At 44.7% G+C, this 270900-nt stretch overlaps 3 protein-coding genes, 1 long non-coding RNA gene and 2 pseudogenes across 11 annotated transcripts; 5 read left to right on the top strand and 1 right to left on the bottom strand.

The window, feature by feature from the left end:
- Positions 1 to 4252: 4252 nt before the first annotated feature.
- Positions 4253 to 117648, top strand: NMNAT3 (nicotinamide nucleotide adenylyltransferase 3). Of its 7 annotated transcripts, XM_078071207.1 has the most exons (7): positions 4256 to 4464; positions 38810 to 38983; positions 39431 to 39560; positions 55145 to 55294; positions 105549 to 105732; positions 110554 to 110636; positions 116500 to 117648. In XM_078071207.1, the coding sequence occupies exons 4-7, from the start codon at positions 55186 to 55188 to the stop codon at positions 116880 to 116882; spliced, it is 759 nt and encodes a 252-aa protein (XP_077927333.1). In that variant the 5' UTR covers positions 4256 to 4464; positions 38810 to 38983; positions 39431 to 39560; positions 55145 to 55185; the 3' UTR covers positions 116883 to 117648. The 7 variants fall into 7 exon arrangements, with proteins under 7 accessions (XP_077927348.1, XP_077927338.1, XP_077927333.1 ...); XM_036092290.2 differs by lacking the exon at positions 39431 to 39560 and having other exon boundaries at positions 38810 to 38972; XM_078071222.1 differs by lacking the exons at positions 38810 to 38983; positions 39431 to 39560; positions 116500 to 117648 and adding an exon at positions 116364 to 116493 and having other exon boundaries at positions 4253 to 4464.
- LOC118535742 (uncharacterized) lies at positions 39849 to 116418 on the bottom strand. The gene is made up of 3 exons (XR_013447330.1): positions 116309 to 116418; positions 116128 to 116212; positions 39849 to 41168 (listed from the first exon to the last, which is right to left on the bottom strand). It is a non-coding gene; the product is annotated as an uncharacterized LOC118535742 (long non-coding RNA).
- Positions 61942 to 63851, top strand: LOC144381649 (isopentenyl-diphosphate Delta-isomerase 1 pseudogene; annotated as a pseudogene).
- Positions 117649 to 133532: 15884 nt separating the features above from the next.
- Positions 133533 to 157824, top strand: RBP1 (retinol binding protein 1). Its single transcript, XM_036092282.2, has 4 exons — positions 133533 to 133817; positions 134459 to 134637; positions 155634 to 155735; positions 157582 to 157824. Exons 1-4 carry the CDS (start codon positions 133745 to 133747, stop codon positions 157633 to 157635), a joined length of 408 nt encoding a protein of 135 aa, XP_035948175.1. The 5' UTR covers positions 133533 to 133744; the 3' UTR covers positions 157636 to 157824.
- A 5005-nt stretch (positions 157825 to 162829) lies between these two features.
- On the top strand, positions 162830 to 219917 carry RBP2 (retinol binding protein 2). Of its 2 annotated transcripts, XM_036092284.2 has the most exons (5): positions 162830 to 162903; positions 197338 to 197458; positions 210051 to 210229; positions 218014 to 218115; positions 219654 to 219917. In XM_036092284.2, the coding sequence occupies exons 2-5, from the start codon at positions 197386 to 197388 to the stop codon at positions 219702 to 219704; spliced, it is 405 nt and encodes a 134-aa protein (XP_035948177.1). In that variant the 5' UTR covers positions 162830 to 162903; positions 197338 to 197385; the 3' UTR covers positions 219705 to 219917. The 2 variants fall into 2 exon arrangements, with proteins under 2 accessions (XP_035948177.1, XP_035948178.1); XM_036092285.2 differs by lacking the exon at positions 162830 to 162903 and having other exon boundaries at positions 197286 to 197458.
- On the top strand, positions 189016 to 190008 carry LOC144379509 (protein farnesyltransferase/geranylgeranyltransferase type-1 subunit alpha pseudogene; annotated as a pseudogene).
- Positions 219918 to 270900: the final 50983 nt, after the last annotated feature.

Below are 270900 nucleotides of genomic sequence, written 5' to 3' on the forward strand. Positions count from 1 at the left end.
AAATATTTATTAAGTACCTACTGGGCATCAGGCACTGTTTGTTCTAAGTGTGGGGATATGTCAGGGAAAAAAATACATAGAGAGTCAGCCCTTTTTGGACCTTATACTTATTTATTACACAAATAATAATTAAAAATCTATCCCAATGACAGATAATAAGTGCTATGAATGGGATAGTATGAGAGTGTGTGTTTGTCAGTTAGTGGTCTATTAGAAAGTTGGTGAATTGAGCAAGTTCCCTTATGAGTCGGGGGAGTGTAGCATTTTAATCAGCGAGAATAAACGTGCAGTAACTCTGGGGTGCAAACAGACCCAGTGTGTTCCAGGGACAACAGGGACACAGCAAAGCCAAGGAGACTGGAGGCAAGGAATGCCCAGGGGTCATTGTCAGAAGACAATGTCAGGAAGAGCTTGTCGGGGAAGATCTCATGAGGGCCTTGGAGGCAATTGAGAAGGACCTGGGATTTGACCCTAATTGTGGTAGAAGCCACGGGGGGGCTTATAATCAGGGGCATATTGGGAACGGTCTCAGGTTTTAAAAGGATCACTTTAGTTCAATAGCGAGTATGGCTGATGAAGCCAGGTTGACAAAATGACAACTTTCTCATGGAAGCCTGCTTGAGAGGCCATATAAGAAAAACTTGGCATTGGCATTATCTGTTCACTGCTTGTGAGAAAACACCCATCTTCTGAAGTACTTACAGTGATTGAAAAGTTTGCCCTCGTTGGTCATCTTAAAAGTCCACCAGTCACATTTTTTTATGTATTACTTTTACTCAGCCAAAGCATGCCCTTTCTTGTGAGAGCTCAGAAGTCAAGATTATGCGCTCATCCAAATGCAGACTGATCCAGCTGAAGTCCCATCACAATCTGTCTGAGAGCGGGTTTTCCAGAATGTCCTCAGGACACACTTCTAGGCCTGAGACACTGACTCTCAGCTATCTGCACATTGGTTACTGCCCCAAATGCTCCTACTGAAACTTTGTCATAACACCGTTGTTAGGTGATAGGAGGAAAGTAAACACAGTGTTACAGCTTGATCTCACTGGGTGACCACATTTTTATACCTAGAAATAATTTGAAAAATGTTCAAAAATGAGCTAATCTGTCCGTTCCAGTTTTTTCTCTTTAGAGACCTCCCACCTACAGCCTTTTCTTGGGTAGAATAATTCTGAGGCATGTGCTTTACAACTTTTAGAGTTTTCTCACAGGAGTAAGCTCCAATCTAGTAGCTGGCTTAACAATTCATCCTTTACTGGACTGCCTTTTCTTCCCTCCATTCTTCATCCTTCTCCATTCTTCTGCTGGTGTTCCCTGTATCTCCCAAATAAACCAATCGTACTTGAATCCTTGTTTCAGGATCTGCTTCCAAGGCACCCAAACTGAGACACCCTCTATGCGAAATTCTCCTCCTTCCTGAGCCATCATGATGATAGGATTCAGGAGAAATGAAAGTTACCAAAAGTTTTATCCCCATTAAATCCAAAATCCAGTAGCTGCCCTTCCTGCCCTCAAGCAAAGGACATGACTCTGATCTAGATATGTATTCCCCTTCTAAAATATTAGGAGCTGTCTCTCCAGTCTCTCTGAAGAGTTCAGCTCCTCCCCCACTTAGGTTAGAGTAAGCATGGCTATTGTGTGAGGGTCTTACCTCCTACCACTAGGAGACACTATTTCGTGCCCAGAAGACAGGCATCCTTCTAGAGGAGCCTTAGTCTTCTCTACCCCGGGAAAAGAAGAGTCCCTTGCGTGGGGAAGTCACTGCCCAGTATCCCTCTTGTTCTTTGTGTCCAGGGTCAAGACTCTGACTCAGCATGACTTAGCCTTTGATTTTTTTTTTTTTTAAGTAATCTCTACACCCAAAGTAGAGCTCAAACTCAAGACCCCAAGATCAAGAGTCACACACTCCACTGACTGAGCCAGCCAAGCACCCCGATTTAGCCCTTCATTTTAATCCAACCTATGGTACAAACATGCTACACAGATTCTTAGAAGTCCCTAACCTTTCTCATGTGCCTCCCTCTACTCTGCTAGGAGACAAACTGAGTTATGAATAAAAGAACATCCAAAGGTAATTATACTTGAATTAAAAAAAAAAAAATCTTAGAGTGGGAATGAATGGCCTTTCTAAGTATGACACAAAATCCAGGGGCAATAAAAAAGAGAAGCGCAATTAATTTTCATATTCAATAAGTTTAATTTTAATATTTAAAATTTGTGAGTTAGAGAAACAAAATTTTTAAAAATGAAAAAATCCTTGTATACATGGCTGTTAAGCCACTTAATCCTCCCCTAAACTGAATGTGGTAGAGATTGTTATCTCCAATTTCAGAGAAGGAAACAGGCTTGGATTGGAAAAGTAACTTTGCCCAAAATCACCTTGTAGAGCCACATTTCACATCCTCAGTTGGAGTTACTCCCAAGTCCTCTACCCTCAGGAGCTGGGCAAGGGAAAGAGAGTGAGCAGAAGAGAAGACAGAGCAGAGGAAGGGGAAACGGCTGAACCCTGAAGAGAGAAGGGGTGTCAGGGAGGGTGGGGACACTGTTTCTTCCATCTGAGTGAGGAGGGGGGACCAAGCCCTTTCACCTGGGCACTTACTGGGGACTAGCTGTGTGCACTGATACAAGAGGGATAAGTACGAGCCCTCCTAAAGTGGGGACAGTGAGCAGGTCCAGCCAACCTCATTGGAGCACTGTGACCAGGCAGGGGCCCAGAGCCAGCTTTATAAACCTCTCTTCCTACTAGAGTTAAGTAAGAACTTGTCACTGATGCTAGGAAAAGCTGTGCAGCAATCACAAAACCTTGACATCATTCTTGACTCCTCTCTTTCTTGCACACTCTAGTTCACTTCATTAAGGAATCCTATTGGCAGAAACAGATGAATCTTGACCTTCACCCCATGACCCCTGAGAGGGTTGGGAGTTGTGGAGGATTCTGCATGGGCAGAGGAAGACTGCCCACACTGGAGAAGCAAATTCAGGAAGTAAATTATCTAAGAAGGTCCCAGTGATGGGGTTTTGGAATATAGGTGAGGTTTGGTGGGTTGAGGTCTGGAGCCGAGGACCAATGTCTTTGGTGCAAAAAGGTGGTTTTATTAAAGCACAGGGACAACACCCATGGGCAGAAACAGTTGCTGCACCGGGGTCTTGAGGAGTGGCTGATTATATACTCGGGAGTTGGGGGAAGTAAGGAAAAGGGAGGTTTCAAAAGGATTTTCATATGTTAAAGAAGACCCTCAGGATACTGGAGGCCTGGCTATTATCAAGATAAGGTTGTTTTTCCCTTTGGCAAGGCATTAACATTAAGATAATTGGGAGATTCCTGGAAGAATGTCACACATGTCCCACCCAGGAATGGGGGGTGGGGGGGGAGGTTGCAGGGTGTCAGCTTGTGCTTTGTCTTCAGTTAGCCTTCTGTTCCCTCATCATCAGGGGACAGAGACCTGAATTTCCTAGGTCTCAGGATTTTGCTCATTACAAATAAATGTTCATTTGCAAGCCTTAATTCCGTAGGCCTTTCTAAAATAACCTTCCTTTCTCCCTGCAGCCACAATTGTATTAGCTGCAGGTCCCAGAAAACCTTCCTCTACTCCTGCCTTGAGGTCTCAGAGCTCACCAGGGCAGGACTTAAGAACAGAGGTGTAAATTTGTCAGGAGAAGGGAAGCAGGGGCACAGAAAGAGAGTAAATCCTCATCTAACATGGCAGAAAGTCAATAGATAAATCAAGAAATCGCTATGTAAGCTTATTTTTTTAGCGATAAGGGGGTGACCACCAGAAGAACTAAATGGAGGAACTGATATAAAAGGCTGTGTGTAGGAAGCAAGGGAGAAGGGCCTGTTGCTTTCATTATAAGAACATTTAGATAACTTTATTTTGTAAAGAGTGTTCATGCATTACTTTGCTATATCTTTTAATTCAATCTTATAAAAATAAATAATTATAAGAAATAAAATAAGATTAAATAATTATAAGAAAATAATTATAAGAAATAAAAATAAGAAATAAAACGGGAATACAAAACAGGAAAATTAAAAGCAGAGAGGCACACAACACAGTAAGACCACTGGGGGAGAGCAGAGGTGGGGGTGGGGGTGGGGCGGGCGGGCGGGGCTTCGAAGAGGCGGGGCGCAGGGCCCCGCCCCCTTAGGGACAGCCCCTACCGAAGGGGCGGGGCGCAGAGCTGAGTTTTCCTCTGGCTCCGCCCACGGCGGGGCGCCCGGGGAGCGTGGGGTCAAGTTCACCTTAGGCCCGCCCCCCTCGGCGCTCGGGGGCGGGGCGGGCTCCTCCCAGGGCAGCAGGGCGGAGAGGGCCTTGCGTCGCGAGAGCAGGCGCTGTCCCGCGCGGTCCTCCCGTGCGGGGCCGAGTGCTGGCCAGGATCCCGGGTTCGGTGTGGCGGATACCCCAGTCCCTGGCAGTCCCCCGAGGCTCACAGAGAGCCTCTGCGGAGCCCCGCCACGCGCAGGTAAGTGCCGCCAGCCCGCCTTAGCCCTCGCGGGCCCACACCTGGGCGCGGAGGGGCGACAGGTGGCGGTGGGGTGCGGAGCCCGGCAGCAGTCCAGGGTAGGATGGACGCCAGAACGCCTCCTCTGTACCCCCTCGCGCCGCCCATTCTCGCCGCAGCGTGGTCAGCCTAAGTCCCAGTACCCCTATCGCTCCGACCCGAGGCCGGCAGACAAGAGTTCGGATCCCACCTTCCCCTACTCCGGCAGCCTGCAGATACAAAGACGTATCCAGCAGATACTTACCGTGTGCCACCGAGTGCCTGCCACTGGGCCAAGTGCTGGGCATATAGAGGTGGGCGAGCGAACATGGTGCCCGCCGCGCTGGAGCTCACAGTCTGGTGGGAAAGACCCCCACAGCCAGTAGATAATCTACACACATAGTGTAAACGGTAGAACTGGTAAGAGCCGTGTAGATACAAAGTGCAGGGTGTCGGGCGAGCATTTAACCGGCGGTCCCCATCTGTGAAGGATGCTGGAGCGCAAACTTCAACATGAGTCCAACAGTTCCAGGGTGGAGAACAACAGAGTAAACACATTTTGTTAGAGAATGTGGCTTGTTTGAGGAAAGAAGGTATGCGGGGCCTGCCTGCAGGGACTGGTGGGGAAACCAGTTGCTGAACTTCCTGCTCTGTAAAATAGGACCGTGCCTACTGAAGATTGAGCTGTTGAATTTACATGACTTAGCGGTGTTCCAGGGGTCAGTAAATGAAGTACAGGTGAAAACGTTTCTGGATGGATTAGTTGATCTGGACTCTAAAGTGTGTGCCTGCCTCTGAGCAAACTCACTTCCCCTCTCCTGGAGTCCTCTTCCCTTGTCTGAGTAGGATCTCTCAAACAGTCTGGTCTCTAAAATGATGCCTGGTTTGATCATTTATTCCGGAAACATTTAACTAGAACTCACTTTTGACTGGCCCTGAGGGTTCAGAGAGAAATCTGACGCAGGCCTGCCCTCCTGGAGCTTGTGTAGGGTGGGCCAGGTGAAGTAAACGGAGTTTCAGCTTGTGGGCTCAGTGCTCTGGCTCAGTGGAGGGCTTCTGACCCTCTGGCCTTGCTGGAAGTGCCCCTCTGCTTCCCCGGCCACGTACCCATTTCCCAGGAAGGCCTCATCTGTTATTGCCTGTTCCATGAGCCCCCAGAACATAGGGCTCACATTCTGACCTTCAGTTACTTGCTCACTTTCATTGGTGGCGTCACCCCCTACAGCTGGCCAAAAAACCTCCCCAGAGGCAGTAACCCTCTGGTCCCTAGCTGAGGACCCCTCAGATCTTGAAACCCCAGGGATTTAGAAGGGGGTTGGGCACTTCAGGTAACACCTGTCAGCCTCTTCGTGTATTTTATTGGCTTGAAGGGTCCCAATTTCTTCTTTGGCTTTGTTTACACTCTTGCTGTAGGCTTTAGGATTTCCTCCATGAAAACTGGCTGGGAGGCCCAGAGAGTGAGGGAGCACAGTTGAGAGAGGAATCTGGCACCGTTTGTGGATAGTGGTAATAAAAACAGAGGACAGACGTTAACAGAAGGATGCTGGAGGAAGAGGGAGAGAGGGCTGTCTTTGTGCAGCCACTCTGTTCCCCCTTGCAGACCGTGGGGAAGGGGAACCATAGGCCAGGCCATTGCAGACCTGGATCCAGATTCTTTTTTTTTTTTTTTTTTTAAGATTTTATTTATCTGTTTGACAGCACAAGCAGGGGGAGCGGGAGAGGGAGAAGTAGGCTCCCCGCTGAGCAGGGAGCCCGATGTGGGACTCGATCCTAGGACCCTGGTATCGTGACCCAAGCCGAAGGCAGACGCTTAACCGACTGAGCCACCCAGGCGCCCCCGGGGCCAGATTCTTATTCCTTACTTCCCAGCTCTGTGATGGACCCTAGCAGATCACTTATTCTCTGATTGTGCAAGCTTAACAATGCTTGGCATATAGTTGGCCCTAAAGAAATATTAACCCCCCCTTCCCCTAAATGAACTAAAATAGGAATAATAATAATGCCTAGGTCAGAGGATTATTACGGGATTTAATGAGTTAGTGTACCTAAAATATATCGAGCGGTGCCTAACATGTAGGAAGTTGCTACTGCTGATGTTATTGTTCTTATTCCTTACTTTGGGCAAAAATTTGTGAAACCAGGCAGGGGGAGGGTGGGAGGTGGGGGTGAGGGGGTGGCTCTGAGGGTCTGTGCAGGGCGATTAGCTGAGGAGCTGGGTTATCTGTGGCACTGGTTTTACCGGAAAGCTTCAGCCCAGACCAGACGAGAGAAAGGACTGTTCTGCTGATAAAAGGCCTCCTGGGGAGCCACATGTCAGAAGGCCTGGACTTTGAGGTCTTGGAAGACTCTAGCCAGAGAAACAGAGCAAATGCTAAGGGGTAAGGGAGGGGGTGGGGACCAGGGTGAAAAAGATCTAAAATTGTCTTGTTTGGTTTGTATCTCTAACCCACAGCTCGGTGTGGGTCCCCTGTGAGGGGCTGCCCCTGCCCCATGCTGATCTTCATAGGGATTTGGTAATTGCCTAAGACTGGTCAGGGAGCTGGGGAATGCAGTCCTGTAAATCCTGCATCCAGCAGAGTACTGGGCCCAGAATGAATGGTGAATGGATGAATGAATGAATATAAACCTGAGAGGCAGACTTCTCTGTGTTAAAGTGTGCTGATTAAAAGAAAGGAGTATGGGGCACCTGGGTGGCTCAGTTCGTTGAGCACCCGACTGCGGCTCAGGTCATGATCTCAGGGTCCTGGGATGGAGTCCCATGTCTGACTCTACGTGCAGCAGGGAGCCTGCTGGTCCCTCTCTCTCTTCCTCTACTCCCCGCAGGCCCTCCGCCCCGCCCCCCCCCCCCCCCGCCGCCCCGCTCATGTACACTCTCTCTCAAATAAATAAAATCTAAAAAAAAAATAAAATAAAATAAAGGAGTATGAAGATAGGAAATAGCTAGTGTTTTCAAGTACTTGCTCATGGCCAGGTATTTTCATGTGTGTTGCAGCGTTGTGGTGAACACTGCAGCTTTGGAGTCCGATAAAATTGCTTTATGTGACCTCACATGCATCGTAGGAACTCTCAAAAGGTCAGTTTTTGCATCTGGAAAATGGGAATCATTGTGTAGCTGGGGTGCAGGGATGCAAGACTACCTGGCTCTGGAGGGTTTCTAATAGACCAGGTTCGGCCACTCACCGCTGACAAAATGCAAAGGCAGAGGGACCAGTGGTGGTGAAACAAGAAAGGAATTTATTTCAGTGAGGCCAACACCAGCAGACTAACATCTTAAAGATTGTTGCCAAAGTGCCAAAAATACTTCCTTTATATAAGGAAACGGTGGGACAAAGGTCAGTGGGTACAGGCAGGTGGGCAGTGAAGGTCAGGTCGATCGGTGTGTTGGGGTCAGTCCTGGGGGCCTTGCTGGCTCAGGGCAGTCCTATGGCTTGACGGGGTAGTTTCGGTTCCCATCGGGGATGCTTTCCTGTAGGGTCTGTTGCCTAGTTAAGAGATGAGCTGGGAAGAACTTAATTAGGAAGCTTGAGGTGGAAGGGGAAGTAGATGAAGTCCTCTTTCAATAGTATGAACTCCCAGGGCTGTTAGGAGGATTACATAATGCACCTATCCTGGGTGCACAGACTGTGGTATGGTGAGTGCTCAGGCAGTAATAGTTGCTGTTATTATCATCATATTTATCAGTCCTCCGAATGATCTCCACTGTGATGTGGAAACAGAAGGCAGCAGACACAAATGAGTGGCGTTGATTCTGAACTCAGCCCCATGGAGAAGCAAAGACTCTCCGCAGTCACTAACCAGACAACTCTTGTGAAAATTAAGTCAACTTTATGTGCATTTCATTCATTACTTAAAACACTTGACTATGTGAAATCTTAAAAGGAAAAAACCCTGCAAAATGATAATTTATGTGCCTTTCAAGTTCAGGTATTTTATCATCTAGATAAATCTTCCGTGCCTCTATGTAAAACCACTTTGGGCTGTCGAAGCTCTTAAATAAAGTGGCTTGTCCTGACCAGTGTCTGTCTTTGCTCGTTTATCATGGTTCTCTGGTGAAGACAGACGGATCCCATTTTGCAGGGCAGGCCTCGGGGTGGCAGCTTCTACCCCACTGTTTTAGCCACGCGCTTCTGCGTGGTGGTGTTTAGCCAACCACGGTGGACTGACGGCCCCCTCATCATTGTCTCTCTCATGTGCACACAGACCCACAGCCCCAGCCGGGAAATAGGAATAGAAAGGCATTTGTTCTGTTGCTAGTATGAATCTGGGGAAATCTAAGGTACACAGTGATGGTTTTTTGGGTGAAAGTGCCTTGGATGAGGGTAGCGGAGTCTTCTGGAAGTGAGAGCTGTCTCTTCTTTCTCCCTAGGAGTGCCACCTCCGGGCCTGGCCTCCTGTCCAGTGTAGGTCTGGTCTGTATCTCCGTGCGTCCCTGCTGTCCCTGCCCTTGACCAGAACTGCCCCTAAAGCCAGAGTCCCTGGAGCAGCTATAGAGACCCAGTCTGTTGCAGGGAAGCTTTTCTGAATTGTCCCTGCCTTCCCACAGTCGCAGTGGGCACCTCTGCCGGGCTCGCCCTTCTCCAGCGGAGCCGGGCTTGCCCCTTGCTAGGCTGTGAGCACTTGCACAGCTGTTGGACTAAGCGTTCCTGGTCCCCAGCACCGTGCCTGGCTCCTTGTCCTCCCTCCCTCCCTCCCTGCCTCCCTTTCCTTTCTTTTCCAACTTCTTCAGGCAGGGTCATGGGGATTAGAATGCTGAGTCAAAGTGACAGTCTCAACCCTCCTGGGGCCCATAGACATCATGAGACAGGTTATTACGAAAGGCAGAATTAAGCACATCAACACACAAAATGTCATGTTATAAACTGGGTTAACTGTAGGAAGGAGAGGCCTGGCATGCCATGAGGATGTGAAAAGGTGGGACAGTTACAGAAATCTAGTCAGTATCGGTATAAAGTATGTCCATAAATGTTGGTTGGAGGCTTATACTCATTTATTTATATACCTTGAAGACCGGTGGATGGCATTTTTCTATAAATTCTGGTAGACTGTGGTTTATGCTGCCAAGGTAATCTTGTAAGAAGGGTATTTTAAAAAGTAGTTGTGCTTTAGCTTCGAAATGGGAGAAGAATGCTAATGGTCAATTTACTAACCCTTTGAAGATTGCAGAGCCCCTCTTTGGATTGTCTCGTTGGGTGCTCCCTTCCTCAGCCTCACATGCGTGCCGGGTAGCGGCAGCAAACAGTTGCCTGGCTCACTGAGGGTAAATCTGGGGGGTGGGCCCTGGAGCTCTCTCCCTTCTGAGTGACAGGCTCTGTCTGAAAGCCTGTTTTCTCTTTCTTTGATAGCCCTGCGCACATAGGCCAAGTGAGGTTCCAGCATAGATTTTCTGACGTTGGGGCTAGTGACCTGCCATCCGGGAGGAAAGAAGTGTCAAGCTGACTGCTCTTGTCCAGGAGGGCGGGGCTACCTGGCTGCACGCACCTGCAGCAGGGCCCGACCCCTGCAGAGCCTGCTGTCCCTCCTCCAGAGGGACGCCATGCCTGCCTTCAGGCCCCTGCAGTTCCAATGAGAGCAAGGAGAAAATAACGCAAAAAGGCAGGTTTTAAATAAGACATGATCCCAACAGCCCCAGGAACCATTCTGTCTTCAGGACTGAGTATTTATTAGAGAGTTATTTTATTTGGCCTGAGCGGATGACAAAATACGTCTTCGATTGCCCCCCAGTCTCAGCCGTGGACCCTATTACAAGAAATGAGCTACCACCTTCCCCGAAGCAAAGGAAGGCAAGTAACATTGCAGGGCAGAGATTGAGAAGGCCAGTCTCGGTGGGGTGGGTGTGACTGCCGTGTTCTCAGGGCACAGCTTTCACAGGACTGTCATCGTGGGGCCCTGAGCCATGGAGGAAAGAAGGGGCTCTGGAAATCTCCCTCCCATAAGGCTGACACACAGGGACGGTATTTATTCCCCTTGGGAATAAGTTCAGTGGTAGGTACTTATGAAAAAAGGTCTGGGGAGTAAATGTGTCCATCAGTCAACCTGGAACTTTTCAGAGCTCCTAAGACAGTTTTAAATTAGAGCCAGTCTTCCTGCCTTCCCCCCCGCCCATCTGTCCCCCTCCCTGTCTTCCTCCTCTACAAGGGAACTGTCAGGGCAGGACTCAGCCAGGGACGAGTGTTGGAACTGACTTGCAGCGGCAGAGTGAACATGGTTGAAGGCAGACGCGAAGGCTTTAGTGCCTTGATTGTGGTCCTTCCCACCTGGTCAGTGTTTGACAGAGGAGGGAGCGTGGAGCAAGGCTGACCCACACAGTTCAGCCTAATTCCATTTTAGCCCCAGCCACCAGCAGCCCTGCTCTCAGTCTGCCCGCTGAAAAGCCTTTGCAATTGAGGAGGGAAAAGAATGATGGAAACAAGTGATGGAACTAACCTGGATTTGGGCCCAGTAAGTGGCCTGTGGGAGCGCGTGAATGGCAGCGTCAGCAAGGGGGTCACACCAGTCCAGATAAAGAGCAGTCTTTCAAAGGCTAGAAGTCTCTCTCTGAGCAGGTGATCATTAGGGCAGGATGCCTGTTATGTGAATTAGTGTGGAGGAGTCTAACTTGAAATTATTATCCACTTTCAGATGTTCATTTGAGGGATCAGAAATGGGTGTTTATTGCACAGACCCTATGGTTAGTATCAAAGACTGCTTTGCTTTTTATTTCTCCCATCTGTTCTTCTTCTATGTAATTTTTATAATGCCATTGATCAGTGTTGTCTTTGTGTGTGTGTGTGTGTGTGTGTGAGAGAGAGAGAGAGAGAGAGAGAGGAGGCCAGTGTTGTACCCACTTTATATTTTGTGAGTAATCAGAGGCCTGCAGATGATACAAGTTAGGAAGGCTGCCTGTTTCAGGGGTCCCTGGAATGCTACCAAGCCTTTGGCTTCTGGGATTCTGTCTTAAGAAAATAATTTGAAAAGTGAAAAAAGCCACTGTATAAAGATGCATCATTATTTATAATGGTGAAAACTTACAGGTGACCTGACTATATAGCATAGGAGAGTATAGTCAAGCTACAGAAAATTAGGTTGATGGAATATTATGCAGTACTTAAAACTATGGAGATTAGTAACTTGGGAACTCATTACATGCTCAGTGAACAGAATGCGATTACATTAAGTACATATTCAGGAAAACAGTCTGCAAGGAATGCCTCCAAGGGAACAAGAATTGCTCTAGAACAGAGGAACTAGGGATAACTTTTTTTCACATTTCCAACTTTATTGTATTTCGACTCTCCTTTTAAAAAAAAAAAAAATCCTAAAACAAGCTAAGTTAAATAATGACCTTTATGTTGTTTGCAGTTTTAAGGGCACTACATTTATGGCCTTCTCCTGATTAAATCTTTCAATCAGTAATTTCTAACGCCAGGGTTGGCCTCTGCCTCCATGTCTCTGGGCAAAGGACATTCTCTGGGTCCATGAGCTAAGTGCCCAGCAGATGTGCTCACTCTGGCTCGTAGGTTCAGATGCTCAGATGCTATAGCTCCTCCCTGCCTTGCAGCTTCATATCCTCCTGCTAGCCTTCCTCATCCTTGTTCCTCACTGGTGGGATGGGGACAGGGGATTTGGGTTTACAATCTTTGAGGGCCTTGTTGGTCAAGTTTTAGCAACCTCTGCCCTCAGCACACACACACACACACACACACACACACACACACACACACACACACTCTCTCTCTCTCTCTCTCTCTCTCTCTCTCTCTCTCTCTCTCTCTCTCTCTTCCTAGGTCAGCAATTGTCTCGGCAGCCCTGCCTTGCTCTGGCGTCTTGTCCTGCTCAGGCCTTGGTACTCCAGTACTTCTGGTACTGGGTTTTGTATTCTTAATACCAGCTGTCCCTGAGTTGGCCCTAAACCCATGCATCCTCTCTGCCTGGCACTGGCAAGGGCCTAGTGCGTGGCCAGTGTATATCCTAAAGCAGCAGGTCTCGAGCTCACTCAGTTGGCCACACATTGGGACATCATAACACGCATCTTTATTTGAGACAAGAATTGAGTCTGGTGATTTGTTTGGGAGGAGATCCCGTGAAGCACTAGCAGAAAATAGGGAAACGAGCCAGACAAGCACATCATTGAGCAGGTCACCAGTGTGGACCCCTGGAGTTTAAATCTGTTGGGAATCTCTGGCAGCCAGTGTAGAACACCCATCCCAGAGTTAGCCTCTCATGGGGGAGTGGGAGCTGAATATATAACCACCATTGCTGTCCGTCATTGGTTGAGCATTGCTCCTTATGTGGAGTTAATTCTCTGGGACTTCTGGCAGCTTCCATTTCCCAGGTGAAGCATCAGGGCAAAGGGATGCAGATGCTAGCACGTGGAAGTCAAGCTGGCTTTCCTTGAAACTGAGGCCTGAGGGGCGCCTGGGTGGCTCAGTCGGTTAAACATCTGCCTTCAGCTCAGGTCATGATCCCAGGGTCCTGGGGTCAGGCTCCCCACTCAGCGGGGAGTCTGCTTGTCCCTCTGCCCCTCCCCGCTGCTCATGCTCGCTCACTCTCTCGCAAATAAATAAGTAAAATCTTAGAACAACAACAAAACAGAAAACATGGAGGCCCAACTGCTCGGGGCACAGCACTAACAGCATCTGCTGTGACATTCTTCCCTAAGCACCACGAACATGATCAATGTACTAAACTGAAAATAACCAAATCCGCAATTCTGTGCTGAATCAGAGACCCTTTTGTACTAAATTGAAGACTGCGTTAAGTAGTAACCAACCCCAGGGGCGCCTGGGTGGCTCAGTTGGTTAAGCAACTGCCTTCGGCTCAGGTCATGATCCTGGAGTCCCGGGATCGAGTCCCGCATCGGGCTTCCTGCTCAGCAGGGAGTCTGCTTCTCCCTCTGACCCTCCTCCCTCTCATATGCTCTCTCTCTCTCTCATTCTCGCTCTCTCAAATAAAGAAATAAAATCTTTAAAAAAAAAAAAAAAGTAGTAACCAACCCTAGAAGTTTATGAAAAAATTGTGGGAAGAAATCTTTAAGAAAAATATTACCATATTTTCCCCTGTGAACTGGGATGGGGTATTAATATTTGACTTAAGTGGCAGAACACTGGTGTTCGCAGCTGTACGGTTTGAGACCCACCACTTCAGAAGAGGGCCTGAGTGTGTAATAAGATTGATCTTTATCGTGGCAGTGTTTCTTCCTCTGTTGTACATTGACTTTTTTCTGTTATTTCTCAAGTACATTAAGATGATCTTAAAAGAAAAATTCATTGGGAGACAACATTTAAACTCATTTGTCAACCCATGATTATATCCCCAGTGCCATGTTTTAATGTTAATACTGGATTCACCATACTGACACTAATACCAAAAGATGCGAGAGAATTTCTGTAGTTATGGCTTTAGGCACTATGATAAATGTTTTTATAGTCATTGCCTTTATGTAGAAACACTCCATCTCCAATTAAAGATTTACTAAGCTCTTCATCAAAATATCTGTTCACAGTTGAGACATACAAAATGGTTGTGTTGACATTTCAACTTAATTCACGCTATAGTTTTGTGGGTCTCAATCCATTTTATATGCTTGGTTTTTGTTGGTTTGTTTTTTCTATGCATGGGGGAGGAATAGTGGCAGAAATGGGGGGGGTAATGCAGATTCTAGAAACATTTTCCATGTACTTATTATTACTAACTCTATTGGCATATTTGTCACCACAAATGAAGGCCTTACTCTAAGAGATGATTTAAAATTGCTCATGTAGCGAGCTCAGTAGAGTTGAATGGCTAAACTCTTTGGCTGTGAGTTAGGGGCTTTTTAGAATTTGTATAGAAAAGATTCAAGATCCCAGTGTTTAGAGAAATGTGGCCATTTTCCTTCAAGCCACGGTTCAATATGCAGTTCTGCAAAGAATGAGACAGTGAGTAGCTGGTGTTAATGCCCTGTCCCCGTGTCCTGTGTGCATGGCAGGCATTGCTCGGTGTGTCCTCCTGCGCCCCCCGCTGCGAAGTGCCCCTGCGGCCACTGCCCTTCATCAGTACTGGCTCACTGCGCGAGGCCTGTGCACTCGCCACGCTCTTGCACACCTTTTTACTCATCCCTGCCGTTGCCGTGAACCATCAGCAAAGGAATCTTTCCTAGTCTCTCTACCAAAAAAAAAAAAAAAATGAATGCAAGAGGAGGTAGTTGGTTTGATCACCTTGTGCCTTTTCATTCCTGTCTCTGCCATGCAGATGGTGGTTATTCCCTTTGTCAATGTTTGTCTCCCTTCCTGTTTTCCTTCTACCACGCATTTGATGTTTTTCCTTTCTTCCCTTTTCCCTTTAGTGTTTCTCAGAAGATAAAGCAAGGGGCCGCCTGGGTGGCTCAGTTGGTTAAGTGTCTGCCTTCGGCTCAGGTCATGATCCCAGGGTCCTGGGATTGAGCCCCGCATTGGGCTCCCTGCTCAGCGGGAAGCCTGCTTCTCCCTCTCCCACTCCCCCTGCTTGTATTCCCTCTCTTGCTGTGTCTCTCTCTGTCAAATAAATGAATAAAATCTTAAAAAAAAAAAAGAAAAGATAAAGCAGGGAGCCCCAGTCTCATAGGCATTGAAATGTTAATTTTTTCCCCTCCCGCCTCAGGAAGGCTGCTCTGCTGTAGGTTACCAGTGACCTCCACATTGCCAGGTCTTCTGGGCCTTCCTTGGACATACCTTCTGTACAACATGGGATGACTCTGACCGTGCTCTGCTCTTGAACCCTTCTTTCTTGGATTTTCCTCCTTGATTTGATATCTCTCCCTGCTGCCTTTCCTCTGCTGGCATTTTCAGGGGCGGGCAGCCCCAGAGTTCTTCCCTTGGCCTCCTCTCGCCCATACACCCCTCCTGGATGATTTCATCCATGCCCCTGGTTTTTAACTATCGCCTTTACATAGATGCCTCCTGCATCCCCATCTCCATACACCCCCTCTCGCCCGAACTTTGTATCTGGTAGCCTGCTAAATGGTGCCTCTTGTGGTTCCCATAGGCACCCAGAGTCAGCATCTTTCACTTGTTCTAGATGATTCATTTTCACAGGGCCAACCAAATACTTGCCCCTCTCACCTTGTTTCTGCTACCTCCTTGGGGTCATAGGTAAACTGTTGTAAGTTTGTCAGAAAACTTCCATCTTGGAAAATGAAGTGTAGGACAAGGGCACAAACCAGGAGCTACTCCTCAGAACTTAGGGGCTTAAAAGCAAACAGTCATTTAATAAGCATCTCTCACAGTTCCAGGGGTTGACTGGACTCAGCTGGGCAGGTCTTGCTCTGGGTCTCTCATTTAGTGGCAGTTAGATGGCTGGGGCCATCTCAAGGCCTGGTGGCCGGGACCTGGGCCAGGAATGCATTGTCACGTAGCCTGGGTTCCCCACAGCATGGCAGCTGGATTCTCAGAATGGGTGTCCTCAGGGGCCAACCTCAGAAGTCTCATAGTGTCAGTTTTGCCCCATTTACCATCCTGCCCAGCTTCAAGGGGATGAGACGTAGACACACCTCTGGATAGAAGGCCTGTCACATTGTGGTTATGCTGGAAAACACATCCAGTCATAGTCCGCACATAATGTCTAACTATTCCTTTGAGAACACCTGGAAAGTCACAGCTTTCTGTTTTGTTTTAAATTTTTGTTTTTTTGTTTTTTGAGTAGGTGACATATTTACATGATTGGAAAGTTAAGAAAAAAATAAGTATAAATGTATACTGTGAAAATGTTCTTTCTCATCCTTACACGTGCCTCCTCATAGACAATCACTGTTTTGTTTCTTTATATCCTTCCAGAGTTTATAGGTATTTTTATATTCGGTTCTGTGCCTTGCTTTTTTTGTTTGTTTGTTTTTGTTTTCTGGGTGCCCTGGGTTCCCCTTCCTCTGATTTTATTTGTGGCCACATCTCCTAATTCAAGTTACCACTTTAGCCTGTCACCGAAACTGGAATTGGGTCCCACCCTGTTCTGCCTGGTCTTGTGGGTTCGGGCTCAAGCCCAGTTTTTTTGTAGTTCCCCTGGTCTGCCAGGAACCACTCTCTGACAACTTGTCTTATCCAAAAGTAGCACCATCAGGGGTCATTGGGGGTGGTAGTCCTCATAGAGTACTAAGATATCGATGAGTTGCTATTCCTAAAAAATCGAGCAAAATAGAATTCTTCTCTTATTGAGGAAATATTCTTAAATCACGTACTTTTTCTGTATTCCTTGAGGAATACACATTGTTTTGTTAAATTAAGAAGGCCAGACTCGACCCTCCACAAAAAAGATGGACAGTTGTGCTTGTTGTTTTAAAGAAAGCTCTCTGTGATGGTGTATGCTCAGGATTTTTTCTGTTGTAAGGAATAGAGACTTCATTCTAACTAGGTTGAGCAAAACTAGGAATATGACGATAATAGAAAAGTTTCAGGGTATCAAGCACAGCTGGATCTGGGTGCTCAGATAATGGCACTAGGACTCTCACCCACACTCTCTTTTTTAAAGATAGATTTATTTATTTATTTATTTATTTATTTATTTGAGAGAGAGAGAGAGAGCGCATACCCACAAACGGGGTGGGAGGGGCAGAGGGAGAGGGAGAGAAATTCTTAAGCAGACTCCTCACTGAGTGCAGAGCCTGACTCAGGGCTCGATCCCACGACTCTGAGATCATGACCTGAGCTGAAACCAAGAGTCGGATGCTTAACTGATTGAGCCACCCCCTCAACTTCTCTCTCTTTGAACTCTTCCTATTACTGTGTTGGTTTCACTCTCTAAATTAGGGATGATGGCAACTCCAGGTTTATATGAAGTTTATAGCTCCAGATTTCTGAAGAAGTCACTCTTTTCTCTGATGTCTGTATTGCAAATGAGCTCTGATTTGTCCATTTGTCTCCTGTACTGTCACTTTGCCAGGAAGTTAGTTTTCTGAACATCCTGATAGATCTTCCAGAATCATAAGGAGGAGTGGTAGAGCAGCTTTCAAAACAAAGGGATGCAGGACCAACACGTGGAGCTGCCCACTGTAGATGATGACTCAAAATTTGAATTTCAGCTTATAAAGAATACCTGAATTGGAGGTGATGTCTAGGAGTCAAGAACCTTCAAGAAAAGGTTTATTGTGCCAATCTCTCTACTTTTGTGTATGTTTGAAAATTTCTGTAATAAAAACTGAGTGGCTCAGTAGGTTGAATGTCCGACTCTTGATTTTGGCTCAGGTCATGATCTCAGGGTCCTGGGATCGAGCCCCGAATTGGGCTCTGAGCTCATCAGGGAGTCTGCTTGAGATTCTCCCTTTCCCTCTGCCCCTTCCCCCACTCTCGCATGCGCGCGCACACACACTCTCTCTCTCACTTTCTCTAAAATAAATAAATAAATCTTTAAAACCAAACCAAAAAAAAAAAGAACTTTTTTTTCTGCCTTGGTTTGGGAACCTTCAACAATCTTCTATATCCCTGTATGTTTGCTATTTGATTTCCTGGCTGTTTTTCTTTTCATTGTACAAAGAAACCTTAATCTTTATTCCCCTCCGAGCTGGGAATTGGGAGGAAAACACAATAGTTCACTGAAGGTTTGTGTGGTATGCTAGGAGGGGGGGTTTGGTGTTAGTCAGTAGGTGCCCTTAAGTCCATGTCTCCATGGTTCCCGGGATAAAAGCCTTAGAAAATTCCAGTCGGGAGAGAAGGATGTACATGCCATGACCAAGTCAGCATCTCTTCCTCTCATGGTCAGTACTTGGGTCTTGGTCATTGTGGACAGACCAGGTGAGGGTTTCATGGGGTCCTTAACTTTATGATACATGTACATTGTCAGGGGAAGGCCCAGATCCTCAGGTGGTCATAGACTGGCTGCTAGAAGAAATCTTAGCATTTAGATAGACTTTTCAGTTTATAGGTAAGGAAACAGGCCAGAGGGGTTAAGTGACTTGCCCAAGGTCACACAGCAAAGTAGAAAGAGCAGAGCTAGACTGGAGTCCCCATAATCTGACTCCTGAGTCTGGTATCCCTTACTAGCTGTGTGACCTTAAGTAAGCCCCATTACCTCTCTGAGCTTCAGTCTCCTCACCTGTGATGATGGACAGAATAATGGCCTTCCAGAAATCTCTGGAACCTGTGAATATGTTAGGTTACATGGCATGGGGAAATTGGGTTGCAGATGAAATTAAGGTTGCTAATCAGCTGACCTTACAATTATCTTGGATTATCCAGATGGGGTCGATGTAGTCACAAACATTTTTATAAGTGAAAGCAGAAGGCAGGGCCACCTGGGTGGCTCATTCAGTTAAGCGTCTGCCTTCGGCTCAGGTCATGATTCCAGGGTCTTGGGATCAAGTCCCGCATCAGGCTCCCTGCTTAGCTGGGAGTCTGCTTCTCCCTCTACCCTCCCCCACACCTTGCTCGTGCTCTCTCTCTCTCTCAAATAAATAAATAAAATCTTTCAAAAAAAAAAAAGTGGAAGGCAGGAGAGTGTGTTAGACTGATGCAGTGTGAGGACTGGGCCAGCCATGCCTGGCTTGGAAGAGGGAAGGGGGCATGAGCTGAGGAATGTGACAGCCTATGACAGCTGGAAAAGTCAAGAAGCAAATTTTCCTCCGGAGCTCCAGAAAGGAGTGTGGCCCTTCTGACACCTGGATTTTAATTAGTGAGACCCCTTTTTTACTTTTGACCTCCGGAACTGTAAAATAATACAATGTGTGTTGCTTTAAGCCACTAAGTTTGGGGTAATTTGTTACAGCAGCAACAGAGAACTGCGTCAATAAAGGCATGCCCGCCTCAAAAAAATTGCAGCATGGGGTCAGGAAGATAATGTTAGAAAATTACCCAGCAAAGCTCCCGGAACATAGCAGATGCTTGATAAACAGTCATGTTGGTGGTGGTGGTGGGGCTGGGCAGTGGTGGTCATTAATACAGAGAGAAAAGGGGGAGTAGCTGACGGCAGGCGTCTTGAGGAGCCAAGGTTGCTGCCTCCGAGGTGAGGTCAGTAGGAGACACCAGATGACCCAGGTAGGTGACCAAAGGCCCTCTGACAGAGCCCTTCTACTCTGAGAGTCCACAGGCCTTCCTCCTCCAGTTCTCCAGCACGTCGTCCGGCAGCACCATCCTACATTGAGGGAGCGGGAGCTAGGAAAGGCCTGACTCTACGGCCTCTTCCGTTAGGTGGAGCCCTGCCTCAGAGAACTGCTAGGATGTGGGCCTCTCTCGGCGTGACACTCACTCGCTCACCCTAATGCCTTTGGCTGCCCTGTGGCCTTAAAGATAATTACTGCCAAGTGTCAGCAGCTGAACTGGGGTGAGCTTGTTACGGCCCAGGCAGTATGCTAGGCGCTCCCTGACAGAGCCTGGGCTACGGTCTCATCCAGTCTTCATGGCAGCCCCCTGAGGCAGGCCTTATTTCCCATAGTACCGAGGGGCAAACAGAGGCTCCGGGAGCTTAGGCCACTTGCTCAAGGTCAAAGAGCTTGTCAGGGACAGAGCTGGGACTACAAACAAGGTTCAGTTGACTCCAGATCCAGCCTCCTGGGCAAAACTGGTCACTGAGTGGGAGAAGAGAGATGGCCCACCCACGGGCTGACTGGACGGAGCGTGGGGAGTGCTGTGTTTGGATGCAGTGGCCTGTGGGAGCAAGGTCCCCAGGGTCTCCGGAAGGAGGCCCCACTCAAGGGAATGCCCTCCATGCCGTCCTGCACCTCTGGGAATGGTGGAGCCCCCCGGGTGGGACAGGGGTGGCGCACGTGGGCTTCCTGGGCCCTGTGGGGGCCTTGGCATCTGCTCTGTCCCTCAGGATCGCTGCAACTGCATCCATCTTTTCTTTCCTCAGAAGGCATACACCAACACCTGGACTGGTGTTAGAGGATATTGAGCAATTTTTTGTTAATTATTGTTAATTTTGTCAGGAGTGATCATGATATTATGGATAAAAGAGAAACTCTCCTATTTTTAGAAAGTGTCCTTTATTTTTGAAGTATTCAGAGATGAAATGTCATGGTTTTTATAATGTACTTTAATATGCTTCCTGGGAAAAAAGACGAAGTAAACCTGGAAATGTGTTAATGACCATTTGGAGACCTCTGTGTGGCAGTTCATTATGCTGTTTCCTCTGCTTCTCTGTATGTGGTAATTTTGTATAAAAAGTTGGGCTTTTTCATACTCATTCACAGAGCCCTTAGGACGTACTCCATCTTAAGCTAAATGAGACACAGTTGTACACTCTGGAGACCCACCCACGAGTGGCCACCATGGTAGGGACAAGCCTGGCGGCAGAGGCGGAGGGGTGTGACAGGGCCTGCTGGGGACAGTCCTCGGGGGAGGAGCCGGCTTGGAGAGGAGGTCCTGTGGGGGACCTGATTCTGGCCTCCCAGCTGTGCAGTTGCTTTTGTCGAGCTGTTGATAGTCAGTCCCGAGGCAAGGAACTAAGAGACAGCTGGCCGAGTCTTCTTTAATGCACGATCACTGAAGGACTCCCCACCGTGTGCGACTGTCCTTCCACAGGCAGGATGATTTTTCCTTCATAGTGGCATTATTCCTTCGCCGTGTTATCATACAGAAAGGCACTGTGGTGTTTCGTCAAATATCTCCTGGCACATACTGCTTAATAGGAATTCCATTGTTGCTGCGGATTCCCTACACATTTTCTTTGGCAAATTCTGTAATCTTTTGAATCTTTTGGGTTTTACATGAAAGTTCATTTTTCAAACTTAGCGTTGGAAGAGATAATCAGGTTCCCTGATCTCCTGTTAGCCTCCTCTCTTTATTTTTGTCCTTATCAAAATAGCCAGCTGGTGAAGAGGAGCAGCCCCCAGAAGGTCTGTTCTCACCTTATCTTCTCTGTATTTCCAGTGACTTTGCCAAATCTGTGGAACTGTGTTGGGCATCTTTTAATACAGACCTCACGGCTAACCCCTAGGCCAGCCTTGGCCAAGTTCTGGTTTGGCTCTCTAACTACAGTGTTATTCTTCAACAAAAACTTGATTTCTTTCCTGTAAGCCCTTGGACATGTGAATGCATAATAGGTGACCTCTGAGTGGTAATTTCATAAATTCTTGGTGAAATGAATTGTATCAGATCAATATATCCGTGGACTCATCACACTTTTTGAGCTGCGAGGGACTTTAAGATGAATCCGGTACAGCTCTGTTAGTGGAGGAAACATTCATTTTAACTGCATAGTCAATTCTCAATTAACAAGGGTAATGGAGTGGAGGAGGTCAGTGATAATCAAAAATCATGGTGAAAATAAAATTATAGTCAACATTGGATTTTCTGGGGGCTGAGTAACTGGCTTGTGGATTAATTGAGGTTAAGACACAGTGGACCCTAGGATGTCATCACCTTGGTAGTCGGTCAACACGTGCTCACCACCTGGCCTCCACCCACCCCACCCCGTCTGTCCCAGGGAGGAGAAGGGCTTCCTGGGGGCTAGATCAGGCAGAGCTGGCTAACCTTGGCTGGATTGGTACCGTGACAGCACAGAGATCGGTCTCAGGACCTAAGTGAGGGCTGCTTTGGGGGCTTGTCCCACCTTCCTGCTGAGCTGTGGTTCTCAAACTTGAGCGGTATCATCACACCTACCAAGACCCAGACTGCTGGGCCCCAGCCCCAGTTTCTGAATCAGTAGGTCTGGAGTGGGGCCTAAGAATTTGAATGTCTAATAGGTGCCTGGGTGATGTTGATACTGCCAGCCCAGGGACCGCACTTGGAGACCTGCGGCTTTCCAAACCATTCTTCATCCCAGCTGCGCGTGCGCATTGTCCGCGGATCTTTTTAAACCTACCGATGCCTGGATACGCTTTGGCTCTGGAGGTGGGACCCAGGTTTGGGTGTTTTTTAAAACTCTAAAACTCCCAGGTGATTTTAATGTGCATCCAGGATTGACTACACTGCCTCCCGGGACTGTTCCCCTACCTCAGTCATCTGCATACAAGGGCCATGATTTTTTCCATATCTTAACTCCTTGTATATGTAATACTGCTTTAAATGAAGTTTTGTCATGTAAATACATTCATTTAAAAAGCAAACTATAGGGTCGCCTGGGTGGCTCAGTCAGTTGAGCAGCCAGCTCTTGGTTTGGCTCAGGTCATGATCTGAGGGTCCTGGGATCAGGCTCCACTGATCAGCAGGGAGTCTGCTTGAGGATTCTCTCTCTCCCTCTGCCCTTCCCTCTGCTTGCATGCTCTCTGAAATAAATAAATCTGATCCTCTGGCCACGAGAGAAAAAGATCAGAATACAAGTGTGAGTGACTTCACAACAGAATAACCTCAATTAGGTGATCACTTTCCCTTTAAGAAAAGAATCAGTCAATAGGAGAATACATAAATGCTGGTATAGCCCAGGAATGGAATACTGCTCAGCAAGGAGAAGGAACGAATTGCTATTGGACACAGCGACCTGGGTGAATCTCAGACATTACACTGAGCCAAAGCCAGACGGGACTAGACACGGGATGATTCCATTTATATTTAGAGTTCTAAAACAAGCAAAACTAATCTGTGGTGGAAAAAATTCAGAATTGGGGTTGTTTGGGGGACAGGGAGATTGGGAAGGGACAGGAGAGGAGGGCTTTCTAGGGTGATAGGATGTTCTGTATCTTCATAAGGCTTGAAGTTATGTGGGTGCGTGCATTTGTCAAAACGTGTTGAATGGTTACTCTCAGGATGTGTGCGTTTGATTATATGTTCAAAAAGAAAAAAACACTGAGCAAGTAACGAACTCCAGCTCATTATATGCATGCCAGAGTGTTTAGGGAGAAGTGCGCTGCTATCTGCATCTTTGAAAGGCATCAAAAAAAAAAAAAATAAGGTGGATTGAGGAATGGATAGAGGGGTAGGTATGTGACCGAGCAAGCATAATAAAACATTCGTGGTGGAATCTAGGTGGGGGGTTATCCAGGTGTTCATTTAAAATTCTCTCGACTTTGCAGTATGTTTGAAAATCTTTCGCATTAAAGATTGGGGGGAAATGGACATAGACCTTCAGAAGAACAAACAAGCGTTCCACCCGCATGCCTGAGCTCTCCAGCCGTTGCCACTCTGGTGGGTCTTGCCAAGGAGGCTCCTGCAGAAGACAGATAGGCTGGAGGATCAGAGGGGTGAGCCAGGAGGGAAGGACGGGGTCCTTAAGAGAGGCCGCTATGCTGGGCCCGCTGCAAGAGGAGAAAGCAGAGGGCTCTTCCTTCACCTGTGCCGTGGCCTGGAGAGTCCCTAGGGCATTGCCTTAGCAGGGAGCCCTGGGAGGGGCCGGGCAGCGGCTGTGTTACACGTGATCCGCAACCACCACCTGGGCTGGACCCTACCACAGAAAGGTTGGTACGAATGAGGAAGAGAGGGGCCTTCCCCAGCTCCCCCAACCAGCAGCACTCCCGAACATGTTGCCCCAGTGTCTCACTGGATATCCTGAGCCCAGATGTGGCTGGGGGGAAAGTGGGGTGCTGGGGCATGAGCTTGCTTACCATCATGGGGCTCAGGCAGGTGCAGTGGCAAGGGCAGCCTTCTCAGGCCTGGGACTGGGCTCTCCAGAGGTCCCCACTGACCAGGGAGCTGCTGGGTCCTCCCCACCCTCAGCAAACCCCCATGATACACCACAGCACACCCACAACACAGCTCCACAACACCCCCCGCCCCCACTGTAATCCCCAACACCACCCTCAGGTCCCACCCTCACAGTAGACCCTCACAGCCCATCCCACGATATACCCCCACAGCATAACCCCCCTGAAGCATCCCCCCCACAACATGATTTCCACCGCCCACCGTGCAGTACAGCCCCTCTATCACCTACACTTGACCCTCCCCCCACAGCCCACCTCCCCAAGACACACTGTAGACCCATCCCCGGGGCAGACTCCCCCCACAGAAGCCCCCATAGCATCCTCTATAGCACAGGCTCCTGTATGGCACCCCTGCAACACCCCCCCAACAGCCACAGCAGACTCCCCACTGCGCACACACCCCTGTGATGGGCCCCTGCTCAGCTTCGAGTGGAGGCCCCCTTGCCTTTGCTGTGGAGGGAAGAGCACCTGCACGTTAATCTGCTCTTACCTCTCCTCACTCAAGCAAGGATTTTGAGAGACGCAGAAAGGAGAGCAATTTACTCTTGAGGGAAGAATTTATGATTGATGTCTAAAGGATGGTTAATACGCTGATTACATCTGTTGTTTCCTGCAAAAGTGAATGAGCCCTTCTAGGTTTCTGCTACTTCAAAGGCAGTAGGGAGTGAAGTGCCCTGGCCTTTGTGATCAGACAGGAGCTGGTCCTTGCTCTATTTGTCCCAGTGCCGCATCTCAAGCCAAGCCCTGAGCTTCAGAGCCCCAAGCTTCAGTGTCCCCGTCAGAAACAAAATAATACTGCTCCCCACAGTGTTTGCAAAGATGAAAGATAACGCAAAAGACAGTATAGGAACAGGCACAGTAGATGTGCTGCCAAAATAGGACTTAGTAGACCTAAAAAGTGCCTAGTGCATAGAAAGTGCCTGGTATGGTAACTGTTAGCTCTTTTCACTGTTAACTATTATTATTGATTTACTGTGATAGTGATTTATTATTGTCATCCACGAGGGTTTAAAATGTGAACAGAGAGCAATATTTGGAACTTCCACAGCTAAATGCTAAGAGTTTTTGCTTTGACCACAAATGTCATTCTGAACATTTAAGTAGCTGCTTGGGGTTTTTTTTTCCCTCATGCCTGACCCCCCACTAGAGTGAGTGCCTTGAAAGCAGGCACTGTCCATACCTTTGTCCCCAGGACTGAGCACAGTTGCTCATGGAAGATGTTAGGAATTTGGATGATTGGCACGGTTTCTTGATGAGCAAGTCATCCCAATATTAAAACTGTTTGGCTAGTCCGAGCTGTGCTTTTAAAACAAAGTCACCAGCAGCACCTTCAAAGCTACAAAGCCACGGTCGTGTTCTCATTTACATGCTGCTCTGTCAATTAATGTTACATGCCAATTAAATGGGACATTAAGCTGCTAGTAGGCATGCAACTCTGCGTGCTAGCATCCTCCTCACTTCAGTTAGTGACCTGAATTCATTGCCTCCCATCCCTTGCCAAGGCTCTTCCTCACACCCACCCCAGCCAGCCCCAGCCAGCCCCAGCCAGGACAGACAGACAGACAGCCAGACATGGCTCTGCGCTGTGTCTGGTTTAGGAGCGGGGTCAGTGATGACAGTGAGTGTGGTTGCATCCTGGTGAATCCCAACCATAGTATGACCATAGTTACTGGAATGCATCCGACTAGTGACAACCCCATCTTTAATAAATTCCTCCTGGAAGCAGGAAAAGCAAGTGTTAGTGCCCAGGAGTGCAGGGGACGTGTCTGTCCCTAAAGCATCCCGTCTTCAGGAAGTCATTGCCGAGAGCCCTTGCGGCAGTGGTTTGGCCCCAGAGGGGCTCTCCCCTGGTTTGCTGCAGGCTGGGCCCTGTTTTAGGTAAACCGTTCATGGCAAGCAAATGTACCTCTCCAGAAGGCCTGGTCTGACAGCCCACAAGCTTGCATTTCATTTTTCAAACTCTTGCTATTATATTGCTGTTGGCAAAAGCTGCAGTGCTTAATTCTTCCCTCCCTCTGTGGCTCAGGCACTTCAGTCATTTAAAAGTGCTTCTTTTCCTTCATCTAGAGAAGTAAAAATAATTATAATAGAAAATGGGTAATTTGCAGCTACAATGCCAGGCTGATAATCAAAAACTTGTAGATGGAAACATGAGCATATGTTTATCACTTCTTGAAATTAGAATGCAGTTGAAAGTAGCTGTGGCCTCGAAGAGGGCCTTGTGGAAGGGAAAGAGACTCCATTGTTTGTTAGAGACCTGCCTGCTAATGAGGCTTTTAAGTTCTTTTGTCTCAAGAGCAGCGAATAAAGGAAGACGTCCCTGGGCCCTGGGCGCTGCTCAGCTGTTGGGGGGACCCTCAGGTGATCGCTTGTGGATTGATCACTCCCCTGTGTGAAATCTTGTAGGGGCTCCCCAGCCACCACCATCAGGATCAAGTTTGATCTTGTCAATGGAGAATACAAGGCCTTTGGCAACCTGGCGGTGAAGAACCTTGTCATACCCACCCCCCGCCCCCCACCCACCTTGGCTACTCTGTTGACCCTCTTGCAGCCCACACACGCCCCGTGGCCTTCCACAGGCTCAGGCTTTGCAGATGCTGGTACCTCCTCCCAACTCATTTACCTGCCTAACTCCTGTTCATCCTTCAAAATCCAAAACACCTGTTGCTTCCCCCGGCAGCCTTTCATGCTCCTTTTGTGTCCTTCCCTCATCCTGGCTGGGCTGGAGGTACTCCTCTGTGCACACAGCCTCCCTGTGTGTTTGTTTATGCCAGTTCTTACCACACAGGGTTGTGAACATTGGTCAGCCCATCTGCGCCCTTACCGGAGACAGCTGAACCGGCTAGGCAGAGGGCAGCTTCTCTGGCTGTCTCCGCGGTCCCTGGCATACTGTCTGACACATAGTAGGTACGGACTGATGTTTACGGAATGAAGGAATTATTAATGGCAGTGGAGTTTGGAACAATTTTCAAGTTTGTCTTTAAAAAGCACAGTTATCACATAGTCATGGATAAAATAAATCCCATAATGCATTCCACAGCCAGCTGGAATGTTTGGATCCTCTCTGTCCGTGTTTCTTTTGGTGATGAGCTAAGGGGTGGATCATGAGGTCAGCCTGCCCAGGTTTCAAGTCAGAAGTAAAACTGGCCTGAGAGACCTCATGGTTTCACTTCTGTCTTACATTCTGCGTGCCTCTGTATCACAATCAGGACAGCAGAGTGTTCACTGCTTTGCATCTTATTTCTGTGATGAAATTGGAAGGATTGGAGGCCACATTTCAAATGCTTTCAGCATGAAAAGGAGGTCAGTCTCTAATGAAATGTCTGTGAGCCCAGGGAGCAAGATTTTGTCCATTTATGCCCTCGCTCTGTAAGCCGGAGTCCAGCTCTCTGCCCAGTGAGTGGGCACGTCTGCCAGCTGCTGGGTTTCTCATCACCGCACTTATTCTGAGTCAGCTCCAGACTCACGGGTCAGTAGGAGTGCAAGTTTACATTTAAATTAGGCCCCTGGTTTCCAGTTGACTTAATTTTTATCTGCAGGTTAACTTGCTGGAGGCTTGCTTTTAAGGTAATCAGGTACCTCTCATGCCCCAAGCCCTGGGGAAGGAGGGGGTAGGTGTGGTTCCTGCCCAAGGGCCTCACCTGTAAGCCACTCAGGCAGAGTGGGGATGTTCCAGAGCCATCCCTGGCCTCAGGCTATGCCATCATGGGACTCTGTGGTGTGCCGCATGTTCTGCCAGCTGCAGGGACCCAGGGAAAAGAGAGGAGAGGAACCCGAGCTGGGAGGTGCGGGGGAGAGGTGCCGGTCACACTTGCCACTGACCAGATCTCTTCGTGTGTCTCCATCTCCCTGACCTGAGAACCGTGCGGCTGGACTGGGTGGATAATGAGGTCAGCCTGCCCAGGTTTCAAGTCAAAAGTAAAACTGGCCTGAGAGACATCATGGTTTCACTTCTGTCACTTTGTCTGGGTCCCCTGCGTCTGGGTCTGAGTTAGGACACATTGCTTGACTGTGTGATGGGCGGTGAGTGAGTCCAAGTAGGGAGGGGAGGTATCTGGCAGCCTGGATTTGCCAGAGTCGTCTCTGGAGCTGAGGAAGGGCTGCTCTGTGAGTAGGCTCATTTCTCCATTCCGCCAGTGTTTCCCAAGGCCAGATTATGCTCTGGTCCTGTGCTAGACAGAGGTTATAAAAGCAGTGAGCCGAGCTGGGCTCTTGGGGCCTGGAGTTGGTAATCCAGTGGGGGTGGTGCGCAGGTGCGGTCCCTTGCTCACCTGCACACGAGCCCTAGCACTGCAGGCCCCAGGCGGGTGGGCTCCATGGACCAGGCAGTGTTTCTTCCCAAATGTGTCCGCGCCCGGTGTGCTTCGTAAGTACACATAACTTTATTAAACATTAAGTATTATATAACCTGATGGATTGTGAGTATAAAAGGAAAGAGTAGGGTTTTTTGAGTAATGAATGCTTTGAAGAGACTTGAAAAGGTGAGAGTGGCTTCCCCCCCCACCCCCCCAATCCCCCGTCCTCGTTCCGTGGGGTGTTGTGGAAAGAACTGGACTGTCAGATTGGTGGTGGCAGAGGCAGGGGAATCCGAAAGTCAAGCCTGATTCCATCCTCGTGTTCTTCCTGTGCATCTTCAGCTGCCCTCTCCACCTTAAAGAACCTGGAATGGGGAATTGTCACTGCCCGATGGGGTTTGTGAAAGCTCAGTCCCTGCTCCAAAAACAAAGCCTAGGCCCTGCATCAAATCACTTACTTGTATAGGTTTACTTTCAAGCAAAACTCGCTTAGACAGTTTTTGCTTGACTCCCTGCTTTGACATCGGTTTCCGCTCTACCAGCCAGCCGGCGTTGGGCAGGAGGACTTCTGTGGCACCTGGGTGCCAGCTTCCTGCTGGGCTGGGGCCTGCCTGCTAGGAGCTGAGGTTTATGGGGCTACCTCTCTGCCTTGTCAACAGCTTGGTGTCCAGCCAAGGACAGAGGGGAGCCGGGGAGGGACGAGTTCCGGCGTGCATTTGGGACAGGCTGGACAAGGGAGTGAGGAGCGGGACATCTCTGTGAGGAGGTAGCCCCATGGATGGGAGGAAGGCCAGGGTCCTGCATTAACAGAGGGATGGAGAAGGGAGGTCAGAGAAAGAGTGAGGAAGCAGAGTGTATAGGATTCAATGATGCATGAATTGTAGGGCTCCCTTTCCTTCTTTCTCTTTTTTTTTTTAAAGATTTTATTTATTAGAGAGAGAGAGCGTACGGGTGGTGGGGAGGGGCGGGGAGGGGCAGGGAGAGGGAGAAGCAGGCTTCCCACTGAGCAAGGAGCCTGATGCGGGGCTCGATCCCAGGACCCTGGGATCATGACCTGAGCCGAAGGCAGACGCTTAACCAACTGAGCCACCCAGGCGCCCCACGGCTCCCTTTCTTTCAAGGGGGCCAGAATCACTACCACACAACTTACTGGATGATGGTGCTGTTTGTTTATGGAAAATTGGCGAAGGGGATATGGATAAACTGAGGGGATGGGAGCATTCCAGGTGGAGAGAAGAGCTCCAAGGGAAGGAAGGAAGCAAGTGGCTCCCGACCAGGTGCCTATATCATATATTCGGCAAACACTTATTAAGCACCTTCTGTGTACTGGGTTGAAGGCCAGGAATGCGAAGAACAAGCATGTTGGTCTCAGGCATAGAGGAGGAAGAGCCTATCCAGGAGGCTCTTCCACCTGACGCCGCCGTAGACAGGGCTGATGATATGGGGTGAGGAGGCACACTTGTGCAGAAACAGGGCATCATGGCAGGCCGAGTTTCAGGAGATGGTACATGGGGCTCCTAGGGTGCCAGGCCCCAGACAGAGGCCAGAAATTCACCTTAGGAAGTGGAGGCAAGGTAGGGAGTGGAGGGAGAGGTCAGGCTGAAAAGAGGACTCTCTCAGGGGTGCGGACGCAGAAGGAGAAAGTTTTGGGGTCTCAAATGCAGCCTTTATTGCACACAGGATTCTGAGGAAAACGGGAACCAGAGAGCCGCTGATAAACGATCTGTTTGATTGCTCAGAAAATAATGGCTTTGACTCCAATGAGCATTTTATAGTTTCTGAGCATTTTATGGTTTTCTATTATTTTTGAATTAAGTTTTTTTTTTTATTATGAGGCTTTTAACAATATCACTTTTGTCCCTTTTGCATTATTCCATGACTCATTGGAAGGTGTGAGGTTTTTTGCAATGATATTTTTTTAAACCATCCTAAGTCTCATTTTATTTACAGGATCACCTCTTAGCCTCTTAATCCATGCCTAAGTATTTTTATGAAGTGGAATAGACATGGGAAATGATAGGAAAACACTAGTAAGGTGACATTTCTGAAGCGGTGATTCCTTACATTGGCATGTGTGGCATGTCTCCCCCCCTCCCCAGACATGCGATCTCCATTGTTTCCATAAAATAGGGGGAAACAGCTTATCACGAAACTCATTTTGCACTTTGAATTCTTTTTAATCGTCTCTTGAGTGAATGTGCATCTCACTGGTTAAGCACATCGAGCTCCGGTTTTTCATTGCATTTGCTTGCGGACTTCTCAAGCTGCCACCAACGCTGTGTGTTTGCTCTTGGAGAGGCACAGCTGCATTTGCGTCCGCAGTGATGGCCAGCCTCTCTCCAGGGTGGGGAGGGTTGGCGATTTATTGGATCTCCATCCCCTCTCCTAGGAAAAGAGGCTGCTGGGCATCTGTTTGCTTTTGCTTTCAAAATTAAAGTGAATTTAATTTGGTTTTGAGAATTTTGCAGTCCCACTTAAACACCGTGCTGTTGGGGACCTGGGAATCGGAGCTGTCCCGTCCCCCGTCCCCCCAAGCACGTGCTCCCAGCCCCTTGCAGAAATGAGAAGTGCTGTTGTCACCTTGTGCACACCCAAGACAGACAGCTTAAGAGCCTGTGGTGTGAGGGCAGATTCCTGCTCTCTCCTCCTTGGTAGGTAACCTTGAATGAATTAGGTCACTTTTCCAGCCCCCGTCTCCTCCTCATCTGCAAAGGGGGAATAACAGCATCGAATTGAAATAATATGTGTAAAGCTACTAGCAGCCATGCCCCCATAAATGGTTAGTAATGATATCGTCCTGCTTAAGTGCTTCCTTGGTTCCTGCACTTGGAGCCGTTTAGCCTCCCTTCTGGGTCCCCCTGCATCCTGTGGGTACTCATACTGCACTGGGTTACGGCTGCTGGCTCATGTGGCTCTTCCAGCAGCCGTGGGCCACCTCTGGGCTGAGATGCTGCTGAATCTCCCGGGGCCCCACATCTGGGCTAGGCACTGGCTGGCTGGGGTAGAGCCCATGGTGCCCTTCTTTCCCAGGCACGGTTCCTCCCAGTATTGCCTCCAGCCTGGGGTTTCGAGGCCCTAGCTGAGGACCTCGACCTTTCTCCCTCTGACCTGGAGCTGGGTGGAAGGTGAGGGCTGGACACAGATCCAGGATTGGGCTCCAGATACAGTGTTCTGTGAGGAGCAGAGAATGTGGGCCCCCAGACCATCAGTCAGTGGACGGGTGATTCCTGAACACCAGGGGAGGAGGGGGGTTGCTGGGGGCATTCAGAGAAACACTTGCTTTGGAACAGCAGAGGAGAAATGCCTGGAACAGGAGCACTGAGGCGTGGCTGTGAGAAACTTTAACAGACCATTAGGGGGAGGGGTTGGCAGGGCTGGGGGAGGGGTGAAATTAAGGAAGGCCATTTTGCACCCTTGCCCAGAGCCTGAGACCCTGAGGCCAGGACTGTGGTGTTCACTGTCCCCAGACCTGCCAGCTCCGGACACAGCCAGCCTCTTCGGGCCACAGACGTGGGCCACCTTACTTCCAGCAGCTGCCTCGGAGGTACACCCCATGATTCTCAGGAGCCCCGAATCCCATCATCAGCCATCCAAAAGCAGTCCAAAGCCATTGGCAGTGGGTCAGCAGCTTCGTCTTCAGATGAACTGCCACACGTGACTAGCTTTCCCTCTCTTAATATCACGGATGGTAGGCAGGCTTCCTCCTCTCTGAATAACCTCTGGCTTCTGGATCATTTGGCAGGAATGTATGTGGAATCATTGGTGGAGTTTTTAATCTATTTTGTTTTTATTTTTTTTTCCCCTTCACATTACTCAAAAATGTACTTTCTTGATCTAAGGCTTGCTGTAAAAACTGCTTTGCCAAAAAAAAAAAAAAAAAAATGGGACTTTTTACAAAACTTAGAGGTGCCAGTCATACAGTAAGATCCGTTACATGGTTTCTCCCTCAGTCGCTCCCGTGTCACAAATGTTTTGTGCTCTACAGGCCTCTCTCTATTATCATTTCTGTCAAAGTTAAACACACAACCAGGCCCGACTGAGTCTCTGACGTTCTTACGAATTTTTACAAAGATCGTAGGGAGGGTTTCATGACATCTCCAAGCTCTTCTTATTTTCCAAAATGTTTTCCTTTCGCAGTAAAAATGTTCAAGTAGGACTAAATTGGAAGGTGATTTTATTTATCTTTATTATTTATTTTTTAGAAGATTTTATTTATTTATTTTAGAAAGAGAGAGCAGGGAGGAGGAGCAGAGGGAGAGGGAGAGAGTCTTAAGCCCCGATGCGGGGCTCGATCGCACGACCCTGAGATCCTGCCCTGAGTCGAAACCAAGAGTTAGACGCTTAACCGACTGAGCCACCCAGGCAGCCCTGGAAGGTGATTTTAAATAATCACTTCTGAGGTATCGGGGTGAGGAGCGTTTTATGTTTTTTTATGCAACAAACTGTGCAGTGGTTTTTTATGGTTACTTCTTGGATCCTGCTATTGAGAGGAAATCAGATAACTCCTTTTTGTAAGTTGAAGTTATGAAATCTTCCCTGAAGGCTTTTAGAAATAAGGTACTTCTCCCCTGGAATGATGTCAGTGACTTCGGCCTCAAGGTAGGGAAATGGGAGTAAGAGAATCGCTCCAGGTCCTTTCCAGCTTTATTTCTCTGAATTTATTATCTTCTGCATCCCCTGCATTTGTCCCACAGTGCCAGTCTCATGAGGCCTAGGGATGCGGCTTATGTGTCATGAGGCATTCCTTGGGTAAAACTTAAAAATCTCCATAACCAAAGAGCTTGGTTTAGAAGGCAGCGTCACAGTGTGATAGAAGTCTCAGCCCAAGCTCCAATTCTAGCTCTGTTACCTTCATGTGTGACCTTGAATAAGCAACTTCACCTCTCTGGTCCTCTGTTTCCTCAATTATAAAAGGGGGGTTTGACCAGGTGTTAACATTCTGCAAATGGAAGCACAAAACCAGCAGCGTTCAATATTTTGATGAAGCATTGGTCGTCAGATATAGCATTCCCTCTGCTTAGGGAAAAATCCGGCTTCCAATCTTTGTTTTTGTGACAATTTCTTTAAAATGCAGGAGATGAAAGTCTTTCTTGAAATTTGTAATAAGGAATCATAAAATGTCATGACTTTTAAAGATTTGCAGCAGATCTTGGAGAGACATACCTTGAAAAATAAACACTTCATGTTATATGGGGGAGAAAGAGGATTGGTTCCTTTCATTCCAGCAAAAGCAGTAATTTCACTAAGAGCCGTCACTTAGCAAGTGTTTGTAGAGACCTGTCACTTTCAAGGCCCTGTGCTCCCCATAGCATGTGTTTGAGAGAGAAGTCACCCATACCCCTGCTTTTATCCAAAAGAGAATAGTGCTTGTCATTTCTTGTCAGGAAACTTCATCTTTGCTTTGGGGTTCAGAGACACACTCCCATTCATCTCTTCAGTACCCTTGATTTGAACAGTGTGAGATCAGTGCATACTTCCCTCAGCTGTATTAATGCCTTTTTGGTGCAAATTGATCAACCTGATTGTATATTAATCCAAAACCACATTTCCAGGACACAGGTAACTGGGAGATCCAAGAGCTCTGCCTTCATATGTGCTGGAACATGGCTGGGGTGTACTTTGGGGGGCTAAGAGGGCCCTTTCTCACGGCATAGGGCCTCCCGTCTTGCTCGGTGGCTCACCCACACAAAGAGAGCTGTGCTCAATAACAAGCAGAGGGACTGTGTGCTCATCTGGTGAGAAAACCACCCTTCCAGGAGGCAGGAAAAGCTTTAGAAACATCATGCAGAATTTCTCAGAGAAAGTGTTCAAAAGACAGATTTCCCTTGGCTTTGGTGTAGACCACTGAGTTGGTGAACAGTGGCTTGGCCCCACTCCTGTGGAAAAGACAGAAGACACACTTGCCTGGGACTTTGGTCTACTTACTGTGCCTTTCTTTCTTTCCATAACAACATGGCAGCCCCACTGGGGAGCCTGGTATAAAAACTAAGGTTCTTGCCTCCAGCCCTGCACTATTAGCTGGCTTCCAGGCAGCCTCCAGAAGCCCCAGCCCGATCTCTGAAGACCACCTGCAGCACAGTGCTTCTTGGGCACACAGTTCCCAAGGGCCTCCACTGTTTACCTGACACAGGCTCAACAAGGTTCTCAGGGCGCCTCTTTACTTCGCGTCTGTTTTTGCTTTCTTAAAAATACAAAGGGAGTACACGCTTAGGGAAAAAGCTCACTCGCATAAAGGAGTCCAAGTCTGGCCATTCCTCTCGCTGTCCCTGCAGCAAGCCTCCCCTTTCTCAGAGGTAATAACTTGCTGTCTGCAGTGCACCCATCCAGTGATGTATACACATACAGAGGCGTTCTTATTCTATAGTATTTCTGTATCCTACGGCCACAGAGATCGCTTTGTGTAACCAAAATGAGAACACTATCATCCCATCTGCAACTTGCCCTTTTTTCTCATGCAACGTTTACTCATTCATAACCTCTAATGTCAGCATGTGTAGAATTATGTGACTCTTTAATAGCTGCATAGCATCATCGGAGACTTAACCATTCCCCTGTTCATAGACATTTGGGTCTCTAATTTTTCACGATTACAGATAAACCCTCAGAGAACAGCCGTGTAACATATGCTTGCAGGCATCTGGCCATGTTTATTAATAATTCCACTGCATTTATTTAAAGATGTGCCCCCCTGGTACATACAGATACCAACGCAGCCCCGTCTGAGCTGTGAGGGTAATTTATTGGAAGTCTCTTAAATCCTCGGTACCCCCTTCACACTCACCTAGTCACAGTTTTGCTTTAAGAACGAGACATGTTTTCGTCATGGACTTAGCACCCTGTGCAGGAAGGGACGTTGCCTAGAGCTGCCCCCAGGGGCCCAGGCGCAAGGCTACCGCTTCTCTTTGCCCGTGCTCCGGGGACCTGACTGGCCCACATGCTGGAGGCAGGAAGTGGAATTCTGCTCGATACCATTAAAAGAAGCACAGAGTGTTTGGGATGGTTTTTGTCAAAACTGAAACTCTCCCCTCTGGCCCCTCTATGGGTGCGTTAATTTTCCAGGGCTGCTATCACAAATTACCACCAACTTGGTGCTTTAAAATGGCAGAAACGTATTCTCTCACCGTTCTGGAGGCCGAAATCAGAAATCCGTTTCAAGGCTCAAATCAAGCATTCCCTTCAGAGGGGATCCATTCAGGGGCGAGCTGGTCCTTGCCTCTTCCAGCTTCTGGTGGTTGCTGGCACTCTGTGGCCTGGGCCTGCATCACTCCAGTCTTCAGGGCCGGCATCTCCAGATTCCTCTCTGCCCCGTCTTCACATGGCCTTCTCTTGTGTGTGTTCAGACCTCCCTTTCCCTCCCTGAGAAGGATCCAGGTGATTGCATCCAGGGCCCTCTAGATGATCCAGGATAATCTCCCCATCTCAGGGTCCTTAACTTAATCACATCTGCAAAGACCCTTTCCCAAATAAGGTAACATCTGCAGGAACCAGGGATGAGGAGGTGGTATCTTTGGGGGACATTATTCAGTCTATTGCAGTGGGATTTCCAACCTGTTTTCCAACATATTTTAACTGCTGGAGCATGCTTGGTGTTTCCTCTGGACTCTTTAGAAGGGTGTATTTTCATGTATAAGGAAGGCGGAAATAGATGTTCTTTTATTCTGTGCATTGAAAAATGGGCTACAAGGTCAAGGTCAGACGAAATCTCTGACGAGCTCCTTTAACTGGAGAATACATAGCATGAACCGCATGTACAACTGCTATGAATTAAATTACAAATGTGCCTGTCTTCCAGTTTTAATTTGGAAATATTTCACTGCGTAATAGTTTGTATGCCCTAGCTAGAAGGAAGTTGAGAAGCCGTCTGTCCTCCCTCCCCCCCTGCAGATCAAACCATATCCAGACCATGAAATTCATCTTTTAAATCTGCCCAGAAGAGGTGCATGTGAATGTTCGACTGTTGTTAAAGGCAGTGGAGGGTGTTGGGCAAAATTAAAGGCATAGGGTCTGGAGAAGCACATTCCTCTCAGGTGGTTGGTGGCATTAAAATACACAGATGAGGTTCGTGAGCACACATTTAACTGACCGTGTGGCTGCTCTTTCAAACTCTCCAGTCCGCCCTGGGAAAGGCGTATTACAGTTTTGGACTTGGCCCTGCCCTTGCCATGTGAATGCTAATGCCTCATGCTTCCATTTCCCAATTTCACAGCAGACCTGCATGCTCATAAATTAAACTGCATCGCTCAGCATTATCGTGTGCATTCCAGGATTTTGTCCAAAATGGCCCGAACTACTGCCTATTTCAGCAGAACTCCCTTTGGCCACCACCTGTTAATATATTATAGAGACATTAGGACAGCGATTTGAGTGCAGACCAGGCAGGTAGAGCACACACGGCCCTGCACAGAGGTCCCGGGGCAGACGGGAGTGGCCCGGGGCAATGAGCATGGGGAGTCGTCGCTGCCTCCGTTCAGACAAAAAGTGGGGCATAGGTGGACCTTCCCCACCAGAAACAGAAGAGGTGATGTGGCTGCCAGTCCAGTCCAGCTTCTCATAAAGAACCTTGAGGGGCGCCTGGGTGGCTCAGTCGGTGAAGCGTCTGCCTTCTGCTCAAGTCATGATCCCAGGGTCCTGGGATGGAGCCCGGGCTCCTGGCTCAGCAGGGAGTCTGCTTCCCCTCTCCCTCTGCCCTTCCCCCCTGCTCATTTTCTCTCCCTTTCTCAAATAAATAAATAAAATCTTAAAAAAAATCTTGAATGTGAATGACTAGAGTTTAAAAAATAACAAATCAATTGAAAGAAGTGAAATAAAGAGAGCCCTGAATATGGCTGATTTTTGTCGCTTTCTAAGTCAGTGAGGGGAGTTTAAAAACGTACCAAAATGCCCACCACCGACCCAGGTTGCCAAACGTAAAGGAAATACAGTGATGCTCAGCTTCCCAAAAGAATAGACTAAACGCTGTTAACTTTTGTAATCAAATAATAAGTGCACATGGCTTTTTAAAAAATTCAACTAATTCAGAAGGACTTTTAATAAAAAGTTACAGCTCCACCCCTGCCTCCTTGCTTACCTCCCAAAGGTAGCCTCTTTGGTTTTTTAAAATTATTTTGGAGATTACATGCACAACTCTAAATTGTATCCAGGAAAGATGGCCATTGAGTCCCCTTACAAAAGATTGACTTAACTCATTTATACTCTGCACCCTTCCTCCTTCCTCTCATTTTTGATGGTTCTGTTACTTTTTTACTCTTTTGTTGGTTACCTTTTTACTTTTACTTTAAAAAATATACTTTCAGGGTGCCTGAGTGGCTCAGTCCGTTAAGCATCCCACTCTTGGTTTTGGCTCAGGTCATGGTCTCAGGGTCCTGAGATCCAGCCCAAGTGGGCTCTGCACTCAGCAGGGAGTCTGCTTGAGATTCTCTCCCTCCCCCCTGCCCTTCCCCCTTTTTGCACGTGCGCTCACTCTCTCAAGTAAATAAAATCTTTGAAAAATATGTATATATATACTTTCTATCTCTTGAGTCACAGATGGTAAATTGCTTACCCAATATCCATTCCTCCCTTCTTTACAAACAAACCCAGTTTTGTTGAGAGCATCAGTGTGCCATCTAAAAAACTATACTTTTCAGTTTAGGATTTAGTCAGTTTTATCCTTTGGATAGAGGTGGTCATGTCCCTGGTTTCTGGCCAGTAAGATATAAGCAGAAGTTGTTGGGTGGTGCTTTAGGAAAGTTCTTTATGAGGGCACTGACTCAGCAGGTAGGCCTCTTTTGCCCTTCTCTCTTCTTTCTTGGACACAGATATGATGGCTGGAGCTGCAGCAGCCATTCGGTGATCATGAGACAATCTTGAGGGTAGATGGAAGGCATGTTCTAAGAATGACAGAGAAATCTAAAAGGATTCTGGGATGTTGATGACATCAGAGCTACTGCACTATTCCCTGACCTGCCTACCTTCCCAGCTTTTCTAGGAGAGAAGTTTATGCCCTGGCTTGTTTAAAGTCCCCTTATCTGATGCTCAGAACCAAATCTCTGTTTCTTCTTGGTAAAGTAATCAGTGCCTAGACTCTCCGTGTGGTAAGAGGAAAACATTGGTAGCTTCTCCCTCTTCCCCTCTTTCTTTCCCCAGCTGCTTCCCGTTGGTAGCTGTATTCTTACATTGCCAAAGGTTTGACATTATCTTTCTATTCTGTAGTCACAGTTAAGCTTTCTATGCCTTTTCACTAGATTGACTCTAAAAGTTGAACACCATGAAATAGGATTTAAATCATTATGACCCCATAAATGCTCACTCCAGGGTCAAGTAGCCCTGGACCACTCACAGGGCTCCTAATACGAGGGTCAAATGTATTTTCTCATATTCCATAAAGAGCTTAAAATTATGTCACATTTTAATTCACATTATTTTTGGACCATGTTATGTCGCTTTTTGTTTTACATGGATTCTTCTTTTTTTTTTTTTACTGGTTGAGAGAAATGCTTTCACCATAACCCCATCTGACGCAGCCTCTCCGGCCTCTCCTCTCTTTCTTTTTTCTTAGAGCCCCACGCTTTGCTGTCCTGCCCAGTGTTCTCCGGCCTGTACAGCTCTCATCCTAGCTTCACCATCCTCCTAGGTTGGATCCCTGTCTTCTACTTTGTTGGGTTTCCTTCCTTGTTTTGCTGGAACACACCCTCAAGGAACTACTTAAGAGTACCTGAGAGGTAAACTTTGAGTCTATTCATATATAAAAATGTATTTCTTCTATCCCCATACTTAATTATCTAGCCAAATAGAGAATTCCAGATTCAAAGTCCTCTTTTCTTAGAAGGATGCAGGCATCACTAGTTGTCTGTTGCATCTACTGTTGCAGATGAGGGGTTAGATGCCAGTCATATCTTCAGCTTTTTGTCTATGAACTTTCTTTTGGTTATTCCCTAGAAATCTTTAATGTCTTTTTTAAAAATTCTTAGCATTCTGATATCTCATATCAGGTGTAGTCTCAATTCAGTTGATTTTGGTTGCAAGTCACAGGACACCAACTCAAACTAGCTTAATGTCAAAAGGGGGATTTATTGGTTCATACAATTGAAATGCTCTGGGAAGTATAGACTTCAGGAGCAGTTCAGTCAAGGCTCTGGCTCTTTACTCTGTGATTCTTTTGGTTTAGGCAACTGGGTAGGTCTCAAAACAATCCTGAAAGAACAGAAAACAAGAAGTCAAGGCAGATTGATGAACAATGCAGTACAATCAGAGCCTGGAGAAGGCTTCACAAAGGAGACCTTTTATTTTAAACTTGTAGCTGTGGTAAAGTACGTATAACAAAGAATTTATCATCTTAACAACTTTTAAGTATATAGTTCAGTAATGTTAAGTATATTCACACTGTTGTGCAACCATCTCCAAAACTCTTCGATGATGGCGAAACTAAAACTATACCCACTACACAACTCCCCATTCCCTCTTCCCTCCAGCCTCTGGTATCCACCATTATACTGTCTCTATGAATTTGATTACTCTAGATGGTAGTGAAATATATATGGGATCATACAGTAGTTATCTTTTTGTGACTGACTTATTTCATGGAACATAATGTCCTCATGTTGTAACATATATCAGATTTTTTCCTTTTGAAGACTGTATTATATCCCATTGTATGTGTATTATATATATATCAAAAATATATATAATATAATATATACCAAAAATAGATAATATATATATTATATATATAAACATTTTGGTCATCTGTGGACACTTGGGTTGCTTACACCTTTTGGCTACTGTGAATAATGCTGCTATGAACATGGATGTACAAGTATCTGTTCATGTGGCTGCTTTCAGTTCTTTTGGGTGTATACTCAGAAGTGGGATTGCTGGATCATAGGGTAGCTCTATTTGTAATCTTTGGAGGAACCTCCATACTGTTATCCACAGTGGCTGTACCAGTTTGCATTCCCACCAGCAGTGCACCAAAGTTCCAGTTTCTCCACATCCTCACCAACACTTCTTTTCTTTTCTTTCTTTCTTTTTTTTTGATAATAGTCATCATAATGTATCTAAGGTGGTATCTCATGGTAGTTTTGATTCGCATTTCCATAGTGATTAGTGATGTTGCGCGTCTTTTCATGTGTATATTGGTCATTTGTGTATCTTCTTTGGAGAAATGTCTATTCAAGTCCTTTGCCTGTTTTTTAATTGGGTTGTTTTTTGTCATTATCACGATAAGGAGACCTTCCGTGGTTGGCCTAATGTGTGCTGAGTGCTGGGGAAACAAAGTTTAATAGGTAGAAATGGGTAGAGAGGGCATTCTAGGCAGAGAGACCAGCAGGAACAAAACCGGGATGGCATTGTGGGTATGTTCAGCAGGCTTCCTCGAGTCACCAGGCGGTGTTGGACCACAGGCAGCGTGGGCGAGCGCCCAGCACTGAAGCTGGAAAGGCACAGCTGTCCCCACCTGTGGAGAGGAGGGAGGAGGCTACACCAAAGGCAGTCCCCCTGAGGCGCCATTGAGGGTATAAAAGTCCCACGAGATACATAGCTACCCTCAGAAAGGTCCCTGCAGTCAGTGCCTGTGGGGACAGTGAATGCAGTTGAGAGGGGTCTGCAAAGAGGCCCAGGTGGCAGCTTCCCCTGAGGTCACAGTGTCAACCAAAAATCGTATTTGTTCAAAACAGTCCCTGGAAGATTCCCAGTACAGCTCCACACTGGAGTTCAACATACCTTCCCTCTCCAGGTCCCGCCGAGCGGGATGTCTTCCAACACAGATGCAGTCTCGGGTCAACTGCAGCCCAGGTGAGGCAGCTGCCTTGACTTCAGGGGCCACGTGATGTAGAAGTACCTGTCGTTACACACTGGAATCACACGAAAGTGCACACGCTGTGAGGGGAAGGCAAGAACTGAAGCCTCCTGAGATGTATCTGTTTGGATGCGTGAGGACACAAGCAGTTGAATAAATGACCAGCAGTAGCTGAGGCAATAAAGATATTTTAGCAGTTCCCATAATAAAGTCTAGAGAGAGGCTGCCCTAGGTTATTGCAGCGACTTAATGAGACGACGTCTCTGGGTTGCCCTTGACTGCTGCAGTTCTCTAGGCCTTCCCTTCGCGGTCACAGGAGGGCTGTGGCAGCCCCAAGCGTCACACCCCCACACCACAGCGTCCAGGGCAAGAAGGGGCGGCAAAAGGACCTGCTGTCATTGCGCTTCCAAAATCTTTCCCGTGGGCCTCCGGGCTCTTCCTCGTGCGTCTCACGGGTCAGGACTGGGTCACGTGCTCGTGCCTGACCAATCACGGGTGAAGGCAGAGGCCTGCCATGGTGGCTGTGGTGCTATGGTTTCTGTGTGGATCTGTGCCCCTTGTCCCTGAAGCTGAACAAAATCAGGTTTTGTTTTGTTGTGCTTAAGATTTATTTATTTTAGAGACAGAGTGCGCGTGAGTAGGGGGAATGGCAGAGGGAAAGAGAAAAGGAGAGAAGCAGACTCCCCGCTGAGCGCGGAGCCCCAGCCGGGGCTTGATCTCAGCACCCTGAGAGCATGACCTGAGCGGAAATCAAGAGTCCGAGGCTTAGGGGACTGAGCCATGCAGATGCCCCCCAAATCGGGTTTCTTAGCAAGGAGAAAAGGGAGTTGCGCTGCTGCAGATTCTCTGCCACATCACACTTCCCCTGGAACATCTGCTCATGGAAGACGGTGAGCTTAAATCATTTCATTTTGGCTATATTTTATTTCACACTTAAATTATTATTTTATTGATTTAGTGAGGGCAGCACATGTAAGAGAATTTACATGAGCTAGAGGCCTGTGGGAAGAAGCTTCACCGTTTTAGAGTTGATACCTCCAGATGTCTGCATCTGGCTTCACCCACACCTCTGGGCATCTAGTGCTCTTTAGTTCTCCTGGCCTGATTGGATTCTAGCTCTGCCCATTCGCCTTGTCCCCTGGAGCCAGGACCCTCCTTGCTTGCACCTCTCTGCTCCAGCCCCATGCTGTGGTGTGCACACTCATGGATCACCTCGTGTCACAGGAGTCTATAAAAAGAAACATCAGCCAAAGTGTGTGCCAGATAAATACATTACTTTTTCAGAAATCATAGAAGCAAATTAACCTCTTTGCTGGTTTTTAAGTTCATATATAGTAAAGTAAATCAACAAGTCCTGACTTTGTGGGAGGGAGCCTGATGCACCACTGGAGTGTTGTGTGTGACCTGGTGGGCTTTTTCAACTGCTCCAACCCAGGCCTGAGTTGGCCAGAAATCCCTGATTCTATACTATGCAGGGGTGGATGTGCTCAGAGAAATAGTGGCTTCATTTATCCCCTTCTTGCGGGAGGAACAGGTAGAGTCTATCATGGACATTGGTGTCTTTACACAGGTTTGGCACATATGAATCCTGTTCCCTAACTCTTTGATGGAAGTTTCCCCCTCTGAATGCAGTGTAGGAGATGTAGTCCTAATGTGTCTCTTTAGTTCATCTTCACAGCCTCCATGGATAAGCTTGGATTATCCTCTTTTTATAGAAGACTGAAGGGCTTGTTCAAGGTTACAGAGCTTGTAAATGCCAAGCCTTTTCCATTGCAGAGGTTCCCCCCCCCCCCCCATTGCAAGCACAGGCAACCTCAGTTCAAGGCCAGAAGAAGTGCCCCATGCCCTTCACGGTCTCAGTGCACATATTCTTGTGTGCAGGGGAAACGCGTGGGCTTTATTGGGGACATAGGCTGGGAATGATCTGCCACTCCTGCTAGTGGATTCTGAAGCAGTAACTGAGAGAAGAAACAAAATAAGGTTTGTTTAAGAATCACAGGGACTGCAGGTGTTTCTGTGAACTGCCCACTCTTTGGGCCTAATTTCCAGCCAGCACAAAAGCACTTATGCATGACATTAAATATACGTGGGATGAACCTGGTTAAAAATTTTAATTAATCACATCCCCAAACCCAGGTCTGTTCTGATTTCATAGATCACTGCCCAGATTTGCAGTTATCTGTTCATGACTATGGCAGTCTGCTTATAGCTCAATAAAGAAGGGAAGATGAGCTGCTTGGCTTATAATTTCTGGAGGAAATTCTATTACATGAAATGGGAAAGGATTGCTCTGGACTTGGTTGTGTTGTACCCAGTGAAATTCCCAAGTGAATGCCTATCCTTGAGCAGCAAGGCTCCTGCCTATATGTCCCCTGCTGTGGCTCACTGGGCCTCCACTGGTCTCTTCTGCTTTCATGGAGAGCCTGGCCAGCTTCCCACCTTTCCAGGCATTTTGGGATCTTCCTGTCAGCTCCTATTGCCCTGACAAACTTGATGGCAGTGGCAGCTTATTTTCTTTTTTAGTGAATGAACAAGCAAGCTAAACAAAGTTGCCTTCTTTGTTAGAATTTTTGTATTTGATTTCAGGGCTGGTCCTAAAATTCCATCCAAGGGGACTTAGGATGGAATGGAAAGCAGTTAGATGGAGCAGACCCAGGGAGGGGGTTGTAAGGAAGTGATGAGGCTGATGAAACAGGCCATGGCCAGACTGTAAAGCACATGGATGCCACACTGAGGAGTTTCATTACCCACAATGCATATGGGTGACAGGGGAAGCAGGAAACCATATGTGCGTGCTAAAAGATCCCTTGGGTAGCTACCAGAGATGGGCCAAGGAGGTGACACTGGGGACAGGTAAGAGTTCACTCGGGTCCACCTGAGAAATAATGAACCCCAATCCAAGCCAGGGACTCCAGTGTTTGAGAGACGGATGGATAATAAAGATACTGCAAAGGTGGAACTGACAGGCTATCAAGGAGAGAGAGAGAGAAGAGCCCAGATGGCTGCCAGTTTTGTTCTTTGAGCACTAGAAGGGCCATGGTGCCATCCCCTGCCATCATTGTGGACAGCTCTGCGTTTCTCTGCCATACAGGGAATCTCCTAGGTCTGTAGAGGGTGTGGGACTGCTTTTCCCAACACTCACTGTGGCTCATTGCCCGCTGCTGGACTGGAGCAGGGCCCCGGACATGTACTCTGGATTCGGCAGGGGCAGAGGCAGGGAATGGACAGAGGAATCAAATGATGCCTCTAAGGTGCAAATCAGGACCCTGGGTGCAGCCCAGCCAAGGCAGCAGACAGAATTGATGGGGTGAGAGCAAAATTCAAGTCCAGAAGAGAGCTGATGCCCCAGATTGGGAGACAGAAATTTGCATCAGGAAAAGCCAGGAAGTGTTGGGCATTGGAAACAAGAATGGAGGTGCTACGGCCTAGACCATGCCAGGGGGTGACCAGTGCTTTCTGGCTCTCATTTCGATCTACTTTTCACTTTTACCTTGTCCCCCAGCGAGTAAGGTGAATAGTCCTTATTTGCGTTCCACTCTACGTTAGACCCCATGGGATCCCTGCCCTCAGAGATTCATAATGTTAGGCAAGCAAAGAGTAGGGACTCAATAGTACCCAGAGTGTCACCTTTAAGAGGTCAGAGGATGGAACAGTGACTTCTCGGTGGGCTACCGGGGGAAGCTATGTGGGACAGCTGACATGAAAGAGACCACCTGGCTCTAGGAAGTGGCATAAACAGAAGCCCAAGAAGCAGGACCACTCAGAAGACCCGTCCAGAACAGCAAGTGGTCTGAGCTTGGGGAGGATACAGAGCATATGTGGGGAATAGAGAGGGAGGTCGGGAGACAATTAGGAGAGGTAGAGTGGGGCTAAAATCTCCAAAGTTCTAATGCCAGATGAAGGGCATGGCTGAGCAACTAAATGCCAGTGGAGAACAGATTGCTGAAGATTTTATCACTGGCTTGGCATAAAGGCCCAGGTTTTAAACAGTGCTTGGTGCGTGGTAGACACTGAGTAGTTTATCACAGTAGTTTCAGTGACTTAACCCAAACTTTAGGACTGTTCATCTGTTTAGCATATCGAGAAGAGATTGGATTGGGGCCGAAGCGGTGGGAGGGAGAGGGTTCCAGAGTTTCTCTCACCAAGTGTGGAAGCTATCAGTGGGGGTGGGATAGGGTCTGTCCAGCCCACATTAACGGCCCCTCTCTCGGAACAACATTGTGCATTGGTGTGAGCCCCACTGACCATGTCTGTACCATGGGACTCTGTCCAGGCTGAGACTGGCACTGCCCTGTCCCTTGTCCACCCTGAGACCTCATATTCAGCTCTTCCTTTACTCTATGTGATGGCATAATGGTGGCCTTCCCATGATTCCATGCTCCTGTACTGCTGTACCTTTAGTGGGGAGGGGAACGAGGATGACCAGAGCTCATTTCTCTTGTCTGCAATTTTTTAAAAATCCTAACTTATACCAGAAGATAATAAAATCCGATAGTAGGATGGGTCTCAGTAGTGATGGAAAGTGAAGACCTCATGTGGGCAATATTGGCCATACTTGGAGGTTCATTGTACTGGGAGGACATGATGAAGGATGAAGAGAGGTCATAGCTAACTGGCATGTTTTGATTGAAAGGGACTAGAAAAACAGTGGAATCTTTTTAAGACAAGGGGTTTGGGCAGCCAGAAGAAGATGCGGGAGATTGAGATTTCTGTTTTGAAGGCAAGGAAAAGAGCTGGTATTTCTGGAGAACCTCCTGTGGACCAGGCACTGTTCTAAGTACTCTGCATGGGTCCATTCTGATTGACCTTTATAACAATCTGAGGAGGTGTAGTTACCTCCATTTTCCAGATGGGTCACTGAGGCTCGAGTGGTTGATTGACCATAGTAGACACAAGACTATTGACCAAATATTTCTGTGTCCTGAAGGTGGAGAGCTAGAGTCGGATTGTATTTTCTAACTCGCTGCAGTTGGGTGGGGTTGTTGGAAGTGACACGTGCCCGTGTGAGCCAACCATACAATACAGTTGCTGGTGAGGGACCTTCTAGAGCCCTTTCTTTCCCCTCTGCTACAGACTGACCATATTCCAGGTAGTGACTGCTCCATCGGCTTGAGTCCTGGATTGAGGGAAAAACACGATACAGGACAGAGCCCTAACCAGCATGGAATGCACATGTAATAGGAACATGAAACAAACCTTTATTGTTTTAAGCTCTTGAGATTTGGGGATTGTAATGTACCTCATCTGGACTCTCCCGACTGATAAAACTCAAGGTCACTCAGTTCGGAAGTCTTGCTAGTCGGCTTTGAATCCATGTTTATGTGGCTTGTTACCAAGCCAATGCCAGGTGGACGTCCCTGGACCTATAGGGGCCCATAAGCAAGGTCAGGACTCGAGCCGTAGCTTTGGTGTCATCGGTACAGTGTGGTAGGGCGGAGAGAGAGAGGCACAGGGATTTGGTCTGCGGGCTTTAGTGTGAGGCTTACTTCCCTTGTGTTCTTTCTCTCCAGAGGGTTTGCGGTCGGCTGCACATGTCCTGCTGCTAAGTAGGACATCTCTTCTGCCTGCCAGGTCTGGTGGTTTGGAGACTTTGGCTTGAGTTTGTTGACAGCTGCACACTCATAACATTGCTAAAAACTTCATAAACTCTGAAGCCTGGAAATAGCCCAAGTGATTTGAGGTTTTGCTCACTTGTAAATGTTTGAGTATTGTGTCCACAAATTGCAATTTGAGTAACTCAATTTTGAGGCACAGCTGTTATTTGGAAAAGACCCATCTAGGAACGCAAACTCCTTGCAAAATGATTGTACTTCGTTTTTGTCAAGTATCAGAAAACCATTAAACTGCCAAGCCATATGGCAAATGCCCACTCAAAGCCGAGTGCCACAGCACACCATAATGAATCCGTTTTGGGGGGAAGGAGATAGGACAGAGTCTGGTTTTTGTGATCTACAGAAAAGCAGATTCACTGCTACACATTTCAGCCTTCTAGAGTCCTGAGTAAGGATTTTTCCTCCCATGAAAAATTCATATAAAAAATTAAGTTATGATAGATTTTTTTTTTCCCCTTAGGTGTATTTTCCCTTTCAAACAATATCCATTTGAGTTTCTGCATATAAAATAGGTTTAACTGGGGCAGTAGAAACTTGTAAAAGTTTACACACTTTTTCATTTCTTTATACACTAGTTCAATAAACATTCATTAGGTATCAGTTAGAATTAGGTTTGACTGCATATAACAGAAAAATAGAAAATAATGGTGACTTAGATTATTTCTCCCCCAGGAAAAAGAAGCCTGAACTAGGCAGTCTGGGGCTGATATGGCAGCTTCAGGGTCATTAAGATCCTGGCTTTTTCTTGGCTTATTCTCTGTCAAACTGGGAGTTGGTCCAGTATAGCTACCATACTCCAGCCATCACATTCTAGACAGCAGGAGTGCAGCAGAGAAGGGCACGCCTTTCCCATTTCAAGAAGGTTCTGGAAGTATCGCGCAGCACTTCTGTTCAAAGATCTTTGGCCAGACCTTAGGCACGTGGATGGCCTTCCCCTGCTGCAGAGACTGGGGAATGTAGTAACCTGCCAGCGAAAGACAGAAACTCTGTTACTACAGAGAAAGGCAGAAATGGATATTGGGAGGTTCCCAGCACTCAGTCCCACCTGGGGTCCTAGTGGTTTGTTCTTGCTGCCAGACTGTACCCTTCTGGAGCACAGGGGCCAGGTTTTCTTTTAGCCCTGTACGTCTAAGGCACTAGCGCAGTTGCTGGTAGGTTGTGATTTTAATTATCTGCTACTCGGCACTCCTCACAGGAGACGCCAGGCACTTCTCACCGTCTCCCCCGCCTCTTCTACCTTCTTTGTTCCACGGTGGCAAGTCAGCTGTGATCTGGAGCATATTTATTTGGCATCAGATGTTATTTCTACCAGCATGACATTACACTACCTGTTTCTCGCGATCAAGTCTTAACTGCAGGGACAAGTGATGCTCAGAGCTGAGTTGTTAGAGGTGGAACGAGGTGGAAGACTAGAGCGGTGGTGGGTGGGTGTGGCCTTCCCTTGGGAGCGCCCTTCTGTGGGAACATCTCCCAGGCCAGGCTGGTCTGCAAGGAGATGCCTAACAGGCAGCTGGGTGCTGAAATGGCCCTAAGGGCTGTCAGGTTTTGATCATGCGGGACTGCAAAAACTGAACAAGCAGGTGGAGGTGTGGGGATGGTGAGTTCTGCTTTAAGCATAATGAAAGGAAAGAGGAGCTAATATTTCTGGAGAACCCCCTATGGGCCAAGTACTGTGCTAGGTGGGTCAACTCCGGTAACCCTCATGACAGCCCTAGGAGGTGTGTGATGTATCTTCATCTTCCATGTGGCTCACTGAGGCTCAGAGAAGTTGATTGGGCTCTTGACCAGAATGCAGGCACAGACCCTTTCCTTCCAGGCAGCTTTAAAGAATCAGCACTGATGTGTGTAAAGTAGGGCCTAGCCTTGCACTCAGCAAACCCAGGAGCTGTGACTCCCTTACACTTTCCCGCACCAATCGGAATGCATTCCAACTCCTGAGTGTGTGGCTGCAAGGGACCTCATTCCACTCCTCGTGCCTCCTTCAAATCTTTTGAAAGTTTGCAAAGCTGAAGAGCCAGGCTGCCTGCTTTCCTGGGAGTCTCATAATTAGGACGAGTGCTTAATTGGCATGTTTGTTTCCGTGGAGAGGTGGCTGGCAGAGGATCCTCACACTGACAAAGAAGGCTCGCTCTGCTTTTGTTCCTAGCAGCACCGTGTGCCCATAGCAACAGCGGGTGAATCCAACAAAGTTGAAAAGAAAAAGTGCCCAGAGTTCACGTGAAGGTTGATTGCCCTGGAGAAGTTGACATACTCGTGCAGATGGAAATGATTTCCCTAGGTCCTGAAAAATGTGCTCGTCAACCCCAGAAATACAAACCACATCTCTTGTTTTCTTTAAGATGAGGAGTCCAGTCAAGAGGTCTGTGTAGTGAAAGATGTTTGGAGAATCCATTTCCATTCTGCCTGAAGCCATCTGCTTTATGTCTATAATAAACAAGGATGTTTTCAGCCACTTTCCTGGGCCAGGTCCTGTTAGAGGCGCTCACCGCAGGGAAAGGTAAATTGACTGTCTCGCAAGCGATGAGCATTAGCACATTACATCTGCAGTGACGGCACTTAACCTTCCTGGCTCGCCTTTCCTTTCTGTGTCTCTGCGACGGCCTGTGACAAATGGGCCGAAGGGTGCACACTTAGTTAGAATCTGGTGCATGCGGGGCATTGGCCAGCATCACATTACCCAGTGATTGAAGTGAAATGTAGGCAGCAGGAAATGCCGTCCTCAGGGAAGTTGGGGAAATGCCTGCCCTTCCCCAGCCAGTGGGGTCCTGGCAGTAGCCGCCTTGGGTGCTATTTCTGAAACAGAAATATGAGTAAGTTACACCCCCGTGTAAAATCCTTCAGAGGTTCCTCATTGGCCGTGGAATAAAATCAAGTCTCCAGAGACCCCCTAGGGGCTGCAGGATCCTTACACCCTCTGCAGCCTGGATCCTGAGTCACCCACACACAGCCACATCGATGTGCTTTTAGCCTATCACCGCCCCCTAGTGGTGGTTGGGCCTTTACCACACTGCTCCCTCTGCCTGACACACCCTTCAGCACCCTCATCACTGGCTCAGTTCCTTCACCTTCCCTGCCCTGGCTTGAGGTCACTGTAGAGAGCCTGCCCCCACGTAGGTGAGTGTATTTGTTTCCTATGGCTCCTAGGACAAATTGCCATGAATTACTAGTTGAAAACAACATTATTTTCTACCGTTCTAGTAGTCAGAAGTCTAAAACCAAGGAGTCAGCAGGGCCGCATTCCCTCTGAAGGCTCTAGGGGAGAATCTGTTTCCTCTTGCCACTTCCAGCTCCTGGAGGCCACTTGCCCCGCTTGGTTCACAGCCCCATCCTCTGTCAAAGTCAGCAGCGTGGCATCTTCCCTCCTGATGGTCAGTTGGGCCCTTCCATCTTTCCGTATCTGACCCCCCCCCTTTCTTCTCCTTTTTTGGACTCTCACGATAAAACTGGGTCCACCTGGATAATCCAGGCTAACCTCCCCACGTCAGGATCCCGAATTTATTCACATCTGCAGAGCCTCTCCCTGTCAGAGCAGGCAGCTGGTAACCTCCAGCTCTCCAGAGCAGAGGGATGCCCTCGGCATCAGTGGGCAGGAAGCCGGCGTTTCCCTGCTGATGGGATCCTGCCACGGACGATGGTGCACCGGGGCAGGGCTGTCTTGTTTGATGTCAGTCTGAAGTGGCGTGGGGTCTTGGCAAGGGGTCTGAAGTGCCTCTTGGAAGCCAGAAAGGTCAGTTTATATCTGTGGAAGGCCCAGTCCATGACTGTTTGGGACAGAACCAAAGAGATGAGGTAGCTGTCTGGAAAGGACGATGCTCGGCTGGAGACCGTCACTCATTCTTTCATTCGTCCTCCACATTTCCTGAGCACCTGTGTGCTCGGCACAGTGCAGGAGCTGAGGGCACCGACGTGAATGAGAAACCACCCCATAGGAGTTCACCTTCTCCTTGGGGAAGAGCATCATGGGAGCGAAGCAGTGGCAGCTCTGTGGCGGCTGAAGTAGAAAGTGATAAAATGGGTCCCGGGTACATGGAGCTCGGTGGGGGAGGGGGCATTGGGTAAACACCAAGGAGAAAACCTTGAAGGCGGGGGTGAGGAGGGTGTTTTGGGTAGCCGGAACAGCATTTGCAGAAGCCAGGAGAAGGGAAGCAGCGCATTGCCTTTGAAGAGCGGGGTGACATGCTGTCGGCGTGGCTGTGAAGCGGGAGGCGGTATATATCTGGAGAGGGGCTGGGGCCCCAGGTGGAATCTGTTTGCCTTGTCTCTCCAGTTTAATGAGAAATTCCAAGAAGGTCACGTATGCCTCCTTCTCAGCTTGTTAAGTCCTTCAGCAGCAATTATTGCTCTGTGGCCCCCCCCATTAAATGCTTGTTGATGAGAAGCCTTTCCCAACAGCCAAAGTCTCCCGCACTTGCTTTGTCTCACTAGATAGGACTAGATGGCAGGGCAGATGAGTCACTTTTATGGCATGCATCTGCCCTCGTGTCTGATGAGACCTGCACTCAAATCAGAGCCTGGTTTATTCACCCGGTGGCCCCTGGAGTGAGTCCATTCTAAGGCTGTCACTGTATTTCTCTGGGTTTGGGCTTGGCGGGGGGGTGTTTAGTTGAGGCAAGTTAGGGTATACAAGTGAGGCAGGAGCACCAGCTTCGTTCCTGAGCCTGGGAACGGGCACTCACTGCCTCTTCCTGCCCCAGCTGCGGCCGCGACAGGCTCAGTCACTCTGGAGCAGGGTGGCTCAGTGGGCTCATGGCAAGGAACGAAAAGACAGACACATTAAATGTCAGTTATGCTTCTCCCCGACATCGCCCTTCATTGCTGTTGATGCCTCCGTTCAAACAAATGATCTAATTTACAGTTTCTGGGGAACTTTAGAAAAAAAGAATCAAAACCCCAGGTTACCTGAGATGCTGCAGTTACATGTCTTAACGGCTCAAAAAAAAAAAAAACTATTTTGTCAAAACGAAATCACAACTATTAAGAAGCCTTTCAAAGTTCTAACAACAGCCGGCCTCTTCAGATACACTCACCACAAGGCTGCTCTTGTGAGTAGCTAAGCACACTCTGCAGATAATATCTCATTAAACCAGCCAGCCTCCCCGGGAAGAAGCTAGCAGCAGTAGCTTGCAGACCACTTTCTTCTCTCGCAGTCGGGGGTGTTCCTGCTGCCTTAAAGGAAGCTTGAAGAAACCGTAGCCCGCCTAGGTTGAGAGGTTGTTTTTTTTTTTTATCTGCATGCTATACCTCGGAATACATCCAGAACAACTTCTCGACCTTAGGAAGTGCATTAGGCCTTCCCCCTGCCAGGACACAGGTCCCCTCTGCAGCTAGCCGCCACCCTTTTCAATCTTCACTGAGCCCCACTCTGGGCCAGGCGCTGTGTTTAAAGCTGGGAGCCAGAGATGAAGGAAACACCACTCCTGTCCTTAATGGGCTTATCGTCTGGTGGGTGGGAAAGGCACAAGAGCAGGTTTTTCCAATAGAATGTTGTCTATGGTTTACTGAAGGTAGGTCATAGATCAGCTGACCCACGCTAGCTGTCAGAAAAGCCAGCCCGGCAGCCAGTTCCGTGGCAGTTGTAGCCCCAACTCTGTGGCAGATGCTGTGCATTCACTAATCCTATTTGCAATTCCCTTTTCCTTGCTGCGTCCCACTGTACAGCTGTACAGCTAAATACTTGCTTTTCCAGCCTCTCTGGCAGCTAGAGGGGCCATGTGATCTAGTTCTGGCCAATAAGAAGCAAAATCTACAGGGTGGTTCTGAGAAAGCTCTTCTGTTTTTGATTAAGAGGGACAACCAGTCTAGTGTAGCTCTTTGCTCCTTCTTGCCTTGATCATATTCATGATGGCTATAGCCACAGCAGCAGTCTTGTGACCATGAGGGAAAAGCTGAGAGATTTGCAGGTCCTTGTTGAGCCAGTGACCTACCAGCTGCCTCCTTAGACTTCTTGTCATGTGAGAAACAAATAACCTCTGTGTATTTAAGACACTAAAGTTTTAGGCTTCTGGGACTTGTAGCCAAAGGCATCCCTAACTGATTCAGTCAAGAGATAGTGATTGAAGTCACAAATAATTGGATCACCTGAGTTAAATCTTAACAGATTGGGGCATGCCGGGGGTATTCCAGTTGGAGGAAACTGAAATAACATATACAAAAGCTTGAAGCGAGAAGCCATGAGGAGCTCACAAAGAAGCCACAGACAAGAACTCCACTGTTGCTGAAGTTTGAGTCAGGCAGTGGTTGGATATAAGTCCCAGCATTTGCAGCAATTGAGGACAAGTCCCAGCAGCCTAACTTCAGTGGCTTCAACAAATAGAGAGTATTTGTTTCTTGCGTGACAAAAAGTCTGTAAGTAGGCAGCTACATTGGATCTGGAGAAGCAGACAACAAAGGCCAGATTACAATAGTTTCCTTGGATACAAAGAGAGTTCCAGGTTCCAGTGACCAAGAACTCTCCATGTTACCCCGGCAACTGCAGAATTACAGCCAAAGCCACCATAGCAAGAATGAAAGGAAAGAAGTGAATGCATTTTTCCTGTTGGTCACTGTATTAGTTACCTCTTGCTACTTAACAAATTAACCCAAAATTTAGCAGGTGGGGCAGAAATATAGAAGTAGCTTAAGTGGGTCTTCTGGCTTAGAGTCTCTCACAAGGCCGCAGTCAAGATGTGCACGGGCCTGCAGTCTCATCTGAAGACTTGACTGGGGAATGACCCACTTCCACATTCACTAACGTGCTTGCTGATAGGATTTAATTCCTCACGGGCTCTTGGCACCAGAGGTCCCCTTCAGTTCCTTGCCCCAGGGGTCTCCCTGTGAGGCAACTCACAACAGGACAGCTGGCTTCATCAGAGTGAGAAAGTGAGAGAGCAAGAGGGAAGCCAGAGACTTTTTATAATCTCTCTGAAGCGAAATCCCACTCTTTTGCTGTATTCTGTTTAGTAGAAGCAAGTTACTAGGCCCAGCCCTCACTGAAGGGGAGGGACTGCAGGTGAGTACTAGGAGGTGAGGATCACTGGGAACCACCTCCTCTCTCCTCCTCCTCCTCCTCCCTTGTCCTGGTCAGCAGCTGCAGCACCCATTTCATTATTGGCATGATCATCACCACAGCAGTTCATTAAATGCTTCTTGTACATCAGACTGCTCATACATAGCTCATTTAGCCTCTCAACAACCCAGTAAGAGGAAGTAATATTATCCCCATCTTGCATATGAGGAAACTGCAGCTCAGAGAGGAATTGTGATTTGCCCTACGTCACACAGCCTGTGAGAGGTAAAACTAGGAGTCAAACCAAAGCCTAACTCCAGTGGAGCCTGACACTCCAGGAGGCAGCATCTTGGAGGCAGGAGAGCCATGTCTGCCAGTGTGCCCTGGAGCCCAGGCTGTGTTCTGCTTTCCTTCAACCTCACCCTGGCCCTGAAATCCCCAGATGGTGGAGATAGGAGGGTGGGCGGAACCCTCAAAATCATTCAGGCCTAGATAAAGGACAATAGGTAAAAGCAGAAAAGATCTGGGGCGCCTGGGTGGCTCAGCCATTAAGCGTCTGCCCTTGGCTCAGGTCATGATCCCAGGGTCCTGGGATTGAGCCCTGCATCGGGCTCCCTGCTCCGCGGGAAGCCTTCTTCTCCCTCTCCCTCTCCCACTCTCCCTGCTTGTGTTCCCTCTCTCGTTGTCTCTCTCTGTCAAATAAATAAATAAAATCTTTAAAAAAAAAAAAAAAGATCTGTAGATTACTCATCCTGTAACAATTTTAATTTCCTGATTTTAATCATTGCTCTGCAGTTATATAAGAAAATACCTTTGTTCTTAGAAAACATACTGAAGTATTTAGAGGTAAAGAGGTATTACCTCTACAACTTACCCTTAAACATTTTAGAAAAAAAATTATAGGTACAAACCTGTGTGTGTTGTGTAGAGAAAGAGAGAATGAGTGTTAAAGCCAATGTGGTAAGATGTTAACATTTGGGGAATGTGGGTAAAGGGTGTATAGGAATTCTTTGTTCAAATTTTGCAACTCTACTTGAAAATCTGAAAGTATTTTTAAATAAGTTTTTTAAAAAGTACCGGTCTACTCTGGGACCTAGTGAGCTTCACTTGGACTATCAGAGATGACATATAGGGGTCTTAACCCCCTTTTGATTCCAAGGTGACCCATCAGAGCCCAGGGAGGGTATAGAGCTTACAAGAAGAACATGGTCTCTGAATCAGGCTGTCTGGGTTCCAATTGTGCAGCTTCTAAGGTCCCTGAGCTGGATAGGTGACCACTCAGGGTTGTGGAAAGGATTTGAGGAGACAAGGGGGATACCGTGACATAGTGTTGAGCACAGGTCCTGGCCCATGGTAAACCCTCCATAAATGTTATTGTTATTACTGCCCCCTCAGTCACCTTACAAATGAGAAGTAATAGCCTCTGTATGCTTTAGGGACGCTGATCTGGACTGTTTGTCTTGTGCCAACTCTCTAACATCAGTTTTTGTCCCCACGAAGGCAGGGTGGCCACTGCCGCGGGTGTGGATGTGCCTGACAAGATGAAGAGCCAAATCCCAGTGGTGCTCCTGGCCTGTGGCTCCTTCAATCCGATCACCAACATGCACCTGCGCTTGTTTGAGGTGGCCAGAGACCACCTACATCAAACAGGTCAGTCGGGTGCCAGGCGCAATGGACAGATGGATGGATTGGGCCTTGTGGGGTTCTGCTGGTTGTTGTCATCATCACCATTATTAAAACTGCTCAGTTTGCGAATTCACAGCGTAACTGGTGGCATGCATTCCTCCATCATATTCGGAGAGCTAACACCCCTTAGCCCTGTGACATGTGGACAACTCCTATCCCTGGCCATAAAGTCGAAGATTTCTCAGGCTCCACCATCCCTTGCCACATGTTGCCCATGAAGGTTAAAAAGACCCTGGGCACTTTCTAGAAACTGTGTCTCAGGGCATTCTTCCTGATGCTCCCAGGAAGCATTTACCTGCACAGCCAGATGAATAGGTAGCATGTGCCTTGTTACTCTCGTGCATGTGCATGAGAGTTCTTGCTTCTCTTCAGTGGGTAAGCAAACATGCTATAATGGGAATTTGGACATTTTCTCCTTTGAATAGATCTTAGACAATTACAAATTAACAATCTTGCATATAGGGCATTTCCAGTACAGATGGCATGGCTTTGCCGGAAATATTTAATCAGCTGGGAATATTTAATCTGGAAATGTTCCATCTCTTTGACTTTCTCTTTCATTATTAAGAGTAAAATGGCATTTGGAATCTGCATAATTATTTCTAAAGAATGTAAGTCATTTATATGTTGATGTCAGATATATATGAAAGTATTTATATATTTATGTATACCTAAAGTATTCATATATGTATTTCGTATTTTTGTATTCAAAAATATTTGCCTTTAAGGGCATTGTTTTTAAACCAGAAGCAATTCCTATTTATTTTTAATGTAGAGAAAGAGTATTTGAGTAACATGCAAATAATTTCTTCGAAGAAAAAATTATGTACAAATGTTAGTTTATTTTAAAGGAAATGTCTTTGTACCACAAACGTTTTTTATTTGAAAGATGAAAGTGAGGGGGCCTGGGTGGCTCGGTCGGTTAAGCATCTGACCCTTGATTTAGGCTCAGGTCATGTTCTCATGGGTTGTGGGATCAAGCCCCACATAGGGCTCTACGCTTAGTGGTGGGAAGTCTGCTTGGGATTCTCTCTCTCCCTCTGCTTCTTCCCTCACTTCTGCGCATGCTCTCTCTCAAATAAATAAGTCTTAAAAAAAAAAAAAAAAAGGTGAAAGTGGGTATCTATCCTTAGTAAATATATAGCTTTTACAAAGGAATGAAAAATCCAAACAATCCAGTGAACATTAGTAGCAGTATACCAAAGGAGAAATATAAGTGACCAATAAACTTGGGAAAAGATGCTCAATGTAGGGGCGCCTGGGTGGCTCAGTTGTTAAGCGTCTGCCTTCAGCTCAGGTCATGATCCCAGGGCCCTGGGATTGAGCCCCAAATCAGGCTCTCTGCTTGGCGGGAAGCCTGCTTCTCCCCCTGTCTCACTCCCCCTGCTTGTGTTCCCTCTCTATTTCTCTCTCTGTCAAATAAGTAAAATCTTTAAAAAAAAAAAAAAAAAAAGATGCTCAATGTCACTGATAATCAGTGAAAATACAAATAAAAACATGGTCAACACCACAAGGTTATAAGCACCATGAGGGCAGCTACTGCGGCTGCTTGAACACAGAATTGCTACCATCCATCACCAGGCTTGAAGTCAGTGCTCAATAAATACCTGTTATAGTAGCAGATAGCTTTAGCCTGTGCAATTGGCAAAGATTAAAGACTGACAAAATTTGGTGGCGACAGGATAGGGAGGGAAACAGACACTCTCATCTATTGGTAGTGATAGGATAAATGATGAAATATTTTTGGAGGGCAATTTGGTGTTCTGTGGCAAAAAATTTAAAGTCTGTATTCATACCCATAATGAGGAGAAAAATCAATCGACTGAAACTGAAACAGAATTCACACAGATGTTAGAATTAGCAGACGACATTAGAACAGTTACTATAATTATATGCCATACGCTCAGAAGTAGAGACCTGGAAAATATAAAAAGGGCTCAAAACAAATATTAAGAGATGAAAACTACAATTCGTGGGAGGAAAAATACACTGGAAAGGATTAACAGATTAGATGTTGCAGAAGAAAAGGTTAGTGAACTTAAAGATAGAACAGTGGAAATGATCTAAAATGAAACACAGAGGGAAAAATTGGAATTCTAAAAAGAAAGAATATCAATGAGATTTCGGGTAACTTAAAAGAATCTTGATATACTTGTCATTGTAATCCTAGAAGGAAAAAGCAGAGGAAGAACAGGAAAAAATATTTGAAGAAATAATAATAGAAAAATTTCCAAATTTGATGAAAACAGATTTTATCAAGTAGCTCAACAAATTCCAAACACAAGAAACGTGAAGGAAACAACACCAGGGTATGTGATAATAAAATTTCTCAAAACCAATAATAAAAAAATCTTAGAAGCAGCCACAGAAGAACAAAAATAAAGAGGACAGCAGATTTCCCATTATTGAATTCAACAAAAGGGAATTTAGTGGAACAACATCTTTAAAGTACTGAAAGAAAAAAAACTGTCAACCTAGGATTCTATATCTAGCAAAAATATATCTTTCAGAAACAAAAGCCAAAAAAAAAAAAAAAAGAAATTTTCAACTATACAAAAGCTAAAAGATTTCACCATCAGACTTTCACTACTGGAATGCTAAAGGCATTCCTTCAGGCAGAAGGAAATGATGCCAAATGGAAATATGGATCTACACACAGGAATACAGGGCACTGATAACCACATGGGCAATTACATAAGTTTTTCTCTTTTTTTTTTTTTTTTTAAAGATTTTATTTATTTATTTGACAGAGAGAGAGACACAGCGAGAGAGGGAACACAAGCAGGGGGAGCGGGAGAGGGAGAAGCAGGCTTCCCGCCGAGCAGGGAGCCCGATGCGGGGCCCGATCCCAGGACCCCGGGATCATGACCTGAGCCGAAGGCAGACGCTTAACGACTGAGCCACCCAGGCACCCCAGTTTTTCTCTTATTATTTAAACTTCTTTAAAAGATAATTGACTGTTTAAACAAAAACAATAGGAATATACTGTGGGGTTTATAACATGTAGAAGTAAAATATATGACAAGTATATAAGACCTAAAACATATGACAATATCATAAAGACAGGGAGGGGAAAAATGGAAGAAGACTATTGTAAGATTCTTATACATGAAGTAGTATAATATCACCTAAAGGTAAATTGTGACAAGTTAAAGATTTTATATATATATATAAAAACCCTAATACAGCCACTAAAAAAAAAAAACACACACACAAAAACAGCTAATAAGCATGCGAAGAAGATAAAATAGAATCAGAATATACTCAGTTAATTTAAAAGAAAGGAAAAGAGGAAAGGGGACCGAAGGATAGATGGAGCAAATAGAAAGCAAATAACAAGATGACAGACTTAAATCTAACCATATCAATAATCACAAAATATAAGTACAGTTGACCCTTGAACAACACAGATTTGAACCGTACAGGGCCCCTTATACACAGATTTTTTTTTTTTCTGATGAATACAGTACAATTCTGTAAATGTATTTTCTCTTCCTTATGATTTTCTTCATAACCTTTTCTTTTCTCTAGCTTGCTTTGTTGTAAGAATATGGTATATAATACATACAACATATGTGTTGATGAACTTTTTATGTTATCAGTAAGGCTTCTGGTCAGCAGTAGAGTATTAGTTAAGTTTGGGGGAAGTCAAAAGTTACATGTGGATTTTCAACTGCATGGGGGGTTGGCGCCCCTAAGGGTCAGTTGTAGTCTAACAACTCCTACTAAAGGGCAGACACCGTCAGATTGGATAAAGTAAGCAACACCCAACTACAATTATATGATGCCTACAAGAAACACAGTAAAATACAAAGACACAAATAGGTTCAAAGTAAAAGAATGGAAAACTACTCCATGCTAACACTAATTAAAAGAAAACTGAAATGGCTATAGTAATATCAGAGAAAAGAGATTTCAGATGAAAGAATATTACCAGGGATAAAGAAAGTCATTTCATAATTATAAAGAAGCCAATTCTCTAAGAGGAAATAATAATCCTAATTTTTTTTTTTACTTAATAACACAGAACTGCAAGAAAAATTGATAAATCTGCAATTACAGTCAGATATTTCAATTCTCACTAATTGATAGAATAAGTACACAGAAAATAATTAAGGATGTAGAAAACTTAAACGACACTATCAACCAATTCGACCTAGTTGACATTTAAAGATAACACTCAACCAAACATCAGCAGAACACATGTTCCTTTCAAGGACACAGAGAAATTTACCAAGATAGACCATATTCTGGGCCATAAAAGAAATCTCAATAAAAGTGAAAGGATTGAAATCCTACAAAGTACATTCTGCAACCACAATAGAATTAAATGACAAATCACTAACAGAAAGATCTCTGGAAGATCCCCAAATATGAAAATGAAATAACACACTTCTAAAAACCCATGGGTCACAAAAGAAATCCAAATGGAAACTAGAAAATATTTTGAGCTGAATGGAGATGAAAACAATATATCAAAAATTTTGGGATGTCACTAAAGCAGTACTTAGGGGAATTTTATAGCACTAAATACCATATTAGGGAAAAAAGAAAGAAAGAAAGAAAGAAAGGTCTCAAATCAATGACTTCAGCTCCTACCTTAAGAAATTAGGGATAGAGGAGCAAACACAAAGCAAGCATAAGGAAGGAAACAAGATCAGAGCAGACATCAATGAAATAGAAAACAAAGGTATTAGAGAAAATTAATAAACCAATACCTGTTTCTTTGAGAATATCAACAAAATTGAGACACCTCTAGACAAATTATCAAGGGAGGGAAAAGAGGAAAGACACAAACTATCATCAGGAATGAGAGAGGTGATATAACTATAGATTCTGATATGAAAAAGATAAGGGAATATTATAAATAACTTTATGCCTATAAATTTGACAACCTAATTAGAATAGACAAATCCCTTGAAAGGCTCATTCAAGCTCATTCAAGAATAGATTTTTTAAAAAGAAAAAGTAACCTGAATAGCTCAATATCAATTAAAGAAATTTCATTTGTAGCTTAAAAACCATCCCACAGAGGATTCTGGGAAGATGGCAGACTAGGAAACACCAGCAATCTGTCTCCCCACCTAAACAGCAATTGCACTGGCAGAATCTCTCTGATGTAACTATTTTGGAACTCTGGAGTCTGTTGAAGGCTTGCAACTTCTAGGGGAGGACTTGGACAGGTAAATTGCAGCTAACTTCAATCAGTTTCAGTGCTCAGCACAGTAACAGCTACCCATCCTCCGCCCCCACATAGCAGGCAGCTATGCACATATTCTTGAAACAGCCTGCACACAGCCTGTGGGAGCCAAGGTTAGCAAATAGGACCCTGTCCCCCAAATATCAGGGATCTGTGCTCTGATCTCTTGTTGTACTTCCCCAGCCCCCAGTAGTTGTTGCAAACCTCTCCCCCTCTGATTGAAGAGATTAGAGATTTCCAGGGGATTTAAGGGACCAGTGCCTTCTCCCTTTCCCCTCATTTTTCTTTTTCCCTTTGGGAACCAGACATTAAAAACAACTGCATGTACAGGAAAAATATTTAGAAAATGACCACACATGCCCAGGGAAAGACTGAGAGATGACACCTCAGGCCAAGTTTATGTCTCAGGCTGATCCTCAGCACAGAGACAACTTAAAACAATTAAAAAACAAAACAATTAACAATAACAGTAACAAAAAGAACAAACCCTGGAGAAGGAAGAGAATCTGACTTCCAGAGTTACCACATGATTAGATTCAAATGCCCAGTTGTCTACAAAACGATCACAAGACATACAAAGAAACAGGAAAGTATGGCTCCCTCAAAGGAAAAAGATAAAACAGAAACTGTCCATGAAAGAGACCTGAGGGCAGATATACTAGACAAAGACTTTAAAGCAACTGCCTTAAAGATGCTCAGAGAACTAAAGGAAGATGTAGAGGAAAGTCAAGAAACCATGTATGAACAAAATGGAAATATCAACAAAGAGAAGACCTAAAAGGGACTAAAAAGATAAGCTGGAGCTGAAAATGACAATAACTGAAATTAAAAATTCACAAGAAAGATTAAAAGATTTGAGCAGACAGAACAAAGAATCAGCAAACTTAAAGGTAGGATAATGGAAATTACCAATTCTGAGGAAAGAAACGAGGTTAAAGAAAACCAAACAGAGCATAAGAAGCCAATGGGACACCATCCAGTACACCAACATAGGCATGGTGGAAATCAAGGAGAACAGGAATAAAGAAATAGAGAGAATATTTGAAGAAATAATGGCTGAAAACCTTTCAAATTTGATGAAAGATGTAAATATAAACATCCAAGAAGCTCAGTGAATGCCAAGTAAAAAGAAGTCAAAGAGATGCACACTGAGACACACTATAATCAAACTTGCAAAAGATAAACAGAGAATCTTGAGAGCAATGAGCAAATCATCACATACAAGGGATTCTTAATAAGATTTTCAGCAGATTTCTCATCAGAAACCGTGGAGGCCAAAAGGCAGTGGATGATATATTCAGTGCTAAAAGAAAAAATTTGACAACCAAGAATTCTATATCTGGCAAAACTGCCCGTCAAAAGTCAGGGAGAGGGTTGAGTATTGTGGGACAGATCAGAGGGGTCATAACAATAACTGAGCTAGACACCGACAACCTCTATAAGGAGCAGTAGGTTCAACTCCTGGCAGAGATGTGTATCCTTACTGATGAAAATGACAATACAATTGGGGCTGAGACCAAAAAGAATTGTCACCAGAATGAAAGGATTATTGCATTGAGTTTTTATGATCTTCTTATTCAACACTGAAAATGAGCTCATGCTACAACAGAGATCAGATGCTCAAATGCTAAAATTATCTTTCCAGGTGATTTTACCAATACTTGTTGTAGTCGTCCATTAAGTAATACAGGAGAGCTAGAAGAAAATGATGCCAATTGGAGTAAGAAGAGCAGTACAGAGACATTTAAAGGGTGAATTAGGAATTCCCATGAAAGAGGTTCCTCCAGAAGAAATTATCTAACACAGATTCACCACAAGGCTCAATCAGATGGTAACTGGGGGGAACATGAAATTGATTCGTTTTGTTTGTGAGGAAGAACGTATTTTTGATTCCAGAGCCCAGTGGGATTAAGAGCTATTGTTATGTGTCCAAGGAAGAGCTAAAAGAACTTATGGTAAAGGCAGGAAGTGGTGAAATTAAGATAACTCCATGGTTTCAAATTATTGTGGAGTCTTTCCTCTTTAAATGGTGGGATAACTTAAATCATTTGAATCAGTTTTGTTGACCATGAGAAAATACATAGAATGTGAATGTGGAGATGAATGGTTAGTAAAATACTGAAAAATTTCTCTACTTAGTAAACTTAACATGATTTTTAAAAATTTGGTTCCCTAGGAACTCTCACTTGAAACATTGATACTTTACAACCAGTATTTGTGTGGAAAATAGACAACCAACTTCTTAATTTTCTATCACACACCTCATATGTGTGCATTGCTATTTGTAAAAGACATTTATGAGAGGTTATTGTAAAAAAAAGAGAGGGGGGGGCACCTGGGTGGCTCAGTTGTTAAGCGTCTGCCTTCAGCTCAGGTCATGATCCCAGGATCCTGGGATGGAGCCCCGCCTCAGGCTCCTGGCTCAGTGGGAAGCCTGCTTCTCCCTCTCCCACTCTCCCTGCTTGTGTTCCCTCTCTCGCTGCTGTGTCTCTCTCTGTCAAATAAATAAAATCTTTAAAAAAAAAAAGAGAGAGAGAGCAGATTAACTTAATTTGACCTAAGCACATGGTCCTAACAAACTCAAACAAGGAAAGCTCTTCATTTTTGATACATTATGATAAACATTGTAAACACACTGTAGAGCAGTTTGCTCTTTGCCAAATGATTTATAAATCATTAAATCTTTATCATAGTCCAGAAAAAAAAAAAGTGAGGGAGAAATTAAGACATTCCCAGGTAAACAAAAGCTGTGAAGGAGTTTGTTACCACTAGACCTACCTTGCAAGAAATGGTCAGGGAGTTTTGTAAGGTGAAATGAAAGGAAACTAGACAGTAACTTGAATCTGTATGGGGAATGGAAGATCTCAGTAAAGCTAAATACATGGGAAATTATAAAATCTAGTATTATTGTAACAGTGGTTTGTAGTTGCACTTTTTGGTTCCTACACATTTTAAGAGATTGTAAATTTGTAAGTTTGAAGAAAAAAATTTTGTCTAAAAGCTAGTATTATTGTAACTGGTTTGTAATTCCAAGTCTTGTTTTCTGCATAATTTAAGAGACTAATGGATTTAAAAGAATTATAAGAAGGGACACTTGGGTGGCTCAGTCAGTTAAGCATCTGCCTTTGGCTCAGGTCATAATCCAGGGGTCCTGGGATCGGGCTTTGCATTGGGTTCCCTGCTGAGCAGGGAGACTGCTTCTCCCTCTATACCTCTCCCTGCTCATGTGCTCTCTTTGTCTCTCAAATAAATACATAAAATCTTAAAAAAAAAGAATTACAAGTTTATGTTTTTGAGCACACGGTGTATGAAGATGTTATTTTGTGGCATCAACAACCAAAAGTGGTGGGGACAGAGGTTTAAAGGAGCAAAGATCTTGTATGCCATTGAAGGTACACTGGTGTAAATTCAAATTAAAGTGTTTCAACTTTTGGGTGTTAAATATAAGTCCCAAGATAACCACAAAGAAAATAGCTATAGAATATACCCAAAAGGAAATGAGAAGGAATTTAAACATTCCACTACAAAAAGAGCAACTGAACACAAAAGAAGACAATAATGAAAGAAATAAAGGTGGGGGAGCTATAAAGGCATATAGGAAACAAATAGCACTACCATAGAAATTCCTCCTTGTCAGGAATTACCTTAACTGTAAATGGATTAAACTCTCCAGTCAAACAACAGAGATTGGCAGATGGAAAAAAAACACATGATCCAACTATATGCTATGTACAAAAGACACTTTAGATCCATAGAGAAAAACAGATTGAAAATGAAAGGATGGAAAAAGATATTCCATGCAAATAATAACCAAAAGATAGCAGGGGTGGTATACTAATATCAGACAAAATAGACTTTAAAACAAAAAGAGTTACAAGAGAAAAAGAAGGACACTATATAATAATAAAGGGACAACAGTCCAATAGGAAAATGTAACAATTGAAAATATTTATGCACCAAATACATAAAGCAAACTTAAAGGAAGAAATTGATAGTAATACAATAATAGTAGGGGACTTTAACACCCCCACTTAAATCAATGGATAGATCATTCAAACAGAAAATCAGCGATGAAACAGTGGCTGTGAATGACACGTTGGACCAGATGGATCTAACATATATTTAGAAAATTCCATCCTAAAACAGTGGAATGAATACACATTCTTTTCAAGTGCACATGGAACATTCTCTAGAGGAGATCACATATTAGGCCACAAAACAAGTCTCAACAAATTCAAAAAGATTGAAAGCATATCATGCATCTCTTCTGACCACAACACTATGAAACTAGAAATCAACCACAAGGAAAAATCTGGAAAGAACACAAATACATAGAGGTGGAATAACCTGCTACTAAACAATGAATGGGTCAACCGAGAAATCAAAGAGGAAATCAATAAATACATGAAGACAAATGAAAATGAAAACACAGGGCCACCTGGGTGGCTCAGTCGGTTAAGCATTTGCCTTTGGCTCAGGTCATGATCCCAGGGTTCTGGGATTGATCCCCATGTCGGGGTCCCTGCTTGGTGGGGAGCCTACTTCTCCCTCTCCCTCTGCCTGCTGCTACCCCTGCTTGTGCTCACTCGCTCTCTCACGCTCTGTCAAATAAATAAATAAAATCTTTAAAAAAAAAATGAAAACACATGGTCCAAAATCTTGGAATGCAGCAAAAGCTGTCTAACAGAGAAGATTACAGCAATACAGGCCTACCTCAAGAAGTAAGAAATATATCAAACAAGAAGCAAGAAAAATATCAAATAACCTAACCTTATACCTAAAGCATCTAGAAAAAGAACAAAAAAGCACCCAAAATCAGTGGAAGAAAGGAAAATATAGATTAGAGCAGAAATAAGTAAAATAGAAACTAAAAAAAAAAGGACTCAAACAAAATTAGAAATGAAAGAGGAGAAATAACAACAGCACAAATACAAAATACAAAAGTGTTTGTCTCTTATAAGAGAATATTATGAAAAATTATATGCCAACAAATTGGACAACCTAGAAGAAATGGATAAATTTCTAGAAACAACCTCCAAAAACTGAATCAGGAAGAAATAGAAAATTTGCACAGACCAATTACTAGCAATGAAATTGAATCGGTAATCAAAAAAGTGCAACAAGTCCAGGACCAGATGGCTTCACAGGTGAATTCCACCAAACATTTAAAGAAGAGTTAATAACTACTTTTCTCAAACTATTCCAAAAAAATAGAGGAGAAAGGAAAACTTCCAAATTCATTCTATGAGGCCAGCATTACCCTGATCCCAAAACCAGATAAAGGTACTACCAAAAAAGGAAATTACAGGTTAGTATTTCTGATGAGCATAGATGCAAAAATCCTCCACAAAATATTGGCAAACCAAATTCAACAATACATTTAAAAAAATCATTCACTGTGATTAAGTGGAATTTATTCCTGGGTTGCAAAACTAGTTCAATATTCACAAATCAATCAGTGTGATACGTCACATCAACAAGAGAAAGGATAAAAACCATATTTCATTGGATGCAGAAAAAGCATCACAATATCCATTCATGATAAAAACCCTCAACAGAGGAGGTTTAGAGGGAACATACCTCAGCATAATAAAGGCCATATGTGAAAAACCCACAGTTAACATCATACTCAATGGTGAAAAACTGAGAGCTTTTCCCCTAGGATCAAGAACAAGACAGGAATGTCCACTGTCACCGCTTTTATTCAGCATGGTACTATAAGTCCTAGCCACAGCAACCAGACAACAAAAAGAAATAAAAGGCATCCAAATTGGTAAGGAAGAAGTAGAACTTTCACTATTGGCAGATGAGATGATACCATATATAGAAAACCTTAAAGACTCCTCCAAAAAACTACTAGAACTGATAAATGAATTCAGTAAGTTTGCAGGATACAAGATCAATATACAGAAATCTGTTGCATTTCTATACGCCAATAATGAAGCAGCAGAGATATTAAGAAAACAGTCCTATTTACAGTTGCACCAAAAATACTAAAATACGTAGGAATAAACTTAGCCAAGGATGTGAAAGACCTGTACACTCTGAAAATTATAAAACATTTCGTAAAAGAAATTGAAGATGACACAAAAGATATTCCATGCTCAGGTTTAGGAAAACAAATATTGTTAAAAATGTCCATATTACTCAAAGCAATCTACACATTTAATGCAATCCCTATCAAAATACCAGTAGCATTTTTTACAGAACTAGAACGAACAAACCTAAAATTTGTATGAAACTACAGAAGATCCCGAACAGCCAAAGCAATCTTGAAAAAGAACAAAACTGGAGGTATCTAAATCCCAGATTTCAAGACATACTACAAAGCTGTAGTGATCAAAATAGTATGGTACTGGCACAAAAATAGACATGAAGGTCAATGGAACAGTATAGATATGCGCCAAGAAATAAACCCACAGGGGCGCCTGGGTGGCTCAGTCATTAGGCATCTGCCTTCGGCTCAGGTCATGATCCCAGGGGACTGGGATCGAGCCCCGTATCAGGCTCCCTGCTCAGCAGGAAGTCTGCTTCTCCCTCTCCCACTCCCCCATGCTTGTGTTCCCTCTCTCGCTGTTTCTCTCTCTGTGTCAAATAAATAAATAAAATCTTTAAAAAAAAAAAGAAAGAAAAGAAACCCACAATTATATGGTCAATTAATCTTCAACAAAGGAGGCAAAAATATGCAATGGGAAAAAGTTTTCAACAAATGTTGGAAGAACTGGATAGCTACATGCAAAAGAATAAAACCAGACCACTTTCTTACACCATACACAAAAATAAATTAAAAATGGATTAAAGACCTAAATGTGAGACCTGAAACCATAAAAATCCTAGAAGAGAACACAGGCAATAATTTCTCTGACATTGGCCATAGCAACATTTTTCTACATATGTCTCCTACAGCAAGGTACTAGAAGTTAGAGCCAGAGCAATTAGGCAAGAAAAAGAAACAAAACACATCCAAATTGAAAAGGAAAAAGTAAAATTATCTCTGTTTGCAAATGAAATGATCTTATATGTAGAAAACCCTAAAAATTACACACACACAAAACTATTAATGAATTCAGCAACATAGCAGGATACAAAGTCAACAACACAAAATTCAGTTACATCTTTACAGTAACAATGAACAGTCTGAAAAGTAAATTACAAAATCAATTCCATTTATAATAGCATCAAAAAATTAAGATACTTTGGAATTACCTTAACCAAGGAGGTGAAAGACTTATACAATGAAAACTACAAAACAGTTGTTGAAAGAAATTAGGAATAAGTGGAAACACATCCCATGCTTATGGATTGAGAAAAAGTTATTATTAAAAATAACTTAAGTTTAAGTTTTTAACTTACTGTTAAAAAGTCAATGCTACGCAAAGAAATCTACAGATTGAATGCAATCCCTACCACCATCCTACTGGCATGTTTTGGAGAAATAGAAAATCCCATCCTAAAAGTCTTATGAAATCTCGAGAGACCCCAAATAACCCAAACAGCCTTTAAGAACAAAACTGGAGGGCTGATTTCAAACTTAACTACACCATACTACAATGCTACAATAATCAGAACAGTGTGGTCCTGGCATAAAGACAGACATGTATAAAATAAAGAGCCCAGAAACAAACCCTGGCATACAGGATCAAATGATTTTGGTAACCATGCCAAGATCATGCAATAGTGACAGGACAATCATTTCAACAAATGGTACTGGGAAAACTAGACATCCACATGCAAAAGAATGAGGTTGGACCCCCTTGCCTAATACCAGATATAAAAATTAACTCAAAATGGATCAAAGACCTAAATATACGAAAAAGAATAAAACTCTTAGAAGAAAACATAGGATAAAAGCTTCACAGCATTGGATTTGGCAGTGATTTCTTGGATATGACAACAAAGGCACAGGTAACCAAAGAAAAAACAGACCAGTTGGGCTTTGTAAAAATTTTAAAATTGTGTGCGTCAAAAGACACTATCGACAGAGTAAAAAAGCAACACACAGAATGGGAGAAAATATTTGCAAATTATGTATCTAATAAGAAAACAAACAAAAAAGCCCCAGAAAACAACAGTTGTTGGTGAGGATGTGAAGAGATTGGAAACCTTTTGCACTGTTGATGGGAATGTAAAAATGGTACAGCCATTGTGGAAAACAGTATGCACTTCCTCAGAAAGTTAAAGTAGAATTTCCATATGATCCAGCAATTCCACTTTAGGCTATATGCCCAAAATAATTGAAGGCAGGGTCTCAAAGAGACATTTGTACACCCTTGTTCATAGCAGCATTATTGACAATAGCTGAACTGTGGAAGCAACCCAAGTGTCCACTGATTGATGAATAGATAAGCAAAATGTGGTATAGACATACAATGGACTATTATTTGGCCCTCAAAAGAAAGGAAATTCTGTAAAATGCTATAACTTGGGTGAATCCTGAGGACATTACATGCTTAGTGAAATAAGCCAATCAGAAAAAGACAAATACTGTATGATTACATTTATATGAGATACTTAGAGTAGTCAAATTCATAGAGATAGAAAGTAGAATGGTGGTTGCCAGAGGCTGGAGGACAGGGAAATGAGGAAGTATTATTTAATGGATATAGAGTTTCAGTTTTACAAGGTGAAAAGAGCTATGGAGGTGGATGGTGGTGCTATAGCTGTACAACATAATGAATGTATTTAATATCACTGGACTGTCAAAAATAGTTAAGATGGCAAATTTTGTTATGTATATTTTACCACAATTTTAAAAAACTATCCCCCACCTTACCTACATAAATTAATAAATTCACTGGTGAATTCTCCCAAACATTTAAGGACGAAATAATAGTTGTCCAATGTCTTCCAGAAAATCAGAGGAGAGACTGTTTCACAGCTCCAGTCTGTAAGGCTAGCACTACCCTGATATCAAAACCAAGCAAAGACATTAAAAGAAAAACCATGTGCTAATATCCCTCATGATGATAGATCAAAATCCTAAACAAAATATTTCCCAAAAAATCAAACAGTACATATACAGGATAATATATCAAACCCATCTCTTGGTTGTCCCAGAGATGTGCACTTAGTTTAACACCCAAAAATCAGTCAATGTAATTCATCACATTATAAAGGAAAAAATATATGATTATCCCAGTAAAGACAATTGTCAAAAGCCAACATCCATCCCTGATACTAAAAAAAAGAAAATACAAAGCAGCATATTAGGAATGGAAAGGAATTTCCTCACCCCAATAATAAAAGTATCTGTGAAAAACCTACAATCAACATCTTATTGGTGAAAGGCTAAATGTTTTACCCTTAAGAACAGGAATAAGATAAGGATCTCCATTCTTGCCACTTCTGTTCAACATTGTACTGGAGGTTTTAGCCAAAACAATAAGGCAGGAAAAAGAAATAAGAGAAATTAAAGGCAATGCCAAAGAGAAAGGATAGCCTTTCCAAAAAAACAGTGCTGAAACCATTGGATATCCATAATAAGCAAAAAGAAAAAAAAAAAAGGAAGAGGCACTTCAATTCATAGCTCACACCTGCAAAAACTAACTCAAAATGTATCATAAACTTTAATATAAAGCCTAAAACTATAAAATTTCTAGAAGAAAACATAGGAGCAAGTCTTGTGATCTTAGGTTAAGAATTCTCAGATAAGACACCAAAAAAAGCATAATCCAAAATAGAAAAGAAAATGGACAAATTAGACTTCATTAAAGCTAAAAGCTTCTGTTCTTCAGAAAACATTACAAGAATGAAAAGACAAGCCATGGACTGGGAGAAAAGATTTGCAAAGCCTATACCTGATAAAAGGATTGCGTCCACATATATAAGGACCTCTTAATTCAGTAATTTAAAAAACACAATTAAAAAATGGGCAAAATATTCAACCAGACTCTTCACCAAAGAAGATATAGGGATGGCAAATAAGCACATGGAGAGATGCTCAGTTGAATAAAGGAAGTGTAGATTAAGACCACAGTGAGCTACACGGCACCCATATTAGAACAGCTAAACTTGAAAAGACCAGCCTAGAACTATGGTCAAAGACGTGGAGCAATTGGAAGTCTCAGACACTACTGGTAGGAATGTGAATATGCAATGGCTGTGGAAGACAGCTTGACAATTTCTTACAAGTTAAATGTTTACCTACCATATGATTCAGCTGTTCTATTCCTAGGTATTTACCCAATAGAAATTAAAGCGTACACTCATTCAAAAACTCATGCACAAATGTTCAGAGCAGCTTTAGTTATGATAGCCCCAAACTGCAGACAACCCAGGCTTCCATCAACATGTGAATAAACAGATGGTGGTTTATCCACACAGTGGAATAGTACTCAGCAACAAAAAAGAATGAATCCAAAACAGATGAATCTCAAAATAATTATGCTGAGTGAAAGAAGCCAGACCTAAAAAGAGTACATACTTTATGTATTTTAAATTCTAGAAGTTACAAGCTCATCCATGGTGACAGCAAACAGATCAGTATTTGCGGTTAGGGGACTGGCATGGGGCGGGAGGGAAGGATTACAAAATGGCACAAGGAAACATTGGGGGACTGATGATAGCTGACATTATCTTGATTGTGGTGTTGGTTTCATTGGTGTATACATTTCAAAACTTACTAAATTATACCCTTTAAATGTGTTTGGTTTATTGTATGTCAATTATACCTCAATTTAAAAATACCAAACACAAAAAATTCCACAAGCTTTCTTCAGTTATATATAAAATGTGATAAATTCTGTAGGACATACCCAATTTATTTAACAAATAAACAGTGAGAAAGAAAAAATTGGAAACCATATAATTCAAGAGATTTAAGACATATAAAACAATACCATGTATGGACCTTATTTGAATCCTGATTCAAATCAACTATAAAATGATATTCATGCCGGAGTTGGGAAAATCCGAAGACCGACTGACAGGATAGTAGATGTATTAAAGAATTGTTAATTCAACAGTAATTGCTATTGTGTTAAAACAAAAAGTGTCCTTATCTCTTAGGAAAAAGTATATACTCTTGGTCTAGCAATTCTACTTCACAAAATTTATCCTAAAGCAAGTATGTGGGGGGAACAAAGAACATTTCTATTTGGGAGAAAGATGAAATTTATTTCCCTATAAATCTTAAAACAGTGTGTGGCATAATGTTCTTTTCAGGATATATTCCCTCTACTGGACTTGATAGAAACATCTGCTTGCCTCTTAGCCACTAAGTGGCTTTTCCTGCCAACCTTGACTCATCAGAAATGCCCGGGCTTCATGGCGTTGTCTTTGCTGTGAGGTTTGTCAGGATAGAGTATGTACTCTGCATTGTAGAATGTGCCACTTCACAGACAGCTAACTACATCTGTATTGTTTGGGGGACATACGCATCCCTTGATGTAGTTGCAGATGCCCTTTTTGCTGCATGGGAAGGCTCTGGCATGGCCCTGTGAGGTGTCAGAGAGTGTTCCTGATCTCCAGAGGTCATGGTAACCACAGAATGCATGGATAATCAATCATCGATGCATCATATATTTATATTACATATGATTTCCATCAGTTGGGGTATTAGTAGGTGTAAGGCCCTTGGTCATGAATGGCCTCAAGCACTCTCTTGCCTTTATTCTCAGTCATTCTTCTGTGCAAAGTACTTGGTCATTTTGGGAGGTCCAGAATGGATTCCCCTGCCTGTGTCTTTGAATGTTACACACTGGGTTGACACCTTTCAACATCCCGCAGATATTTACTGCATCTTCCCCCAGCCAGGCACTGTTGCTGGAAATAGAGTTGATTAAATTGCATCCCCTGCCCAACAGGAATGCATGAGTAGCATAGGTCACCTGAGGAATTTTACCTCTGTGGGATTTGACTGTCTGCCTCCGCCTCCCTTAGACAGTGAGAGATGCATGGTAGCAGGCGACTTTGGTAGTGGGTACCAAGGAGGGGCGTTTTCCACCTGACAGGTGGGGGGAAGCTTCTTGGGGAGGTGACACCCAAGGTTTGAGGAATGTGAGAGACCTAGCCGGGCACAGTTGAGGGTGCGTGATGGATAGAGAAAGCAGCATGGGTAAGCACGGAGGTGGAAGAGCCGCACATCCCAGCATGTGGGAGGGAGATGAGGCTGGTAGATAGGGAGGACCCAGGTCATGGAGAAGGGAACTTTCTTGCCATCGTGAGAGCTGTGTGGTGTGAATTTCCTTTCTCCGTTTGGTCAGGCATCATCTCCTCCTCCCCACAGCCCCAGTCCCCGGCAGCAGCCCCCAAAAGCCAGCAGATGTATGCACTAAGCCATAACCCCACCCCCCTTCATCTCTCCAGGGACAAATATTTAAGCAGTGCCTTTTCTGCCAATCAGAATCAGCTCACAAAGCTGGATGAAAATCTGGCCCCACCGCTGACTTTGTTTTTTCACACACACAAAAACAACGAATCTTCCTTCTGTTGGTGTATTTTCCCTAAGACAACTCAAGGATTGTAATTCGATCCTGCGTGCATATAAATTGAATTAAACCAGCTGAAGCATTTGTTGAATACCTTTACGGAGAAATGAACAGTGTCTCCCTAGTTTGCCGCAGGAGCTCTTTCCCTTTTCACAAGCATCCTTTCTCCAAGCTACAACTGTCCTTCCTTTGTTTCCTTCTTCCCGTTTCTCCCCAAACAAAACCTTACACGCCGACAGAGGCCAATATACCAAAATTTTAATGATTTCTGGCCCTGTGATAACATCCCCTTTACAAGGAAAAAATTATACACGAGATGAAACTTAGCTCTGTAGATTTTCATTGTTAATACACGACAGACATATGAGCTCAAGAGGAGAAAATGTTGAACCAGCTATTTCTTTCACACTCCTTCACTTGAGAGAATGTTTGGGAATAAGATAAAGACTAGTGTGAATGTATGAGGCTTGCAAATGTTCGTACTTTATAGTGTTGTCCTTAATGATAGGCTCTTCTTGCTTTGTACTGCATGCTGTGCGGGGCTCTCACAGAGAAGGTTCTCGAAGGCTTGATGGATGAATTTGTGTAGTGGATGTGGGTGGTTTTAAAAAGTTCATTTGGGATTTTTATTCTTAGTGTGCTGATTTTTGACAGAAATGATTCAGCCCAACATATGACCAATCAACAGCATCAGACATACCTACAGCATTCATTGAATATATTAAGAATTCGAGCCTGCATTTCGAGTTGTTGAATGTATTCCCAGTTGTCAGTTGTTGTTTTCCCAACACGTAGTCACAAACTTACTAATGGAGGTTGAATTAAATTTAAATCATGTTTTCTGTTACTTAGAGAGTTTATTTCTAGGCAATATGATTTGGCCATTGGCCTATATTTCAGCAACAGTCACTTATATATCTTTTTTTCAAATCAAAGTTTCTTTCAGTTTAATTAATGCTTATTCATTTAGCAACTGTTCACCTGTTTGTTTTACATATTTAACAAACGTATGTCTTCCTTACTATTTGCCAGGTAGTAAGTACATTACATGAACTTATTTAACCTTCATTACAACCTTACAAGGTGGGTACTGTTACTCTTCCTCTTTTACAGATGAGGAAGCTGAGGCTCGGAGAGATTGAGTCACTTTCCCAAGGTCACGCAGCCAGTAATCTATAGAGCCAGTCTGCCCCACAGTCTGTGCCCGTAACCACCACACCATGCTGCCTTATTCATTCCACACATTTCTTATCGAGCCCCTGCCTGTGCTAGGAACTGTGCTAGATGCAGAGACCGCATGGGAGCAGAAGTGGTCCCTGTGTTCCTGGGATGTGCCTTAGTCATTCAGACTGCTATGAGCAAAAACATCGTAGATGGGGTGGTTTGCAAGCAAAGCAAATACATTTATTTCTATGGTTCTAAAAGCTGGAAGTCTGAGATCAGGGTGTCAGCAGGGTCAGGTTCTGGTAAGAGCCTCTTCTAGGGTGGACAGCAGAGAGAGGAAGCAAGCTCTCCTGTGATTCTTAGAAGAGCACTAATTCCATTCATGAGAGCTCTGCCCCCATGACCTTATCTAACCCCCATCACCTCCCAAAGGCTCCGCCTCCTAATATCATCACATCAGGAGTTCTGGTCTCAACACATGAACTGGGGAAGAGGAGTCACAAGCATTCAGTCTCTAACAGAAAGGCAGACATTAATCAAATCCCACAGACATAAAATTACTTAGATGAGTGAGGGGAAGCTCTGATGCTCTCAGTGTGAACAGTGAGGCAAATCAACGAAGTCAGAATCCAGGGAAAGTGTTTCTGGGAATGGAAGGAAGGGCTGAGCTGAAAAAGAATAATGAGGCATTTTTTAAGTTAAAAGTGAGGTTAGCCAGGGCTCAGAGGATGCAGGGCATTCTCGGCATAGGAAAGTTACACGTGCAAAGGCCCTGCAGCAGAAGAGAACATGGTTACCAAGAACTGAACAGGTTGTGATGACTGTGAAGCAGGGAGCAAAGGGGAAAGTTGTGGGAGGCGAGACGAGGGAGAGAAGGAGAAGGGGCAAACTATGAGGGCCTTGCAGGTCATTGTTAAGGAATGTGTTTTTCATCCTAAGTGCTGTGAGAAGATCTGCATTTCCCTCCCTACCTTACCTTCCCCCAACGTGCACACCAAGGAGGGGATGGAAGGAAGCCTGTTAAGTGACAGCTGAAGCAATACTTTTGATAAGAGGGTGACATGAAGGCCACGAAGAGAAGGTGACAGATGTGGAAGGTAACTAGAAGGTGAAGCTAACCTGATAATGGGTTGGATCTGATGGGGAAAGTGCACCACTTACTGAGAAGGAGAGAGTCCTGGATGTGGGCCAGACCTGGGCAAGGGACAAGTTCAGCTTCAGACATGTTGAGGGGAGAGACGGGGGAACATCTGTGGGAAGGTGGTGATTAGAGAAGACAGGCCTGGAGATGGGCATTTGCAAATCACTTGTAGATAAAACAGGCAGATATCCATAGGGGTAACTGAGATCCAAGAGGTGGGGAGAGGTACAAAGGGAGGTAAGCCCTGAGGGGCTGCAGCATTTTGCAACCCCACAAAGGAGGATGATGAGCTTGCAAGGGAGCCCAAGGAGGCTGAGAGGTGGGAAGGAACCAGAGCAGTCTCTGTCACAGAAGACAGGGAAGATGAGGGGTCTCCACACTTAATGCTACTAAGAGGTCATGTTGGATGCTATGGGGTTCAGCAGCGTGGAGTGAATTCTCTCTGAGAATGCTTTTTACTGCAACAGTAGCATTGACAACCAGATTGGAGAGAATGAGAGAAGAGAACTGGAGAAGCTAGTAGAGACAGTCCTCGCAGGAATGGCCAGCTCCAGGTGAAGTGGGGTTTAAATGTACAAGAACAAGGAGGGAGTACTTATAGTTAAAATCAGAGAGAGTGGGGCGCCTGGGTGGCTCAGGCGTTAAGCGTCTGCCTTTGGCTCAGGTCATGATCCCAGGATGGGCTCCCTGCTCCGAGGGAAGCCCGCTTCTCCCTCTCCCACTCCCCCTGCTTGTCTTGCCTCTCTTGCTGTGTCTCTCTCTGTCAAATAAATTTAAAAAATCTTTAAAAAAAATAAAATAAAATCAGAGAGAGAGTAAGCAGACTAGCAGCCCTGGGGGGAACACATGTACCCTGTCCAAAGAGGGGGAATAGCCATACCTTCTGAATTCATAAGGGAAGCTGCAAATATGAATGTTCATGTGGAAAAGATTATTGATTGCTGCATTGTCTGTGATTGCAAAACGTGGGAAACTAAATATTCAAGTGTAAGTGAATATTCATCTCTAATAAATAGGTTTCTTTTTCCCAGATTCTTAGACTATCAATTCTGAAACTACTTTCTTTGTGTACTAGGACTAAGTGATAAGTAAATAAATATCTTGTGGATAATCAAAATCTGGCTTCTTGCTGTTGCAAGACAAAGGAGTTACAGATATAGACAGAGGGAACATAGAAATACCCTAGTGATGTGAGATTGGAATCGAAGGTATTCGTGTGAGGAGTTCATGGAGAGAAAAGATAGTTGGACAGACAAACCATGTGACTGTCAGTATGTATGCAGACACACATACATTTTATCTTATCCCTATCTGCTGAGAGGGTCTAGAAATAATAATACCCCAGTAGCAATAGTACAACCTAGCATTCTAATCTTGGTTTCTAAATATGATTCCATCTGCTAAAGGGCTCTTTGGAAAAAATGGTTGATTCTGGGGTTGGGGCAGGGAAAGTATAAGCTGAACTTGGAATATCTTCTGGACCCAAAAAATGAGAAAGTGCTCACATAATGGGGACACAGCAGAAACACATAGCAGCCAGCTTGAAGGAGGTACCACTGATAAAATCTAGGACAATTTGAGCATAAAAATAAATAAGGATTATAACTCATTGAATAAAGTAACAGCCATTAATCTAAACTGATATAAATCAACTAAGTTAGTTAAACGAACAGACAAAGGTAGAGACAAGATAGCTCTTTCTTACAGTTGAATGCCAACTAATAAACGTAGAAGGAATGATAGAGCTAGAAAATCACCATTTGGCAGCCACATGATAATTGATTGAAGCAAGAATCGTTAATGGGTTCTAAAACTAGACATAAGATACTTACATACTCACAAAGTAACTCCTGACAATAGACTTACTAATCAGAAAGGAGAAAATCCTAACTTTATGGCAGAGAAACCCAAAAGACACCGCCTTAACCAAATGATCAAAGCTGACTTCGGCAGGATGGAACGTAATGACACAGGTGTTTCCTGACCTGATGCACTGGGAAGGGCGCCCCATCGCCGCTGCGTCGTGCCCACCAGGAGCGCACACTCCTGAGGAAACATCACACAAAGCTAAGGCGGGAGACAGGCTACCAAATAATTGGCCTGTATAAAATGTCAGTGTCTTGAAGAGCAGACCAAAGGACTATTCTAGATGAAGGAAGAGCTAAAGAGACATGACAACTGAATGCAGTCTACTGATCATGGGTTGATTATTACTGTAAAAAAAGCATCAGTGGAAATTTGGTGAAAATATGAATTGGATCTGTAAGTTAGCGAACAGTATTGTATCAGCGTTAACTCCTTGATTCGTATTATTTTATTGTAGTTATGTAAAAGAATGTTTTTGTTTAAAGAAAACATGCTAAAATATTTAGGAATGCAGGGACATTATGTCTGTAATTTACTCACTGGTTCATTAAAAAAATGTATGTGTGTATGTGGTGAAAGAAAGTAGGATAAAGCACCTGTGGTAAATATTACCATTGGGGAATCTGGGTGAAATGTATATGAAAATTCTTTGTAGTATTCTTGCTGTTTTTCCTTAAGCCTGAAATTATATCAAAATTAAAAGTTTTTTTTAAACAAAGCTCTAAAATATTAAATATTGGCTCATCAAATATAAAAAATAATTACACTGTGTGGACCAGGCAAGACATGCCTGCAGACTCAGGCTGCAGATGACTGATTTTCAGCCTCTGTGGTGGTGTTCCTATGGGATAAAGAGGGACAAGAAACCCAAGCCAAGTGGATGGACTGGCCCTAGGCTGTGGCTGTTGTAACTGGGGGTCAAACGGGCAGGACAAAGGTGGACATGGGGACACTCTCCCGTGTGGCTTCTCTTGCCTTCCAACATAGGTGGCACGGTCCTCAGCTGAAAGTGAGGGCTTCTGGGAGTTCAGAGGCTTGGGAGGGAAGACGGTGGGTGTGCAGTAGGAGACCACATGGGCCAGAACCTCACCTTCGTGCAGGGCGTGTGGCTAGTCCATCTGGACTCGGCACTGCGAGAGGCCCCAGGGAGGGCTTCTCCCAGCAGTTTTGGTTGCTCTGTGACAATCACAGAGAAAGAAGGTAGCTGGGTTCAACCAGGGACGGAATTTGCTAGCTGGATGCAATGGAGGTATGCCGGGGCATGGGGCTTCAGGTATTGCCATGAGCATCCTTGAAAGGACTGACCTGGGATCTCAGGTGATCAAAAGTGAAGTGCAGAAGGAGAGGGGAGGTGGGCAGGGCACAGTCAAGAGTGACTCTGTGGAAAAAAAAAAAAAAAAAAGAGTGACTCTGTGGATGCAAGGTGGATGCACAGTTTGATCAGAGAGGGTGGAATACGTAGCTACCAAGAACTGAAGGAATGGATTGGTGACTGTAGCAGTCTTGGGGGTAACAGGGTCCAGTGCATAAAGGAACCCACGAGTGGCTTCAGGGCACAGAGGGAACATTATGCTAATGAGGGGACAGAGAGCCAATGTGTTAGATTGTGTGGACTTGGAAATTGCACCCCAGTAATGGCCAGATTGTAGATGGAGAGGATCTCAATATGCCAGCATGACCATGGTTTTACAGATTGGTCGACAGAAGCTAAGCGAGGTGGAGGCGGCGGGGACGGGGGCATGAACCCTCAGTGAAGAAGGAGATGCTGGGCAATGTGCCGTTACGGAACGCAGAGTGGAAGAGTCTGGGCAAGTGGGGAGCTGAGTCAGGGCAGCGAAGTAAAGAAGCTTGTGAAAATGACCACAAGGCAGAGAAGCCTTATAATGTGCAAACCTCCGAGTACAGAAGGATTTTACAGAGATGAAGGTACTTCGGTCCTGCTCCTGAGAACCTGTGAATCCGATGGGACAAGCCGGGGAGGTTGGGATGAGAAGGGTTGCTTTAAGCACAAGAGTAACAGGGAGTATTGCGGGTCAGGATGAAAGGAGGCGGTGGGAGTACAAGGACTGGAACGCAGCGGGTGGCGTTATCCCTCCCTGCGGAGACAGGGAAACTGAGGCCTGGGGAGGTTGTCAGCGCCACAGCTAACTACATGAGGAGCTGGAGCCTGATGGCCCCCAAGGCTAGTGTTCTCTCCTCCCTGTGCTGCAGGGATGCGACGGCAGGCTTTTGCAAGGCCTCAGGAATGACAGGTGTCAAACCCAGATTCGGGGAGAGCAGACAGTCTGGGTGGCCCCGCTGGAAGTGGGGAAGTGGTCGGGGCTTGACCTTGGAGTCTGAAATGCCAGGTAAGGAATGTGGACTCTAAGGTGAAGGGACTCAAAGTCTTAACCAGGTGGCCAGCGGATGTCTAGTAGCTGAAGTCTCAGCCACGGAGGGAACCTTGGCACAGGGATTCCCCCCAGAGAGCCTCTGGTAAAGCGACTGCTAGAATGCCCTCAGCTCCCTGCTCTCCCTCGGACCGCCATCCGGTGCCAGGACTGCTGACTGAGCGTTCAGGCCCCCATCACCGGGCCAGGAGGACTCAGCCCCGGGGGCAGGTGCACAGCCCTGTACAACTCCTGGCAGCAAGCTGGCCCAGGGTGCATTTCTCCTCGCCATGGGACCCTGTCAGATGCCCGGATAAGGTTCTCCCTCATTGGCTGTTACCTGCCTGCTCATCTGGAAACTACCAAATAGGGAAATGACTTCTCAGTGAACTCTTGCTGGCTCTGAGCACTCATCTCTTTTTCTGAGTGCTCAGAAACTGTAAATGGTAGGCTCTGTTCCCCAATTTTGCTCTGATTTGAATTCAGGGTCCCAAATTACAGTCCAGAGTTTATCCTTTGTGCTTCTCCTATAATTGACCAAATGGATGCCTCCAGAAGGAAGAACACTAGTTTTCTAGACACGTGCAGCAGAAATGGACGCATATCTGCTCTCAGCCAAATCTCTGCCCCAGCCTAGGCAGGATCCAGGAAGCCGCGCCTGGGCCTGGCAGGCTGCCCAGCACACAGACTCCTCCCAGCCCTGCCTGCCACCCAGCCACACTCAGCCCTGAGCTGGTTCTGGGTCCTGGGATTCTCATTTCTATTTCTGCTTTCCCTCGGATGCCACAACCCACCAGAGAAAGCACTGCAGAGTAGTGAGCCATAGAGGGGACATTGCTCCCTTCCCTGGGACCACAGGGTCACAGAAAGAGCACTGGCTTTGAAGTCAGCCTTGGTAGCAAACCCACTCACTCATGCATGACCTTGAGCAGCTTATTTCACCCTTCCAACCTGTGTGTCCTCAACTGCAACAGGGGAATAACATCTCCTAACTTGTGCAAGGTTATTTATGATAAGGCTTCAATGAAATGACGTACATGGAGCATCTAGCCCACACAACACATGCAGAACGCCTTTGGTCTCCCCAGTAGCATCTGAGCAGGCCTCAACCCAGGGCTGGCTGAAAGCAGTTCCTATTTCTCTGGCCACGACTGGACAGGTTAGCATCATATTCTCCTATCTATGCATAGGGGTGAGAAAACCACAAAACGGTTTCTCCTGTTTTCTTTAGCCCTTTCTCGATACTTTATGATGTTATTTCCTAACGATCCTGCCCCACATGTTTGTGGCATCCCAGATTAAATTGCATCGTAAAGATAACAACCCAGTTGAAAGCCTTGTCCTTTTTTTCCCTTTGGACAACCTTGAGGAGGGGTAGAGTATTTTATGGCTCTCAGGTTTTCCTCTCAGCGACTTGCATTTTAAATTGAAGCATATTTATTGCAATATCATTTATACCAGCAGTTTTCTGTGTTAAGTAAAAATATCTGATCAGTGTCCAGTGTGATGCACATCACTTTTGCTACCCCTGTGACTTTAATTTTGATTCTCTATTACACAGTGAATAGAGAGAGAATTAAATGCATCATGATAAGGTGGTGCAGGACAATCTGAGATAAGGAGGGAAATTAAGCTCTAATAATTCTGTTTAAGGCAGTGACAGCCCCAGTTTCGGGTCTTCTGGGCTTTAGAAGATACCATGAGAGCAGGAGTAAATATTATATAAGCTCAGCATGTTGCTTTAATCTTGGGTTCACACAGACGTTTATTAATCAAATAGAGTGATTTTAATATATATTCATGGGCAATTCTCCAGCCTGGCCTGAAAAACTGTTTATTTTCACATTTCTAATTTAAAAGATTTTTCTGGAGGAGATAGATTTAAGAATGTTGAATTACTCCAGCAATTGTTTTGAGCCAAGATAATTTTCTCTTTCTCATGTGAGGCTTCAGGGGCTTAAGGCCACACAAGTGTTACATTCCAAAGTCTTTCAAAAGGAGGTACTTTTCTGATTTAGTAACACATCAGCATTTTCTTTATATGTCTGCCTGGAAATGTGGCTTCAGTGAAAAAGATCCCGGAAGGGTCTCTGAGAGGGCAGTCTCCATGGCAGGTGCTCTCCTATCAGACTTGGCTGCACCAGGTTAGAGATGAACAGCACTTCACCAGTGAATGTGCTTTTTATCAAGGCCCTCAGACATTTTTCTGGTTTCCATTCTGCCTTACTACTGTGCACATACAGAGTGCTATGAAAAAATAGGAACCGTTATTTGTGTCTTCATAAACTACAAGACGCCTCTTCCCGTTTTTCCATCTCCTCCCCCTTTCTCCCAACCAAATACAAAATGAAAACAAATCGATGGTTTTTGCTTATTTAGTGTTACTCTTATTTAGTCTTATTCCTCAAAGAGTTGAAGTTGCAAATCACGTATCCAAGAAAGGACTACTATTTAAACTATATAAAGAATTCTCAAAATTTAACAATAAAAACACAAAACAGCCCAGTTAGGAAATGGGCAAAAGACACCAAAGAGACCTTTCACTGAAGAGAATATTCAGATGGCAAATAAGCACACGAAAAGATATTTAAAACGTTCGCCATTAGAGAATGCAGCTTTAAAGCCACAGTAAGGTATTACTACACACCCATACAATGGCTAAAAGAAAAAATAATGACACTGAATGCTAGAAAGGTTGCAGAGAAACAGGACCACTCTTACTTGCTGGTAGGAATGTAAAATGCCACAACCACTCTAGAAACCAGTGTAGCGATTTCTGTAAAACCAAACATGCAACTACCATATACCCAGCAACTGCACTCACGGGCATTTATCCCAGAGAAAGGAAAACTTATTTTCACACAAAAACCTGTACACAAATGTTCACTGCAGCTTCCTTGACAATAGCTAAACACTGGAAAAAATCCAGATGTCCTTCAAAGGGTGAATAGTTAAACTGATACATCCGTACCAGAGAATATTATCCAGTAATAAAAAGAAACTATACACACAACAACTTTGATGACTCTCCAGGGAGTAATGCCAAGGGAAAAAAGCCAGTCCTAAAAGGTTACATATTATATGACTCCATTTATATAACATTCTTGAAATTACTAAATTATATGAATGAGACTATATTAGTGGTTGCAGGGATTCGGGATGGGGCTTGAGAGGAGGGAAGTGGGTGTGGTTATAAAGGGACAACTGAGGGCTCGTGGTGAGGGAACAGGTACGTAGCTCAACTGTGGTGGCTATGGATAAATGCAACCTATAGGTGTGATGAAATTTCAGGGAGCTAAAGGCACATGCTCAAATGAATGCATGTAAAACTGATGAAATGTGGCTAAGACGGATGCATTCTCTCAATCCCGAGGTCCTGGTTGTGATATTGTACTATAATAGTGCAAGATGTTACCATTGGGGGAAACCAGATGAAGAGCAGATGGGATCGCTCTGTATTATTTCTTAAACTACATATAAATCTACAGATCTCGGGGCACCTCGGTGGCACAGTCAGTTAAGCGTCCGACTCTTGGTTTTGGCTCAGGTAATGATCTCCGGGTCGTGAGATCGAGCCTCGCATCAGGCTCTAAGCTCAGCGTGGAGTCTGCTTGAGGTTCTCTTTCTCTCTCTCCCTGCCCCTCCGGCTTGCTTGTGCACTCTCTCTCTCTCTCAAATAAATAAAAAAATTTAAATCTACAGTTATCTCAAAATAAAAAGTTTAATTAAAAATGTCAAAAAAGAATGGGAACAACATATGTCCTTATAAGGATGGGGAGGTGGTTAAGTGAGGAAGGGACATGGTCATTCTGTGGACCTCTTCCATGTGCAGGGCTGGGGGATTCAGATAGCGTCACATCATCCTCAAAATGTTCCTGTGACTAAGTATTAATATTCCCATTTACAGAATAAGGAAACTTGAGACCTGGAGAGGTAACACATTTTGCATGAGACCTCCCCAGCAAGTAAAGGACAAAGGCGCAGTCTCTTAGAATGCAGTGCTCTCACCATCTCACCGTGGGGGGGCCCCAGCTCTGTAGCAGACCCTTATTGTCTCTTCCCACTGCTGCTGCACCAACCAGTCAGGCCTAACCTTCAGCTCCCCCAGGAGACGGCTCCAGGCTTAATATGCCAGGACCTGCAACCATCTTTGTCTTCCAGCGGGAAGCAAAGATTACTCAGAGTCAGACATGAGCATTTGCCTTCTTTGCTAAGCAGATCATAAAGAGAACTCATGCAAAGAGCATTCAGAAAACCCGGGCCAACATCAGATAAAATAGTTAAGCAACACTCCCAATAGTACAAAGGGCATTAATTAAAATAAATTGAAAAGATGTGTCTGTATAAATATTTTTGAAGACAAGCTTGTCGAGAAAGAGTTAGACCTTGGGGAGATTTATAAGTTACTGATAATTATAGGGAAAATAAATCTTAGGAAGACAAAATCATTTAAGAATAGATTTTGTAAACTAATGAGACTGGTTCCTTCCAGCAGGTGGATAGGAAAAGAGTGTAAAGAATGGGGGGATGGGAACAGGGTAGAAGCTAGGACAGAGGGGGAGAGACCCTTCTCTTTGTGTACCTCTTTTTCTAGTCTGACTCGGAATCACATACCAAAGTAACTAAATAGGTGATTAAAGTCAACCTGGATGAGAGAGGAACCCATGATGAAATACAAATGGTAACAAACAGCTTTACTTTACTAGGAAGGATTAGACAGACACCCTGGAGGCAGTGGGAAAGCAAAGAACCAGCCTCAGGAACTTGGAAAGCAGCAGTCTGACTGGATACTGGGAGGCTGAAGCCAAAAAGAAGTATACATAAGTACTGTTCTCTAGTCAGAACATTTATTTTCCACAGGGGTAGAGGTGAGCAATTTTGAAGCTACTTTATGTAAATACTGAGAGCAAGCAAATGCATAAATTCTTGTGGATGGTAGAGCCTGGTTTCTCACTGTTGAAGAAAGAAGGTACAATAAGGGAAGGATGGGAGGCAGGAATGAACCCTGTAATGTTGGATTGGAACTGGAGGTTTCAGTATGAACACAGGGTTTTTAATGTGTACATGGAGGGATTGTTAAAGAAGGAAATACTGGGGGGTGTGTGTGGATGTGTGTGTGTTACATAATTATATGATATATAATTATAATGTCTAACATATAATTTCCTAGTCCCTGTCTTCTAAGAGATGCCTAGAAACCACAAAACCCTAGTAGCACTGAGCACAACTAGCCTTCTTGGTTTCTAAATGCTGTTCTTCAATTAAAAAAAAAAAAAAAAAGCCAGGGCTTTTTGGAGAAATGTTGGATTCCTGAGCTGGGGCAGAGAACAAACAAGATAAACATGAATATCTTATGGTGCCAGAAAACAGGGAAGTGCTGAATAAATGATGGGATCATGTCAAAAAGACACCAGAGCCAATTTAAAGGATGTTCCATTGGGCAAATCTGGGATAATTTGAGGAACAATATAAATAATGATGATGGATTACACCCCACAGAATAGAATAAATATCCATGAGTCCATAAGGATATAAATAAATGATTGAATGAATAAATGAATAAACACAGCAGAAAGGACAGTTCCTCCTTACGGTAGAATTCTAATGAATGCTGGGGAAGGAATGTTGGAAATAAAAAAAAAAATCACCATTTGGTGAACATCACATTAATGGTTGTTGCAGACCAGCATCATCAATGTATGATAAAATTAGTGGGCAAAAGTATGATGGGAAACAGGATATTTGCATAGTCTCAAAGTATTTTCCCACAAGATGCTTAGTATTTACAGATACACAGGAGAAGATAGTAACTTAACAGTAGAGAACTCTGACAGATACCACCTCAACCAAGTATCAACATTAGTTAGTATCACCAGAATCAAGACAAAGCAATGGCGGGCACCCTGGACATGATTCACTGAGAAGGGGCGCAACATCGTCTCCGAGGTATTCTTGCTGAGGGCCATAAATTCCATCCAACGGAGAGAAAACCTCAGACGAACCAAACCGACAGATGTTCCACCCAAAAAAACTGGCCAGTACTTTTCTCAAGGGTCCAGGTCATGAGACACTGAGGAGCTGTCCCCAGTTAGAGGAGAATAGGATACAGGACAGTTACGTGCAATTTGGGATCCTGGATTGGACTCTAGACCAGAACAAGGTGATCCAGGGGAATTAGGAATACGGTCTCGAGATTCGTGAGTCGTGTCAATGGTAACTTCCTGGTTTAGATGGTTGTGCCACGGTCATCAGAGATGTTAACATTAGCAGGAGCCGAGTGAAGGATATGGGAAGTCCTTCTACTGTCCTTGCTAAGAACTTTGCAACTTTGTCAAGTCACAAATTATTTCAAAATAAAAAGTTAAAATACGTCAGACTACAAAGGTTATATTGAAATTATCCAACCAGTGAAATAAATTTGTTACGTTTAATTTTATCACATGAAACCAAAATAATAGTAATAATAGTACCTTTGAATGGCTCCTTACATTTTACAAAATGTCTTTACATGCAAGTCCACGAGGTAGCATTATTTCTGCCCACAACCATTTTAGAGACAAAGAATCTTAATCTAAGAAGTACTTCTTATAGTTAAAACAAGCACAGAGCACATGGACAAGCAAAACTTCAAAGCCAGACAAATAAACCTGCTTCCATGTCTCAGCATTGCCATTTCCGGCCTGTGCAACCTTGGCCAAGCCAGCAAGGCAGCCTCGGGGGAGTGACGGCAGCTGCCTTTCGAGACTATTGTGAGGATCGAAACCCTATAAACACTCCACACAGAGCCTGGCACACCCTTGGCGCTTACTAAGCAGCAGATAATAAGCATGATGATGATGATGATGGTATTTTAGAGCTGGGGGCACCTTCGCCTCCAGCCCAGCAACCTTGCCCACCCAGTACAGGAGTCAGAGTATCCCCAACTATGGTTCTGGCCCCACTTTGGACACTGGGAGTGGGGTACAGCTTAAAGCTATCTGAGGAAATCCATCTCTTTTTGTAAAAAACAAAAAAGTGAATGTCTGTATTGTGTAGAATATCCATGTAAGTGTGCATGTATTTATATATCTTTAAGAGTTAACAATAGGTACATTCACAAAGTGATCATTTCTCATATGGGTATGTCCAAGGAATGAGCTCGGGTGAGGAGGACAGGGGGCCAGTCCCTTTGCAGGTACCCTCCGCACCACCCTCCGAATCATCCCCAGTCTGTGTCCAGTGCTCTTGCTGTCTGTGAAGTGCTTGGAAACTTAAGCTATTTGAAGCTAGCTTATCTTTCCCAGAGGTCCATTCAGGACTTCAGCACGCATGATAAGCTATGGACTAAGGGGCAGGAGGAATGGCATTGCTTTTCCAGTGCCCTGCACGCCGCAGCCGCTCATTGCATATGTATGATGGGACCTTTGCCTAGAGAGTAGTCATCATTTCCATCATATTTTGCACCAAATTGCTTTGCACTTGGTGGTCTTTTGTGTCTCTTTTTACCGTGTTGAATTCAGTTGACTTAAATCTCCTCTCAAAAATTAGCACATGAGACAAATCACACATAATCAATATCCTTGAACATTCCCGCAAATCACTCCATGCAGGCTGAGCTGTGTACAGGTGATGTTATTATACTGCATATATGTGTAGACAATGTGCAGACAGTGTGTTACCAGTGTACGATTTTGGTTAAGATCATGGGCCCTGGAACCAGACTCCCTCGGTTCATATGGCACTACTACAATTAATTCACTTTAGGACCTTGGGCCAGTTACGTAACTCCTCTACTTCACAGTTTGTTCATCAGGAAAATGCGACTAACAGTCACACTTCTTTCATATGTGTAAAGCCGTTAGCACAGTTCCCAACACTTTGTTAACACTCAATACGTGCCGTCCACCATCATCATCATCATTATACATTTATATATGTATAATATATACAACAGTGCATACATAAAATACCACTTTAAAGTAACTTAATTACATAAACTGTAACATATAGTTTTTTTCTGCTGTGACCCCTCTCCCCATCGCCCCCAGACTGGGTCCTCAAACAGTAACAAGTCTCATTTTGTGCCAGTTTTAAAGTCCCTCTGTGGTCAGCACATGGCTAGCACTGCTCCTGAATTAACTCAAGTCCAGCTTCCACGTTTCTGAAATCAGATTGGGGCTGAATCTTCCCATCAGAGAGGCTGACGTGGCAGACCTATGTGACATGTTTTACTCTAGTCACAGAGGTAATTGAGGTACTCCTGCCTTGGATTGGAGATCCAGTTTAGACTCTAGACGGTGAACCCCAAGATTCCACTGCGATGCCATGTCTGGTTCCACTTGATGATTATTGGGATGCCACAGTAACCCGGGATGAGTATGTGCAATGATACCTAGCCTTCCGACCTTTGAGTGCAACCTGAAATAGGGACACTGTTGTTTCTCTCCTCTCCAGGCCAAACACTGGAGGGATGGAGGGATGGTCCACCAGCAGCAGCGGTAGGAGCGCAGATCATGGCACAATAATGGCCATGGCATTAATTGCTCACAGTGTGGTGGCGGTGGTGATGGGACCGATCATGGTGTTGGTGAGAGCAGTGATCTTGTCAGTCCTGGTGTGATGGTGGTAGCACTACCAACGTGGTAGTAGTGGTAGGGATTGTGGTGTTCGTCAAAGATGCTGATCGTGATTTGATGATGGTAGCAGCGGTGGTGGTGACCAAGTAGATTGTGATTACATAATTTACATCAGCGCTTAAACCCTGGATGTCAAGGTGGGGAGGTCTGTATTTGAGGAAGCTCCCCCCCAAGTGATGTAACATATACCTCCACTTGTAAAACACTTCCTAGGCCTGGGTTTTATGAGCAGTTCATCTAAATCAATGCAGCTGATCCCCCTGCCATAACTTGCCAATGGAGTTAACTGCGTATCTCACAAGGTTGGTCCCCTGAACTCTCATCCAGCAGAATGTTCCATGAAACCTAAATGAGCTTGGTAAACCCTGAGATTTCTGTGCCTTTCTTGGAGAGTGACTATGCACATCCACATGTTAGGGGCTCTCAGAGGATCTGCAGTCTGCAATAAGACCTTTCACTTTGTCTACCCTGGTATTTCCAAAGCTTATTTGACCACTGAACCCTTTTTTTGGGGTGGCGGGTTGCTGGTAGGTGCATATAAATCATTACACAGAACAACTAGAGAAACACTAATCTAAACAACCCTTGGAATGAAAAGAAAAATAAAACTTTTGGAAAAATGTTCCCCCAGAGGGACTAATTTTTTTAGTGCTTGGTGAGAATGGTTAGCTTTCGGTTAGTTTTGCAACTCTAAATTATGTCTTAGATGGCAAATGGAAGAAGATCATCTACAATTTACATAATCAGAATTGACCGATGAATACATTAAACAAGTAAATGAAGGGTATTATTAGAAACAAACCTCAAAAATGAAATTGCATTAAACTCCATAAAACATTTACAGCCTAGGAAACCCAATCCTTCTTTTTGTCACTAGATATTTTTTATTGAGATACAATTGACTTTTATCCTTTTATTCCATATTCATAGGTCATTTGGTCATCACAGCAAAGCGGTCCTTCTTTAGAGCCCAGTGCTGGGTTAATAAAAGATCCTGTGTAACTGAAGGGCAGTGGTCCCTCTACGCTCAGTGCTGCCCCTCAGATCTCCAGGGGCGTATCACAATCACCCGGGATGCTTGGGAAGAATCTAAGTTCCTAAGCCTCCCTGCCAGAGAGCAGATCCAGGTACAGCCCGGAAGATGCATTTTTAACAAAGATATCAATCAGTGCAGACTCACTCTGAGAAATATCAGGAAAAGTGCTGGTGTTAACATGCTGTTTTCCTCCTATTCCCCCTAATGTCAATCTTAGGAAAAATGCTCCTTGTTCCTGTAGCAACTGGAGGGGCAGCCCTGCTGGTGGAGGTGGGCTGACAGGCTACTCAGGTCTCTTCCCTAATGCAGTGCCTTAACCTCAAGGGCAAAGCCTGCAACCCCACCAGGTATGTTTATAGAATAAGGAAAACGGCTTCCTCACTCTTACAAGCGATCCCTTCCCATTCACTGAGCAATCGTTAGTCTTAACACGAATAATGCAAAAAGGCAGCCAAGCAATTTATATTTTATCCATAAAATTAAGCCCTGTGTTTCACCACAGCATTTAACTCCGTGACCTATTTTATTGAATCCCTTAGCAGATCTTGGACAGTTCCCTTGAGTATAAATTACCATGAAGGTAAATTGAAAACGTAACAAGAAATGGGCAAGGATATTAGTGCAGAATCGAGGAGTCATCAAGCTTCAGTTGTTCTGAAGACTTTTTAAAAAAGTCTCTTCAATGTAGTTAGAGTAGAAAGAATTGATTTGATTAATAAGATTTTACCTTTCTTAGGTCACCATATACCTTCTGCATCATACATAACTCAGTTTAGAGGTCCCTTCCTCCAAAACATCTGCTCCACCTGTTCAGAGCCTCTTCTGGGCTCCTCGTGTACCTCTGCCCTCCACTGACCACCTCATGGTGGCTGGCTGTCTCCCCCAGGACTGAACCCCATGAGGACAGGGCTCCCACAGTATTTATTTCAGAATTTACAGTGCTGGTACACCACCTGGCTTAAAGTGCATGCCAGCCTGCCAGCTAAATAAATGCACGAGGCTCCCTCTTGCCTTTAGAAGAGAAATGGTGTTTGTAATGAAAACAGGGGATAGGTAGGGGAAATTCAGACTCCACGGATATTTCTAGTGTGCCCTCCCACCACACATTTGCCCTGAACTGATCTTTGTCTCCTACATAAGCTCATGTGATTCAGGTAAAGAGACTGGAAACAAGAGAGGTGAAGTAATTTGCCCCAGGTCACACAGCTCATAAGCAGCAGAGCAGTCTTCATCACTCAGGTATGCCTCTGCCTACTTGCCCTCAAGTTCCTGCCACTACAAAATCTGTCCTAAGAGCACCGCTGTGTGAGGGGCGTCTGGGTGGCTCAGTCGGTTAAGCATCTGCCTTCGGCTCAGGTCATGAGCCCAGAGGTCCTGGAATTGAGCCCTGCATCGGGCTCCCTGCTCAGTGGGGAGTCTGCCTCTCCCTCTCTATCTGCCTCTCCCCCAGCTCATGCTCTCTCTCGCACTTCTCCCTCTCTCCCTCTCTCTCTCTCTCTCAAAAATAAATAAAAAAGATCTTTAAAAAAAGAGCACAGTTGTGGCATATGGCCCAGGACAAGTAATTCGTTAATGGGAAATGAGGCTGCTTTGCACCCACAGAGATTCCACATACGGAGGCTGCCCACAGCAGTGTTTTGTGCAGTTTTCCCATGACTCCTTCAGCAGACTACACAACAAGCCAGAAGTGCCTGATTGCAACCCCCCCACTGCCTCTTTTCCCCTGTATACTGTTCGAGGCCCCCAAAGAGAAAGCAATGAGTTTCTGAGGAGCCTTGAGACGCTAGCATTTGGGAGTTCTGGCAAGTTCTTTTTTTAAAAAACGTATCTACTCTGAAAGACTCATTCTGATCAACAGGCAGGAGTTAAATGTTGGAAAACAGAGGCACATGTAAGAAAAAGGTTCTACAGAGAGGGAGGCAAACCATAAGAGACTCTTAATCTCAGGAAACAAACTGAGGGTTGCTGGAGTGGTGGGGGGTGGGAGGGATGGGGTGGCTGGGTGATAGACACTTGAGGAGGGTGTGTGCTATGGTGAGTGCTGTGAATTGTGTAAGACTGATGAATCACAGACCTGTACCTCTGAAACAATACATTATATGTTTAAAAAAAAAAAAGTAGGAAGGGGAAAATGAAGGGGGGGAAATCGGAGGGGGAGACGAACCATGAGAGACTGTGGACTCTGAGAAACAAACTGAGGCTTCTAGAGGGGAGGGGTTGGGGGGGTGGGTTAGCCTGGTGATGGGTATTAAAGAGGGCACGTTCTGCATGGAGCACTGGGTGTTATACGCAAACAATGAATCATGGAACCTTACATCAAAAACTAATGTAATGTATGGTGATTAACATAATAAAAAAAGAAAAGAGGTTCTAATACTCTGAAAGCACGGAGGACCCCAAGGAGCCAGCCACCCCATCAGAGGCTTCGTCAGCGCTCCGATAAATGGAAGGCACTGGCAGGTGACCGGCACCGAGCGCCTAGGACTCGGGGACAACAGTTATAGAGAATGAAGGGAGCAGGGGAGAGGAAAGAAAAAGGCCCCGCTCTCCAGGACCAGGAAGGAAGTTGAAGCCCTGTGAAATATTGCTGCTTTGTTGTTTACTTTGCCTGTTTTTTAAGAAGTTGCACACAAAGAAAGCAGGACATTTGGAAACGAAAGAAAGAGAACGCTCCCGCTGACAAGCTCAGGCACTGCAGGCTTCTGGAGACCAGAGGGGGCTTTGCAGTGTGCAGGAAGAGCGTGCTGGTGGAAAGAAAGACTTCGCATGGAAAGCAGTGAGGGAAACGGAGGGCAGACAGGAGAGCCGCAGACTCCACAGGCACTGAAAGGGGACGGAAGATGGTCACACTTCCAGGAGCCACCCTGGTGCAGCCCACCCACTGCGCCGCCAGAGGACCGCAGCTCTACGGGGATAACCGGAATTCCTGGATCTGGTCTCCCTGTCCCAGGATGCCTCCATCCGGGCATTTAGTGGCCCGTGAAGGTGGGGGGTGCTTCTGGTCAACAGCGCACAGAGCAGAGCAATCAAGAGGCAGTTTCAAGTTCATCTGGACCACGAGAGCTAAGAGCAATCTGGCTGAAGAAACAAACCAAAGAGCAGAACTTGATGAAGAAAATAAAGAAGAGCAGGCCAAAATGGCCTCAAAGCCTCAACAGCCTCATGTTTTCCAAATCATGTTTTCCAGACTTCGCTTGGAGGCCAAGTTTAATCACAGTAAGCTCTTTGTAAAAGCATGCAGATCCATTTGGTTGGGATCCTGGTCTTTTTTTCCAACCTGCTTATCATCACTCTGGCTTCCTTTCCTTGTTTACCTTGCAACACTTGCTCCTGATATTTCTTAAAAGACTTTTGCCTTCCAAGGCCCTGTTTCCCAGAGTGCTTTTCAGCCAGCACAACCAAAGCAAGAAGGAAAGGGACAGAAGGGTCCATGAAGGGGGTAAGGATTGGACTGTGCCTGTGGCCACAGGGACACTGAGCTTCTCTGAGCAGGGGTGGAGTGTGCCGGGGGAAGGGGTGCAGTAGGAGCCGGCCAGGCCTGAGCATTACCTCTAGCTTCTCTCAGTTGTTTGGACTAGCATAGCTTTGTTTTAAATACATACGGTAATTCTTAATAAAATGCTGATAAATGTGCCAAAGCGTTCTCTATGATAATAAACGAAGTCTTTACACTTTGGAATGCTATTAAGTCTTGCTTCACGCTGTGTGAGACTGCTGGCATCTTAGGTAGCAGTAATATTTTATGGACGCCCAGTGCCGCTGGGGGACACGGCCCGCTCTAGAGGGGGTAGGAGCTCTGTCATACCCCAGAGGATCTGGTCTGGGGCCACATAGACAGAGGTGGAGCTCCCGAGTGGTACCCCCCTGAGCTCTGGCTGGCTTAGGGCTCTCTGAACCTCAGTGTCAGGCCCTGGTGTAGTACCACAGGAGAAGTACAGGGTCCCAATCCAGCCATTTCCTAGTAGTGTAACTATAGGAAAATGATACCACTTTCCTGCATCTCCATTCCTGTTCCAGTTACTACTACGTAACAAACCACCCCAAACTCAGTGACGTAGAAGTGACCATTTTGTTACACTCACAGATTCAGTGGTTCAGGCATTTGGACACGGCACAGTGGGAATGGTTTGTCTCTGCCCCCACAATATCTGGGGACTCAGTTGGGAAGACCTCAAAGACCAGGAGTGACTAGACAGCTGGGATCAGGAGTCACCTGGAGACTTCTTCACGTACACATCTGGCAGTGGATGCTGGGTATTGGCAGGGATGTTGACCGTAGCATGGACAGGTGGCTTCACTGCTTCACTGCTTCACTGTGGAGTGTGTCTGCATGGGCTAGCTTGGGCTTTCACAGCCTGGCACCTGGGTTCCCAAACCAAGTGTCCCCAGACCTTAAGGTGGGCGTGCGTGGCATTTTTATGACCTCACCTCAGCAGTGACATAGCGTCACTTCTACCCCTGGGTTAAACATTCACCAGGGCCCACCCAGGTCCAAGGGGGAGGAGCACAGACTTTCAATGGAGGAGCGGCTGGGTTCTAGGAGAGCATGCGTGCCGGGAGATGATGTTGTGGCCATCTTGGGAAAACACGACCTTGCCACAGTCCCCGGCTCTGCTGATGCCCCAGGCAAGAGGGTGGCGGGGGTGACAGTTGCTGAGCACCAGCTGAGTGCGGCAAACCATTTACGTGTTACCAAATTCTCACTCGTTGATTTAAATAATTCCGGGTCTAGGAAATAGAAGGGGGAGTGACTACCTCACATATCGTTCTCCTGAAGATGGCACAGGCACGGGATTGCAAGTCCTACTAAGCAAGCAAGTTTTGAGTTTTTGTTCATCTCACATCGGCTAATACGCCACTGGCCGAAGGAAGTCTCACGGCCAAGCCCAAAGTCAAGGGCTGGGGAAGTCCATCCTCCCTTTGTGAGGCTGTGGCAGGGGTGTGTGTAATACTATAATGACAGAGTGAGAAATTAGGACCAATAATTCAATCTACCATAGCCGTTTTCTAGAACAAAGAAAATTGAGTAAGGATAGTGTGGCATTACAGCTGGTGTTTAACAATATAATCTGGGATGCAAAATACCCATATAAAGTAGTAGGTTATCAGATTGCTAATAAAAGAATAATTCAACATGACCAGGTAGCATTTATCCCAGGTATTCAAGGACAATATACCATAAAGATATCTATTAATATATCGCATTACTAAGACAATATATTTTTATGGAACCTAAATCATCATCTCAATACATACTTAAAAGTCATTCAGTAAAATCCAACACCTACTTAGGGATTTTTTTTTTTTTTAAGCTCTTAGTAAATTAGAACTATAAGGATACTTATCTAGCATGACATAATAATGGCATAACACTTCAGAAGCATTCCCACAGAAGCAAGGAAATAGAAAAGAATGCCTACTCACCACCATTACTTTCTAATGGCATCAGTCAAAAATAAGAAATAGACTTATAGATAGGAGACTCAGTTGTCATTATTTGCAGGTGGTATTACTATGTCCCTAGAAAATCCAGGGGAAGCATCTGAAAACCTGGCAGAACGAATACCATTCAGTAAGGTAGTCCAGATTAAAAATAAACAAACCAAAATACAGAGTTTTCTACGTAACAGTTGTAATACAATGTCATGAACTGTTTATACTATATAAAACATAATATATAACATATAAAAATACATATAACCTGTATCTTATATAAAATTTGAGGAAAAAAAATCACCCACCAGAGAAACCGCCAAGGACACCTGTCCCCAGGACTAACCTGAACTAGAAACGTGAAGGACACTGAGGGAGCGGCTCTGCCCCTCTGCGGAGAGACTTCACTAAATGCAAATATGAGCAGCTCCTCAAGGGAATGGTCAGTTATTGATGGGCTTTCCAGTGAAAATACCCATGGCTATTTTTCTTTATTTAACTTGAAAAAAAGTATCCCAAGGTTCACCTGGAAGACTAACCAAGTGCTCAGAAAGCTCCATGAGACATTAAAATACAATTTTTTCAAAAATGATTACAGAGAGTGATGCTGACTCTAGACAGCACAATGGAACACAAAGTCTATGTAAAAAGGTAATATACAGTAAGAGTAAAACACAAAATCAGTGGTGGGGGTGACACAGTATTTAAAAAAGGAAATGGGACAGTCCCTTTTTAAGTATTTTTTTTCCCTTAAGTATTTAAAGAAAAAAGTCACTTCAATTGCCTGCCTTATATATTTAGTATTCTTAAAATACTAAAGATAGGAGCGCCTGGATGCTCAGTTGGTTAAGCGTCTGCCTTCAGCTCAGGTCATGATCCCAGGGTCCTGGGATCGAGCCCCGCCTCAGGCTTCCTGCTCAGCGGGGAGTCTGCTTCTCCCTCCCCGTGCCCTTGCACTCTTGTTAGCTCTTTCTCTCTCCCTCTCAAATAAATAAATAAAATCTAAAAAAAAAAAAAAAATACTAAAGATAAACCTTAGAAGGGGGGGAATTCCCCACCAATGTTTCCTTTGACCTCTAGTTCCCTCCTTGCACTACACAAGCAAGTGCATTTCTGAGATGCAAAGAAAAATCACAGTAAACCTAAATGTTGCCTTTATCCTTTTGCTGTGAATAAAATAATGAAGCAGGAACCTACCCAGACTCTGACAGGGCTGCCCAGCAGCCCATACAGGACAGATAGACCTTTCCAGAGGCAGCAAACCAGTCAGTGAAAAGGAACAGGTCATATGAAAAGGAACTGCCCTTCGAAAGATGGTCCCAGCCTACAGATTCTGGCCAAGGGGACGCCCTCTACGTAGGAAGATAAAATTACTGAATTCCTGGTCCTCCATGAGCTTCACGAGAAAAATGCAAGCACAGCAGAAGCGCAGCGTGTCAGGAGAAGCAGCAGTCTGAGGACAGTGAAGGGCATTTGGGATGAAAGACATTTTTGGCAAATTAGCACTCAGTGGAGCCGAAGCTGCAGGGAGGCGATTTCTGGCAACCAAATAGAGAATGAGAACACCAGTCCGAGGGATTCTTCCAGAACTCAAGAAAAAGATGAGGATCCGAAAATTATAAGAGGAGATAAGGAACTGATGCAAGCAAGGGGGGGCAGAGGCACAGTACTCAGAGAAATGATGGAAGCATCCCGGAGAGGACCCGTTGAGGCTTTACTTCACAAGGATGTGGAGAGTCTTAGTTGATTGAAGACCCAGACCGAATTCCTGGAGTTGGGGAAGAGGTCCAGGATGTGGAGGAGAATACTCTCTATGCGGTGCCAGCAGACCCACCAGGGCAACGTTTCATACACTTGTTAAAAAGAGTTCATACACATAAAAAGACAAAGGAACAATGACTATGAACAACAGGTGGTTCACAGCCAGAAAAGCACAAATGTCTAATAAGTCATTAAAATCACACAAATCATCCTAAAGGCAAATTTTAAACCACAAAAAGCTCCTGCAGATTGGCAAAGATGTTTTTAAATGAGTAATCCCAGCACTAGCCAGTATGGGGTGAAGTGGGTTCTCTCATTCCATGTGGGTGGCCCTCTCCCCTTGTTCACAATTTCTGAAAAGCAGTTCAGCAAGATGTAGCAAAAGCCCCCAAAATGTTCAAGCCAGTAATTTTCCTTTCTAGTAATTTATCTTAAAAGTGTATCTAAAAATTGCAACTAAGATCTACAAAGATGGTCACAATATATTGATTCAAGCCCATCATATATATATATACATATATATATATGATCTTATTATACAGCCATTAAAAATGGTGTTTTCAAGAGTGCTCATGGCCAAGAAGAATGCTAATGATAGAATCTAAATAAAGAAGATACAAAAATTGAATTTACATTATATGAAGAAAAACATAGAAGAAAAAGGCAATTAACCAAAATATAAACAATATTAACTTCTTGGATATGTTTTGTTGATTTTTGATTTCTTTATACTTTTCAGTATACTGAAATGTTTCTACAAAGTGCATTCATTTTAAACTAATTTTCTGTATTTATAGATATATATATGATAGAAGTTAGGTTGCTGTAAGGCTTATGGTAACTCCCTACCCCTGATTCCTGGTTCTTAGAGCAGTTGTGTTTGACTTTTTCAGCTGTTTTCTCTAGTATTTGTCTCTCTATTTTTATATAATAAGTTTATACTGTGTTTCTTGATTTTTCAGATTTAGATATTATCTGTTGGTTTCCAATTATGTAAAAGGAAGATTTAGCTCTCTCACACCCCTACCCTCACACTTCACCTCTACCACATGCTCCCAAATTGATTGGCTCATGACTCTGGGCTGAAGTAATATTGTTTACATTTATGTCTGCGTAAATGTCATTAACTAAGCCATGTGGTACACTATGATTGCATTGCATCCCGTGCAAACTTTGGTTCTTCCTGGAGGTAATTATTACTTCATTTATTTGTTTCCTTATGTTCCTTAGACGTATCACTAATTCAGTCCCAAATTTTCCAAAAGATCTTCAAAACTCATCTTCGTATACATAGACTCATCATGTAATCTGTCCCATTTTGATTCTGCTCGTACCCTTGCCGGGGTCCTCCGGCTCCTTCTGGACGACGAGCTCTCTGTGCCGCTGCAGTGCTGTCATCTGAGATTGCCCTTCACTGTTTCCCTGGGGATTCCCTTTGCCTGTTCCCTGGTGTGGCAGGATCTTGGATTTCTTGGATCCTGGGCCTTCAGCTTTTCTTGGTCTACTCCTGTTTGGGGGGAGCGCATCCTGCTGCATCTTTCTGAGAAAGGATCTATGGGAGGTAAGTTTTTGAGACCTTGCATATATGAACACAGCTTTATTGCACGCTCCAATTCAGAGGTCAGTAAACCACAGCCCATGGGCCAACTCTGGTCCATAGTCTGCTTTCCTTCTTTCTGTGAGCTAACAGTAGGGCTTTTTTTTTTTTTTCTTGTTTTACATTTTAAAATGGTTGTTTTAAAAAAAAAAAGGAATATGCGACAAAGACTGTACGTGACTCACAAAGCCTAAACTCTTTGCTACCTGTCCCTTAATAGAAAAATCTTGCTGACCCCTGTTCTTACTGTTTGGTTGTTTGGCTGAATAGAGAATTCGAGGTTGCAAATAATTTTCCTTTCACATTTTAAAGGCTTTGCCCCACTGCCTTCTGGATCCCAGAATTGCTGTTGAGAAATCCAGGTCTGTCCTGCGTCCCAGTCCTGTGTGTTCGACCTCTGGTTTTCTCTCTGGAAACTTTTGGAATCTTCTCATTAAATCTGATGGTCTGAAGTTTTCTGATGGTCTGCCAGTGTGTGCGCTTTCTTTCCTTCAAAGTGCTGAGCACTCAGGGGGTATTCAGTCCTGAAAACTTATGCCCTTCTAGTCTGGGAAAATATATTATTTCTTTGATGTTTTCCTCCCTCTGTTCTCTTGCAGAGAGTTCTGTTACCTAGCTGTTGGACCTCCAGGGTCAGTCCTCTAATTGTATCTTACTGGCGTATAATTTCCTCAAAGTCATCTTCCAATTCTTCCACTGACTTTATTGCTGCCGTCACCCACCAGAATGTTCCACAAGGACAGGAATTGGTCTGCTTCATCACCCTGTATGTCCCCAGAACCTAGCACAGTACCCGACATGGAACGGGCGGTGGGTGAATATTGTTGAATGAGTGGATATTTTTCAATTTCTAAAAGTTTCTTCCTGATTTCTGACTGCCCCTTTGAGAGCATCCCACTCATCTCTTATCCTCCTGACAATACTATTTGGAGATTTTTGAAATTTCCTTTTGCTGTCTGCATCGATTGCCTTTGTGTCCTCCAAGTTCCTTTCCTCCTGGTGATGGTTTTGGTCTCTCTTTCATAGTCAGCACTTTTCTAAAATTTGTCTCTTATAGACTGTCTGCTCATATTCGCAGATCAGGCCCTAAATGCTGGCAGGAAGCTCTGAGTATATGGGTGAAGCTGGCGGGCCTTGTGGCCATATGATCAGGCCCTGGGTCCAAGACCCCTAAATGTGAGGATCTGTAGGTGTCTTTTGAGTGGGACTGCTCTTCTGGAAGCCAGACTTTATCTTCCTGTTGTAAGGATGGTATTTCTCCCTCCTCTGCCCTGTGCCCGTATCTGGGAGGCAAAGGTCTCTCTGGTCCAACCTCGGCAGAAAGCAGACATCCAGCCTCCTGCCAGGATGGGAAAATGGGTCAGCGATTGGATCTCAGGGCTCCTTAGGCAAACTGAACTGGTCCTCCTGTGTTCGGGCCCTGTGGCACCCCGTTCTCCTGTTCCTGACCCACTCCATGCTTCTGCCACGCAAGGCACCTTGCCTCTTACCTCCTTGGCTGCCTGCAGACTCTGATTGTTAACCATTGTGCATCAGCTCTCCAGCTTCCAAAATTATGTTAACCTTTCCCATCCATTGTTGTCTCTTTCCCACTCTTTTTGCCCTTGTGATTTCGTATGTATTTTATTCCTTCATTGCCATTGTATTAGAACAGGGGTGGAGATAAACAAGGAATTCTCTCCACTATGTTAAAATCACAGTCATCTATTGCTATGGTAACCCCAAAGCAAGGACACTAGAGCCTCGTACTAAGAGACGTGCTGGTCATGTTACTCAGAATTAAAAGTCAGGTTCACGTCCTTCGAGAGCTATCAGTCTCATGGGAAAGACAAACAGATCTTTACTATATAAATGCTGTAATGGAGGTGTGTCTGGGCAGCAATGGGGCCGCCGGAGGAGAACCTGCATCTACCTAGGGAGAAAGGGGGGCATGTGAGAGGTAACACAGGGATTGTGGGAAAGGGAAGAGGCTTGAGCTCATGACCATTTGGAGGGCAAGAAGGAATTTTAGCCCAAATTGTTCTTTTTATGGACTCTCCTCTCCTGGGTGCTATAACAAAGCACTGATTTCTCCTTGTACCACCTGCCCTGTCAAGATGAGCCAAACCATCAAAGGCGACACCTGAGTCTCCAAGGTGCCTAGCAGAGCTGCCTGGAGGGCTGCCTGGTGCCCCACCCTGTCCCTCCAAACAGATTAATGTGCAAGTTAAATGTATGTCAATTGCCCAAGAAAGTGGGCACTCCACAGAAGTTAGCCTCCCCTTTTTTTAAAGTGGAAAAGAAAAGGATCATATCCCGTGCATAATATGGGACTCAGATATGCAGAACTAGAACTTTGCTTTCTATAACACTCACCTTGCTCTTAGGCCACCATTTCCATGAATGGTGAAAAAATTTGCCACTTCAAGGTAACTGTCTTCTGATTTTAAACTCATTCTGTTACAGGTCAATTTTTAATCAAGTTAATCTTTTGCTGCCTACTTCCCCAAAAGTGAATTAAGCATCATAAGTGGTCTATTATCCTAGCATCTGAAAGGGGGCATCTGGCCCTGAATGCCCTCCAGCTGAGAGACGCGCCCTGGGTCTTGGGCCCTGGCCTCTATCCTCTCTGCCTCCACTACTGAAGTGCCCCCAGCCTCTCCTGGCTAAGGCGCCACCACTGCTGTCTGGGCCCATGCCTGGGCTCTCTCTGGTTCTAACACCACCACGGTCCCTGGCTTTGCCCTGAAAACCCTGTACCCCCTACCGACCACCACCCCACCCCACCCCCAAAGTAGCCCAGCTGACTGTTCATCCTCAGCCTCTTTCACTCCTCCTCTCAAAGAGCCTTGGGGATTTCTATGGATGTCTGCCATGCCCCGCTGAAGGCAGGGGAGGGGATGTTTCCTGAAGGCCTCTCTGCCCGTGCACACCACACTGCCATTTCTACTGCACTGATGCTCTGCGGGCCCAGAGCAAGATGGTCTCCTCCTAGAATTCCAAGTGGGAAGCAAAATACTAGCCCCCTGCTCTGCGGTTCCGAAAACTAACTAAGCCTCTTAACTGTGCCCTCCCTCACCCAACACAACACGAGGCTTTGTCTCCAAAGGGTAAGAGGGTGTAGGGAGCAGGTCTCGACTTGGGTCTAAACGCTTGGTCACCACAAACCTTTCCTACCAGGTTCTTCCTGATGCCTGCTGCTCATTCCTCCACCCACCCTAGCCCAGCTCCCAGAGGGGCTTTTCCTTTCCACTTTCTTATTCTCTCCTTACTACTCTGTGGATTTTAGTAAAATTGTGTGCTCTCACTCCCTAGACTCTTGATTCTTGGTATTTGTTAGGGTGACTTTTAAAACTTAGATAAATCTTTCTGAACAAACCCTGATTCTAACCTTCACCAGTATTCCTCTGAAATGAGTTTTAGGAACCAGTTTCTGGAAGTTGAAAGATGAACGTTCTTTCCTTCCTCTCAGCTAGTTCTGTCATCCCCCTGGTACCGTGGATGCCTCCACCTCCAGGAAGGAGGGGCCCAAGGCAGCAAGGTTTACCAGGACTGGAAAAATGCATCAGAGAACTCTCAGCTTCCGGGCAGGTGTGGGTATGTTGGGGAGGTGGGTGGTGTCAGGCTGCCTTCCTTGGATCAACTCTCCCACTAAAAACAAAAATAAATGGTAGGTAGAACATTTTTCAGATCTCACTGTTAAAGCCAAAAAGTGGGGATGTCTCAGACTAGCTGAGAGACAAACATCTGTAACTAGGGAGGTAAGTAAGCAGGCTCTTAGAACATCAGAACCACTGATGGCCCTGTGGGCACTTGCCAGTACTGCTCACTTAAGCTTTGAATCAGTGGCCATACAAGCCAACAAAGAAACAAGTCAAAAGCTTGGTACTAAGGCAGGCCGAAGAAGAAAAAGGCAAGGATAAAATACCAATAGGAAGAAACGGCCACACATCAGCCTTTGCTCAGATTTGCAGCCCCTTGCCTGAATTAGTCAAAGAAGCTTAAGTCGACAACTTCATTTAAGGTCATCCATGACTTTTAATAACTCCAGGGACCTGGGAAACAGAAACATGGAACTTCTCTGGAGGAGGGCATATCTATCTGATGCCCGGGGGAGCCCCCCCAACAAATGATTAGTCAGGGGCCTTGACCCGCAAGTAGTCAAAAATCACATAAAAATCACACCGTCATTTCAGAGTTGGCAGAGAAAACGTTTGAATTCCTTTATGACAAAAGTTCTTAAACAGGGAATAGCCGGGAATGTGTCTTAAAGTAACCTATTTGTCAGGATAGACCAGGTTAGTCTACCATAACAAATGCCCCAATTTTAAGAGCTTAGCACATTAAAGAACATTTCTCTCTCATCAGATAAACCCTATGTAGATCCTGAAGAGCTACAGGGCAATTCCCTGCCCAGCTGTGTCTCAGGAATCCTAGTAGGCCCCACCCATGGCTTTGCCTCCTTAATTATAGCTTTCAGACTCACTATAGAAGAGTAGGAGGGTCAGCGAGAGTTTTTATGGCCAAGTCTAGATGGGCCGTACATCACTTTCACCCACATCCCGTTGACTACAGCTCAGTGAGATCACATAAACCTAATTTCAAGAAGAACAGATATATTAGCTTCCAGTGTGCCCAGAAAGGGGGGGGGGGAGGAGTTTTAATGGACACAGGGCGTAGTCTCTGCCACAACTGCCAAAGGATAGCTACAGAAAACTTGCAGCAGACATCGTATGTACTAGTGACACTCAAGAGCTTTTCCTCTGATAGTTGCAATAAGGCCAGGAGGCCCGCTAACACCACCTCTATTCGGCATCATGCTAGAGGTCTTCAGTGGTGCAACGAGAAAAACAAATAAAAGGCAGAGGGAATGAAAATACAGCAAATTTGTCAGTATTTTCAGATGGTATATTTTGGACACAGAAGATTCAAAAGACAACAGATACTAGAATAAGAGAGTTTAGCAAGGTTACTAGATATGCATCCAGGGTGCCTAAATCATATCTCTATATATTAGCAACAAACAGGATAAAAAGTCTTTTTTAAATGCCATTTATAGGAGGAATGGGAATAAGTCTTACAAAAGATGTTTAGGCTCTCTATAAGAAAACTGTAAAACTTTATTTAGGAATATTTAAGAAGATCTAAACAAATGGAAAGATACACCATGCTTGTGGATTGGAAGGCTAAAAATTGTAAAGACATGAGTTCTCCCTAAATTAAATTACAAATTCAGTTCAATTCCTATCCGAATTTCAGCAGGTTTTTTTGGGGGTGGGGCAGGGGCAAGGAGAGGTGTTTCATTTGTGGAATTTGACAAGCTCGTTCTAAAATTTATATGGAAGATACAAAAAGTCAAGAATTGCCAAGACACTCTTGAAGAAGAGCCAGGTGGGAGGATTTGCTTAACCAGATATCAAGATGTGTAATAAAGCTATATTAAGCCAAGCAGTGTGATGTTGCACAAGGCCAGGCAAATAGAGCAAAGAACAGAACAGCGGAGAAGCAGGCCCCTTAAACAGGTGAACACTTGACGTTCGACACACGGGTGGCAGAGCATAGCAGCAGGGTGGACGGGGGCTTTTTGGCGAACATTGCTGGAATAATTGACTATCTAAATGAAAAATAACTTAATAGGATTCACATCGTGCACAAAGACCCAAATGTGAAAAAACAAAACTATAAACCTTTTATGAGATAATGTAGGAAAATGTCTTCATAACACAAAATTCACTGGCCGTAAAGGAAAAAACTAACAACCCAACCCAACTACATTAAAATTAAGAACTTTCGTTTTCCTTTTTTTTTTCCATTTTCAAAGGATTCCATAAAAAAAGAATAAGGCAAGCCATAAAACAAGAGGGTATTTATGACTCATATAACCAACCAACAAAAGGCTAGCATGTAGAATATGTAAGGAACTCTACGAATCAATGATAAAAAAGCAGACAACCCAAAATATGGGGAAAAGATTTGAACAGGCACTTCACAAAAAATTTAAGCCTGAATGCTTAATAATATATATGAATAAATGCTCAGCCTCACTAGTAAGCAGGAAAATGAACTTTAAAACAACACTGAGATATAATTACACATCTCTCAGTTGAGAAGACCCTGACCATAACCTCGTGTGGCATGGCCTGTAGCAAATAAAACTCCCCTACACGGCCGGTTGGAGGGTAAAGAGCTGCAACCATTTTGGAAAACGGTCCGGCATTATCTAGTAAAGGTGCAGACACACCTGCCCCATGACTCAGCAGGTCCAGTCTTGGGTGTGTGTCCTAAGAAATGCATGCCGGCGTGTGTGCACAGGAGACTTCCGGAAGGCTGTCCATAGCAGCGCAGTTTGTAATTGTCCAAAACCAGACTCAAACCAAGTCCATCAACAGTAAAAGAGATCAATTATTTAGTATATAATCTTGCAATGGAAGGTTATGCAGCAATAAAACTGGTTGGATTACATGAATTTTATTTACGTAAAGTGAAAAAGGCTGAACAAAAGAATATATTCAGTCTGATTCCATTTATAAAAGTTTCAGAAGGCAAATGAATCTATGTTTTTTAAGGCTACATAAATACATGGTAAAGCTATAAAGGAAAGAGAATTAATATTATAAAAGTCCGAGTGAGGCTTGTGGTAGGAACATCTGGTGTGCTCGAAGTGCTTGTATCTTAAGCTAGGTGATGATGAAAGCAGGATATACTTTATAACTCTGTCAACCCGTATGTGTTTTGGGTTCTTTTATGTGCATGTTATATTTATAATACAATTTTAAAAAATATATCACATCCTAAATAAAATATCATCCCACTACATAAGGGTTCCCTAATCTCTCTCCTTAGCACAAGGTCCTGCCAAGCAGGTATGATGCCATTTCACATACAGGAAAACTGAAGTGCAAATGACTAAATATTTTATTTTTCCAGATAGGTTGGTAATTGCTGAGGGTGCACTAGGGAGTGATGGAGCTGGAGCCCCCAACCAAGGCTTCTGGGGTCCTGTTCAGACTCTTTCCATGTTGTTTCTCTGTAGCTTCCACGGTGTCACCAAAGCTCTGAATTAAAGTGTTCCATTCTCCAGTCCCTGAGCCATACTGCAGCACTTACCAGCACAACCCACATCTTTCCCAACGTTGGCCTTCCCATTCCTCCTAGACCCACCACTTCCCATCTCCTTCCCACCTCCCACCTACCTGGTCCATGCTCCATCCCATCCCTTCATCTTTGATTCACAAGACCCCCTATTTGGGCAGAAGAAACTGCACGTCACTGTTGCCCCATACATGACTAGAGGATGATAGCGCCTGTTAAGTCCTGTGCAGGAGGAGGTCCTGATGTGCCTCCACCATATTCTGACCCTCACTGTCCACACTGCTATCTGGGCACCTTGTCTGGCCACATCCTCACAGCTTTGCTCTCAGGAGAAGTATGACTCGGGGTCAACTGGAGAGGCACGCGGTCCCTGGGGCAGCATTTACCCTTGCCTGCGGGAGCTGGCCCAGCAGGAGAGAATGCCCGAGTCTGCTCCCACTCAGGATGAGGCCCAGAGAGTTTCACACCTGCCTGGATTCAGGCAGCCAGGTACTCAGCGTTGGTACATACCACACACCACTGCTCTCCCTTGCCTAGGAATGTACCAGGTGATCGGGGGTATCATCTCTCCTGTCAACGACAACTACAGGAAGCAAGACCTCGTGGCTGCCCACCACCGGGTGGCCATGGCCCGGCTGGCCCTGCAGACGTCCGACTGGGTCCGGGTGGACCCCTGGGAGAGTGAGCAGGTGCAGTGGATGGAGACAGTGAAGGTGCTGAGGTAACAGTGGGCATGCTTTTGTGTGATGACCAGGGCCCACGGGACACATCTGCAGAGCCCAGTGGGTGAAAGTAGGGACCAGGTATGAAGTGGGGCTTCAGCCAGGCTTTCTCAGCCAAAATCCCAGAAGTGCTTCCTCTCAGACGGAGAGAGACCCACAGACCTACTCTCAAAGAGGGCCTGAGTGAAAACAATCACAACCCACTGCCCTTTGGGAAGCACTTTCTGGAAACGCCCATCTTGTTTCAGAGGGCTGTCTCCTTGGGCTCCAGGGCGACCACCTAGTAGCTGTGAGACTAGGCACGTACTTCTCTGAGGCACATTTCTCACTTGCAAAATGGGGACAATAAAACCTAATGAGGACTTTTTAAATGTAAAGAACTTTCCTGTCCTAGAACTCCTAAGACATTCACTAAGTGGGACCTTCTTCTATCATTGACATCATTGACTAGGTTGAAAACTGCATCTACATCATAAGCCATCTTTTCTAATTGTACAAATCCTGGGCTCTATAAATCTCAACTTTTATGTAAAATTGAAAAAAAAAAAAGGCTATACATCTAGAAAGTTGCTCAGGATCTTTTTCTTTTGGAACTGCTGTTAGCACCCAGGAGAAGTAATTGGCTTTTAAAAGCCCTGGGAGCCCTGCAGGTTGGGGCAGTGGGTCACTGACTTGTGTCTGGGAAAGGGTCCTGGGAGTTTGCTGGAGAAGCAGGAAGCCCCGCCCAGCCTGGAGGTCAGAGGGGACGGGGAGGTGGGGCTGCCTGTCACTAACTTCGGGCCTATTCCGCTGAAGGGATTGCAAATTTGGGGCTTGTGTCTTTTATCTATTTGGAAGCAGTAGGACTGTCAGGGCACAGGAAGCCCAAGGGACAAGGTCCAATAATTGGCAAGCCTGTTCATCATAAATCGATTTAGGTTTTCATTTTTTACTCATCTTCACAGTCACTTGGTTGAAAACTGTTTACCTTTTTCTCGTAGTAAAGGTAAACATTTAGTTACATATCTTGGCTCTGATTATTTGCCTTTTTCTTGGGAAAGAACCAGCTAGAAGCAGTCAGCAATTCAGTGCTACTTCAGAGCCTCTCGCCAAATTAAGAAGAGCAAATACGAAATGATTGTTAGAATACATGCACTTTTTTTTAATATAAAGAATAAATTTACACCTAGATCATCCCTTCAGAACAAGCAATATAGCCAGCCCTCATCTATCAAGGATAGCAGAGGGGACGACACACAAATCCAGCAAATCATTTAGCTTTAATATGTAGTCACAAAGACGCTTTCCTCCTCCACCCTGTGAGAGGCAGTGTGGCCTAGGGCCCAGATTTTGGAGCCCAGTTTACTAGCTCAGTGACTTGATGTAAGTGAGTTAGCCTCTCTGAGCCTCAGTTCCTCACCTAATAAAACGAGGATGACACCACCTACTAATCTGAGGTACTGCCTGAATTAAATGGGATGAGGTGGGCAAAATACCTGGTTTATGGTAGGGGCTTCATAACCTTACTACCTTCCCTTCATCCCTAACACTGGCCCGTAATTTATCCTCAAAACAGATAAGCCATTCCTGGATAAAAAGGAACTGACCACAGAACTACATAATATTGTCACTGCTTCTGTTGCAAAATGAAGGTGTGAGCTAAGATTTTACTGAACACTTTCTTTTTCTTTTTTTCCTCTATGCTTTCGTTCAGTGCTTCTCAGCCCTGGCTGCACCCTGAATCACATAGGGAGCTTTCAAAAGTACCGAAGCCTTGAGTCTCATCCCAGAGACTGGGATGTCATTGGTCTGGAGTGGGGCATCAGAATTTTTAAGGGCCTCCTGGTGATTCTAATGCGTGGCCGGGATTGAGGCCACAGCCTCAGTCACAAAGTATGTGAATCAGGTTTATGACTAGTACCAAGATGCATTCAAACCAGTGGGCCCTGGCTGTAGGAATCACATGGGAAGCTCTTTTAAAATGCTCATCTCCCTCCCCCGCCACCCCCGCCACCTGCCCTCAGAGATTATGATTTGCGGGTGGGGTCTAGGCATGGGTATTTTTTTAAAGGTTTCCAAATGATTTATTTTGTGCAGCCAAGGTTGAAAATCCACTGATTATACAAAGAGACAACACAGTTTTGCCAGATAAGTGATTCCATTTTTCAGTATTTAGAAAAAATTAGAAAATTTGATTGCTAATGTTTTCCTAAAATTGCCAAAAGCATTTAAGATTGAAAATCTGATAATTGTAAAGTTAGGTGATTTTAGAAGCATGGGAGTAATCCACCCCACCCTTTGCTCCATTTAATATCTTCCTGATAGAGACAGTGTCACTATGATAAATGTCACTATGAAGTAAATTCACAGTAGGGTTCATTGAGGATTCTTTTTCTCCTTATCAGTTGCTTATTTTTACTCTAATTTTTTTTTTAATCTAGGCCAGCTTCATGCCTTTAGGACATTTGATAACTTATTTTGCTCACCTTCTCCCCACGCTATGGGGAGAGGTCATTAGTCACAACGCCATTTGATGTCCATCATCATCACCATCACTACTGTCGTGTCACGTACCCCTTTGCAAGCATGATCTTATGCTGTCCTCCTTTTACAGATGAAGAAACAGGTTCGGAGAGGCTAAGTTCATCAAAGTCACAAAACAAATAAGTGAGTGGTAGAGCCAGGTCTGACTCTGAAGCCATGTTTATGGTCCTTTTCAAACCAGTGATCTACGGGGGGGCGGGCACAGTGGGGCTGACTTTGTTCCTGCCACAGTGACCCTTTGACCAGGCATCCCTGGAGACCTGTGGGGCTGCGGAGGATAAGAGAACTCATTCCCAGGGTCAGCCCTCAGGCCCAGGGCTACTAGGCACACCGGGGCACCACTCAGGCAGACAACAAGAGGAAGCCATGGCCACTGCCCCACAGAGGCCGAGTGGAGGTCAGTGAGGAAAATAATTATTCATACATCAGAGTTCAGAGAGCCAGCTAATATTCAAAGTAGGGTCAACTTGAAGTAGGAGCTTCAAGGTAAGTAAAATAAAATGACAGTCACCACCTTTACTGATCACCTGTTTGTGCCAGGCTTTTTCAGGTAGGTAACATCTAGTTACCTCAGCAACTCTGAGAAGTAGGTGGGTTTAGTCCCATTTTACAGATGGGGAAATGGAGGCTCTGAAAGGGTCAGTAATATCCGCAGGGTCCTACAGTTAGAAAGTAAGAGGTGAGACTCACACCTACTTCAGTCTGATGCGAGATTCCAGACTAACTCAGGAGCGAATCCTCAGACTTGAAGCTTACCAAAACCAAAGCAGACAATAATGGAAACACAGAGTCCAGCTAGGTCCTAAGAAGACTCGACTGAGTCTCTGAGATCATCAGGAAGGACTTTGGACCAGACTTAAATGTATTTATCCGTCCACTCCTTCCATTGTTCCTGAATTCAGCTGACTTAAGGTAAGCAGTTCCTGAGGACTAAGAATATAAGGATGAATTAAACGAGCTCACAGTTCACAGAAGAACAGCTAATATTGATTGGGCCCTTTCTGTGGATGGGCCAGTGCTAAGCCTCTCCATGAATCCTCAGTGCTCAAGGGGTGGGTGCAGTCATCATCCCCCATTCTACAGATGAGGAAACTGGAGGCAGATTGCTTAAGGAGCCCACCAAGATTCCACAGCTACTAGTTGGAAGCAGAATTCCAACCATGCAGTCTAATTCTAAAGCTTAACCTTTACACTGTGCCTTTGCCCAGTGATAATCAGCACTAGGCCACAGCATTTGGCAGGATAGAAGCGCTTTCACGGTCTGGTGATGCTCGGCAGGGAGGTCGGCATTAGCTTCCACGATGACCAATAAACAGATGAGGTCAGTGAAGCTCTGAAAGTGTCAGTGACTCATCCAAGGTCATACAGCCAAGAAAACCTAAACTCAAACCCACCGAGTCTAGCTGCAAAGCACCTGCTTTTCCTACCGGGCACTGCCTCCTCCCAAACACAGCTCTCGTAAATGTACACTTCAGTAGGTGGAAGGTGGACGACTGCATTGATACAAGACGTGACTACCTGTGTTGGATCACGTATGTCTTGATTTGCACACCGATTGCTAAAAGAGCTAGGCGGAGATGGTGTAAGTCTAACCAGATCTGAAATGCTAACACCAAATGAGACTTGCTCCGTCCTGCCCACTGTTCAGTGCACTTTGCATACAAACTCCTTCAGTCCTCGTGACCACTCTGAGAGGCACGCACGATCACTATTCCTCATGACGCAGGTGCTGAACCATCTGCACAGAGACCTGTTGACTGCCCCCCTCCCCCCCACCCCGGGGTCACCCAGCTGGCCTGTGGGGGAGCCAGGATTCAGCCCAGGCAGCCTGGCTCCAAGCCAGACTCTTGGTTCGCACCCCATGGAGTCCTGAAATACTAGCGAGCTGTGGGCCATGAAATGTGTAGTAGCTCACTCACCTAAGGTAGGCGTTATCCTGGCTTTACAAAAGAAAGGTTTTATTTTGAACTCAGGTCTGTCTGATTCTCATAGCCCATGTCCTTAATCTCTACTCAACTTTTTTTTAAGTGAGGTATTAAAAGACAAATGTTAAAAAAGTAAAACTATGCTCATTTCCCCCTTCCACCCGGGCTCACAGAAGGCAGTGGATGGCCAAGAGGACCCTACCGCATCCGCTTTCCATCCCAGCCCCCAGCACATAGTAGGCCCCCCACAAACATTTGTGGAATAAGCTACCTACCTAAAACGGACAAAAGCAGGTGGAGAGTTGAAAACTGAGACCCCCGGGTGGCTTTGGGGGGACGGACACACCCTGAGCCCGTGTGTTTGCAATGCAGGCATCATCACAGTGAACTGCTCAGATCTCTGCCCCAGACGGAAGGCCAGGACCACGGCAGGGCTCGCTCCGTGGCCCCCACAGGTGGGTGCGGACCCTCTTGTCCCTGGGAGGGGGAAAGGTCAAGGATTCACCGGACCCACTCCCAAGCACGGATAAGGATTCTGAGGCCTGCCTGGGGGTGGTGGCACTTCCCAGGTTGAAAGGTCAAATTCAACAATCCGCCACCATCCCTTGTAAATCGGGTTGCTAATTTAGGATTTTCTGCTCCAAAGGGGTTTACCTACCCTTGTGACTTGTGCTTGTGACGGGGATTACAGTCAGGGCTACACAAGGATAAACCGGTGAGTGATGCTGGGTTCTTTTAAAAGCCTGAGCCTTTCTGAGTACAAATATGCCACTCTGACCCTCAAACAGAAACCTCTTTTTAGGGGAATTTCATTCCATATGGAATGTCCTTTCAATTTGTAACCCTGGGTTTCTACCCTGTTGTCAACTCCTGGTATTGGTAGAATCTTATAAGTTGTGGCTTCGAAGTATCTTCCCTCTCTAATGGCAGCCCTGGTACTAGGGGTCAAGTGCATAGGCCCCTCATGCCAATAAACAGGAGCCCCAGGTGATGCAAGGGCAGGATGTGACATGATCTGAGAATCACTGGTCCCGCCTGGCTGAAATCCAGCAGGCCCACCTGTGGGGTTTCCTACTGCCGGTCTCCCAACTGTGGGTGATGGGATACCAGTTCCAGATCAGAAGGGCTCAGGAATGTCACAGGTAAACCAACCTAAAATGGTTCCTTTCCTGCAGGACTTTTCAGAGCCTTTACTATGATCATGTGCATTGTGACTCTCCAAGAAAGGGAACTAGCTTGTGGCCATTATCACTTTTTAATCATGGGACCCTTTTCAACACATATTGGTGCCCCCTAGAACACAGTCTCCCACCCCCCCAGAACACAGACGCTCTTCTAAAAGAACTCGAAAATGCCACCAGGCCCTAAAGGTTTCATGCGGCAGTCCCCAAATGCTGGTCAAAGGATCACTCATGGCAGAATCACCTGTAAGGTGTATAATAATTCCCAGGCAACACCCCACACCTTCTAAGTGGGAATGGGGCCTGGGAATCTGGATATTTAACAGGCACGCTGGGATTTGCTTTCTAGCCACTTGCGGGGGCTGCACTAGAGTAGGAATCTAAGAAAGGAGGAGTTACAGCATCTCCTATATAATCAGCTTTACAATGTTCACTGTATTCCTCTGGTCTGTCTGCCTCTCTTCCCCCGTCTCCCAGTCATGAGCACAGGCAGCGTTCATTCTCAGCCTCTGCCTTCTTTCTGGAGCATCTCTGGCTCAGCAACTACTCCTACAGAGTTAAGAGACACCGATGATCACCTCCCCAGGCCGGGCTCTGGACTCAGGCGGAAAACAAAGATAGCCTGCCCCCACCCCCCCCCGGCCCCCGACCTAAGGCTAGAGACAGGCTGTGAATGGTGGGGAGTCCAGGCATGGATTAGGAAGGCTGCCTGGAGGAGGAGACACTAGTACCAAGACTCATAGGATCAGAGTACCTTATCTGGGATTAGGGCAATTTCTGGGCAGAGGGGCAGCTGGGCAAGGCACAAAGGCAGGAAACAGCATAGGTGCTGGGCATTCCTTGCTGCTGGGGAATGCTGGAGCTTCCAGTGACAGGCAGGGAGCCTCTAGTGATGTGGGAGGGATGCCACACAGAGGCTTCCAGCCTCTCATACTTCCCCTCTCTGCACCTGCTTCCAGAATCCCTGCCTCAGCTCTGCCTAGATGTCCCTCCTCCCCCTTCCCTTTGACTCCCCTTTTGAAAACCTATCTGTCCTCTTAGGCCCACGTTGGACCCATCTTCCTGTGAAACTAGTACCAGCTACTTTCACGGAGATGGGCTCTTCCCCTCCCTTGGCCAAAGCTCACCCACATTCTTTTCAAATTTATCTTTCTAGGGGCTACTCTGCTTGGCCCTATAATGTTGGGAGTTTGTTCTTTATCCCCTTTCTTGCTATTCAGACCCTGAGTCCTGCTCATCTTGTTCTCTCCTAAAGTAGCTGTTAAAATAGTTTATGTTGAATGAAAAGTGGGCTTTTCAATTTACCAAAATACATTAGAGGCTTTAAAAATGCTCATGTCCTTTGCTTGATATATTTCCCTTCTAGGAATCAGACTGTGGGAATAATTAGAAATTGGGACAAAGATTTATGTAGAAAGATGCTTATCACAGCAGTTTTTAAGCAGAAAATAAAAGCAACCTCCATCTTTAAGTATAAGGGAACGTTTAAGTAAATTATTCTGTATACATAGTATGAATAATTGAGACAAAAGGTTTTTGGAGAAAGCCTTACGAGGTAAGTAGAAGAAAATCAGGATATGATCCTGTGTATATAATGTCAAGTATATTAAAAAAAATGTAAATATACTTGCACATCTATTTGCATGTCTAAATCAAGAGAAAACAAAATACATGAAAATATTGAGTTTTTGTAGAAAGCAGAATTGTTTTCTACCTTAAATATGTATTTTCCATACATTTTATAATTGACACAGATTTCACGTTTGTAATCAGAGAAAAAAATAACAACACTAGAGCAATTAAGAGGCAGGTGGAGTTCTTCCTCAGCATAAATCTGGCTTCTGACCAGGTGGCTCGTACGTTACAGTGACGTATTTGTAAAGGACCTTTTTGTGTGCTGTGTATTTCATTGCGCGCTCGTCTCCTCTGGGACTGCAGATTACGGGCTGAGCTCAGCATGTTCTGGCAGTCAGAGCCCGGCTTTGCCCATCACTCCTGTGATTTGCGGTCCTCCTTGGACTGACCCAGTCATGCAGACAGCCCAGTTCCGGGCTGCTTGGGTGTGACACTTTGGGATGGATGATGCCTCGGTCGGTCCTCTAACAGCCCGACGGTGTGTGTCTTTTGTGCAGGTGGTCCCTGCCCTTAGCTGATGAGGCTGAGCACGGCTCAGCAGCCTTCCAAGGATTCCCTTTCCACACAACCAGAGCAAGCACAGCCCCCCCCCCCCCACCCCACTGATTCCATCTTGCACTGATCTGTTCCACGGTAGCCTTGTCTGGTTAAATTGGGGGCCGCCCTTTAATACCTGGCTTCAGCTCTGGTGTCCTGTTCACCCAGAAGTCTCACACTCCTGAGTGTGTCTTCATGGCCACAAATTCACATTGCATTCAGTCTGTCACTCAATTTCCAGAACTTCCACAGGAGGTCATCCCCATTTTATAGCAGAGAAAGCCAGCCCGGTTGCTAGAACCCTGCCAGGCTTCCAGCAGCTCTGAAACTGGAACCCAGGGCTGACTGACCACAGGGCTGGGTGTTCTTGATATAAAGAGTTAGGGTAACTGGACATCCAAAGAAAAAAGTTCCGGTGGCACTTCCCTCACTTTCCATGTAAATCTCTGCTTTTAAAGCCTGTGGCTATTCCAAGAAAGCACACTGTCCCCCAAAATGCCCACGGATATCGGATGTATGTCACTACATCGTGGTTAAGACGAATCAAATCGGCAGCCTTTATTCAACACCTCAGACTTACGTACTTGGACAGTCAGTACCCAATGTGAAGAGTTTGTAGCAGTGATGTGAATGGATTTGAAAGAGATATGTAATGGTCTCTGAGGACTGCCCAGAGTGGGAGTCTAAGGCATGTGTTGCCAGAAGTCATTACCCCACAGACATGCCTTTGATTTGGGGGATGGGAAGGTGTGAGCACTTGTCCCCTGTAGGCAAGAGCTCACAGTGAATTATATTCCTGTCACTGTTAATAAATCAAACAGTGTCTAATATTGAAGCCATTGTGTGGAAACTGCCTGCACAAAAATCCACTGGGAGAGGAAGAGGGTATCTTCTGTTCTTTGACCATGGGAATGGGAGGAGGGTGTGCTCCAGGCCTCAGGAGACCCTATAATTAAATGCCCATTGTTTAACCTCCCCCATAGGAAGAGCACATAAAAATCATCCATTAGTTTAAAAGGTCAAAAGCTGGTTTCCTGCTATATTACAATGGTTGAATAAATAAGATACTGGAGTAGAACCTTACAGATGCAAAATAGTCCAAATCCACGTACATTGTGAGCAATGGGACCAGCCCAAAGTAGTGAAAAGTGTGAGTTATTGAATAATTTTTAAACGCAGTTTTATTGACTTTAAAAATACTCCCTAAGTGTTGAATAGATGTGTCAATGAATGGGTTAGTGGATGGGTGGATGGATGGATGGATGGTAGTTAACACCTATCACACTTACTCTGTTCCGAGCACTGATCTAAGTACTTTATACTTATAAGCTCATTCAATTATAAAATAATCCTAGGAGATAAGTACTGTTAATATGCTCATTTTAAAGTTGAGGTCACACAGCTGTTGAATGGCAGAGCCAGGATTTGAATCTAAGGTGTCTGGCTTTAAAGTCCTAGTTCTTAACCATGGACAATTCATGATACATGCATCAATGTTTGGATATCATTTCATTATACCAATATTATGCTGCTAGAGTGTTTGAAAAGTCTGTTTCTGTAATTTTATCTGCTGCTTCAAAAATCAGTAAACAAGTCCAGTGCCCACTGTTTCATGGATGGGGAAACTGAGGCCCAGAGAAGGATGGATCAGCCCACAGCAGCCCATGCCAGACTGAGGCTGAATTCAGACCTCCCCATGACCCCTCCAGTTTCTCACTTTCCATTCCACAGCCGGTCTGGTGCTCCTTTATAAACTAATCTCTCTGATCCATGTCCAGATTCCTTCCAAGTTTCCACAGAAGAGGAGCCTCCACTGACCATTTACATCAGCTCTTTCCCCAGCAGCTGGTTATCCCTGAAACCCCTCCCAGCTGAGGTTTCAAGGTGACTGAGAGCTGCCAGCGCTGTAGGAACACAGCCTTTGCCATTTACTGGAGCTAGACTCGGTTTCCAGAAGGACCAGAGATCCTAGTGGCTGCTTCTAGCATGGATTTGCTTTTTCTCCTTTCCAGATTAGCCCATTCCAAAGGGACAGGACCTTGAAGAGTGCCAGGAAAATCCAGGAAGGGCTTCTGGGCTCTGATGCATATACAATTCCCCGCCAGCAGGAGGCGGCAGAGCCCAGCAGTTACAAATGCCCCACCCGGTGGCTGGCTGGCCGGCTTGAATCCTGCCTCCTCCTCCTAGACAGTGACCTTAGGCAGATTTCCCGCTCCGCACACCGCTCCGCAGACCCCGCACAACAGTAACGCCTACCTCATGAAATTGTTCTGAGGATCAAATGAGATTAAACCCATAAAGCGCATAGCGATGTTGCTCACACTGAGCACCCAGTAAACGTTAGGCATCCTTTTACCATCACAACCATCATTCTGTTAGAACAAATGCCAAAGGATTATCCACATTGATCAGTTGTTCTAGAGCTTTGTTATATTGAAAACGGATGAAAAGGTCACTAGCTGTTGATTATCCAAAGAACCTTTATGCTGAGATTTTACTTATAGAAGAACCAGGTGTTAGGGCTGAAATAGATTGTGAGAAAGGCGGTGACTTGCCTGAGACCTTGCTGGTACTAGGGATTTTACAACTTTACCTTCTATCAGAAGACGGGGTTCACAGCCGCCTTTGGACCACTCTGCCAGGGGGTCCAGCCACCGCAGACAGACTTTGGTATAATACTGGAGAAAAACAAACAAAAAAACCCAAGCTATTGTGTGTTTCTTGGCACTTCGCCAATATTAAACAAAAGATTTCCTGATTAAATTATTACTTACCACTGTATGTCCCTGAAGTAGCTTCAGATTCACTTACATGCTTTTTCTTTTGCAGTCATGAACACACAGACATTGAGTTCCCAGTACATTCCAAGAAAAGCATCTTGTGCAATTTTCAAAAGGAATATGATGTTATCTTTACGGCCGTGACCCTTCTGTAACCTTGTCGGGCTCCACCCTTGTTTTTCCAGCTGTGCCCGAGCTGAAGCTCCTCTGCGGGGCAGATGTCCTGAAGACCTTCCAGACCCCCAACCTCTGGAAAGACGCGCACATCCAGGAGATAGTGGAGAAGTTTGGCGTGGTGTGTGTGAGCCGGACAGGTCACAACCCAAAGGAATACATCTCGGGCTCGCCCATCCTGCACAGGTACCGGCACAACATTCACCTGGCCAGGGAGCCCGTGCGGAATGAGCTCAGCTCCACCTACATCAGGCGGGCCCTGAGCCAGGGGCACAGCGTGAAGTACCTGCTCCCAGACGCTGTCATCAGCTACATCAAGGACCACAACCTCTACACCAGGGACAGTTCCTGGACAGACAGCAGCACCCAGAGGAATGAAGGAAAGACAGACTAGGGAGAGCCAGCCACTCCGCCACAGAGCTCCTCCTGACGAAAGGGCAGTTAAGGTCTTAGGCTTTTTTTTTTTAGGCAATGAGTTTATTTCAGAGGAGTCTTCTGTCCCAGGAAGAGATAGCTTCTTTTGGGAGAAGGAGCAAGTGCCTGCATCTCAAAGCAGTTAAAAGGGCGTGGCAGGTCACTAGAACTGGACGACAGCTCTCAGAACCTGTCGCTGCAGAGGCCTCCTTATTCGGTAACCGGTGACTCGGGCATGCGCACTGAAGGCAGTTCTGCACCAGGCAGGGCCCCTGAGGGTCAGATCAGAACTGCCCACACGCGTTTTCTAACTAGGACCAGGTGCAGCATGCTGGTCTTGATTAGAGAGACTTGACAGGACGCTAATTACCAAACAGTGGGCTTTGTCAACGCCTTGTTCCAACAAAATCATACTAATTGAGGAGTCAGAAATTTGGAAGCCGCTCTTTGCCGATTTACATCGAATCTTCCCTCAAGAACCACCGTCTGCCTGCCTAAGCTGTAGATACCATTTAAACTAAAATCTTTCTAAGGAGTGACCCTCAAACAATATTTTTGATATGGCAGATATCTTTAACACCACTTCTTTTATAAATGCCAGGGCTCCTGATTTCCAGGTTTCTAAAAAGGAACTGAGGTAAAACAGATGCCTTGGCTGTTTTAGAGGATCTTTTTGAATGTTTTATGACCGCCTGCCTGTTTGAATATTGGCAAAGGGATAAATAATAAATTGACATAAAAAAATACTAATGAAAGGTCTCTTTTTTCTCCTTTTGTTATATTTTTAATGCCTGATGTATAGTTGTTGCTCTTCTTTTTAGCTACCCCGTGAAACTGGCTACTGTTCCAATCCAACTGACAGGAATTTAAGTTTCTATTTCCAGGTACTAGCAGTGGAGGAAGCAGCTGCTTTTCAACACCCTGCAAAGAGTGCTCTAATCTGAAGCTCTGGGCAGAGGGCTCTGTTCAGGTGGGCCCTAAAGGATGAGAAGAGGAGCTTCACATGTGTTCAGGATCTGTCATTCCACTCCTCCTCAAGAAGAGGTTTTAATTGGCCTAATTCTGTTTGAGTTTACTCTCTACACCTGCTCACCAAATGACCGGATGCATTCAGAATGTACTTCTCCGTACTTTTACCCTGGTACGTCCTTGCTGCAGATGTAGTCATGCAGAAAAACAGAGGGCCAGCCAGAAGAATCGACTATCTCCCCAAACATATCCCAGCGTTCCTGTGGGTGCCCTGATAGCCAGGAGTAAAGTAGGCAATCAGGATTTCCTGGGGCTAGAGTACTGGGGGTCCCTAGGCCCCCACCCCTGCAACCTCTAATGCTGCTAGCCATTCCCCACCCTGACTGCGCTCTGCACCCCAAGGGGTCTCTAAGAACCTTGATAATGCAGGGGAATAGGAATCAAACAGCCTTGTCCACAGCAAGCTGTGTGATTTGGACCAGCTCCCTTCCCTACTGCGAGTCTCGGTTTCTCAAACTCTGAAATGCGGCGGTTTGACTAGATAGTCTCTCAATTCGCTTCTAGCTCTGATCACCTGAGACTCTGAATGCCCTCCTTCAGCCTGCCCACCCTTCTTTGGGTCCAATTCACTTCCGGCCACACTGGAAATTCTCCAAGGGCAGAGGGTCTCTGTTTTGTTTGCTGATGTATCCGAAGTGCCAAGAAATTTGCTGTCCCAAACACGGTCGCGGGATGCAGTGTTTTCGACCCCTGGGAGCTGGACAGAAATGCAGACTCTCAGGCTCCACCCCAGACCTACTGACTCAGAATCTGCAATTTAATAAAATTCCCAAGCCATTCAATGTACGGGCCTAGAACAGTACCTGTTACAATAAATATTAGCTTTACTTTCAATAGACTGACTATATGATTGAAATATATGATTGCATCACATTTACTCTGGTGAATATCTTCCACCTTACCCTCTGAGCAACATTTTCCCACTGTTCTATATGGAGTATAGAAAGAACACAGCTGTAGTGTCCAGAAAAAGGGGGTAGTGAGGGATCCTATGGGTTTGAAGCAGGGTTTCTCAACTTGAGTGATATTGACATTCTGGGCCAGATCATCCTTTCCTGTGAGAGGTTTCCCTGTGCAATTAGGATGCTGAACAGCATCCCCAGCCTCTCTCCATTAGGTGCTAGGAGTACCCACCACCACCTCTAAATATAACAACAAAAATGCCCCCTGGACCTTGCCAAATGCCCCCTGGGGCACAAAATAGTCACCCTGGTTGAGACCCACTGGTTTAAGGATATGGCTGGGGGTGGGGGTATGTACGTGAGGAGGGGTTCCTGCATTTCTCAACAGGGCAATTGAGCAGACAGCAGCTTTAGAATACTACCCTCTTATAAAGGACTAGTTTGAGAGGCGTTCCCACCCCTCAGGAAGTCGTGTTTATTCTGGGGGACACAGTGCTACTGATGGTGGGAATTAGAAGCCACGCCCTTGACTCAGAGGCACCCCCAACTCCAGTCTCCAGAGTGGCCTTCTCTCCCGTGTGTTTACAGGCTGAGGCTTCAGCATGTCCTGTGCCCTCCGTACTGACATCCACAGCCTGGCAAGTGGAGACTCAAGGAGTGGAAGCTAGAAGTCTTGTGATTATAATTTTTGTGATTCAAAATTCAGGGTTCATTTATTTGAATCATTTTTTGTGCACTTCTTATGTACCAATCACTAGACGACACTAGGAATATAATGATGAATAAAATAGATTGTCTCTCCTCTCGTGAAGCTTACAGTCTGGTGGGAAGGCGGAGGGGAATCAAATATTCCCATGACCAAACATCTGATTACAGACCAGGATGAGAGTTCTGAAGGCCAACACACAGCGTGCCCTGTAGCCAGAGGCCCAGGTTCACCATCAAGTTAATGAAACTGAAGCCCTAGACCTTCACTTGCCCGGGCCCTTTCCAACACCCCGGGGTGGGGGAGGGCGCCTAATCATGTGGGTATCTAATTTCACATTCATGATTTTTATTCCTTTTCTGAAAAGTCGACTTCAAAATTGTACAAAGCATAGACTCCATAAAACATCAGGGATTCTCCCTGATGACAGAATATAGAGAGCAGGGAAGAGAGGATGGATTTGAGACCTGAAAGATGAATTCACAAGACGTGGGGATGGATGGAGGCAGCTGGGCTTTTGGGCAGAATAAACAACATATGCAAAGGCCCTGAGGCAGAAGAGGGCAAAAGGAGCAGCATGATGAGCTGGATTCATCATCAACTCCTTAAGGAAGGGGTTCACTATTGCAGCGTGCCCCTCACAGTAGGCATCCCGGCACACCAGCATCTCCCAGCTTGCAGGAGATGCCCTCATCTTTCTGATTCGTGGCCGTATCCTGTGGCTCCCACCAGTGCTGAGCCTTTACACTGTCTCCTTCTAAAATAACACAACACAACCTACTTTATAATAAAGTAAGCACATACACACACGCACACACACACATCTCTCTCAATTTCTGGACTCTTACTTTGTCTCATTGATTCATGTAGCCTTCTTTTTTTAGTATCAGAAGGGAAAACATGTATCACCCCTGTGCTCCTGATTTATTGCATTGCCACTGCCCCGCATACCTGATCTCACATTCCTTTCCATTCCCTCAGGCCTTCTTTGCATCTAGTGTGCCAAGGTGTTTTGTTTATTTTGCAAGAACAGAAAAACAGTGTTTTGGCCTCCTGGGTAAATAGAATTTCCAGCCTTAAATAAAGGTTCTCCCGTGCTAGCAGATGCTGGCCAAATAAGAGGAGCTCTGCATCCCAGCCTGAGGAAAGAATTTTTCACTTATGATACTGTCTGTCACTCGGGACAGAATGATGTGAAATCCCATTTTAAACCAATAGTGCACCAGACTTGCAAGGCACGTTTGGTAATTGGGTTAATACACGAACATGAACTTCTTCATCCCTGTCCTGCCCTCTGTCTGCCAACAGTGTTTCTGCCTTCACTTTTGGCAAGGGTCTCCATGCACAGACTGTGCCCGATTTCAGTCATGAAGTTATTTTCTTGGACCAGAGCTCAGCATTATAGACACACGAGTGTGACTAATAAACAATCTATAATAATGCATGTAGGCGCATACCTCAGAAGATTTTAGAATTGTTAAAATAGCTCCAGAAAGTCTTGTTCATGGCACCAGAGCCTGTGAAATCTGGAAGGAACCCTAGTATTCATTGGACCCCGCCTTTCTCAAATCATCAGAACGCTGAAATCCCACAAATTAATGGGAGTTTCAGTATTAAAAACAAAAAGAATATGGTGTCCTGAGGACCAGTTTGGAGAGCCCGGTTTTCCTTCTGGTGAAATCCAGTCACTCTTACTTTCCATGCATTCCTCACACGCAGCCTCTTCTCTCCATCCCTCCTGACACCCCCCAGCCCAGACCACCATCATCTCTTAGCCAGACTCCTGTAATGGGTCTCCCCAACCCACACTTACGAACCAGAGCAGCTTTGTGATTGCACACAAATCTGATCATAATACCTCCCTGCCCAAACTCCTCCCACGATACCATTAAGAAAATGGAAGACAAGTCACAGACTTGAAGAACACATTTACAAAATGTGTATCTAATAAATGACTTATGTCCAGACTATGTAAAGATCTCTAACAATTCAAAAATAAAAAGACTAAAAATCCGATTAAAAGATGATCCAAAGATTGAACTAGACCTGTGTACGAGAAGGTTAACACAGCAGGCCTGATGCGGCTGTTGAGAAAGGCCTGCTCCTGAGGCTGGCCCTTGGCTGGTATCTGAGAAACTGGCTTTTGGAATACTGCCTACGATTCTAACTGATAAGGCTGTTTTGTCTACCTGGGGCACGGAGTCCTGCAGCCCCAGCCTGCCTAGGCTAGTACAAACAATGCGACTTGCCGCGAACACCTGCTCTCCTAGGAACTTGGAAGTTCAGAAATCATAGCTGGTCTTGCAGGCACAGGGCCTACGTCACTAGCCCACAATAAAACCCTTGGATTCAGAGTCTCAGACTGCCCTGGGCAGAAACACTGCATGCTGTTGCTGCATTTCACTGGGGGAAGAAGAAATGTGTTCTGTGTGGCCCCCACCACAGGAGGAGAACTTTGGAAGCCTTCACCTGGACTCCCTCAGACTCTCCTGGATGTGTCTTTTCCCCTGGCTAGTCCTGCCATGCGTCCTTTCACTGGAATGAGCCGCTGCCGTGAGGATAGCTGCCCCTGAGGCCTGTGAGTCCTTCAAGGGATCCCAGAAACAAGACCCTTTACCAAAGAAGATACATGAATGGTAACTGAGCACTGAAAAGATGCTTGGCACCAATAGTCTCAAGAGACCCACAATGAGATACCACTTTGCACCTCCATGAATGCGTAAAATCAGTCAGCAAAATCCCATTCTTAAGAATCGGTCCAGAAAAAGATGCGAACGTATGTCTGTCCACTCACCTGGGTGTGAATATTTATAGCAGCAATACTCATTATAGCCAAAAACTGGGAGAATTCAGATGTTCTTCAACTGGTAAATGGAGAAACAAAAGTATCCAGGCAATGGGAAATTATTCAGCAGCTCATGCTCAGCGAAAGACACCAGACAATAAGACAACACATTGTATGATTCCATTTATGTGAAATTTCTAGAAAAGGCAAAACTATAGATAGAGGCACAGAGCAGACCAGTGGTTGCCTGAAGGTGGGAGTGAAGACTGACTGCAGGTGGGCACAGGGAACTCGGTGGGGGGAGGAGGTGGGGATAGGAATGTGCTAAAACTAGATTGCGGGGGTGACTGCACAACTCTGTAAATTTACTAGCACTCATAAAACCACACACATTACATGGGTAAATTTTGAGGTATTTAAATTATACCTCAATAATGGTGTTTTTCAAACATCTGAGCTTCCTTTGCTTGCCCTTGGAGTGAAGACCTGACTCCTCCTGGGGTGGCTTCCCCTCCCAAGCTCCCATGCCCCACGACACTCTCCTGCAGCTTGCACCCTGCTCCAGCCCGGCTTTGCTCAGTGTCCCACACCTACACCTCTCCCTCTGTCAGCACTTTCCCTATGCGCCCCGCCCTGTGCACGCTGTCTCTCTGCACCCCTTCTCTGAGCTGATTCCCATTTCTTCTTCAGTTCTTTGCCTCTCCTTGCCTTATCCAGGAAATGAGACTTGTCTACTCTCCCTGTACCCCCAACTCCCTGCCCTCCTCTTGTGAGAGAATTTCATCACTCTGGAAATGACGGATTCAGTGGTGACTCCAAGTGCCCAGAAAGCAAGAATTCATCTTGATCATTGCTCTTCGTCCCTAGACAACTCCTGGCTCAGTAAATATTTCAGAAAATAATACCTAATAAGCATCTTATTAGCTCTGAGAAGCCCATGATAAACACACCTATTTAACTTGATATCAGTCAGTGTTTTTGAAGCATGTTTACACACACAGTCCTTCTTATATATATATACTTAATAATATGTGGAACACGGTACTCAGAGTTGAAGTTTAGGAAGTTCTTATCTAAAGTTTTTCCCCAGTTTTTTGTATTACAGACAATACTGCAACAGATACCCTTATCCATGAGCCCTTACAAACCAGTGCTTTTGTGGGATAGATTCCCAGGGGTGGTATTGCTGGGTCAAATGCTATGTGTACTTTTTATTCTAATCGATGTTACCAGATTGTAGAGACTAGATTTTCTTTTTTTTTTAAGTAAATTGATTTTTTTTTTTTTTAAGGAGACTCACAAGAGCTGCTGAAATTCTCATTTCCCTATTCCTTTGCAAGGAGTCACTTTCATTATCTTTTATACAAACCAAAACGATATCCATCTCTTTATTTCTATAGATAATGTGTGCTAATGAATTTCAGGAACTCACTCACCATAGAGAGACACAGCAATCTGCAGGCCAACATTGTTCCTGGTATGTTCGATGGGTGAATAAAAGCAGGTGTCTCGACGGATGGTGGATTTATGGGGGGGTGGGCAAATGGCTTCCGCATCCTACTCTCACACCAGGACAACCATGCTAGCCGCCATGCAGCTCTTGCAATGTCCTGGTAGGCAGAACGGCTCAGTCTCCTGCCCCCCTATGCCCGCCCCACATGCTCTGTTCCTCCAGGCTGGCTGGGGGCAGGCTGCCTGGCGGGCTGGCACAAAGGCTCCTTCCTGGGCCTATTACCATGACTGCGCCTCTTTCCTTTGTGGTAGCTCTCCTGCCCTGACACTTGTCAGTGGCTCCCCATTTCCTACAGGGTAGAGTCCAAATGGCTTGTTAGAGCAGATAGGGTTCTCCATGGCCTGGCCCTACTTGTTTCTCCACTTTTTCTTGCACTGCGTCAGACCAAGCCGTCCCTCCAGCCCCCACGGCTCCCCCTCAGCTCTGAGTCACCATACTTGATTACCCCACTTTCCCTGAAGATGCCAGGCTTTCCTCCAGCTCCCTGCTTTTGCATGCGTCCCTCCCTCTTGGGAGTGTCCTCTACACCCTCCGTCAGGCAAATCCATACGCATCCTTCTAAACTTTGGCCCTGTGCCCAACCACCAGCTTGTCCCGGAAGCACTCCATACAAGCCTCTACTCGTTACACTCCTGTCTCCCCTAGACCGTATCTTCCTCAGGCCGGCGTCTCTCTCAGGGTAGCATCTTCAGCATCTAGCCCAGTTCCAGGCACCTGCCAGGTGCTCAGGAAGTGTTTGCTAAAAGGACCCATCAACGCACAGCTTTGACACTTGCCCCAGTTCTTCTGCTGAGGATCCACTGGGCTCATGTTCCGGGGTGTGCAGCCCGTGACCAGGTGCTGTGAGGAACATGGAAGGAATCTGAGGCACAGTCGCTGGCCACAGAGCATCGACAGGCCCGCTGGGGGAGCCGAAGCAGGCGTCCCGAGAGTGTGCACAGGAGAAAGAGCTCTGTCCCCCTGAGGCAGTGTGGACGAAACAACACGACTGGGAGAGCCAGGAGAAGGGAAGAGGGAGAGTATTTGGGCCAGTGGACCTCAGGGAATAAGGCTGGGCTGGGAGAGTTTCGGAGACGGACGAGGCCACCCGTGCCAGAGCAGGAAGACGACTTGGGACGACTGGACTGCAGGGGGAAAGGGTACAGACGGGGCTGGGAAAAGACACTGAGGCCAGATGGTCAAGGGCCTCAAATGACAAGAGAAGGAAACTTGAATTTATTGTGGATGTGTGTTCCCGAATCCTCAAAACTACGCTACGAGGTGATGGCTCAGAGACATCAAGTGACTTGCCCAAGATCACACAGCTATGAAATTGTGAGCCTGGGATTCAAGAGCAGTCTGACTCTAAAACCCAGGTGTGTTATTGCCCTGGATTCTGTCAATCCAGGGGCAGTGGGCAGGACAGACCACGAAGGAAGCTCACAGATGAAAAGGGTCTTCACAAAGATTATTATAATGCAATTTGGAATGGGTTTTTGGTCCCTAAATCCATGAGCTCCTGGCCTATTTCTTCCTTTTTTGGAAGCACAAACCTCCCACCAGCTGCCTAAAAAGCGTATTCACCCTCCGGTGCTTCTAAGGAGACAGGCGGAGGCCTTGAGGCCAGCCCTGAAACTGATTGGGGATCTTGGCCCGCCCCACCCCTGCCCCTCTTCCCTTGGAGGCCACCTCCCCCTTGCCACGGGTCAGCACAGCCCTGCTCTGTATTCGCTCTCAGGGCGGTCCTCAGAGGGCCGGGTCACGTGCTTCCTGGAAATCGATGTGTGTTTGACCAGCTGCCTCCCTTCCATCCCTCATTGTATAATTCTGCCCCAGGAATGCAAAAACATTGGTCTAGCAAGATTTGTTCTTTTAAAATCTGGCCGGAGCCTCACTAAGGTGCATTAATCTTTAACTGTTTATAGATTTTTCTGCTTAGAATATATGCCCCGTGCTTACATTTCACATGGGGATTCAAGTTCTGCTTCAATACTGATGATGACTTAGGAGACATATTTTTCTCTCTGGGATTTTCTTCAGCGGGCTTATCTATCAGATCCAGCATGCCAAGGCCCCCATAGATCTTTGCCTCATTTGGGAGACCGTAGCTGGTTAAGACCTTGGGTTTTGGGTCAGACAGAGCCAGACACGCATTCAGTCCCCAGCCCTGCCACTCCAGCCATGTGACCTCAAGAAAATCACAAAACCTCTCTAAAGCTCATTTTCTTCTGAAAACCAAGACCCGGTGGAGTCATATCCTGCCCAGGGTGCTATAATCAGCCCAAAGCGCACATATGGTTGTAACAGTTACTTCTGAGAGCCCTCGGCTCTGCAAGGACTCCATCTCCTCACCCACCCCTCCTACCCCTCACCCTTTTCTTTCTCCCCTCTTCTTCCAGGGACAGCTGCCTACTCCTTCTCTGTCCACTAAGTCAACCTGTTGGGGCTGCCTCCAATCTTCCCTTCACCCAATAAGAAGGCCCAGGGTAAAGTACACAAAACCACCATCTTCCTTAAAAGGCAGGGCAGTGGGAAAAGTTGTAAATACATATAGTTCATATTTTTTTTCAAATTTATTACTGGCCAAAAATATTTTAAGAGTTATCATCCAAAGTGAAAGCACAAAATAAATCTCCTATTTAAGTTTCAACCTCCCGAGTACCTCAGGACTGCTCAGGAAAAGTGATAAACAAATGAACAAACAAACCTGGGCCTCCTGGAAACAAAGCAAATGCACGTGGGTCAAGAATCAGTCCATACTTAGTCTTCTATCTAAAATTCGGCAATGGCTGCTTCTAGCTGCCCACCTTCTCAGATAACCTGCCCCCCACCTCCCACTTTAATCCCTTTATAAGCCTGTCCCAAGGGAGGTATGCTGGCTGGCCAGCAGTTGACAGATAAATTATATTGACCCCTTTCTCACCTTGTAGTGACTCTGGTATCACCTAATTGCTAATGCCATATCACTTAAAAACTCCTTGAGTAAGGATGCCTGGGTGGCTCAGTTGGTTAAGTGTCTGCCTTCAGCGTGGGTCATGATCCCGAAGTCTCTGGATCGAGTCCCACATCAGGCTCCCTGCTCAGTGGAGAGTCTGCATCTCCCTCTCCCTCTGCCCCTCCCCCCACTTGTGCTCTCTCGCTCTCGCTCACTCTCTCTCTCTCAAATAAATGGATAAATTCTAAAAAAAAAAAAAAATCCTTTAGTAACAGTTTCTGGCCAAAAAACTCCACATCACGGTCATGACATGGCAAGGCATGGAATCATGACATCTCCAGTCTTTCCGTCTACCATATTGCTCCTCGGATGAAATGACCATTTAAAGACTGAAATCAGACTAACACTCAGAGATGGACCTCTTCTCATTTCCTACCAGCTATGCCACTGTACAAGATGCTATCTCCCAGCAGAACCAGTGCCCTGGGGGCCATCCTGTCAGGTGTCTGTAACTTCACCAAAATCCTCCCGGTCCTGCCATCTCGGTTGGTGGGCCTCTACTCCAGAAGGTCTCCACCCCTGGAGAGGACCGTTGGGTCGAGAACTGCAGCACAATCACCGCCCTGACACAGCCTTGGAAGGGCGTGTGTGGGGGCTTCCGCCAGTGTATGGGCGATCCCCCCCCCCCCCCCCCCCCCGCTCCCACATCTATGCCTGCCCCATAGCAATCACCGCATTCCACAGGACCCAGGCTTCATTTTCCAAGAGGCATTCTCCTTGCAAATAGATGTCTAAGGGGCCAGAGCATTGGAAAATTGGGACCCAGATATCTTTGTAGAAAGGGGGTAAGTCTGCAGAGGTGCGCTGGGGTAGATAAAGTAGAAAGTGCTCTGTTCACAAAACTGCCACAACCCACAAGCTCTCCCCACTGCATGTCCTGGCTCTGCCTGCTGGACCACATCCTCTCTGTAGGCAAGACCCTTGCCAGTCTTCACCTTCTCTACCACCCTTACCATGGTGCTCTCACCCTCTGGCAGCAAGCCAGGGGAGCTGCCACCCCACCCCGCGGCTGGAATAGCAGGAAGGCGTATGAAAGTGACCGCACCCCCCCCCCCCCGCAAAAAGTGGGCCCTGGCATGCCTCAGTGGGAAGCCTCCCAAGATGGTGGACATCTATGACTGCCCATTGGGCACCTCCCATCTTTCCAGATCCTGGGAGGCCCTGCTCTCCTTGGGGCCCTGAGCCTCGTGCACCGTTTCTGGTAGCATGTTACACTGAGCAGTCACTCACATGAGGTAACATACAGGAATAAGGACCGTGGGTGGGGCTTACAAACACAATTTAATCAAACAAACCCAGAAGTCCTATCTGTGCTCAGCAGTCCCACCCCATTCTGATGGTCACTCACAGGGACAGAGGGGACCCATGGGGGCTTTTACAGTCCTGGCCAAATAAGGAAATGACTGCTCACTCCGTGGTGTCGAAACCCTCCCCAAATGCAAAGGCAAACTACTCTGACATACCCTGCTTCAACCAGCAAAAAGCCAAGCTTTTGACAACACAACCCGTTAGTGAGGAAACAGACACTTTGACGCATCAATGCTGGTGAAAGGGTTCGAGCCTAGGGAGGAAATCTGGCAATATCTACCAAGAATACTTTTAAGTATTTGTCCGTTGACAGCAATCCCACCTCCAGGAATCTATCCCAAAGATACACTCACAAAAATAGAAAAAGACTTAACCTGTTCATTACAGCACTATTTGTTACAGCAAAAGATTGGAAACAACCATTGAGCAGGGGATGGATTCCAGAAGCTACGGCACAGTCATATGATGGAGCGCTATGCCACCAGAGAAGGGAAGGAGGAGGCTCTCCCTGTACCACTGTGAGTGGTTTTACGTTAAAAAAAAAAAAAAAAAGGATAGGGGCGCCTGGGTGGCTCAGTCAGTTAAGCATCCAACTCTTGCTTCTGCTCAGTTCATGATCTCAGGGTCCTGAGATTGAGCCCCACGTTAGGCTCTGCGCTCAGTGTAGAGTCTGCCTGTCCTTCTCCCTCTGCTAGTCCCCCACTCTCTTTCTGTCTCTCAAATAAATAAATAAATAAAATCTTTAAAAAAGAAAAGGATATAGTAAGCCACTATTTATCTAAGAAATGGAAAGTATGACTACATAATATATTTATATTTTTAAAAATTTTTTTTAAGTAGGCTCCATGCCCAGCGTGGAGCCCAGTGCAGGGCTTGAACTTACCACCCTGAGATCAAGACCTGAGCAGAGATCAAGAGATGCTCAACCGACTGAGCCACCCAGGTGCCCCGATATTTATATTTTTAAATGAAAAGATAGGCCATTAAAAAAAGATATATATCAACCAATGGCAATGTATGAAACTTGTTTGGATCCTTATTCAAACAAACTAAAAAAATTTATGATATAAGTGAACACTTTCTGGATATTTGATGATATTAAGGAATTGTGTTATTGGTTTTTAGTTGTGATAATGGTGTTGTGTTATTGTTTTTAACGAGCCTATCTTTTAGAGATACTTCTCAAAATGTTTCCAAATGAAATGATATGGACATAGGTGGTCTTTGCTTCAAAATAATTTTGGAAATAGGAGGGTGGGTGGGAATGTAGATGAAACAGGATTGGCCGTGGGTTAATAATTGTTGAAGCTGGTGGTGAATCCATGGGAGTTCCATATACAATTCTCCCTATGTTTATGTACGTTTAAAATTGTCCACAATAAAATAGCTAGGAAAGCAAAGAACAGTGAGAGAGAAGGAAGGGAAGACTCCCCATGCAGTGTGTGTCACAATCTGTAGAAACAATTGTCATGTGTCAAGGACAGGTTGCACTCTGCAGAGCCATTTTCTGGACAGAACTAAATCCCCAGGTTAACCCGTGGTGTGTCATTTGCACATCTGCATATTCATGAACGCATCAAAGAAGAGCATCCTCAGTAGACCCTGGTGCCCCTCAGCCCCCGTGGCCTCTTGACAAACCCTCTCACTCCTGAACACAGCCGACACAGGAAGGCAGCTTTGCTGGGCCCCTCTCATCCCTTCAGACATTAACCTCACAGATGGCACCCTGACAGCTCAGGGATTGGAGCAGGGTCGTTCTCCATAAAATAACTCCAGAAACATTTTTGAACACAGGAAAAGGGAAGATTTTTTTTACAAGTCACCAAAATAAAATGAGCTCTTTAGAAGAGAAGCAGGGGTGTGATGTCAGATGAGTAAGGTTTTCTTTATAAGCACGAGGGAAGAGTATGTCGCCGCCTGTCCCCTGCTAGGAGACTCAAGTCTCTGGGTGTGGGAGACCTGCAAAGAGGGTGGGGATGGGGCTGGAAGGCACACTCTGCCCCAGCATCTTGCAAGGAGCATCTTTTGGGGAAGGGACAGAGCCTCAGAGTCTGTTCCTGGGCTCTCTGCTCCAACCCCTTTGCCCCAAGGAAGCTCTGCTGCCCCCAACAACTGGGAACACCCAGCAAGCTGCTTGACCTCTCGGTGATGCGGGGACAGGACTGCCCACCACACCAGGCGATTATAAGGATCGTGGGCAATCGGTGAATCATTTCATGGAGATGGCTCCCTGAGCTCTAATTTATCCCCATAGAGCAGACTGATCCACTAAAGAATGAAAAGCACATTTGCTCCCTAGCTCCTCTGAGCTCTCCTCTCCCCCAGGAGCTCACCCTGGGGGCCCTTGGCTCTCTCCTGTCCTCCCTCCCTCCGCCCCAGGATTGCTCACTGTGCTTACGAGTGCCATTGTATACACACAGCCTCAGGGTGGTTCCCCGCTGGCCTGCTTCCTCTTCTCCGTGTTCTTGGTGGCTCTTTGGGATTGCTCGTGGATCTCCGCTGCTGTTCTTTAAGGCTAGGGAATGAAGCAAGCCCAATTAGGATGCTGTAGAGTGCTTACATCTCCCTTTCAGTCATTAATAAGCCTGCTCCTTCCTCAGCACTCCTTTGTTCCCTTCTCTCTCCTCCCCTCCCCTCCTCCACACCGCTCAGATCCCGCCTGTTGTCAAGATCCAGCTGGAGCCTCACCTCCTCCAGGGAGCCCTCACTGATTGTCAACTCCACACAGATCCTCCTCTCTTCTTTATACACCCTTCTCAGTTACCCTCTTTGCTTTACACATCCCAAGTGATAGCACCCCAGACAAAAAGAAACTCCAAAAGATATTGAATAATGGATTAAATCAAGCAGGACAGAGAAGGCTGAGGAAGGATAACCGTGATGATACCTAATGATTCGTGACACTCACAGGGCACTTTTCACCTCAACTCACTGGACTTACCTTAAGGCCCCAGAAGGGGACACAGGCCAGAACCCTCTGTCCCTTGCCTTTTCCCTCACTCGTAAGGCTTCTCTGGCCCAAACAGCAGTGTGTCTGGAGTATGCTCTGTGCCATGCCCCTCTTTATCCATTGTCTCCTTTGCTTCTCACCACCTTAAGAGGTAGGTAGTCAGAGTGTCCCCATTTTACAGGTGTGGGAACTGAGGCACAGAAAGGAAAAGCCACTTCCCCAAGATCACTCAGCTAGACAGTGACACATTCAGCTTCAAAGCAAGCACTCTGCCTCTAAAGCCTGCCCTCACAGCTGGCCCCCCGCTGCACGGAACAGCACAGCCAGCAGGGCCACGCTTGGGAGAGCCCTCCGGGGAGGAGACCCAGCAGGGCAGGAGTCTACTGACTCACCGGGGGACAAATGCAGCACAACCAGGCTCAATTAACTGCCATGGGCCCAGCCGGCCAGCTCTGAAGAGTGAAGTCAGATGAGCAGGCCATGTCCAAAGTGGCCAGGGGAGCGAGGAGTGGCCAGATGTTGGTCCTTTGGGATGGACAGGCGAGGACCAGACAGGCGAGGAGGGCATGCCTCTCTGCCTAGAACATGAAGGGACCACTGTGGGCATGGCAGACAGCCAGAACGGACTGGGCCCCTGCTGCATGCCAGGCACTCTGCTGGGCGTTTGGCATAAGCCATCTCAGGAGACTCAGCAAGCACAAAGAGAGAAAGTTAGGAAGGGTCAGAAATCCAGCTGCCTGAGCTGGGTAACTCAGGGGAGCAGGAAGAAGAGCTTAGACTAGTTTGGGGTGACCAAGAAATGGCCAGTTCACTGTTTAAGCCTTTGGCTGACTCTCTGTTCTGGTAAGTCAGGCTGACAAGGAAACCCAGGGCCATGGCTGGCCCTGAGTGATGCCACAGAGAACCCAGTCCATGCCAGGCCCCACCCGTCCACCTGACTGAGCCACAAGGGTTCCTTCCTGCACCTTCAGGTTGGGCAGGGCTGAGACAGGTTGCCCTAGCTGTCCCCCTGGGATAGGTCCCGAGCTGGCTAGGGAGGAACACAGAGCCAGGGTCTGTGCAAACAACTGATGGCCTGAGCATCCCAGAGCCAGGTGAGAAGAGACGGGGAACCGGCCGGACAGGGTACAGCTGCCTAGAGCAGTGGTTCTCAACCAGGGGTGATTTTGTACCCTTCTCCCAGGCATTCGGCAATGTCTGGAGACATCCTTGTGGGGGGTGCCAACAGGGATCTAGTGGGTAGAAGCCAAGAATGCTGCCAAACATCTTTCAGTACAAGGACAGACCACCACCACCACCCCCAACAGAGAATTATGTGGCCCCCAAATGGCAACAGTACCGTGGTTGAGAAACCCTGGTGGAGAGCAAGCTGGGTGAGAGGGGCTTAAATCCAAGCCTCTCCCTGGGACTGAGCTGTCCCTACCCTGAGGAAGAGGCATCCCTTCCTAACTCAGCCAGATGCAACACAAAGTGAGGACTAACATGAGCCCCAGGCTGGGGCGGGGCGGGGGGGTGGGTGTAGGGAGGAAGCCATGGCAGTGCTAGGGAGGAAGAGAAAAGTACCTGCTGTCACCTAGGCTTTGATTTGTGCAAAAAGCAATTTATAAGAGATATTTCATCTTTAATAGAGGGTCAAAAAGTCAACCCACATGATTATGTCATCTCCTTACTGACAAAGGCAGAGGTTTTAAAGCACTCTGACATACCCACTGGGTGGGAAAGGAAATGTGATCCAAGATCTTCATTGTGAAACTGTTTCTAATAGCAAAGGATTGGAAACAACACAAATGTCCATCAGTGGTGGACAAGCTAGATAAACAATGGAATACCTGCAAAAGAATGACATTTTCAATGTACAGAAATAGAAAGATCTCCAGAATGTATTAAGTGAAAAAAAAAACAAAGTGCAGAGCACTGTGGAGGGCTGCGCGGCCATTAGGTGAAAGGGAAAGGGAAAAAAATCAACGTGTATCTATCGTTGCTTACATTTGCATAAAGCAGGGGATCTCAAACTTCACTGTGCATTAGAACCACCCAGAGGGCCTTTTTAGCCATGCTTCAAACAACATCAACCTCGCTTTTATCTGGGGGAGGGATGTGGAAAGTACCCACTTTCCTTGCCCAGAGTGCAACTGCCCAGCTTTCCTGACCCTGGCCGCCCACCAGCCCGACTGGGCCACGGGCGCAGGGCTTCGGACAAAGGCCAGTAAGTGGCCTCTTTCCTAATCACTCCAGCAAACGCCACGAAACTGTTTCTTAACCCTCAAGGGGCTGCTGAATGTGAGAAGTTCAGGGCGTTGGAAGGAATCCCGCAGGAACCAAAGAGTTCGGGCCAATAAAGCACCCCCCCACCCCCATCTCCTCCTTCCTTGGGAGGCGACCTGAAGGTCTGAATGAAGGTGGCCGAGGGCCAGGGATAAACCTGGCCCTCCAACAACCCCGGTCCCCGCCCCGCCCCCGCGAAGGGGGAGGAGCGACGGCTGCCAGGGAACCTCCCGCGGGCTTTGTGCGCGCCTGAAATCCAGCTGTCGCCGTCCTGCAGAGCCCCCTGCCCCCGGAGGGCGCACATTTCCGGGCCGCCCACCACCCGGATCGCGTCTGGAACCGCTGCGCCCGCAGAGCCCAGAGCTGCTCCTGCCCGCTCCGTGGCCGTCCCGCCCCAATAGCCCCCCGAAATGCCGGTCGACTTCACCGGGTACTGGAAGATGCTGGCCAACGAGAATTTCGAGGAGTACCTGCGCGCCCTCGGTAAGCAGCTGCCCGCGGCGCTCGGCCCCAGGGCGCCCCGCCGGCCAGCGGCTCAGGGACGAGCGGTGGGTTCCCCAGAGCCCTCCCGAGCCCGCCGCCCGCCTGCCTCCGCCGGGGCCAGCCTCCGCTCCCTGCGCCCGTCAGCGAAAGGGCGTCCGCCGCCCGGGCTCCGAGGGTGGCCAGCAGGCTGCCAACTGGGAGGGTGGGTGTTGTTAGAGCTAATTAGTGGTAAATACCTGATAGTGGCTCTAGACGTGGATAACTTCATTAGGAAAGCTGGGTTTAGTTTGCTAGTTTTTGTTTTAAAGAGTCAGTGTAAGGGCAGTAAACTTTGTTGCAAGAAAAAAAGAAGAAAGGGAAAGAAAGAGAAAAAGAAAAAAGAAAGAAAAGAAAAACTGAAAGAAAGAAAGAAAGAAAGAAAGAAAGAAAGAAAGAAAGAAAGAAAGAAAGAAAGAAAGAAAGAAAGAAAGGCACAGAACTGGCTGCTCGATAAGACAGCGCTAAGCGAGCAGGGAACCCCAAAGGTCCTGCCCCCCCTCCCCCCGGGAGGAGCTGGCTCCTGGGGCCCCGCTACCTTGGGGACAGTTCTCTGAATTTTCCTGCCAACTCTCTGCCCCTCTCTTCCCTGGCACCCCCTGCAGATGTCAATGTGGCCTTGCGCAAAATCGCCAACTTGCTGAAGCCAGACAAAGAGATCGTGCAGGATGGCAACCATATGATCATCCGCACGCTGAGCACTTTCAGGAACTATATCATGGACTTCCAGATTGGGAAGGAGTTTGAGGAGGATCTGACGGGCATAGATGACCGCAAATGCATGGTGAGGATTTGCATATACCAGGGCATCTCCTGCCCAGGGGGCCTGACCAAAGGCTGGGCTACTTCATCTGGGAGGGGAGCGAGGGCCCTTGTATTTTAGGGACCAGGGAGCTTCACACTGCCAGCCCACAAAGTTGACAGCACGGACTCATCAAGCATACCGCTCTGTCTAAACAGGATAATAATGGTTATGAAAGCTGCAGTTTGTTGAGTCTCTGCTCAGGCACTGAGCCAGATGCTTTATACGTTCAACTTCACCTAATCCTCACAACAACCTGTGAGGGAGGTTTGAGTATGCCCATTTTACAGATGAGCAAACAGTCTCAAAGAGTAACATGCCCAGAAGAGCACTGTGAGGGAGGGGTTGGGCTGGAACTCCCCACAAGTCTGTTGACTCTGTTCGCCTCTGGCTGTAACAACGGGGCATAATGGACGAAGGAAAGAAGAAACACAGGGAACCCTTTTCAAGTGTAAAACTTTCTAGCTGCTCTAGCATGAAGCCACTCTGGGAAGCAGGGGACATCAGATCTCCCAGAAGCCTCTGACCTGCCCCACCTCGTCCCCAGACTGAGACCTGGCTCCTGGCCATCCCCTGCCCTGCCCTGCCCTGCCCTCCACTGCCCGCTGAGCTGCCTTGAAACTTTGCAGCCAATCCCTACTCAGCGGGTCCGTGCCTCTGCAGCCGGGGCTAGAGGAAGCCTTCCTGCAGGAGGGGGAGGGAAGGCAGCAGCACATCCCCCAGGGCGGGAAGCTGATGACCCGGAGACCCCAATTAGCGTTTCCACAGCAAACTCTGGAAGGTCAGCCCCAAGTCTCCACCAACATTCTCGGGTCACTGGAAGGTCAGGGTGCTCCCGGAATCCCTTTCACAGTCTTGGTTCCAGAGCTAGTGTATGCTCACCCCCAGGCAGCTGCCTTCTCCCCTCCCCCTCCGGCCATTTACCTAAGGTCTGCTGTGTGTCCTACAACCATGCCAGTTATTTTACACACAGCCCAGTGAGGGAGAGATTCAGGACCCCATAATATGCAATGGCCAAGGCTCCGAGAGGGGAAGAGACTTGCAAGAGATGGGATTTGAACCCTAGGCCTTTGGACTTTGAAGCCCATCCTCCTGCTCTCAGCCAGGCGCCTCTCTGCTGGTCGCCTTTGCAGAGCCCGGATGGTGGAAGTTTGCTGCGACTGTGGTTGAAGGGGTGCCAGTGGGTGAGGATAAGGAGCCCCAGGCCTGGACTCCTCACCACCCCCCTTGTTGATTCATCTGACAGGAGTCAGGAGTCAGTGTCTGAGTCTGCTGTTTGGAATGATGGCAGAAGAGGGGGTAGCCAGCAGGGAGTGTCTTTGGAGAAGCCAGTATGATTGTAGAAACCTGTCAGCTTGTGCCTTTAAAGGACCTAAGGCCTCGGAATCCTCGGAGGGGCTCACAGTGGGAAAGGAGAGCAACAGACAGCGTCTGCCTTGGCCAGGTGGGGCCCTGCCTTTCAGATCACTGCCCGGGATCTGCTCCCTGGCCTGCTGCATGCAACTTGCGCTATGAGGACACTCCTTGTCCCCAGCTCACTCTTAGGGTGCTCACAGAGCACATCAGACACCCTTATTTGTTTTGGGTCACTGCAACCTCTGGAATGTGCTGGCTTGTACTTACTTGGCTAATCATCTTCCGTCTTGCATTCCCTGCGTCATCCAATAATGTGTGAAACATGAATTGATCACCTAGTAATACGAGCTGGTGCTCATTAGTGCTGACTATGCAACATGTCGTGTTACCATTTTATTTCAACTCACTATTCATGGTACTGTTTTCAACCTCATTTTACAGATAAGAAAACCAAGGCAGGATTTCTCATTGTGAGACATTGGGGAGGTTAAGTAAGCGGCCAAGGGAGGATTTGCATTTTGTCAGCTCCAGAGTCCCTGCCGTTCCCCACGGCCCTGGACCCGCCGCTTTCCTCCCACGCTCATCGCTACACCAGGCACAGGGACGTGGAGGAGAATGTTGCAATCCCTGATGTCCAGGAGCTCAGAGTCTTTGTGGTGGAGACAGACACACAAACTGTCAGAACGTAGTGTGATCAGGGGTGACAAAGGGAAGTACCCAGAGGAGGGGATCCCAGAAGGACTTCTGGAGGAGGTGACTTCTACACAAGACAAAAGGGATAGAAGGGAGGGTTTCAGACACAAAGGAAGGGGCACATGGCTGCCTTATTTCTCAGCCCAGCAGAAGGACATTAGGACAACCCAGGTGACCAGATCGGGGAGCCCAGCAGCTGGGCAAACCAGATGGGATTGGACTAGGCCTCATGGTCACCTCTGCTGTCGCAGGACTCAGGGCGGCCCCCTCTCAGGTATACGGCACTCACGTACCTTGCTGTTGCTGTTGGGGGGGATGGACGGCCCCCCCTGCTCCGGCCTCCCCTTGGCCCTTCACATTGCAGAGAAGCCCTTCTTCTTGGGGCTGCCAACTGGATGGAGGCCTACAGGGAAGAGCATGGCCAGGGGAGGGTTGTAGGAGAATAGAATTACAGCAACTGTCCGGCTCGAGGCTTGCAAATGCAGAGGAGCTGCCTGCCTAGAGGCCACCTTGGCTGAGGTGTGTGGGGCCCGTGGGGGACTTGGGCAAGGTGGTTGCCAGAGGTAACTTTCACCACTGCCCCTTCTGTTCCACACGATCTGCACCCACCTGCCAGGAGCAGCATCCAGGAGGAGGCCAATCTGTTCTCAGCACCAGGCTGGCTTCATTCTGAGCTTCCTCACAAGGGTCTCGTTTCTCACCTGGGATCATTCGTTCATCTGTTTTGTTCATCCCTTTCTCGGTCCCACAAGCATTTCATGGTGCTTACTCTATCTTGGCAGCCCCTGTGTTACTGAGATGAACTGCACAAGATTCCTGGCCTCATAGAGCTCAGGGCAGCGGGGAGGCCAGCCACGCGGTGATTGCTGTGTGGAGGTCAGCCAGAGGAGGACCCCCTACTGGGTCTGGGAGGTCCGGGAAGGTTCCCACAGGAAGTAGTCTGAACAGCGGCTTAAAGGATAGACAGGAAACAGCCAGGCAAACCGAAAGGGGACAAGAGGAAAGCCAAGGCCAAGGGAAGAGCAGTTGGTAAGTGCTATTTCAGGCCTGTCCCACCCCAGGCTCTGGGTTCAGCCCTGGGGACCCAGAGGCAGCAAGGCCTCCCGGAGCACCCAGGCCCATGGAGGGGCCAGTTGCATCTTCAGGCCATTTTCTTCAGTGAGGGAAGCCCAGGGGGCGGAGGACCACGGTGTGGAGGGGTGAGGAAGCAGTGGTCATCAAAGTTGCCCGGCTGAGGGGGCCTTGAAAGACCAGTAAGAATTAGGGCAGACGTGGAAAAGGGATAGAGCATTCCAGGCCAAGGGAACCATAAGGACAAAGGCCCAGGGGTCAGAAAAGGCCCGGTTGGGAGAGGGTTTCAGCGGGGAGAGAGGGGCAGTCCACAAAGACTGGAGTGCAAGATGTGGCCGACGAAGATGGGAGTGATGAGGACCCAGCAGGGAGCCTAGATGCGGCTCTGACTGGCTACAGGGACCCCTTGCCAGGAGGCGCACAGTCAGACTGACACCCTTCCCCAAAGGGCCCAGGGGCTTGCTGGCTCAGTGACCTCTGGTTCTGCCTCCTTCTGTGTGAACAATGTCTGTGCTCTAGAACTGCGGCCTGCAGATGTGTTTTGTTTGGCCTGCACAATGTTTGAAAAATTTCAGAGCCAGTTGCCAAAGATTGCCAGAGATTGTGAGATTTCATAGAAAAATCCGTATTTCTGGCTGTTCTAACCAACCAAGTCAAGATTGCTGAAAACACTGGGTGCCCATTTCTTCCACCCTGGGTGCTGTGTGGGCCCCCGGGACACTGTCACAGTGCTCCCTTTAGATGAGACATTCTCCAGCTCGCCACAGGCCTCACCCCACCCCGTTACCTGAGGTCAAGCGGCCAGATGTCTTTGTTTGCCCTGTGGGTTCCTTAGAGTGGCGGTTCCCGAAGCTCGGACCTGCAGCAGCGGCACAAGAATTAGGGAGAGACATAAATTCTCTGGCCATAGCCCTGGCCTACTGAATCAGATCCTCTGGCCGTGGGGCCAGCGGTCTGGGGTTCAATGAGCGCGCCCCACGGCTCTGATGCCGCTGAAGCTTTAGAACCACTGCTCTGGAGGAAAGAACCACCTCTGTGTACCTGCATCTCCATAAACAGTGGGAAAACTAGAACGTCAGCTGCAGAGGGCCACGGGCCACTGGTTGGTTGGGTCCAGCCATCTGCCCCTCATGGACATTGCCATCCGTGCCCAGAGCCACCGGGAAGTGGCTCTCCGTTCTCCCGCCAGGCCGAGGGCTGGAGGACGCAAATCTGCGTGGCCGGGATCACACAGCTCACATTTCCCGGTCTGTTCCCGGTCCGTTTGACGTGACCCGCAAGCAGCAGGGGCTGTCATTTTGGTGGAAATGTGTAAGGCCCGGGTGTGGCTTTGCTCTGCGCTGCCTCCTGCACGTCTTTATCCACAGAAAGGAAACCTCCGGCCCGGTCTGCAACCAATATCATGTATTAAATCTAGCCCATGGAGCTTTGGCAGGGTGGGGGAGCCAGAATGAGGAAGGTGCCCCTCAACTTCAGGTAGTTTTCCCCACTCCTGGGCCCGGGAATCCCTTGGAATGAGGACTGATCGGGTTCCTTGTCCCAGCTGTCCCCAGCAGGAGCTGCGTTTGTGGTAGAAGGCAGCCTTGGTCAGCAATCACAGCCGGGAGCCCCACTCCGCGCAGTGGCGACAAAAAAACCATTTGTCATCCCACCGGGGACACTGGGTCAGGCTTGCCCCAGAGGGGGCACCTTTGTTCATATGGGAGCCTGGCGCCTCCTCCTGTTGATGTGGCTTCTTCTTCAGATCCAGCTGTGAACTCAGGATGACCCCTTGCACAGAGCCTCCCTTCCGCTCTCCCAGCCCTCCACCCCTCCGTTGCTTTCTTTGTTTTTATTGTAAAAGGAAAAAAAGAATTCAAATAGCCCAGGAGAGAGTGGACTGCAAAGGAAAGGGTCCCTTCCCCCACTTGGCCTCATTCCCGCTCCCCAGAGGTTATCTCTGCTACTGTGTCTGTGGATCTGTCGGAAATTGTCCTCGAATATAGAAGCTGTCTATCTATTGATCAGTTAAAAAAAAGCGGGGGAGAGAAAGAAATCCACTCCTTGGCGTGTTGTTTTCTCACTCAATGCTACTTCTTGGGCATCTTTCCATATCAGTGTTTATAGATTTTCTGAATTCTCTCTCCTTTAACCATGTGTTTCCTCCACTTCCTGCCCTGACTTCCTTCTTTCCATCCAACCATCCATCCATCCATCCCCCCATGCATCCATCTAATTATATATGGTAATGCATGAAACCCACCAAATTGCTGTTAACACTTTGGTTTAAATTCTTGCCAGCTTTCTGATCCTGTTCTTGACTCATTAATGGTTTTTTTCTGGTTCATATTTTAAAAGAAAACAGATGGCAGAATTAACTCCCTGGGCCACCAAGCTTTGAATGCCCTCAGATTTGGGAGCCTCCTGACTCCTTTCCAAGATGGAAACATGGGGTCTCTTTCATGTCTTCACTAAAGTTCCCTGACCTTTGAAATCGGTGTCAGCAGCATGCTTTTGAGGATTACAAAAAGAAGAATTAAAGCAACCCAAATAAAATGCCCAAAGTAGCTTTCAAGAATCACACTGTTGTGTTAGGTTTTGTTTTTTGTTAGGCAGGAACAAAGGGAAATAACATGCACTAAATCCTTACCAAGCGCCAGGCCTGCACCAGAGATTTTAGCACTTTTCCTCTTTTGGTCTCCACAGCAAATGCTGTTCTGTAAGTGTCTTTGTGCCCATTTTGGTGATGAGTCTCTGAGGCTCAGAGAGGTGAAGAGCCTTTTTAGCCCCGGGTCACCCAGCCAGCTGGTGGCAGAGGAAGGATTCTAACTGGTCTATTTCTAAAGCTCTCTATTACAAGGTGTCCCGCCCAGCTCAGCTGAGGGCCAGCACCTTAGGTCCTTGTGAGCCCAGCACCGCCCGGAGGCGAGCATAGAGTACTGACAAGGCCTGAGGTGTGGAGAGGAGTGCTGGTATTAGAGTCTGGGTTTGAATCCTCCTCCATTACCCAACTGACAGTGACCTTAAATGATTGGACACACTGCCTCTGTCTTCACATCTGTGAAATGGGCATCATGGTTTCTGCTCTGCCTGCTCACAAGGCAAATTCTGAGGACTATGGAGATAGTCCAGGGAACAGCGCCTTGTGAAGCCACGATACTGTGCACAATAAGAGGCCAAAAGCCCCTCCGATGCCCTAGACTGGGGGCAAAGTAATCACTTATGATGGCCAGCTGCCAGTTGGGGCAGCTACCGCTGTTTCTTTTTCTGACCGACATTGCCTGCACGCACCCAAAGAAGCACCTCCCGTTCTGCTGGGAGTTACACCCCCACTCCCCTTGTGGGGTCTGAAGGAGCTGCCAATCACGGTACAGTGTCTCTCGTGGGATGAGCACCTTAAACCAGGGTGATGACAGGTCCCATGACCTGTCACATGATTGTACATGTGACCTCATCTCACCCTTTCCTGGGATTTAATTTAGGGACCCTGGCAGAGAGCTGGGTTCTAGTCCCTCTCAAGTTCATCAGCTGGCGGGATGCAGAGTGCCATGCCATCCCCACGGCTGCATGGAGAAATCCAGCAGGAGGGACAGAGAAGATGAGGCCAGCAGAGAAGCAGAAATGAGAGAGAGAGAGAGAGAGAAACTGCAATGCTGGGGGTTTTGTGGAGCCCCTGACATGAGCCCATCTCCAAGGCTTTCCATGTGCGTGAGCCAGCTAGTGCATTCCCTTTCTTTTGCCTTCAGCTATTTGAACTGGTTTCCCGTCTCTTGCATCTAAAAACATCCTCAGAACTTCTGAGTCCACAGATCGTGGTTTAAGAACCGCATCAATAGTTAGAGCCGTAGTTCTCAAACTTGAGCTGCCCACGCCCCTAGGTTTCCAATTCCGGAGGTCTGGAGTGGACCCAAGAATGGGTTTTTCTGTTGAGTTCCCAGATGATGCTGATGCTGCTGGTTCAAAGACCACGCTTTTGATAACTACTAAGAAAGAAAAATGAGGATGTGGGCTGGCCTGTGCCCAGGATCCTGTGATGTGCTGGTCATGATTCAGCGTAAAAAGCCTGTGCTGGGGCTCCGGGTGTCTGGTTCTGGGGGCTGAATGAGAGCCGAGAGAAGTGGTTCAGTCCCTGCAGATGGAGTCTTCTTGGGGATGCCAAACTTGCAGCGGCCTACGATGGTCTGCGACTGGGCTCCAAGGAGATGACACCAGTGGCGTGTGCAGTGTGCGCAGCAGGGACCGGGAGCGTGTGGGCAAGTATGGGCCGCGACCGAGCACTCAGGAGCTCTGGCTTTGAGATGAACCTGGATTTGAATCTTGGGTCCACCTTCCAGCTGTGTTTCCTCATCTGTAAAAATGAGCCGGGGTAGCAGTACGGATGGGATTGTTATGAAAATTCCGTGTGGTGGCGAATTATTTCATTTTTTCTATTGCTGTGTAACAAACCACTCCAAAACGTAGTGCTCCCAAACTCCAAGCAATAGCAGTGGTTTATTTTGTTCATGAATCTCCAATTTGGGCAGAGCCCAAAGCGGGTGGCTGATCCTTGCTGCATGTCCTGCCAGCAGGGAGCTGGGGGTTCCTGTTCCCTATGGCCTTCACACTCACTGTCTCTTGGCTGCTTGTGCTTCCTCAGATCATGGCAGCTGGGTCCCAAGAATGACAGGACCAAGAGAACAAGGCAAAAGGGTGTGACACTGTGGTGATCTGCCTAGCTTCCAAAGTCATATAGCCACATTTTGCCGTATTCTGTTGGTTAAAGCAGTCACAGGGCCTGGAACCAGAAGACGTGAGTGGGCAGGACACCCCCTCTGCCCTCCCCTCCAGCCATCTGGAGGCTGTAAGCTGAGGGCTGTCTTCCGGGCCCCTTCGCCCCATGGAAGGCTTCTCTGGTAATCGGCCCCTGCAACTCAGGTCCAATTGCCAACCTTTCACATGGGCTTGGGTATTTCTTCATATTTGACTTAGAGTTGATTGAGAACTCTGACAGCAAGCACTGTGCCTGGTTCACAATAGCTTCCTCCCTGGGAAGCATTTTTGTAGCTATCTCTGTTGTACAGATTGAGTTGTGCTAGGGCATGCGTGAACACACACACACACACACACACACCAGCCCTCGCCCTCCAAACAGGAACCCCAGGGCTCTGTCATGCTGCCTGAAATTCCAATACTAGAGCACATTTATTTTGGCTAAATATCCCATGACTTTTCTAGGTGTTTCTTTTTTTTTTTTTTTCTTAATCTTATTTATTTATTTGTCAGAGAGAAAGAGAGCAGAGGCAGAGGGGAGCGGCAGGCAGAGGGAGAGGGAGAAGCAGGCTCCCCACTGAGCAGGGAGACCAATGTGGGGCTCGATCCCGGGACCCTGGAATCATGACCTGAGGCGAAGGCAGACGCTTAACGACTGAGCCACCCAGGCACCCATAGGTGTTTCCTTTAATAAGCAAATACCTTAGAGTGCTAGTTGTCTTTAATACAGGGGTATTAATGAGTCTGTCCTTCCTTGCCCCCTGCCTCCCTTCTTTCTTTCCTGACCTGAGTGTCCAAGGACAGCAGAGGAGACTCTGGGGAAGAGCTGTATAAACAAGATGGACATGGAAGGTGTATAAACCAGGGGTGGAGGATACTCCAGGCTGCAAAAACCCACCTTGACCAGCCTTAACAACATAACTGGCTCTGCACTCAGAAAATGAGGCGGGAGAAATCCTGTCTGCCGGTGCACAACGAGTCAGAAAAATCATCTTGCTCTTTGGCTCAGAGATCCCACTTCTGTGATTATATTCCAGGAGAATCATTCAAAAGAAAGGAAAAAAAGCTACATGTATTTGTACGAAGCTATTTGTTTGTAGCTGTGTGGTAATAAGCCTCACCAACCCACATAGAAGCGCAGGCCACTGTCCAGGGGCCTCCAGGTGGCAGGCTCTGCCCTAGCACTTTACATATATTATTTAATCCCCCAACAATCCTGGAGAGGAGGTGCTACTCTCATTTTACAGACGGGGACCCTCAGCTGCCGCCCAGGGTCACACTGCTGGTTAACCATAACCCTGGGTTTCAACTTCACATCTCTCTGACCCCGACCCTGCGTGGTTGACAGAGCTGACTGCCTCCTGCTGGTGTGGCCAAGTGCCACATAACCACAGGTGGCTAGAGTGACTGTGGCTTCTTAATTCCATAGACCGCTACGTAGCCACATAAATGATCACTGTGACGATAAATGAAAAGTGTTTATGGGCAACCAGTCAACAAGTTCCATAGATTCTGCTTCTTAGCCTCTTTCCTCTTCCCCCTTCCGCCACCCCCACAGCTCTGAATATCTCATGCCAGTAACAATAATAACAATAATAATAATAATAAGCCCCTGTTGAGTTTACTCCTATGCACTAGGCTCAGCATTTTCCATGAATTATTTCTTCACATGGATCTCCCATCCACCATCCTCAATACTTCAGCCCATGCTTCACATTCTAAAAAGGGAATCTGACCAGATCCCTCCCTAGCCTAACCCCCAGGGGCTCCCCAGTGCTGACAGGCCAAGGCCAGAGGGGGCTCAGGCTTTTGAGGACATGGCCATGCTGCCTCTCCAGCTCCATTCACTACCTCACTCCTTATCCTTGTCCCCTCGCCCCCACCACCACCACCACGTGCAGGTGCCTTCACTTGCCATCCACCTTTGCATCTCTCTGCTCACTTCCTTGGGATAAGTCTCCTGCTTCCTCCCCTGGCCGAATAAATACCCATGGTCAAGACCAGCCCGGGCTCAACTGTTCCACCAATCTTGTCCTGACCCCCCATCCCACTGTCCCTCTCTGCAGCCATTGTTCCCAGGGCACCTGTGACCCTTGTTCATGCATTCGAGATGCTAGACAGGGGGCCCACACTTTGCATTTTCAATGCCTAGCACAGAGGGCTCCAGTGTGTTTGTCAAATGAATGTTAAATAAAAATAGCAGGACCTCAAACAATATAAATGGTAGATCCTATCACTGCAAGATCCATTTGCCATTTTATAACGTTTGTTGGGTGTTTCCCATGTGCTAAGAATTCTAGGCACTTTCCATGCGCGAATTCTTTTAATCCTCACAACTCTGTAACAAGATGGCAGAATTCTTCCTATGTTGTACATGGAATGAATGAAAGGCAGAACAGGGATCACTGGTCTGAGATGAGGTAGTTGGTGGAGCCAGAATCTGGATCCTGGCCGTCTGACTCCAGATTGTTGCCAGAGGGGAGTGGCATCCTTGTTCTGTTACGAGTCACAGCTCTGGAAGAATTTCTCTGTGAGGCTTTTGAGATCTCACAGGCAGTGACCCCAGTGAAGTAGTGGTGTCATGGGATGGAACTGTCAGGGGCAGAGGAGCGGGGTCTGCTTTGCATCTCGTTCCCCTCCGTGGTGGAGGCTGGCCACGGCCCAACTCCCTCTGAGGCAGGGCCTGGCGGTGGGACTGAGTCATAACAGGTTTGGAGTCCCATCTATGCCACTTACAAACTGGGTGGCCTTAAACAAGTTATTTCACCTCTCCGTGTCTCTCCTTGTCTGTTAAATGGGGATAATTATAAAGTCAGGAATACCTACTACTTCATGGTGAGGATTAGAGGCGGGAAAGTCTGCAATCGTCTAGTCCATCAGTAGGAGCTGGTACTATTAATTCTCTCCTCCTGTAAACTTTGTCCTCCAGAAGACAAACTCTGGAGGTGGCGACATGCGTGGGAAGGACACCTGGCCATCCAGAGAAGAGCTAGCAGAGTTACGTGAGCGGAGGCGGGCCTGCAAGGGCATGTGCCTCTTCACGGTCATAGGGAACCCGGCTCAGTTCCACATGAGCCCCGTGACCTTCTCCAGCCCCATTTCCCTCCTCCCCATCCAGAACGTTGGCCTCGCCTTGACACTCATTTGACAAACACATTGGAGCCCTCTGTGCTAGGCATTGGACATGCAAAGTGTGGGCTCCCCCTTTCTAGCATCTCAGATGCAAGGCCAGCCGCAGAGGGAACTATTGTCTGTGTCCGACACTGAAATGGGTCCTTGCAACCCCTTGTGTCATTTCATCCTGTTGGCTCTTGCTCTGTGGCAGGACTCACCAGCCCCGCTTTGCAGATGAAGACATGCAGGCTCAGAAGGTGGGGTACACTGCTCAGGGTCTCCCTGCTGGAAAGATATAGGGATGGATTGGGGCTCAGGCCTGCATCTCTCCAAGGCTGTCATCGGGCCCCCCGAATGCCCAGCTCAGGCAGGCAAGCCATGGTCCCCTGGTGGGGCCAGCCCCAGCCCCACAGCCTGCCAGGCACTGTCTGGCAGCAAAAGCATCCGTGGCAGCAAGATGCTCATGTGGGAACAGTGGGCAGGCCGTGGGTTCAGAGTTGGGCCGAAGTGGGTTGAAACCATGACTGTACTCTTCCTGGCTAGTGTGGCCCTGGGCATGATGACTAAGTGCTCCAGGACTCAGAAGCACACCGTGGCTAACCCATTTCTATAAGGCTAATCTATGGAAGAATAAACAGCTACATTGCCTGGGATAGTTTGTCTAAAAAAAAAAAAAAGTATTCATTGCCCGAAAAATTATAAGAGTGCCCCTAGAATGTTTTCTGCCACTTGTTCATTCATTCTACAACTGGTAATATGCATTTTCTCTGCTGTAGATTCCCAGGTGGGGGTTGGTATCCTGCAGTGAATAAAAGGATCCCAGACCCCAAAGAGCTCTCAGTCGAGAGATCCTGACCTGCTGACGACTCCTCCTCAGTTACTGAGCTAGCATCTCTTATCTTGTGGGAGCTGTTTGTTTCTGTTTGCCTTGAAAGATAAAAAGTAGAAGAAGAAAAAAAAAAAGAAAAGAAAGATAAAAAGTAGAAACCAGAGGCTGTTGTGAAAGGGATGAAACCTTGGTGGACTCTGCCCTGCGTAGCCCCTATGAGCACTCTCTGGCAGGATGGCTCCTCCCTTACCCCGTGACAGGCCCCCCCCCCCCCCCCGCCTCCAGGGTGGACTTGATAATAAGCTGAGTCCTTGCCCTGGCTCAAGTAGCAGGCCTCTCTGCCTGCCAGATAAGCAAACATCCCGATTGCACCAGGTCTGGCTGGTTGAGGCCACAAAGATGGAAAGTGCAGGAAAGGAGAGGTTGAGTCATCTCCCCAGTAAATTCTGGGGTTAGAGGTGCAGGGTCAGGTTCCATGGGGAGGGTCATGCCGAGAGAGTCCAGCTGGGCAAAGCTCATTTAGAAGCCTCCCTCATGCAGCCCCTGGCCTCCCTACAATGTCCAGGCTGTTCGCTCTGCCTGGGATGCCCTCATTCCTCTTTTCCAATTTCTACTTCTTAACCTAACTCTCATGGGGTTTTCCGGTGTCAATTCCAGCATTACTTCCAGCATTAATTACCTCCTCCTGGAAGCCTTCCCTAATAGACCTCAGTCCCTATTTCAGAGACTGATGCGATGCCTTTCCGCTTCCACAACTACCATCACCTGCCTCTACCCAGCACTTGCCATTCTGCTGGAATTCTCTGCTTGTCTTCTTCTCTCATAGTCTGTGTGCTTTTGAGAGTAGGGTCCTTGCCTCACCTGCCTCTTTTTCCAGCACGCAAGGCTAGTGTGCAGGTGTCGAACCCACAATTGGAAATGTTTCCTTGCACAGAACCATGCTGGAGAATCCTGCTCATTCAAGAATCCTCTGAGATCAGGTAGCTACAGAGCACAGTAGCCGAGAACATGGACTCTGGAGTCAAATCTCATCTCCCTACTGTATGGCTGGGTGACCTGAAAGCCTCAGTCTCCACATCTGTAGGATGGGAGAAATGTAACTGCTCCAGAAAGAAATATATCTGCTCCAGAAAGATACCCCATGCTGTGTTTAATACCCTGCCCAGCACGTAGTGAGTATTCAGCACATGTTGTTAGGGGAATGATGGTGATGGTGACAATGACAGTGATGCTCTTACTTCCACCAGGAAGCCTTCCCTGCCCCTCCCGGCTGGGTTGGGTACCCACCACACAGCCCAACACAGAACACAGTGGTGTTGATGCCAGTTTCCCTGTCTGCCATCCCCCCAGGCTGACCTGCTCCGTGGCACGGCTGGGCTCCAGCCCAGCCTTCGGGTCCCTAGATTGGGACCCTCGGTACTGGGTCCCTGGATTGACTGAGCACAGTTCCACATGAGCCCTGTGACCTCCCCCAGCCCCGTTTCCCTCCTCCCCATCCAGAACGTTGGCCTCATAGGACCTTGAGCTCTCTGAGGGCTTCTTGTTTTAAAACTGATCCTGGGTACTTTCCGGAATGTTTAAGGAATTTTAAAAATGACATGTCAAGATTAGTCTTAACATCTTAGCATTTTGTTTGTCCTAAGAATTGTTACCATTTGTCATTAGCTCCTTCGTGGCATCAGCATTGCATTCTTTCATGCCCACAAAGGCCTTGTTGTAGCTTTACTGGTTTGTAGTAGTTGCTTTTAACAGCTTTTAGGTCTCTAATTACTCGCTCACATTTTAAGGCCTTATTAATTTAGTTTTAATCTGCTTTGAGAGAGAATTGGCTTCCCCCACAGCCCCCGAATGTGCTGATTTTAGATAATTGCCAGCCTCCTAGGAGTGGGTCAGGAGAAGAGTGAGTACATCGCTCACCCAGTCTCGCTTCATGGGCAGCGAGTGGACTTCTCCGCCAGAAAGAACTGGATCCAAGTGATGGCTCAGCCCATAACCCCTAGGAGACTTAGGCTCGTTGCCTAACGAAGTCTAATACTAAGTCTAATTTTTATCAGCTCTCAAGCTTAAAGGTCAAGTGAAACAGAAGTACCGGGCACTTGGCAGGTTCTCTGTTACCTTCCCTGACCTTCTCATCTGCTCACTCATTTAACACAGGCACCAGAGGCTGAGAACCTTCTTATTGTCCCAGGAACCCTCAAAGGGTGAAGCACACTTTAAAATCAAACTCCAGGAGGAATGGCCAATTTGCATCTTTTAGCAACTCACATCACGTACAGGAAGTGTCTAGTCACTGTCTGGTTTTTGCGTCCCCCACCCCTTCCAAAATTTCAAGAGCACAGGCTTTGGAGTCAGACCTGGGTCAGTCCTGGCTCGGGCTTTTGCACACATGGCTGCCTCCCTTCTGACCTGGCTCTGGAACCACAGAGACAGTAAGATTCAGCCCCAGCCATCTCCAGGGGGTGGGTCCATAAGCACAGGGCTTGCTGGAGCTGCGTGGGCAGGTGGGGAGGGTTCCGTGATCGAGCCTCCCCCTGCTCACTGGAACGGGTGTTTGGGGCATGTAGGAGTTTTAACAACTGTCACACATCCCTGGAAGGCAGGCTGAGTCCCACTCTTTGTAGACCATGACAGGTCACTGCCAAGAGATGCGTCCATGCAGTGGGAATGGTCTGTCACTCCCAGTACAGGTCATCTGCATGGGGCAAGGGGGCCTCGGGACCCCTGGGCCGTGCTTCCTAAGGCTGCCTGGTTTTCTGTGTCACTGGTCCCCATGCAGCAGCACCAGCTGGGGTTTCTAAGTGGTCAGGGGAGCTGGATAATGGCTTTTGAAGTGACAGTTTCCCTTGTCAGGGTGAGGCAAAGCTGTCTTCATTCATCTGTAGGTGCATGTCTTTCTGGGAAAGCTGCTGACAAGGCCAAAGTGTTAGAGGTTATTTGTTTTTAATAGAAAAGATAGACCGACTTCACTTTACAACCCGCCGCCCTGGACTCCAGCCCTTTTGCAGACCTGCAGGTCTCTGCGGTGAGGATTACTTAGGAAAGGAACTGAAGGGGCGCCTGGGTGGCTCAGTCGTTAAGCGTCTGCCTTCAGCTCAGGTCATGATCCCAGGGTCCTGGGATCAGGCCCCACATCAGGCTCCTTGCTCAGCGGAGAGCCTGCTTCTCCCTCTGCCTGCTGCTCCCCCCCTGTGCTCTCTCTCTCTTTCTCTCTCTGAGACAAAGAAATAAATAAAATCTTAAAAAAAAAAAAAGGAAAGGAACTGAAGGTGGCCAGACTCCTCCTTGTCCTTGGAATTGTCTGGGCTTCGTTTCCAGGGTGAGTCCCAGAGCCCATGGTGGGGGTGGGGGCAGCATTGCCTATCCTCGTGGTTTGTGCCTTGTCCACCTCAGTCCCCACAGGCATATGCCTTCCCATGCCACTTGGAAAGCATCAGGAACATTCTCTTGCCTCGAATTCCCCCATTAGGCTCTGGTTAAATGGATTAAGCAGCAGTGAGTGTCTGACCTGGGAAACTGGGTTGAATGCCCTCTTAAAGACCCTTTCAGACATGGCATTCACAGGGCAAGCGAATCCTTGTCCCAGATGTTCCTGCTCCTGGCCCAGCGAAGGTGGCTGGCTCTTACTGCAGAAGGAGGTCACAGGGCGAGTTCTTAGGTGCTGGGGAAGGTTGTCATCAGGGGTTATCACAAGAAAACAAGGGACCGTTGTTTCTTACCCGGTCTCCTTCCAACATTACTTCTTTCCTTATTTCCCCTCATCTCTTCTTAGGTCATCCTCCCCGACTCCCCGACTCCCCACCCCTCTTTTCTGTTCTTAGGACAAATCTGATCCTCTGGGGGAGTGGCTGGTTTATGCCCACAGGATACAAAGCTTAAAAAGAAAAATCCATTCCCACTGAAAGTGAACATAGAGAGCCAAGTGGGAGAACTAAATCACCTTTTTGGAGCCATCACTGCTATCAGGGGGAAGTCTCCAAATGGATCTTCTGCTGAAACAAAAACTAATTAGGTTTTAGGGACGTGGACATTGCAGTGCTCCGGGGCGCCCAGCTCAGCAGGCAGCCCCTGCAAAGTCTCCTCTTGGGTCTGGGTCCAAGGCTCCCGGAAGGGAAGGAGCTTCTGAAACATTTAACCATGCTGAATAGCCAATCCATCGCTCCCTCACAAACCTCCAACTTCAAACAAAAGCCTTTTAGTTATGGTTCAACTTGGACCAGAAAATCCCCTCCCGATCTAAACTCTGGATGCCTTGGTTACCATGACCTAGTGCCTCATATGCCAGCCCTGTGCATTTTCTGTATTTTTTCTCTCATCCTCAGCACACCTTAGGAAAGTAGGTCTCTTGGTTGTCTAATGCCACATAGCAAAGCACCCCAAACCTAGTAACTGAAAAGGGCAACCATGCATTCCCATGATTCTGTGGGTTGATTGGGCAGTTCTGCATGTAGCTAAGGCTCGGCTGGGGTGCGTCAGTTCTCATGAGGTAACCTCTCTCTTGTCCTCCAGGCTTCTCCCCCTGGCCTTTCTCCCCAGTAGAATAGGCTGGCCTTCCTCAAAGCACAGTAACTCAGTTCCCAGAGGGGAGGGTCCTGAGAGACCAAGCCCCCAGCGTTCACGTGTTTATAAAGGCGCTGCATGCATCGTGTCCCATTGGCCAAAGCAAACCAAACGGCCAAGGCCAGGGTCACTGTGGGAGGGGACTTCACAAGGGTGTGAATATGTGATTCACTGGGGGCTACCCACGGAACAGTCGGCCACAATACATAACATTAATCCCTCTTTCGTAGATGAGGGCACTGAAGCTCAGAGAGGTGACTCCCATTGCCCAGAGTCTTTCCTCATAGCTAGGGACAGAAGTCCCAGGTCTGTTGACTCCAAGGAACATGCTCTTTGCTGACAGTACTGGGTCAACCTGATACAGGTGGAGGGAGTACCATGAGAGGGGGCAGGTACCAGGAGCCCAGCGTAGATGATGGCTGACCTTCCAGCCCTCTTTAACCTGGAGGACAGCCTGGCAGTTTCCCCGGTCCACAGGGTGAGTGCCCTCCCTGATGGTTCCACCCAGCAGATCAGAGCCACGGGGCTGTGTGTGGGGACAGGCAGCGCTAGCAGGCATTGGAAACATGCTGCAGGCCACAGTCCCAGTTTGTAGCCTCACACTGTGGCCCCATCTACCCCCCAGCCTTGTTCCTGCCTCTCCTTAAGCCCGGGACAGCTTTTACAGCACTAGCTTGCTTGTCTTTACTCACTGTGTTTGGAATGCCTTCCCACTTAAAAAAAACAAAAACAAAAACAAAAAAACTAGTTAATATTTCCTGTGAGAATGAGGAGCTCTCCCAGGCACCATGGCCACTATGCTTCCCCTAATCCCAGTGCCAACCACACTGGGCTGTAAGCACCTGGCACTTCTCTGTCTGCCCTTTAGGACCCATCTCTGGCTCCCAGCAACCACACCCAACAGTGGTTGGACTGAACCGAAAGGTGCTCTCCTGGGGGGCGGCTCAGAGTCTCAGCATAATGCCCAAGTGTACCTGCAGGCCCCAGAGTCTTCAGCAGATATCTCCAGGTACCCTGCCCTAGGCTGGGAAACATGGGGCACGGAGTCATGCAAGGCTCATGTTCCAGCCCAAATTCTTTCCTTGTTAGCTGGGCGACCCTGAGAAAGTCACTTAGCATCTCTGAGTTCAGCCTCAGAGACTATTCTCGTCTCTGTTCTGTCTAACTCACCCAAGGTCAGAGTCAATAGGAACTTGAGGTTGAGAAAGTGCCTTTGGAAACTGCCATAGCATTTGTGCGTTAGGGATCCTTCTTTTAAAGGGGCCTGATTGGTAGGGCTCTAAGAAAGGGTTCTCTATACCCAAAGATCCTTCCACCCACTCCTTATATCCCTCCATCTCTCAGGATGCCTGAAATTCTGCTATCCATCATTCTTTTGGTAAGGTATTTTATTATTTATATCCAAATGGTCCCCATTAAAAGATGTCAAATGATCTAGAAAGGGTAACATGTTAGTTCAGGAGAAAAGCCTGCCTTACCATTAATGAACATCACTTTCAAGCTTCATGCCCTGACATTGGTGTTGGAAGGTAAACAGGTGTGAGCTTTCTGGGGATCAAGTTGGCAATACTTATCAAAAGCCTTAAAAATATGCATACTCTTTAATGCAACAATTCTTCCTCTGTAAATTTATTCTAAGAACATGATGTGTTCAGGGGCGCCTGGTGGCTCAGTTAGTTAAACATCCGACTCTTGATTTCGGTTCAGATCATGATCTCAGGGTCGTGGGATCGAGCACCATGTGGGGCTCTGCTGGGCGTGGAACCTGCTTGGGAGTCTCTCTCTCTCTCTCTCCTTCACCCTCTGCCCCTCCTGCCTAACAAAAAGAACATGATGTATTCAAAACTGTGTATACCAGGCAGTCTTATTTATAATAGCACAGAATAATAACTAAGAATACAGAATGAGCTAAATAATAGTATGCATATACAATGAAATACTAGCGAGCTTAGCCTCCTGGTCCTGTGACCAGTGCACAGTCACATGGGCCACAACGCACAGAAGGGCCCCTCAGTTCGTTTAATGCTCTGCTGTCACCATCTTAAAATTCCGAATCATTTTTTTTCAAAGGAGCCCCTCATCTTCATTTTGTGCTGGGCGCCACAAGTTATGTAGCCATTTCCTGAATATTACGTAACAATTAAAATAATGCTTAGGCAGAATGTTTATTGAAGGGGAAAATTGCTTCTATTAAATGAAGAAACTAGGGTACAAAACCATAAATGATGTAATCCTAATTTTTTAAAAACAGAAATATATATATGCATTAATAGAACAAGAGAGTGGACATAAATACATCAAAATGGTAGAGTAATTATCTCTGAGGAAGCAAGGTTACAGGTGTTCTTCTTATTCCTGTGCTCTTCTTTGAGCGTTTCTTGCATTTTCCAGCACAGAGGGCATGAATATGCTTATTGACTGTAATATATCTGGCAGAAGCAGAAGTGTGTATATTGTAACTGGGAACCAGCAATCCTCTCCTGGCCTCTGATCTGAGTCTGGAGCCCTTAGTATGCAGAGTAGACTTCTGGATAAACAAAGAGGAGTTCAGTCGACAAGGAAGCCAAATACTCTGACAAGCTCCTTGAAGTCGAGGAATGTCTGATCTCTCAGCCCCCACGTCCCTCTGCAGGCCTGGCACGGACAAGGCATGCAGAGAATGGGCATCTTGTCTCGTGGCTTGACTCATTAGTGGTCTCTGCCTGCGACACACCTCATCCAACATCCACTTCGTTACGTTCTGATTTGGAAGTGGGACCTTCTGTCTTGGGGCTGGACATGTGCCCTGAGTGATCTCTAGACCCCGGAAAGCAACGTCCCGGCCCCAAGTCCTCCTGTGCTGCTTCTCCCTCAGGGAAACAGGCTCCAGGACCAGAGGTCAGACTGATTCCTGCGCAGAGCTGGCTCCACCTGGCGCGATGTGTTCCATCGCAGGCTGCATCCCGACAGCAGAGGGCACCAGTCATCAGCAGGCCCTGGAGGGAGACTAGGGCTTGGGAGAAGGAGGCCGCCGTCCTCCTATAGGGAGTGCCCCCACTCACTGCATACTTCCCCTTCTCTCCTGAATCCTGACTGTCCGAACATGCCCGGGAACACAAGGACCCTGGAACCTTACCTCTGTAAAGCTAAGCCCTCTGAGTTAATGGCCTCTGGCCCCCTCCTGTGACAGGGGGGAACATGGGGGCCCAGAGAAGGGGTGGACTTGGCTAGAGCCACACAGTGAACAGGGGCAAATGGAGTCCTAACTGCTACAGTGGGGAGGCAGGGCTTATAACATGGAACTGCCACATAGGGGAAGGCTGTTCCAGGGGAGGTGGGTAGCTGCAAAGATGGGGCGTGCCCTCTGGACCTGCACATAGGTCCCAGTCCAGACCATGAGTTCCTGGACTGTCTCACCTCTGAATTCCAACTCCTAAGCCCTGTATTTCTGAGTGAGCCCTTGCCACTCCAATAAGACTGTGAAGTCTCCCATGGACATAGGCTGAGCCCTGTGGCTTCCCTCCTCCTGCTGTCTGCCTTCCCTTCAGCATGCCCAGCAGTTGGGCAGGGCACAGAGTGCTCAGGGAGGATGAGAGGGCTCGAGGGTGGGGAGCAGGATGGCAGTGAGCACCAGCCGGGCAGTGGAAGCTTCCCCCTTGTTCTCCCAAGGTTCCCTGGAACCCACCTGAGGAGCTTCCAGAGCATGCCTGATGCTGCCGCATCTCTGTGTCTTCATCTTATGGTGATCCACTGAAAACCCCTCTCCCCCCGTGTCTCCTTTCTTCTGCTTCAGCTCCATTCTCCTCTCCTTCAAGGTCCAGCCCTGTTGCTTCCTCCTCCCAGAGCTTCCCCTTCTCTGACTCTCTGCTGGGATCCCACAGCATCTGGTCTGTAACTCTGGTGACACCGGGCACCTAGGAAAGCAGTGTAGTCTAAGTGGCGAGGAGGGCTTCAGAGCCCCACAGATCTGTGTTCTGACCTGACTCTGTCATTGGCCACCTGGGTGAACTTGGCCAGTCCCTTAACCCGCTCTGTAAAACAGAGAAGCTAATCCATGCTCCAACGGACAGTCATGAGGATTTGGAGACAGCACAGAGAGCACCTGGAAGAGCTGTCATTGTACCTCCAGCTGGTTATTTACATCTCAGGTCATTCTCCATGACGTGGAAAGCTCTTGAAGGGCAGGGTTCGAGTCTTTTAGGTGTCCTAACCCTGCAAAGGTTGAAACAATGGAAGGGAGGGAGGGAAGAAGGAAAGGTCTGGGAACGGGCAGGGCACTCTGAGAAGTCAACCTCACCTGCAAGATGCAGGCTGATAGCCCTCTCCCTGCCCACCTGCTGCGCGCCCAGCCTCCAAAGCCCCTCCTCCCTTCCCAGCCCCCTACTCAGCCTCAGCTCTGAGATTCCCCCCCGCCCAATGGCCTTTTCTCTCCTAATTTCCCCTTTAGGTGAAATCTAGGAAGGTTTTTATAAATTTTAAAACTGATTTGCATACTGTAATAAGAGCACATGGTGGACAGAGTTAGGCTGCAAATTTTCTGTAATGAAATTGACTTGAGCGCATCCTGGGTTATCAAGGTTGGGGCTGCCCCTCCCCCAGCCCCTAGGGGCTGCTTGCTCAAGGCTGACCACCCTGTTCTTTTGCTTGGCAGACCACGGTGAGCTGGGACGGGGACAAACTCGAGTGTGTGCAGAAAGGTGAAAAGGAGGGACGTGGCTGGACCCAGTGGATTGAGGGTGACGAGCTGCACCTGGTAGGTTGCTGGTGTGTGGGATGGTAGGGGGCAGAGCTGGGCCCAGAGACTCTGGTCACTGTTGAGGTCCAATGGACTTTGGAAGAATGCCCTGTGGCTGGGCCTTGGTTCTGCTCTGAAGCTTCTCTTCTAAGGGCCTGGAGAAGATGCTTGAGTGACTTTAAAAACCAAGGGATGTGTTTTCAAGGTCTAGGCTGACTCAGTTGTCCAGCCAGAGGCAGGAGGTGAGGAGGTGCATCAGACATGGAGCTAAGCTCTTTTGCATTCCATGTCTCTTTCTGTTCTCTCAGCAGCCCCATGGGCCAGGTACTATTAGGGTTCCTATTTTGGAGATGGGGACACAGAGGCTTACATCCAAGTTACACAGCTAGAAACCGGAAGAACTGAAATTTGCTCCCAAACAATGTCTGTGTTCACCATGCCAAGTTGTGGCAGGCTAGAACCAAGGAGAATTCTTTAAGCTTCTCTAAGACATGATCTCAACACTCTAGGTCAGGGGAGAACAGGCCTTTCTCAGTTCAGGTGTGGGCCTCCAGCCTGGGAACTCTGGTCAAAGCCACTTCTACTCCACCCGTTGTCTGGGAGAAGCACACACAAATCTAGAGTAACAGTCTTAGCCCCTGGAGGGCTAAAATAACACATGTCCTTTGAAAGGAGACCTCCCATCACTCCTGCCCCTTTGGAACTCCCCAGCTACCTTCCTTCCGAGAAGAAAAAAAAAACCTTGTCCGGGTGACCTGGCTTCAACTCCTGACTCACTGGGTGCCTTTGAGTAAGTGCCTTCCTTCCCTCAGCCTCATCTGGAAAATGCCATCCTGCCACATGGGGGTTCTGCAAAGACCAGAGTCTGTAAGAGCCCTGGGATGTGTGAGTGCTGGGAGGAGGCAGGAGGGCATGACTTTCAGAGGCAGCTTGGGCTAAGGCGGAGAGCCTGGGCTGCAGTGCCTGACCTTGCGCCCGTCTTCTCCCCGGGCCTCTATTTCCTCAACTGCAGAGCAATGAGGGAAGGTGATGGGATCTCCACTGGCTCTTTCCGCTCAGTAGTTCTGTGGCTCAATGCCAGAAGTTGCAAACTGAGGGCCTCGGGCCTCTTATTTGGCCATCAGTGAGCTTCAAACTTCTTTATGCAACAATTTAAAAATTAGGAGATGTCACATAAATATTCAGATTTCCAGCCTCCTTCAAACAAAACAAAACACTTGCAAGGTGTGGTAACACTGTGCTGTCATTCCTCCTGGCATCTCTGCGGGGGCTGCCCTGTAGGCAGGGCATGGGTCTTCTGGGCTGCATTTTAGTACTACCTGGGAGCTTTTACTAATAGCTGTTCCAGTGCTCCATCCACTGAGACACTGATACAACTGGTCTAGCCTGGGACCCAGGCATTTTTCAAATTCCCCAGGTACTCCAACATGCAGCTGAAGCTGGAGTCTCCGTGCTAATTTCCAGCCTTGGCCTGTGACAACCTACTGTGTCCCCTGGGGGCCAAGCCATGCGTCTGGGCCTGATTTCTTCCAGGCCTGGGCACAGACTCTGTCCTGGGCTCAGGCCTGAGGCCCTAAAGCCTTTCGGCCCCTTGAGCATAGTAAGGGAAGGGGAGGCATCAGAAGGTCCTGTTGGCCAGGTTTGAGCTATATCTGTTTCCCAGCCAGCTCTGCCTACAGGGCATAGCAGAGCCCCATCTCCACCGATCCGGTTCAGCTGACTTTCCAAGGAATTGGTTAGTTCCAACCAACTCTTGAGGAAAAATAACAGACATGGAGTATTTTCCAAGTTCCTGCCCCTGCATGCACTGAGCCCCAAGTGTGACCTTGCTCCGGCCAGTGACAAGCATCTGCTTTTGTTTCAGGAGATGAGAGTGCAGGGTGTGGTCTGCAAGCAAGTATTCAAGAAGGTGCAGTGAAGCCTGGGCAGACCTGGAGCTCGAGGAATGAGCAGCGTGGACGTGTGGGCCAGTATCCCCTTCTTTGCGCAGCATGGGCCGAAATGTCCAGCCGTCCCCAGGCATCTGTTAGCAGAGGCTCTTTCTTGGTTTTGTCTCTTTTCTTTTCCTTAAAACAAAGCCATCACAATAAAAGTGATTTCTCCCCAAGACATCTGTCTTGAAGAAGCTTCCAAACCCTCCTGTGTTCACTTTTTCTCTGGGGCTTCTGAAGCCATCTTCTCCTAATGCCACCCCTGGGCCGAGGGAGAAATTTATCCACACACCTGCAGATTTAGTCCTGACATTGTACCTGTAAGGTCTTTCCCCACGGGCAGAGGCTTGGGCTCAGGATGTGTGACCTCACATTCAGCTATACGTGTATTAAGTACCTACCATGTTACATGTCCATTCAGGGCCAAAAAATGGTGAGTGCCACAGAAGCAGGAGAAGATGCCTTCCACCCTGGGCACTTAAAGCCTGGTGAAGTAGATCCAACCAATGGAGATCTCCAGCTCCATGGTGTACACATAGGAGATGCTCTAAAAATTATTTGCGAATGAGATGGAACTGGATAGAATTGCAAGCCAAAGCTAGAATGAGGTGAACCTTAATCAAAGTCAATTTCCAGTTGGATTTGATTTCAGAGGCATCATGAACACATACATCACCACCCCCAAAACCATTCCCACCTCATCTATGGGCTGCCGTAAAGCCTTCCTTTTCACAGATGAGGCATAACTTGCAAATCCCTCTAGAGGAGAGAAAGCAGCCTCGTGTTCACACTAAAGTGTAAATGACTGCTAGTGTGCTTCTGCATAAAGGAACTCAGGGAAACTGGAGGGTGAGTGAGGAGGTGAGAGACCAGAATAGGGAAAACCACTGGGACACGGAAGACTTACATCCAGGACCCCTTCAACATCAGTTCTGCTTAGGCTGTGCCCTGCCCCTTGGAAAGAGTGCTGGGGTAGGAGTCAGAGGAGTGGAGTTCGAACTCCAACCCCACCACTCACAGGGCAACACCACACGTCTCTGGCTCTCACTTCTCAGATCAGAAAACCCCACTAACAACCTACCTCACCTCCCACCGAGGTGGGTTGTGAAGCTTGGTAATGCGTACACAACTTGGAGACTGCCAAGCACTAGACCAGAGGCTCTCAGACCTGGCTGAACATTAGAACCACCCGCGGCGCTTAAAGAACTCCCTATACCCAGGCCGCTCCTCAGAACCAGTTACATCGGAGTGTCTCCAGGTGGGACCCAGGCACCAGTATTTTTTAAAGCTCCCCACGTGATTCTAATATGCCACTCAAGAATCACTGCCCCAGACCGTTGTTTCTAACCTGAGGGTAATCCAGCCCCTGCCTGGGGGCATCTGGCAATGTCTGGAGATATTTGATTTAACAACTTGGGTGGGGGTTGCCACTGGCATGTACGGGCCAGGCCTGCTGCTAAACCCCCTACAGTGCACGGGACGGCCCCCACACTGAAGAATTATCCAGCACAGTATGTCAAAGTTAAGGAACCCTGCCTTAGACACGTGTAAGAAATGTTGACTGTTTTTTTATTATCCAGGTCATGTCTCTGGCCTAGACCAGGGAAATGAAAACCCAGAATTGCTGAGGATTTTAGAGACCTTTTCATCTTTGCCCTGGTCTGGCCCTGAAAATAGAGCAGTCAATGGCAAAGAGCCCTATAAAGGCCGTTCACTCATTCATCACACAAATGTCTAATGAAGCCCTATTCAGTGCCAAGCACTGAGCTAGCGTCATACCTGCTGGGCATCCAGGAGTTCCCATTCTGTCCCATCCCAGGGATTAAGACCCCCATCAGATCTCCACCCCCGATACGTAAATGCCTGGCCCAAGAGTTAGGGTCTGGTGGGGACTCAAAGTGTGGTCCCGTTAGCGTGAGTGCACATGTAACCTAGGAGCCATGCCCCGCCCCCTTGGGAATCTCTGGTCCCAGGGGGAGACTCAGCCCCACTCTGATTGGAGAGCTTGACTACCAGGATCTATTTTAAGGGGAAGCGGGAGCCGGCCGAGGTTTTTGAGCAAGGGCGTGGCAGGATCGGCCTTTCAGCAGAACTAATCCCCGAGCCATTCTCTCAGCGGTAAGAAGAGAAAAGAAGGAAAAATACCGATTGGAGCTGAGCACCGGGCAGTCACCTTTAACTCAAAATTCACTTCATAGGAGACTAATCTTCCCAAAGAAGTATATGTGAAGTGGGAGGGTTGTTCCTTGCTGGGCGTAAGTCTGTAACCCTGGAAGCTGGCTTTTGGCTTCCGGGCGGCTCTCCGCGGCCTCAGCACCACCTCCTGTGTTTTGCAGAGGGCTTGCTCCTCAGTCGGCCGCGGCGCGCATCGTGGTGCTCGCTCTGCCTTCTGTGTGGGATTTTAGCACCTCTCACCTCCCGTGCAAAGCTACTGATGTGCGTCCCGTTTTTGGAACGCTCCGGCAAGCTCTGCCACCGAACTGACACGCGCATGCCGTTGTTACAGATTCTGAAAACGCTTCTCCGCGCTAACAACAGTGCCTGTCGACCTAACGGGGCACTAGCAGCCGACTCACTCACTGAATTTCCAAAGCATGACATCAGCACTGAGAGGCCCGCAGGACTGACGAAGGATGGAGCTTACCTATTTACCAGCTCACCTGATGCCACTGAGCTATGGTAATAGCTCCGCTACACCTTGCAATTCCCTGGGCCAGCCAACTTGAAAAGGTTTATTATTATTATTATTATTTTACATTTTTCGAGCTGGAGGGCACACTATTTCAAAATACACTCTACACGAATACACCTTATCAATATGTTTGCATTACATAACTTCAAATTTTCAAAAACCTAGGCTGGCCTGGTGCAGCTACTCAGGCCAGAAGTGCTGAGGCTGAGCCTCGAGCAATTGCAGGCCCTCCTTGAGGAGGGGCAGTGGGTGAGGTGGCTGAGCTCCCAAGCTCTGGAGCCACGTAGCCTGGGATCAAGTCCCATCTGTGCTACTCCCTAGCTCTGTGTGGTTAAGGCAAGTCCTACAACCTCTCTGTGCCTCCGTTTACTCATCTGCAAATCAGGGCTAACAGTTCGTCATAGACTTTTTGTGAGGATTAAATGAATCTAATCCATGCAAGCAACTTAGAACAGATACAGTAGTCCCTCTTATCCGCAGTTTCACTTTCTGAGGTTTCAGTTACCAGCATTCTTCCTCCTGACGAATCTGCAGAAGGTCAATAGTAGCCTAACGCTACGGCCTGGTGCCTGCGCCACTCGCCTCACGTCATCTCCTCACATAGGCTTTTTATCGTCCCACATCCTCACGAAGGGTGAGTACGTATAATACGATATTTTGAGAGACCACATTCATGTTACTTTTATTACAGTATTCTGTCATAGTTGTTCTACTTTATTATTAGTTGTTGTTAATGTCTTCCCGTGCCCAATTTCTAAATTAAACTTTATCCTAGGTATGTATGTGTAGGAAAATACATAGTTTGTATAGGTTTTGGTACTATCCGTGGTTTCAGGCATCCACTGGGGGTCTTGGAACGTATCCCCCACAGATAAGGGGGACTACTATATGTATTTTATTTACAAAGAGATTTGAATAGTGCCTGGCATGTAACAAGCCAATTTATATGTGGGTTAAAAAAAAAACAAAAACAGAGACCTGAGAGACACCTCAGGGGTGGAATCAACATGACTTCGTTGCTGACAGTGTGGTTTCCCTCTCTCTCTCTCTCTCTCTCTCTCTCTCTCTCTCTCTCTCACACACACACACACACACACACACACACACACTACTGATTGGGATCCCGGAGTTTGTGATGTATAGACACGTGACCTGTCTTCCCAGGACTGGCAGGAGGATGGACCTCAGACCCTAAACCCCCCAAGCCCCTGAAATGTCATTCTCTGGGCAGCCTCCAAAACCCTCCCACAAGAAAATCCTGACAAGGTGAACTCCCAAGGACCTCTCTGGAAGCCTTAATTTATAACCTCTGTCTCAATTAATTAGGACAGCACTATTGTTCTTTTCAGGTGCTCAACACTGCCCTACAAATAAACTCCGCTTAGTTCCCCTAAAAGTTTCTTATTCATGCCAACACTGACAGGAGCAATCCCCCAGCCCTCCCCCACCTGCAGAGCTGAGTCTTTCCTAATCTCAGTTCCCAGGGGCTTCACCAATGCAGCCCCAGCCCCGCATCCGACCCTGAGCTGGGGACCTGCAGGATTGAGTCAGTGTAGGTGGTGGGGACCTGCTAATCACCCATGTCACTGGAAGAACTTTCCTCTCAGGGGGTGTGGGGACAAGGAAAGGGATGAATATCCCCTTGGGAAAAGAGGTTGATTCCCTCTGGGAGGGACACTTACCCACGATGACCTCCCCCATTCTCTCTGCAATAATCAAAACCCTACCAATCCTTCAGAGACAAAGTTTGGGGCCCTCCTCTCTTCCCTCCCCAGCCCACAAAATCCCCCTCCTTTGAGTGCTGAGCCTCTTAAAGGTGATCCTGGCCATTTCTTCTTAAGATGCCACCAAAAAAGAAGACCAGATCTAAATGAACAAGAGTTGTGGTTTATTTTAAATGGCTGCAGGTAACAAATAGGTTAGTACACAAAAATATGCAGTAGCAGGCAAAAAGATGCAGTGCTAGGTGAAGCACTTTAGGCTGGTCCATTGTGTGGGAGGAATACCAGAGGGAAGAAATATCTTCAGACTGTTTGCTTCTAAAAGAAGAATCTGGAGGGAGCAATGCCTTCATCTGAAGAAGTGACCCCGGATCCTCCTGGACATCTCAGACACCATGACCAGTGGGGCGGGGAGAGTGTGGGGAACTGCCTGAGCCCACAGGGGCCCCTTAATTCCTGTCCTATAATATCTGCCCTCCTCATTCTGGTGTCCACGCCTCCTTTAGAAGCCTGTCCCCTGTGTCCTGGACACACCCTTTCTGTCTGAGCCAGGTCTGTCTCCTGAAGTGAACAGTGACAGTTCCTGCACTACACTATTGTTCTTCCCATTCTCACTGAAAAAATTCCTAGTTCCTCCCTTTCCAGCAAATTCTTATGAAATTCTCCAAGTCCGTCCTCCAAAAAGCCCTCCTTGACTGACTCTTTCCTAACTAATTCTGCTCAATTTTGTTTTGTTTGGTGCTGCGGTGATGTTGGAAGAGAGGGGTCAAGTCAGGTTGCACATTCCAGGAGCTCATTCTTGTTGATGACCACATGGCTTCCATCAGACTTTCTCCAGCCAGGTAGGACCTGGTCACATGCCATTCTCCTTTTCTCCTCACTTCGCCCTGTGTTCTCTGAGTTACTGGGCTGTGTAAGTTAATTACTCCTCTGAACTTCACACACTGCAGTTATCAGCCCAACCTTGACCATGCTTTCATTTATGGCCCTTCTAAGGAGACCTCCAGTGTTAAGAAATCTTCCTGCCACGCAGCAATAGGTAAAGACCTTTGGCCCACCAAACAGGCCACCTCTGAGAGGGTGCTGCTCCTCAGATGAGGTGGGCATTGCAACACCTAATCTAGGATATCAAGATAATGCCTGGGTATGTCTTCAGAAAATTTCTGCTATTTTGCACTTTGGGACTCTCACCATTTTATAGCTCCTAATTATTAATCCTCAAGGTTGCTGCAATCACTACAGATTATTTTCCTAAGCCCTACCTATTCTTGAAGACTGAGCTAGAGGCCCTACCGAAGTGAGACACCTTCCTTATCAGCCCTGGATGGCCACTCTCCTGACGGACATTGTGTCATTATTAAATTCCATTCTTTTTGTGGTACATTCACTCTCTTAAAAATATTTTTGATCAAACAGTAAATCAAAACTGAAGTAGCAAAATGGTTAGACATTGATGACAATAAAAAGACTACATGGGAGAAAACATTTGCAAATCATATATCTGGCAAAGGACTCACATACAAAATATGTAAAGAACTCTCCACTCAACAGTAAGAAAACAGCCCAGTTAGAAAATGAAGGAAAGACTTGAATAGACACTTCACCAGTAAAGACATAGGGCGGCAAATAAACACATCAAAAGATGTTCAGGATCGTTAGCCACTGGAAAACGCAAATTGAATCATAATGACTTACCTGCTCAAAAAACATGTTAATATACTTCTTAGAAGGGCTAAAATTAAAAATCTGATAATACCAAGTGTGGACAACCATCCAGAAATACTAGATCACTCACACATTTTTGGTGGAAATATAAAGTTATAAAGCCACTCTAGAAAAGAGTCTGGCAGTTTCTTAAAAAATTGAACATACACTTACCATACAACCCAGTAATCACACTCCTGGGTATTTTTCCCAGAGAAATGGAACCTTCTATTCACACAAAAGCCTGTACATGAATGTTCTTAGCTGCTTCATTTCTAATAGCCAAAGACTAAAAAAAAATCCCAATGACCTTCAACAGATGAAGGGTTAAACCGTGGTGCATTCATACAGTGGAATGCTAGTCAGCAACAAAAGGAACAAACTATTGATACTTAAAATAATTGGATGGATCTTAGGGCATTAAGCAAAGTGAAAAAAGCCAGCCTCAAAAGTTGCATATTATATGGTTCCCTTTATATGGCATTATCTAAATGACAAAATTATAGAGATGGAGGACACATCAGTGGTTACCAGGAGTTAGGAAGGGGCAGGAGGATGTGACTACAAAGGAACAGCATAAGAGCGTTTTTGTGGAGACAGAACAGTTCCATATCTTGATTGTGATGGTGGTTATATGAATCTATACATGTGACTAAATATCATAGAACTATACACAAAGATATACAAAAAGTGAGAGCATGCAAAAAATGGTGAAAACTAAGTAATATTTTGTAGTCAACTATATGTATTGTGACAACCAATTTCCTGGTTTTGATAATGCTCTACAGTTATAGGAGATGTCACCAGTGGAAGAAGCTGGGTGATGGGCACTCAGGACCTCTCTGTACTATTTTTCCAACTTGTGAGTCTGTAATTATCTGGGTGATGGATATTGGGGAGGGTATGTGTTGTAAAGAGCACTGGGTGTTGGATGCAACTAATGAATCATTGAACACTACATCAAAAACTAATGATGTACTATATGTTGGCTAATTGAACATAATAAAAAAATTAGAAACATTTTTTTAAATAACACTACATATAAAATCCTAAGGGTTATGATTAAAACCAGGCTCAGGGAAAAATTCATACCCTAAAATAATTAATAAATATATAAAATATAATTAATATGTAAATTAATAATATTCAAAAAAGTAAAAATAATTAAATTAATAATTTAAATATTGGAAAAAGAATAGCAAAATAAGAACAAAGATAATAGGAAAAAGGACCAAAGCAAAACAGAAGTTAGTGCTATTGAAAATAGACAAATGGGGCACCTGGGTGGCTCAGTCGGTTAAGTGTCCAACTCTTGATATCGGCTCAGGTCATGATCTCAGGTTGTGAGATCAAGCCCCAAGTCAGGCTCTATGCTAAGAATGGAGGCTGCTCTATGTCCACAATAGCCAAACTGTGGAAAGAGCCAAGATGTCCATCGACAGATGAATGGATAAAGAAGATGTGGTATATATATACAATGCAATATTATGCAGCCATCAAAAGGAATGAGATCTTGCCATTTGCAACGACGTGGATAGAACTGGAGGGTGTTATGCTGAGCGAAATAAGTCAATCAGAGAAAGACATGTATCATATGACCTCACTGATATGAGGAATTCTTAATCTCAGGAAACAAACTGAAGGTTGCTGGAGTTGGGCGTGGGGTGGGAGGGGTGGGGTGGCCGGGTGATAGACACTGGGGAGGGTATGTGCTATGGTGAGCGCTGTGAATTGTGCAAGACTGTTGAATCACAGATCTGTACCTCTGAAATAAATAATGCAATATACGTTAAGAAAAAAAAAGATGATAGCAGGAGGGGAAGAATGAAGGGGGGGAAATCAGAGGGGGAGACGAACCATGAGAGACGATGGACTCTGAAAAACAAACTGAGGGTTCTAGAGGGGAGGGGGGTGGGAGGATGGGTTAGCCTGGTGATGGGTATTAAAGAGGGCACGTTCTGCATGGAGCACTGGGTGTTATATGCAAACAATGAATCATGGAACCCTACATCAAAAACTAATGATGTAATGTATGATGATTAACATAACAATAAAAATTTAAAAAAAAAGAATGGAGGCTGCTTAAGATTCTCTCTCACCCTTTCCCTCTGCCCCCTCCCCAACCCCCCCAAATTGCACACACACACACACACACACTCTCTCTCTCTCTCTCTTTCTCAGAAAAAAGAAAATAGACACATAGAACAAATCTTTAAAAATAAAGTGTTGGATCTTTAAAAATTAAATACAGAAAATACCAGCTAAACAAATCAATAAAAAGTAAGAATTCATAAGTATACAAAATTAAAATTACAATGAAGAAATGGCTACTTATATAGAGGAAATAAAAGTATGATAATTTCTCCAAGAAATGGAAGATTTTCAAGTTAAATATAAGAGATCAAAACTGATCACAGAACAGAGATTTAGAGAGACCAATGACCTTGGTTGAAATTAAGAAAGTTGTCAAAGAATCATCCTTCCTCATAAAAGCACCAAGCCCAGATGATTTCATAAACAAATTTTGTTAAATACTAAATACAAATACTAATACAAATAATACCCTTGTACTTTTTTTCTTTCAAGGTTTCATGGGGTTAGTTTTTTGGTATGAATATATTTTTCTTTCTATTTTTGTATTCTCATTCTCTTTCCCCGATAAGCCACCATTTAAAAAAATATTTTATTTTAAAGTAATCTCTGTACCAAATGTGGGGCTCGTACTCATAATCCCAAGATCAAGAGTTGCATGTTTCACCAGCAGCCAGGCAGACACGCCCATAAGCAACTATTTTAATAAGTTTAATGTTAACATATTTTTGCAAGATGTGCATTCTTTTGTGGCACTATATTCTTAATTTTTGCAAATGGTATTATGTTATATATCTCATTGTTTCCTACCATTTCTGATACTAACTTAAAAATAAAAGCATAGCAAAATAGACTTGGCTGGCTGACTTCTTAACAAGATATATTACACTAAAAACCAATCAATTATTGATAAAACATTAAAAGCATTTCTACTAGGGGCGCCTGAGTGGCTCAGTCAGTTAAGCAACAGACTCTTGATTTCGGTTCGGATCATGATCTCAGGGTCATGGGATTGGCCCCGAGTGGGGCTCTGAGCTCAGCATAGTCTGCATGAGATTCTTTCTCCCTCTCCCTCTCCCTCTGCTCCTGCCCCTGCTCACGCTCTCTCTTGCTCTCAAATAAATAAATAAATGAAATCTTTTTTTTTTTTTTTTTTTTTAAACACTGTGGCATCCAGGTGGCTCAGTCAGTTAAGCGCCTGATTCCTGGTTTTGGCTCAGGTCATGATCTCATGGGTCGTGGGATCGAGCCCAGCATAGGGCTCGATGCTCACCGGGCAGTCTGCTTGAGGATTCTCTCCCTCTGTACCTCCTCCACTTACTCAAGCTCGATCTCTCTTTCTCTCTCTCTCTCTCTCTCTTAAATAAATAAATAAATCTTTTTTAAAACGGGCATTTCTACTAAAGTCAAGAATAAGACATGGGGGCACCTGGGTGGCTCAGTCGTTAAGCGTCTGCCTTCGGCTCAGGTCGGGATCCCAGGATCCTGGGATCAAGCCCCGCATTGGGCTCCCTGCTCTGCGGGAAGCCTGCTTCTCCCTCTCCCACTCCCCCTGCTGTGTTCCCTCTCTTGCTGTGTCTCTCTCTGTCAAATAAATAAATAAATAAAATCTTTTAAGAATAAGACATGGATACCCACGAATATTCTTCCATAAGGATTAGCCATTGCCAACAATCCAAAAGGAATAAAAGTATAAAAATTAGAAACAAGGAAGAAAAACTATCATTATTTGTAGATGATATGATTGTATGCATGAAAATACAATAATACAAGCAAATCAAGTAAGAAACTATTACAGATAATAAGAGAATTCAGAAGGGTAATTGGGCACAAAATTAATGCCCAAGTCAGTAGCTTTCCCATATACAAACAAAAAGCAACTAGAAAATATAATGGGAAAAAATATTCCATTTACAATAATAATGACAGACAAAATATTTAGAAATAATTAACAAAAACAATGAAATATAGACAAAAACTTTAAACTCAGTCTTAATATAAAATAAGATTTGGATTAATGGAAACCCCTACTCTCTTTTTGTATAGGAGAACTCAACATTATAAAAATGTCCATTCCAGGGCACCTGGGTAGCTCAGTTGTTAAGCATCTGCCTTCGGCTCAGGTCATAATCCTAGGGTCCTGGGATGGAGCCCCACATTGGGCTCCCTGCTCCGCGGGAGGCCTGCTTCTCCCTCTCCCACTCCCCCTCCTTGTGTTCCCTCTCTCATTGTGTCTCTCTCTGTCAAATAATTAAAATCTTTAAAAAAAAAATGTCCGTTCCTTGGCTAAAATTAACAAGTCAGGAAACGACAGATGTTGGCGAGGATGCGGAGAAAGGAGAACTCTCCTATACTGTTGGTGGGAATGCAAGCTGGTGCAGCCACTCTGGAAAACAGTATGGAGGTTCCTCAGAATGTTAAAAATAGAGCTACCCTACGACCCAGCAATTGCACTACTGGGTATTTACCCCAAAGATACAAATATAGTGATCCGAAGGGGCACCTGCATCCCAATGTTTATAGAAGCAATGTCCACAATAGCCAAACTATGGAAAGAGCCTAGATGTCCATCAACAGATGAATGGATAAAGAAGATGTGGTATATATATACAATGGAATATTATGCAGCCATCAAAAAATGAAATCTTTCCATTTGCAATGACATGGATGGAACTAGAGGGTATTATGCTAAGTGAAATAAGTCAATCAGAGAAAGACATCATATGATCTCACTGATATGAGGAATTTGAGAAACAAGACAGAGGATCATAAGGGAAGAGAGGGAAAAATGAAACAAGATGAAACCAGAGAGGGAGACAAACCATAAGAGACTCTTAATCTCAGGAAACGAACTGAGGGTTGCTGGAGTGGTGGGGGGTGGGAGGGATGGGGTGGCTGAGTGATGGACTTTGGGGAGGGTATGTGCTATGTTGAGCCCTGTGAATTGTGTAAGACTGATGAATCACAGACCTGTACCCCTGAAACAAATAATACATTATATGTTAATAAAAAAAAAAAAAAAGTCCATTCTTCCTAAGTTAATATGTAAATTGAATGTGAACATTTTCCCATTTTCGTAACAAAGTAGAATTTTAAATTAGTGGGCAAATTATTTATGGTGCTAGAATAATCAGTGACACATTTGGGAAAATAATTAAGCTAAATCAAAAAGTTTATAGGCTTAAAAGTGAAAGTGTAAAGGTTTTAGAAGTAAATACATGAGGTTTTCTTTTTATTTTTTAAATCAATCTTAGGGTAGGGAAGACCTCTCTATGACATAAACCTTAGAACCAATGAAGGAAAAGTTTGATAACTTTAAGTACCTATAAATTAGAATTCCTATACAGAACTTTCAGTTTAAAAGTGTGGATTAAATACAGAAATTTATCATGCTCTTTCCCAAAATTTCACTACAATGACAATAAAAAATGTTAAAGGATAATTCTTTTTAAAGACGATAAAATCATGACCTTCATACAAACGTAAAATAAATGCTTGGCAAACATTTTATTTAATTTATTAATTAATGAAAGAATCACTGAGATATTACAACTCTTACAAAGGAGGATTTGACTTAGAGATTTATATCCCCATCTAACAAAATCTACTTGCATTGCCATGATCAGGTGTCATTTGCATAGCTATAGACTGGAAACATTTGCATTATTATCAGTTCTACAAGTTAACTTTTATCTCACAGGGTTGGAAAATAGCCTAGTCAGAAACAATCAACAAAACTGAAAGGCAACCTATGGAATGGGAGAAGATATTTGCAAATGACATATCCAATAAAGGGTTAGTATCCAAAATGTATGAAGAATTTGTACAACTCAACACCAAAAAACTAAATAATCCAATTAAAAAATGGGCAGAAGACATGAACTGACATTTCTCCAAAGAAGACATCCAGATGGCCAACAAACACATGAAAAGATGTTCATCATCACACACCATCAGGGAAATGCAAATCAAAACTACGATGTCACCTCACACGTGTCAGAAGGGCTAGAATCAACAACACAAAAAACAACAGGTGTTTGTAAGGACATGGAGAAAAGGGAACCCTCATGCACTGTTGGTGGGAATGTAAACTGGTGTGGCCACTGTGGAAAATAGTATGAAGTTTCCTCAAAAAGTTAAAAATAGAACCACCCTATGATCCAGTAATCACACTACTGGGTATTTACCCCAAAAATACAAAAACACTAATTCAAAGGGATACATGCACCCCTATGTTTATTGCAGCATTATTTGCAATAGCCAAATTATGGAAGCAGCCCAACTGTCCTTTGGTAGATGAATGGGTAAAGAAGATGTGATAGATAGATAGATAGATAGATAGATAGATAGATAGATGATAGATATTTATGGAGAGAGCTAGGGAGTATAATGCTTAGCAAAATCAGTCAGTCAGAGAAAGACAAATACCCATATGATCTCACTCATATGTGGGATTTAGGAAACAAAACAAATGAGCAAAGGAAAAAAAAAACAGGGAGAGACAAACCAAGAAACAGAATCTTAACTATAGAGAACAATCTGAGGTTACCAGAGGGAAAGCTGGATGGCGGATGGAGGAAATAGGTGATAGGGATTAAAGAGTGCATTTGTTGTGATGAAAAAATAAAATGAAATGAAGTGAACAACAACAACAAATAAGAACAAAAAATAGTTTTTATTTTGCTCTAATACTTGCTGAAGTCTCTCCTATAAGCTACAGTCTAGAATCTGTGTTTTTAACAAAGAAAGTCTCAGAGCCTTGTAGAAAGATGTACTTCCAAATATTGACCTTTCAAAGAATTAACTCTTGCATAGAGGCATCTGAGCTGGAATCACTTAGGCAACTTTCAGACCACATCAGTAGACTAAGTCAGTATTTCCAGAACCCTTTTTAGTTGAGAAACAGATGGCTTCATGAGACTATGAATTTAAGATATGGAATGGAACAAGAATTAATTATATAGAACTGAATGAATGATGAGAAAAATTTTATTGTGGTTGTTTGGAATATTGCTGATGTTGTTTTAATGCACTATTTTCCAGATATATAAGGAAGATCTTTCTATTTCTTCTTATGCTCTAAATGACCCATGGCAATTTGGTAGACTCTGCTTTTATAAACTAAAATGAAACAGTTAAAAGTGATATCTAATTCTATGAATTCCTAGAATTCAGAAATTCTGAGTCTCTTTTTCATGGCAATATAGTTATTTGCATAGGTTTAATAATAATCTATCTTCCTTTCTACCAGAACTTAATTAAACAAATTGACCAAACAACCAAGGCCTTTGGCTATGTCGTTTGCTATATCTTCTCCCATTCCATAGGTTGCCTTTCAGTTTTGTTGTGTCCTTTGCTATGCAGAAGCTTTTTATTTTGATGAAGTCCCAAGAGTTTATTTTTGCTTTTGTTTCCCTTGCCTCAGGAGAAATATCTAAAAGAATGCTGCTGCGGCCAATGTCAGAGAAACTACTGCACATGCTCTCTTCTAGGATTTTTATGGTTTCCTGTCTCACATTTAGGTCTTTCATCAATTTTGAATTTATTTTTGTGTATGGTGTAAGAAAGTGGTCCAGTTTCAGTTCTTCCACATGTTGCTGTCCAGTTTTCCCAATGCCATTTGCTGAAGAGACTGTCTTTTTCCCATGGGATATTCTTTCCTGCTTCGTTGAAGGTTAATAGACCATGCAATTGTGGTTTTATTTCTGGGTTTTCTGTTCTATTCTATTGATCTATGTGTCTATTGTTATTCCAGTACCATACAGTTTTTAATTGCTACTGCTTTGTAATATAACTTGAAGTCTGGAATTGTGATACGTCCAGCATTGCTTTTCTTTTTCAAGATTGCTTTGGTTCTTCAAGGTCTTTTGTGGTTCCATACAAATTTTAGGATTGTTTGTTCTAGTTCTGTGAAAAACACTGTCGGAATTTTTTTTTTTTAAGGAGAGCAGCCATTTCTTTTTTCTTTTTTTTTAATTTTATTATGTTATGTTAATCACCATACATTACATCATTAGTTTTTGATGTAAGGTTCCATGATTCATTGTTTGCGTATAACACCCAGTGCTCCATTCAGTACGTGCCCTCTTTAATATCCTTCACCAGGCTAACCCATCCCCCCCCCCCCCAGAAGCCTCAGTTTGTTTCTCAGAGTCCATAGTCTCTCATGGTTCGTCTGCCCCTCCGATTTCCCCCCCTTCATTTTTCCCTTCCTGCTATCTTCTTCTTCTTTTTTTTTTTTAACATATGATGTATTATTTGTTTTAGAGGTACAGGTCTGTGATTCAACAGTCTTACATAATTCACAGCACTCATCATAGCACATACCTTCCCCAATGTCTATCACCCAGCCACCCCATCCCTCCCACCCCCCACCACTCCAGCAAACTGTTGGTATTTTGATAGGAATTGAATTAGATCTGTAGATTGTTTTGGTAGCATAGACATTTTAACAATACTTGTTCTTCCAACCCACAAGCAAGGAATGTCTCTCCATTTCTTTGTGTCATCTTGAATTTCTTTCATCAGTGTTTTATAGTTTTCAGAGTACAGGTCTTTCACTTCTTTAGTTAAGTTTATTCCTAGATATTTTGTTATTTTCAGTACATTTGTAAATGGGATTGTTTTCCTCATTTCTCTTTCTGCTGCTTTATTATTAGTACATAGAAATGCAACAGATCCCTGTATATTGATTTTGTATCATGCAAATTTACTGAATTCATTTATCAGTTCTGGTAGTTTTTTGGTAGAATCTTTAGGGTTTTCTATATATACTATCATGTCATCTGCATATAGTGAGAGTTTTACTTATTCTTTGCCGATTTTGATGGCTTTTATTTCTTTATGTTGTCTGATTGCTGTGGCTCAGACCTCCGCTATTACGTTGAATAAAAGTAGTGAGAGTGGACGTCTCGTCTTGTTCCTGACCTTAGGGGAAAATCTCTTGGTTTTTCACCACTGAGTATGATGTTGCCTGTGAGTTATTCACATATGGCCTTTATTAAATTGATTTATGTTCCCTCTAGACCTACTTTGCTGAGGATTTTTTATCATGAATGGATGTGGTACTTTGTCAAATGCTTTTTCTGCATCTATTGAGTTGATCATATGGTTCTTATCCTTTCTCTTATTAATATAAAGTATTATGTTGATTATTTTGCAAATATTGAACCACCATTGCATCCCAGGAATAAATCCCACCTGATTGTGGTGTATAATTTTTTAAATATACTGTTTGATTCAATTTGCTCATATTTTGTTGAGAATTTTGCATCCAAATTCATGAGAGATATTGGCTGATAGTTGTCTTTTTTTGTGGTGGTTTTATCTGGTTTTGGTGTCAGGCTGATACTAGCCTCATAGAATAAATTTGTAAGTTTTCCTTCCTCTTGCATTTTTTTGGAATAGTTTGAGAAGAATGAGTATTAACTCTTCTTTAACTGTTTGGTAAAATTCACCTATGACACCATCTGGTACTGGACTTTTGTTTTTTGGGAGTTTTTTTAATATTACTGATTCAATTTCGTTGATGGTAACTGGTCTATTCAAATTTTCCATTTCTTCCTGCTTCAGTTTTGTAGGTTATATGCTTCTAGGAATTTATCCATTTCTTCTAAGTTGTCCAATGTGTAGGCATATAGTTTTTTATAATATTCTGATATAATTATTTGTATTTCTGTGGTGTTGGTTGTTATTTCTCCTCTTTCATTAGTAATTTTGATTATTTGGGTCCTCTCTCTTTTTTTTTTTTTTTTTTTTTGTGAGTCTTGCTAGAGGTTTATCAATTTTGTTGATCTTTTAAAGAACCAGCTCCTGGTTTCATGGAACTGTTCTGTTGTTTTTTTAGTTTCTACCTCATTTATTTCTGCTCTGATCTTTATTATTTCATTCCTTTTGCTGGGTTTGGGTTTTGTTTATTCTTCTTTTTCTAGCTCCTTTAGGTATAAGGTTAGTTTGTTTATTTGAGGTTTTTCTTGCTTCTTGAGGTAGGCCTGTATTGCTATAAACTTCCCTCTTAGAACCATTTTTGCTGCACACAAAAACTATTTTTAAATGACAGAGCTATGGTTATTTTATTACTGAAATTTTTCAAATGGACTGATGAGAGTTCATAATAATAATAATGTGGGAATAATACAACTGAGAAGGATATTTGTTTATTTGGTTAGTGGTATACAAAACAAATATAATATACCTATTCTCCCAAAAGAAACTTTAAACAAATGTCTCTTATAGCATCGTTAATCTACTTGCTAAGAAGCCAGTGGATGCTACATCTGACTTATCAAATTGGATGAATATACTTTTATATAGGGAAAATTCTTAAGATAGAACATATCATAATCCTTAGATATAACATGTATATTATATATGAAGAATACCAAATAAAAAGATTCAGTAACTCTGGAGTAAGGCCTACACAACTGTATTTCTATACAACTTTATAATTAGGTCTAATATGCTTTGAGACCCACTGACCTAAAAATTACTTGATTCATATTTTTTAAAAAAGAAAAAAAGCCTGTGGCTGTCAACACTTTAAACAATAATTGAAATGTACTGAAGCTCAGTATCATCAAACAAAACACTGCCAAGACTCAAATAAATAGGGGGAAGTTCAACAGTACTATTTTTATAAGACTTTCAGTCAGTGTTTCCCCTAAGTTTAAACATATACAGAAAGCAAGGCATTGAAAAATCTCCAGGGACTTCCCATAAAGCATAAAATTTCAGAAATATTTATATTAATAACATCTTACCTATGCAAATTTAGCCTGGGGAAGGCTGAGCATTTCTTCTGATTTAACAGCTCTTCCCATGCAGCTCACCAAACCTGGTTATTTCTAGCATCCCTTTTTATAAGGTAAAAGAACAAAGCTTTGTGATTTTTCCAGGAACCCTCTGGAAATCTCAAAGACTACTTTCAGTGTAAAAGATTTCCTGCAAGTTTTATTTATTTTCTTCTATATTTCAGACCTGATTTTTGGAAGGCAAAAATCAAGAGTTGTCAGAGGAGATTTAGACACTTGATTAAGACAGGATCATTGGTGCCTGAGAAACAATACTTGGTTGCTTATTGAATCAAGGTGACAATAAAATATTTAAAAATAAATACGAGGAGGGAACAAGATTGTAAAGAACCTTAGCACTTTCATATGCAAGGAATCTCTTTTTTTCTTCTCTTTTTTCTTCTCCTCCTCCTCTTTTCCTTCTTCTCCTTCCTTTTGGTAGTTAAGAACATAAAGGCAACATGGAGAATGTAAGAATATTCAGGCAAGTCACAGAATCTTTGCTTTTTAGGCAGATTGCACAGAAAGTAAATAAAGTAGCCAACTTTCTGGCTTCCCCAGGACTGTTCTGATTGTAATACTGAAAGTGCCATATCCCAGGAAACCCTCAGTTCCAGGCCAATTAGGAATGTGGGTCACTTTAAAAAGAATAGCCATTTGCATTGTAGGTGAAGACATTAATCAGAAAATCAAGGATGCAAGTCCATCAAGAGTGAGAACTTTGCAAAAATTCTAACACATTTCATAGCTTAGAAGACTAAGGATTATAAACCAGGATAAGAAAAATATACTTTCCAAGTTTTTTCCTTTACCATACTTTTTCATACTCTGGTTACACTTTTATTCTAATACAGATGTCAAAGGGTCCATAAGTTCAAAACTAATTCTGTAATAATATTAAGATGCTATTTTTGATAGCATGCTATGCATTCACCACTATCTTCAAATTAATGTATTAGTGAGTATTTTAAATATTTCTCAGTTTTGATTTTTAATGGAGTAAATATAAATAATTGTAACCACATAAATCCCAAGAACCACTGCTTATGGAAAAGCAAAAGCATATTCTTGGTTGTATTTCTCTGTCTTTGCTCCTAGTGCAGTTGCAACCAGTCATATTAATTATAACTTTTCACTGAAATAATTAACTTCTATTTCACAGAGAGCAGATAATTGAGAACTTTCTGTCATACTGAAGCATTTTAGCAGATTAGCAGAGTTCATAATACAATTTTTTTACAGTCACGTGCATTCCTGTGCGGCAATAATGAGCACATTTATTAACATGACTCATTGCTATAGTTTCTTTTTTAGCATATTAAAAAAACAAAATTATGCTTAGTAATCAATGTGTCAGTGCTCTATCCTACTTAGAAAATACCTAGATATCCACTGGTTACATAATAATTAATCTAATTTAATATCATCTCACAGTTTTTAAAAAAAGCTGTTGAAATTAAAAATTTGTCAGAATAATGATTCAGTTTAGTCAAACATAAATTTATATTTTTCACAATCTTAAGCATTATGTAGGAGTAATGTTAACTTATTTGATCAGCAAACCTGTAAATGTCTAAGAAAAACATACCTACATAGAAAAAACTTCTTATATTATGCTTCACAGTGATAAGTCAGAAAAGACAAAGCTCTTTTTATCAAACTCACATTAGTAAACTGGTCTTGTTTGCCAAATATTTACTTTAATTATGTGAATTTCGATTCTTAAAAGTTTTCTGGCTTAGCTTCAGGAAGAATAATTTTAGCATATTTTTATAGCAATTTAAAGTATTCAAAGTTTAATTAACTTATTTGGGGGGATTTTATATAGGTACTTAATTATTCTATAAACCAATCAGAACAAAACTCCTTTAATCTAAAAGACTGTAATCTAATTTATTTATATCCTCCAGAAATAGGAAAATACACACAAACACATTGAAAGGTAAAGCCTTTCCAAATTACAGACAGAGAGCTTATAGCTTCAATTCTATAATTTTAGTCACAGGTCACATGACACAGAAATTTTTTTTTTTAAAGATTTTACTTATTTGGCAGAGAGAAACAGCGAGAGAGGGAACACAAGCAAGGGTAGTGGGAGAGGGAAAAGCAGGCTTCCCGCAGAACAGGGAGTCCGATGTGGGGCTCAATCCCAGGACCCTGGGACCATGACCCGAGCTGAAGGCAGACGCTTAACAGCTGAGCCACCCAGGCGCCCCCAGACAGAAATTTTTTTGAAAATCACCATTCTGTGTATCCAAGAGAGCTGTTCTCCTTCATGATGGGAATGAATTTTTTTATTAATTTGTGTTCCAAATAGACAAACACATAAGCAAACAACAACAACAAAAGCAAACAAAAGGACTAATAAACCAGATTCTCTGTCATCTCTCACCCAGTAAAGAATAGGTATGTATCATTTATCTACAGAAACCACCAACTGGCCAGACCATCAAGCCAAATTCCCAGTTATTGCTGTCACCAATGAAGTATAACTGATGGACTTTATAGTGAACAAAACCAAAATGCAAAATTGATGGAGGGGAAAAAACCCAGAGAATGCAGAGTTGGCAAAGTTAAAGTTCTATTGACACTTGGGATTCACCTAGGAGACAAAAAAAAAAAAAAAAAATGTGTCTTGCCTTAAGCTGCTCATGAAGCATACTTGTCTGGGCACACAGTCTACCTGCCTCTGTCAGGTGAATCTATAGTGCTTCTCAGCAGAAACTTCAAAATTGTTAAAAGATAATTTTTTAAAAGATGAAACCATAACTGTCATACAAATATAAAATGAACACTGAGCAAAGATTTTAAATTAACTCACTAATTGATGAGGGAACCAGTAAGATGTTACACCTGGTTCAAATGATGATTTGACTTAAAGAGATTTATATTCTCTACTGGACAAAACCTATTTACATTGCCATGATCAGGAATCAATTGCACAGCTATACACTAGAAACAACTGCATCACAATCAGCTCTACAAGTTAACTTCTATCTCTACAAAATTGAAACATAGCCAAAGACAACCTGAATGGGTGGGCTAGACAGAACACCCACTGATGTTATTTTGTTTTGTTTTGTTTTGTTTTGTTTTGTTTTTTTGCCCATTTAAAAACTTTTCACAACTTTTCAGAAAAGAACAAAGATGGTATAAATCCACAAAAGTGAAAGAGCAGTTGAGTGATGGGAAAAATGGAAAAGTGTTGGATGAGTACTTAGCAGAGTAGAAAAAAAAACCCTAAGTATCATAAAGGAGTATGCCAATGAGAAGCCATCTAATTTACCCATAGAACTTTCTGTGGGACACAGAAGTCAGAAGCACCAAATGCCCCAGAAGGTAGGAATTATTTATTTTATAACTGGAAGTTTGTACCTCTTAGTACCCTTTATCTATTTCACCCATTCCCCCACCACCACACCCATCTCCTCTCTGGCAACCACTAGTTTGTTCTCTGTATTTAAGAATCTGATTTTTTGTTTGTTCATTTATTTTGTTTTGTTTTGTTTAGATTCCACATATGAGTGAAATGATATGGTATTTGTCTTTCTCTGATTTATTTCACTTAGCATATTACCCTCTAGGTCCATCCATGTTATCACAAATGGCAAGATCCCATTCTTTTTTATGGCTGAGTAATTTCATTGTATATACTCATTTTATATATATATACAATATATATATTCCATATCTTGGCTATTGTAAATAATACTGCAGTAAACACAGGGGTGCGTATATCTTTTCAAATTAGTGTTTTCATTTTGGGGGGAGGTAAATACTCAGAAGTGGAATTACTGGTTCATGTGGTGTTTTAATTTTTTGAGGAACCTCCATACTGTTTTCTCTGGTAGCTATACCAATTTACATTCCCACCAACAGTGCATGAGGTTTCCTTTTTCTCCACATCCTCACCAACACTTATCATTTCTTGGCCTTTTGATACTAACCATTCTGACTGATGTGAGGTGATATCTCATTCTGGTTTTTATTTGCATTTCCCTGATGATTAGTGATGTTGAAGATCTTTTTATGTGTCTGTTGGCCATCATACATCTTCTCTGGAAAAATATCTGTTCATGTCCTATGCCTATGTTTTAATTGGATTATTTCAGGGGTTCTTTGATGTTGAGTTATTTAAGTTCTTTATATATTTTGGATATTAATTCCTTATCGGGATATATCATTTGCAATTATCTTCTCCCATTCAGTAGGTTGCCTTTTTGTTTTGTTGATGGTTTCATTCAGTGTGCAGAAGCTTTTTATTCTGGTATAGTCCCAATAGTTTATTTTTGCTTTTGTTTCCCTTGCCTGAGGAAACACACCTAGAAAAATGTTCCTAAGGCCTATGTCCAAGGGGTTACTGCTTCTGTTTTCTTCTAGGAGTTTTATGATTTCAGGTCTCACATTTAGATCTTTAATCCATTTTGAGCTTATTTTCCGTATGGTGTAAGAAAGTGGTCTACTTTCATTCTTTTGCATGTGACTGTCCAGTTTTCCCAGCACCATTTATTGAAGAGACTTTTCCCCATTGTATATTCTTACCCCCTTGGTTATAGATTAATTGACCCTATAGGTGTGGGTTTATTTCTGGGCTATCTATTCTATTGAACTGAACTATATGTCTGTTTTTAATGCCAAACCATAGTGTTTTGATTACTGCAGCTTTGTAGTGTATCTTGAAATCTGTGATTGTGATGCCTCCAGCTTTGTTCTTCTTTCTCAAGATTGCTTTGGCTGTTTGGGGTTGGGGTCCTTTGTGGTTCCATACAAACTTATAAAAAGCCCTTTAAATCAGTAAAAAGTCTAGCAACCCAATTTAAAATGAACCAAGAACATGAAAAGGTGGACAAAGGTTCACAAATATTTGAAAATATGCTCAATTGTACTTAGAAGAAATCCATTTTAAAACAACAAAATACGTTTTTACAAACCTATCTGATTAACAAAGATTTTTTTAAGTTATTTCTTAATACACAGGGTTGCCAAGAATGTGAGGAAACAAGAACTCTCATATACTGGGACAACCTATTAAAAACCACTTTGACATTTTCTGTAATGTGTACAAAAACATATGCACAAGATAGATCAGAATTGCACTGTTTATAATTATAAATAACAGTAAACAACCCAAATAACCATCCACTCAGGACTGGCTAAATTAATTATGGTACTTGGAAGGAGTTGGATACTATACAGAAGTCAAAAAGAGTAAGAAAGCTCTCTGTGTATTATGAAAATTTGCTAAGACAAGCAAAAAAGAAAGAGTGGATCCAAGTTTGTCCTATTCTATATTTTGGATAAAAAAGTAAGAAGGGAAAAATATCTTCATATTTGATTTTATGTGCATAAAGAAACTCTGGAAAGATACACAAGAAATTTACACAAATGGTTTCTTGTTTAGCAGTAGCTGTAGCAGCACCAGGAACTGAACCAAACTTTCACTGCGTATTTTTTCATGCTAGTTCAATTTCAAGCCATGTGAATATGTTACCTATCCAAAAATGCAATAAAATAAGAATAGATAAATAAATAAGAATGAAGTAGATCATATGTTCTGATTTGGAAAGATTTGCAAGATATATCAAATGGAAATTTCAGATATTCTCTAGGTCTCATGGAAGAAAAGGTCAGTGGGAAAGGCAGGGACAGGTCCATTTGGGAAGGAGTGACTGATGCCAACTTCCTATCTCCTCCTGACTATTAGTAAGAGTGTGGGGGAGGGTGGGGAGGACACAAAAACTGCAAATGGGCCCCTTCCTAGGTCTGAGCCATTTGGTCCCTGTGGTCCTGGGAGGGATGAATATGACCTCCTGCTCTCCTAACCTGCCTTCTTGGCACAAAACTGGAGAAGGGGAACAATTTACATAAAAACTAAAGCATGGCCCAGTGCTGCCTGATAGTCGTTGGAGAACCACTGCACTAAATTCTTTCCAAACATTACACAATTTAATTCTCAACACTGCCTTTCTAAGTAAATATTATTTTCCTCAACTAGAAAACAAAGCCTTATAGGTCAGATAAAAGGGTGTCTGGGTTCAAATCCACATCTTTTTTTTTTTTAAATTTTATTATGTTATGTTAATCACCATACATTACATCATTAGTTTTTGATGTGGGTTCCATGATTCATTGTTTGTATATAACACCCAGTGCTCCATTCAGTACATGCCCTCTTTAATACCCATCACCGGGCTAACCCATCCCCCCAACCCCCTCCCCTCTAGAACCCTCAGTTTGTTTCTCAGAGTCCATCGTCTCTCATGGTTCATCTCCCCCTCCAATTTCCCACTCTTCATTTTTCCCTTCCTGCTATCTTCTTCTTTTTTTTTTTTTTAACATATAATGTATTATTTGTTTCAGAGGTACAGGTCTGTGATTCAACAGTCTTACACAATTCACAATGCTCACCATAGCACATACCCTCCCCAATATCTATCAGCCAGCCACCCCATCCCTCCCAACCCCCACCATTCCACCAACCGTCAGTTTGTTTCCTGAGATTAAGAATTCCAATATCAGTGAGATCATATAATACATGTCTTTCTCCGATTGACTTATTTTGCGCAGCATAATTCCCTCCAATTCTATCCACGTCATTGCAAATGGCAAGATTTCATTCCTTTTGATGGCTGCATAATATTGCATTGTATATATATACCACATCTTCTTTATCCATTCATCTGTCGATGGACATCTTGGCTCTTTCCATAGTTTCGCTATTGTGGATATTGCTGCTATAAACATTGGGGTGCACGTACCCCTTCGGATCACTATATTTGTATCTTCAGGGTAAATACCCAGTACTGCAATTATTGGGTCGCACGGTAGCTCTATTTTCAACTTTTTGATGAACCTCCATACTGTTTTCCAGAGTGGCTGTGCCAGCTTGCATTCCCACCCAGGGTGTAGGAGGGTTCCCCTTTCTCCGCATCCCTGCCAACATCCATCGTTTCCTGACTTGTTAATTTTAGCCATTCTGACTGGTATGAGGTGGTATCTCATTGAGGTTTTGATTTGGATTTCCCTGATGCCAAGCGATGTTGAGCACTTTTTCATGTGTCTGTTGGCCATTTGAATGTCTCCTTTGGAAAAATGTCTGTTCATGTCTTCTGCCCATTTCTTGATTGGATCATTTGTTCTTTGGGTGTTGAGTTTAATAAGTTCTTTATAGATTTTGGATACTAGCCCTTTATCTGATATGTCATTTGCAAATATCTTCTCCCATTCTGTCGGTTATCTTTTGGTTTTGTTGACTGTTTCCTTTGCTGTGCAAAAGCTTTTTATCTTGATGAAGTCCCAATAGTACATTTTTGCCCTTGCTTCCCTTGCCTTTGGCGATGTTTCCAGGAAGAAGTTGCTGTGGCTGAGGTCGAAGAGGTTGCTGCCTGTGTTCTCCTCTACGATTTTGATGGACTCCTGTCTCACATTTAGGTCTTTCAACCATTTTGAGTCTATTTTTGTGTGTGGTGTAAGGAAATGGTCCAGTTTCATTCTTCTGCATGTGGCTGTCCAATTTTCCCAACACCATTTGTTGAAGAGACTGTCCTTTTTCCACTGGACATTCTTTCCCGCTTTGTCGATGATTAGTTGACCATAGAGTTGAGGGTCCATTCCTGGGCTCTCTATTCTGTTCCATTGATCTATGTGTCTGTTTTTGTGCCAGTACCATACTGTCTTGATGATAACAGCTTTGTAATAGAGCTTGAAGTCCGGAATTGTGATGCCCCCAGCTTTGCTTTTCTTTTTCAACATTCCTCTGGCTATTCGGGGTCTTTTCTGGTTCCATACAACTTTTAGGATTATTTGTTCCATTTCTTTGAAAAAAGTGGATGGTATTTTGATAGGGATTGCATTAAAGGTATAGATTGCTCTAGGTAGCATTGACATCTTCACAATATTTGTTCTTCCAATCCATGAGCATGGAACGTTTTTCCATTTCTTTGTGTCTTCCTCAATTTCTTTCATGAGTATTTTATAGTTTTCTGAGTACAAATTCTTTACCTCTTTGGTTAGATTTATTCCTAGGTATCTTATGGTTTTGGGTACAATTGTAAATGGGATCGACTCCTTAATTTCTCTTCCTTCTGTCTTGTTGTTGGTGTATAGGAATGCTACTGATTTCTGTGCAGTTGATTTTGGGTTTTGGGTACAATTGTAAATGGGATCGACTCCTTAATTTCTCTTTCTTCTGTCTTGTTGTTGGTGTATAGGAATGCCACTGATTTCTGTGCATTGATTTTATATCCTGCCACTTTACTGAATTCCTGTATGAGTTCTAGCAGTTTTGGGGTGGGGTCTTTTGGGTTTTCCACATAAAGTATCATATCATCTGCAAAGAGTGAGAGTTTGACTTCTTCTTTGCCAATTCGGATGCCTTTAATTTCTTTTTGCTGTCTGATTGCTGTGGCTAGGACTTCTAATACTATGTTGAATAGCAGTGGTGATACTGGACATCCCTGCCATGTTCCTGACCTTAGGGGGGAAGCTCTCAGTTTTTCCCCATTGAGAATGATATTCGCTGTGTGTTTTTCATAGATGGCCTTTATGATATTGAGGTATGTACCCTCTATGAAGAGTTTTGATCAAGAAAGGATGCTGTACTTTGTCAAATGCTTTTTCTGCATCTATTGAGAGGATCCTATGGTTCTTGTTCTTTCTTTTATTAATGTATTGTATCACATTGATTGATTTGCAGATGTTGAACCAAGCTTGCAGCCCAGGAACAAATCCCACTTGTCATGGTGAATAATCCTTTTAATGTACTGTTAGATCCTATTAGCTAGTATTTTGGTGAGAATTTTTGCATCCATGTTCATCAGGGATATTGATCTGTAATTCTCCTTTTTGATGGGGTCTTTGTCTGGTTTGGGGATCAAGGTAATGGTGGCCTCATAAAACAAGTTTGGAAGTTTTCCTTCCATTTCTATTTTTTGGAACAGTTTCAGAAGAATAGGTATTAATTCTTCTTTAAATGTTTGGTAGAATTCCCCTGGGAAGCCATCTGGCCCTGGGCTTTTGTTTGTTGGGAGATTTCTGATTACTACTTCAATTTCCTTAGTGGTTATAGGTCTGTTCAGGTTTTCTCTTTCTTCCTGGTTCAGTTTTGGTAGTTGATACATCTCTAGGAATGCATCCATTTCTTCCAGATTGTCTAATTTGCTGGCATATAGTTGCTCATAATATGTTCTTAGAATTGTTTGTATTTCTTTGGTGTTGGTTGTGATCTCTCCTCTTTCATTCATGATTTTATCTATCTGGGTCATTTCTCTTTCTTTTTTTTTTTTTTTTGGTAAGTCTGGCCAGGGGTTTATCAATCTTATTAATTCTTTCAAAGAACCAGCTCCTAGTTTCGTTTGTCTGTTCTACTGTTGTTTTGGTTTCTATTTCATTGATTTCTGCTCTGATCTTTATTATTTCTCTGCTTCTGCTGGGTTTAGGCTTTATTTGCTGTTCTTTCTCCAGCTCCTTTAGGTGTAGGGTTAGGTTGTGTACTTGAGACCTTTCTTGTTTCTTGAGAAAGGCTTGTGTTGCTATATACTTTCCTCTTAGGACCGCCTTTGCTGCATCCCAAAGATTTTGAACAGTTGTGTTTTCATTTTCATTTATTTCCATGAATTTTTTTAATTCTTCTTTAATTTCCTGGTTGACCCATTCATTCTTTAGTAGGATGCTCTTTAGCCTCCATGTATTTGAGTTCTTTCCGACTTTCCTCTTGTGATTGAGTTCTAGTTTCAAAGCACTGTGGTCTGAAAATATGCAGGGAATGATCCCAATCGTTTGGTACCAGTTGAGACCTGATTTGTGACCTAGGATATGATCAATTCTGGAGAATGTTCCATGGGCACTGGAGAAGAATGTGTATTCTGTTGCTTTGGGATGGAATGTTCTGAATATATCTGTGAAGTCCATTTGGTCCAGTGTGTCATTCAAAGTCTTTATTTCCTTGTTGATCTTTTGCTTAGATGATCTGTCCATTTCAGTGAGGGGGGTGTTAAAGTCCCCTACCATTATTGTATTGTTGTCGATGTGTTTCTTTGCTTTTGTTATTAATTGGCTTATATAATTGGCTGCTCCCATGTTAGAGGCATAGATATTTACAATTGTTAGATCTTCTTGTTGGATAGACCCTTTAAGTGGGATATAGTGTCCTTCCTCATCTCTTATTACAGTCTTTGGTTTAAAATCTAATTTGTCTGATATAAGGATTGCCACCCTAGCTTTCTTTTGGTGTCCATTAGCATTTTAAATGGTTTTCCACCCCCTCACTTTGAATCTGGAGGTGTCTTTGGGTCTAAAATGAGTCTCTTGCAGACAGCATATTGATGGGTCTTGTTTTTTTATCCATTTTGATACCCTGTGTCTTTTGATTGGGGCATTTAGTGCATTTACATTCAGGGTAACTATTGAAAGATAGGAATTTAGTGCCATTGTATTGCCTGTAGGTGACTGTTACTCTATATTGTCTGTGTTCCTTTCTGGTCTTTGTTACTTTTAGGCTCTCTCTTTGCTTAGAGGACCCCTTTCAATATTTCTTGTAGGGCTGGTTTCGTGTTTGCAAATTCCTTTAGTTTTTGTTTGTCCTGGAAGCTTTTTATCTCTCCTTCTATTTTCAATGACAGTCTAGCTGGGTATAGTATTCTTGGCTGCATATTTTTCTCATTTAGTGCTCTGAATATATCATGCCAGTCCTTTCTGGCCTGCCGGGTCTCTGTGGATTCTTGCCAATCAAATGTTTCTACCCTTGTAGGTTACATATCTCTTCTCCTGAGCTGCTTTCAGGATTTTCTCTTTGTCTCTGAGACTCGCAAGTTTTACTATTAGATGTCGGGGTGTTGACCTATTTTTATTGATTTTGAGAGGGGTTCTCTGTGCATCCTGGATTTTGATGCCTGTTTCCTTCCCCAAATTAGGGAAGTTCTCTGCTATAATTTGCTCCAATATACCTTCTGCCCCTCTCTCTTTCTTCTTCTTCTGGGATCCCAATTATTCTAATGTTGTTTCATCTTATGGTATCGCTTATCTCTCAAATTCTGCCCTCGTGATCCAGTAGTTGTTTATCTCTCTTTTTCTCAGCTTCTTTATTCTCCATCATTTGGTCTTCTATATCACTACTTCTCTCTTCTGCCTCATTTATCCTAGCAGTTAGAGCCTCCATTTTTTATTGAACCTCATTAATAGCCTTTTTTATTTCGACTTGGTTAGATTTTAGTTCTTTTATTTCTCCAGAAAGGGTTTCTCTAATATCTTCCATGCTTTTTTCAAGCCCAGCTAGTATCTTTAAAATCATCATTCTGAACTCTAATTCCAACATCTTACTTATGTCCATATTGATTAGGTCCCTGGCAGTCGGTACTGCCTCTTGTTCTTTTTTTTGAGGTGATTTTTTCCGTCTTGTCATTTTGTCCAGAGGACAATAGATGAATGAGAGAACAAAATGTTAAAAGGGTAACAACGACCCCAGAAAAATATACACTAAACAAATCAGAAGAGACCTGAAACCGGGGGAAAAGAAAGGGAAAGAAAGAAAAAAGAAAAAAAAATAGAAAAAGATAAAGATTAAAAAAAAAGAATATGATCAAATATGATCAGGATGGTGCATAGATCAGTGCCACACACTAGATTTTGGGCATATTTTGGTCTGTTAGAAGAAACTGCCTCCCAAAATTTTAAAGAAAGAAAAACTTATATATGTACAAAAATAAGGGTAAATATGATGAAGGGATGGAACATGACTGTAAAGATGAAAATTATAAAAGATTTTATAAAAGGAATTGATAAGATAAGAAGTTGGTTGAAAAAAGAAAGAAGAGGAATTCAGAAAAAAAAAAGGGAGAGAATGTGATCAGGCAGGAGACTAGAACAAAGCCATAAGATTTAGGGTGTGTTTTGGTCTGTTAGAAGAAACTGTATCCCAAAATTTTAAAGAGAGAACAACTTATATGTATATCAAAAATAAGGTTAACTACTGTGAAGGGATAGAATATGACTCTAAAAATGAAAAATAAAAAAGATTTTTTAAAAAGGGTTGATAAGATGTTGGTTGAAAAAGGGAAAAAGAAAAATTCAAAAAAAAAGAAAAAGAAAATTAAAAAAATTAACTTTGAAAGACTAAAGAATCATGGGAAAAAAAGCCATGGATTCTATGTGCAGTATTCCCCTAGCTCTGGAGTTCTGCCGTTTTCATTGATTGGTAAACTTGGTCTTGGCTGGCGGTTCTTGCCAATCTTCTGGGGGAAGGGCCTGTTGCTGTGGTTCCCAAATGTCTTTGCCGGAGGCGGAATTGCCCCGCCCTTGCCGGGTCGGGGCTAAGTCATCTGCTCGGGTTTGCTCTCAGGAGTTTTTGTTCCCTGCAAGCTTTCCGTACAGCTTTGGAGGATGAGAGTGAAAATGGCAGCCTCCCAATCTCTGCCCTGGAGGAGCCGAGAACTCGGGGACCACTCCTCAGTGCACCCCCAGAGAAAAGCAGTCAGTCACTCCCCTCTCCCTGGTCTCCGGCTGCACTCCATGCTCACCCGGCCTGTGACCCAGCGTTTCTATCTCTGGCACACAACCCCGTGTGGAGTCTCCAAACCCAGCAGATCCCTGCGGTGCGCTCCTGCACTGCTCCTCCCTGGGGGAGGAAGGGGAGTCTCCCTGGATCTGCCGCTTGTTGGGTCCCTGCTGGAAGAGCAGTGGCCTGACTGTGCCGCGGATCACGGTTTATGACAACCCCAAGCTGAGAGCCCACTGCTTGGCTCTGTCTCTGCAGCCGGCTTCCCTGCTCCGATACCTGGGAGCTCTGCCACACTCAGGCACCCCCAGTCTTCCTGTGACCCCGAAGGTCCTGAGACCACACTGTCCCAGCGAGGGTTCCACCCCCCGCTTAGCCACTGGAGCAACGTACCTCAGCGGAGCCGACTTCTAAAAGTTCCGATTTTGTGCTCCACGGCTCTATCACTTGCTGGTTGTGGCTGACGGAGGCCCCTCCCCTGCCATCTATCTTCCCAAATATTGCCTTGGATTCACTTCTCAGCACATCCTACCTTCCAGAAAGTGGTTGCTTTTCTGTTCAGAGAGTTGCTGCTATTCTTTTCTTCGATCTCCTGTTGAGTTCATAGGTGTTCAGAATGGTCTGATCCCTATCTAGCTGAATTCCTGGGACCAGATGAAATTTAGGTCTCCTACTCCTCTGCCATCTTGCTCCTATTCCCCTCAAATCCACAATCTTCTATCAGCTGTGTGACCTTTGGAAGATACCTAACCTCTCTGAACCTTATCTTCATCATCCTCATAGTGGACTTTGGTGACACTCCCTCTCTTGAAGGGTTGCTGAGAGTTAAGTGAAACAAGCCAGGACAAGTGCTTGGCACACTCAACAAAAGATCATGTTTGCTATTCTAATTATAGGTTAAACCATTTATTGGAAACAAAACGTTGTATAATAAGAGGTTTTGAATGGGCACATCTTCATTGATTTTAACACATCAAATGGCATTTGATAAATGGTGGGAGAGAATATGGACCAATATCTTATTGATTAAATCACCAATGTTTTCTTTTAATTTGAGATCTTAAAAAGAAAGATTGCTGGTAGCTTACAGCATCACTAGTAGTAGTCAAAATGCTTCTGCCCTTCCTTCACAGAGTTTACAGAAAATTGGGGCTTCTGCTGCAGAAATGCCTTCCCCATTTACATTTAACACTAGCAATCTTCATTGCACAAATATTTGTTTATTCCTCATCTACAGTGTGCTAGGTACTGAGGATATGGCAGTAAACAAAACAAGGAGAAAGACAGTAAATAATCCCCTAATCTCAAGAAAAGGGACAATAAGTAAACAGATTTTCCCTAATCTAAGAAATGTCAGAAATTCATTAGGTCTGGTGGAAGAAAAGTTCAGTGGGGAGCAGTTTCCATCTGGCGGGATTGCCAAGGGCATCCCAAGAATCCTTGGAAGAGAGACAGGGACAGCTCCCTTCGGAAGAGGTGGTCTAGAGTGACTCACTCTTGCCAGCTCCCTACATCTTTCCAACTGTGGTAAAAGTGTAGGCCAGGGTAGGAAGGACAAGGGGATTGAAAATGGACTCCTACCTGAGCCAAAGCAATTTGATCCTTGTGGCCCTGGGAAGAATCAAGGTTTGTGACCTCCGGCTCTCCTGGAATGCCTTCTGGGCACAAAAGTGGGAAAAGGGCACAATTTACAAAAACTCTAAAGCAAGACCCAGCTCTGTGTGGTGGCTGAAGGAACTCCAGGTCTCCTTCCTCTTGGAGACTCTGGCAAAGATAAATCTGATGGTATCTAGTTCCCATAACAAACACAGGCCAGACATGCAAGTTGCAGGGGCATTAACCAAAAGTAGGGGAAGGAGTGGGCCCTGGGGAGAACCTGCATGAGAATCCAGCTGATGCCATTTGTATGGTGGCTAAGCCTAGAGAAGCAGTGGCATCCCCTAGAGGACAGGTTTCTGAGCCCAGACTCACCCACCTATGTCCTGTACAGGGACAGAGCAGAATGGACTGATATAGATCCAGTGCCATAGAATGAGGGCCCCAATTCAGTGGTCTAGGTCATTTATTGTGAAAAATTTAGAGATGTTTATGATTATTTGCGGGCATGATGAAAGAAGTGAATGAGCTTTTAAACTAACCAGAGATGCTATTGAGTTAAATGCAGCCAATTATACACTGTGGCATTTTTTGAGAGTGCTCTTAAAGTCACTTCAAAAGGATCTACATGAAGAAATGAACTACATCACTGCAATAATTGAGGAACAGCCCCAAAACTATCAAGTTTGGCATCATAGGCAAGTATTAGCAGAATGTCTAGAAGATCCATCTCATGAGCTTGAGTTTATTGCTGATATTCTTCTTTTTTTTTTTTTAAGATTTTATTTATTTATTTGACAGAGAGAGACACAGCGAGAGAGGGAACACAAGCAGGAGGAGTGGGAGAGGAAGAAGCAGGCTTCCCGCGGAGCAGGGAGCCCGATGTAGGGCTCAATCCCAGGACCCTGGGATCATGACCTGAGCCGAAGGCAGACGCTCAACAACTGAGCCACCCAGGCACCCCTATTGCTGATATTCTTAATCAAGATGCAAAGAATTATCATGCCTGGCAACATTGACAATGGGTTATTCAGGAATTTAAACTTTGAGATAATGAGCTGCAGTATGTAGACCAACTTCTTAAAGAGGATGTGAGAAAGAACTCTGTCTGGAACCAAAGCTACTTCATAATTTCTAACACCACTGGCTACAGTGATCATGCTATATTGGAGAGAGAAGTCCAGTTCTCCTTCATTTGTTCACTCATTAAAAGAACATCTGCGTGCCCATCATGTCTCAGGCATCAGGGATACAGCAAAGATGAAGACAGCCCTTGATCCTGCCCTCATGTAATGAATATGACAGAATACTTAGATGAACTCTATAATGACAAATTTACAGACACTATAGTATACCTCTACTTCATAGTACGTTAAGTTTCTTGAAATATTGTTGCTACTACAGATTGAGAAGAAATAATATTTCATAGTGTCTAGGAAACTTTTTTATTTTATTTTATTTCGTTTAAAAGAAGATTTTATTTATTTGAGAGAGAGAGAGAGAGCAGAAGCAGGGGAAGCAGCAGAGGGAGAGGGAGAAGCAGATTCCCCGCTGAGCAGGGAGCCTGATGTAAGGCTGGATTCCAGGATCCCGGGATCATGACCTGAGCCAAAGAACAGATGCTTCACCAACTGAGCCACCCACGCATCCCTGGGGCCCTTTAGATAATAGTCCCCAGAGGCCAGGTTATCATCACAGGGTTTGGAGCAGGATAAGTCTTTGTTGCAGGGGCTATTCTGTACATCATGGGATGTTTAGCAACATTCCTGGCCTTTATGCCCTATATCAGTAGTAACCCCCTCCCTCCTAAGTTAGAACAAACAAAAATGTCCCTATGGCCAAATGTCCTCTGTGGGGCAAAACCATCCCCAGTTGAAAACTACTGCTTTAGCATACAAAAAGCTGTTATAAGAGCTAAAATTTTCTGAAATGTCATGAATTTCTACATTAATATCCATAAACGTTAATAGTCACCTCTTTTCTGGAAAAAAAAAAAAGTCTACTTGGTCTGATGTAAGTATTGCTACCCTGGCTTTTTTTCTTTTTTTCTTTTTTTCCCACTTCCATGTACATGGTATATGTTTCTTCATCCCTTCAACTTTGAATCTGTATATGGCTTTAGGTCTGAAATAAGTCTCTTGTAGGCAGCCTATAGATGGGTCTTGCTTTTTTATCCATTCAGCCACCCTATGTTTTTTGATTGAAGCATTTGGTTCATTTACATGTGAGGTAATTATTGATAGGTATGTACTTATTGCCAATTGTTAATTGTTGTCTGGTTGTTTTTGTAGTTCTTTCGTTCCTTTTTTCTTCTCTTGCTCTCTTCCCTTTCTTGTCTGATGGTTTTCTTTAGTGTTATGCTTGGATTCCTTTCTTTTTATTTTTTATTTTTGTATCTATTATAGGTTTCCTATTTGTGATTACCATGGAGTTCATATATAACATCTTATGTGTATAACAGTCTATATTAAGTTGGTTGCTGAAGTTTGAACACATTCTAAAAGCACTAAATTTTTACTCTCCCCTCCATGTTTCATGTATATGATGTCATATTCTACATCTCTTTATTTTTTGTATTCCTTGACTAATTTTTGTAGATATAATTGATTTTTACTGCTTTCATGTTTTAACCTTCATATGGCTTTATAAGTGATTAATCTACTACCTTTACTATATGTTTGCTTTTACCAGTGAAATTTTTTCCTTTCATAATTTTCTTCCAGTTATGGTCTTTTTTTTTTTTTCCACTTAAAGAATTCCCTTACACATTTTTTTGTAAGGATGGTTTAGTGATGATGAACTCCTGTAACTTTTGTTTGTCTGGGAAACTCTATCTCTTCTCCTATTCTGAATGATAACCTTACTGGGTAAAGTATTCTTGCTTGTAGGTTTTTTTCTTGTCAGCACTTTGAGTATATCATGCCACTCACTTCTGGGCTGCAAAGTTTCTGCTGAAAAATTAGCTGATAGCCTCAGGGTTTTCTTTGTATGTAACTGTTATCTTTTCAAATTCTCTGTTTATCATTACTTTTTGCCATTTTAATTATGTGTCTGGTGTGGACCTCCTTGGGTTCATCTTGTTAGGGGCTCTCTGTGATTCCTGGACCTGGATACCTGTTTACCTCCCCATATTAGGGAAGGTTTCAATGATTATTTCTTCAAGTAAGTTTTCTGCCCCTTTCTCTTTCTTTCCCCCTTCTGGGATTTCTATAATGTGAATCTTATTACACTTGATGTTGTTGAGTTCCCTTAATCTATTCTTGTTTTGTTTTGTTTTGTTTCTGCTCACCTTGGTTGCTTTTTATTACCCTGTCTTCCAGATCAGTGACCCGTTCTTCTGTGTCCTCTAATCTGCTGTTGATTCTGTCCATATTTTTTATTTCAATTATTGAATTCTTCAGCTCTGATTTGTTGGGGTTTTTTTTCTCTCTCTCTTTGAAGTTCTCACTGAGCTCATCTACTTTTCTGTCAGGTTCAGTAAGTATCTTTATAACTATTACTTTCAATTCTTTATCAAGCATATTGCTTATGTTGTTTCATTTAGTTCTTTTACTGTGATTTTGTCTTGTTCTTTCATTTGGGACATATTCCTCTGTCAACTCATTTTGTCTCTCTGTGTTTGTTTCTATGTCTTTTGTAGGTCAGCTACAGCTCCTGGTCTTGAAATTAGTGGCCTTGTGAAGAAGAAGTCTTGTGGTGCCCTATAATGCTATCCCCTCTGGTCACCAGAACCAGGCACTCCAGGGGTATGCCCTGTGTGGGCTGCATGCACCCTCCTGTTGTGACTGAGCTGCAATTGCCTTCAGCCCAACTGGCTGCAATAACCTGCTTTGCCTGCTAGGGGCACACTGGGTAGGGTTTGGTCCCTGTGCTGTTGAGAGGTCTGTCTGATGTCACTGAGGACTTCTTGGTGGGTGGGGCTGGCAGTCAGATTAACTGTTTGCACTTAGCCTCTTTGCCACAGCTGCAGGCATACCAAAGGGCAGGGCTTGCTCTCTGGGCAGTGAGGTAATAGGCCCATCTGCTATACTGCAGTCAGATTAACTGTTTGCACTAGCCTCTTTGCCACAGCTGCAGGCATACCAAAGGGCAGGGCTTGCTCTCTGGGCAGTGAGGTAATAGGCCCATCTGCTATACTGCAATGCTGGTGTGTAGGGTTATCTTCCTCCCTCCCCAGGGCAGAAGTCAGTTTGGAGTGGCACCATTCTTGTCCAGGGCTACCTCTAGAGTATCACAGGGCAGGAGCTGCTTTGGAGGGATGCCTGCAGAGGCTATCAGTTTGAATAAGGTAGGTTCTGCAGGGGAGCACAGGACCAGGGCTCATGGTGCTAGTGAGGTAGATAGAGAGTATTAGTGCTAGCTTCCACAAACACCAGGCTATCTAGGCTGGAAGAAGGGAAGAGAAATTCTTTTCTTCTTAGAGATATCTCCTGAAGGTCCCTGCCTCTCCAGCACACGTTCTAAGAATAGTCAATAAATCATGACTACCCCAGCCACTTTTCAAACTGCTTTTTCTGTGCTGTGTCTTGGGCTGAGTTATTTATTATGCTGGCTTTTTAATGGAAGGAACTCAGTTTCCTCTCACCCTCCAATTCTCCCAGAGTTAAGCCCACTGATTTTTTAAGTTCCTGATATTAAGCTCTGCACGTTTTCAAAGCCAGATGTTATGGGCACTAATTTTCCCAATGTAGGTCCCTAGTGCCAGGGGTGCCTGGTACTGGGTCTGACCCTCTCATTTCTCTGTGTTTGTGATGTCCTTCCCACTTGTGGTTAGTCTCACAGGAAGAGTTTTGTTCCCAACTGCTTCTCTACCTTTCCTACCTGTTCAACATGGCCTTCTCTCTAAGATTAACTGTGGAAGGTCTGTTCTGCCAGAGTTCAAGTTATTTTCAGAGTTATTTGTATAGATGTAGCTGTTAGCTCTGTGTGCCCATGGGACAAGCTGAGCTCAGTATCCTCCCCTGCCATCTTCCTGCCTCCCCTCAACAATCTGTGTTTTAGTTAGCCCTACAGGTAAATCTGACACTTGCTAGGATTTGAGAACCACTGCTCAAGAGGTTCCTCTTGTTTTTCAGGTAATATTTAAACTTATATTTCTCACAAACATCTAGTCAATCAATAATTACAGCCTCTTTATCACACGTTTACTTCATATCAATCAGGTAATTTCCCATGCAGGTATAATATGGGATTTTAGTTTGGGTTGCTACTAATTTTTTTCCAAAACCATCATGAATGAATGCATGAATAAAAATGATTTCATTAATTTTTTATTAAAATTTAATTTACATAAATTAAAAGGAACAGATATCAATTGTAGAGTTTTAGTTTTAACAATTGTCATACAGCTACCACCTGCGATAAGGAAAATCTGTGTCCTAAGATGGCCAACCAAGCCAGCAAGAGAGTCCCAGTCCTTGCCCCGGGGCTCTTCCGGGTTATTCTCCCTGCTCTGCTTCGCACATGCACCAATCCAGGTTCTTCTCCCTGCCCCGCTTTGCGCACACACCAAAAGTGCCACGTATGTGGAAGTAGAAGTGTATAAATTGCCCCCTTTGTTTGTGTTTGGGGATCACTTTGGAGATCACTCTTCTCTGAGCCTGCCAGTGTTAAGTAAACCTCCTATCCTCCAAGATCTCCAGGTGCTGCTTGGTTCTTCCATCAGGTGATCCAGTCCAGGTTCCATAACACCTGAACTATAGAACATTTCCATCCTACCTCCCCAAGAAATTTCCCTTGTGCCCTTTCCTATCCCACCTTTTCTTCCTGTACTCACAAAATCATTGATCTATTTTATATCACTGTAGATGTTTTTCTGGAGTTTCCTATGAATGGAACCATACAGTTTATGATCTTTTGTGTCAAGTTTCTTTCCCTCAGCATAATATCTATGAGATTCATTCATGTCATTATGTTCCTTTTTACAGTGGAGTAGTATTCTATTGTGTGAATATGCTACAATTTGTTTATCTGTTAATGTGTCAATGAATGTTTCGGTTGTTTCCAGTCTGGGGCTATTATATCTGAAAGTATTTTAGTTTTTAAAACCCTCATATTTTAATGAAGTTTGTTGCATTTAGAATTCTTGGTCAAAAGTCTTTCCCCTCATCATTGCAAGATATTGTTCTATTGTTGCCTTCCATCAGAACTGTTGAAAAGTCTGATATCAATCTGATTATTGCATTGTTTATTTATAGGTAATCTATGGTTGTTTTTGTTTTCTCTGGAATATTTTAGAATTTCATTTTTATTTTGATGTTCTAAATTTCCACCAGTGTGTTCTGTGTTACATACATTCAAAAAAATTTCCTCAGCTCTATCATCCAGTTTACTCAGTCTCTCTTCAGCTGTGTTTAATCACTATTTAACCCACCTATTACCTTTTACATTTTAATGACTATATTTTTAAATTTCTACGACTACTCTCTGGTTATTTTTCAGTCTATTTTTTTTAATGTCATTTTATCCCTTTTAATGTGTTTAAGTGCTTTTAAATTTTTTTGCTCATTCTAAACATACTTATTTTATAGTTTGTTACTGACCATCTTTATCATCTGAGGCTCCTAGAAGTCTAGTTTGTATATTTCTGCTGATGTTGCTTTTTTGTGAATTTTCATGTGTGTTTTACAATTTTGGATGAACTCACATTTGGCTGACTTTATCACAGGAAATTCTGGTTGACCTGGTTGGCCTGGTCTGTCCCTCTAGACAGTTTTCACATTTACTTCTTTCTGGAAGCCTATACGTTTTGCAAGTTCAGGACTCCAGTTATTTATTTATTTATTTATTTATTTATTTATGTATTTATAAAGATTTATTTATTTATTTCAGAGAGAGAGAGAGAGAGTACACAAGCGGGGGTAGGGGGTGACAGGCAGAGGGAGAGGGAGAAGCAGACTCCCAACTGAGCAGGGAGCCCAATGTGGGGCTCAATCTCAGGACCCTGAGATCATGACCTGAGCTGAAGGCAGACGCTTAACCGACTGAGCCACCCAGATGCCCAGGACTCCATATATTTAATACATTGACTAGCAGGAAGCATAAGCTCAAACCAGAGGCAGAGGCAGAGCAGGGCAAAACTTCTTTTTAACTCACATAGATCCCAGGCCAAATAGACAAACTTTCTTATTGTCTCTGGGCAGATTTGGGTATTTCACACTCTCACTGACAGTCTGTCCAGTGTTTTGGTTTTATGCAAGCATCTTCGTTTCAACTTCCTGCCTGACACAGGGTGAATGCCCCCACCCACCCATTAAAATTCAAATCTCTTGCTTATTGAAATTAACAACCCCATTTTTGCCCCCAACGACCTCCCCCATCATGTCAGCTTTTTATTATTTTCTTGCAAAGGAGGCCTATGGGAGACTCAGTTGGGAGTCGGAGGGGCTATGTGGAAGTCCTTGAATCTGAATTGCCTACCTTTCTTTTTTTTTTTTTAAGATTTTATTTATTTATTTGACAGAGAAAGACACAGCAAGAGAGGGAACACAAGCAAGGGGAGTAGGAGAGGGAGCAGCAGGCTTCCCGCTGAGCAGGGAGCCTGATGCGGGGCTCTATCCCAGGACCCTGGGATCATGACATGAGCTGAAGGCAGACGCTTAATGACTGAGCCACCCAGGTGCCCCAAATGCCTACCTTTCCAAACCAGGAGGCTAAATGCTCAGCTTACAGCAGCTTCTAGCTGGACATCAAATAATGAAGCCTAATGCTTCTCATCTGTCCATTTCTTCTGCCTTCACTCATTTTCTCTTTGTGGGAAGTTGTCCTTTACTCTTCCCTTTATCCCACACTGGTTTTTTGATAGCAGGTGGGCCATTTTTTACTGTGTGTCTTCCTGACTCCAGTACATTTACTAAAAAATAGATGTGCTACTTTACATCCCCCAAACCACACACAGACAGAACCATTTGCTTAGATTTCACAACATATGAATACATATATTAGAGCTCCAAAGTGCCATAATCAAAATTGGCCTCACCTTTGGGGACTCATAGTTTATCCATCTCAGCCCACACCTCTATGCTTGAGTATAGTGGCCCCTACTCAGGCCTCATCTCTCAGAACTATGCATCAGAGCAGTAATCCAACCCATTTTCTGACCCACTGGGACAGCTAATTTGGGGAACAGCCTGAACCAAGAGTCTTTGTCCAAATGCAAGCTATGCCCCCCATTCTGGTCAAGGTGATCCTCAGCTTGCTCCTGGGGTCTTGAAGCAGAGTCCCACTGCCCCTTTGTCTCCCATCTGGCCTCCTTCCAGATATGGCTTGCTTTTAGTAGATTGGGCTCTGCCCAGTGTGGGGTGAGCACTAGGTATTGGTTTTCCTCAAGTGCAGGACAGAGTGTTCACTGTGGGGCCAAGGGCTCTGTGGGAACCCAGCCAGCCAAAAAGTTGCTGCTCTGAGGCCCTGCATGTGGAAGAGATCACTGGGGCACCCATGCTGGCCACGTTGGACATTGAGCGTGGATTGCTCATAGTCCTGCTGAACTTTGCAAAGGAAAGTTTTTTGGGGGTTGTGCTTATAACCTTTGAAACTGTTATCTCAAAGCCATAAACCTGCTCCACTATACTATAAAAGTAGCTCATTTCAACATGTTCTCCCCGCAGCCTCCTTGACATTCAACACTCACCCACACTGAACCAGAGGCTATCACCATGACGAGGGACCAGAATGGAACCTGGGAGATGGAGAGTAATGACAACTTTGAAGGCTACATGAAGGCCCTAGGTAAGGGGGAGACGAGGGGTGAGGGAAGGAGGGGAACTTTGGAAGAACTGTGGTCGAGCCCTCCAGGCAGTGCCACTATGGAGTTCAACAGATCTGTGTGCAAGCCTTGCTCCTTATTTGCTAGCTATGTAATAATAGGTAAATCATACAAATTCTCTGAAGCTCAGATTCCTCATTTGTAAGTTGGGAATAATAGTAGAGGCACAAATCCTCCTACCAGAGCCCCAGTCCTGCTGTGCTGAGTAGTTTAGCACCCCGAGTGGACAATAGAATGGAAAACTGATTCTATACATGGGAAGATGGTCTGGAGCTTAGCTCAGAAGTATAATTTTGAACAAGATCATACAGGTGAGGAAACCAAACCAGAGGGGCAGCCCAGTTAAGGCTTGCTGTCTAACCTTGACCAATTTTTTAACCTTCCAGAACCAGTTTCTTCATCTGCCAGATAGGAATTTTCTGGCCTGGGTTTCCTCACAGCATGCTTGCTGTGTCCAAAGGGAGAGGAGGCAGAAGCTGAATGGCCTTTTATGACCCAGGCTCAGAAATCATACAGCATCACTTCCAGTGTATTCTATTGGGTTGGAGGAGTCATGAGCTCACCTACATTCAAGGGAAGGGTACAGAGACCCCATCTCTCAGTGAGAGGAATGTCAAAGTCACACGGTACAAATAGCAGGTAGGATGAGAAGTATTGTTGCAGCCTTTTAAGTAAATGCAATCTGTTACCCATAGGACAGTGGGTGATTCCATCCCTTGGGTCCATAGCAATAGAACAACAGGAACAAGATGTAGGTGTGGGGTGGTGGAGGGGGCTACTGTACACAGGTCACTGAAGGCTTCCTAAGTGCTCAGTGGGGTTTTGAAGGATGGAGGGAATTGCTCCACACAGAAGTGGAGTCAGGCATGACTCTGCAGGCGTGTGCAAAGGCCAGGCCAGTAAGAACGTGGTGTTGGGCAGAGTGAACAGAACAAGTTGTATTGCCAGGAAGTGAAGTGCAAGGAGGGGATGAAAGAGAGTCAGAAAGGTGACAGGTCAGATCTTGAAGGTGGTGTGCCACCACGTGTGGACTTAACCCTACAAGGAGAGGAAGTGTCTGCAGAGGAGAGAGAAGCCACCAATGCTCACTCTGACAGCCAGGGGTGAATAGATCTGCAGGGACTGTCAGAGAAGTGAAGAGCTTGTTGCGATGGCCCTGGGAAGATGGTAAGAGCAGTGCCAAGAAGGTGGACAGGGTGAAGTCTGGAGTGGAAAATAGACTAGATTTGGTGACTGGGTGGGGACAGGGCAGGGAAGGAACCTAGAAAATGAAACACCATCATGTAACTTTAATCAGTGAAGATGTGGACATATAATGGAAGGTGTGTGTCCTAAAACTGCTCAGTTAATGTTCAATTTAGAAATCTAGGAATTCTTTAGTCCACAAATTGTAAATATTAGGGAAGATCCAATTCTTCTCTTTATTTAGAAAAGAAGGTGGGGGGCCATCTTCTATGAAGAACATCTTTTCATTTAAATGAACGTGCACAGATTTAAAAGAGCAGAGGCCACTGCAAAAAGTCCTAGTGGGTCTCTGGAAAATTCTACCAGAAAGGAGGTAGGCTTAGAGGCTGAAGTCAGCCAGCTCCCCCCTGAATGGTCTCTGCCAGGAAAGGTTTCCTGAATACCCACAATGTTCCAAATCCTGTCCTGACTGTTTAAGAGCCACAGTCCAGCTTCAGAGGTGAGCACATGCCATGATAAGCGTTATCAAGCCATGGTAAGCATCTTGCCAGAACTTTATATACATTATTTCATTTAATTTATTCAGTTTCAACACACGCGTTGAGCACCTATGACATGCCAAGAACTGTTCTAGGCACTGGCAACATGGTGGTCAACGCTGTGACAAGTTCCTTGTCCTCTTGGAGTGTACATGCTAGTGGCAGCGAGAGAAAGTAAATAGTTTAAGATAGTGGTAAGTGCTTTAAAGAAAATAAAAAGGACCTCTTGAGTGAAGAGCGTTGGGTGGTCAGAGAAGGCTGTTTGAGGAGGTGACAAGCGAACCAAGGCTTGAATGTCGAGAAGTGGAGTCACAGGTACAGGAGACAGCAAATGCAGAAGTTCTGGGTGTGTTCAAGAAACACAAAGGCTGGTGTGTTGGAAGTGGTAAACAAGGGGAAAGTCAGCCATTTATGATGGAAGACAATCTAGCTTATTTATGTTCTTTAAGGATAACTACGGCTACAGTGTAGAGAATGAATCATTGGAAGGCAAGACTTGAAGCAGGGAGGCCCATCCTAGGAGGCTGTTGTGTTGTTCAGGCAAGAAGTGGTGGTGGCTTGGGCTGGTAGTGCCCAGGGACCTGGAGAAGAGAGTACAGGTTCAACAAGTATTTTGGAGATAAAGCCAACAGGGCTTGCAGAGGACTATGAAACCAGAGGATATGGAGGAAATGAAGATAGCCCCAGGTTTAGGGCTAAACAACTGGGAAGATGGTGATCCCATAGGCTGAAATAGGGAAGATATGGGGAAGAGTGAGTTTGGAGAGAGGTGCTGGGTGGGGTGGAATGCACTAAGACTTCTGTTTTGCATATTTTGATTTCAGATGCCCATTACACATCCAGGTGGAGTATTAAAATTGGCATGTTGATACAAGATCTAGAGCTCAGGGTATAGTCAGGGATTAAGATGGAAGGAATGTTTTCCATTTCTCAGGATGAGGAATCGGAAGCCCAGAGAAGTGAAAGGACCTCCCCGGGGTCACCTGTGGCTGGGAAATAATGTTGCTCAGACAGACACCCGGTCTGCCTGCTTCTACCACCCAAGCTCTTTCCACAGCACTGTTCTAGGTGAAGGTACTAAGCATGGGGGTAGGGGAGAAGGAGCTTCATTCTGAGCAAGTTGTGTCGGGATGATAGATAGTCAGGACCCTCAGAAACATTGCAAGAGTCAATCAGAGTGCCTGGGTGGAAATTAATTAGCAAATGAAGGAGAGGGAGAGAGAAAGAAAAAATGTCTGATGACCCAAGGAGTTATATTCACAAAATTTGGATTTCTGCTAGTGCCTGCAGGTCAAAGAAGTTATACACATTGCCAAAGTCTTTACTTGAACCACATGGTATCTGGTTGGACTTTTTTTTTTTTTTAAGATTTTATTTATTTATTTGTCAGAGAGAGGGAACACAAGCTGGGGGAGTGGCAGGCAGAGGGAGAAGCAGGCTCCCCACTGAGCAGAGAGCCCAACGTGGGACTCAATCCCAGGACCCTGGGATCATGACCTGAGCCGAAAGCAGACGCTTAACCCACTGAGCCACCCAGGCGTCCCTGATTGGACTTTTAAACAGGGAAAGTACTGGGGGTGTGGCGGGTAGAAAAGCCCCAGTGAAGATAAGTTCAGCCCCTTCCTAGCCACTTCCCCTAGGAGAGAGAGAGCCCCTTCTCTCCTAGCTTGTATTGGCCCCACCTCCCCCTGCCCCCATCCCAGCAGTGAGTCCTAGAGTATGAGTTGGGAGCGAAAATCATGCAGAGGGAGAAGGGAGGCACCCCAGGGTCTCCAGTCTGCCTCCACTGGCTAGGAAATTTGGAGATGCCCATGAGAGACAGGAGGAGGCAGGCAGGGGGTCAGTCCAATTTCTCTCTAAATGTGTTATCTGGAGGAAAAGATGCAGAGAAGATTGGTCTTGCACTCTGCTTCTCACAGTTGCCCAAGTGTGCTGATGATCTGAGAATTAAGGAGTCCAGGTTTGAAGCCCATCAAAGCCGTGCTTGAAATAGATCTCAGATTTCACATGATGAATATGTGTGCATCTCTCTCTTTAATTTACAAAGAGTGCCTGCCCTTTTAACCCGCGACTTTAGCTTTTTTCACAAGCGTATTACAAAGCATTTTAATGGTGAGTAGCATACTCATATTTCAACTTTATGACTTACATTGTTCAAAATGTAGTTATGGAAAGTATGCTTTAATAAAGTCACTTCAGTGTTGTTGTTTTCTTCTGCAGCAGCTACAAGCCACATATATTATTCAGAAATAGCTTGCCTTTGGACCTTTTCCTCTGAGATAGAAATTTATTTCACCTGGCTGTAAATCAGGCTCGAAGATACCTTTAATCCAGAAAAGCAGATAAAACATACTCGCTAACCCTGGTGTTAAAATATCATATCAGGAAAATAATTTTCGTTGCAAAGTACAAAGAGGAAGTGTTTTTGTAATCTGTGTGTGTGTGTGAGTGTGTGTGTGTATTCTACAGCGGCAGTTAAACCTTTCCTTTTGATTAGAAATATCACGAATCCACCAACAGAACACTTGGCTCCCTACCCTGGGGTGGAGCAGAGGTGACATGATTAACTAGCCTGTGCAAATGCTAAAGGGTGGCAAAGATGCCGAGCCATTTTTCAATCCAGAGAAGCAGCAATACTTGATTCCATTTGCATAGAGCCCCTAATAAGATTCCCCTGGCGCTGGTCAGAAAGATTGACTGGGGGTGGTGTGGCCAGGACGAACCAGTTCTCTCAGCAATAGGCATTTTTAGCTGTGATCTACCTTTCTAGGCAACCAGGGACAAGCAATAATTTTTGTTAGGGGAGCCTTAGTTGTGAGTGATAAACAGAATTTATTTGTGGGCAAGCTGTCAGGAGCTCTGTCCCAGCTGAGTAACTCTGAACCCACCACTTAAATTCTCTGGGCCTTGATTTCCACATCCTCTCTGAGGAAAGCTGCCGTTCTAAATTTTTCTGTAATCCCCAGTTCTCCCTTCATTGTTTTGCCTGGAGCCCTCCCCCTCTTTTCACCTGGTTAACACCTGGCCTGTGGTTTTCTTTATCATCTCCTAACTACAGTTCCGGCACCATGGTTTAAAACAGCATGGACCTCAGGAGTGGGAGCTAAAGTTGTTTCTACCCACTGGCCAAATTTTGCAGCGAGGAAGCTGGTCCATGCAGAGAAATGTTTGGCCAGGCTGGATAAAAAGCCAGGGCTATGCTAGTGAGGAAGTAGATCAGCCACCATTCTGACTGTTCCTTTGGAGTCCAGAGCCCTTGCGATGCATGAATATGAACCAAATATTTCACTCTGGACTGAATGCCGATCTGGCCACTGTTTCACCTAAACAGGAAAGGCCAAGGGGTGGAGGCCACTGTGCACAGAATACCCACAAGCTCATTGGTACTTGGTAAAGCATTTTACCATCATTTTAACTGAATCCTTACATAAATAACACTATGAGATGAGCATTCTTTCCCCATTTTACTGTGAGAAAGCTTAGAAGGCACAGAAAGGGAAAGTGACTTCGCTGAAGTCACATAGCTGGGAAATCTGGGGCAGGATTTATACCTGGATCTGACTCTCACTCTGTTATACCAGTGGTTCTAAACTTTAGCATGCACAGAATCACTTGCAAGGCTTGTTAAAACAAGCAGGGCCCAACCCCCAGGTCTAGGGTAAGACCCAGAATTTACTTTTTGTTTTGTTTGTTTTGTTTTGTTTTGTTTTACATGCCCTCCTAATGCCCATCACTCAGTTACCCCATCGCCCCACCCACTTCCCCTCCAGCAACCCTCAGTTTGTTTCCTATGACTAAGAGTCTCTTATGGTTTGTCTCCTTCTCTGATTTCATCTTATTTTATTTTTCCCATATTTATTTTTTAGGGTAGCCCTATTTTTAACTCTTTTTTAATGTTCCATCAGCCAACATGTAATACATCATTAGTTTTTGATGTAGCATTCAACAATTCATTAGTTACATGTAACACCCAGTGCTCGTCATCACACGTGCCCTCCTTAATACCCATCACCCTGTTACCCCATCCCCCCAACCCCCTTCCTTCTGTAACCCTCAGTTTGTTTCCCAGAGTCCAGAGTCTTTCATGATTTGTCTCCCTCTCTGATTTCTTCCCATTCAGTTTTCCTTCCCTTCCTCTGTGGTCCTCCGCACTATTCCTTATGTTCCACATATGAGTGAAACCATATGATAATTGTCTTTCTCCGCTTGACTTATTTCACTTAGCATAATCCCCTCCAGTTCCATCCATGTTGATGCAAATGGTGGGTATTCATCCTTTCTGATGGCTGAGTAATATTTCTACAATACAATATATTGTATATATGAACCACATCTTCTTTATTCATTTCCCAACCTATGTTTTTAAGTTGGTTCTTAACTTTTATTTTCTTTTTCACATATATGTTTTATAGATTTATGCCCCATACCAGCCCGTTTTTCACTCAATTCAATTTTATCTTGATATATATGTAAGTTCTGATTTCTTTGCAATTTTGGGATATAGTGTCTTTTCTTTTAAAGAATTTATTTATTTATTTGACAGAGAGAGACACAGCGAGAGAGGGAACACAAGCAGGGGGAGTGGGAGAGGGAGAAGCAGGCCCCCCACAGAGCAGGGAGCCTGATGCGGGGCTTGATCCCAGGACCCTGGGATCATGACCCGAGCCGAAGGCAGGCACTCAATGACTGAGCCACCCAGGCGCCCTGGGATATAGTGTCTTCTAACACGCAGACCAAAAATCAAGCAGGAATAGACAGATCACCCTGCTTTGTCCACCCTGAGAGATTATAATCTCTCTCCCCACCCCTCATCTTTTTTTTTCTCTTTTCTTTTTTCTTTCTTCTTTATTGTTTTGGATCATCTTGGCTTTGATGGCATATCTGTGGTAGCTTTCAACTACTTCAGATTTTTTTGTAGGTGCATTTTGCTTGGGTCGTGGTTGATATTTTGGACTCTGTACATTCCCTCAACCATACCTCAACAGAATGACTAGGAGGAGAAACTCCCAACAAAGAAAAGAACCAGAGACAATGTCCTCTGCCACAGCTCTAATGGATATGGATATAAGCAAGATGTCAGAGATAGACTTCAGGGTAGCAATTATGAAGTCAATAGCTAGGCTTGAGAAAAGCATTAGCAACAATATAGAATCTCTAAGGGCAGAAATGAGATCTAATCAGGCTGAACTTAAAAATGCTATGAATGACTACAGTCTAAACCGGATATTCTAAGCCAGGGTAAATGAGACAGAAGAATGAATTAGTGATCTAGAAGATAAAAAGGAAGGATAGAAAGGAAGGAAGCTGAGGAGGATAGGGATAGGCAGCTAGAAGCCCATGAGAACAGACTTAGACAGATCAATGATGCCATAAAACGTTCCAATGTTAGAATTACTGGGACCCCTGAGGGGGTGGAGAGAGAGAGAGAGGACTAGAAGGTATATTTGAGCAAATCATAGCTGAGAACTTCCCTAATCTGGGGAAGGAAACAGCATTTGTGTCCAAGAGGCAGAGAGGACCCCTCCCAAAATTAATAAAAATAGACCAACACCCCGGCATATAATAGTGAAACTTGGAAATCTTAGAGCCAAGGAAGCTATCCTGAGAGCAGCTCAGGGGAATCTGAGAAATCTCTTGGGGAAGAGATTTCTTACATATGGAGGGAGGAACATCAGAATAACATCAGCCCTATCCACAGAGACCTGGCAAGCCAGAAAGGGCTGGCAAGACATATTCAGGGTACTAAATGAGAAGAACATCCAGCCAAAAATACAGAATTTACATTTCTAAGAGGTTCCCAGGTGCTGTGGTGCTGCTGGCCCAGAGACCTCACTGCGAGAACCACTGTCCTAAACTATGGTGGCCATTAACCAATCCGGAAGTGTTTCTTGAGCACCTACTCTGTGCCCAACCCTGGGGACACAGAGCAAGAAGAGAGCATTGTCCTCATATAGGTTAGATTTTGGAGGGAAGAACAATCACCCCCATGAAAAAGTCAGAAGAAACTATCAGGCTGTGTCTTCTGGGGGGTAAAGCTGTGTGGTCTGAAGAGCAGGTGAGGAAGGAGGCAGGAAAGAGCAGAACCGGCTGGAGAAGGCAAGGCTGGGGCTGGGTCTCATGAGATTTGGAGAGCTGCAAGGAGAGTGGCAGGGATTTAGGGGGCGAACACACAGGGCATATGGGAAAATGCGAAGTACGCAGAGCACAGCAACCTGTGAGATCAAGGGGCTTCATAAAGATGATTACGATGATGGCAGCAGCTACCATTCATGGGACCATTACCACAAGCCGCCAGCCACTGGGCAGAACTCTTCACAAACTCGATCATATTTAATGCTCAAAGCAACCTGATGCAGTTCCTAATAGCTCTACTTATGGCCACTGCTCTCAGCTGTTTGTAGATCTGGACTCAAGGCTCCAGCAGTGGGAGTGAAGCTGGACACACAGGAGTCACCTGACTCGCTAGACTGTGTTTCTGGGGCAGAAGGAGAGAAACAGGAGTTGGAGTGTGACATGTTAGCCCTCTGCCTGCCACAAGCATGTGCTTATACTGACTAGATATGGAAGACTCTTCAGTGGCTTTTAGCAATTTTAAGGGAGGATTAATTTCTAAGACAGAGATACTTGACCACTTGGTCCTGTTTACTCTTTTCCCTTCCAAACAGGCCAGCAGTTACCTTGAAGGGAGAAAATGAAACAGGAGATAGTTCCATAATTGCAGGGCCCAGGTGACTGAGAGAAAGCTGGAGGGTTTTGTCAGCCCTTTCTGTATCATGTTCTATGGAACACCAGACCAACCAGGTGGGATGTCCCACCACAGGGTGGGTCTACAGCCACACAAGACTGGGAAAGTCCATATCCTATATCCCCACTGTTGGGGTTACAAAGCATCTTTCCTAGATTGAAGGCTCTGTGAAGTTCTTCAGTGTTTCTTCAGTTCAGTTTCTTCAGAAACCAGCTTCTCTTGGTTTTACCTCCTCATTTCCCAAATGTAGTTGATTATGAGCCACATTTTTTGGACCACCCAATGACCAATGAAGCTGAGCACCATGGCAAATGCAGTGGGGTACCCCAGCCTCTGTGAATGCTAGCCTAGAAGTGTTCACACACAAAGGGCAGCAGAGAGAGCTTTTATCTAATTCCACGTCCTGTGGCCTCATTGCAGGCTGTGTGGCTTGGCTGTCCTGGGTACAATTCCCTAAGCCACGAAGCAGAAGCTAAACGAGCTATCAGAAAAAGGCCAGGGGTTAGAGTGCGATTGATCCAGCTCAGACTTTGTAGAGGACCCTGAGCCCAGAAAACAACTGCTGTGTGGTAAAGACAGTACATTAGAGCTCTGGGAAACATAAACTGCCCCAAACAGGGAGGTGTCCTCTAGTTGGATCCAGAAGTCCCTGCAGCTCCAGGGGAATTGTAAAGAAGAGTCACTCAGAAGTTACTGGTATTTGGGCAGCCACAGAAAGTGCACAGACTCTGGTGGTCTGACCTTCTGACAAGACAGGCTGGCCCAGAGCTTGTGGAGCACTGTGCTGGCCCCAGAGACAGGCCATTCTGAGGTCAAATTCCGTCTCAATCACTTCCTCGCTATACAACCCAGGGAGAGTGACGGAGCTTCCCTGAGCCAGTTTCCTCATTGGTAAAATGGAGATAATACAATACTTATCTCATGGGTTTGTTGGGTGAGGTTTCCCAAGGGTGGTTCCACCCTAGGGCCCCATTCCTAGTTGGTTCCAAGGAGTGTCTTAATTACCACCCCAAATATTACCAAGGGTCCATACAGAGTAGCCTCCAGATCATCTGACCTAAAATTCAGCTCCTATGTTCCCCATAAGATTAATTCTCTCTCCGATGCTTCTGGATCGCACCTTGACTCCCAAGCTCAAAACTACTGTTTTCTCCTCCCAACCTGATCCCTCCACACATATCCATCCAATTACCAAATCCTGTGATGGCTTTTTCAGTTGTGTGTGCTTAGACAAGTCACTTAACCTCTCTGGGCCTCCATGTCATCACCTATGGCTTGAGGAGTAGGTGCTTAAGTCATGGCTTTCAAATTTCCTCTAAACCGTACAAGTCTCTCCATACAGCCCCTTATGATGAAATCCAAGATCTAAAACCATCCAGAGATTCTGGGTCTAGGGTAAGACCCAGAAATCTGTAGTTTTTACATCTTCCTACATGATCCTGATGGACAGCCAGCTTTGGGACCCATTGGTGAATTCTTAAACATGCAATGTTCTCAACCAATAGTCATGAATAATATTGGAGCAAGACACTAGCATTCAAGCACTAGCTCATGCCAACTTGAACCTGTTTTTCTTTTCAACTTAGGATACAGGTATGTAATCCCTTTACCTTCTGGGCCGCCTGATGTTATTTGAAATTATTCCCTTTATGATAAAGGCTGACTATACAATTTCAGGTCCAAAAGCCCAGGCAGGGACCTTCCCCATGCAGATGTGGTACTCTTGTGGGTTCCTAGCTGCAGTCAAACTGCTGACCCATACTGAGGTCCAACCAGCCAGCTTTAGTATCTTCTTGGCCCTTTAGGAGGAGAAGAGTGTTAGTAATTAAAGAGATCCAGAAGGAGATGAGTCACAAAGGAATGGGAAGAGAGGATGAGGGGAGTGATGCCTGGCTACCATGGAAGGGCAGCAGAAAGGGTGGCGGTAGGCCAGCAGAGGTGTTAATTCTCCATATTGCCAGGAACTTCCTAAACTGTTGGTAACTGCTGGTCTTCCTCATGGGCACAACAGTATTTATCCCCCACCAGAAAGCATACAGTGTGAAGTTTAATTACTGACCTACCAGGGGCTGGGATTCTCAGAGAAAGAACACTCAATGAATTTGAATTGTTCTTACACTTGAGGTCATTATTATCTTTGGGTTATGATAGAACCAATGTCAGTATTTTTAAAAACTTCCAGGTGGAGTTTCTGGAAAAAAAAAGTTAAAGATTTAGATTGGCATCTAAAAATATCTGGAGAATTCACAGACATAAAGGGGATCCAATATGATTTTGGCTAGATACTAAGAGCTTAATGATGTTTATAGCAAGTTCCAGAATTATCCTCTGTTTCTAAATCTATGCCACGGGACAGTGACATTTTGGCTTGGGTGACATTTTATACACAACCAGAGGTTAGCAAGAAGTTTGGCTCCACACCTAACTTCATACTGTAAAATTCAAAGCTTAGTAAATGAAACACCCCACTGACGGACACACTCCCTTTTGTTTACTAATAGTCTCTGAGAAATGAATACGTTTTCCTTAAAAATACTTCCTAATAACTTCCTCCCTATTTTAAAATAAAGATATAAAGATAACTGGAAGGCTCTCTGGTGAGACTTAATGTTCAAACACCCATTGCCATTTGTCTCAATCAAAAATATATGTGAAAACAAATACTGCCAATGTATCAATTGTCAATCTGTCATAGCAATACTGCTTGAAGTGTGATCAATGACCGATAATATGAACATCACCTTGGAGTTTATTAGAAATGCAGATTCACAGCTTGCCCCAAGACCTACAGAGTCAGAATCTATGGAACTGGGGCCCAAAGATCTCTGCACAAGTTGTCTTGGAAATTCTGATACATACTAAACTTTAAAAAGAACTGCCTCATTGGTTTTTTTTGTTTGTTTTTTTGTTTTTTTGTTTGTTTTTAAAGATTTTGTTTATTTATTTGACAGAGAGATAGAGAGAGAGCACAAGAAGGCAGAGCTGCAGGCAGAGGGAGAAGGAGAAGCAGGCTCTCCACTGAGCGGGGAGCCCGATGCGGGGCTCGATCCCAGGACCCCGGAATCATGACCTGAGCCAAAGGCAGCCGCTTAACCAACTGAGCCACCCAGGCACCCCAAGAACTGCCTTATTGTTGGTCAACACTTTGCAACATATATGTGTATCTAATCATCACATCGTACCACTTAAGGCGATACAATGCGATGCAATGTTATTTGTTAAATGTATCTTAGTAAAGCCGGGGATAAAAAGAACTGCTATAGAATTTGATGGGGAAAAAATCAAGGCAAAGAAAAGATGTAAATGGAGTAAATTGGCAAAATCTTGATAATGGTTGAATCTGGGTAATGGATGTGTGGAGTTCCTTGTACTCTCCTTTCTACTTTAGTTTGTTTTAAACTTTTCACAATAATAAAAATATGAACAATCATTCATCTTTTCCTTAAAAGCAACAAAAGAAATCTCTGCACAAGTATTTATTAAGTGTCTGAAATGTGCTTAACGTTGTCCTGGGGGCCCATGACTGAGGCAGAAGAGCCTAGCTAAGTACACCCCCAATCTGCTTTAAAAATGGAGGTTTGTATGTATCCTTACCTACCATGGACATTAACAAAAGGCCCATTTTTACCCATGATCTAGACTGGTTATTTTTAAGCAGTCTTTTTCCTTTTAAACCATGAGATCTTTCATTCAGCAAACTCCTAGGAAGAAATCCAATATGTCAAATAGAATGGAGCTTCTGTGGGGGAGGGGTGTGTGTGTGGGCACATACCTGCATATGCATGTGTGTACGTGTGTGTATGAATTCACATGCCTACTGGGAGTTGCAGCTCAGGGGTGAGCCCTGCCTGCTACCTCCCCCCCCCATCAGGCTTCTGAGGAGGCACTGAGAGACCCTAGGTTTCCAGACGATTGACTGAGATGTCCAAACTGGCCATGTGTAAGACAATTCTTGTTTCCCATCTGAGCAAGGAAACGTGGGCTGCCCATGGTCTGAGTATCTGGTCCTGGATGTTTGGCCTTGTTAAAGAAATGAATGAGTCTGGCTGAGCACATCATAACCTCCACGACTCCCTTTGCCAACAGATATTGATTTTGCCACCCGCAAGATCGCAGTCCGTCTGACTCAGACAAAGATTATTAATCAAGATGGCGATAACTTCAAGACAAAAACCAACAGCACGTTCCGCAACTATGAGCTGGATTTCACTGTTGGAGTGGAGTTTGAGGAGTGCACGAAGGGCCTGGATAACCGGACTGTTAAGGTGAGGACCTGGCCTGGCATTTCTACTCATATACTCTGTGTGCAGAAGCCAGCCATCTGGCTTCACAATGAAAATATGACAGAAACAACCAGGGAGGGATCAGGAGAGGGGACCAGAGTGACTTGATGCTAGCAATAAGCAAATATCGGAAGCTCAGCAGGGAGAAGCAAGCTGGCTTCTACACTAAGCTTATAAGCGAAGGAGAGATAGAGGACTGCCGACCTGTCCAGGACCTGGGGTAGGAGGCCAGCTCCTATGCCAACGTGGGCCTGACGGGCAAGGGCAATATCGTAGGGAGTGACAGTGATTTTGCAAGCTGGGTAGCACAGCTCTTCATCCCAGGGCAGCCCTACTCAGCACCAGCCAAGCATTGCCATGGAGCACGGGGGCCTCATGTTGCTAGGCTGCTTTTTTTCTTTTCAAGAGATGTTGAGAATTCATACGTTTTTATATGAAATACCTCAATTTTGGATTTTTTAAAGAAAAATGCAGTGCTAATCAGAAAAACTCAGTAGACTAAAGAAGTCAAGGTTTACCCAGTGCTAGTTACTTAGAGAAATCTCTAGCATGTTGATGGTTTCTGTCCCAGCATCACCTTAAACTCACAGGACATAATCAAGGAAATCTCCATCCACCGGAAGTCCAGACTTCTAGCCCCTTGAACTGCTTAGATATAGGTAGGACCCTGAAAGTGAGCAGACGACTCTGAGTGCACAAGTGGGGAGTTATCTCGAGGCCCGAGAACTGGACTCTGCAAGAGAAGCGGGCCCTCACCTAGAGGAGCTGTTTGTAAATAAGGCAGAGAATGACAGCAGCAGGGAGAAGTGGGGTTGGGGGCAGGGGGCAGGGGGAGACAGGGTAACAGCAGGCCCCCCTTGCCTTTTGCATCACCATGTGGTATCACAGCCCAGTGTCCAGTTGCTGCAGTGCTCACACTCACACTCAGTGTACCTGTCTTTGGTTATCCAAATCCAATTATACCTGGTCAGTCCCCACAAACAGGAACAGGGGGAAATGCAATCTCAGTCATATTTAAGGATTCCTCCATTCCAATCTTTTTTTTAAGATTTTATTTATTTATTTGAGAGTGCGTGTGAGTGAGAGAGAGAGAGAGCACCAGCACGAATGGGAGGAGGGGCAGAGAGAGAGGGAGAAGCAGACTCCCCACTGAGTAGGAGCCCAACACAGGGCTGGATCCCAGGACCCCGGGATCATGACCTGAGCCAAAGGCAGATGCTTAACTGAGTGAGCCACCCAGGCATCCACCCCCCCCCCCCCCAGTTCCAATCTTAGCATCATGCAAGAACCGCATGGATTATACAGCCCAGGAAACTTGGAAGGACTTCCAGTTTGTCATTCACCATGGTTGCCACTGACCACTCACTGTCCAGGTCCATGCAGTTTATACAAGGATGGGCAGCCTGCATATTTATAGTACCCGCTCCCTCCATGCCAATGCAGCCACCAGGACCTCTGCCCTGGCTCCCAAAGTGAGTATCTCATCTGCAGGTATCTGTGCCCTCACCCCAGCAGTGGGCCAGCCCATCAGAGTGCCACAAGGAAGCTGAATCCTCCACCCTGCCTTTCCCCTTTCACCACGAGCCCCACTCTCTCCAGAGTCCCACTCTTCTCTGGTGCTTCCAGGAGCTCTTTCAAAGTCAGAGGTCTCAACTCTCCCCCAAAGCAAGGGACATGAGCTCTGGCTGCTCTCCTGGGGTGGGGAGAAAAAGCTGTCATCATTCTTTGGCGATGACTCTAAAGCCAAGAGAGCAAGACACATTTTATTTCTCCATCAAATTGTCCTGCAACATTGATAATCTCAGCCATCAAGTCAAGGTTGAATTATATTTAGTGCTCCTTGCTAAAGAAAAGTGGGAAATGAAAAGCACTTTGGAAATGCTTCCATCAGAGCAGTCTTGGCATAAGGGCCGAAGCTTCCAGGCTCTGGAACAGCCCCTTGTAGAATCCCCTCCCTGAGGGGTTGATGAATCGACAAGGCTTCTCTGAACTGTGTGGCTGGAAGGCCAATTCCTCAGACACCAGAACGGATGGGAAATTTGTCACTGAATTTTTGCATCACTCTGCTGTTCTAGCCTAATCTGTTCACAATGATTCATTTTCCTCTCCTTTCCATTCTGGATGTGGGCTGTGGAAAAGCACGCCTGTACTCTCTGACTTCTTCTTTCATCACCTTTAATAGTAAAGAACTCACTCTTCCTAAGATAAGTTACATCCTTCCAACCCTGACCATTAGAGTATTCTGCCTCTCAACACCTACTGTTGTGCCTCTTCGCCTTTCCCCAGGGTCAGCTCGTGGTGCTGCAGAGAGAAAGAGAATCCCACTTCCCACTTCTTATCTCCGCTTTGCCCACAACAAAAAGTTGGGGCTTATACACACACACACACACACACACACACACACACACACACACACACACGAGACTGGTGGGGCCTGAGAAGTCCCCAGGACAGAATTTCCCCAGTCTCCAGCAAAAGGCTGTTCCCATGAGCATCACAACCCAGACCAGATGCCCTTGGGACTACCTACTTGCTGTAGTCTGACTGGAACCCTTCAGCTGGAAAGGGACCACAGGGAGCAAGTGAGTCTATCTCTCTGGTTAATTTCTATGGCCCGCATGTGGTGGCACGCCTGAGGGTGCACAAAGCTGTGTGTCCGTGTGCATGTGCACACATGTTCACATGTGTGTGTGCACATGGGCATACACGTATCTGTGTCTGCACGTGTGCACATGCGTCTGTGTGTGCGTATGTGCACGTGTTGCTAGAGTATTCATGCTCTTATTCTCCAGGGCTCTACTTCTGAACATCTCTGTCACCCTCACGAACCCCTCTGAGCACCTCACCATTCGGCAGTCTGGGGGAGAGATGTGTGTGGGGGGTGGAGTTGTAGCAGAGGCACAATAGGGCCCTACCTAGAGTGCCCAGATCTATGCCATCCCAGAGCAGGGGTGGTGACACCACTTTAACTGTGGGGTCGACACTTTGAGGGACCCAGGGACCCTCTTCTTCCTTCCTGCAGGTCATATATATTTTTCACTCACTACTCTGATTTGTTTCTAAGAGGATTTAAAGCCCTTTTCAAAATTACACAAGCTACCCAGAATAAAATTAAAAAGAAGTAACTGATCCTCATGTAATGGAATAGCATGCAGGCGTAGAAAGGAATGGAACACTGATACATCCCTGCATGACCTTGGGAAACATCCTGCTAAGTGAGAGCAGTCAGACACAAAGGCTACATATTGTATGACTTACATGAAATGCCCAGAATAGGCAAATCCCTAGGGGCACCTGGGTGGCTCAGTGGGTTAAGTGTCTGCCTTCGGCTCAGGTCATGATCCTGGAGTCTTGGAATCGAGGCCAACTTTGGGCTCCCTGCTCAGCGGAGAGCCTGCTTCTCCCTCTCTTCCCCACTCATGCTCTCTCTCGCTATCTCTGTCACTATCTCTCTCTCTCTCTCTCAAATAAATAAATAAAATATTTAAAAAAAAAATGAGGCACATCCCTAGAGACAGAAAGTGGTTGCCAGGGGCAGAGGGAATGGGGAGTGACTGCTGATTGGAACAGGGTTTCTTTGAGGGGCAATGAAAATGTTCTGGATTTGGACAGTGGTGACAGTTTTACAACCTTGTGAATATACTAAACATGACTGAATTGTATTTTAAAAAGGTAAATTTTATCGTATGGGAATTATATCTCCATTGAAAGCAATAAGTAATTGGGGCGGACAATCAGGGCAGGGGAAAGCAGACACAGACTACGGTGGTTAGAACAAGGAATGTCACGTGGTGTCCACGAGAGCCCAGGGGCAGCAGGCTTCTGGGGAAGCCCGCACTTGGAATTGCGGGAGGGGAGGGTGGGCGCTGCCAAAATCGCTCTTGCACAAGGGCAGGTGCGCTGGGAAGGTTTAATCATGTTCTTGGTGCTCTTCAATGTGCTTAATTTAAAGAGCCGTTGTTTTCCTTTAACAACAACAACAACAAAAAACCTCTTAGGGGACTGATTCAAATTTACAGAAAAGTTGCATGAAAATAGCAAAGACCATCCATATACTCTTTCCTGAGAACTACCTACTGTCAACGTTTTGCCCCATTTGCTTTATCTTTTGTACATGCTCTCTCACTATTATAAACATATTTTTTTCTGAACAATCTGATGTGTTACCTCTAAGTAATTCAGTGTTTCCTAAGAATTAGGATATTCTCTTATATAATCACAGTATCATTATCCACCTCTGTAAATTTAACACTGAGATAGTACCTTATCTAATTTCCCATACAGGGCTGTTTTTAACAATGTTAACTGCGGACACTGAGAGAGGGAAACTGCAGCGTGGGCCCAGCTTCCTTCTCTAATTCAGTGCAAGTGCTTCTTCTTTATCCTTTGGCTCAGAAGCAATGGTTTCCCTCACTTGTCTCCATCCCCTCAACCTCAAGATCTTTTAAGGCAATTGAGCCTCTTTCAGAGCTTCCTCTGATGCAGGGATGAGGGACACCAACTGAAAGCAAATTGACTTGTGGAATTTTAGTTCATTTAACCATTCTCTCTTCTTACTGGCTGTTTTATGTGGGAGTAAGGCTATAACATTGTAGGTATTACCATAATTCATTGGTAACCAATTTACTTAGGGTCAGAATAACTTTTAATCTTGCTGCCTACTAAGATTTATTAAAAGAAAATATTAGGACAGGCCCTCGTGCACCAACATTTTTCTTTTTTGTTCCTTCTACGAATTTGCCAAACCCCTACTACATGAGAGGCCTGGGTCAGGAGCTATGGGTAAAGTAATGAATTAGAGCTCTTTCTGCCCTGAAAGATCTCACAGTCTCATGAGGAAGCAGACAAGTAGATGGACAGTTACCATGCAGTGTCCATATTGATGGTCATGTGTGTACTCCAGGGGGACCATAGAAATCAAGGCAAGGAGGAGGGCTGGCTGAGTCATTGTCAAGAATGATCATCAATGAAGAATATATACACTCATTTATTCTCCCACATGGGTTTACCTCAAGATTCCATTTCAACAAAATAATTCAATCACAGAGTCATTCAACACTGCTCACCAAGCACCTTCTCTGCTGAGTCTGGTATTGCAGAAACAACGTGGCCTCTTCTTTCATGGAGCTTATTGTCTATTGGGGGAGATAGATACTAGTTCAGTCAACATGTATTAGGTGTCCATGATGTGTGAGGCAATGTGGGCTGGGGGAGAGGGGGTTACAAGACACAGTCCTTGCCCAAATAAGAAGACATGGGTCCTTTCTCATCCTTTTGGGAGGGAACTGAGTCCCATGACTGATGATGAGCAATGATAAATGAATATTCCTTTCTCATCTATTTGGGAGAGAATTCTGGAATATTCCAGACAACATCTCCCTCCCAGAAGAGCAAGGAGAGCAACCTGTGAATTAAGCTTCTTCAACACATTCAAAGATGTGAGGCTTCGGATGGCCCCAAAGAAGGAGGAGACGTATTTTCTTTAGAAAACATGTAGAATTTTATTGTTAAATTAATTTAGGGACTATTAATACATGCAGATGGTTTAAGAAAATTTAAACAGTAAAAAGTAAAATTTCCTTCCCATCCTGCCCTCCACCTCTCGATTCTTCCTCGGGGACGATCACCATTAAGGGCTCTTTTAGTTCCTTGCAGAGAATATGGGCAAACATATGCATGCATACACATTCCCCCCCCCTTGTTTTATGCACATGGCCATGCTCCTTGCATTTTTAACTTCACCATACACTATGGAGACTGCTCTCCTCCATAGGTATAGGACTGCCTCCTTCTTTCAAGGGCTGCATAGCATGGATGAACCACACATATTTAACCAGCCACCCACTGATGGAATTTATGAGGCTTCTAGTCCTTTGCCATAACAAACAACATTGTGATGTGTTGAGGAGTAAAATGAGGAGGGATAAAATTGTACATAAAATATATAATATGGTCAAGGTCAAATATTATTTTAGAACTAGGTAGACTTAACAATCTGTAGAAAACAAATTCGTCCCCAAACATAGACCCGAATGTGCAAGGACAGTAAATAAAGAAACACAGGTCAGTTTGTCACCAACCAGGTTTACAAGATAGAGAGAAAAGCAAACGTCTGGTCCTTAGCATAATATTGTTCACAGAAGCATAATACAGTTTGCACATACTTGGAAGAAAACCAGCTGGCATCGGGGTCATCCCTGAGAAAGGACAAGACCGATGCAAAACCACTGTCTGGATGGGAGTGACATCATCCTTCAGGAGGTGCATGTGCAGTCCTCATCTGGGCTCAGAGGCGGGTGGCCCTGGAGAACCACCTAGGGATGGTACAAATTGTCCCGAGGCAGGTGCTAGGAGAAATAAAAGGAGAAAGAGAAGCCAGAGGAGTTGGGGGTGTGGGGATGTATAATCTGTAAGTGTGTGCCCAGGAGTTTGAGCCTCTTGGGGTTCAGTAGGTTTATGGCTTCTTCAACTTGCTGCTCAGCTCAGCCTGGCCGTCCAGCATGAGCTCTGCATCTCTGCTGCCCCCCCCCCCTCCGCCCCCATACGACTAGCCAGTCTGCACTGCTGTCCGGAGGAAGCCCAACACCAGGAGCAGGGCCACCCTCCTGCTTCTGGATGATGAGGATGGCCCTGGAGCCATCTGTTGTGGTCCCCTCCTAGTCAGGTAGCTTCTCTGCCTGTATTATTGCCCCACGATAGGCAGCCCTCACCATGCAGTTCCTGTAGGGAAAATTCCCAGAAGCAGAATTTCTAGGTCAAAGAGTATACACAATGTTATATTTCAAGAGGTAATATAAAACTGCCCTGCAAAAGGATTCAGACCAATTTATATATCCACCAGCCATTTACAGAGGGGCCTGCTTCTCCACACTTCCTCTAACTCAGTGTGTTATCAAACTCTTTGATCTTTGACTGTATGATGAATTGTATCTGAAAAACAGCCTTAATTTGCATTTCTCCTATTATGAGTAAGGTTGAATATCTTTTCTTAGGTTTAAAAGCCATCTGCTGGGTTTTAGGTTGTTTTTTTTTTTCTTTTCCTTGTAAGTTGTTGGCTGTGTCCTTTTTAAAATTTCCTATTAGGGTAATGATCTTTCTCTCTTCGATTTATAGGAGCCCTTTATATATAAGGAAGTCAGGTCTTTGATATGTGTTGCAAGTATTTTTCCCAGTTTGTTCTTCATCTGTTGACATTGTGCTATTTTACCCTTCCAGAAATTTTACATCATTTATAGTCAAATGCGTCATCTTTCCCCCCGATTTGTAATGCTATCTTCACCATATGATAAAATGAGAGAGTAGAATTTTTTTTTTAAGATTTTTTTATTTTTTTTAAGATTTATTTACTTATTTGAGAGAGAGAGAGGGCATGAGTGAGGGCAGGGGCAGAGGGAGAGGAAGAAAGAGAATCTCAAGCAGTCTCCCCACTCAGTGCAGAGCCCAAAGTGGGGCTTGAGCTCACAACCCCCAAGATCATGACCTGAGCTGAATTCAAGAGTCGGACGCCTAACCGACTGAGCCACCCTGGTGCCCCTAGAATTCTTTGAAAGAGAACAGAACCAGCCACAAAAAACCGGTTTGGCAGGAATGGAAGGCATATGTGGAAAGTGAGTCTGGCAGATCCTGGCTTGGCAGAGGCTGACGGCTCTGTCCTGTAGGCAGGCAGGAACCTGGCAATGGCCGCAGGAACCGCAGCTGCGGGCTTCGGTTTGTTCCGTCCCAATCAAGGCCATACATTTGATTTCCCTGGGAACCTGTCATTGCAGACGCTGGTCACCTGGGAAGGTGATGTCCTTGTGTGCGTGCAGAAGGGGGAGAAGGAGAACCGTGGTTGGAGGCAGTGGGTTGAAGGGGACAAGCTGTACCTGGTAAGTCCCGGGGTGGGCCCAGCTCCCTTCCACAGTGCTTACACAAACTGCAGGTTCACCTCACCAGGTGCTTTGACAAGAAAAATGGCCCTGCTCTCCTCCCCTGAGCTCCAGCCAAATGCGTGTGGTCATATAGTCAGAAAGCCATTCCCATCTGGCTCAGGGCACCCCAGGAAGAAATCTATATGACTGTTTCTGTGAAAAGCTGCAATTACAATGAGAGTTCAAAATGCTGAGTTAGGAAGCCGAGATCCCAGGAAAAATGCAGGGAACCTGTTAAAGACCAGCTGAAGAGAAATGTGAGGCACAGAATGAAGATGCGCCAGAGGAGGGTGGCTCCAGGCCTTCTGACCATTATGTGAGCCAGGAAGAAGAGGGGTGGGAGTGGGATGGATAGGGGCAGGCGGGCTTGGGAACCACCTTACAGACCACAGGTGTTGGCATTAGAACAGAGCAGGAGGAACAATGGCTGATCTCCTGAAATGAATTATATGTGTCTAGATAGCTGAATTTTTCAGTCTTCAATCTTCAAGGCAATTTATGTGTCCGGCATTCATATAGTGAGAAATCTTTCACTCCTTCATGCATTCAGTCACTCATTTGTTAAATGGCTCTTCATTCGTTCAGTCATTCCTTCACCTACGGAGTCAGGCAGGTATTGGCCCCAGTGTCAGTATTCAGGTCACCGTGGTGCCCTTCAGAGCCGGGCTGGCCTCACCTGAGATCTTTATTTTGGAGGTAGTGTCAACTGGTGATAAATGGGAAGCATTCACCCTGTTTTCCATTGGCGGTTCTCCCTACCTGCTCTGGTTTGGATGATGGATTTTTTTAATTGTAGTACAATCCCCAGTGGTCCCTGTGGCTAAGACAATGGATTCATTGTCAGCTGCAATGATTTTGTGGCCGTCCCCACACTCGTATTTTTCTCTCCTCCCTCGAGGAGTCATGAGGTACAGATAAGGCCTGGGGGCTCCCTCTGTCTGGATGAAAAGCAGCATCTTGCCTGCATAGACAGGCCTGGGGGAGCCCTTCTGCCGCCCACACCCTGTTGCCCTGTCATTGCCTGGGATGCCACCAACCAACATTCCAATCACCAGGGGCCAGAAAGCCCACATCATGGAGTGACAGCCCACCAGCCCGCATATTCCCGGGCCCTTGCCTTTCAAATGCTTCTCCCCACTAGATCCTTTCCTTCTTCATGGCTTCACTGCCTTTTATAAATTAAGAGATGTTGCTTTAATCACGGGAGTAGGAAAAATCCCGCCCAAGAGGGTAATTTCTTTACATCTTTCATTTTTATAGTTGTTCAAGCTCAATCCAAGTGTCAAAATCAAATTACTGCTCCCTGCAGGGCATGCCAGCTGATTGGGTCTATGAGATGCACTTTGCCCAGAATTACTAAGTGTCCTCTGTATTCCAGCTTCCCCACCCCCACCCCAACTCACAGACACCAAGAGGTTGGGCGGGGCGGTGGGGGGGGCGGGCAGGCAGAGGAAGGCCTGGCCTGCGAGTCACTCACCCACTTTCTGACCTTGCAGGATCTGACCTGTGGTGACCAGGTGTGCCATCAAGTGTTCAAGAAGAAGTAATGGCCACAAGGGGGCCGCTAAGCCTGGGCTCCACACTCACCACCAAGGGTTCTCTGCAGCCTTTGGGAAGCAGCCGGTGGGGGGGACCCTCCCACTCCTGACAGAGCCCATTAAGACATCTGCATGGATTTTAAATAGAATGAGTGTGTAACAGTTGACAGACATATTCTTCCTTCTTTGAAACTTGGCATTAAATGAAAAAACAAAAATCACTCCCATACTTTGAAACCCTTTATATCTATCTCCCTTTATTTCTAGAACTGTCGGTTTTATCCACAGGCAAAAGTGGTGATTGCCTGCCTGGTGGTTCTCTGGGAAGCCTTTGTTGTTGTGGTTGCTGTTTATTTTTTGGTTTAGTTTTGTTTGGTTTTTTGTTAATTCGTTTGTTTGGGGGATTACTTTATCTGGAAACATTCTCTGGCTAAGATAGCATCCCCTACTCATTGCCCTTTGAGATTCATTTCTTTGGATAATACATTCATTTCTCCAAGAGTCTATTTTCAGACACATACGGCTTCCCGTTTGTGCTTTGCCTTCAGCAGCACGGGGAAAGCCACTTGTAAAGGTCTCTGCAGGTCTGTAGGACCCGCTGCTCTCGGTCCAGGACAGCCCTCTGCCCTTCAGCCCCAGGCAGAGCAACACCCGTGCAGAGGACTCCCAAGCTCTCCCAGGAAGCCTGAGTTCCAATCTCGCTGCTCCACTTCTTAGCTGGGTAGCCACGGGTGCATAGTTTGACCTCTCTATCCTTGTTTTTCTCTTCTATGACACGAAAAGACAAAAATAGCAACTCCTCCGCTGGGTCGCTATGAGGGGTAAGCAAGTCAGTGTATATGGAGTGCTTGGAGCTGGGCCTGACCCATGGCAGGAACAAGGTCCCTGCTGGCTCTGGTCATTATGTAGAGTTACTCCCTCTACAGCCCAGGGGTCCAGATGAGCGGATGCTAAGTAGTGAGGGGTCAGTACCTCCGAGGCCTCCTGGTGCTTCCAGAACATTAGGTTTGTTACTCTGAAGAATTGTATTTTCCTACTGGATACACAAATGGAATAGTGCACCTGGAGGAGCAGAGTGGTCAACAGGGACAGACTTATGGTGGATCATTCATGGGGTCCCGGGAAGGCCCTGCAGGTCAAAGCCATTTCCTTCCCCCCTCTGTAGCAGGGCCTAAAATCCCACCGCTAGGCAAGCAGTACCTTTGAAAAGCAGGTTTATCCGCAGAGAGGTAGGTAGCACATGGTATTCACCCACTCCAGTGTGACTTGAATGAACAGATTATTCATTGATCCTGAGCATCCTAAATGGAATTGAGGACAGAGAGTAAAGTGGTAATCTGGCCATGTGGACCAGGGCCAGCCTTGGCCTAAGCCCCTGTGACCAGGCAGCCATGCCTCCCGGCAAGCTGTTCTCCCCAACAGCTATGCCATGTTCCGGCACCAGGAAAGCCAGGGAAGTGCTTGGATGGGGTCTCATGCTGGCTGGGGAGGTAGGGGGGAGGGGTCTCCCCATGGATGCTAGGGAGGAGGGGAGCCTCCCGAGGAGCTGCAGGCCCATCTCCTGGGGCAGACCAGGGACCAAGGGCAGGGACTGGTGAAGCAAGCTCTTCGTCCGCAGCTCCCCTGGAGCCTCTCCAGGAGCCTCGGGTTCCTCTTTTGATGCCCCCTCCTAGTCTTGCCCTAGCCCACCACTGCCTCAAATCACTCTCTCCTTTGTCCCTCAAGAGCAAGATCCATCTGAAAGCCCACTGGGGACTAGCTGTAAAGCGTTCTGTCCATGGCACAGGTTCTAATTATTAGTAACTTGTGATCCTAGGTTTTGCAGAGTGTATTCTCGGGGGTGCTAGCCACCCCCCGCCCCGCGGTCACTGAGCTTTGGAAATGCTGCGAACTATAGCTCTGTCTTAGAAATTCACAGCGAGAAGTCCTGTTTTTAAAGCTCTGGAAAGTCCTGCAGCAAAGAAGCCAGACCTTAAACCCTGGGACCCCCTTACCCACAGCATTTCACTCCTGCACAGTGTTTTGGAAACACTGACTTGTTCCTTACATGTGCAGAGCACTTTTACAATTACAGATAACAAAGAATATAATTTAAAACTCCCATTTCCAAGTGGGATTTTCTCAATATATGTTTTCTACAAATGAAGAGTAACCGAATGGATTAGTTGACATGTGGTGCAAAAGACCCATAGTGGCTGTATTCATTCTACTGATCCTTCTTGTTCAACAAAGATGCACCTGCACTCAGAAGCAGTCCCATCTGAGGTCCTCATTTCAAAGCCAGGCAGATGTTCTGGGCCAGGGCCTGTCTTCCCGTCCCTCACGCACTGTGGGGGAGATGGGGCAGGTCACCTCCTTCCTATTTCTGTTCCTCGGTCTATTTCAAGACTAAACCATGACAGGAATGCTTCCCCCAACATGCACAAGGCTGTTTGGGAACAGAGTGGAAGGGGTCGCCTTTGAAAACCCGTCTTACACTAAGGCGGGGCAGGGCTGCTGGGAAAGACTCTCAGAACCTCAGAATGCCAGCCTCCAGGGGTGTCCTGAGAGATGGGGGGGTGGGGCTGAGCTGTGAACCAGGGGGCCTGATCTTGCAAGTTAAAGAAAGCCTGCCCCGTGAAAAATCCCAGTTCACCAATGGGAAGCACCTTGGAGTCGCTCGAGCGTGGACTTAGTTCAAATCCTGCTCTGCCCCACGCCAGCTGCACCACTGTGCGCCTCCATCTCCCCTTCCGCAGGTGAGGAATGCGGACCGTGGGACCTGCGTCACAAGTAGCGAGATGGAGCCAGATGTCAGCACAGGGCCTAAAACGGCAGCCAGTACTCACTCTCCTCCCTAATTGCACTCATTTATACACGCGTGCATGACAAGATAAGGATTCCTTCATTAAAATTCTTGCTTTCCGAAAGCTTGAACACCAACATCCCTTCCACAGTCCTCAAATTTGAAGATCACAAGAGGACGGATTAAAAACACAGGTTACCACCCCCTCCCCCTTCAAGGTTCTGGCTCTGAGGTCATGGGCAGGGCCAAGGAATCTATATTGTTACAAGGTCCCCAGGTGAGTCACCTGCAGGTGCTTGGTGGGCACAATGACAAGCCCTGCTTCTTTCAGCTAAAGCATGATCCATTTTAAATGTGTATCCACGCACGTACCCACACCTGCTCACTCTCATGCAAAGCCCGATCCGTCTCCACAGGTGGTCAAAGTGCAGGTGAACCACCTACACATATCTCTGTGAGGCTGTGCTGAGCCCTGTAAGAGAAGTGTCATGCTCGCTGGAGCAGCTTCATGGCACGGGAGGCATTTGGGCTGGAAGATGGTGGTGGGTGAAGCGGGAGGGAGGGCATAGCAGAGAAGTAACTGCCATGGGCAAAGGCGCTAGACAGAAAATGACACAGAGGGTCAGGGAAAGGTGAGAGGGTGGTGCCTGCTCGTAATGGAAGGGAGGAGGCCAGGGTCAGGAGGGTTGCTCGCTCAGACTAGAGTCGCATGTGCGTGCCTTGCAGGGCCTCGGCGAAAGGATCATGGGAGCCGGTGCAGGCTTCTAAGCACAAAGTGATATGACTTGAGACATGGGCCAGGAAAAATTCTCCAGCTATTGTTGGCAGGACAGATGGAGGTGGGGAGGACTCAAGTTCACCTGCTCGGACGCTATTGTAATACGGAGTTCAGGGGAGAAGCAGTGAGGGACGTCAGGGCCAGGGAGCGGCCAGGGGGAGGAAGGGAAGAAGGTGAGAGGCGCTTCAATTTAGGAGCCCGCGCACTGGGCAATGGTCGCATGAAGCTCACAGAGGAGGTGAGGCAACAAAGATGGAAGTTTGGGGAAGTGAGGGAAGGATGATCCTCAGCACGGCTGGAGGGAAGGTTGTGCCTTTGGCTTAGGCCTGTTGCGTGTGAGGCGGCAGAGCAATGATCATTGCCAGTGATTACCAAGGCCAGCGGGCCCTCTCCCCAGTTGCCCACTGCCACCCTGCAATGGCCCCATGTTATCCCCTTCGTGAACCTACCAGCCCCCCCCACCCCGTCACAGGGGCGGGGGGGCGGGGAGGCAAGGAAGGCAGGGCTGGGGCTGGAGGAGAAGCCAGGCTGCCAGAGACACTTCGGCAGTGAGGAAGTGCTGATGCCCCCAGGCGGAAGGGGAGGGGAGAGGTGAGGAGGGGAGAAAGAGAAAGAGAGGAGAGGAGGGGAGAAAGAGAAAGAGAGGAGAGGAGGATAAAGGGTGGGAAAGGAGGAGAGGGAGGGGAGGGAGGGGGCAGAGGCTCGGAATTAGAAGCCTTACTGGCCATGAGCAAATGCAGAGAGAGGAGCAGATGTGAGCTCCGCGGCGACTGGCCCACCGTACGCCAGCCATAACCAGCCCAACAGTGGCGGAGACAGACCGCACGGGTTCTCTCCAGTTTTCTCAACCCACACACTCCCCACAGCCCAGGAAGGTCCAGGTCAGCACAGCTAGGCAAGTCAACACAGAGCAAGTGTACTTACAGGCACCCGAGAGGCCAGGCCTGGGCCTTGAACCAAAGAGAGGATAACAGGTCTTTTGTTAAGTACCGTCTCTGTGCTGGAGCTCTTCCCGGGACTATGAGAGAGAAACCTTAGGCTTGGACCTGGTCAAACACTCACCAAAGCCCCTACAGCTGGTCAGTAGCCCAGGCAGAATGTGAACCCGGGTAGGTCTGTCTCCAGAGTCTGAGATCTTGCAGTCAGGAGGGGGTTCCTGGTAGGGACAGGGGGGCCCTCCCCGTTCCTGGACATCCAAACCTACCCAGCAGTGTCCAGACACCTGGCAAATTCAGGAAACCTCTAATACCATTTGTTCCCAGTTGTCTGAAATCTGGCTTCATTTTTCTAAATTCAGCACTCACCCTCAGTTTCCTCCAAGACTAATTCCACTGCAGACCGGATGTCACTGGAAGTGACTTGTTCACATCCTCCCAGGCTGGGGGAGTTTAGTCCCACCTCTGTGCGAGCTGGACAGAACGGATGGACAGAGCAGGCCTCCTGGAGCCAATTCTTCCACTTGAACCAGGTCTTTTCACCAGTGATTTGTGATTGATTTGAAGAGCAGAAGTTGGGGATAGATATTTAATTTTGGCTCACTGATTACACTTGTTATATAAATGGACCCAAGTAGAAGCTGGGGCTTGAGACAATGAAATAGAAATGAACTAGACAGAATTTTCAAGAACTTTGAAGATTTGGTCATAGATTTTTCTGGGGTTGGCCCTCACGTTAGTTGCTCCTCATGCTTCTGGATCTCTAAGGTTTAGGAGGGTGAGGGGGGACCAACGGCAAGTCCTGGAAAGGTGGACAAAAACCCCATGTTCTTTGGAAAGTGACAACGGAAAATGCACTCAGCCAATCAGAGCTCCCGTCAAGGCTGGGGACACAGAATCGTCAGTCTGCTTCTGTCAGGAAACCACCATGCTGGGCATTTCACATGGAGGGGATTCAGTACAGGGAATTGCTTATGCAGAAGTTGGGAAAGCCCGGAAGCCTGATAGGAGATGGGGGGGCCACTTGGGGCTCAGCCACAGCAGGAAGCTGCCTATACCACCAGGGCCTCGGGGAGGACAGCGGTGTTATCAGAACACAGAAACCAGGACTGCCAAGTGGGCTGGACCATGGCAGGAGATGCTATCAGAGGAGATGCAACCCCAAAACACCCCCAAAATGAAAGAGGGAGGAAGAGACAGAGAAGAACCCTGGCTCCTCCTTCCTTCCCACTTTCCACCCTCCATCAATGCTGCCACAGGTAGAAACTAGCCCGATGCCTGCTGCCAGGGAGACTGGGAAATGTTCCCTGCAGTGCAGGGCAGAACAGGGAAGGGGGAGGGAGGGTGTCTGATGGCAATCGGGCACCGAGGGGCCCTCAGCCCTGGTCCTCCATGAGCTCCCGGTCAGACTCAGACGACTGCAAGGATGCACGAGAGTGAGCATGCAGATGGCTGAGGGAGCCCAGAGGAGGACCCAGCCCACCAGCACCGTCGCCAGACCTGAGTTTTAAAGGCTGAACATAATTTGGAGAGGCCATCTCTGAAGTGAAGGGAAGAAGGTCGGGGCTGGCCATCAAACGAGCCCTCCTTGTAGCACACAATGGACCAGGTATACCTTTCCACACGTACCTTAGTTCTCTTAATCCTCGACACGACCTCACACAGCAGTACCACCTGCTCTTCACACACAAGGAAACAGAGTCTTGGCAGAATAGGGAGGGGAGCACGTCTGCGGGGACAGCTGGGCCATGGCAGGGCCGGCGTCTGGGGCAGCCTCACGGAGCCCGGTCTCTTGCGTTCCCAGTGCAAGCGGCTGCCCTCCTCCAGTCCGCCATCAGCCTTTGGGCAAATGTGACCTTTTCCGGAGGCAGACAACGGAATCCCAATCTTAACGGACAATGAAGTTAATAAAAGAACGTGCTTATTGAATTGGAACAAAACAGACTATTTGATTAGCTTTAATTACTTCTAACTCCTGTTAAGTATTTACAAGTTCACTGGAAATGTTTTCTTTTATTAACGTTTATTGTTTTAAGCTTCAAAAGCAATGAAAACTTCTCTAAAAGTGCCCCAGAGCCTCACTCCTTGGCTAACCACAATCCCACAGGCTGCAGCGCTGGGCACTGGCTCTCACCTGCCCATAGGTGGGTGTGCTTGTGTGTGAGTGTGTGTCTGGGTGAGTGTGAGCGTGTGGGTGACTCTGAACCTCAGCTTCACAGTATTTTTGCACTTGCAATGATTTAATGATCTGTAATTCGTGTTCAGTGCTGTTCCCATCCTCCTGGATCACGAACACCGCAGGACAGCGGCGGTTGTCCCGCTCATGGCATCCGACGCCTGCTGGTGACTCTGACACGCACAGTCAGATGGCGGAGGCATTTACGGGCACATATCAGTACCAGTGCCTGGGATAGCTGCCAGGCATTTCCCTTCATTGACCTAGTCATTCAAGGAGCATTCACTGATCATCTACATCTATGCACGAGATCCAGGGGGGCTGGCATTGAGGAGAGCGTGGGAAGGAAAGCAGGCATGTTCCGTCTCCTCACAAATTTGTTTCTGAGCCTCACGGCCTTGCAAGGCCAGTATTATTATCCTCATTTCATAAATGAGGTTCCAAAAGAGCGAGAAGGATGTCCAAAAGCACACCCCTAAGAAGTGACACAGCCAGGACTCTAATCTTTTTCCCAGCCCGACACGGCCACTTCTCTCTGGGTGGGGCTGGAGGCAGAGGGAGAACCCACAAATTAACTAGAGAAATCGGAACCCTGTTGGTTGATGTGTTTCTCATACTAAAAGAAGAAAATAAAAGGCCCTTGTAATCCAGTAGCCATAGGTAAACAAGACTGCTGTCTGCAAGACCCTTAACACAGCGCCTGGCATACAGAGTGGCCAACACGATAGTCTATTATTACTTTTTTTTTCCCAAACCAAAATGGGATCATTTTGCACCCCAGGAGACATTTGGCAATGTCTAGAGACGTTTTTAGTTTGGTAACTAGGGGCGGGGTGCTAGTGATGGCTGGAAACCAGGGCTGCAGCTACATGTTCTACCACACGCGGGACAGCCCCACAGCAAAGGGTTACCCAGCCCCAAATGTCAGTGGTGCAGAAGGTGGGAAGCTCATCTAGTGGGAGCTTTTCTTGCATCATTAACTATTCTTCTAAAACATTTTCAGTGGATACAGAGCAATCAACGACACGGTTGATGATCTGGAATAAATTGGAAGACTCTTCTTTTCTTGTGACCCAAGTATAGGATTGATCTGCTTTACCCTGCCTTCTGAAGACTTTCATTCGCCTGTGAGGTTTCCTTCACGGACCAGCTTAGGGATGCTGCCCCTGTTTGACTCATTCTACCCCCCACCCCGTCATATTGGTTCTCTCAGGGAACATGGAAGAGTTGAACAAAGGCTGCTTTTTTACAGAAAGAGTCAAGATTCCAAAGATTTGGTTAATATTTTTAAATGACCATCCTCTCAAAGTTCCTTCTCTCTCCAGCACAGGCCTGGAGTCCCCTTCTTATGACCTTTGGGGAATGTTGATGTACTTCCGGTCATGGGAACCCTGGAAGCCAGTGCCATGTGACGTGAGCCCAGCCAGATTAGAGCTACTTGAAGTCCCTCTAGACTTAAGGAACAATGGCCTTGTCGGAAATGTCAGGATAATTAGAAAAAACAGTGTTGCTTTGTCTACTCAGGGTGAGGGTCAGGGGACTGCAGAGGCATCAGCTGGGAAGCAGCTACATTTTCTCTAAAACAGGAGGCTATAGAGGACCTACAAGAATCAAGAATCTAGTCCCTATCATTCCATCTTGGCCAGAAGTGGATGTCCCAAGTTTATTGTTTGTGCCAGTTACACCTCCACAAAGCTTTTTTTCTTTTTTTTTTTTAAGTCAAGAGTCTGCAGTGGGACCCTGATTATAACTCAATAAAATTCACAGAACTGGAGACAGGAAGGGACTTAGTAGTTATCTGAGCTGTCACTCAGCCCCAGTACTCCTACCTATATTCCCGAGCTTTCCCCACTCCTCTGGTGCCCCCATTTATTGCAGACACAGAAATTCCAAAAGGCAGGACAAACCGCAGGGTCCCCAGATATCCCTGATGGGGCTCCTCCAAGTTTGGGAAACTCCCTTTGAGAAAGGTTAGAGGGAGCCCTGGCAAAGAGAGAGACACTCAGGCAGACCCTAAGGCCACCTGGGATATGCTGGCCTGGAGGGTGGGCATTTCAGTGGCTAGAGGAGCCCGTGGCCACTTGCTGGTACTTAGGAAGGGAAGGCTCCTTGTGAAAGGCAGGAGGATCGGATGGATATTCCTTGGCTCTAGCTCTACCATTAAAATATAATAAGAACAAGAAAAGTCCACTTCCTTCTACAACCCTTCAGGAGAAAAGGTTAAGCCCTACCTGCCAACAAATGGACTCTGCCCCATTGGCTCCTTCGAAAGCCAGATTGTCTGAAGTCCTGTTTGTACCAAACATCAGCAGGGAAACTTAGAAGGAACCACATCTTCTAATGGAGAAATCAATGCATTTGCCTTAGGAGTCAACATTCTGACAGGCAACAGCTGGGCCCATCTGCCCAGATCTGCTCAGGTGGGCTTCACCGCCATTGTGCCAAGGAGGGGAGTTGCCCCAGCCTCTCTGCATGGGAATGTCTTTTCTCTCTCACTTCTCCCTGACCCCTGCCTGTCACACCCACCCTGGGAGGATTTTGTCATTAACTGATAGGAAGTAGTCTTGGGACAAAGGGCACTAGGGGTGGGAAGGCAAAATGTGGAAAAGCAGGGCCTGTGGGTAGGAAGCAGGGACGGTGGCATGTAAAAGCTGGGTGCCAGAGAGCAGTTGGTTGGCAGCTAAGGGCTGGGGGTGGGGAGGAGTCAAGCACCAAAGTTCTAGGATGTACATGTTAGGGACTTATCTCTGAGAGCATTGGTACATACCAACTGTACACGTAACAAACAACTCAATCACCCACAGGACTCCTTGCTCTCGGGGCAAAGGATTCTAGACCATAAACAAGTTCTGAGTGGGCAGGGAAGGTGAAGAAAGCCCTGCTGCTGCTCCACCACGTGTGTGACCTTGAGTCAGTTTCTTCCTGAGCCCTTTTCTGGCAAGTAGATAGACTAACCCTTGCTCACCTCTCAGTTTGCCATGGGTGTTTATGAAACTAGAGGAGATCACAGTCCTGAAAACCCGGGAATGCTTCCCATGTGCCAGTGTGAGGTGTATATTTGTTAGAACATGTTGAGAAGTTGCTTGCCTACCCAACCCATAGCTCTCCCCTGCCCCCTTTCCAAATGAGTCTCAAATTTGTTCTGGGATCCACCCAGCTCCAGAGGGAAACTATTAATGGTTTGAAGTACCCTACATTGCCCAGTCAAGCTAAACAGAAAGTTTTACATCTCATGGTCAGGGGAGAGGTCCTTGAGCACGGCCTCCATCATCACAAGGAGGCGGGTACTTGCCACTTTCCCTGGCAACCATCTTGAGACTCTGAAGGAAACCATCTTAGCAGGATATCCATGCAAGGATGGCAGAGCTGAGACACAAAGACAGCCTGCATTCTTGATAACAGCATTGCACCACCAGTAATCTCTCACCTGGAGCCTGCCTTACCTCGGGACTTCTAGAATGGTGAGAAACAAACATACTTGTTGCTTGCAACCTGATGTGTCTTAAACGCCTGTGGTGAGCTTTTCTCTTACCAGCCACTGAATCCATCATGGAAGCTGCCACATTTCTCCTCATATACTAGGAAGCAAGACAGACATACGGTGGTGGGACAGAGAGGTCAATGTCTCCCCACCACCCCAGGATCAACAGACACTCTCCAGTCCGGCTGTCATTATGTTGGATTCTTTCCCACGTTTCATACTGGCATCCAGAAATTCAAGAAGAGGACAAAACCAGAACACTCTTATTCCTCCTCTTCATTTTCATGATATCTGGTTTCATGGAGTGACCTGCATGCCCAACCAAGGACCATCTCTAGGGCATAGAAGAACCTTGGTTTTGATCCTGAAATGGTGCCCCAAATCTGTTTCCATTCTGTTCCTGAGTCTTCCCTAGGCCTGGATTGAACCCTGGACCCTGGCCCATGCAAGCCCTCAGATCATTCACTGAGGGACAGAGTCCTCAGTTGGCCTGCTCACCTTGCCTCTGCTCAGGCCCCTACCCAGGCCCCAGTGATTCAGAGAGACCTTCTCTCATGCAAGAAGCCCTGCCTATATTCTGTGGTCAGTGGCAGCCACTGAAGGGCTTCAGGTAGTACGAGATATACGCATTAGAGCTCCATTTTTAGAAAGACTCTACTGGAGGCCATGTGGAGAGTGGGCCCAGTCAGCCTGCTCCTTGGCCTCCAAGTCCCAGAGTCTGCACAAGGCTGAGGGATTGATGGATCCTCTCTGGAGTCCCAGCTTTGACACTGAGCCACCACTTTGAAAAAAATAATAAATATATAGTAACAAAGGCTACCATTTTGGAGTATTTAGCAGTGCTAGGCTCCTCCCATGCATTGGCTTATTTAGTCTTCATAGTAACTCAATGGGATAGGTACCTTTTTTCTCCCTATTTTACAGACAAGGCTCCCTGATGTTAAGTAACATTTAAGGGACCTATCTAAGTTCCCCCAGCTGAGAAACAACAGAGCCTGCAGTAAACCGAGATCCAAAAGCCCCCCTTTCTCTGAAGCAAGTGCTGGTCCATATCCCACAATATGACCATTATGAACACCACACTTCACTGTGCAGGAGAGCAGAAGTGCTGGCCAATGTGGCTTTCTCAGGAACTCCATGTCAGACAAGCTTGCATTTGTTAAATGTTCACTATGTGCAAAGCCATCCCCAGGCTCTGGAATCTGAGCTGCCACCCAAGGCAGAAGAGGCCTATCCAGGAGGAGGTCTCAGTGCCCTTCAAATCCTGTTTCCCCTTGGGCCCTTCTTTCTGAGATCAGGGCAATGAAAATGATACATGTGGGAACCATGGGCCCCATTGTATTCAGGTCTGTGCTCTTTTTATGGGTGGGCAGTGTGTGTGTGGGGGGGGCGCATGCATGTGTGATAGGGGTCATGATGCCAGGAGGGAATGATGCCAAAGAAAACCAAGGTCCTTGTGTGCCCTAGGGATGGTCCCTGGGTGGGCATGCAAGTCAGTCCATGAGACCAGATACTATGAAAACAAAGGGGAGGAAGAAGAGCCTTCTGATTCTGTCCCTTTCTTGAATTTCTGGAAGCCAGTAGGAAATGTTGGAAAGAATCCAGCCAGACCTTGATCAGTCATGTTGTTGAATCTTTGGAACCTGAAATTTTGCTCATATTTACTTGTCTTTGATTTTTGCCCACACACCACTCTGCTTTGGAAAGAGACCTTTAGCTGATTGCACAATGTCCCTAATCAGCCAGTCCCCGTCCTGCCCTGTATTACCGCCCCGCCCCCGCAACAATATTTCCTCAGATGCAAAGTTCAGGCAGGCCACCCTCAAACCTGAGAAATCACTGGAAAGGGAGTCTCACCAAGCCACCCGTTCCCAACCGCAACATTTCCCCTCCCTAGTTTCAACATTGTTAATTAAGGAAGCCAACTGCACTTGGTGTGAGGGAGACCATTGTGCCTGCTTCTCCAAAGCAATGGCACCACTGTGAGAACCAGTTGGCATGGCGACTGAGCCTGGAGGACGCTTTCAAAATGGGCAATTTAGTTTAAAATGATCATTGTGTTTTTCACTAAATGTCACATTCCCATAATTGTGAGGACAGCTAATTGGGCAATTAATTGTTTGGAATCTTTTATTTCTGTCTCTTATTGCACTTAATGCATGAGCATGCATGCACATGCGCACACACACTCTCTTTTCTCCTCTCTCTTTCTCTCACTCACTCAACTTATGGGGCAATTTACTAATCCCATGGTTACCAATAACCAAAATTATGAAGAGCTTAGTCTCAATGTTTGAATGTTTAGTGGTTGTTGATTTATTAGCGTCATCACTTCCTAACTATGTTCAACCCAAGATACAGCCCCTGGAAGCTCCCTCAGACCCCTCCCCCAACACAGAGGGTGTTTGTGAGAGTCAAGATGTTGTCAAGTCTTACGCAAACGCATGCCCACCCAACAGGTGAGATTTACCTGGTGGGGGGACTCTGACTTGGGAAAGTTATGACGTGGATCCTCATGCATTTTTTAAATTCTGAAGCCCCTGGCCTAAGCACATATCTAGATTTACTTGTATATCCACCTTTCCTAAACTTTAACCTCATTGAAAAATACAGATGTTGTCATCTGAGGGAGAAATTGCCTGGAATGCATACAGATGTGTTATTTACTCTGATTAATCCTGAATTCCATGGCCACATGCTTAGTGTCTGAACTGGAACTCAGCTCTTTGATTTCACTGCTTTAACATGCTATTTGCCATAAAATATTTTCTGTTTTAAGCATTGTTTCCAAAACCCCGATCCTGTGAGCAATCCCATTTTGCTGGCTTCCTGTGCTAAGGGGACTTCAGAGAGAATGTTTTCACCATACCCTAGGACAGACTATCCCTCCAAAGACAACGTGTAAGGCTGGTTAACTCATCTTAATTATTTTTAAAATCCAAATTGCTGTTCTGAATAAACTAGAAGTAACCAAATGTACTCAACTTGTGTGTCAGCCCAGGGCAGCAGGCTGACTCTGCTGTTTAACTGAGCCCAAAAGCCAGAGATGAAAAGCTGGGGACCAAGGGTCTCTCATCCTGCAGGGGGCAATGAAACCCTATGTCAGTCTCAGATGCCATTCTGACCTCTTGTTACTGATTGCAAGCTTTTTGAGTGCAAAGCATTCCCTTTTGTTCTGATGTCCTGACAACTGTATAATCATGTTCTATTCATAGAAATTACAGTAGAATTCTCTTGTTTCCCACATATCAAATAAGAGAATGCACAAGAAAGTCAAGCTCTGGAAACAAATAATTGAGTTGTAAGACTCCCATGAGTAGTGAAATCCTAAAGTGTGTTGAAGGCTAGATTGTGGGTATAGACTAGAGGCCAGGGAGGGCGTTTATCCTTACATAAACATTTCCAAATGAATTTGCCCCCAACCCAAGGTCCAATCATCAATAAAATGGAACATCTAATTTTAACAGCACAGTGGAAAGACTTTGAAAAGGAAAACTGAAATCCATTGAGTATCTTTCACATATATTATTTTATCTGAAGCCCACGATGACCCTGTAAGGTAGGTTTCATTAACCCCATTTTATACAGGGAAACTGAGGCTAGAGGGGAGAAATCATTGCCCAAGATTGCCTGGCCAATAAGTTGCTGGGTTCTCACTCCTCCATGGCCCCATTCTGCTTTCCAAAACAGTTCATCTGCCACAAGTCCAGGTTCCAACAGGTGCCTAACCCAGCTGGTCATTGGGAGCTTCAGGTCAAGCAGCTGTTGCTAAGACTCCCCAGGGGCTTGGGGCTGCAGAACCATCCCAAGGCCAGGCAAGGTGTTGGCCACTCGTTACAAAGCAAATGTGACCTAGTCATATTCTACCTGGTCTACTTCATCCCAGAGTACTTCGGTAATTTGAAAGTCTCCTGAGCTCAAGAAAAGCAAAAGGAGGTACAAGCTTTTTAAAAAAATAAATAAAATCAGGGACGCGTGGGTGGCTCAGTCGTTAAGCGTCTGCCTTCAGCTCAGGTCATGATCCCAGGGTCCTGGGATCGAGCCCCACATGGCGCTCCCTGTTCAGCGGGGGGTCTGCTTCTCCCTCTCTCTCTGCTGCCGCTCCCCCTGCTTGTGCTCTCTCTCTCTGTCAAATAAATAAATAAAATCTTAAAAATAAATAAATAATAAATAAAATCAATACATATATTATGTGAAAGGAAAAAGTAAACTCAATACAGAAAAGTGAAGAGGAGGGGGAAAAAATTAGAAATCCCATCGTAAGACTTGGAAGCCATTGATAACATCTTGGGAAAACACCCTTGTGGGCACTTTTATGAACATAAGCACATGATCATAGGTTTGCAGATCATCAAAGAGATTTTCCTTTACATGTTGCTCCATAACCTAATTATTTTTACTCAGAAATGGAAAACACAGATCTTAATCTCAATTCTCAACACTCCATGCAAATTCCACAGTATGAATTTCTACCATTTACTTAAATGGTTTCTGACTATATAAATCATTCTTGTTTACTATTATAAACAGCAGTAGAACAAATATCTCTATTATATATGTTGTTTTGTTCATTTGGGGCAGTTCTTTGATTTTTGCCTTAAGCATCAATTCCCCAAAGCAGAGAGTTAATCAAAGATCTAAGCCTTTCCTTTCTTTTCTTTTTCTTCCATTGCTATAAAAATCTGGTGAACAGCCAGCTGGACAGAAACAGCTACCTCTAAATGGCCAGAGGGAATTTTCTTTCATTTCTTGGGTTTTCTTCTAGGTAGGATTCTTCATCTCTCCTTTGCCTTCTATGTATTGCTTGCTTTCATACTTGTGATACACTCTTTTTTATTTTGCTCATTATAATGGAGATAACTCTGAAAAGGCTTTCTTTATGAACTCTGTCTTGCCATACCCAAAGCCTGTTTGTCTTTTTCAAGTTCCAGAGCCTAGGGTGATGCAGGTCTCTCCATTTTTTTATACCCTAAGGGTGCAATAGGGAAGAGAACTCATGTAAGAGTCATGTGGAGCCCAGGGGACCTCGGCTCTCTCTCTGCTGGGATTTTATTAAACCACAGGCAGCTCCCTGAGACATGATACTGGTATCCCCATTCAGAAAGGAACCCATGAAATGGTGAGTCCAATTGCCACTGAGACCTTTCTAGAGTCGTTAGAGACTTCTGCTTGAGGGTTTTTTGGTTGTTGTGGTGGTGGTTGTTTTAGGGTTTTTTTGTTGTTGTTGTTTTCTACAGAATATCTGCTTATTACCTCAGTCTACTGTTGCCAGATTTAATCAAAATAATACTAATAACAACACCAGGACTCACAGTTAAATTTGAATTTCAGATAAACAACAAATCAGTTTTAGTATGGGTATGTCCTCCATATTGCATGGGGTGTACACTAAAGAACTATTCATCATTTATCTGAAATTCAAATTTAACTAGGTATCCTGTATTTAAGCTGGCAGCCCTGCCTTAGTCCCTCTTGCTCCAGTTTGGGGCATAGTTGTGTGAATTCTCAGAATTTTTTTCACTCACTTCCATCTGAGTGGCTTATGGGGAAAGTTTACAAGTCATGGCAAATCAAGCCAGACTTCTCTGTCTCATTCCCTGACCACCACATTTTGGACTGTAGAAGTTGTATCCCTTTCTTTGATTGGCTGCTGCTAGGGGTGTTTGTTTGCTTGCTCACTTTTGTTTTTGTTTTTGTTTTGGCAGAGGAAAGCTTGTTTTAATTTTGTGACTCTTTCACTAAGTATTCCAGGAAGATGAGTTTGTGATCTGACTTTATTCTCTCTCTAGAGCTCAGGAATTACACTCTTCACTAGAAGCTTTTGAAAAACATAAAGGTGGATCTAAGCTATATCACTAGCAAATCTCCTTGGAAATCTCTTTTCTCTCTTTCCTAATTTTCTTACCCTCTACTTGCTCTGAAGCCCCTCACTAGCCAAAAGGCCCTCAAAATTATGTCTCTCTACCTCCAGCCTTCTCAACTTTTCTTTTCTTGCCTCCTCTCTTCTTTCTCTCAATGCTTTATTCTGCAGACTGACCTCCTCCCCCAGGTGCCAAGTTCTCCCTCTCTTCCTGCTCTCCCCTCTACTGTCTGTTTTTGTCCTTCTCTACCCAATTAGTTCTACAGAAATAATCTCAAACTCTCCTGGAGTGGAGGTGGGGTGGAGGAGGATTGAGGTAGGGACAGAATGGAACTAGGTAGAAAGTTAAGGGGGGGGGTTGTAATTCTCTTTGGTGGGCTGGGAAAGGAGAATGTCTGAATATTTCCATACCAACAATTGATACCCCATCTCATAGTTCAGTGGTGGACTTTACAGTTTAGTGGTTCAGAAAGCCCAAGTGGTTTGCCCAAGCCTAGCTGGGGATACAGTTTAAGCCCAGATCTTTGGATCCCAAAGCCTGGGCACTTTCTATCTCATGATACTGCTTGTCTCACATTTTAGGTGTATTTGAGGTAGAGTTATTAGTATAACATTGATTATCTGATAGCAGGTGCAATGATCATGGCAGCTGACTCCCCAACATCTGGTCTACCACTCTCTTGGTTTGCTAGGGCTGCCTCGACAAAGCACCACAAAATGGGAGGCTTAGACAAAAGAAAGTTATTGTCTCACATTTCTGGAGTGTAAGAGTCCCACATCAACGTGTCTGCAGGGTTAGTCCTTCTAAGCGCTGTGAGGAAGAATCTGTTCCCTACCTGTCTCCTAGATTCTGGTGGTTTGCTGGTGATTTTTTGGCATTCCCTTGGCTTCTGCTGCATCACCCCATCTCTATCTTCAGCTTCATATGGCATTTGCCCCGTGTGCAGGTCTGTGTCCCTCTTTATACGAACACCAGTCATACCGGACTAGGGGCCCGCCCTACTCCAATATAACCTCATCTTAACTAATTACATCTGTGGTGGCCCTATTTCCAAATAAAGTCACATTCTGAAGTACTGGAAGTTAGGACTTTAGCAAGTAAATTTGGTGGAAGCGGAATGGGGACACAATTCAACCCATAAAAATACCCAAAGATTGGTATAAACCAATTATGTTCTTCCCATCTTGTGGGCATGGGTTTAGAAGTGGGCACATAGTTTAGGAACAGCCAATGAGATGAGGGGAAGCCTTTCAGGATCTTGTAAGAAAGGCTTCCTGGTTCCTAAAGAAAGATCACAAAAATAGGCTTCTCGCTTGCAGCGTTGACAAGTCTGAGTGTGACATCTAAGACCGCTGCATTCATAATACCCCTATCCTGGAGGTAAACCAACGCATAGAAGCATGCAGGACAGAATCCCAGAGCATCCAAGTGCCCCGATGAACTGTTGTTCCCAGATGCACCCACCTGTGGAATTCTTGTCATGTGAACTAATACATGTTCCTATTTCTTAAATCCATTTTAGTCAGGATTTTTTGTTATTTGCTGCTGAGAACATCCCAGCTGATACCAACTAAGATGGCACTACCAAGTATATATAGTGTAAATGCTGTTCAAAATTCATTCACTTGCCAGCTTTGAAATGATGCAAATTGTGATGGTATATTTATTTGGGGGGGATTTGTATTATTTCAAATTTGGTGCATAAAGTAAGACCAATTAATATATTGTATGACACCATTTTAAATTCTCTATGCTCGAATTTGCAACAAAAAAAAAAAAAAAAAAAGTACAATGGTTCTCAATTTTGAGCAGGCATCAGAATCACCTAGAGGACTTATTAAAACAACTCACTGGGCCTTACTCCGGAGTTCCTGATTCAGAAGATCTGAGGTGAAGTCTGGGAATTTGCATTTCTAACCAGTTCTCAGATACTGCTGGTCAGGGTGCCACACTCTGAGAGCCACTGGTCTAGTAAAATAAACCTTGTTGTGCCCAAAAGAGTCTGGGCTACGTGATCCTTTCCTGTGCATGAGGTCCAAAAAACAACTGTAAGATTAATCACCATTTATGGAGCATCCACCATGTACAGTGCACTGCACTGGATGTTTTGTGTTCATTTTTATTCCTTCTCCCCACGACTCCTCCAGGTAGATTTATTAATCTCATTATTCAGATGAGAAAGTAAGACACACAGAAGCAAAGTCACTTGTCTGAAGGAGAAGAACAGGGGTTTGAACCCAGGCCTGTGGGACTACATGGTTTTTTTTAACAAAGTACGTGCCCATCAGAGACAAAATACTGGCCTACCTACAGCTCAGGGCTGATGTAGCAGACCAGTCTGGAAGCTACTATGTAGCATGGCTTGAAGACAAGGGACTTGTCTGGGTGGGATCAATCACCCTCAGCCCAGGGAATTTAATGGCTTTTGTTTGGCTCTTTTCTCCGAGGCTGCTCAGCCCCCTACTTGAAGGATCCTCTCAGAGGCCAAGGTCACAAGCTCGATGGTGGCATTCTGCCATTTCCTCTCCACACAGTGGGGGCTGCTGAGCAACGGGGGGCTGTGCTGAGCTTGTGCAACCAGTGACAAGTTTTCAGAGCTTGCCTCACCCTTCACTGACACAGGGCACCTCATTTGTCACTGATGAGTCTGCTGTGCTGGGAAAGAGCAGGCCAGCCCCTCTGATTTAAAACACTCAGGGCCCCTGTCCGGAGAAATGACTTTCCTCCAAGAAAGGACAGTGCCTCCACCCACCTCTCAACACTTTGCTGGGTAGGGGGTGAGCAGGAGGGGAAATAGGAACCACTCTGAATTTACCATCCTTCTCCTCTAGACTCTAAATTGACTCTTCCCAAAAGCCCCCTTTCCACTCTCATCTGGACCAGAGGCCCAAGCCCAACACCCAGAGGATCTAGACTTAGACTTTCAAAAGCAACTGCTTCTTGAGTTCTGCCATTTCTTCATTCCTGGGCTAGAATCCTAGAGTGAAGGAGTTAAAATTGGAGCCCAGAGCAATTGTCTGGCCCAAGCCATTCATTTTGAAGAAGATGCCTTGAGATAGAAGGTGACTTGCCCAGGTCACATAGGATGTCAGCGAGGCTCAATCCCAGGACCCTGGGATCATGACCTGAGCCGAAGGCAGACGCTTAACGACTGAGCCACCCAGGTACCCCGCTTTTGCTCATTTTTAATTGGGTTGTTTATCTTCTCATTATTGAGTTGTAAGAAATCTGCCATGTATTCTAGATACAGTCCTTTGTTAGATATATGTTTTATGAACATTTTCTACCAGTCAGGGCCTTGCTGTTTCACTTTCTTAATGGTGGCTTTTGAAGACACTGTCTTTTGATGAAGTCCAATTTAATACTTTTTCTTTTATGACTCATGCTTTTTGTGTCCCATTTAAGAAATCTTTGCCTAACCCAAGATCACTAAGGTTTTATTCTATATTTTCTTCTAGAAGTTTTTTAGTTGGCTCTTACATATAAGTCTATGATCTATTTCATGTTAATTTTTTTCATGTAGGGTCACATAACAGCCAAGGGTCGTGTTTTTGCATAAAGATATCCAATTGTCAACCGTCCTATTATTGAGGCTTCTGTATTTAAAAAAAGAAGCAGCAGCAGCTATGTAGAACCAGATTTTTTAAATATTGTCAGATATTTTAAATATTCACATTTAATAAGCTAATACTCCTAACCCAAAAGTTTTGAAGGTACAGTGATTGTATATATAATCTCATTTGCTCAGATGGTCTCGAGGTCCCCGAAAACAGGGCCCATTCCCATCTCTCCCCCAGTCCTGCTTCCATTAGCCAACTTCCAGCTCCCGGGGCCTGAGCTATCATCTTCACATTCCCTGCACACCCCAGGAAGACTGGATGGCCTGCAGGGGCTCACAAGATGGCCCTTAGTACGTAGTACAACAACTACTGTTTGTAGTGGGTCTACACTCTCCACTGTTGGTGATACCCATATCCATATTATATGACATGTACAAGTGGAACCCTTGATTCTTGAAACAAATGACATGTTACTATCCTCATTTTACAGTTGTGGAAACTGAGGCCCAGAAGTGTTATGTTCCTTGGCCAAGGTCACTGATCAAACAGCAGGGTAGCTGGGATTTAAGACTGGATATGCAGAGACCACAGCTCTACTCCCCATCCCAATCATCTCTCCACACATCCGGGTTTGATCCTGCTAATGTGAGTTCCTGAACCACTGGTCAAGTGATCATTTCAGTGGGATGGAACTGACTTTTGTCATTTTAATGGGAATAAAAGGGAGGGGGAGTTCTTAATAAATAGAGGATATAAAACAAGATTATAGGAGTAGTTTTTCTTCAGACTTTATTTTGAAAAATTTCAAGCATACAGAAGACTGCAGGAGGAACACTATTCTATTATACACCTACATTTGACAGCTGTTAACATTTTGCCACATTTGCTTTACTCTATGGACTTTTTTTCAGAATTATTTGAAAGTAAGTTACAGATATCAAGACACTTCACCCCGAACACTTCAGCACGTATATCCTAAGAACAAGAATGTTCTCCTACAGAATGATAATACCATTATCACACCTAAGAAAATTAATAATTTCCTGGTGTCTAATACCCAGTCCAAATTCAAATTTCAAGTGTCTCCAAATGACTTTCACAAAAATCAGGACCCCATCAGAGACTGATGCATTGTATTTGGTTGTCATGTCTCTTTAGCTTCTTTTAATCTACAAAACCTCCACCACTTTTGTGTTATGACACTGACTTTGTAGAGTCCAGGCCAATTTTCTGGTAGAACATCCACATTCTGGATGTGTCTTGATGTTTCCTAATGATACCCTTTCATTTATTCCTCTCTCAGTAGAAGAAACCATTTTCTACTTAAGTGTCCCAGCACCTCTTAACAAGCCTCATTTGCATTCATTTCTTTGGGAAGGAGAAATAAGTTGTACCTACACTTTTTTAAAAAGCTCTGGGTGACCACACTAGCTGAAAAATGAGATGCTTTACTTTTTACAGGAGTAGAACTACATCAGTAATAATAACTTAAAGATTTACCTCCCCAAACTAATCATGTCTGCCTGCGCGGGGTTTGGTGGCAAAGAGGCGACAGAGAAGGCCACCCCTCCATGACACGTGGCAGAAGTGGGGAGACAGCCTGGCCTCCTGTCCCACCCCCAGCCTCCCAGTGACTGGCTGAGTCCCAGGAATCAGAGGGAGAGGGGAGTGTGCAGTTATGAGAATTTCATGGTAAACAAAGACTGAGAAGTGTGGACAGACAGCCTTGGCAGAGAGCAGGACAGGCATCCAGGAGACCTGGCTTCTAAGTTTAACCACAACAGCGCTTTGCCTCTTGGACCTTATCCCCCAGGGTACAATGGGGGATACGCCCAGGTGGTCTCTACAGTTACCAGGTATGACCTCACAGAAGGGCTCAAACAAAGATGGGGACGTGACAAGACACACAGCCAAACTGAAGGCAACCCCCATTGGCCAAAACTGAAACAAATTGTTAAACAAATATTGGATTATTATCCATAAAATAAAATAATTATCCGTGATTCCATACTGATATACATTTTAATTGCATAAATAAATAAATGGGGAAGAAGGGACAGCTCTTCCTTACAGAAGAATTTGAATAAGTAAATGCAAAAGAAATGAGAAAGTTAAAAAAATAAATCACCATGAGGCAAACACTACAGTGATAATTATTATGGGCAAATCTACCAATGGATGCTCAAATTAGTGTGGGAAAGTTTGAGGAGAAAGAGAGTATTTGCATAGTCTCAAAGTATCTCCCTCAAGACATTTATTACTTTTAAAGGGAGAAGTGGCAATTTTACAGTGGGGAAACTCAGCAGACACCACCTTAACCAAGTGATCAAGGTTAATTATCACCAATAATAAGACATATTGACATCACGTGCCCCCTGATATATATGCTGAGAAGGTCACATCCCTCTGTGGTATTCCTACCAAAAATCCATAACCTCAGTCTAGTAGTGAAAAACATCCAACAAACCCCAACTGACAGATATTCTACAATATAACCAACCCATACTTTTGCAAAATGGCAAGTCACCTAAGACAAGGAAAGACTGAGGAACTGTCACAGATCAGAGGAGACCACGGAAACGTAGCAAGTTAAGTGCAATGTGAGAGCCTCATCAGTGGAAGGACTGGTGAAACTCAAATTAGGCCTAGAGTTTAGAGAATGCTAACTCATAGCACAGAAAGTAACATTAAGAGTACTGATGTCAACTTAATGGTTTCCATCACTGCATTGTATAAGGTGTTAACATTAACATTCAGGATAAGCTGAGAGATTGATGCTTTTTTTTTTTTTTTTTTTGCAACTCTTCTGTAAGTCAAAATTCATTTCAAAATAGAAAGTAAAAAAAAATAAGTTCAGCTGTATATGTAAATGAAGTAGAAGGTCCGCTAGCCACTGTGGTCTCTGGGACATACATGGGAGTCCCTGCCTTCAACATTTTCCTCTTCAGTTGTCAAGATGCCTAAAGTCCCACCATTCAAGATGCATTACTTTCAACAATGGTTTTATGTTCCCACAGGCCCAAAGAGTCGTGCAACAGATATTTATAGAGCACTTCCTATGATCAGGCACCTCCTAGGTACTAGGGATAAGTAGTGAATAAAACAGACAAGACTTCTGTCCCCTTGGAGCGTGTACTCAGCCATTAGCATCTTACTACGAATTAGTTGGGTTGCTCCATTTCCTACAGCGACCACAAATCAGGGACTGAGGAGGGCTGAATCTGAATGAGTAACAGAGGGGAGGCTAGGCTTAGAGCATGGAGCAGGTGACACTTGGAGAAGGTCAGGCCTGCATCGGAGCTTCTAGAAGGTCCAAGGTCTGAGCATGGCACTGAGACAAGCAGGATAGGGCACCAGGAGACGATAGAGCCCCTACACTGTGGGTGAAGGCCGGCTCAGAACCAAACGCAGGCGGGGTCTGAATTGAACCTGAAATGATCGTAGTAACCAACACCTGCAGAGCACTGACTGTGCGCTGGGTACTGCTCTCATCGCTCCCCAGGTGGTGACTCCTTCTCGCCTCACAGCAGCCCTATCAGGTAAGGTGCGATTATTATCCCCTTTTACAGATAAAAAACTGAGGCACTGAGAGGGTAGTTTGTTTTTTTTTTTTAAGATTTATTTATTTATTTAGAGAGAGAGAGAGAGCACGAGAGGGAGGAGCAGAGAAAGAGGAAGAGAGAATCTCCAGCAGACTCCAGGCAGATCAGGACCTGAGCCGAAATCAAGAGTCAGACGCTTAACTGACTGAGCCACCCAGACGCCCCAAGGAGGCAATGAGGGTGTAAGAGGCTTGCCCAAGTTTGCACAGCTGATATGCACTAGAGCTGGGCCATGGACCAAGGCAGCCAGCTCCTGAGTCTGTGCACCTAACGCCCACGCTCTCGAGCTTCTCCCAGAGCTAAGGGAGAGCACCTTGGTACTGGGAAGGAAGGAGAGGGCCACAGAGCCGGGATCAAGGCCATCTCTGGGTCTAAAGAAACAAAAACAAACCCTGAATCTTGTTTTGTGTGAGTGCCTACTATGAGTTGGGCACGATACGCAGTGCTGTCCATGTTGTAGCCACATGAAATTTCTACTTCTGAGGTACTATCATTCCCTTTTACAGATGAGGAAGCTGAGACTTGGAGAGGTTAAGTATTTCTCCCAGGGTCACATCATTCTAGTAATAGTGAAGCCAAGATTGAGCTGATTTGTGGAAAGCTTTAGACTTGGCTACTGTCAGTCTCACCCCTGGCTTAGCACTAAATAAGGTCTCTCCCACCCTCCCTCTCTTTCTCCCCCCTCTCTCTCCCTTTCTCCCTGTCTTCCTTTCTCTCACACACTAAAGTGAATTATTTAATGCCCATAATATATATCTTGAGTATGGCATTTTGCAGCACTGAGCTTTAAACAGTGCATGTTTAAATACATTTAATCCAATGAATATTTCAAGGTAATTAATCTCCACAGGGTGAGAGAATGCTCAGGTTTCCCAGCACATCATAATACATCTGAATCAGCTGAGGAAATGATTTGCACACTCCGCAGTAGGTGGAGAAAGAAGATTCACTTAGACTTTTAGAGCCGACTCCCTGGTGGGAACTAGCAAAAATGCTGCCCTGAGAAGAATTGAGGCACCGCCTAGTGGCTGAAAGTATTTATGCAAGGAGAGACTCCAGTTACCAACTGAAGGGTTTTTTGGAAGGGGTGTCCTGCAAATGTGTGTTGTGTGTGTGTGCACACACAAATGTGTGCACAATATATATACACATATATATATGATTTTATGCATAAAATACACACCACACTTTTTATGGGGATCAGAGTAGGGTAAGGTTAAGAATGGTGGGTGGGTGGTAAGGGTGACAGTTATGGGGACATACCTACATGCCCCTGCCTGGACCCTATAACCCTTCTAGGAGGTGTTGAAATGACTGTGGAAGGATTAGTTGAAGGTCATAGAGCTCCATGACGCTAATAGACCTTCAGTGATTTCCAACCCATGACATGACGTTAGCAGTAGTATTAGCTGCCATCAACTGAAGGTTTATGGCTGTGACCATGGGTATATATAAGTATGTTATACGCCAGAGAGAGATTGATTGATTTAATCCTCTTGTCGGGCCTAGGAGAATTATCATCATCCCATATTGCAGAAAAGAAAACCAAGGCTCAAAACTAAAGCGATTTAGAAAACAAACCAGAGGGGAGGGGGGTTGGAGGGATGGGGGGAATAGGTGATGGAGATTAAGGTGGGCACTTGTGATGAGCACCGGGTGTTGTATGGAAGTGCTGAATCACTGTATTGTACACCTGAGACTAATATGACACTGTATGTTAACTAACCGGAATTTAAATGAAAACTTCAAAAGACTCCCCTCCAAAAAAAACCTGAAGCAACTTGCCCAGGTTCATACACAACTTGCCAAAGCTGGGCTACTGACTCTTGAACCCATATTATTAGCCTTCATATTACACTCCCTGCGTCACACCGTGCACTGCAGGGAGCGTATGCTAGCAGCATCAGATCAACCAGTGCTGGTTCTGTATCCACCTGATGCGTGGTATGGTGCTCGTATTGTTGCTGGCACACACACCAGCCTATGCTCAAGAAGGAAACCGTTTCATTGGATAAGGTAATGCATAAAGGCTGAAAAAGTTAGGTAACGGCAAAAAATATATATATATATTTAAGCTGACAGAACAACCTTAGAAGATGAGACATTAAGATAAAACTTGTTTAATTGCCAGCTACTAGCATTGACAAGAATTGCCACGGGGAGGTCAGTTCATGAGATATATGAGCTGGATAAGATTCAGGTGGGCTGCAGGGGCAGGTAGTGCTCTCCTGGGAGGAGGCTACCTGTGAGTGGCATGAAACCTGGTAAAGTAGCCGCAAGCACTGGGCTGGGAACCTGGAGCCCAAAGACTCCATCACTGGCTGGCTGGGCATACTTACACACGTTACCCTTCCCTCTTTGCACTCAGTCTCTTCATTTGTAAATTTAGGGTGCTGGACCCTCTAAGAACCTCATTGGTCTAAAATCCTATCATTCCCTAAGACTGGAAATGTGAACAGATTCAGTCCCGAAAGGACTGCAGAGTTTTATTGGTGGTGGAGTGGCTGAGCTGTCATTTCACCTGCTTATCACCTGGAAGAAGAGGCAAGTCTTCCCACCTACACTCATAAACATGCCAAGGGCTCCCCTTCATGGTCAATGACAGCACACCCTCCGGGGTGGTCTGGAGAACCAAAGGCATGCAGCACCATTACCCAGAGGGTGGTTATGGCATTTCATAAAAAGATGTTTTTACGGCATCACAACTGGGTGCATAACACACGTCATGGTGTAATAGAAGGAATACAACACAATATGGATAGGAGCCCTCCCCGCCCCTCCCACCCTGACAAGTAGAGCCAGCTGGTCACCTTCCCATGAATGGTCTGCAATTCCCAAAGCACACATGCCAACTTCTATTTCCATGCCTTTGAACATACTGCTCTTTCTGCTCAGAACAAACACACACTCATACTCATCCACACACTTCTGTGCATATATACCGTTATTCACAATATTCACTGTCATTTATTCAATTCTTACCAATGGGTTTAAATCCCAAGCCGCAGCTCAGAGGCTTAAGAAATGTAACCTTTATTTTTCTAAAATTCAAAATAGATTCTAGTCTAAGCCCCTATTCTGCTAAGTGAATAGCCAGTTTGGAGGGTCTATCCAGCCTCTTGATTGCATCTAGATGTGGTGGCAGAATGAGGGGGATGTATGTAATACCTTTGATATTGCCTGTCCGTGCTGTCTGTCCAGGAAAGAGACACGTTCCTTTCACTCTTGAGTTGCACAAGTCTATTTGGGACTTCTGTGATCTTTCTCCCAGGAACACATCTAAAAGTTCAGAAGAGAAAGGACCTTTTTCTATAGGACTCAGAAGTAGCTGTGAATTTCCTCCTAACCCCTCCCTTTCCCTAGGAATCCTTCCTAATTTTAGAAGCTAGAAGTTTTCAGATGGCTTCATAGCCCAAGAGCTCAGTCCAGTCATAACAAGACACCAGACAGGTTGGTAATGAGAAACATTCAGCAAAACAACTGATCTTTGGCAATGTCAAGGTTGTGAAAGACAAGGAAAGACTGAATAACAATTGGGGCTGGTCATAGAACATGGAGAAATGATAACTAAATGCAATGTAGGATCCTGAATGGGACCCTGGAACAACAAAAAAAGAACATTAATGGAAAAACTAGTGAAGTTTAGAGTCCTGAATTTGGTTAATGATATTGTACCAGCATGAATTTCCTAGTTCTGATATTATACTATGTTTATTTATGATGTTAACAATTGGGAGCGTGTATGTGAAGGATACATGGAAAGTCTGTACCATTTTGCAATTTTTCTGTAAATCTAAAAGTAGTTCAAAATAAAAAGTTCAGTAAAGAACTACTTATTTAAACTTCTAGGGCAGTAGTTCACAATAAAAGTTGTTTTATAAATAATAAAATACATTATTTGAACAAAGTATTGATATTTTTAATTGAATTTTTAATTATGAAATAATTGTAAATTCACATGCAGTTGTAAGAAAGAATACAGAGATGTCATGCACACTTTGACAGTTTTCCTAATAGTAGCATCTTGTAAAACTATAGTGTAATATCACAGCTAGGATATTAGCATTGATACACTCAAGATGCAGGACTTGACCATACCCAAGCATCCCCAATACTGCCCTTTTAGCCACACCTACATCCCTCTCACCCTTGACATCCTTAACCCCTGGCAACTACTAGTCTGTCCTCCATTTCTATAATCTTGTCATCTCATCCATGAAGTCATACAGTACGTAACCTTTTGGAATTAGCTTTTTTCACTCAGCATCATTCTCTGGAGATTCATCCAGGTCGTCACATGTATCAGTCGTTCATCTTTTCTCGCTGTTGAATAGTATTCCATGGTGTGTATGTGCCACAGATTGTTTAGCCATTCACCTGTTGGAGGACAGCTGGATTGTTTCCAGTTTGGGCTGTTACAAATAAAGCTGCTATAAATGTTTGTGTACAGGTTTTTGTGTGAACGTAAGTTTCATTCTCTAGGATAGAAGCCTAGTACAATGGCTAAATTGTATAGTAGATGCATGTTTCGTTTTTTTTAAGAAACTGCCAAACCATTTTCCGGATAGTCTTTCTATTTTACATTCCCACCAGCAGTGTATGAGTGGTCTATTTGCTCTGCATTCTCATCAGCATTTAAGCCATTCTGATTAGTGCATAGTGATCTCAAGTGGTTCTAATTTGCATTTCCCTAATGGTTAATGATGAAATCTTTTTATGTGTTTATTTGCCTTTTCTATATTCTCTTTGGTGAAATCTCCATGTTGTTTCCCGTTTAATAATTGAGTTATTTGTTTGTTTTACTGCTGAGTTTTGAGCATTCTTTGTATATCCTAGATAGTAGTCCTTCGTCAGATATGTGGTATATGAATATTTCTCCCAGTCTGTAGCTTGTCTTTTTTATCCTCTTCAAAGACAGGGTCTTTCACGAGCAAAAGTTTTCAGTTTTGATGAAGTTTAATTTGTTATTTTTTTTCCTTTTATGGATTGTGCTTTTGGTTCAAGTCTAAGAACTCTTTGCCTACCTCTAGATCTGAAGGTTTTCTCCTATTTTTTCTGTAAAAGCTCTACAACTTTATGTTTTACTTCCATGATACACTTTGACTTTATTTTTATAGAAAGAATGAGACTTAGAGTGAGGTTCTCTTCTTTTCTCCCATAAATACCCAACTGTTCCAGTATCATTTGTTGAAAGGACTGCATTTCTTCCATTGAATTATTTTTGCACTTTTGTTAAAATTGACATATTTGTGTGCATCTATTTCTGAGTTCTCTATTCTGTTTCACTGATCTTTGTGGATATCCCTCTTCCAATATCACATGCTCTTGATTACTATAGCTGTATAGCAAGCTTCACCGTGTAATTATCTTATGTATGGCTGAATTATATGTGCCATAATATATAATTATAATGAGGATTTTTGTGTCTCTAAGTTCATGAGGGACATTAGTCTGTAGGGTAGGGTTTTTTGGTATTGTTTTTGTCTAGTTTTGGTATTAGGGTAATACTAGCTTTATAAAGTGAAGTGGAAAGTCTTCTCTTCTTTTTCCTAGAAGAGACTGTGTAGAATTAATATTAATTCCTCTTTAAACATTTGGTAGAATTCTCCAGTGAAACCATTTGGGCCTGAAGATTTCCTTTCTGGGAGTTTTAAAATTATGAACTCAATTTCCTTAATAGTCATAATTAAAGCTTTTCACATTGTCTATTTCATATTAGTTGTGAGTTGTGGTAATTTCTGTTTCTTTTAGAAATTGATCCATTTCATCTAAGTGGTCATATTTATGCAGAGTTGTTTGTAGTATTCCTTTATTATCCTTTTGATTTCTGAAAAGTCTGTAATAATAGCCCCTGTTCATTTCCAATATTGGTAATTTGTGTCCCTTCTCTTTTCTGTCAGGCTTACTAGAAATTTGTTTATTTCATTGATATTTTCTAAGAATTAGCTCTTTATTTCATTAATTTTTCTCTATCATTTTTCTGTTTCAAATTCACCAATTTCTGTTCTTAGAGAACAGATTTTTTTTTTTCCTTTCTGCTTGTTTTGGATTTATTTTGATCTTCATTGTCTAGGTTCTTGAGATGAAAGCTTATATTATTGATTTGAGACCTTTCCCCCTTGCTAATGTAGACATTTGGTGCTATAAACTTCCCTGTCAGCAATACTTCCAAAATTTTGATACATTTTATTTCTATTTTTATTTTCATTTCATTTGATGTATTTCTTTTCCCTTTAAACTTCATCTGTGACTCATTGGTTATTTAGGTGTGTATTGTTTAGTTTTCAAGTGTTTGGAGATTTTCCTGTTATCTTTCAGTTACTGATTTCTAGTTGGATTCAATTGTCAGGGAACACAATGTATTATTTCAAATTCTTTTAAATTTTTTAAAATTTATTCTATGGCCCAAGATATGGTCTATCTTGGTACATATTCTGTGGACATTTGGAAAGAATGTGTATTCTGGAATTGTTTTGTGGCATGGTCTGTATATGTTGATTAGATCCTGTTTGTTGATGGTGGTGTTGAGTTCAGAGCTCTTCTATATCCTTGATGACATTCTGTCTAGTGGCTTCATCAATTGTTGAGAAAGGGGTGTTGAAGTCTCCAACTATAATTGTGGATTTGTCTTATTATCCTTTTAGTTGTATCACTTTTTGCTTCACATAGTTTGTGGCTCTATTGTTTTTTGCACGCCTATTTAGGAGTGCTCTGTTTTTTTGGTGGATTGATCTTGTTATCATTATATAATGTCTCTCTGTCTCTGGAAATTTTCTTTGCTCTGAAGTCTATTTTACCTGAAATAATTCAACTACCTCCTTCTTTTGACTAATGTGTGTATGATATATCTTATTCCATCCTTTTACTTTCAATCTGCCTATATCATATTTGAAATGAGCTTCTTGTAGATAACATATAGTTGGGTCAGTTTTTAATCCACTCTGCCAATTCTTGTCTTTTAATTAGTGTATTTAGATCATTTATATTTAATGTAATTATTCCTCTGTCAAAATTTAAGTTTGCCATTTTATTTTTTGTTTTCTCTTTGTTCTGCTTTTCACTTTTCTGTTTCTTTTCTCCTGCCTTCATGTGGGTTACTTGAACTTTTTAAAGAATTCCATTTTGGGGGTGCCTGGCGGGCTCAGTCAGTAGAGCATGCAACTCTTGATCTCAGGGTTGTGAGTTCAAGCCCCACACTGGGCATAGAGCTTACTTTGAAAAAAAAAAAAATGGAATTCCATTTTGATTTAGCCATAATGGTTTTTTTTTTTCATTTCCAAACTGTAGAATTTTATTTCTTTTCTTGAGAATTTCATTGGCTAATACCCCCTGTATAATGTTGAATAGAGGGCAAATTAAATATACTTACCTTGTTCCTAAACATTTAGTCTTCACCATTAAGTGTGAAGTTAGTTATGGGTTTTTCATAGGTGCCCTTTAGTAGGTCTCAGAAATTTTTGTTTACTAAAAGCCTGTTTAGGTTTTTATCACAAATGGGTTTTGGATTTGACAAATGCTTTTCTGGGTCTATAGAAATGATATTTTTGTTCTTTATTCTATTGTGTATTGCATTGATTGATTTTAGATGTTAAGCAAACATTGCATTTATGAAATAATCCCAATTGGTCATAGTCTAATCATTTTTATATGTTGCTATATTCAGTTTGCTAATATATTTTGAGGATTTCTGTATCTATATTCATTAGTTATATTGGTTCATAATCTTGTGATTGTTTTCTCTGGGTTTGATATTAAGGTAATGCTGGCCAAATTGAATGAATTGGCAAATGTTTCCTATTCTATTTTTTTCAAAGTGTCAGTGAAATTTGATATTAATTTCTCACTAGATATTTGGTAAAATTTACCAGTTAAACTGTTTGACTCAGGACTTATCTTTGTGGAAAGATTTTTTTTTATTAATGAAGTATAGTCACACACAATGTTACATTAGTTTCAGGTGTACAAAATAGTGATTCAACAACTCTATACATTATGGTATGCTCACCACAAGTGTAGCTACCATCTGTCACCATACAACACTATTACAATGCCATTGACTATATTCCCTATGCTGTACCTTTCATTTTAGTGACTTGTACATTTCATACTGGAAGCTTGTACCTTCCACTATCCTTCATCCATTTTGCCTGTCCCTCACTTCCCTTCCCTCTGACAACTACCAGTTTATTCTCTGTATATCAGAATCTGTTTGGTTTTTGTTTGTTCATTTGTTTTGTTTTTTAGATTCTACATATAAGTGAAATGATATGATGTTTGTCTTTCTCTGTCTGACTTATTTCACTTAGCACAATACCCTCTAGATCCATCCATGTCATCACAAATGGCAAGATTACATTCTTTTTATGGCCGAGTAATATTTTATTGCATATATAATATATATATGTCACATCTTCTTTATTCAGTCATCTGCTGGTGGACACTTGGGTTGCTTCCATATCTTGGCTATTATAAATAATACTGCAATAAACATAGGGGTGAATATATCTTTTCATTTTGTTTGGGTAAATACCCACTAGTGGATTACTGGATCATGTGATATACCTATTTTTAATTTTTTGAGGAACCTCCATACTGGTTTCCATAGTGGTTGCATCAATTTACATTTCTACCAACAGTACACAAGGGTTCCTTTTTCTCCACATCCTCACCAACATTTGTTATTTCTTGTCTTTATGATAATAGCCATTCTGACAGGTGTGAGGTGATATCTCATGGTGGTTTTGATTTGTATTTCCGGGATGATTTGTGATGTTGAGGATTTTTTCATGTGTCTGTTGACCATATGTATGTCTTTGAAAAAATGTCTATTCAGGTCCTCTACTAATTTTTAATCAGATTATTTGTTTCTTTGGTGTTGAATTGTGTAAGTTCTTTATACATTTTGGATATTAACCTTTTATCAGATATATCATTTGCAAATGTCTTCTCCCATTGAGTGGGTTGCTTTTTCATCTTGTTAATGGTTTCCTTCAATGTGCAATCGTTTGTTGTTGTTGTTGTTGTTAATTTTGGTGTAGTCCCAATAGTTTATTTTTGCTTTTGTTTTCCTTGTGTAAGGAGACATATCTAGAAAAATGTTGCTATGGTTGATGTCAAAGAGATTATTGCCTATGTTTTCTTCTAGGAGTTTTATGTTTTCACATCTAGGTCTTTAATCCATTTGGAGCTTATTTTTGTGTATGGTATAAGAAAATGGTCCACTTTCATTCTTTTGCATATAACTATCCAGTTTTCCCAGCGCCATAATGAAGAGACTTTTTCCTCATTGTATATTCCCACCTTCTTTGTCATAGATTAATTGACCAAATAAGCATGACTCTCTTTTCTGTTCCAACAATCTATGTGTCTATTTTTGTGCAAGTGTCATATTATTTTGATTACTATAGCTTTGTAGTAGATCTTGAAATCTGGGGGTGTGACACTTCTAGTTTTGTTCTTCTTTCTCAAGATTGCTATGGCTTCCGTTACGTTTCTAGTACATCTCCTTTTATAGCCTTTTTAGTGGTTAATCTAGGTGTTAATAAATAAATAATGTCATGATCTACTGATATCACTTTACCAGTTCAAGTGTAGAAACGTTATCTCCCTTTGCATATGTTTACCCTCTCTCACCTATGATATAACTGTCTTAAATATTTCCTCCATGTACATTTAGAACCATATCAGACAATGGTATAATTTTTGCTTTAATTATCAAACATAATATAGAAAACATAGGAGAAAAGGAAAGTCTATTTTGTTTACCCATATTTTTGCTTACCAAGCTTTTTTTTCCTTTCCTGATGTTTCACCTTTCCTTCTTTTATCATTTCCTTTCTGTTGTGAGAAATTCCTTTAGCCATTCTTTTAGAATAGGTCTGCTGGTGACAAATTTTCTTAATTTGCCTTCATCTGAGAAGTCTTGATTTTTCTCTTCAATCCTGAAGGTTATTTTTGCTAGATATAGGATTCTGGGTTGATAGTTCTTTCTTTCAGCATATGAAAAACATCCTGCTTTCATTGCCTCCATGGTATCTGATGAGAAATCTGTCATTCAAACTGTCTTTCCCCACAAGTGTCATTTCTCTCTTACTGCTTTCAAGATTTTTTTCTTTGTCTTTAATTTTCCAAAGTTTGACTACGATGTACTCTTGGTATGGATTTCTTTGGGTCTATCATGTTGAGAGTATCTCAAATCTGTTTATGGTTTATGTCTTTTGGCAAATTTGGGAAGTTTCCAGCCATTATTTCTTTGAATATTTTATCAACCTCATTCTGTTTTTCCTCTCCTTCCCAGGACTCTGATGACGTGAATGTTCTTTCGTTTCTTTGTTGAGATTTTCTTTTTACTTTTCATTTGTTTCAAGCATATTCATAATTGCTCATGAAGCATTTTTATCATAGGTGCTTTAAACTCTTTGTCACATAATTATAACATTTCAGGCATCTTGGTATTGACATCTATTGTCTTTTTCCATTCACTTTGAAATGTTCCTGGTTCATGGTTTGATGAGTGAGTTTCAATTAAAATCTGGGCATTTGGGGTATTATGTTGACTCTTGATCTTATTTGAACCTTCTGTTTTAGCTGACTTCCTCTGATGCTACTCTAGTGGCTGGGGGTCAGAGGGAGAAGGGACTCTAATTATTGCCAGATACAGGTGGAAGCCCAAATTCCCCACTTAGCCTCCACTGATATCTGAGAGCAGGGTGGGGGAAGCTCCTTGTTACTGTCAGGTGGAGGTAGAAGTTCTAGTTTGCCACTAGGCCTCTACTGATACCTCTCTAGCTGGGAGGGGCAGGAGTGTCTCATTGGTGTTCCCCACGTGGCCTCCAGTAATATCATGAGGGTGGAGGAGAGGGTGGCCTCCTTTATGGCTAACTCTCCACCAGACCTCCTCTGCTACCACCCCAGTGGGAAGCAGGGGTACCTCAGTACTGACAGATTGAGGTGGAAGACCAGGCTCCCATATGGTCTCTGCTGACACTGTGGAGGGGTGGGCCTCCTTATCATCCAGTGAGGATAAAAGTTCCAGCTCTCTACTGACCTTCTCTGACACCACTGCAGCAAGAGGGTTGGGACATCTCATTGCAGCTTGATGAAGGTGGAAGTCTAGGCTCATTACTTAGTGTTTACTGACATGAGTGGGGGTGGAGGAGCAGTTTTTTTCTGTAGTGTTTGGTTGGACTGAAGAGATTATCATCTAAAAATTTTCTGCCTTTCTAGGATGCCCCTTTCCTGGTCTATTGGTTAGTGAGAACAGGCTTTTGTTTGCTTGTTTGTTTGTTTGTTTGTTTGTGTCCATTGGTGTTTCCAGGTTGCTGGCTCTTCAGTTCCAAATCTGGGATATATAGTGCAAAAAGACAACCCAAGGAACTCACCGTTGTGTCATTATTTGGGTCCTGAGGTCCCTAGCTGGTCTGTTATACTTAGGGAGAGGAATAAGGAAAAGCACATCTACTTCATTTTCCTGGAAGTAGAGATCAAGTACTAATGTTTACAAATTTTAAAACATCTTGAATTGTTGAATTCTCTAGTCTATGTCCTGAGTCCTTTCTTTTCTCACCCCTACCTACTCAGTGTCTAGAAGGGACTTCTTGTATATCTGTTTTCACCAGTACATCTCATCCCTAGGGTAGTAACTATAAAATAGTTGACCATGAATAAGGGTATTGGGGGTGGGGAAGTTGTAGCATGAAGAGTTAAAGGAAATATGAGGTGCAAAAAAAATGGATTAATATTTTTTAAAAGTTATCTTAACTTTTTATGTTTATAACTCTTATAGCAATCCCTGAATTAGATAATTAGATGCTATTTTCATTTTACATTAAAAGACTGAGGTTGTTAGAGGTGGTGAACTTCCCCAAATTAAGGCAGGAAGAGTTAGAGTCCGCTATGTCTTTCCCTTTATTAGGAAAGCAAAGCAGCACATGTCTACTTACATATCGCTGCTGCAATTACACGTCACAGGGCCATTCCTCACTGCAGGAAAAACTGGAAAAGTTTCTTGGTGTTTAAAGCGGATGGCATTAGCCATCAAAAGGAATGAGATCTTGCCATTTGCAACGACGTGGATGGAACTGGAGGGTGTTATGCTGAGCGAAATAAGTCAATCAGAGAAAGACATGTATCATATGATCTCACTGGTATGAGGAATTCTTAATTTCAGGAAACAAACTGAGGGTTGCTGGAGTGGGGGGTGGGGTGGCCGGGTGATAGACACTGGGGAGGGTATGTGTTATGGTGAGCGCTGTGAATTGTGCAAGACTGTTGAATCACAGATCTGTACCTCTGAAACAAATAATGCAATATATGTTAAGAAAAAAAAAAGAAGGGGGCGCCTGGGTGGCTCAGTCGTTAGGCGGCTGCCTTCAGCTCGGGTCATGATCCCAGGGTCCTGGGATCGAGCCCCGCGTTGGGCTCCCTGCTCTGCGGGAAGCCTGCTTCTCCCTCTCCCACTCCCCCTGCTTGTGTTCCCTCTCGCGCTGTGTCTCTCTCTGTCAAATAAATAAAATCTTAAAAAAAAAATAAAATAAAAAAGAAGAAGAAGAAGATAGCAGGAGGGGAAGAATGAAGGGGAGGAAATCGGAGGGGGAGACAAACCATGAGAGACGATGGACTCTGAAAAACAAACTGTAGGTTCTAGAGGGGAGGGGGTGGGAGGATGGGTTAGCCTGGTGATGGGTATTAAAGAGGGCATGTACTGCATGGAGCACTGGGTGTTATATGCAAACAATGAATCATGGAACACTACATCTAAAACTAATGATGTAATGTATGGGGATTAACATAACAATAAAAAAATTTAAAAAAATAAAGTGGATGGCATTAAGAAGGTTGAGATAGCTGTTGGGCCCACCCATTATATTTGTCCTAATCCATGACTGTTAACCAGGTACTTCCTCCCCACAGAGGCCGACACAAATCTCTAGGGAATTTACTTCATTTTTAAAAGTCATGTTCAATATGTTTCCATATTTGGAAACTTTAAAAATGAGTAAGTTTAAAGAAAATTAAACTTAACATCTACTTGTGAAAGATGTAATGTTCAATATATGGGGTGAAAGAATATTTTATATTTAACCAAAGGGAGTATACATTAATTTAAACAGCTTAAAAAGCATGGTATCAAGAACTGAGTGCCACAGGCACTGTTAAGAGATATTATCTGTATCCATTGAGGTTCTTTAGAGAAACAGAACCAATAGGATATACATATAGGATAGATAGATAGATAGATGATAGATAGATAGATAGATAGATAGATAGATATAGATAGATATATCATATATATATATATATATATATAGAAAGAGAGAGAGAGAGAGAGAGATTTATTATGGGGAATTGGCTCACTTGATTATGGAGGCTGAGAAATCCCATGATCTGCCATCTGCAAACCAGAGACCCAAGAAAGCCAGTGGTGTAATTTAATCTGAGTCCAAAGGTCTAAGAACCAGGGGAGCTGATGGTATAAAGTCTCAGCCTGAGGGAGGAGAAGATGGATGTCTCTGTACAAGCAGTCAGGCAGAGAGCAAATTTTCTTTTCCTCCACTTTTTTGTTCTATTCAGACCCTCAACAGATTGGATGATGCCCGCTCATGTTAGGAAGGGAAATCTGTTTTACTTAGTCCCATTCAAATGCTAATCTTATAGGGAAACACCCTGGTCTGGAGACACCCCAGAGATAATGTTTAGCCAAATAGCTGGGCATCTGTGATCTCATCAAATTGACAAATAAAATTAATCATCACACTACCCAATACCCTGAAAGTTATGGGAATGCTAATGGCCACATACAGAGATGGGCTGACCATCCTCTTTGTCAGCTTCAACTCCTCTATGGAAAAAGTCCAGTTTGTTCTCTGGATCTGTCTAGAGTCAAGTTGCAAGGTGTCAGTAGTTTGGTGACAGTGTTATCTTTTTCTAAAGTGCAAGGGAGATCTATAAGGGTAGGGGAAAAGGTAGACAAATGCTGCCAACCATAGCCAGGGCTAGCTGACTTGTCTGGGCATGTTTTCCCTTGGGGTCACTTGGCATACAGAGTAGTCAAGCTGAGGTAATTTGAGGAAAAAGATCTTCCACTCCACATGATTGCTAATTGCCCAAGGAGCAAAACACAGTAGACATAACAGGGAGATATGAAACTCCAAATGTTGGTGATAACTGTTTTTAACCTTCCTAAAGGAACATTAAGGAGGCTTTCATACTCTGGTAGGGGAACATGAGTGTGTGAAAAACGAAACAGCAGTTGCTGACAGAGTCACTTTCCACCTGAAGGAGCTGTGCCAGAATCAATTTCTAATAGGAGGGAAGGGTAATGAGAGTGCATTGTGGATTACAGTCACATTCTACATCACATTCTACATCTCTAAAAGCTTCTCTGGACAGATTGTAAATTACACTGACCTTAAAGAAAATGTTCACACTAAGGTTTTGGTTTTTATGAACATTCCACCCGGACAGTCTGACCTGGCTTTGGATAAAATAAGAAATGAGCCAAGAAACCAACTGAACCACATAGAGCCAAGGGTCAGGCCTGGTTTTATGATTGACTCTGGTTATTTTCTTGCCACCCATACATCTAGAGAGAAAGAAGTATTATTTCCATAAGTGGTAACCTAACCCAAGGCCAATTTGGGATGGTTATTTGCTCTCCCAAACTTGCTTTCGCTCTTGTTTAAATCAGTGTGATTATTTGGGTCTTTCCTTCAGGTTTCAAAATTACTGTTGAGCCCATCATATCATCTTTTGTTTGTGAGCAGGCTATTGGACACCGCACTAAGCAGGGCTCTTGGTTGAAAAGAACAGACACCAATTCTAGCATGTATCAGAAGCACACTGGCTGGGGAAGAAGGCCTAACCCACCACAGAATCTGTTTGCTCAGCACAGTACCATGGCCTCTGCAGGCACCATGGGTATCAGGCCTTTGCATCTTCTCCATGGGCTCTGCTGATTGGTCATGCTCTCTATGCCACCGGACTTCACCATGAATTACCACCAGCTGACCAGCCTCTCAAGATTCAGCATAGCCAGGAGCACCTTATAAGATGCTTGAGCTCAAGCTGCCAGAGGATGGGGAATATAGGAAGGGTATACAGAGGAATAGGAAGGGTATACAGACAGCCAAAACAACAATGCCCACTGTACATGAGTTAGAAAAAAAATGAAAGTAACTACTCCCATGTGATATCCAAATTAAAAAAAAAAAAAAATATATATATATATATATATACACACACACATTAATATATACTATATCATATAATACCATATGTAAGTATTTTTGGGAAATCAATCAACAAATATTTATATATAGTAGGTTTGGATGTCCCAGTGAAGATCTTATATTCAACTCTTCAGAAATTGAAGGCCAGCTGGAAATATTTTTTTTCAAGTTTTCACTCCTTTTTATTGAGGTATAATATCATACAACATTGTATTAGTTCAGGGGTAGAACATAGGGATTTGATATTTGTATATATTGTGAAATGATCACCACAGTAAGTCTAGTTAACATCCATTTCCATACATAGTTACAGAATTTTTGTTCTTGTGATGAGAACTTTTAAGATCTACTCTCTTAGCAACTTTCAAATATACAAGATGGTATTATTAACTATAGTCATGATGATGCACATTACATCCCCAGGACTTACTTATTTTATATTTGTAAGTTTGTACCTTTTGATCCCCTTCACCAATTCTACCCTCCACCCCATTCCCTGCCTGTGGCAACCACCAATCTGTTCTCTGTATCTATGAGGTGGAGCTTTTTTTTTTTTTTTTTTTTTTTAAGATCCAACCTATAAGTGAGATCACATGGTATTTGTCTTTCTCAGTCTGGCTAATTTCACTTAGCATAATGCTCTCAAGGTGCATCCATGCATCCATGTTATTGTAAATGGCAAGATTTTATTCTTTTTTATGGCTGAATAATATTCCATTGTAGACACACACACACACACACACACACACACACACACACACACACAAACACACGCCACCACCACCACAATCTCTTTATCCATTCATTTATTGTTGGACACTTGGGTTGTTTCCATATCTTGGCTGTTGTAAATAATGCTGCAATGAACATGGGGATGCATACATCTTTTTGAGTTAGTGTTTTCATTTTCTTTGGTAAATACCAGTGGAATTGCTAGATCATATAGTAGATATATTTTTAATTTTTTGAGGAACCTTCATACTGTTTTCTATAGTGGTTGCACCAAACCACATTCCCACCAATAATGCACAAGGGTTTCTTTCTCTCCACATCCTCGCCAACACTTGATGATAGTTTAATAATAGCCATTCTAAGAGGTGTGAGGTTGCATCTCATTATAGTTTTGATTTGTGATGATTAGTGATGCTGAGCGTCTTTTCATGTACCTGTTAGTCATCTGCATGTCATCTTTAGAAAAATGACTATTCAGATCCTCTGCCCATTTTTAATTGGATTGGTTTTTTGTTTTTATTTTGCTATTAAGTTGTATGGCTTGTTTATGTATTTTGGATATTAACCTCTTATCAGATATATGATTTGCCAATATTTTCTCCCATTTGGTAGGTTAACTTTTCAGTTTTTTGATGGTTTCCTTTGCTGTGCAGAAACTTTTTAGTATGATATAGTCCCACTTGTTTATTTTTGTTTTTGTTGCCTTTGCTTTGGGGGTCAAATCCAAAAAATTATCACCAAGACCAATGTCAAAAAGGTTACAGACTATGTTTTCTTCTAGAAGTTTCATGGTTTCAGGTCTTACATTCAAGTCTTGAATCCATTTTGAGTTACTTTTTTTTTTAAAGATTTTTTATTTATTCATTTGAGACAGAGAGATACAGAGAGAGAGCACACTCATGAGCAGGGGGAGAGGCAGAGGGAGAGGGAGAAGCAGGCTTCCCGCTGAGCAGGGAGCCCGATGCGGGGCTCGATCCCAGGACCCTGGCATCATGACCTGAGCCGAAGGCAGATGCTTAACCATCTGAGCCACCCAGGCGCCCCTTGAGTTACTTTTTGTGTGTGGTGTAAAATAGTGGTCCAGTTTCATTCTTTTGCACGTGGCTGTCATGTTTGTTCAACAGCATTTATTAAAGAGATTGCCCTTCCTCCATGGTATGTTCTTGGCTCCTTTTTCATAAATTAATGTGTGGGTTTATTTTTGGGCTTTCTATTTTGTTCCATTGATCTATGGGTCTGTTTTTATGCCATTATCATACTATTTTGATTACTATAGCTTTGTAATATAGTTCGAAATTAAGAAATGTGATGCCTCAGCTTTGTTCTTCTTTCTCAATATTGTTTTGGTTAGTCAAGGTCTTTTGTAGTTCCATGAAAATTTTGGGATTGTTTGTTCTATTTCTGTGAAAAATGCCATTGGAATTTTGGTAGGGATTACATCGAACCTGTAGTATGTTTTGGGTAGTATGGACATTTTGACAATATCAATTGTTCCAAACCATGAACACAGAATATCTTTCCATTTATTTGTGTCTTCTTCAGTTTCTTTCACCAATGTCTTATAGTTTTCAGTGTGCATGTCTTCCACCTTCTTGATTAAGTTTAACCCTAGGTATTTTATTGTTGATGCAATTGTAAATGGGATTATTTTCTTAATTTCTCTTTTGATAATTTGTTATAAGTGTATAGAAATGCAACAGATTTCTGTATATTGATTTTATTATATCCTTAAAAATCTTTACATGGGATTTGCACTGAGTCCACTGACAGGCCCCAGTGATTTGTACCATTTTTCCTGCCCTACACAGCTCAACCCATCCTCCACCCCACTTTTTTTTTGGCCTTTTTATTAAACATTTGCTTCTGAGCTAGGTGCTATAGAGGGATACAATATAGGCAGAAGGGAAGATAATATTTACTGAGTGCTCATTTATTATTAAATGATCTAAGAACCTAGTTAACTTCACACCTGGTTTGAGGCCCAGCTCTACCACATATTGTGTGACCTTAAGCAAGTTATTTAACCTTTGTGTCCACCAGATTTTTCAACTTTAAAATGGAGATGCTTTCAGAGTTATTGGATGAAAAGCACCAAACTCTGTGACAGATGGTTAACTGTGAAATAATCTGGCTCATTCTTAAGTGCCTCCTCCAAGAAGGTCTTTCAATCTACTAAGGCTGATGGTGTGCCACCCTCCTTCTTTTGCCTTGAGTGCTCCTTTTGTCTTTGGTTTGCACCTTCTTCATGGTGCAAACTACCTTCAATACAGGTAGTGAAGATTATTGGACAGCAGGGATTTTCACTGTATCCGTAGCAGCACCTAATAACCCAACACAGCCATTTTCCCCTTTGATCACTGCTTCCTGGGTTAGTTCTAGATAACAGATGGATCTCATTTAGAGGGGTGGGATAGGAAAATTACCTAGACTCAAATTCACTGAGGGAACTGTTCTCATTGTGGGAGATACAGAGGAACTGAGGTGTTTTGAAGGAATAGCAGATTCACTTCTAGTTTGTGTTCATTCCAGGAGAAAGAGAGGTACTGTTAATATTATTTAAGCTATCTTTATTTCTGAGCTCAAATAGCTGAATTTGCATAAATTAGAGTGTATGATGTAATGCCACTGTGTAGCCACAGGCTAAGGAACTTACCCCATCTTAGCTCACTAGTGAATCTCATCCAGGGTGGTACCATACACCCTAGCTTTTCAGTAAATTGCAAATGAGATCATTAGGGGATGAGACAGGGGGAACATATCCAATCTGTGGAAAATGTTCTAATGCTGCATTAAGATATTAAGAGCCCTATTCACAGAAATCTTGACTGTTGGAAGATGTAGTTACTTTTCTGCTGTTTTTGCCTACTTTCCTAATGCTGAAAGTAAAATTTATGTTCCGCCTTACCCAGGCAATGTGCCTGGTAGCAACGTGCAGTTTGCATTTCCCTTTGGTTTCCCATGAATGCTCTCTTACCACTGCCAGTGGTCCCAACTTCTTATGGGAACATGGCCTTCCATGCCCAGGGTACAGAGGGAGGGGGCTCTGTGTAAGTGCCGCTGACACCTGCAGAGTGATCATTATATTGTGTGATTCATTCTTCACTTGTTTGACCATGTGCCTATAGGCCACTAAAACCTGTAGCTAGGCCCCTGCTCCTTTTGCTGTAAATGGAATTTACAGTGCATCCAATCCCTGCTTTTTTTAAGCAGGCAAAATAATTTTTTTTTAAGATTTTATTTATTTGTCAGAGAGAGAGAGCACAAGCAGGGGGAGAAGGAGGCAGAGGGAGAAGCAGGCTCCCCGCTGAGCAAGGAGCCCGATGCGGGACTCGATCCCAGGACCCTGGGATCATGACCTGAGCCGAAGGCAGACACTTAACCGACTGAGCCACCCAGGCATCCCCAGGCAAAATAATTTTATAGAGTCCCTTTGAAGCGTAATCACCCTGGATATGTTTGTGAGGACAATGTTTTTAGTATTTTATCATAATAAGCTCAAGCAGTTTTAGGATAGGGATGTTGTCTTTTTTATCTAGCTTTAGAACTCTTCATGATTTCTGGCATATAAGAGGTCATCAGGAATGTTTGTTGAATTTAATTGCAATGTCTACATCATAGATAATGGAGGTTGGGTTTTTAACATGGATTCCATGAAGTGTTGAAATTATATGAAAAAGTATATATGTATGTACATTTTTTGCCCTTGGAGGAGGATCCTGCTCTAATCTGGGAATACTGGTGACCGCTGTGAACCTTTTCCTCATATTTTGATCCAGGTGAGGGAGGCGGCAGTGGTGGAGAGAATGGAGGGATAATTTGAGATAGATGATTCAACAGAGGCTGTGGGAGAGTCAAAGCTGAGAGATGCTGAAAGAAAATAGGCATATGAAGAAATGTGGGGAAAATTCTTGCCAAATATGTCAAAATGTTACCCTGCCACATCACCCATAGATGAGGTCAATTTTCAGGGGCACTGGGAAGGGCTCTGTCTCACCTCCTTTAAAAATGTAGCTTTGGGGGGCACTTGGGTGGCTCAGTCGTTTGAGCATCCGACTCTTGATTTCTGCTCGGGTCATGATCTCAGGGTCATTGAGATTGAGCCCTGCATTGGGCTCTGAGCTGAGCAGGGAGCCTACTTAGGATTCTCTCTCTCCTCTCCCTCTGCCCCAAACCGCTGCCCCACCATTCACACACATGCTCTCTCTCTAAAAAATAAAAATAAAAATAAAAATGTAGCTTTGGTGTTACTGTTATACAGGTTTCAGGTAATAGTGAGCTAGGTTATTCAGATCAACACTCTTGCTGAAAACACGAACAAAAAATACTGCTCAAATGGATTTAAACAAACACTACTACTTTAAAATAACCAAAGACCTGAAAACACAATAAAGAATTTTCAAGTCAATATCTGGATGCTACCAAATGTTAAGAAGACTACTGGGTGATCAAAACCCCTAATGGTGTCTGTCAACACTGTTGTGACCACTAGGAGCTGGGTGGATACCAGGTAAGACCTGGGGCCCACAGAAACTGATGAGCGTTATAGAACAACTTCCCCAAATTAATACACATGCAGATTAAGGATAAACCAGATCTCAATCTGCCTCCCCTGCCCCTCAACCTCAGGGGGCTGTGGAAAAGCTTGCCTTAGCAATTAGTAAAGCAGGAGAATTAAAAAGAAAAGGAATAAAAAGTCTTCGAGAAGCTGTAGCCACAGACCACCCTCTTGTGGGTTTGTACAATGTGTACACTTAGGCTGGGTGAGCCAGAAACTTATAATCCATGAATTTGGTGTGAAGAGATCTCAATTGTTATTGCTCCCAGGTGCCTGGCAAAACCAAAATAAAGGCTCTGGGGGTAGAGGAGAGGCACACCCAAACTAGGTTTTGGACAACCCCCATAAATAATTTAGGGACAGTGACCAGTTAATTCTTCAATCAAAGATAACCAAGCATCAAGGGAATAAGAACCAGCAAAACAAGAGAGAAGAAATAGACCCATACAGACTTCAGCTATTAGACCCGGGTTTAAAAACAATTATGCCTATATGTTTGTGGAAATAAATAACAATGTTGAAAATAACTAAAAGGAGGCTATAAAAAGTTATACCCCATATCTAAAAAAGAACCAAACTAAAAATAAAAAGACAGTAATTGAGATAAAACCTCGATGATCATATTTGTGACATATTGACAATATAAGGGAGAAATAATGAACTGAAAGGTGGGGCAGAAGACCTTATACAGAATGCAGTACTGAGAGAATGAAAAAGAAATACACAAAAGTGTGCAGGAGATGTGGAGAATACAGTACAAAGTTCTAACGCTGCCATGCCAGGAAGAGATGAAAGAGATACTAGCACAGAGATTGAGAATTTCTCAGAACTGATGAGAGATACCTATTCACAGATTTAAGAGATTCGCTGGATTCTAAGCAGAATAAAACGAAACGCATGCCTAGACAACTCATAATGAAACTGCAGAAAACTAAGACATAAAGAAAATCTAGGAAAGCAACCAGAGAAAAAAGTTATCTTCAAAGGACCAACTGATAATGAACCTTTAACAGCATATCAGACTGATAGAGCTTTGATGTGCTCAAAGAAAATTAGTGCTAACCTGGAATTCTACACACAACCACCATTTGAAAATGAATTTGATCCCTTTTCTTAGTCTATGGTCCCTCGAAAATTCTGGACACTCTGAGAGAGGTGTGAAAAACCAGTGTTGATTGATTGCACTTTAAAGTGATGGACTAGGAGAGAAGTTCTTCAGACCAGTATTTGAGAAAGTTACAGAACAAGGTCTGTAGTGGCACACAGAGTTGGTGGGAAAGGATAGGGGTACTTGAGAGGTTGAAAGTGGCTGTCAAAGACCAACCAAGCCTGCCTTATAATTTGCCCTACCATGAATATAGCTTGTTGGTGGAAAACACCTGCTTTCTCCTTTCAGTGATTCCTCATTTATTGATGCATCAAGGACCAGTTCCTTATCCTTACCTTACAGGTAGGACTGATACTCAGAATATTTGACAGTACTCAAAAGCCCCAGCACTCATCAAACAGAAAAGATTCCCAGGATCAGACCAGATGCTGGCTGTTGCGCAAGCCCGGGGTCCTGGGACCCCTTGTATAAGTTGTTACCCCTTTAGTGGCTAGAATGTGCAGAAGCCCAGGGGAGGGACCAGAACAGCTAGGATGGTGGAGACATTCAAAGTAGCAGCTATCCAGCAACTGGTATTTCAACACATGTGTTGGCAGTACTAATACATACCAGCTGAATACAAGCTCTGCTTACAGCCCTTCCAATGGGCTACCTTAAGCAGCTCTCATCCTTCCTCCTTCTTGATCCCTGCCTCAACCTTATCCTTTTGCATGTTTATTTGTTTTTGAAGATTTTATTTATTTTGAGAGAGAGCACGAGCAGGGGGAAGAACAGAGAGACAAGCAGACTCCCCTCTGAGCGGGGAGCCCAATGCGGGGTTCAATCCCAGGACCCCAAGATTATGAACCAAGCTGAAGTCAGACGCTTAACTGAGCCACCCAGCCCCCCACCCCGCCCCTGCACGTTTAAATCTTCCAACACAGCTGCTTCCTTGTCTAGTTCTACCAGGAATACACCTTAACAAAAAATCCATAGGATAACATCCTTTTGCAAAACCTGGTTCATACTTCCCCTGGAACACTCAGGGATTGCGTATTCTCTTTTGGCAAACTGTTCATTCCTGATATGACTGTATCGTTTTGTTGCCCTTAAATAGGCTTTATAAAATGAAAATCCAGGTTTATGCAGAAAATAAGAGGTATTTCTTTGCTTTATAGTCAGATTCAAAATAGGCTTCCCTCAAATGACAAGCTCCTTTGCTATATATTTGCATTAAAATTTTTTTACACAGTATGTTTATAGTAGAAAAAAGTTAGAAAATACAAATAAAACCACCTGTAATATATGTGTGTGTAAATAAAATGTATATATGATCCAGTTAGCTAACATTCACTTTATATATAAACTTTTTCAAGATAAAGTTATATCTGCATTCTTTGTCAATGTAGATATGCCAAGATATAGCCATATTTAGCAAAAGAAACAATTTCTTCTTCCTAGTGACAGTACCTTTATTTGGATTTTAGTGATGGATCAAGCACTATCAATGTGAAGTTGTTTTGACATCAAATGAAAAGTCCTATAGGAGTGCAGCTCAATATGATTTGGATTATCATCTTCAGGTACAAAAGCATATCAGGAGCTCAGAGCCCAAGGACTTCATTTTTTTAAAACTTGGGCTTGAACTACATTTGAATTCAAATTCAGTAATGCCCTTAGATCAACTTGAGCTGACAAATTCTTTAGAAGAAAGTGGAATAAGGCAATTTGATGGAAATTATACTGTGCAGTGCCTTGTCACTCCAGATATTTCACTTCTACGTTAAAATTTTTTTTCAATTAATTTAAAGATAACTGCTACACACCAGATATCCAGGCTATTTGTCATTATTACTCATTTATTTATATGCAGCACTGTCATTTACAAGGACATAATTCTTAAGGAAACATAATTGCTCTAAACCTATCAACTTGCTTATGTAAAACTTTGTAAAATCTTTTCTCTGGAAAGAAAGTTAAGTATTGGTTGTCAGAAAATGTTCACCAAGGACCTCTGCATACCATGCACGCTTGGGCCTCTGCTCCTGGTCCCCTCACATCCATCACGCTCCTTGCCCTAAACCCTAGGACCCTCAGGTTTGTATGGTATTGTTCAAAGGATAATGAACCCTCACCCAAAATTTGCTGATCAAAGGTGGCTTCCAGAGAAAAAGAGCGATGCGTGCTGTGAAATATGTGGGAAGAATTACTGCATTGATGCATGAAGTAAAAACACAAGTCTACTAATACATCCTGCATCCCTTTGCCCTCTTTGACAAGAACACAGCATCACACTCAAAAGTAGGAAGAAGCTTAGAGTAGGAAGGGATTTCAGAGTTCATTTTGCCCAACACTATTTCGCAGGTAATGTACCTGAGGCCAGGAAAGGTCACCTCACAAGACAACCCTGAGACAGAGAAGTCTCCAGAGCCTGTTGGTCAAGACTTAACATTGGTGGTCTTAGCGCTCCGAGTGTGAAGAGTGGGGTATAGAATGTCCTGGCATGTGGAACACTGTGGAGGTCACTAAACACAAATTCCCAAAATTCTACTACTATACTTACAATGTCTAGCAATTCCAATCTATGCAGTCACCTCCTCCATTTCATTCAAAGCTCATTTTAAACCTGCCTCCTCTAAAAATTTTTATTAAACATGAAGTTAATGCATTCTTTTAAAAGGTAAAATTTATACCCACACCAAAAACAGGACTAAAAATTTAGATTTTTATGCTTTCAGGTAGACAAAAGTGAGCATTCCTTTATCCCCAAGCCCACATCACATGGAGTAAATTTGTTTTAACAACTTTTAAATTCTTAAAAGGTGATCATATGAAATGCACAGCACATTATAGTTAATCGATGCTTTTGTAATCAAAGCTTTTGCCTCTAGTGTCGCGCATCCATAAGCTTCATTCTTGGAAGACAACTCAGTGGTTCTTGGACTCAATTTAGTCTGCCGATGGTTGGTATGTGATTATGTGGTCAAAACTCTTCTTATTCACTTCATGCAGAAATCCAGCTGATAACCTTAACATTTCCTTTAATAGGGAAAGTAACTGACATGCAATGATGAATCAGTAATGGAGCATGAAGATTACCCTACTTAACATTCTTCAATGGTTCCCTAGAGCCTTCTCGATAAAGTCCAGACTCCCTAAACTGGCAATCATGGACCTTCAAGATCTGAGCTTCATCTATCTTCCTAGTACCATTTCTCAATCCTCCCCCTTCTTACTATCTGGCTCAGACATGCTAAACTACTTTTAGTTCTCTGGAAAAATTAAACTCTCTCTTCCCTCCACTTAAAATGCTCTGCATATGCCCTCTTGACATTTGTCTGGCTAGTTCCTACTCACACTGCAAAGGTCTGTTTACTTGCATACATCATTTGGAGTGTTATTATGAAGTAATGTCAACTACACCCTAGATACAAAAACAATCAATTCACTTTCAGTGAGACATCAACATTTGCCTTTTCATACTACTCTTTTGGTAAAATAGATTATATTCACTACTTCCACTTTCTTACCATCCAATCATATCTTAATCCCTTGCAAACCTGCTTCCCTTCACATTACTTAACTGAAAACACTTTTTTGAAGACTTCCAGTGTCCTCAATCATTTAATTCATTGACAATAGTTGTTTTTTTTCCAAATACCAAACCTCCTTAAGTTTTCTAAAGCCATCTAGACTGCTGGTCACCCTATTATGTTCTCCCTCTCTTTTCCTTTCGTGGCATACAGTTTTCCTAGGTGTCTTATTCTGTTCCTTCTCTGTGTCATTTACTGGCTCAATGCCCTCCTAAACAAATACCAAGAAAACTGGACTTTTTGTGGTTCTCAAACATACCACATACTCTTCACCTCAAAGTCCTGCTCAAATTATGCCTCCTTTATGAAACTGATACCCCTGGCTAGATATTTTATTCCCAGAGTACTTTATTGGTACTTCTTGGGGTACTCATATTTGGTATATTATTTCATTATTTGTACATAACTGACCTCCTTTTGAAGAGAGAAACTAGGTTATTATTCATGTGCCTACTCACTACTTTGCTAAGTGATCTCACACACACACATACATGCGTGTGCACAGAGGGAGAGGGAAGAAGAGGAAGAGAGAGAGAGAGGTTTATTTTTTCAAAATACCAAGTAGACTTTTCCTCAAGGAATTATTTTTCACTTCAACTTTTTATGAAGAGGGGAATAGAATGGGGAGAGCAAGGTGTATACAGAGTACTGAGGCATTGCTGGCTGAACTCCCCCACCCCCACCCCACCCCCCAGCTCCCAGCAGAAAAAAGGCAGGGTTGAAACAGTTATCCTAGAAATCGACCAGGTAAGAGTTTAAGATATATTGATCAATTGCAACCAACCTCTTGGGAAACCCTTTATCAATTTGCTAAGCTTGTCCATATTTTTTTTCCCCAGAGCTATTTTCCTAACTTTCCAGTCTCCTCTAAACCACAGAGTAAACAAGAGATTTAAACCCACAGTTGAAAACATAGGAATATACACATATATTTAATGTTATTTTATGTATTAGTTCATATGTGAGAATTTTATTTCTTTAAAATGGGGTTTCTTGGGGCGCCTGGGTGGCTCAGTTGGTTAAGCGACTGCCTTCGGCTCAGGTCATGATCCTGGAGTCCCTGGATCGAGTCCCGCATCAGGCTCCCTGCTCGGCAGGGAGTCTGCTTCTCCCTCTGACCCTCCCCCCTCTCATGTGCTCTCTCTCATTCTCTCTCTCTCAAATAAATAAATAAAATCTTTAAAATGGGGTTTCTTTCAACCAAATCCAAGACTAAATTTTTATGTCTAATTTTCAGGCAGCACCTAATACAGTGCTTTGGATATAATACAAATTCAGTACGTAATGGTTGAAAGAAAAATGAATTTATAGTATACAACCACAGGACTTAATGTTGGTTAACTGCAGTGGGAAAAATGAGAAAAGATATAGTCAAAGTGAGTGTGACACTTGGGGGCTCAACTCTCATCAATACCAGCTAAATAAATCCTTGGGTGCCCAGTGGTACATAAGGATTTAAGTATCCCCAACTGAGTGCCTTGAAAATAGAGATGATGTCATTTTATTTTGTATTACTTGGTAATGTGCCAAGTCTGAAGATACTTTCTCAACTGCAAGAGTATCCAGGAAACAGAAATATTGGCAGCTCCACTATTCAAGTTAGATATAGCTTGCATTTGTAAAATTTTCAACTAACTCTTGTGATCCTCAATCACTCCACAGAGTAAGCAAAGTATTCAATTATTAGTCTCAATTTACATTTCATAATATAAAACTCCTGGCATTAAAATCCAGTTCCAGACCCACTCTTCTACTATTAAATATCACAGAATAGTAGAAATGGAAAGATCTTTAGAAATTATTCAACCTAATTTTTTTTTTAAAGATTTTATTTGACAGAGAAAGAGCAGAGCGGGAACAAAAGGGGAAAAGCAGGCTCTCCGCTGAGCAGAGAGCCCATGGCGGGGCTGGATCCCAGTACCCTGGGATCATGACCTGAGCTGAAGGCAGAGGCTTAACTGAGCCACCCAGGCGCCCCAACCTAATTTTTTTTAATATGAGGAACTCTGAGGCCCATAAAGAGATCACATTAGCAGCAAAGCTCCCACTAAAAGCCAAATTACCTGATGCAGAGTCCATGTCTCCCTCTGAATATCACTTTCTACACACATAGACCCAATTTTAGCTTTTCTGAAAATACAGAGGTCTAAAAAAGCCAAGGCTCTCTCAAGCCAGAGGTATTGGTTCATATGTAACAAGTTTTATTTGGCCCACGGGGTTTAAAACAAAATAAAATAAAAGCAGGAGTGTAGGAGGATGGTGGCAGGCAAATGCTCTTGCAGTTTTTTTCAACCCTGTGGCTCAGGTCCTCATTCCAGAGCTCAACTACCTTAACGAAGAGGTACTCTGATGTAGTAGAAAGAGCACGGGACTTTGAGGACGTAGGAATCTGAGATGAAATCCGGTCTCCAGCACTTACTATGCGGCCTTGGCCAAAGCACTTCTTTGAGCCTTAGTTTTCTCATTAGTAAAATGGAGATAATTCAGATTTGATGTGAGGATTTGAGAGGAAAGTACTCCTGGCACACAGCCGAAGATCGATAAATATTTGTTAAATAAATGAATAACACAGTGGATGCTCAGTAAAGAGCGATCATGCATGGTGGGGTAGTCCATCTCCTGGGGGCTCCAGACTGAAGGCTCTTGGCCTCCTTCCAACCTCACAGGCCTGAAGCTCGGCCCCGAGTCAGGCCATTTCTTCCCAGCCTCACTCGGCGCTTGGTCCAGGGCTCGCAGAGAACTCGCTGAGTCTCGTTCTCTAGCCTTGAGGCCTTGGAGCCTTGCTTCACCCTCTCTCCCCATCCCTCCCCTCAGAGTCGGAAGGAAGCCA

The sequence above is a fragment of the Halichoerus grypus genome, chromosome 1 (genome assembly GCF_964656455.1).
Source record: "Halichoerus grypus chromosome 1, mHalGry1.hap1.1, whole genome shotgun sequence".
Taxonomy (NCBI): domain Eukaryota; kingdom Metazoa; phylum Chordata; class Mammalia; order Carnivora; family Phocidae; genus Halichoerus; species Halichoerus grypus.

Coding starts and splice junctions, on each gene's coding strand:
- RBP2 (XM_036092284.2), top strand. CDS start 197,386: ATGACGAGGGACCAGAATGGAACCTGGGAGATGGAGAGTAATGACAAC. Junction 197,459..210,050: donor AGGCTACATGAAGGCCCTAG/GTAAGGGGGAGA, acceptor CTTTGCCAACAG/ATATTGATTTTGCCACCCGC. Junction 210,230..218,013: donor TGGATAACCGGACTGTTAAG/GTGAGGACCTGG, acceptor CTGTCATTGCAG/ACGCTGGTCACCTGGGAAGG.
- NMNAT3 (XM_078071207.1), top strand. CDS start 55,186: ATGAAGAGCCAAATCCCAGTGGTGCTCCTGGCCTGTGGCTCCTTCAAT. Junction 105,733..110,553: donor GAGACAGTGAAGGTGCTGAG/GTAACAGTGGGC, acceptor TTTGCAATGCAG/GCATCATCACAGTGAACTGC. Junction 110,637..116,499: donor TCGCTCCGTGGCCCCCACAG/GTGGGTGCGGAC, acceptor TTGTTTTTCCAG/CTGTGCCCGAGCTGAAGCTC.
- RBP1 (XM_036092282.2), top strand. CDS start 133,745: ATGCCGGTCGACTTCACCGGGTACTGGAAGATGCTGGCCAACGAGAAT. Junction 134,638..155,633: donor TAGATGACCGCAAATGCATG/GTGAGGATTTGC, acceptor TTTGCTTGGCAG/ACCACGGTGAGCTGGGACGG. Junction 155,736..157,581: donor AGGGTGACGAGCTGCACCTG/GTAGGTTGCTGG, acceptor CTTTTGTTTCAG/GAGATGAGAGTGCAGGGTGT.